We start from the raw sequence: 263,706 nt of genomic DNA, 5'->3' as shown, positions 1-263,706 counted from the left end.
GCTTTTAATAGATCTGGTAAATCATTTACTTAATAAAATAAAGGTACTAGTGTATTTTTACGGCGCCCGATATATCGGATGCGATATTGCCCGAAATATATCGGATGCGATATCGGCCGATATATATCGATGCGATCCGAAGCGATTTTTGACCTGTTCATAACCTCACTATCCACTCCGCATGGAGTTGATTTTATATAGTGTCCCCTCGTAGGGCTCGCTACGTTCGCCGCACTTCGTGCTCGGTGGCTGGCAATGCTCGCCACACTATATAAAGTCAACTCCATGCGTAGTGTATAGTGGGGTTAAGAACAGGTCAAAAATCGCTTCGGATCGCATCGATATATCGACCGATATAGCATCCGATATACCGGCCGATATTGCGTCCGATATATCGGGCGCCGTGAAACTACACAAGTACCAAAATAAATATAAAATCAATGAAAACAACTTTTACCTTTTTCTTCTCAAGCAGCTCAATCGCTGCCCAGCAAACATGTAGGGCAGCTGCGCAGCGTCATGTTAGAGGTCACAAGGTGCAGCCATAGACCTGCCTTTAGGGGTAGATTTATCATCAGGCGATCAGGGGAATGTGCGCTTTGGCATAGGATAGCGCTTCCCCTGATCTATGACACCCGCGATGCGGGTGTTTAATGCTATTTACGTGAGATCTCCAGCGCAGCTCAGAGCCAGCAGCAGGGATAGCACTGTTTCTGCTGCTGGCTCTGAGCTGTGCTGGAGATCTCACGTGAATAGCGAGATCGCACGCATGTCCAGTCCAGCCGGCCGGAGGGAAGGAGACAGCGCATGAGGGGGACATCGCCGGAGTTTCCAAGGCCATGTTTCCAGGAGATGTGCTACACCTACGTGGAACATTGCTACTAATCTGCCCTTCTAATTTTTATGATTCTCCTGCGAATTTAGATAAGAAAGCTATAGCGAAACTGGAGAGGTCTTCAAGCCCATAACAGCCACTCCTATTCCCATAGTTCCCATGCATTCACCGGTACTTGAGATGCCGCCAGGACTTATACTCTAAAGCAGGGGTGGCCAAACCTGTCCTCAAGATCTACCAACAGTTCATGTTTTTCTCATTGCTACAGTGGCTAAGGAGATTTCAGGAGGATTATGAGGAAGAATACACAGAGCTTGGAGATGGTATGGAGAGGCAGCAGAGGTGACAGGATACTGGATGGTATGGTTCAGGAAGGACCCAGAGGCACTGCAACAGACAGATGGAATGACCTTGCAGAATTAGCAGCAGGACTACAATAGGACCAGGCAGGAATGACAGAATGACAATGAACCAACAAACGGACGGCATATCCACAGGAAGTACTGACTGAATTCGCAGGAACCAGTATAAAGTGTGAAACACAAGCTATAACCGGTGATAAGGCTCTGTCTGGAATGATATTTAATCACAGACCATACCAATCAGCAACCAGTAAACAAGAAGTAGGGTAGTAATAATAATAATAGTACTTGCAGGAGAAGCACTGCACAGAGCAGTGCTTCCAGTGTCACTAGGCAACCAGGGACATGGAAGCAGCCACCTTCCCCATTGTCTAGAAGCAGGTGGCACCCCTTAGCCCCTGTGAGAAGCCGATGTGACGTCCCAGTTGCTAGGAGATGGCCAGGACTCGCGTGAGGCAGCTGCAGCTGCAGCGCGCTCAAGGATAGAGCCACCATGCAGCTTGTAACACCAATCATACAGGGTTATCAATATTTCCAACATCACTGTCAATGCTAAAAATGTCCAGGGCAAATCTTCCAAAACTGTGTGTGTCCTGGAAACTTACTGACATACATAGATTTAAGTGTCCAGATCAGATCCAGAATCTAACCATTAAGGCCAAACACCCCTTATAATTTGGGTATTTTGGGTGTTGGTGCCACTGCCAGTGGAGTTTAGACTGGATGCGAAGGGCTGCTGTGTCTCATCTCTTCTTCAGTTAATCCATTGATCATCCTTAAGTAACCATTTATTGATAAGTTGTCCAGCTCAGGAGTTAGTAAGACAGTAAATCAGCCCATTGATCTCTGTTAAATCAATTGAGTTACAGAGATGATCAGCACAATGGGCAATTAACAACCTCTCCGATCGGTTACGTTCATGTAACATCAAACGCCTCGCTGGACAAATCCGATAGGTAGATTGATCTACGCCGTCTTATTCTGTATAAGCCACAAAAATGGACATAAACTATGGAAACGCTCATGGTTAGATTTATACACTTAATGGAAAAACAAGGTCTAGGAACTTTTATACCTTGCCAGCGATCCGATGCTTAGTGTTCTTTTATCTTTTAATAGCAGATTATATTCTTAGAAACACGTTAATAAATCTTCAGAAGAGGAAAAACAATTCCTGCAAAAAATATACATTTCTTTGTCATCTACATTTATTAAGAGTCAGATAATACACCCAAAGAGAATACTTGCATTTGTATTGAAGCAGAATTCTTTATTGAAAGGGTTAATTTAATCGGATATTTAAAAAAAAAATAACCCATGAGCGTCTGTCCGCTAGACATACTAGCCCGAAGCAATATTCAGGAGAAAGCATCCTACCAAGTGAATGAGAACTTGTGACATTATTGAGTCAATCATGATGCCAATATTGTCAGTAAGTGAAGTGACTGCATTCTCATGAGTTCCGCATACTAAACGGATGTCTCTGTGTTTAGGCAACAGATGCACTTTGAAACTGTTCTTTTGTTTTGTTTTTACATTTACCATAAGAGTCTGGATAATGTCAATATTAGCCAGGTGCAAACATTAACATTAGAGAATTTGAAACGGTCATCTGCCACCATTATACTTTAAAGGTTAAAGGTGCATACACACTGTACAATTTTTTGACCAATTTGATTGAAAGACATTTCCATTGTCCTGGACGAAAGATGTTGACGAAAGATATTGACTAAAGATATTGATGACAGACGAACGACGAACATCTCTGCTAGTTGTTCATCAAGATTGTTCATCAACTGTGCATGCGGCTCAATTTGGATATCTTTCAAAAAGAGCCTATAAACTGTAGCTAGATCTTTCATCTTTCGTCTGTCGTCAACATCTTTCGTCGACATCTTTTGTCCAGGACACTGAGTTCAATAGAAATGTTTTTCAACCAAATTGGTCAAAAAAATTGTACAGTGTGTATGCACCTTAATAGCATCTAAATATATTTAATTAGGTTCACGGTGTCTAGGTTGACCTTTTGACTGTCAACCAATCGTTCTTGACCTTTTGACTGTCAACCTAGAGACTGTCGACATAACAACCCATACTCATTTTATTAAATAAAAGGCACCTAAAGTTAATGAAAAATGTACAGTATGCCTTTTAGGGTCTGATTCAGGTTGGTTCGCTAGGCAGTGTACATTTGCTGCCTAGCGAGTCCATAAACGCTGCACGCTGCCCGCCTGAACTAACGCCACCACCACCACCACCAGATCCCCTCGTTACCATGCGAGTGGTTGTGTACGCCAGCGCATCCCCTTGCAGCGACCATCAAATGTTTTCTTTCCCCTTCGGTAATGAAAGTCACTGTTCGGGTGAAGACAGGATGGGCGGTAACATCATGTGATGTCAGTCGTCCACTCCAAGCAGGCTTCGCCGTGTCTGCTTCTACAGGGGAATGGCGTTCCCTTGTTGCCGCCCCCTTCCCGCCCCCGGCCCTCCCTCCCCGCAGCGAACTGCCCGGCAAGTTTGAAACCTGCCAAAGCCGTTCGCTGCCACGCTGCCCATTATGGTGCACTTTATGGTGTGTTCTCCTGCATAAAGCAGCTAGTGTAAAAGCTACATTCTTTACACACAAGGACCGCCACCCTTACAATATGTTGTTTTGGCCCTTTTTTATCCTAGTTCTTTCCCCACTAAGGACCCCTTGGCAGTCAGCATGCCATTTTTGTCACTTTTGCTAGCCGTATACATTTCTTTTGAGCCAGAACATTTGGTCATATCATTAGAAATGATAAAGCAGTTGCTCGGACAAACATTGTCCCCTGTTTTTTTGGTCATAATTGGGAAGAATATCAAGTCACATCAAATTAAGTTTCCAAAGGAGAATGAGCTGCAGTATCAGCGATGGCCACTAGATGTCATAAGTGTTTTCCTTTTTTCTGTGAGTATACAGGTTCCCCCGGGAGGTGCTATTCTACCAATAAAATCTTCTCACATAACACATCTTGAAGAAATCAATATGCCCAACAGGTCCTTCAACAAGTATCAGTCTGCGAGAGATGTAATGGAAGCAAAGGTCTTACAAGCACCAGTCTGAGACATCAGGACATGTTTTGTTAACATTCTTCGCCATAGCACAGGTTAAAAGGACTCAGCAGGGATGTAATATTCTATACAGAAATGTTTTGCTTAATGAATCCAGTTTTCTATGTGAATAATCTTAAACAGCGGTGCTGCAAACAGATATGTAATCAGAAAAACTTTTGTAGAATAATAGATGGCGTCCCCTTTTGTACTGTACTCTTATTTGTGCTAAGTAACAATGTTAGATGACAGATAAGTGACTGTATTCAGTGTCTGGTCATCATTATGTATTGAAGAATCAGAGATTGTCTGCTCACGCATATGATTGTATACGGTAGATTTGTAACAAGTTTAGGGGGTCATTCAGGTTTGCTCGCTTAATAGCGAGATCGGTCTGGGGTCCGATGTGTTGGGTCTGCGTATGCATAACGGCAAGCATACGTATGTGCCATACCCAATGTGCCAACGCCCGCCGAAGCATTCGCACAGAGGTGGCTGATGTCACATGACATCTCTGCCCGCCAACTTTTCTGCCATCTCCGGCCCAGATAACAGTTCAGACTGACTTTTCTCTGCGAGCGGGGAAAAAAATCATTCAGTGGTCGGCGACCGTCAAATTATTTTTTTCGCCCGTACGCCCACATGCGAAAACATCTTCTCACATGCTGGCACGGGTATTCGGTCAGCGAAGGGGGACGGGCATTCGCTCCTCCGGTGGGCAGAATTAACCTGCTCGCTAAGCAGTGAACGAACGCTGCTTAGTGAGTGGGCCTAAATCAGGCCCTTAGTTTCAAGTTTTCAGTTTGGCTCACAATACATGTAGGTAAATCTGAAAATGTCTTCTGTAAAGCCATATACACACTAGAGCAGGGGTGGGCATGCTGGGATGTGTGGTTCTACAACCAGGGCAGTCGAGGGTAATGCCGGGCCCCGGTAAAAATTTGGGGATGTGGCCTAAGTGTGGAAGGTGTGGGCACCTCCCGCACTTAGGCCACGCCCCCAAAATGTTTAGAGGAGAATGAAAGAAAACTCTAAAAACTGTAATCTCAGCAGCAGCACACACCTACAGCATGTGCTGTGCTGACAGCAGGCTCAGCATGACCTCTCACGCTGTCAGTGAGACACTCATGCTGAGCCTGCTATCAGCACAGCACATGATGTATAAGTGTGTGCTGCTGATGCTACCCTGGAGGGACAGAGGGGGAAGGAAGGGGTCGGACCAGGGCCCCTGCGGGGCCCCTCCAGCAAGCCTGGGCCCAGGTAATTAGTACCCGCTCCCCCCCTCTCTCGGCTGCCCTGTCTACAACAGCTGGAGGGCCACTTATTGTCGGCCCCTGTAATAGAGGATATAGTAAAAGATATAGCTCAGAAACGGCTTTCGGGGCAACAGATCGAGCGCCTGTCAGCCAGCCTTTAGAACCGCCAGATCTCCTGAGCAGGCCCAGGCTGGCAGACATAAGCTCCATCTTATGAGGACGCGAGTGTCTCACATGCTCGCGCGTCCCCATCAGCACGGTGGTGGGGAGCGAATTCCCTGGCCATCTCCGCTTCAGGGAGATGGTCAGGGTGAGCAGGGGGTGCGGGCAGTGCCGGTGCAAGAAACCGGAGTACCTCAGGTGGGGGGATGGGGACGATCCGGTGCTCACCCACCCCCCGGCCGCTGTACACGGGGGGGTGCCGGTAGTTGTGGCGGCAGGCGTTCTGGGCAGGGGGACTTGGCAGGGGGTGTAGGGTGATTTGCCAGGGGGGGGGGGTATTGGAGGCCGCCGGTGCCACACTCACCTCTCTGCTCAAGTCCCTGCTGCACACTGGTGCCCTCCAGTGGCCGGCCCTGGGTGCGGGGGGCTACATTGCAGGAAGTTGAAGCAGTGGGGAGCCAGCGGAGGGCAGAATGGGGTACGTGAGCATCTCGTGCGTGCGCCCCCTTCTGTCAGATGGCGCACAGCGGTGGTTGGCGATTCTATCTCCATTGAGAGATGCTCCATCTGGATATCTGTGTACAGAGCAGCAAAAGTGATCAAAAGCTCCCATAATCTTTCCCCCACCCATGGAACACTGCGGACTCTGGGTAGGACAGCGGGGCCCTGCCCAAAAATTGGTCTGTCCTGCTGAAATTTCATGTGAGCCGTACAAAAACTAAGTTATCTATCACTTTTTTCAATTCCCTGCGTTTTGTTTTTTTCAGATTTGTAATTTATTATTTATGTGCAGTTTTCTACTTCTGCTGATCAAAATCTTACATTTCGGGAGGCCGAGCCTTTACTGAGAACGGCACTACCTTTTATTCCTACAGTATATTATTCCTGTGGGATGTTCTATTATTACCTCATGTTATTAACTATGTTCCAATAACATTGTTCTAACAAAACTGTTACATTTTGTTTTGTAGAGTTCAAATTAGTTTTTAACCGAAGTAGTGCTTAGGGCCGAATTCAGACTTGATTGCTAATGTAATGCTGGGTATACACCAGGACGACAAGGGTCCGATCCCATCAATCTAGATCCAATTCCGACTGATTGGATGTAGGTTGTGTGGTGATTGGGCCCTTTTCTGTCCTGTGTGGACCGATACCGATCCGATGCGCGGTCCCGCGGGTCGGTCGGTCGTTCTTCAGATCCTACCTGCAGCAGGTAGGATCTGGAAATGACCATACTCCCAGGTGCGGGTTGCCATCGGATCGGACCCACTCACGGTGCACATCGTGAGCGGGTCGTGCCCCCCTGCATCATCGTGAGCGGGTCAGAAGAAACACTGATGACCCGCTCATGATGTGCATCGTGAGCGGGTCGTCATGGTGTGTACCCCACATTAGATTTCGCAGTGGACAATGAGAAGTCAGCTGCCACCCAGACTGAAAGAGGAAATGCCCTTTGCAAAATTGATCGTTAATCGCTATCCACTCAAAGTCATGCGCAATTCACGAACCATTGAAAGGACTTTACCGTCTGCGCAAATGTGAGTCAGTCTGAGGCTTCTGCTAATCTGCGAATGAGACAGGATGGAAGTCAACACTTGTCATTTTTCAAACCCATCCGGTAACATGACCATACCTCCCAACATGACCCATTCCAGGAGGGAAGAGATGCTCTGTTCCCGGACTTCCATGCCAGTGGCAGTTGCAGAGTTGCAGGGCTGCAGCGCAGTCGAAAATTCAGATAGGGAAGCCCCACCAACTGCCACCCCAAACACCACAGTCCAGGACTCACTATTTGAATTTTGGACAGTGGTGCAGTCCCACCTTTGCAACTGCCACTGGAGCAGAGCATTTTGCCCCTCCTGGAAGGGGTCATGTTGGGAGGTATGCATGATGGTTAGGAGCTCATTGGTTGGTAATTTATCTCTGTCCACTTTATCTCTGTCCAAGACCTCATGGTCTTGTAACCAGTGGCAGTTTCAGAGGTTGGTCTGAAATGTAAATCGGAGAGCTCCACCAGCTGCCATTATTGGGTGGGACTCACTGGCAGTTGGAGCTCCTGTAATGGGGAGTTGAAACTAGTTCAGCCATTGACATCCTCAGCTTTCCATGTATTAGGCTAATTATTACCTTTTTTTGTAGTAACACTTGGTGGGCTTATGGCGCACAAGGGGCCTCATTCTGATTTGCCTACACAGATTAGATTTTCCAGCCTACTTGTTAATCATCGTAAGTGAAGCCACCACTCAGACTCCCATCGGAGCCATCTCAAAGTCCTCTGCAACTTTGTACACAGTATCGACACAGAAACGCATAACATCGACTCCCTAAGTGAGCCCTGGTCATGCTGATTGGCTGCAGCACTAATGATTCTGTACCACGTTTCTCTATGTACATGATCCCAGCTGAATGCAGTTACACACACTAGAATCAGCCCTGACCCACCTGAGTTTTTGCCTTGACCATGTTTCCTCCTGCAATTGGTCTCATCCTGTCAATCACTCTGCAATTAATGCCCTCATTGTAATTCATTCGGAGCTGGGCGAATTCTGTCTTGTTCCGATGTTTGGGGCTCTAGGCATCCGCATGTTACATTATTTGCATATGCAGCTCCCCTTTGTGAATGGCTTCGGTAACTTGCATAGACGCCGAGCCGTTTGCAAGGATCGGGGTGGGAGTGGCCGACGGCAGGCACGGAGGCGGCCCATGGGAATGCCCGGTATTTTATGGGCGTCCCGATGAAAACGCTGGGCGTTGTAATGGGTAGGTGAGTAAGATGATGTGTGCCAGGGGCGGGCGGCTGATGACATAGGAAGTCACCTGTCATCGCAATCTTCATCCCAGTGCTCGCAAATAAAAAAAAACAAAAAATCTTTTCATGGTTGGCAACAATCAAATGATTTCTCCTGCAGCGGAGGCATGTGAGTGAGGGGACGTGTTTTCATTACACACCCATGTTGACCTAATGCATGTATCGACCTTATGACCTGTCGACCTAACCCATGTTGACCTAGATCCATGTCGACCTAATGACCTGTCGACCTAACCCCATGTCGACCTAATGGTGTTGACCTTATACTTGTCAACCAACATGTTGTAGACCAAATGAGAATATAGGAATGAAGAATAAAGGCACAGTGTCCATATATTTCTCTCAGTGGCGTAGCTAGAAATTTTTCTCCCCCCTGCCAAAAAAAAAGTCAAGAAGGGGCTAGACGCTGGACTACAGGCACCGCTGGCGGAGCTGACAGGCGACCCAGGCAGCAGTGAGCGCTGAGACGGTCCTGCTCCTTGCATATCTAATGAGCGGGGACCCAGTGCAGTGCATATTTAATAAGCAGGTCCCCACCCCATGCATATGTAATGAGTGGAACCCGCTCATTACATATGCACAGGGCGGGGACCCGCTCATTCAATATGCACTGGACTGGGTCCCCGCTCATTAGATATGTACAGGGCAGGACCAGCTCAGCGCTCACTGCCACCTGGGTCACCTGTCAGTTCAGTAAGCGGCGCCCACCACAGACCCCACTGACGCCGCTCCCCCAAGCCGCCGTGGGGTCTGCCACATATGTAGCTACGCCACTGATTTCTCTTCTGAGCAAAATATGGACACATTTATCATATATAAGTTGGAGTGTTGGGACAAAGCTCTTGCGAAAGTCCAGTTTTGGCCAAGGGTTAGGGATAAAATGATAAATAATTCTACTACAGTAGTACCAGCCCACGTACAGTGCCCGCAAGATCCAATGGAGAGGGTATTGGACTGGAGGATCTGCTGGGCCTAGACCTGGAACAATCCTCAATCCGAAAGTTGGTAAGTTTGATCATTTAGCTTTTGTGCTTGGAAATGGATGAAACTACTCTGATTCCAAAAGCAGTTGGAACAGATCATTGGTTCTTACCTGCTGCCCAACATTTCTTTAACACATGGAGCCAATATCGTTCACATTTTGTGTAAGTATTTCAGCACACTGGGCTTGATTCAGAGTATTTAAACAATACATTTGCAGCTGCAAATTTGTATGCAGTGGCTGTGTGAACATATGCAAATGTCACAGTCCCCTGGATTTGCATCAAGACACCTGCGGGCAGCTTTGCAAATCCCAGAGGCTGCGTACAAGGACGCAGCATCCGTCACAGACAGCGGGTTATCAAAGTTCTGCGGTCACAGACCGTAAGCTGTCGGAGACAGAGCAGCTGTGTACGGGGACTGCAGTCCACAAAAGTTTGCGATACATTTGCATTGTTGCTGCCTCTGCCAGTTACACCGCCAGACAACCCCTGACTGTCAATTACTATGCAAATAATTCCTGTCTGTGACCGCCATGGAAAGCCAATTGTGGTACCTGTGTGGTGCATTTAAACGTGAATATACAGATCAATGGAAATCGCTCATCTGGGATAAATCTAGGCTTATTTGCATCTCATCAGGCTCTTATTTCATTTGCAAACATTATGTTTGTGAGTGGCTTTAGGATGGATATTCATTCAGGTTAGATAAATTACTAGGAGCAGCGGCGGTACATGCCGCCGCCCCTCTTGCTGATACTCATCGCATATGTACTAACATATGCAATGAGCAACGCAAGGGGCAGCTCTCCCGTTAAGAGCTGTTGTTTGCGATCACCGCCGCTACATGGGCTTCCTTGTTTCTAACAGGAAAGTCCAACTTTGCATGCGCAGAGAAGCTGGTGGTCGCGGGCAGGAGAGGGAGGGAGGGAGAGGTAGGCTGGGCCCCGGTAAAATTTTGGGAGGCGTGGCCTAATTGTGAGAGGCGTGACCACCTCCTGTGATTAGGCCACGGGAATTTTACCACTTTTTTTAAGTACATCCCACCCTAGGTGTGAGTGTGAGCTAAAGGCAGGGCCGGCGCTACCACTAGGCAGCTTTAGGCAGCTGCCTAGGGTGCCGGCCGCTGGAGGGCGCCTTTTGTTCAGCCACAGCGGGCCTGACTATTGATGTCTCCACCCGCAGCAGCCGCCACTGGCCCGCAACCCGTTGGTAGCAGCAGCCACGCACTCTCACTCCCGTCAGTAGTAGAAGCCGCCCGTCACCCTTCAGTGAGGGCCGCCCACCCTCTCTCCTATCAGTAGCAGAAGCCGCCCGGCCGGATCTCTAATGACAGCTGCCTGTTACAGCTGCCTGTTACAGCCGCCAGCACTGCCGAGGGCTGCGATGGTGGAATTCTTCAGTAATGTGTAGCTTCAGCCTGTGCCACAGAGGGAAGAAGGAGGCGGGGACCCAGAAGAGGTGGACTGGAGGGGAATCCTACTTTCCCTAACTTGGCTGCCCAACTGCTGTTTACCTTCTTGGAGGTTAGAAAAGACGCTGGAGGGTTGGGGAGGGATGTACATTTTGGGGATTGATATAAGTATGGATGTAGTGTATGTATGTATTTTGTGTATGTATGTGTGTGTATGTGTGTGTGTGTGTGTGTGTGTGTGTAAGTGTTTGTATGTATGTATGAGAGAGGCAGTATTTGAATGTATATATGTATGTACTGTACTGTATGTATGAAGGCAGTGTATGGGTGTCTATGTATATACGAGAGAGGCAGTGTATTAATGTATATATAAAAGAGGGGGGATGAGGCAGAAGTTTTGCCTAGGGTGTCAAGAAACCTTGCACCGGCATTGCACCGGCCCTGGGTAAAGGGCCAATGTTCTTAAGTTTGTCAGAACTATGAGCAAATCATAACATTGGTCCAATCGTGAGTGATGTTGTTTGAGTGTTTCGAGCATTACCGATAATCTCTAAAGACCTCTACAGATCTATAGAGCAGCCTTGTTGCAAACAATAAAATTGTAACATATTTAAACATTGCTAATAGATGACTATCTATCATGTTAATGTTTAATTTGCAATGTTTGGATACATGAGTTGCAGAGGTTGAGTAGCAATCAAGGATATGTTTATTGAACGATGCAAGAAGTAGAATAATAACAAGTCTACATACTTAGTAAGGAATGCTACTAGAAGATAGATTGAAAAGGTAGAAAGCATCTCAAAAATGCAAAGGTAAGATCCTGACAAAATAAATCCATTCAGAATTCCATTGTCTTTGTCCTTATTCCTTCACTAAGGCGTCTGTTATTTCTATATGTGCCTGTTTCTAAAGGCCAAAATAAATTAGAAGAACAACTGAAAATTAGCACAGTCTAGATCCACTTATCTGAAAGCTAGGAATATACAGTCACATTGCTCGGCATTATTGTAAAGCTAAAGATGTTTATTTTCAGGGGGTGTGGGTGAAATAAGAGCTACACAGTATGGCATCAGAATCCTGTTAACTCACACGTGCCACTTTAACTGTCTAGATCTTTGCCAACTCACACCAAGCCGCAACATGAGCTGAACCAGCGCCAGGCCTGCAATTAGCCAGCATTGAGAAGGTCCTGTTTTACTGACGTGGAGAAGCACAAAGTGGGGATGATCCTACATCAGACCATAATCTGGAAGAAACTTAATTACACCACTCTCATCACAGTTTAATTAATGCCACTTAATATCAAGCGTTAAACTATGTTTTAATATAATGCCAAACACTGTAGGAGGGCAACGATGGGGTGAAGGGGGAGTGTTATGTATATTTTTATCTATACACTGTTGTATTTCTTGTCTCCTTTGACATGGGTGTTCTGTTGGCAAAGCAGGGGTGGTGCAGTTTAACCCTTTTACAAGGGAAAGGAAAACATTCAGTAAAATAGATTACATTTCAAGATTAACTATTAACAACATGAAAAGTGCAATTAGACCATGTTTTTTTTAAATTAACATTTATTAATACACTTTTACACCAAAACGCCGGGTCACACCCAGTGGAGTTGGTTCCTGAATCGGCGCTTGGAGATGACATCTGCCAGCCAGGACCACCGCAATGTCATAGCCGTGCTGGGGGCAAGCCGAGCCCAAAGGTAAGCTACTGGGCTGTCCTCATCCTCTGTGCACCCCTTAGCCCCCAAGGGGAATGGATGCTGCGCACAGGAATCCATTCACCTTCTCCCTTATTCCGCTCGTGCATAGTACAGCAGACAGCAGCGGAGGCTGTGTGCGTGCCCCCCGCCCAACCTCCATTTTAACTGCAGAGCGCAGCGGTCTGGAAGTTGGGCTTCCCCCATAGCTGTAAACAGGAGCCAGGTCAGATGGCCCGGCATACCCGTTTACACTGCCCTCTACCCAGGTCCTGACAGTGTTCTACCCTTGTCAGGACCTGGGTAGAAGTCCCATGTATAGGGACACCGGTTAACCCCTTTTACACCGCCGCTGACCCGGGTCCACAAGGGAAAAACTCAGGTTTTTACAGCGATTTAAAAGGAGTATTATATAGCGCACACATATTCCTCAGCACTTTACAGAGGATATTTGAACATTCACATCAGTACCTGTCCCAGTGGAGCTTACAGTCTATATTCCCTACCACATGTACACGCACACACATTCATTCTAGGGTTAATTTTGTTGGGAGCCAATTAACCCACCACTTTATTTTTTAATTTTTTTTAAAACCGAAGTACCGGGAGGAAACCCACGCAAGCAATGGGAAAACATGAAAAAGGGGGTTAATGGAGCGCTCTATGGTTAATGTAAAAATAAGTAAACATACAATGATGATGGAAGTATTGTGTAAAGAAAAATGATGATGACAGAGAAATTAGCGAAAGATAAATAAATAAAATAAAAATAAAAATAAAAATAAAATAAAAACGGATATAAACAGATAGAATAACGAGTGGACACCTGTAAAGAAAATAGTGGGTTAAGAATTGGAATTTCCAATGTTTACACTCTTTACGTGAAATTTTGTGGAGTTGCCCGTCCTATCTCACCCTAACTATAAGCCGGCGGCGCAGCACAGAGGCTGCGATGTTAAGCCGCGGCTGTGTGTACCTTCTCCCGTGTGGCAGCGGGGATGCAGCTGTCAGGTCCCGTTGTTCGCCGGCGTCCCGGCACGGCTTCTGATGATGTTCTTACTGGCTGCTGGGTACTCAGAGGGGATGAGGCAGGTGGGCTCTGGATCTGTTGGGTCTTACAATGAGCCGACGGCACAGCACAGCGGCTGTGAGATGATTGTCACCGTGGCTCTTGTTTCTTCCCCGTATCGCAATGGGGTTGAAGCTTCCGGGTTCTGTTCAGCCGGCGTCCAGGCACAGTCTCAGAATCTGCAGCTGCTTGGTGTAGGGATAGACGATGGGGTTGTTCTCTATTCTCTGTCCAATGCGTTTCATGCCGCATGGGCACTTTTTCAAGGATCCTTGAAAAAGTGCCCATGCGGCATGAAACGCATTGGACAGAGAATAGAGAACAACCCCATCGTCTATCCCTACACCAAGCAGCTGCAGATTCTGAGACTGTGCCTGGACGCCGGCTGAACAGAACCCGGAAGCTTCAACCCCATTGTGATACGGGGAAGAAACAAGAGCCACGGTGACAATCATCTCACAGCCGCTGTGCTGTGCCGTCGGCTCATTGTAAGACCCAACAGATCCAGAGCCCACCTGCCTCATCCCCTCTGAGTACCCAGCAGCCAGTAAGAACATCATCAGAAGCCGTGCCGGGACGCCGGCGAACAACGGGACCTGACAGCTGCATCCCCGCTGCCACATGGGAGAAGGTACACACAGCCGCGGCTTAACATCGCAGCCTCTGTGCTGCGCCGCCGGCTTATAGTTAGGGTGAGATAGGACGGGCAACTCCACAAAATTTCACGTAAAGAGTGTAAACATTGGAAATTCCAATTCTTAACCCACTATTTTCTTTACAGGTGTCCACTCGTTATTCTATCTGTTTATATCCGTTTTTATTTTATTTTTATTTTTATTTTTATTTTATTTATTTATCTTTCGCCAATTTCTCTGTCATCATCATTTTTCTTTACACAATACTTCCATCATCATTGTATGTTTACTTATTTTTACATTAACCATAGAGCGCTCCATTAACCCCCTTTTTCATTACTTATAAATAACGGAGCTGCCAATACAAAAAAAAGCGCGGTCCTTCCCCAATCTATATCAATGGGAAAACATACAAACTCCGCACAGTTAGGTCCATGGTGGGAATTGAAACCATGACCTTGGGCACTTTCAGATGTAGCCATGCTAATTTATCCCTGATCATCACTGTTCGCTCCTGTTTGTCACGCCAAATTCACACCTGGGGCTCAGAAATGGTACGGTGCGATATTGCCCCTCAGTGCATTTTTATGAGCAGCGGGAGCAAATTACACACACAAGCATGGCAATGAGATTGTTCCAATCGCCGCGGGAGTCGTACAGTATGTGGCGATTGGTGCGGGATAGATGAGCGTGGCTACATCTGTATGTATAATAGGCTTGCTGAATGTTGTGAAATATTGCAAATATTTTCCTGTGATACTTTTGTTGGAGGTGACCATCATCATCATTGCCAACATTGTTCTTTGTTTTTATCACAACCATAAAAATTTTCACTCATTACAATTTAATAATAAGTTATCACTGCAGTAGATAAGCTACAATGGATTCCCACAGTATAAAATATCCAGTGATAAGGGTTACTGAGCATGCACAGGGATACAGGGCACGTCTGGAACTGGAAGTTCAGTTCCAGCATTAAATGAAGATGAAACAGCAAAAGATATACTGTAGGGGGTATTCAATCTGTTTCCTGCAACTTCCGCTGGTGGAAATAGGGGCACTCGCCTATTCAATTCTGCCATTACCAACAGCATTGAATTAAGTCAGTTTTGTTAGAAACTACCACAGCCTGTTGAATTCACTGAGGTTTTTCGACAATCCGCAGCTGATCCGTGGACTTTCCAACACTTGACAGCCAGAACATTAAATTCCGACAGTTGAGTTACTGTCCGCTGAAAACTGCCTGGGGCTCCGACTGTCAGGATGTTGAACATAGAGAATAAAACAAAAAATATCCTATCAGATAACTTTTTTGACCCTTTTTTATTAACTCCTTTGAAAAAACTATGAACAAAGCATGGGAGTGAAAAATGGGGATGCAGGTAAAATACGAGTGATCGAGATCCCGTCGGTCAGGATCCCGACACTGGAATTCTGACACCGTCCAGAAACCCGACCCCATCCAGAATACCCACACCAAAATCCCCCACAGAGATGGAACATCAAAAGAATCCCATCAAATTAATAGATGTTGGTAGAGAACTACCACCCCGGAATTCGATGGCAAGGCGTCCTAGTCCATTTTGGGCTTCATGCGATAGGCCTGTAGTTGGGAATATTAACCGAATTTGCACTGGAGGTACAGCAGAAATGGTGCCTGGGTCTTGTATGCCCCACTCCATTCCTGCTGTACCACCAAATGAAATAGGATGCTTTGCCATTGAATTCCGGGGTGGTAATTATCTACTAACATCTATTAATTAGATGGGGCCGATCTAGGAACGGACTCTCCAGGCAATTTGGAAATCAGTGGGTGTTGCATATACTTTTTTTTAATATATATTTTTACTACAGTATGAATTACCATGGTGTGCTTTATGATATGCTTATATTAAACTTTGGAATTTACTATTGAAAAGTCAATACAATTTTTTCATTTTTCTTTATATGGAAGTGCTGCTTTTTTGGTTTTCTTTTTGGTTTTTACTTTGATACCGGACTAACTACCTTGTTATTAGCAGCAGCTAGGTTAATCTACCTGTGCTGAGCGCCTCCAGTTCCTACCCCCTTAGGTGGGTTGGTTAATTTTTTTTATTATAGTACGGCATAGTTGCTATTACAGCTTGGATGTGCATCGCATAGTACCGAGGGAGATGCTGGGAGTTGTAGTTTAGCTATGTGATTTGTGTAAATAGAGTCATACGTGTATCCATCTTATACTACATCTCCCAACAGCCTGCAGAACTTCTCTGTGTGGCATTCCCAGGAATGGCGGAGACTGAGAGGGCCCATCCTAGGAAGGAGGCTGGGAGCAATGACAGGTGAGAAGCAGCCCGAGACGGGATCGACAGGCATCAGGTTGACACATGAAATTGGTTGACATATTCATTAGGTGGACATGAGCTTTAGGTCGACACATGAGGTGATTAATGAAGTGGGGTTGTATGGGAGGTAAATATTGAAGGGGGTGCTGTTAGGTTATTAATGAAGGCGGGTGCTATGAGAAGTAGACATTGGACCTTGTTGGATGTTGCCATGTTGCTGCTGGTTGCGATGTGGCCCCCAGAACAGTTAATGCATCTAGGTCTGCCACGGAGCCTAAAAGAACCTTAAGCATAAACCTAACTGGTTATCTAGAAATGTACTTGCAGATTTATCTACAGATCTGGCTGGTTGGAACAAAAACATGGTTATGGATGAGTGACAGTTTATCAGTTTTCCAGCATTTTCAAGCAAATGGTCAACTGTCATTTGCTCCATAACCAGGTTTTTGTTTCAACCAGCCAGATCTGAAGATAAATCTGCATGTGTATGGCCACCTTAACTACTGCATGGCAATCTGTGACATCACACTACACGAGAGGATAGTGCACATACTATAGGGCACTGAGCTGCAGGGATTCCACAGCAAAGTAGTGGCACTGCAATCTATAGGGATGCTGCTCAGTGGCAGGGAGAACAATGTTTTCAGGATCAGTGGATAGAAGAACACATTACACAGGAATTCTGGATGAAAACCTGCTGTCCTCTGCCAAACACCACAAACTTGGAAGTTTGTCTTTCAACAGAACAATGATGCAAAACACATTACAAAATCTAGAACTGGCATCGGCTAAAGGTAGCAAATAAATGTCCTGGAGCAGCCCAGGCCTGACCTCAGCATTGTCAACCATCTATAGGAACACAGCTAACCTGACAGGGAGGGAACAATTGTGCAAGGAGAAATGGACAGTGTGGGCCTGATTCAGATCTGTAGTCTAGGCTGAGTATGTTTGCAGCCTAGCAAACAGGTAATCTCCAACATCTCCAATTACGGTCAATATCATTTTGGGATATCGTCTAGTGTGTACCATACATTCGTTTGTATTGTGTGCAGCACGGACGGTGTAATGGTTAGCTTTACTGCCTCACAGTGCTGAGGTCATGGGTTCAATTCCCACCATGGCTCTAACTGTGCAGAGTCTGTATATTCTCCCCCTACTTTTAACTATTATCTGTAAAGCGCTGCGGAATATGTATGCGCTATATAAGAAACTTAATAAATAAATAAATATCCATAAGACAACGGCATCACTGGGGAAATATCTCATTTCTCCATGACCTGCCTTTTTATACAGATTGGAGAAGTGCAGCACAGGTAATGGTTAGCATTACTGCCTCACAGCGTTGAGGTCATGGGTTCAGTTCCCTTCATGGCCCTAACTGTGTGGAGTTTGTATATTCTCCCTGTGGTTGCTTGGGTTTCCTTTGGGTACTCTGGTTTCCTACCACAATCTAAAAACCATACTGGTATGTCAATTGGCTTCTGGCAAAAAGTATCCCTACTGTGTAAGCACAGACGGGATCATATCTCCTGTCAAATTTGATGGCCCTTATTCTGGTTCACTCGCTAAGGAAAAGAAGAGAGCTTTTGATTTGGGTGAGCTATTTTGTTTCTGTGCAGGGTAAATACTGGCTGCTTTATTTCTACACTGCAATATAGATCTCACTTTGAAGTAGAACCCCACCCAAATCTAACTCTCTCTGCACCTGTTTACATCTGCACCCCCCCCCCCCCACAGTGCATGTGGTGTTGTCCATTTGAGAAGGAATTTGCCTTTGCAAGTGAACCAGAATAGGGGGCCTATATCACATCAATGAATGGATCATTCATTACAAGCAATTAACACTGAGAACTACAATACACTGATGACATTGTTTATTGGCGTAAACTTACAATTCTTTATTAAAGTGTTTTTTATAATAAAATGAAAACATACAACATTCTAGATATAACCCGGTGTGGGGTTTATAGTGTGTGCCCCTATCCAGACACTTTAACATCATGCCGTCTCTGGAAGGCAGATAAAACAAAGGAGACTCTCTGGTTAATGTAGTCAGTAAATAAATAACGGAAGCCTTAAACTTTGCGTACTGCAATCAGCTGGAACTATGGCATAATTAACACAGCGGGGGTAAAAAGTGCTCCGTACTCAGGTTTAAATGAACAAGTTGCCTCTGAATGGAAGTGCTCGTATGGTTTCCCTGGGGGAGATAACAAGGATCAGAATTTAAAAACTTTTCTGGACTCTGGAGGGATTACAACTTTTTCTTGAAATTTGGAGTCTTACTTGCGTCGCAGATGCCATGAAACAGCCCTTACAATGTACTAAAGATGCTGATCATACAAAGGGGACCATGGGGTAGATATATTAAGCTCGGTGAAGTGACAAACTGTCTGTTTTTTTATCACCAGCAAATCAGCTCCTACCTGTGAAGTTACAGGCTTGGTTTGAAAAATGACAGGTAGGAGTTGATTGGTCAGTGATTAAAACTAGAGATGAGCGGGTCCGGATCTCCGGGATCCGAAAGAGCCGAATATCGCGATCCGAGACTGGATCCGAGCCGGCTCGGGAGTTCGCGCCTAAATTCCGGACCAAAAACGAGGCAAAACGTCATCATCGCTCTGTCGGATTCTCGCAGGATCTGGATTCTATATAAGACGCACGCGATCTTTACTCCAGCATATGAGAGGGAAGAGGGTGGTTGTGCTCTGTGCTGTGTGCTGTGCTATAATAATAATATATTATTTTGCTGCTGCTCACTCGATTAGGGTCTGCAGGGGCTGCTGTACACAAGTCCAGTGTACAGGGGCTGCAGTGGCCAGTGTACAAGGGGCTGTACAGGGGCTGTGTTCAGTGTGACAGGGCTTGTAACCAGTGTGACAGGGCCTGTGTACAGTGTGACAGGGTCTGTGTCCAGTGTACAGGGTTTGTGTACAGTGTACAGGGGCTGTGTCCAGTGTACAGGGGCTGTGTACAGGGGCTGTGTCCAGTGTACAGGGGTTGTGCCCAGTGTACAGGGGCTGTGTACAGGGGTTGTGTCCAGTGTACAGGGGCTGTGTCCAGTGTACAGGGGCTGTGTCCAGTGAACAGGGGCTGTGTACAGGGGTTGTGTCCAGTGTGACAGGGCCTGTGTCCAGTGTGACAGGGGCTGTGTCCAGTGTACAGGGGCTGTGTACAGGTGCAGTGTCCAGTGTCCAGGTGCAGTGTCCAGTGTACAGGGGCTGTGTACAGGGGTTGTGTCCAGTGTGACAGGGCCTGTGTCCAGTGTGACAGGGGCTGTGTCCAGTGTACAGGAGTTGTGTCCAGAGGCTGTGTCCATTGTCCAGGGGCTGTGTCCAGGGTAACGGGCTGTGTCCAGTGTCCAGGGGCTGTGTCCAGTGTCCAAGGGGCTGTGTCCAGTGTAAAGTAAGGAAAATAAATAAAAGTAATAAATAAAATAAAAACACATTTTTGGAGGATGATGGAGGGAGATAGTGGGAGATCAGCAACCTGATAGAAGTGCTGAAGCTGCTACCACCAGTCATGACAAGGCTGATACCTCTTTGTATTTTTTGCTCTTTGGAGCATTTCTCTTTTTTTTCTGCAGTGCCGCTCTGCTTCCAAGATGTGCCAGGTTGGAAGTGTAAGGTCCACATGTATGTGATGCCGACTGCTGTCGCTTAGCTCAGTCATCCAGCTACCTCGGTATAACCTTTTGGCCCAACTACAGTAAATAAAAACAATTTTGTGAGCTGTGAAGTGATCAAAATTGACTAGAAATGAGTGGAAACTAATGTTATTGAGGTCAATAATACTTTAGGGGCAAAAACAGGCCCAAATTCTGTTATTTTAGCCATTTTTAGCATTTTTTCATAAAAATCCAGATCCAAAACCAAAACCCACAAGGGTGGTTTTGCCAAAACCAATCCAGATCCAAAACACGAAGGGAGATCCAGATCCAAAACCAAAACCCGAAAAAGTGGCCGACAGTTTATCACTTCACCAAGCTTAATAAATCTACCCCTATGTACTTAGCCTTAAAGTGAGAGATAAAGTGAATGGAGGTAAAGTACCAGCCAATCAGGTCTGAACTGCCAAATTAAAGGTTGTGTTTGAAAGACAGCAGGAGATGGATGGTTGGCACTTTATCTCTCTTCTCCAAGGTTTAACCCTTTGAGTACTGAGTAAGTTTGATAAAATAGGTGTGAAAATTGCCCGGCAAACATTTTTATTCGTCATAATGACCTGTAATATTTACCTTATATAGGATAATATCATCTTTTTTTTTTACATCACATTTTTTATTTGACTTTATATAACAAATGTGAGTGGTGCTGCTATATTTTTAGTGGATGGTTTGCATATCTAGGACAGAGATATTGGCACTCAAATGTTAATACATAGACCCTAAAGTCCCATACGAAGCACAATAGATCAGCATAGGATCTGTGGTGGTTATTGTAGCACTTCGTACTTCGTCAGTCTCATTCACATACAGGCGCCTCACTCACATCAGATTGATCAGTGCGGTTGAGCTATACAGTATCCAGCTGTTTTTGTAGTGTGAATAAGATGCATTTTATTGTGTGGTAAATTTACTAAGATGGCAGTTCACAAGCCTCTGATCACAAAAACCAATACACAAGAGAGACTTTGTTGGTGTAAGGAGTGGAAAAACTGGACGGTGGAGCAATGGAAACAAGTTCTATGGAGCGATGAATCACGCTTCACATTGTTTCGATCAGATGGGAGAGTGTGGGTATGGCAATTGCCTGGAGAACACCTGTTACCCGAATGTGTAGTGCCAACAGTAAAATTTGGAGGTGGAGGCATCATGTTCTGGGGTTGTTTCTGCTGGCATGGTGTGACAGGTGCATGGGAACATGACATCGGCGACCTACCGAGATATTCTGGATAGCTCCATGTTACCTACGTTGTGGCGTTTCTATGGGAACGATGATTGTGCGTTCCAGGACGACAATGCGACGTGTCATGTTTCGAGGGCTACAATGGCGTGGTATGATGAAAATCGCGTCACCCGACTAGCGTGGCCTGTACAAAGCCCTGACTTGAACCCCATAGAACATCTGTGGGATGAACTTGAGCGCAGGTTGTGGTCGCGCTCGCCTCGCCTCGCTCTTCTACACTACCACAGTTGGTGACTGTACTGCAGGAGGAATGACACAATATCCCACTATGTGTGCTACACGAATTTGTGGAAAGTTTACCACGACGAGTAGCTGCTGTTATTTCTGCAAAAGGTGGACCTACCCCCTATTGATTGTAAATAAACGCATGGTTTCCGTTGAAATGTGGTGTCCAATGAATTTCTTCCATATAGTGTAATTAGCTCAACCTGTGATCTTTTAAAATGTGCCAGTGAATAATGAGTGCGCCTGTGCACCTGCCGGGTGACCTGGAAACTGTGCTCTGTTGGACCGAGGTTGAGAACCACTGTTCTTGAAGATAATAGATACTGTAGACTCTTATTGGTTGCCGTTAGCAACATCCCATCTGAATTAGAGCTCCCAACTTAGTAAATTTACCTCTGTGAGTGAATAAGATGCTCAGTCATATGGTACATGGTGTGCCAAGTGGGGCAGTTTGGCACACATCATATTACATTTTAGACAGGGGCGTCTTAAGAGAGGAGGAGGCCCGTGTGCAGCCTCCTCCGGCCGGGCCCCCTCCTCTTTGCCGGGAGCAGCAGGGTCTTAGCACTACAGCGCAAACCTCCAGATAAATGGTGCGGTGCACATCTTTCTGGCCGGCAGCACAGTGAAGTCTGAGCCCTGGCAGATTGGCCAGATCCTCGGAAATATGTCCACCACCCCATTATTCTGGGATCTCGGCAACGCTCCTGCCGCGGCCACTGAACTGCAGAGGGTAAGTATTGGAAAAATGATACACCACTGATTGTAGAAACTCACGGTTGTAATTCTTATATTTTCTAATGAAAAAAAAAGCCTTTTTAGTTAAACATATAAAAAAAATATAGATAGATGAAAAAAGATATTACAATTTCAACACAATAATACATATTTGTCATAAAAGCTTTCAATGTTTTCCAACTGGTTGTAGGAATGTTCCGCTGCGCCCATCCCCCTCTGTATTCTATACTGTCTAAATACAGCATAATGAAGGCCACAGAGGCTTTCTTTTGCTTTGAAAACTTCTTTACAAGAAGAGCCCTTCCCATCCAGAAGATTATATCTGGGTCAGGGAGCAAGCACAGATACAAACCACTGGACTCCATGACAAAAGCTTTTGAAACATTAACAGGTCATCCCCCATCACGACCTTCTTAGCCCTTCAAAACATTTTTTCTTTCATGGCAAAAACCTCTTGCACATCTTTGGTGAATGGTTCTGATCTCACTGGCACCCATGGTCACCCTACCTGAAATAGCTAATGTCTTTTAATCAGGACAGTGCGCGAAAAAAAAGGCATCCTTGAGCAGCCTTGACTTCTGTTGGGGTGAAAGACTTAATTTGCCATAGAATCACATGAACTCTTCTAGGACTTTTATTTACAAAGATTGCCAAATGAGCACCAACCAGCTCTCAGCTATAAAGAGATAACTGGCCGAGGATTTGTTTGCCCAATTTGAAACCTTTTTTTAAACTCAACCTTAAACGATGTACACCTGCTTTATGCAGGAGGAAGCTATAATGTTTTTGTTGTTTACTAGTATTTTGAGTATTTAGAAGAAGTCTGTTTGCCCATTTCAATCTGAAAGGATTGCTTTTATCAAAATATATTTTTCTATGTTTTATAAAATTGAACATCATTAGAGTTGAGCAATTTGGTTTTGCTGAAAAAGGAACATATCTAAACTTTGTGGTTCCAAGTCGAACAGGGTCATCTAGCTAAGTTCTGATCTTGGATCTTAACAATGGAATGTTGTGAATGGCATATAAGTCGCTTCCTGGTGATCCTGAAGCCATCGTTCACTAAAAAAATATATATATAAAATATATAAAAATAAATATTTTTTAATTAATAAAATTAATAAAGTAAGAAGAAAAACATGTTAATATTACCTGATTTTAGAGGTTTTTAGCCATTTTAAGGAAACCAGATTCATATCCAAAACCAAAACTATGGAAGGTGGTTTTATCGAAACCAGATCACACGAGTCTGGGCATAAAATTGATGTTACTATGAAATAATTTTGATATCCAATGAGGAATGGTATGATGTGAAAGCAAAATGCTCTTGTTCCCATAGATTGTTTTTATCCATCTAAATCAGTGTTTGCTAACGCCAGTCCCCATGCACCTACAACAGCCCATGGTTTCAGAATTTCTATAGTCATGCCCAAGTCAAGCTCCACTTGGCTGCATCATCGCACCTGTTTCCACAGACAGATATCCTCATAAAATGGAAATACTGAATTTGGGAACAACTGATTTATGTGGATTTATATGTAAGAAGTCTATCTAATCAATGCCATATTCTATACTCAATTATGAGCACTTCTCCGTTCCTTCGGGATGCAGTCTAAATCCAGACGGTCAAAATCTCGACAGGGTCAAAATCCCGAATGGGTCATAATACCGACAAGGACAAAATCCCGACATTTAAAATCCCGACAAGGACAAAATCCCAACATTTAAAATCCCGACAAGGTCAAAATACCGACATATAGAATATACAGGTGAAACAGTCAACATGACTTTCCGTCGACAGGTCTCAAGGTCGACATGTTTTTTTCATAGTTTTTTGACCCGACATGTGCCGACAGGTGGTATTTCATGCCCTACCATCCACTAGGGTGTGGTGGGAGACTAAAATAGTGTGCAGAGCACAGCGATTCACTTCCAACTGTGTCCATGTCGACTGTGTCGACATTCGGGTAAAAAACAGTGAAAAAACCCATGTCGACCTCGCGACCTGTCGACGGAAAGTCATGTTGACATTTTCACCTGTACATTCTATATGTCGGTATTTTGACCCTGTCAGGATTTTAAATGTTGGGATTTTGTCCTTGTCGGGATTTTAAATGTCGGGATTTTGTCCTTGTCGGTATTATGACCCGTTAGGGATTTTGACCGTCCGGATTTCATACAGAATCCGTTCTTTCTGCACAGAAAGCAGCATTATTTGCTGCTCCTCCCAATTAAGGTAGTATGAATGCTAGTATGGGACTCCCAATTGATGACCCTAAAGGGATAGTTCAACAATTCCCTGTTGCAAATTGGACTTGATGTACTAATGTGAAAAGGGGGTAAAACCATAGTTTTTAGGGAAAAAGCAGATTACCCCATAGAAGCCTATGGGTTTCTTTCCCCATCAGTGCTGTAGAGGGATCTGATTGGTTCCCTCCCAGCATCCCCCGCGTCACTCAGTGCATGAGCAGACAGACTCCTGGGTCAACCCAGAAACACATGCGGTTTTCTGCCACCCTGACACTTATTTCAGAGCCGTCGGCAGATGCAGCCATATCTATATACCCTGTACTTGTTCTCTACTGTATTATACCTTAAGTCGTGGTTTCCTGTTTTGCTTATTAATTTACGCGCTCTGTAATTGGGAGCTGCGGATCCCTTGTGGCACCATATAAAGCGGCATACTATGAATGACAATTGCTGTATGCAGTGCATCAGAGCCGAGGGCAGACATTGCAATATGAAGTGAAGTGTCTGAACTGCCCAAATGTAGTGGTGTAAAAGAAAGGCGTTTTGTGGTGTACATCAAGGCCCAAATTCTGATCCATTCACTCCCCTGTGTGTTCTCACATGGGATCGATTTTTAGAGACTGCGCATAAGCATTTATGCGCATTTGCTGCCCCTTCGTACGAGCGGGCACAGCGAATGGATTACTTGCTGGCCACTCGCACACAGCAGCGGTCGCGCCCATGGGTGCACCGTGGGTGCATTGAATCATGGGCGTTCCCATGAAGTTTTTCAGGTGAGGCGGGTGCCGGCAGCTGATGTCAGCTGCTGCCCTATTCCGCTACAGGCGCTGCAGATTTAAGGTCAGCAGAGACTGACTTAGATCTATGAGCCCTGGCAAATTCATGTGATGGTCAGTGACCATCGAGTGATTTCACCCCCGCACGCAAGCTGCAAATGGATTTTATTAACATCCATTGCCTTCGGGGACATTCGCGGTGCAGCGGCGGGCGGTGTTTAAGTAAGTCACAAAGCTGCAAAATTCGCAGAATTGCGAGTCAACCAGAATTACCCCCCAAGTGTGCAAAATTAAGGACTTAAACAGTATGTTGCATCCAAATAAAGTATTTTTAGTACTGCATAACATCCATATTTCCATATCATTAGCAAAGCATCAAAAGAAACTTAACGGCCAAACTGCTGCATTTATTGCAAAATTGATCTCCATTCTTTTACACGCCTTTGTGATCACATGCTTATTTACCAGAGGGTACTTTGTTGAAATGACTGTATATCATGGCTTCACTTTAATAGAACACAAATATTTCATCCAATGCAGGACGGCAGCTTTAGTAAATGCTATCCAGCACTAAACCACATCTCTACAGCATCCCATCTGTCGGAGATGTCCTGGGTCTTATATTTCATGCTTCAGATACCCGTTTAGCATCTGCCCAAGGTATTGTCTGCTTGTGACTGTGTTGTGCTGCTACAGTGCATGAAAGACCAAGAAATGAGGCAGAAGCTGCTCCATGTAACAATGCATTGTCCTGCCTGTTTTATTTAAGGAGTGTTGGTTATTGATAAGAGACTGCGCAGAGCTGGAGTATCAGGAAGAAATGGAATGTGCTGCTTTGAATGTCACAGCTGAAATTACAGACTAAACACCATAACTTATATACTTGTGTATAAAAAAAATGGTTGCTGCTAGATCCACTTCTGTTTTTGTATTTTTCCCATCATGCACAGGGTTCACATATACCTGAAGGGGGATATAAATCTGTGGCGTATCAATCAAGCCCACGAGGGAACAATCCGGATGAAATAAAAGAAAATAGCCTACACCTACCTAAATTACAGATACAAGAAGGAACTCTGTGAGGGCATCTAACAACTTCCGCCCTCACCTAACGTCATATCCTGGTCACAAAACAGAGGTGGATCTAGACACAACCATAAAAAATCATGGATAGAGACTCAGTGATGGGCTCTCTATAAAGAAGCCTCCATTTTGCTGTATACAGAGTACAGCAGGAGACTCTGGGTGGGAAGAAGCATGGGGGTAGGTCTCTAACCCACTGCTTTAGGGATAAGAGATTCTATTCTCCCTCTATGGGGGTCGTGGACCCCACGAGGGAGAATAGCCAGTGGCCGTCGGGAACCCGTGTGTCGGTATTTTAACTGTCGGGATCCCGACGTTGGGTAAATGACTGTCGGGATCCTGTCCGTCACCCCTTCTCTTCCAGGGGCATTTTAAGAGAGTAGCTGACCTGCGTGCTACCACCAATGCGGGCCCCCTTCTCTCCAACAGCATATAGACTATCACATTATGCCAGAGTCTTCTGCACATTGGCAGATCTACGGGTACATGGTGCATGTGTTTTAGAGAAATACACATAATTAATTTCATTTGTTCGGAAAAAAAAAATTATTAATTTTATTTAAAAAAAAATCATGCTGAGGATTTTTCGAAATTGAAATTTTAACTGAAATCTCTAAGATACAAAGGGGTTGATTCTATTCCAAAGTCCGCGGTAGCAGAGCTCTTATTAAAATGGCACTGGGAGCTCCCTCCTGGCGCTATTCACATTGTTTTGAATAGAATCGACCCTATAAATTCTATACAATTTATAATAAGTCATTAACATATACTGTAAGTGGACCGTAAAAATTACCATGCATTTGTAATACACCATTGATTGAGTCCATATTATAACAGAAATAAAGCCTATAAAATGTAATATGCCAGTGATAACGATAAGCAATAAAAGTGTGATAGCCAGCAGCTGTGAGGAATCCAGAATGTCCAAAACTACATGCCCCAGAAAACTCTGGGGTATGGCCTAGAGGCAGTGGTGTTACAATCGGGACAGAGGATGCTCCCAGGTGTCACCATACCAGGGGGTGACACCAAAATGCAGACTCCTCTGCAGACAGGAGCCAAGTGACGTGTGGTGGTGGCTGTGAAGGCACTGGAACAGCAACTACCCAATGCCCCCCCCCCCCCCCCACACACACATACACACAGCCACCAACAGCCGACACTCCCCACGACGATGGCCGCTGACAACCGAGCTTTTGCACTACCACCTCCGGCAGCCGATTATACTCACCAAGGGAGAGGGGAGCCGGGACACCGGACGGGGCAGCTAGGGTAGAGGTGACAGCCGAAGCGGCACTTCCAGAAGCTTGATTGGACAGCAGCTGGATCTGCTGTCCAACCACAGCAGCTCCCGCCAAAGAAGCACTTCTAGAAGTGCCACTTCTGCCCCATATGGTTAGCATGCATTACGCAGACAGGTACAAAAGGACGTCATGGTCAAATGGGTTTTTTTTTCAACACACATTCAAGATTTGCCCTCAATTTATACCCTTTCATTCTATTTGCACATTTTGCTGTTCTAATGTTGTGGCAGTCCGGCTCTTCATACTTTATACTTGCTTACCCTCTTGGAACGGTTGGGAGGCTTCTGAAAATCTGGAGGTGGCAAATATCCCCCCACATCATCTCCTGGATCCGCTCGAGCACCCACAAAGTATGACTGACCGGCTGCTAGTATTTGGTAGCATCGACCGGAGGGGTTAGGAAAAAACAGTTACTCTGTTTTGGGGGCAAGCTAAAGGCGGCATCTGCATTTTTCCTGCATAGATTCAGTTGCCATGGCGGCTTAGTCGCGGTGCATATTCTAAGCAGATGCCCGATAGCTTGGACTATGAAGGTTATTTATTCATCAAATGCTTTATTGCAGATCACAGGGCATATAGGCAAGCCCAAATAGCGTCAGAAATAGGCAAAATATATAAAGGCGGATCCACTTACAATATGGCGGACATACTGGTGGTGGTGCTGTTTTCAGGGATTGTCTGGAAAAATGCAGATGTGCCCAGGTGTTTTAAGGGAGGGCCTGTGACATCGGAACTGTGCCTGATCAGCCTGATTCTATCGCAGAGTTGTGGAAGACTTGCTCGCATTTTTACAGACATTTTACATTTTAAATACCTCAGCACCCTCACTGTGTTTTGACCTCACCAAGTTTATTTGCCGGGGTCTCTGGCGATAAACCTGGTGAGGTCAAAACACAGGAGGGTGCCGATATGAGTATTTGAAATGTAAATGAAATGTAAAATATACTTACTCAACATGCAAATGTAAATTATTTTTCTAGGTGCAGTACATACAGGTTACAGGTATAGGTGCCGATTCTGTGGGTGCTTGAGGGCCCGAGCACCCACGGAAATTGATGAGCACCCACCCGCCCGTGTCCCACTGCACTCCCCCTCCCTCGTCGCTGGCACAGGTACTGTGTGGGCATTTATGTACCTGCACTGTGGGGGGCATTTATGTATTTGGCACTGTGGGGGGGGGGGGGGGAGTTTTGTACCTGCACTGTGTGGGCATTTATGTATTTGGCACTGTGGGGGCATTTATGTATTTTGCACTGTGGGGGGGATTTTTGTACCTGCACTGTGGGGACATTTATATATTTGGCACTGTGGGGGCATTTATGTATTTGGCACTGTTGCAGTTATTTGAATATTGGAGACAACTGTGCTGCGTAATATAAATCAGTTTTATTTTGTGGCCACGCCCCTTTCCCATGAAGCCACTCCCCTATATTTTTGGCTTGAGTACCCACCAGCAAAAACATAAATCGGTACCTATGGTTACAGGGAGGGACCCTCAAAGGCTTAAAACCCTGATGCGATCACGATGATCTCCACCCCTACTTTCCTATCAGAACAACCCCACATTTGTTTAATGGAATTTTGTCCCACATAAGCTTTGCACGGAGACACACACCTTGATTTTATAGAACTGTAACACAATTAAGTCGTAGTATATTCAATGATGTGCAGGGTATATGGTTTGCTTACTTTGTAAAGCTAATTAACTCTTTCAACCTCTATTTGGAAATGTAATGTCATTCACAGACCCAAGAACGCAAATTAGACACTTGAGACATCTTCAGCAGCATTTAACTTCCATTTGTTGGCATTGTCCAATATCGGCTAAAACACAGGTTCTCAAAGCCCATCCTCAGGGCCCCACACAGTGCATGTTTTGCAGGGGTGTGGATCATTTGATTGACAGGTAGCAAGGTCAACATGGGTCTAGGTCGACACAAGCATTAGGTTGACATGGGCAAGGTCGACAGTCAAAAATTTGACATGGGGTTTTCACTGTTTTTTTGACTCGAATGTCAACACTGTCGACATGGACACAGTTTGAAGTGCACCGCTTCGCTCGCTACCCTCGGCCCACTATTTTAATCTTCCACACCCTAATGGATGGTAGGGCACGAAAAACCGCCTATTGGCACATCGGATCAAAATACAGTGAAAAACCCCATGTCGACCTTTTGACTGTTGACCTAATGCTTGTGTCGACCTAATGACCTAGTTGCTGTAGACCTAATGACCGTATCCCGTTCTGCAGGTCTCCTGACAGAATCAAGTGAAATAATTAGCTCCACCTTAAAATGCGTCAGTCGGTAATGAGTGTGCATGTCGGGTGACCTGGAAAACGTGAACTGTGTGGGGTCCTGAGGACCGAGTTTGAGAACCACTGTTCTAATAAATATGGGTTAATTTCCAAAAGGCAGTAAATAGGTGACCTGGAAATATGTGTGGGACTCGTTTTGGCGGGAAGGCTTCCATAATAAGCCCTTTTCCTCACGTTTTACACCAGAGATCCCGGGATAAGCGCCTAGAGCTATGGATTTGTGCATACGAAAGCTGATTACGTCACATGTGCTTAGGCCCAAGGTGATTTAATAATACCCATTTTCCACTAGCAGAAATAACCCGGTAATTTCTGCGTGGATGCGCATCAACCCAGGTTTTCTGCTAGTGGAAATGCTCCCATGTCAAATAACCCGGTTTGGATTCCCCTGCAATCCAACCCAGGTAATTACTAGGGTTAAACCGAGGATGCTACCGGGTTGAGGGGTAGCGGAAATGCTCCCAATCTGGTGTATTTGAAAAACAGAGCTGATTGGAGCATTGCATTTTATACATGTTTATGTGCACTTTTTACATGTCTAGGCACACCAATGGCTCAGGTACACTGCAAACAGTTTTCACATGTCTTGTGTGAGGACACTTTTGAATAGGTTTCATATTGAATATTTGGGACTAAAAAGCACAAACTTTTTTCGGTACTTGTTTCCTAGCACGGCGCCCACGATTTTAAGTCGTATGGCATCTTATGCATTGTATCGCATGCCATATAGCCGCATGCAATGCGATTTAAGCACCCTATACAATTAATTGTATAAGCACCCTAATGGTGCTTACAATGTTAAATGCACCCCCACTATCAACGCCAACCCGAAGAGTGGCGCGCGCAGCGAGCCCGCGAGGGGTGGCGGTACGTGTCCTCCAACCTTTTCATACCCCCACTATCCACGTCGGCGCACTGATTTTATATAGTGTGGCGAGCGCAGCGAGCCCCGCCGAGGGGACGCATATTACTTTACATGTATTCCGTGTCCGCTTGCCACGCTTCGGTCTCAGTGGCTCGCTGCGCTCGCCACACTATATAAAATCAACTCCACACCGACGTGGATAGTGGGGGTATGAAAAGGTCGGAGGATGTGTACCGCTGAGATTGCCACGCTTCGGGTTGTCGTTGATAGTGGGGGTGGCATGGGGGTGCTTTTAACATTGTAAACACCCATTAGGGTGCTTATACAATTTTAAATCGTATACCATTGTATGTGGCATAAAATTGTATAACATCGGCTGACATCGCATAACATCGCATAACATCGCATACCATTTTATGGCTTACGGTACGCGATGCGATGGGCGCCGTGCTAGGAAACAAGTACCCTTTTTTCAAATCAATATTTGTGGTCTCTTCTTTAATCAGCTATTGTTTTCTTTAATGGTGGCCCTTTGGGCAATGTTTTTGGCCTCCCCCTTGGTAAAGCACTTTAAAAAGGCCTTTTCATAAGTAATCTGTAGGAAAAAACAGGCCTTACCCGGGTTAAGTGTAAACAGGGCTGATCCAGCAATTTACCGGGTAGCACTGTAGTGGAAATGTGTCTTAACTCCAGGTCCAACCAGGCATTGACCCAGTACAATTTACAGGGTCTGACCCATGTTGCTACTGGAAAAGAGGTATATGTACGTCAGTAATTTCTGAAACCATCTGTGCAAAAGCAGGGATTTACCCAAAACCTGGATTGTTCGGGTGACTTGTGGAAAGCATTCATATGCTGAAGCTGCTAAGGGCAGGCTGTTATGGGCTGCAATTGAATAGCCCCAACCACTGTATAAGCCCCAGGCTATTTAAACCCGTCCCAAAGTCTTCCTCATTTTGGCCTGATTAGGAGTGTGGAAAGTAACATGACAAACCATGTGCTAATATACAGTATTTATTAGTTTTGGATGCAGTGTAAATACAGGATGCTTTTAAGGGTACGTTAACCAACCCATGAAATAGAGCTTTATTTTCAAATTGTAATTTAAATTAGAGTATGGACCCCGGGATTCCGACTGACAGAACATCCTGGAATGCCAGGATGTTTTGGTTTCTCTCGACTGCAACTTGACAGTCGGAATTCAATGTTCCAACTGTTGCATGTCAGAAAAGGATTGGCAAAAATGGCCATGGACAGGTCGAAAAATGGCTGTGAATTTCATAATCCGTGGCCGTTTCACACAAAACAGATCCATTTTGTTTTAAAGTCAGATCTGTTTTGTCGGAAACTGCCTTCAATGCTGTCAGAAATGGTGGCATTAAATAGGAAAGGGACGCAAATTCCGTCGGCAAAAATAGCATCCGGGATTGATTACCTCCCATAGTCGTTGACAATATAGTCAGGATTTGAATGCATATACAGATGATATATGGGTGTACACATCAGCAGATATGCACGGAAATATTTTGCTGGTTATTGCAGCGAGTGTAATATGTATCGTCTCTCATTAAGCACATATCAGGCTTATCAGTACATGACATAGGGCCAGATGCACTAAGCTTCAAAAATGATAAAAGGGAAAGTGATAAACAACCAACCAATCAGCTCCTGCCTGACTTTTTCAAACACAGTCTGGGACATGGCAGGTAGCAGCTGATTGGTTGGCTGTTTATCACTCTCCATTTGATCACTTTTGAAGCTTAGTGCATCTGGCCCACAGTGTTTCCACTAGCATAGACAACTGTTCAAAGTTCTTGGTGGTCTATATGACTACAAAAAATTGTATTCAGAGACCTGGATAGTGGCAGAACAAATATTGGGATGCACTAATGGCTCTAATAGTGTTCCTGCTAGGCTGTTTTTAGCGGGGCGCTGCGCCCTGCCCGATTTTTAAATGGCAAAATGCGCCCTGCCCCTCTGGCAGCGCCCAGCTAAAACAGCCTGCCTCTGTCCCCTCTGTTGTGACTGGGGAAGCCCGGCGCCGCTGTAGATAGCGATGCCCGGCGCTTCCCCGGCAGTGTACAGCCTTCCGGGTTGCCGGTTCCACCCCCTTCAGGGACACCGGCGACCGGGCCTGCCCTTTGCGTGACGCCGCCGGCGGGGCCCGCACCTTTTCATCATGGCACGGGCACGCCAGCAGCCCGGGACCGCCCAAAACAGTGATGTTGGCAGGCCCGGCCCGGTCCCTTACTCTGCCCCCGTGCGCCCTGCCCGCCCTAGTTCCTAGAAGGAACACTACTCTAATATTTGATAGTATAAACTACCAGAATATAATAAAGGGTAAACGCCAACTCAGAACAAACATGCACTTTTGCTACACATTCCAATTCAACAACAGTCACAAATCGCAAGGCACACCCATCTTTGAGCTAAACAATAATAATAAAGACACAAAATTGCAAATACCAAAGTGACAATGGAATTAACTTTATTCTAACTGCAGATTTAAGGTATACAACCGAACATTTGCTATTTTTTGTTTTTTTTATGAGACTTATAAATAAAAATACAAAAAATGTTCACTACAAAAAAATTTATTTTACTGTTAGTAGGATGTAAAAAATATTTTCTTTGCTATACAAGGCACAAACTTCACTTAGTGACAATGTAGAGAGAAAAAAAATCCTGCAGCATTTTATTCAAATTTTTTTTCTCCGGCAAAGGGAAAAAAAAACCCAAACAGAAAACCAAAGAATAGAGAATGAGAAACACTGTAGATAGAGGAAATGCTTGTCTACACAGCATGGCGAGAGAAAGTGGCACAGATAGGGAGAGAGTCAGTAACGTAGATTTGCCCTCTGGAGATTACTGCATCTGCTCAGCAAAATAAAACAAAAACAAAAAATTGCAAAAAAGGTTAACCAAAGCAAAACAAAAATTGGAAAAGCAGACGCTCATTAAGGTTTTGTCAATTTTGTTTCTTATGAATGAAGTACAGTACGCCCCCTTCCCCCCAGTTGTCTATGCTGTGTGCGTTTATAATGAAAAGCTAAACTGTACTGTTGTATCATAAAGCAACAAAAATAATTTGAAACTGCTTGCATTGATTTTACAGATAGCCAAAATGTACAATACGCTAAGCTGACCATTGGATAGCGTCTAAAGTGGACCGTAAGGACTACCACAAACTGAGGAAAGCCAACTGTACTTAAAAAAGAAAGCAAAACAATTTGTGATTTTGGAAGGTCACTGACCAAACTGATAAATGGTTTCTTGCCTTCTCATATTCAATCAATATCTGACTGGACCAGATCCGGCAGATCAGATGTTAAATCACTGTATTGCGCCACACAAACAGGTCATTATGTACCTGGCGGCAATCCAAATACACAACTGAAAAAACCCTTTCTGAAGCATAAGACTTGCTGTTTTGAGCGTCTTTCAGCTCAAAGTCGCCCAGTGTGTATGGGCCTTTAGGGTTCTACTTCCCAACTGTCCTTTCCCATCTAACTGCAATACTGGAAGATCACACTAGTCTCCATGGCTAAAAAACAAACAAGGGATCTTCCTTACAAAGAGAGTGTATAGGTCTCCAACAAGCCTTCGAAGTAAATCACTACACAATGAGTAAAGTTAGGTGGAGCTTTAGGGCTTCGCATATGGTCAGTTCAATAAAGATATAGAAATGTTTTACTTTAGCAGTTATATCAGGCCAAAAAAGCATAATGTTGCCGCTCACTATATTTAATAATATACTGAACTAATGAAAGCAAAATATTTTATTTGCACTCCGCTTACATCCTATTTGTGCTATGGCGCAAACGGTTACCAATTAATCTTAAGGTGTTACCACACGATAAAAATACACAATTTATAGTATTCGATTTTGCACCTTACATGAGCCACTGATTTTGAAAAACAAAACAAAAACAAAAATGAATAAAAGAGGGAGACAAGTTAAAGAAAAGTACATAAAGTATTTTAGGCAACACAACCAGTGGGCACCCATTAAACTTAGGCAGAGGGTGCTGAGGTAGACTTAACATGTAATCACTTTGATGCAAGGGGGCCTGCCAAAACATTGCCAAACCCGCCGGCATAAAAATGGTTAACATCCATTTATAAAATAAAAAAAACACTATATTTCATTTTTATTTATTATTAATTTGTTGATTTTTTTTCTATTAATTTATTTTTGACAGCATTTGCAACTGGCACTTGTGCTGTTACAAAATACAAGCTAGCAATAGAAACAAAGTAATAAAAATAAACCATAAACAACAAAAAGAAAAAAAATGGTAGAAAACAGGGAGGGTAAAAAGAAAGCTGTAATTTGCTAGGTCCCTCGGGGCAGTTGGTCCGTAACGCTACAATAATTGTACACATATACATGGAAAGATTATTTTGCTGTATAACCAGGCCTCTGACAAAGCACATGCAAAACACAATATGAGAGGTACAACAAGGACAATGGAACAGACTGACTGCTTTGGACGTCATTTCAGGGGTGACTCCGTGGGTAATGAATTCCAGTTAATGAGAATATTGATTAAAAATACATTTAAACAAATTTAAGGGTGATATTTTTTTTTAAAGTAAGCATATTTGTAATTATCATGGTTTTATTTATGTGTGTGTGTGTGTGTGGGGGGGTTATATTTAAATCCAGAGCACAGCAGTATATTTCCTTCTGCAAAAAATCTACTACTACATACAGCAACTTCTGGATTTCAAATGAAGATACCTCTCTGGTTCTAGAATTGCCATAAGAGGCTGGTAAAACTTTACATTTAGGATTTGAATGGTATTGTGTATATACATTAGGACATACTGTGTGCCCAGAAATAGCCCTAGTGATTTTTTGGGATACGGTCCTTAGGTCGACACCATTAGGTCAACATGCTGAAAGGTCGACATGGGTCTAGGTTGACAGTCAAAAGGTCAGCATGGGGTTTTCCACTGTTTTTCGACCCAACATGTGCCGACAGGCGGTATTTCATGCCCTACCGTACACTAGTGTTTGATGGAAGAATAAAATAGTGTGCCGGAAGCATGGCGAGATGCGAGCCATGTGGTGTACTTTATCCTGTGTTCATATCGACATTCGGGTCAAAAACCAGTGAAAAACCCCATGTTGACCTAATACAGTAATGAGAATATGGCATCGCCATTGGGAAGGTAGATCAGTTTTTAATTGTACAAGAATGACTAGGATGTTTCGTAGATTGGATTTATTGGAAATCCCAATACATTTTTTTTCCTGCAAAAATTTATTTTTATAAGACTATTAAAAATTCCCAAATATTAGAACGTGAGGTTTATTGCAAAATTCTATAATTTCCAAAACAGAGGAACAGCCACCCCTGGAGAATGCATCCAAAGCACGCTGCTCTGTTACAGTCAGAACAATGGTGATAAACTGCAGCAGATTTTTTTTTCCTTAATACATATGTTTTTGTAGCTGGACACAGTTTTCCTGCAATTTTTTTTAAGGATTTTTTTAACAGTTTTATTTCATTAAAAAAGGAAGAAAATGTTTAGGCACAAAGAATAAAGAAGCCTTTCTCTGACAACACGTAGCTGGCATTTCGAGGAAATGAAAACTCTGCATCACGGTTTCAGGTCAAAAGAAAAAAGTTGGACTTTTAAGGAAAAATTGGAAAAACACAAAATGCTAAATTTTATAGCACCACCATATTGCATCATAGATGACCATACTGCACTATTGTGCTTGTTTGAGAAAAAAATCCAACAATGCTGTAAGTTTGGATGGGTGCTATCGATCACAGCATATGCATTGCTTTTTTAATGTATTTAAAGAGAACCTTATACAATGTATATTACTTCAACGTTATATAAAGCAATTACATCAAACAGATATGTCTGGTCACTGGCTATGCAAGAACTACTGATAAGGGGCCACAGGCAATGGCTGTCATCTAGGGTGTGCATATGTCGTACTTGCAGTATCCCAGAGAAAGTAAATTTTTGTATGGATCTTATGGAACGGCAAACAAAAATATGCAATATCAGGATGAAATTGGGATTAATTAGGGCTGGTTTGGCGGGTATCCGAATGGCTGACAATATCTACATCAACATTTAATAGGGCAACTCCACAAGTTGACATGCACAAGGTCGATTCTGACAAATGGTCAACACAAGCAATAGGCTGACATGGCAATTTTTTAATAAAAAAAAAAAAATTGGGGATTTTTTCATACCCTACCATCCAGATTGGGACTGGTAAAGTGGCCTGAATCATGGCAAGCGAAGCGAGCCATGCGAGGGTACATTAATTAGGGTCCACCTGCTCAAGTGTCAACATTGACACCAACAAAAAAAGAAAAAAAAAAACACCTCATTTTCACGTATTGACCCTTTCCATGTCAACCTTTTGCTTGTGTTGAACTTTTGTCAATGTCGACCTTCTATGGTCAACCTAGACATTATCCGTGAGCTATACCACACCCTGTTTGCTCCAATTGTAAATTGCGGTCATTGCCCGCATTAGAATTGTTTTATTTCTTCTGATTTAGATGAGCGATCTAATCTGAATGAATTTTTTTTCGCAATTTTTTTTTTTACAACAAAGTTTATAGCAGCATCTTTCAGTTTTTTTTTTTTTTTAATCTCTCTAGATAGTCAATGCTCTAAAACTTTATTGTCTGTTCACACTGCAAAAAGGTATTTGTATTTTTATTTATCATGATGGCGCTCACTCTTTCAGGGTGTGTCTAAAATTTTTGGCTTACATGTTCCAGTAACTTGTGTGTTAAGTGATGAAGGCGTACAAAAACAGACATGAAGCAGCATTTTTTTCTCCATGAGGGCCATGATAGGAATTTAAAAAAAAAATGTAATCAAGAAAAGCCTTGAAGATGGTGATTATGATGTTATCAGGGTCTTGAACCAACAACCGCAAGCAACAAGTACATTCCTATGCCAGGTAGAAGCAGAGTCTCTGATTAAGCACAATACTGTATGACTCAATACAATTTAACACGCAGTGTACTGCTTGACCACGCGTGCATACACACTAACACACACGCACAGAGTCCTGTTCACATTACAAAAAAAATATATATAGATATATATGTAGGCCCAAAACTGACAAAAAGACTAACAAATATTACAAAAATATCACAACTTTGCAAATATTTTGCCCTACCCTTCCAATATTTCATGTTTTTCATTAAGTTCAAGGAGGAGAAAGTTCAGAGCATACTCCTCAGGGAAGGAAAAAAAAAAAAAAAAAAAAGATTGCATTTGTTTTTGTGGAATAACTATCTTTAATCCCTTATTTCCAGGTGTCTGGTGAGAAAATTTATCACGAACATCTGATACTTCTGCTTAGCAAATTGTGGTCAGCCGCTGTCTGCATTGGTACGTACTGAGAAAAATATATTTATACCTGCCAAGAGATTTAATACTTTCATCACCTTCACATTATGAATAAAAAAAAAAATTCTAAACTTCTATTCACAAATTCAAGTTTAAACCACAGATTCTTCACTCCCCTCCCACTACCCATCAGAGCTACATTAATACATCTCTAACATGGGAAGCCATTTTACTACCTAAATCAGTTTTTAAGGTTTAAAACAGCCCAAAAAAAAGTGACAGTGGTTTCTTAGCCCCTTTATACAATGAAGGTGTCAAAAAGGCAAAACCCCGTTGTACTGTATTAAAGATGGTTAATTTCTCCTCTGTTTTTTTTTTTTTTTTTCATTTTCCCCAGTAAGGCTACCTACAAAATAATACCCTAAACCTCTTATATTTTATATAAATGCAGCTTAATCACAAACATAATAGCAAGAAAAAAAATGAGATGAAAAAATTCATTAAGCGTAACATAAAATTAACAAGAAACAACATTTTAATTGAACATAACATAATTAACCATTTAGCTGGCAGAGGGACCTATAAAGCATTGTTTAAATGTGTTGTAGGATCCTCTTGCAGCAAAACGGATTAAGAGGTAGCTTTCATGAATGGAAAAAAACAAACAAACAAAAAAAATCAGCCCAACCACAACGGGAAAGGGCAGAGTCAACCCTAGACTGAATACCGTATTTGGTACAAATAAAAAATAAAAAATGAAAACAAAAACGAATGAGATCATCTCTCATTTTGCCCATTTCTCTATCTTGGCACATTTTTCCTACAACATCTTAAAGTAACAAAATGCCTCAAATTAGGCACCGGTACATATGAGGTCATAAAAAAACAAAAATTCAAGTACAATGTGCTAAACATAATAACAAAAAGAAACAATAAAAATATATACATAGAAGCAGCTCCCTATTTACTAACTGGCCTCTGTGAAAACGTACCAATCGACTCACAAGAGGATGCTGAAAATATGTTTGTTTTTAGATAGGAAGAAATGGTAAACTGGCAAATTAACCAAACACATCCATATATAATAGTGGCTCTAATGTAGGTGAAGTTTGGTCTAGTTCATATCAGCCAAGAAACCGATACGCCTGACCTTTTACTGTTGGCATATATTTCTCGCAATAACACTAGATCACCTTTCATTGGTCTGTTTAGGCCTGCTGACAGTATATAGGCTTAATTAAGCCTAATTCAGCTATTTTTGCCAATTGTTTCCAAGTATGTTGTGTTTCCTATCTTTACTTGGTGGAGTTTTTCCACCAGAATGAAGAGTAATTATCTTCCAAAGTGCTCAGCTTCGAAATCTTCAAGAAAGTGTGAGTAGAAGTGATAAAGATTGGGGAATTATGTAATAACATACAAATTACATATCCAAACTGAACAATGATTTGACATCATCAGTGGATATAAACATTATTGAAGGCAAACCTAAAATTTGAGGTTTCAAACCCCCTTCAGTGCTACAAAATACAAGTGAATACCAGGTGGTATTACAACTTATGCTCCACAATAGAGCACAATACTTTTCTTTCCATTTTTTTACAATCCAGTTGATCTGGTTTGGTCATTATAGGTCGTACCCCATCACATTTTACAATGATGAAATGAAAACTGAATTAAGCTCAAATATACGTTTGAACATTTTATGTAGAATTATATTTGGACTTGCCACCAACATCCAATGCTATTATGGCCATATTTAAAAACCATACTGGCATAAGTACTATAAAGTCATTTCGAAAAAATGTCACCTTTCACTTTTTGGTAAATTCTGAAGAGAATACCAAATACCATAATTTTGCTGCCTAATAATTGGGTGGGCTGGAACAAAAGGTCTTCATTCTCATGATGATGCATCACTCAGTCGCAAAATAAAACAAAAAAAGCCCCATTGAGCCTCCTTTCAAAAGAGCTTCAAGCTTCCCACAAAAAAAAAGCCAAAAATGGTGGATGTGTTTGATTTTTTTGCTTTTAAGTGGGTTCTGACTTATTCCCTTTAGAGGTCTTGATTGCTCGGCCTTCCCCATATAACTGACTTTCAACTCCCACAAACATTTTGCTTTTCGCACTACACATAACACAAGTACAAGTAGGTCTTTTCAATTCTCCAGTCGGCAGGGATGTCTTCAGGCTTATGACTCTTCATGTGCTTCTGCATGGCAGACAGGCTTGGACAATACTCCAGGCAGATGGTACACTGGTAAGGAGATGCTCCATTGTGGGTGCGAAGATGCTTGATCATGGCAGAATAATCTCGTGAGCGCTGATGGCACAACTTGCACTCAAATGGTTTTTCACCTATGAAAGACAAAAAAAAAACGTTTAAGCCAAGAACATTTTAGACATTTGAGCTCTTCATGTTTCTAGATATTCATATGTGTGCAGCAATACACCATTTTCCAACTAAGCGCAGATATATTCCAAAGGGTTGTAGACAACTTGTTGAATATTAACTAAATGCTTGAATGCAATAGGTTCCTCTATGCAGTCAAATAAAAACAATAGCAATTCTGCAAACAAAGAATTTAGGGCAAAACTAAAAATGGTGAGTGTCCCCTTCCTAACAATATAAGCTCAAATGCTGACTTTTATCAGTAAATTTAAGTCTAATTACAGTTCTGATATTCAGATCTCATCTGGTTACTTACCAGAACAAAGATTTAATGTTTGTTTTATCGAGATCACAGATTTCACATACATGCATTTTCTAGAATTATCAACTGAGGTAGTTACACTCTCCAACTCGCCGCAGACCTCAAAACAAAATGAGAATGCCAGATTCCACAGTCTGCTGATATAGGTTCAGTATAGCAGAATTTAGATATACAGATGTGGACACATTTGCTGGTACACTAATGGACCATGACCTTGGAAGTTGCATTTCTTGTGAAGTATTCCTTGTCTCTCTACCATTCTCAATATCCTTCTGCTTTATCTGGGGTCAATTTTAATATTGAGGCCACATCAAGGGAGGTTTGCTACAGTCCATGGACTTTTAACTATTTAATTGTATTTGCAACTGTAATCACAGAAGCATTAAGCTGCTTAGACATGGTGTTTTGGCCTTTGGGGGGTATTTAATCTCCTGCCGCTACTCCCGACGGGGAAATAGCGGTGGGGCTCTATTCAATGCGGTCTTCTCTGCCAGCATTGATGAGGGATCTCGGCAGAACGTGTCCGACTTTATAAGCAGTCGGGCATGTTCTGCCGAGAACGTCCAGGAATTGTCGAGCTCCTGGACGCAGCTCGGCGATTTACGGTTGCTTCTCGCAGCCACGCCCCCTTCGCGGAGCTCAGTAGGCGGGACAACTGAATCATGCCTGCCAAATCAGTGTCGAGCCGGCCGAAAACGGGACAGGCTCACGGCTGTCAGGCCAGCCCAATAGTCATGACCCTGCCTTGAATACCCCCTTTACCTTTAATGTGCTTGGCTTTACTTTTATTCTGATATCTTCACACAATGCTCTGCTTTGATTTCCCCATTTAGAGTGGTACGCACGATGATACCAAACAGAGTGACTACTCCCCCCCCCCCCCATTTAAAATAGGCTAAATCAATTTATTTGTAAGGGGTATTAAGGGGGTATTAACAAATCTGTCAAGGCCATTTTAGAGCATCTTTGAAGAGTAAGCAATAATTTATATATCTTTTCACAATATATTGGCTTTATTCTATGAAAAAAGCTAAAGTATGAAGGAATACACGAGACAACGGTCTTTACATTTATAACAAAAATTCTACACAGCCTTATTAATAGTTTTTGTGCTCTAAAAGGTTAATCTCAACATAACTAATACCGCATATTTTTCCACCATTAAATGTGATATTGGAAATAAATTTCAAGCCAAAAACTATTTTTTTCATCTCTAGAAAGTGATCACCTCTTCCTGAATCAAAGCGTTTCCAGAAAAGAGGTGCGTTGTCCCCGTTTTCCGTGAGTGGCCAGGCCAAGGACTGATGGTTAGACTTACACCACGGCCGATGGTCAAGATGTTCCTCTTAAAGTGCAATGTGATTGCATTTTGATTCAATCACAAATGCAGGGAGGGGTAGTATGCACCTCCTCCTGTATTTGCATTGCCAAATGATCACATTTGCTAAGCTGTAGATGCGAGCTATAAGCGATCCTTACTGAATAAGGTCCTTTATCCTCTTTTTGATAGTAGACTTCACACACATTTCTGTTACACCACTTTTTCTGCAACTCGTCATTTCATTGCCGGCAGGTGTATGCTAAACACTCCTGAACACTCCATCACTAATGTAGGCAATTGTTTAACTCTTAAAATATTACAAAAAATGCTTTTTAAATCCTAAGCTTTCCACTATTTCCTTCACTTTATAGAAATACGAGGGGCGTACAGAAAGCAGCAAGTACAACTCTTTTTTTAAAAATAAAAAATAAAGAAAATTTTTCATATTTGTTAACCAATATTTGACATTAAACCCAACTGCATACTTGCTTTTCATCTGTTTATTACATAAAGGCCCCGGGCACTATGTAGTAGGGAAAAGAAGTGTCCTAAGTGACCAAATTCACCCTGGAAAGAGAACATTTAACAGTTTCATCCCTGTTCTCTTCCTTTCTTTCCATGAGCAACTGTTGGGTAAAGCTGAAGAAGGCCCAGGAAAGTGAAGCACCTGCCCTCAGCCACTCCGGTTATTAGCACAGATTTTATTTTAGGTAGACCTGAAATAGGTAGACCTGGCTAAGGGTGACAGGATTGGAAGGTCCTATACCTGTTGCCAAGTGGGACCTGGAGAGAGGCGAGACATGTAGGAACTCAGAAAGGAGAGCATAGCATACATCAACAAACTATTGTGTGGTCTCTACCAGACGGGTGTGGTATAGCGGTCCGACAATCGGGATCCCGACGGTCAGTATCCAGACATTTGAATCGCAACTGCCGGTGCGCAAAACACAAAGAAGGGGGCAAGCACAAAGAAGCCGCTCACTAGGTTCTGTTCTCCCTCTATGGGGGTCGTGGACTCCCACAAGTGAGATAAGCCCCTGTGAGTCGGGATCCCAACTGTCGGGCATTTAAATAGTAGGGATTCCGATGACGGAGTACTGACAGTCGGAATTCGGACTGTGGGGCAGTAATCCGGCCCCGCTCCCAAGCAATGTAAGCAAGTTAACAAATCAAATATAATCTGGTGATATTCTTTTATGCCCCATACCTACAAGGGAATAATTTCATATGCTTACTAGAAGTCTGGTAGACTAACGTTTTCTCTCAAAATCCCGGAAGAGCAGGTCACCCTGGCGATACCACCCACTTTCTAGTAAAATGGGCGGGACCTCAGCACTGTGAGGCAGCAATGACATCCACAGTGCTACTGCTCTGCCCTGGACATTAAGTAGACCTACAAGAAGATGACCTGTATTGTGTGCAGGTGAGAGCAGCTCTGTAGAAAGCTTTGCATTTGATAGGAAATGTACCTGTGTGAACTCGATAATGCGTTTCCAGCTGGTGCTTGAGGCTGAATTTTTTCCCGCAGCCATTGCACTCATATGGCTTCTCCCCGGTGTGGATACGCTTGTGACCCTTCAGTGTACTTTCATCCCGGAAACAGCTTCCGCAAAACTCACACTCGTACGGGTGATCACCTGAAAATACATGATGGTTATAGTTTTATGCCACTGGTTTACACAAAGGGACAGCTTAATAATAATTCATTATATTTATATAGTACGCTCTTTCTCCAATAGAATGAATGTAATACAGTACAGGAACAATGAAGTACAGAAAAGCTTTTCAAAAACTATACTTAAAGGAATTAAGGAAATGCTTGAGTAAAAAGGGAAGTCTTGAGTCTGTTTTTGAAGGAGTGTGCTGAAATATAGCGCAATCTTTTATTTCAAAGACATCTGTTTATAAGAAAGATGATGCATTGGCAAGTGCCTTTGTTTGACTGGTAGAAGTGTTCTATGGCAAAACATAGTTGGCTTCGGCCAAGTGAATGCATTGCAGGAAATTTGGAAACTTTATCCACTTCCACGTATCTATCCGTTACTGTAAAGCAAAGTAATAATACCACAGCTTTACAACCCCCTCATTAAAAAGGTGACCCAGCAGATTGCAGAATCCAAACTGATTCATAGGTGGAAATTTACTAAGATGGGAGTACTATTTCAACTGGGATGTTGCTATGGCAATCAGAAACTACTTCTTTATTTAGCATCTTCTAGAGAGAATAATAGACAGTATCTGATTGGAAGCCCATAGCAACATCTCACGTGAAATACAACTTCCATCTTAGTAGTCACTACATGAGGGCAATTCAATTCTGCAACATTGGGCTAAAAAGTGCAGATGCGCAAATTACTATATACCAGTGGTTCCCAAACTGGGTTGCAATGTGCCGTTCGGAAATGCAGATCCTTGCAATCACGCAGAATTTAAGTGTCGCCATTGAGTTCAACAACAACCATACTTGACTATAATTGGTTATGTAGATTGATGGCAGGTTAAGTGAGAAGACCCAAATCTAGGAGTTCATATGAATAAACCCAATAATCATGTAAGCTCTCACGAGCAGGGCCCTCACTCGTCATGTGCTTTTCTTAGAAAATATATATATATATAGCAGGTATATCGTGGCACTCTCGGTCTTAATCAAATAAATACACTGTTACAGTGTTTGGTTTCAACGTTTCGGTCTTTCTATTTTATAAGACCTTCATCATTCATTCCAGTCTTATAAAATAAAAAGACCGAAACGTTGAAACAAACACTGTAACAGTGTATTTATTTGATTAAGACCGAGAGTGCCACAATATATCTGTCTATATTTATCTACCTTGGGGGCACCCGGCATTTGAAATTACAACGGCTACAGGAGTGCCGGACACGAGTCGGATAGATTATATATATATATATATATATATATATATATATATATATATATATATATATATATATATATCTATCTATCTATCTATAGATATATCTATAGATATATCTATATATATATCTATCTATCTATCTATCTATCTATCTATCTATATATATATATATATATATATATATATATATATACACACTGTAATAATTGCTTCAGTGTCCTGTCCCCTGATAGAACGGTCTTTATTTAAAATGTACTTGCCCTAAATTGCATTGTACTGTAATTCATTATCTTCTTGTTTTTCGCTCATTCATGCATTGCCCGGTGCAGCGGAACACTTTTGGAATGGAGACTGCTCTATATACAGTATATGACAACCGGTAAGAACAGAAATGTGTTTAATACCACTTGGCAGATATGAGGACTGAAGATAAATGGGAGGAAGCTGCAAAGCCAGATCATTTTCTATCCAAGGAATAACGAGCCTTCTGTAAATAAGTACATTGCAGGACAATAGAGTCTGCCACCTGAGTCCGAAATGGCTGATAACAGAGAACAAGCCTTATAAGCTGCCTAGTAAATAGAAATGCAACGTCTCATACAGATGTATGGTTGTTACAGTTGTAACCTTATGATTTGCAAAGCAATACCCATGGATACAATTGCTATCATATTAACAAAAACTGATTAAAGTTTTATGAATTTGAAATACTGCGTGATGCCTCTCTATGAAAATATGGAGCGGCTTTCTATAACTAGTCCTGTGCAAGGATTTCATGGTTAACAAATACCCAAAACAAAGTTAATATCATTTAACCGGCAGAATACATAGAACGGTTCACATTTACAGGGTTCTTACAACTTCTTCTTTAACAGTCATTCCATGGAAGTGTTCCTAGTGTGCATTCAGGTGCCTGTGGTTCATTCGCTCAGATGGGAATTTGCATCCTTGCGAGTGAACCAGATCCCGCCTTGCGAGTGGTGGTACGCCGGCCCCCCATTCGCAGGACGCGTACGTTAGCAATGGCTGCGAATGGATGTTTTACATAAACATCCATTTGCATGCCACTGGAAACCTCACACATCTTTCGATGGTCACCAACCATCAAAAGATGTGGAAGGTGCATACATATGTATGGTTGCTCTGAGGAAGCTTACATATGCGTCTACGCTTGGGGGGAAGTGGGCAGGCAGCTGACATCCGGTGATGGCAGCTGACACCTCCCGGCGCATGTCAGTCACAAACTTCATAGGAACGCCCCTGAGATGCTGGGAGTTCCCATATCCTAATTGGTAGCCCTGCTCCCCCCCTCTATGGGCTTCACTTACGCCAGGCATCTCCCACTGCATGGTACATTGAGGAAAGACGTAGGAGGACACTCAAGTATATTGGCCAATATACTATTCTAAATGTTACTATATTAGTGCCCAAAAAGCCTATTGAGCTATGGAATGGGCAAGGCATTAATATCTGTTTTCACCTGGCCAAAATACCAAATTAGGTTATTGCCATGTCGCCCAAAGCGTAAAAGGGTCCCTGAGGAAAAAACACTGATCACCTTTCCCAGCAATCCAAACCGGGAAGCAAGCAGGGTTGTACCCTTGAAGCGGGGCAGTACAAACAGGTGACTTTGGTCCAGTTTACATTGTATGGGGATACAGCTCTGCGGCACTTGGTGATGATGTCATCAACGTGCCAGTAGAGGGAGGTTCCGGTAATAATCCGGGTCCACATGCTTGAAGCCTGTGTTACCCTTAAAAGGGGTGCATTGTAAAGGGGATATAAATGTCCTTGTTTAACCAATTAGAAACATTATTATTCTTTATGAACTTCTGCAGCTGTGTTACTTCTAGATTCTGATCATGTTGGTTTTTACATCCACATCTAGATAAAGGGGTATAGCTGATAAGTATGATCAATCACTTCCTATATTGCTCATTCACTGTCCTTTCCAATCACACCCTTGAGTAAATTATAAAACCCTCCCCTTTGCTTTTCCATTTAACTATGCAGTCTACTTGTATATTGGGAATCATTAACAAAAAAATGTGTAAATATATTGAATATACAGAAACAGGCCAACCAGCGGGCATGCGTATACAATAGAATCTGTAAGAAATGCATCTTTAATATTAACAAAACACATGTATATGCTAGCATTCATTAATATGAAGCAAAAAATAAATAAATAACCAATATAAAAACATATTTAATGCATGTACACAAACGTCTATAAATGCGCACACCCTATTTAAATGGCACACATCCTTTCCAGCAGTCAGCCAAGTCTAGAGACAGAAAATATAATAAAGAGGGTGACAGGCCCGTGGCTTCTTATTTATGTCAGAAGGCAGAGCAAGGACAATAAAACCAGATTGATCACCGCAGCCCCAACTCATGAATATTTAAAATATTACTGATTCCACTTGTCACTGTAATTGCAATTTTCTGCGGGCTGCGGATCGGAGGCCCTTGCGTTTACGGCGGGGGAACAGGGGCGCCTGTATTTTTTCCTCGGCCGACCTGCCAAGCGTGTAATGTTCTCGTTGCTTCATACATTTTCTCCGACTCCCGGAGACTTTAAGTCATCCGCAATGACCTACGTTTTTTCATTATCCTGGTGTCAGGCCGCGGCTGTGCCTCTGCATAAATTGTCCTCCTGGTTACATGTGCTCTATCTACTCGCATTCTTTTATTACAGTCCTTATTTCCAGCTCCAAACTATAAACACTTGGTTAAAGAAAAAAAAGAAATGAAAAGAATACAAATAACATTTCTCAGCCAGTTCTACTCATCGGCGATGGTGCGAACATCAGAGGGTTACACGCCACAAATTCAGCTGAACCCCTAATAAAGGTTTTTCTTAATGGACTTTCAATACATAATTAGGAGTAGGAAACGCATAAATCAGCCCCTTGTGATTGAGCAAGAGCTACACAAGTGCCCATGCTGTATAGGTGACACAAGCAGGAACGAGACAAGGACTAATATTAAATGCTTTAATTGGAAATGGTTAAAGGTTGTATTTTTTTACTGATCTACCAAGTAACGAGGATACATTTAAAGTTAAAATAGTTTGCATCTCAAACAGAAGTTCAGAACTACTGTACTCTGTAACTGTATGTATGTATGTATGTATGTATGTATGTATGTATGTATGTATGTATGTATGTATGTGCACTTAAGTTGTTATCAGTAACCAACCTTCAGTGGGTTGATGCCCCTAAGGCACGAAGTAGTAGTTACGATAGAATAAGTTTTTACCTACAGTACTATGTGCTTTGTGGGTGTGGTATAGCGGTCTGACAGGGGGAACCCGACGGTCAGTAACCAGACGTCTGAATCCCGACTGCTGGTGTTCCGATAGGAGGGCTAGCGCAAACAAGTTCCTTGCGGGTTTGCTTCACTTGCCACGCTGCGGGCTCGGTAGCTTGCCACAGGCTCTATTCTCCCTCTACGGGGGTCGAGGACACCCACATGGGAGAATAACAGGATGCCATCCAGCACCCGTGCTTTGATCCTGGTCTGTCCACAGGTTTATGTGTTAATTCTGATAAACGACAAGATTATTTCCTCACAGGATGCCTAGGCGTATACAAAGGTTTCAATAGAAAGAAGCCTTTGGCTGATCTATCAGACTTGCCCATTGGAGAGTCCTTCATTCAGCAATACAGCTGTAATTGCAGTTTGGGTCAAAATTTCTATTTCTAGAACTCTTCTGATAGGATGATACAGGGTTAGTTTTTGGAGAGTCTTCTCATAACCTGAAACAGCGGTTCTTAACTCAAAACCTTCCCTATTGCCCACTTTACCCATTTACCCCACAAGGTCACATTTTAAGGATATCAAGGTTTGAACAAAGGTGAATGAATAAAACGACCAAGGCCTTCATAACATCACCTGCACTGAAGAACAGACATATTTAAAACCTTAACTATTGGGATTCGGGACTTGAGTACACAGCCATCTTTAAGAGAAATGTTGCCCAATTTCAGCCTATCTTCATATATACTCGCTTGACATCTGTAGACAAAGTCCTGCGATCAGACCAGATAAGGTCTCAAAGCAGTCTGCAGAAGGACAAGGACATGGTCCGGGCACTTACGGGCATCAGATAGGTCTTACAGCGCCAAAAAAGTCAACGTGCCAAATATCGGGAGTGGAAAACTGACGATGTTTCGCCTATATGCCAACATACATGCAATATATAATCAAAACAAGATCTATCTAGTAGTGAAGCAATTTGATCACTGCCAATAATATGCAATTTATTCTAGTCAAATGTGCTACACCCCAGTGGCAGAGTAAAAGCATTAACCCACCCTTCTTTCCTCACCTCTGCTGCACAGCTAATATGATGGTGCATGAAGAGACCCTCTAAATCAATGCCAGGAGGCTGACAGTGGCTTTGCTTTCAAACACAGCTGCTGATGTTAAGCACACAGACTGGGCACGCATGCTGAAGACACCTCTTGCATTATTAATGAAAGCACGCGCCGCTCTGCAGCACAAGACAAGGAAAGGGGATCAATCGTCTAACTATTACACTTCCTACCCTCCTCACTAGCAAAACATGTCAAGCATTGGTCAATGGTGTAACATACAGAGCTGACAACGTCACCTAGATGCTGTTAAGTTGAATTTGAACTCCATTGATGGACATACTTAGTTATCAAGAACTGAAAAGTTTTCTGAAGTGAAAGGAACATTAGGGCCTGGGGCAAGCTGAGTTTATTGGCACTGCTCTGTAGGGACATCGTGCCATACTTCCACAACCAAATAATTAAAGAAATATATAAACATCATAAAAGAAATAATATCTAATTGCTATGAATGTTTTTTATAAAAGAAATGAGTCATTTTACAAAGAGAAGAATTACTTTTTTTAGAACATGAATGGAAATAGTCATATTTAAACCTCCGCTGTGTACACAATGGTGGGAGCCATAAAATCTAGTGATATTTGTGCACAGATGCGATGGCGTAATTTTGTGACCATACAATACAGAATGGCTTTCTCCATGTGTAGACAAAGAGAGAGACTGAGGGGCAGGAGAAAAAGACTAAAAGGCAACGAGGGGCAGGAGAGAGACTGAAAGGCAACGAGGGGCAGGAGAGAGACTGAAAGGCAACGAGGGGCAGGAGAGAAAGACTGAAAGGCAACGAGGGGCAGAAGAGAGACTGAAAGAGAACAAGGGGCAGAAGAGAGACTGAAAGGGAACAAGGGGCAGAAGAGAGACTGAAAGGGAACAAGGGGCAGGAGAGAGAGACTGAAAGGGAAAAAGGGGCAGGAGAGACTGAAAGGGAAAAAGGGGCAGGAGAGACTGAAAGGGGAAAAGGGGCAGAATAGAAACGTTGAAAGGCAATGAGGGGCAGGAAAAACTGAGGGGCAACAATGTGCAGAAGAGGCATGGACTGAGTCAAAAAGCGAGAAAGACTGAGGCAGCACGAGAGAAAAAGACTGGAGCAACAAGGAGCATGAGAAAAAGACTGAGGGGACAGACTGGACAGAGCGATGGAGACACAGAAGATCATCATTTATTATCAGCTATTTATATAGCGCACACATATTCCGCAGCGCTTTGCAGAAAATATTTGAACACATCAGTCTCTGCCCCAGTGGAGCTTACAATCTATATTCCCTACCACATGTACACGCACACACATTTATTCTAGGGTTAATTTTGTTGGGAGCCAATTAACCTACCTGTATATTTTTGGATTGCGGGAAGAAACCGAAGTGCCCAGAGGAAACCCACGCCAGCACGGGGAGAACAAATAAACTCCGCACAGTTAGAGCCATGGTGGGAATCGAACCCATGACTTCAGTGCTGCGAGGCAGTAACCACTACACCATGCATGGAATAGAAAGAGAAAAAGCCCAGGCAAAGCCACGTACAACCGCATCCACACCTAAATACTGTACTTCTGGCATAATGTTACTGTGATAAACATTCACACATGCATTACGCAATGTGCACGCTATGCAGTGTAAGTTCTCTTCGGCTTCATCCATACTGTACTAAGCTTTGGAGCCTGCACTTTTAGCTATATGAAAAAATACATCTGCTGTACATTCCCCTTCCCCCATTAGGACTGAATAGTGCTGTCCATGGTACTGTAAAATTCTAAGATTACCTGTATGCGAACGGAGGTGGCGTTTGAGTGCGGTATGGCTTGGAAAAGTCCTGTTGCACTCACTGCAGATGTAACTTCGTACTCCCGCATGGACCTCCATGTGCTGCTGGAGAGCAGTCTGAGTCTGAAACCGCTTCCCGCAGAGGAGACAGAATACAGCCATATCAGATCCTGGAAGAAAACACACATGGAAAAGTATCAGTTACCAGCCCAGCTTCTTCTACAAATGCATCCAATTATCTGCACTATTTTTAAGACACAGCCGCAGAACGCTCTGCAGTTTATGTTGAATGTACAGGCTACCATCACTGTGAAACGGTGTTTAAGCTGGAGTGCACTCAACAGAATAATGAACATCTACTTCATAAACAGTACAGCCTGGATGCCCCTGTTAGTGCAGTGTTATGGTGATGGTGAGATATCTATTAGTCTTCACCGGCTAATTCTGGACTCTATACCTTGGTTTTCAGTATAGCATGTATCTAATAAAAAAATATAAAAATATAAACAAAAAAAATTTTTTTTCCCTGTAAACATCCTGAGAGTGTTATACAGGTTGAGTATCCCTTATCCGAAATGCTCGGAACCATGAGCATTCCGGATAAGGGACTTTTCTGTATTTTGGAATAATTTTTTTTAAACATACGTACCTATCCCCTGGTGGTGCCCCGATGGTCCCTCGGCAGACCTCCAGCACAGTCTCCGGCATCTCCAGCGGTCCCAGGAGTGCATTGCGCAAGTTCCCAGGCTCGCCGGTAACGTCACCGGCGCGCGCACACACTCGCGCAATGCACTCCTGGGACCGCTGGAGACAACAGAGAGGATGCTGAAGGCCTGCCATGGATGCCGGGGGACTTGGTAAGCAACGTTTTTTGGAATAATTTGGATACGGGATGCCCGGATATGGGATACTCAACCTGTAGTAGTACTGGGATAGCCGACAGTACAAGTACTTCCACTGTCTTTGCTGAATAGGCGTGCATGGATAGGCTATCGGTGGAGGTAACCGGCAAACACTATTGCTGGATGAAAGCCATCACTAGCCTTTTGGTTAATTAAATAGCCCACCTTGCAGCCAAAACACGTTAAAAGATTTGTAAACTTGACCAGTAACTAGGTGTACAATGAGAACATCACACTGCACCCATCATAGATTTGCATAAGGCTGCCATATAAAAAAACAGAACAGCCATAAAAGCTACCCAATAACTGTACGTCACACTGAAATGCTATAGCTTATAGGACCACATATATTTTATATAACTTGCTGCTTTATGTCTAAAGACACACATTAGATATAGTTATTTGTCTTGAGAGTCCTATTGAAGAGTAGATGTTGCTATTGGCAACCTATCAGATTCCATCGATTATCTTATAGACGGTGCTAAAAAAAATAAGAAGCAGATTCTTATTGCTAGTTATGGGCACCATCAATAGAACTTCCATCTTCGTAAAAAAAAAAAAAAAAAAACACCTGTAGAGTATAGGCCCCCTTACACTTGTCTGACTTATTTTTCAACAAATTGGACCTGATTGACTCAAGATTTATCCTATGTGCAGGAGGATCAATCTCTTGCAATCTCTTGGTTATACCCAATGGCACGGGATTGTGCATTGGGTAATACACATCAGGCACATAAGATTTTGTCAGATAAATTGACCCAATCCACCTGAATTGGGTCAAATCTGACCCAATTAAGTAGCCCTTACTCTTATAGTAGCAGACAGTACTTATACATAGAGTTTATCTCCCATTAAAAACCATCCTCCAAAATCTGGACAAAAAGATGTGTAGAAAGGCAACCTCAAAATCCGACAAAATTACAATACCGTTAAAATATTAGTATCAAAAGATACTCTAGAAAGAGATACACTTAGATGGACTTTTCAACTCATCTTAGAAAAAAATCAGTGTTACAATGGCTCAAGTAAAAAAAAATAAAAAATAAAAAAAATTTGGGGTGCTTTGGGGTCTATTATTCCCTTGTGTACTTCTAAATAAGGAACAAGTTTTGTTTTAACTATAATTTCCAAAAACTTTTCTTTAGAAACTAGTAACGCTTATCCCTTATTCAGTATGGGTTTACATTTTATCTAGACTGAAATGTGTATTCAAAAGCACATTTTGAAAACATTGATTTTTAAGCTCTAGCATTTGAAGTTCAGATAAAAAAAAGAAACTCATTAACTGAAAATAAAAGCAGAACAAGGGAAAAAAATAAAAGCAGATAGTATAAGGAATGTAATTTGGTACATACTTACACTAAAATGAATTATTATTAAGAATACAATACGAATGGCATTAAAATGCATAAATAGTCAACCAGGGCAAAATAAACAATACTTAAACAATATGTGCAATTTACTTGAAATGTTCAGAAGGGGAAAATAAAGTAATTATTTAGCTAAGCAGTCATGATATTTTTTATTCATGGAACAAAAGAAACAAAGGTTAATATAAAAAGCAAAATGAGCAAAAGCAATCTCCGAGGGGATATAGCCTTCTCCTTACCAACTTAGAAGTTGCCTCGGTTACGTTTATAGGCAACCTAAAATACTTCTGGGGCAACATGTGCAGCCCTCAAACTTCAAAATTGGCAGCCTGCACATCTTAGCAAGATTGAAAAACCAGATCCAAAATTACTTTGATGCACCTTCATTTTTCCAAATGTGTCTCATATGCCTCTATGATGGTATTTGACATTGTTTAAAAGCAGGTGAGAGGTCAGAGGCTTCACTGGTCACAAAAATGTGCTAAGATAAATATACTCCGAAACTCCCCAACGTGCCAAAAAGGTCTATGAATAAGTTCTCCCCACTAGATACTGGTTGGGAGTTGGCTACTGGTGATCCAAGTGTATAGACTTAAACTCAACTGGAGTAGTTGAATCTGAAAGTCCAAATGCACTGTGGAGTATGTATGTTCTATATAAGGAACTAATAGTGTGTGTGTGCGTGTGTGTGTGCGCAATAAAATAGGATTCTAATTATATGTGTGGCCAGCTTGAGAAATGTCTCTGACAGGTCACTATATATCCTGAATAAACAGCCAATATGAAATAGCAAACCTAACAGAACTACTACATGTAAATGGGAGAAGAACTTTAAGAAAGTACAGCAAAGTTCCCAGTAACCGCATAGTGGCAAGGTGAGGAATGACCAGTAGGAAAGAACACTTATAGGGAAACATTTTTGTTTACATAGAGTACAGACTACAGAGAATCAGTTCAGGGCAGAATAGACTGTTATAATCTCCAGATGGGGAAAAAAAGTGCCTTTCCGATAGACTCCTTGATCAGTTACCGGCCTACCTAAACAATATTAACCGGCCTACTGTATGATGTGGGCAGGGCCTTTCATAAAGTAGTATATCATTCCTCAAGCCAAGACACCTATAAATTGCCTTAATAAGCCCAGCAAATGGCCACTTTGTTTGTCATCTCCCAAAAAAAGGTATGTAAAGTAGGTAAGTATGAACTGAAAGCAACAATACAAAAAGTGGCCATAGCGACCAACTAGTTTTTTGTGTTTTTTAAGTTCAATTGTTCACCATGCCCCAAAAAAAGAAAGTGCTCATATGTTAAATTTAGAAATGTATACTATTATTTCATTCATTTAATTCTCATCGATGATTTCAGTGATTGAAAGGACATTAAATGTGATGTACTGTATATTTACAATCAATGTTGGTCATAGACTAATTATGGTGAAACTACCGGGAATTGCAGTTTTGTAATGCGAGATATTAAGCAGGGTGTTTTTTTGTACTGTTTTTGTGCCTAAAGCGCTTTATAGATAAAAAGAAAGGAAAAAGAATAATACACCACAAAACAACTGTATTCAATAAATTTAAATAAACCCACAGACACAGGGCTTATTGAAAGAACTGACGTCTTAATGGCTTTTTTGCTCTTTTAAAAGATTACAAATTAAGCAGCATTTAAAGACATTTTACAGAGGATTCTCAGGGAGGCCTTGGAATAGGCTAGCAATTCATTTCCGCGGTAACCAAAACAGTGTCTGCGCAAGAGGCCTATACCGTACAGTGAACAATAGGCCACACGGCCACAAGGATGAAATAGCGGACCATTGTAAAGAATTTTTTTTAAAAGTATGTCATTAAATTAAAGTAAATTAGAACCTAAAAATCACAGAAAACAAGGCAAGGAACCTCCCAAGTGATTACAGCAAATTATAGGGGTACTTTGTAAACTAAATGTTAATATGGAGCGGCTGCACTCAAAAATGCCTCATCTGTCTATTTATTTAATGGATCATAAATAGATACTCATCGATGATGAGCATTTAATAAACATATGACCAGGACTGTTGGGACACTAAGGGGGTAGGTAATATATATATTTTTTTCGACTATCCAAAATTTTTCGACAGTCAGAAATATTGTGTAACTTGACCGTCTGTATTCAATCTTCCGACTGTCAGAAACGTTCTGACAGTCATAAAACATGTAGTTCACAGATCCACATGTATTTTGATGAAAACGGCAGCAGATTCGAAAATGTATGACCGTTTTTTGACGATGAAGGTTTGACGATTTAAAAAGTTGAATCTGCATGGGCATTAATGTGGTCGAAAATGGCCACAATGAATAGGTGTGTGCCGATAATTCAGACTGTTGGAAATATTGTCACACCGGTGTCAACAGCAAAGCGTCATTAGAAACTATTCTAAGATGGAAGTAGCGACTGTTGAAATAGAAATGTTCTAGTGATGCAGGCCCGTTCTATCTGAAATGTAAGGCAATGTTTTTTAAACTTATTAGCCTTACTGCCACCCATTGCTAGAACTTCCCTTGTAGAATTCTCTTTCAACTAGGGTACCAAAGGGCAAGAAAAGACCCTGCAGGAGAAAAAAAGGGACAGGGGAAACTTGAAGGTCACAAAACCTGGCAGAAGAGTGAAGGCTGCAAGAAAAGAGTGCAGGACAGAAAGAAGAGTGAAGGATACTGGTTGAGAGAAGAGTGCAGGACAGAGTAGGGTTGAAAGAAGAGTGAAGGATACTGGTTGGGTTGAGAGAAAAGTGCAGGACAGACCAGGGGTGACAGAAACATACAGGACAAAGTAGCCTGGAGGAAAGAATGGGGCAAGAGAAACCTGCAGTAGTAAGGGGAGACAGAACTGGAAGAGATTAAAATAATAAATAACTTCTGTGTTCATAATATTCATATTCGAGATCAATGGTGCCAAGAGATGGGAAATTAACTTCGCTCATAGGAGGTAGTTGATCAAATGAATAATCCTTTATTCCTTATATATTTAACCTTGACAAATGGACTAAAGGTATGTTTGGCATGGACCTTAGGAACTCTACAGCTGCGAATGCTTGTTTTCATGAATGAAGGGTTTTGGTGGTTCTTTAAGGTGGACCATATTTTCCAGACATGGGGCTTAATTCAGACTTGATCGCAGGACAAATCTGTTCCTAAAATGGGCAAAACCATCTGCGCTGCAGGTGGGGTAGATGTAACATGAGCAGAGAGTCAGATATGGGTGAGGTGTGATCAAACTGAAGTCTTAAATTGCAGTGTAAATAACTTTTATCATTAAAATTATTGCTAAACTCACTGTCACCATTGCCTTGGTATGTAAGTGATGCCCAAACATCTTCCTCAATGGTTTTATATTTGGTAATCCATCTTTGCCATATTACATTATATCTCATAACTAGCAGCAGAAAACATATAACATTATAGAAGTAAGCTACTTATTATTAGTATTTTTCTATATATATATGGCACGACAAGGGATCCACAGCCACCAATCATAGAGTACGTAAACATTGAACAAGCAAAACCGGAAACAGTGACTTACAGTTGAATACAATAGAAGACAAGTACAGGGTCATAAGCAGAGCCGCGTCAGAAGAGGACACTGAAATAAGTATCAGGGTGGCAGAAAACCAAAGGTTTTGGTGCCATCGAAGATGGTTTAATAGAAGAACATCATGAGGGAAGAGGGCCCTGCTCATGAGAGCTTACATAACGTTCTTACCCAGGCTTTTTGTGTAGGTAAGGGAAAGGAGTTTAAAGTTGCAAAACTGGACTCAGCCAGAACTGCAGAGAGAGGTGTGCAATGACACAGTAGGTAGAGCGGTGATAGTAGGTAGAGCGGTGATTTATTTAGCAACAGTTATCTATATAATGCATATTCACCACAGTGTGGGTCCCAGTGGAGCTTGCAGTGTATATTCCCAACCACATGTACACACCCACAAACACTAGGATTTATTTCTATTGGAAGCCAATTAACTTAATCAGTATATTTTTGCATTTACTCAAAGCACCAAGAGCAAATCTGTGCAAGTACAGGAAAAATATACAAACTACACACAAATCAGGCCGTGATGGAATTCTAACATGATGCAAGTGTTGACATGACTTGAATGTCTTTATAGCAGCACCGACCGTGTCTTCTAAAGCCAACGCCAGATGAGGAGGATGTGTGGATTCCCACTATGACCCTAACTGCACAGAGTTTGTATATTCTTCCCGTGCTTGCGTGGGTTTCCTCCGGGTACTCCGGTTTCCTCCCACAATCCAAAAATATACTGGTAGGTTAATTGGCTCCCAACAAAATGAACCCTAGAATGTCTGTGTGCGTGTACATGTGGTAGGGAATATAGATTGTAAGTTCCACTGGGGCAGGGACTGATGTGAATGTTCCAATATTCTCTGTAGAACTGCAAAATATGTGTGCGCTATATATAAAAAAACTGTTCATAAATAAATAAATACAATTCCAGTTGTCCTCAGTGATTATCTCCTGTTACCTTAATCCCCCGCCCCTAGTGTCTACCATCTATTCCCGCAGCCTAACCCTAATATTGGCATTCTGCAGAAGTCACATCGTCATTTCAGATTCCAGATGTTGTCACTCGGAACATACAGATGTTCTGAGAATACCGACATCCTAACTGTTGACAGGTTGACTACTGTACATCCTCTTTATTGTTATAGTTTAAATTGGTTCTAGTCACCACATCTTAAAAAGCAAAACATCGATATTCTGCAACGACGATTATCTGCGAAATGACACTTCATTGCTTCTGATCAATTTTGGAGATTTTTAACTCTGTGCAGATAAGTCTGCGTCAGATAGTATTGTGTAATGACACAACACCCATGTTCTAGAACAATAGAACGGTGAGTTTCTCAGATCCACATCTTCAACATCCGTTCCTTTTTTTAAATAACCTGTTGTACAATGTATCAGGGTAGACAAATATACTCCAATATTCAAACAGCAGAATCTCAAAAGAACACTTTAGTCAATGTCATGTCAATGGATATATGATTTGGTGATTGCAGGTATCTCAAGGTTTATAAAGAAAAGAACTTCAGATTTTTCACGGGTCAAATTTCTTGTCGCACCGAAGCGATATAGTGGAGACGTGCTAGCCGGCTAGGAGTCTGTGGCACGAAGTCAGAGTGGGTAATTAGTAAACATGGCGCTTCTCTACCATCTCATTGGCATGCGAGCCGGACGGAGGGAGCCTCGTTTAAAATGCAGCCTGATGGAGCTTTACGGGCTGCAAACCATTTGTTAGCTCCTATTGAAGAGGCTTCGGGGCCAGTGGCAATTAAACTGGAATTAGTGTTTGGAATGAGATACAGCAGATTCATACCGCGGAAGGGAGAGGGGACGGGTGGAAGTGTCAAGGGAGGCAGGCTGACTTCTGCAGAATACCTTTTCTTTAAGCATCCCTTTCACGCCATGTCCTCCCTCCCTTTCTGGCTGTGTTCACTGGACAAGAAAAGAAAAAAAAAAAAAAAACCCAATGTGCTAGAGACTAGCCGGCAATATGTTGAGGAGTAATTATTGCAACGCCTTCCAGCAGAGCGTATATGGAATATACTATACCTGGCATTGACGGATCTTGGATTAAGATTGAGAGACATTAAGAATCCTCTAGTCCATAGGTGTCAAACTCAAGGCCCGCGGGCCGAATCCGGCCCGCCAGACCAAGTCTATTGGCCTGCGCTGCGCTGCCAGTCTATAAAGCCGGCTGCCTCCTGAGAACGCTGCGGTGCTGAGCGTTCCCAGGAGTCCAGTGCGCTGCCCGGCGACGTGCGCGATTGCGTCATGCCGTCATGCCGTCATGCCCGCGCAGTATGCTTAGCCTCAGGCAAAGGAGCGTGGGGTGCGGCTGCGGTGACGGCTGTCCTGCCCTGCCTTGGCGCGCGACGGAGGGGGGATCTTTTTGCCTGCTGCCACACACATCATTGCAGTAAGTGGCTCTCCTTCAAAAAAAAAAAATATATAATAAAAATGTAAGAATGCTGGCTATGGTGTGACTCACCTGCTGCACGCTGCAGCACAGAGTCTTGTCACATGGTGGCTTGGTGGGCTGCTGGTGGCATATTGAAATAAGTATATTTAATGTACTTATTTAATAAATAAGTATTTGAAATATGCTTATTTCAATATGCCACCAGCAATACAGCCCACCAAGCCACCATGTGACAAGACTCTGTGCTGCAGCTTGCAGTAGGTGTGTTATATATTAATAAATATATGAATGATGCTGGCTATGCAGTGACACACCTGCTGTAAGCTGCAGCACAGAGTCTTGTCACATGGTGGCTTGGTGGGCTGCTGGTGGCATATTGAAATAAGTATATTTCATATACTTATTTATTAAATAAGTACATTAAATATACTTACTTCATATACCAGCAATACAGCCCAGCCCAGAGTCTTGTCACATGGTGACATGGTGGGCTGTATTGCTGGTGTATGAAATAAGTATATTATTTATATTATATATATATATATATATATATATATATAGTTATTTATTAAATAAGTACATTAAATATACTTATTTTAATATGCCACCAGCATTACTTACTTACAAAACAGTAATAATTGAATGCAGTGACAATAATTTATTACGATAATAAAGAGTGGACGCATAGTCCTATACAACCGGCCCTTTGAGGGTGACCAAACTGCTGATGCGGCCCCCGATGAATTTGAGTTTGACACCCCTGCTCTAGTCGCAGATCAGTGAAACCTCTGCTTGGATAGAGAACAAGCTGTACCGTTGCTAAAACCCACAGACACACCTGTGCATACAAACTTTCACAGAGTATTCTAGCTGCCGACACAGAGCACTGATTGTGGGTGGGAGGAGCATCGCTGCTGCTGCTGCTTAGCTGGGAGCAGCAGCGGTGCTCAGTTATGGTAATGCAGCAGGAAGGGGTCTGGCATAAGTAGACGCATCCCGCATGCATGTGCGATACAGCGCTGGGTCCGAGGATCACATTGTCACAGTCGGCTGCCTGAGTGACCATGAGATCACGCAGGCTGGCCACCGCAGCTCTGTCCAAGAGGACAGGAATTCTCAGTGGGCAGATGGGTACCCGGACCTCGGCACTACCACAAAACTTAGGAGATACTCCATTTCTTTTTACGGCTGCCGTTGCTGCCCTCTTTGGTAGACAGGCAATAGGTCGACACATGAATAAAGGCCAACATACCTGGTGAAAAAGTTGACATGGAGAAGGTCGACCTGCGTTTTTTCTAGTTTGTGTCTGTCGACATAGACACAGTATAAGTGTCCCGCTTCACTCGCCATGCGTTGGGCACGGTCGGCACACTATTATACTCTAACACTGTCCACTTGGATAGTAGACCCTTTTAAATAAATAAATAAATAAACTCATATTGATCTTTTGCTTGTGTCAACTTTTTGACCATGTCGACCTAAGGTATGTTTTATTGACTTTCGACCACATCCCAGCATATAGAACATTCTCACTACTGTAGCCGGACATGCACACCAATGTCAGCAATTGATCACCTAATAGCATTCATATACAAAGCAACTACTATCTTAAGATACGCCGGTTTTAGGCCAGACGCCTACGCTCATGTCCCCCACTTGCCTCCATTCATTATATAAGCAATAAACGCATTCAGTAACGCTGCGAATACCTTTGTACAACATCCTATGTACGGGAGGAGGTTTGCTAAGAGATGGAACACAAATGCAAATAAGATATATTCCCTACAAGTACTATATTTATCACAAGCAGTTTTTTTGCTAGTGCTGGGATATCATCATCAGCCGCTCTTTGTGGAGGTTATACATGTGCACATATGCCCTTACTCTCCGCTCCCCGTCCTGCCCAGACAGCAGTTGCACAATCACACAAATCTGCATGACATTTATGGGAATATGCAGAGCAGAATCACCGAAGAGATGCTTTGCAAATTGGCCTAGCACTCACTTGGCATCAGCCCCTAATGTGTCTAAGTGATAGGAGAACTTTACTTGTGTGTGACATGCTATGATTATATACACAGCGGGAGGAGAGACCTGGATGGGGCCAGATGGCCATTAGCACTTGTACAAACTATAGTGATTCATAGCCGACATGCTTACACGATGTCCACTCAATACGGAGCATTTGTGGGGTCATTTTGAGGAGGAGAGGAATCAAGTCTTGGAGAGAGAGGTAAAGGGGGTTATTCTGACCGATGTTGCGCGTCTGCGCAGACGTAGGGTGTGTTCACCGACGGTGAACTTTCGGTTGGCCAGGTGCACGCATCCTAGATGGCGTGCGGGGGGAGGAGAAGGACGGGGGGTGCCAGGCTGCCCCATTACCATTTGGGAACGCCCAGTGTTCCATGGGCGTTCTCATGGTAATGAGGCGGTGATGCGGGCGTGAGGGGCTGGCAGCTGCCCGCCCATATCCGACCCAGCGTGCACGCATACGGAAGTGACTTGAAAGTCCCTTTTATATGCGTGTACGTTCGACGACTTCCAATGGTCGGCGACCATCGAAAGATGTGGGAGGTTACCGGCGGCATACGAATGGATGTTTATGCTAAACATCCACTCGCAGCCTGTGTGGGTGAACCCGCGCTGTGAGGAGGGGCGGGTGGGCATTCATTCGCTGGGTGGGGTTTGGTGGATTTGCAAGGCTGAGAATTCGCAGCCTTGCGAATCAACCCGAATAACCCCCAAAGTACCAACCAGGCAGCTCCTGTCATTTTACAGGCTGTGTTAGACAGGAGCTAATTGGTTGGTACTTTATACATCTCTTCCTGAATATAAATACCTGGATGAGATACAGAAACCTTTTATCGCCATATCAGATCAGTGGAAACGAGCATTCATGGAGCTAGGGTCCTCGTTTATTAACGAAATGTAATACCATCGGCCTATTTTTAGCATCACTGCAATATTCAGCTGGTGTTCAGCATTAGGTACCTCTCCAGCGAGGTCCAGCGCAATCTCCTCCCTAAGTTCAGTCTTCCGCTCTGCTGCTGGCAGCCTAATGTTACAGCCATGGGCTACTGAGCCATGCGAAAGTGCAACATCCAGTCTGTACATGTGCAGCCTATACCTGATGGGGACCCAGCAATGCTGAAGCTGGAAATGCTGCTCTGGGTACTGCTCTTACATCACAATCAAATCATGTTTCCCGCTGCTTGTTGAACAGTAAAAGTTGGACGTAATTCCTTTAGCGAGTGCTTAGATGTCCAATACTGGATGGTCACCAGATACACGGTCACCGCCCATATAGCTGTAGGTGCTGGTCATATAATTGCATGACAATCTCCAAGGTAAGAAAAGCAATTCTTATGGTTGTAAAGTGAATAGTAATTGTTGAGGACACATTTTGGGCAATGCTGCCTAACTCCATGCAGTCTGAAGCTCCATACACACTAGCCAAGGGCTCTGTTGCCGATTTCATTAATATTGTTGTCGGTAAGCCCAGGCAAATGATAATGTGTGATCACTGAACAATATCGGTAAACAATATTGACTGACGTCACCCGCCCCCTGGTGGCTGCATGTCTTGTGACAATATAGTCAACATTGTGCATGCAGAAGAGACAATGGAGCAAGGGGGATGGGGGCAACGTTGTTAATGTTAAGCATACACAATAAGTGATTTTTTTTTTAAATCCATTATTCAGAAGGGCCAAAATGAGCAATATCTTAAAAAGTTGTCTAGTGTGTATGGGGCTTAAAGGTCCATACACACTTGGCGATTTTGCTGGGCTGAAAAACATTTTAGCGAATTCCCTGATGTGTCTGACTTTCCATACCAGGACACTATAGAAAGCCATCCACCCCATCACTCATCTGCTGGCAATACTAGCAGATGAACGGTGGGGCCAGCAATGATGTGAGAGCGCGCATTAACGGTCACCGCTGCCCCGTAGACTCTAGGTGGCTTTTGAACTTAAAGCAGTAGTCGCCTAGTGTGTATGGGGCTTCACCTAACCTAAAAGATGATGGGGGAGATTCTCTAAGCGAAAAATGCGGTAAAAACCCAGCAGAGCTGTGCTGCCCGGACCTGTGACCTCCTCCCTGCACTGATCCTCTTCCAGGTGCAGGGAGGAGGAGAGCCCGGCGCAGCACCAGCAGCGCCGGGTGTGTGAGGGAGGGGGAGCCGCCGGAACCTGCTGGGACCCGGCGACTCTCACCGCAAAGGACAGCTCTTAACGCAAGAGCTGTCCTTTGCCTTAATTATCGCATATGTTACAACATATGCAATAATTAAATATGCGATGGGCGGCGAAGGGGGGCGGAGATTCTTAGAGAATCTCCCCCGATGTCTCAGTTACCTGAACTGTAGACGGGTCACCTTAACCTGTGTGCCAGCCATGAAACATGATATACTACCAGTGCTCAGTAAGGTGTATACTGCAAAGACCATGAGGATACCGGACAAGATTGGAAAAAAAAATCTTTCATGGAAATAAACCAAGACTATTATGTGAGATAGGCAGGCATAGATTTGGGGAGATCCTGGAAAGGGACAGTGTGACATCAGTTAACAGGTTTAGCAAACACAGGAGGTCAGTAAGGGTACCATGCAGTCTAGCATCTCCTGAAATACCACCGGTTGTTAATTAGTTAGTCGGAGGGTAAACAAGTTCTAGGTTACTATTTTTTAATACAAGGACAAATTCTTGAAGAGAACATGCACACGATAGCAGAACTGTCCCACATCATGTAACATTTCAATCTCGGAACGAAGGCCAACAGTGACCAATTTAGAATAGAGAGAAAGATGATTATTTCCCACAGGTTACTAGCACGACACTAGTTGTTAAAAAAACAAAACAAAAACGATAATTATGTTTTTCAGACGCAAATGATAGATATTCTGCCGGAATTACGTTCAAAGGAATAAACAGACAGAAATCTGTGTACCCCCTCACTTTGTCAGCACCTTTCTCCAGGGGCTCCTGTTTCCTCTCATGCTTCAAAGTCCAACTAAGTTCTGATTAAACCTGACCATGGTGCCGTGTGTCCGTATTAGGGAATATAAAGTAAGATCATTATCAGTGACATGTGCGTGCATGCACCGCGCAGGCCAAATCAGGTACAAGTTCTGCATCTAACATGGAGCTGTGATCACTGCTCAAGCAGGCAAAGGATTGTGGTAGTGCTTCTAATATATACGCACAGAAGACACGCATATAGATGCAGTAGCAAGCTTTTGGCAGTGGGCATCTGAAATAGTGTTTGCATTAAGGTCATAGGGTTGACGGAACTTAGGTCAAAAGTCATTAGGTCGACACATAAAATAGGCTGACAGTCATCAGACTTGAGTTTTTTCATTTTTTTTGGTGTCTATTTCGACTTAAGTCAACAAGGACAACATATAAGTGTACAGCGTCCCCTCACATGGCTCGCTCTCAGTCTATGTCCACTTGAATAGTAAAGTATGAAAAAACACCTTTTATAAAAAAAATAAAAAATAAACATGAAAAACTCATGACAACTTTTTCCATGTCAACCTAATGACTGTCCACCAAGCTACCGCAGACTGGGTGGATTTCCCACCTCCTGCCCACTTCCTAGTGAATGGATTAGGATAGGGAAAATAATACCAGGAATCTTGAGGCCCAAAATCACACAAAATGAATAGTTTTAGCACAGGTCCAAGTCCACAATCGGTCCTGTTTTCCAGTAATGGGGCAGGACCTACTGACGCGAAGAACTTGGCCTCACCACCAAAGTTGTCAGCTGCATCTCTTCTCCAGGCTTCTCCCAGAAAGGATAAACAAAGTCAGCAAGCAGGCTCAGAATCAGGCCTCTTGTCTGACAAGACATTGTTCTTGTGTATATGTAACACTCACCCTGAGGTCTCCTCTAAATCTGGCCCCTGATGTAACACTGTATGTTCAGTATAAGTATTGTTTTTTGGGGTCCTGTCCTTGTAATGAGGATTATAAGCACTAAAAATTAGAAATCAGAACTCATTGCCAGGTAGCATTGTCCATTGTTTTGGTGGGCACAATACCTCTAGGGATTCCAGCCAATGCTCTGTGCCCTACATTAGCAGTAACCAGCCTACAATATAAAGTGGTTACTCTTTTAGGAGGGGGGTCAAATTTGTAAACATACATACATGCTTCTGAGTACATTCCTCTACTGCAGTCTTTTTCAACCACTGTGCCCTAGGGCACACTAGTGTGCCTTCAGCTGTTCTCAACTGTGCCCCCAGATCTAGAGATGCCCAAACCAGTTTACAGCCACCACCAGTTCAACTGTTATTTACTGGTCTCTTCGTTTCATGTAAAAGGGCCAATGTCGTTTATTTTTGTGTGATTGTTTTTATATGGGGGCCAATAGGTTTTTTTTTTCCTGTGGGTGCCAATGTATTTTGTCCTGTGGGGATCTCATGGTGTGCCTTGGCAATTTTAAAATCTTATTTAGTGTGCCGCAAGGTAAAAAGGTTGAAAATCACTGTTCTACTGTAAATACCTTATACTTACATGCCACTCAATAATGCAAACGCATGGTGCATATTCTGCATACTTCCAAGTGAAGTGCACATTCACAGTAACACAAAGCTCTTGTAACTACATACATGTGAATATAAACGTACAGTCATTGTGCGAACACTAGCCTACGGTGTCAGACACATGACCACACTTTATAATTGAGTGATAAAGGAGGAGATAAGATGGATAAGTAAAGGCGACGGTACGCAGAGGAAATGAGCAGTCTCTCTTTCTCTCTAGACCTTAAAATGAAGTAATAACCCATATTCTCAGGCTGCATCCCAGTGCTAGACAGGATTTAATTTATTCCTGAGGCCATCTGGCCAGCGTGAGCACAAAGACCTGTCCCTCGTGAATGAGAGGCCATATTTATCACACCCCCTTCACCCTGACCCCTCTGTCCCTAGTCTTTTCAAGCAGGGACAAGCCAAGGTTCATTCTTTTTCCCCTGTCCATTGTCTGCATCCCCAATGGGTTCCGAAAAGAGGGGCCGCCGCTAACAATCGTGCTAGGGACGTCCCCATGGAAAACTGAATGAAGCCAGCGGCAGAGAGACGTTAAAGCCTTTGACACCGGAGCGGCTATCCTACTGTAACAAACACATTTAACTCCTTCCTGTCTGCTAAGGGGTTAAAGGGACAATTCTTACTTTACGACAGAGGTAAACCAGGGAATTAAGGTAAATGTCAGAAATAATTTAGCACTATTAATTGGTATATCTATTAGTAATGTATCTGTTAAGGTATTCTAGGAGAGACCAGGTGTATAGAAACCAACACAAAAAAAGCTCTGTCGTAGTGGGAGCGGGAGGGCGATTACTGCCATTACCTAGCACTAATAGAAACGGTGCTCTATTTGCACCCTGGTGTAGAGTTTGCATGTCCTCCCCATGTCCCTATAGGTTTTGTCACACAGTCCATACACTACAGTGTTTTGGGCTGATTTCACCATTCCTGACGGGTCAGGCCGAGAAATTGGCCCAAATCGGATGCGTGTCATGACCCATCGGGTCCAATGCGTGGTCCTGTGCACATTGGACCTTAGTCGGAGGTCAAACCTGCATGCAGGACTGACATTCAACTCAAACCCCCTTCCCTGCGGCCGGGGACAGGAATCCCATGCGATACGTGAAAGGGACCGCAAATTTAAAAGGTCCCGGGCATCTCATGGGGGGGGGTGGGATGGCCATACACTGCTGCGATACATTGCAGCAGTGTATGACCTGCTATACAGGAAGGTTGCTAAGCATCTGGTGAAGCTGACCCTAGTGCATGTGGGCTGGATTAGGCCTGTTTTGTATCTGTTGCCACAACTACCAGCCTGTCTGATGTAGCCATAACTCTGTATCAAATTGTGCCAGCATGCCCAGCTTTGCTACACTGAAGTCCTGATATAAAATGTTTGTGTCTTATGTTATGTCTTCATGGTCTCTCCCAATGTGCTGAATGTTGGTCATGGTCATGTTGACATTCATCAAGTCTATAAGGATGACATGTCGAAAAACTAGCATTTCAACATAACGTCGCTGGTATCCCAGTAGTCACTTTCCTTGGTCCTGTAGACAACTTTTACAGGTCCCGGCGACCAGGTCTACAGCCGTTCCAACATAAATGTCCCTACAGCGGCACCTCAACTTAAGTGTTGGTGTTCTCAGAGTGTAGACTTTTCATTTGTCGTTACTTTGATAATCTCGACATGGTAACTGTCAACAATGTGTCGAGATCACAGAACTTTGTTTTTTAGTCATTCATTTTTAATGTTAGAATTTACCTAAATATCTCTCTCTCACTGCACATCTGAGGTCCCCAAGTAGCCTAATGAATTACAAGCCACAATTAAAAAGTTTACAAAACATATACAGTAGTTCCCTTACCAAAATCATATACAGTATGTTCAGAGAAAGAAAGGGGCAGCAGCAAGACAGGGATCTCCCACTTTACTCTAGACTGAGATATGGGAAGCTTATCTACTTTTTCAGAATAGCAGAACTCACCGAAACAGGGGAGTCTCCTATTTTCTTTGAGACTAAACAACCACATAACTAAAGATAGAGTTGGTTGTGGTATTTACATTTGCCGGGAGTTTGGTGTAATTTCTCCACCTATACTCACTTTAAAAAAATAAAATTCAAAAAACAAAAAGAACACGTACGTAACCTTTTCCCTAACTGAGCAAGCCGTAATTCTCCCCATCTCCTCATGGTCTGAGGAACAGTTACTCCGCCCAGGGCACAACAGAAAGGTGATAATAAAAACTCTACCATCACTTCCATGGTTGCTAAGGACAACAACAGGTAACTAAAACTAAAGTCTTCATACAATAGTGCAGCAGAATGTAATAAAAACAAGAAATACAGACACCAAATACCATCTATATATTGCCGCCATATGGAGAATATATAAACATTCATAAATCAGTCTTTCCCCATGGGAGCTTACAGTCTAAATGGTGCCCCCTCCCCATGAGTTTGGAAATGGAGGGAAAAGGGGGCATCCCCTTCTGTTCCCTCTCATCTTCCTCAGTCATTTCCTAAAGAAAAATAAGTGTGGGATAAAGAGAATGGGAGGGGGTTCTTTGTGTCTGCATACTGATCAGACCCTCTATATACAAAGAAGTGGGGCTTAAGGTCAATGCACAAGATGACCCTGTGACTGGACAAAGCTTTTCATCAATGCTGATGCTCCAAAAGGAACTATTCTATAACTCAGTGCTTCAAAGAAAAAAAAAATTGTTGCTAGGGACAAGATCGATAGTTCTGTTATTTTATTTATCGCCCCGTTCTAGAGCTTCCGAAAACACAACGCTGCTCTTACGGAATAAATGTGAACAGACTGAAAGATGTGATCCAGACAAAGCGGAGGGCAAGTTTTAAGTAGTACGGCATTCCAGCTCTACAATCAATTACAGTGGCACAAGAATCCCTGTCACAGTGGTGATCACAGTCCACTTTAATTGTAAATGTAAACCAGAGTCAAACACATTGCAAGAATAAGCACTGAATTATGTAGTCTTGCAAAGTACGTTTTTGAGCTGGCCCTTCGTCTTCCTGGGAAGGGGTTAATGCAACATACAATGGCACAGTACAGGGAAAACCTGTTCCCATTCCATAATCATGTTGCTTTTGTGGACTAGAGGTGAAAGGTCAAATCTGCCTTACTGCTAATCCCCAACCAATGGCATTGTCATGGGAAAATGTCTGGGTTTGTGGTGGGGGATTACAAAGGGTTGAGAAGGGGACAGGACAAGCAGAACAGGAAGTTATAATTACAGACGGACCACCAAACGCCTTGGATTTGCACCAGTGCCCCCAGATGGTCTGTCCAAAGCACCTCAAGGTGCAATGTCTATTCTCTGATCGAAGGGGAGGCTGTAGACTCTGAAGGACTGCAGTGTGCAAACCTGTAAACAGAAAAGAAAAACCTCTCGCTACGACGTCTGTCCCATACATTACATTAGACTTCTCATATAATCTACGCTTATCTATGGTTATTAATGGATCATCATAGTGAGGAGACATTGGAATGGTTTTTAGAAGATGTGTTTTATATGTGTGAAGCTTTATTGGCCATAATTCAAAATGAACATTTAGGGTCTGCTTTATTTAAAATTACAGGGTGAGAGACTGGTGCAAAATGCAAGCCTTACTGCAAAAATAGTTGTGTGCCCTTGAGCACAAAAAGTACCGCCCCGAAAAATGCAACTTTTAAAACTCCTGTATCTAACACTTCTCCACAAGCTTAGGCCTTGAAATGTAGCATCACTGTCATGCCATCAAGGCACCCAATGCATGCATCATAGCAATCTAGAGAATATGGAGTGATAGCCACCCATACCCCACTTTCCTTCCAGAGTGCTAGTGCTTGTCGAAACTCTCAGCATTCCTGGGCAAAGTGGTGTGTGGAATCACTCCACACTATGCTGCCCCTTGGGCTGAGCAATCTTCTGCTCCCCCATATTTTCCAGGTTTGCTCTGTAAACCTGTTTATATTGGTGAACATCTAGGCCCACAGACTGTTCACCGTAAACACAAAGCTGCACCTTGTCTATTTAGCTCTTGATAAATGAAAGTCCTAGCAACTCACTAAAAACTCTAAACATCACTAAAGCAAACTATGCCTCATACTGTACCTCAGTGACATCATGATGAGGAACCGATTTGAGGCACAAATGTTTGTACAGCTGTGTCCGTATTCTTTTTTTTTTTGACGAGGAAAAGCCATCCTCGCCATCAAACCCCCTTGCCGCATTCAATGTTGGGGAGAAAACCTCGCCGATACCCTTAAACGGCGAGGTTCACCGCAAATGCAGCAAGTCCGCTGCATTTTGTGGCCAGCCCCACCAATTTAATGGCCACCCTCGCCGTTTCCACCTCGCTGAGAAGAACCAGCGAGGTGGAAACAGCGAGTGAAGGGAAGGCAGTTGAATACTCTGACAGTAAGCTATTGGTGGCACTGCTCGCCATCATAGCATTAAATATCCCTTATCAATGTAGTATAAAGATGGCTGACAGACCCAGTCTAGGGAGACATGGCAATGGCCGACAAATGAAAATGTCGACATGAGTTTTCACAAGGTTTTTTATTTTTTGGACTTTTTCATACTGTAGCATCCACATAGACAGATTGGGAACGGTAAAGTACGTCAAACGCGCCGGGAACAGAGCGAGGCACCTGGCCTAAAGCATGATGTGCGAAGCAAGTCATGCGGTGCGACACGGTACACTAACTGAGGGGGTTCAGTTTAGACACCGACACCAAAAGAACGTTAACAACTCATGCTACACTTTTCAAGTGTCAACCTTTTCCGTGTCAACATTGTGGTCGACCTATTGATTGCCAACCTAGTCATTGTCTGAGTTATACCACACCCGCGTGCGTTTAAAAAGGTTCTATAGTTGTGGTCTTGTTCCGTGACCTCCTCTGACCTATTTTGGATTGTCTGTGCAAAGCCGTATAGAAAGCTGTTGGCTCCTGATGAAACCACAAGCTGCTAAAACCAGACACTGGTGCATCAAGGTCAGGACTAAGGGAACGCACAGGTAATACAAGACACTGGAGGCTTTAGCTGAAACCATCTGTATTTATGAGGGGGAACAATACTTATAAAAACTGGACTAACATTGTCAGCATATTAACTAAAACTCTATTCTCACTCACACAACTCATATGTACAAACACACACACACACACACACACACACACACGCGCGCACAAACACGCACTCACCTTGCAGGCTGCACAGTAGCTATAAAATTACTCTATCCATCATCTGTGCAAATTTTTTTTTAAAGATTTAAGCCTACCAACTGTCACAGAATCAGATTTCAGAAACTTTTTTAAAAAGCAAAAGTGTAGATGGTACCAAAACCTATTGTATAATGTTCTAGGTAAATTATAATTAAATAAATCTCTATCTATATATGTGTGTGTGTAATTATAGTGAAGCGCAAATGATCCAGATGCAGACATCAGTCTTGTTGCATATTTTGCAGACCCAGGAAAGCAAACACGTCTTGACTGATACAGGTCGAGTATCCCATATCCGAGTATCCGTTATCCGAATTATTCCGAAATACGGACATTCCAGAAAGTGAAAAAAATTTTTTTTTTTGCTAAAAACTCACTGGGGACATTTGTAACAGCATCACTGGGGACATGATATGTAACTGGCACTATATATGTGCAAGACAATGATTGCTTGGCATTCAAATTCAGTGCTGAGATAGTACACACATTTTGTTTCACGTTTTGAAACCTTGTTTTTTGAACAATTAAAATATATTTGTGTGTATTTTATGTGGTAATAAAATATATTTGTGTGTATATTATGTGTTTATACAGCATACATGCAAGATACTTCAAAATACATCATTGAAATATTAAAATATTCCGAAATACGGAATAATCCGTTATCCAAAATTCTCCTGGTCCTGAGCATTTTGGATACGGGATACTCAACCTGTATTACAAAACCTACAGATGTATTCTACCTGTTAAGGAATACAGTATTAAGATGCTGTCATTCTACCCAGTTTTCCTGGCTACAGAGAATGTCTAATCTTTTATTTAAGCTACAAATGTATTTTACTCCAAATTTTGATTTTATATTGTTTTAATAACGTTACAAAACAATATTCAAATGTCACTCTAGCCACTGGAGTATCGATGATATTTAAAATGAAAAGAAACAAAAGAAATTGCTTGTACATGATTAAAACAAACACAGTCCTGAGTTTCTTACATAACCACCCCCCTTACACCATCAGTAGGATATGGACCATTTCACTAGGATTCAGTGGTGTCAATCTCCAATCCTTTCTTGTTAGTTTAGGACAGAGGGTAAAAGGAGCTCAGACAGTTGTGTTAAACTGCATCAACTTGTGTCCAGTATTCTACCAATACTGCCACCTAGTGTGCGTTAGAGGTACCAATACTAAACAGAAGAGTGTAGAGTGGTCACCTACATGTTATCACAGCTTCATGTATTATCTGTAAACATTTGGTTAACTGAACACAGACCATTAAATCTGGCAATAGATGTAACACTTTTTTTTATTTTTTTTTACAATGAATGGTTTTGGAAAAAATGACAATGGATGGAAAGAGAAAATGAAAGGTATATTGGGAAAAAGAACGATTGATGTCATTGCTTGTCAAAGCAATTTTAAATATTATTGTAATTCCAATACCAATAAACATGTGTCTCGAATTGACCACTCTATATTAAAATGTCCCACATTGATTCAGATATCTGCATCCCACTGTAACCAGCAGCTTTTTAGTTTTTTCAAAAAGTGGTAGCCTCGGGCTTTAACGCCTGGAACTATTCACCTCCAGGCGCCTTTTCATCAGAGTCTTTTGTTAGCGCCTGTTAAACAGTTCACCAATTGGTGGGCTAACAGGGATGCGGCGCACAGTAACCTCGTAGTTATTGAGGATTTTTTGAATATTTATTCGGTTGCATCGAATTAAATCCTTATACGTCCTGCTGGAGAGCTCCAACTATATGAAGTCCTCTGGGTGTGAAAGAGTGGAATAGCAAGACTAAAAATATCTCAATATGTATAGCTTGTAGCAGATAAGGAAAAAGGGGACATGATAGAAACTTTTTAAATATATGTAGGGTTTTAACAAGGTCCAGGAGGGAACCATTCTACAATTGAGAGGAAGTATTTGAACACGAGGACATGCACTGAAACTAGAGGGCGGTTCAGGGGAAATCTGAGGAAAAATGACTTTGCGGAAAGGATAGTGGACAAGTGGAATAGCCTTCCAACAAAGGTGGTAGAGGCGAAGACGGTAAAATGATTTAAACATGCATAGGACACACATAGAAATAAGGATCAAATAGGGTTTGAGACAAACTATCACTAGGTTTTTTTCTTACCGCCAGGGAAATGCCACGAAAACATAAAAAATGTAAGAAGGATTTTGTTAAGCATGCCCGGAAAAGTAGTAAGGTGACTTATCCATTTGCAAAGTGTGTCACGTACCGTTGTGCGTCCGCCGGTGAGCTTCGTATGCGTCTTCCTTGGAGAACTGTCCTCCACACTGCTCACACACAAATGCTTTGGCTCCAGCTGTTGGGAAAAAAAAAATATGTTCCAGAATTAGAATACAAAGTATCTACTAACGCATTGTTATCACAGGATTCCATGGATTTCTAAATTGTCCTTTGTTTAATATACAGAAACCGGAATGAAAGCAGGAGTACACAGAGGGGGAACTACCATTGGTGCAGCAGGTGCAGTGCATCAGAGCCCTTGGAGGCCCAATCCTGTACCCTGTTCTGCCTCTTCCTGTTACCTACTGTATTTCCCGGTCACCCACTGCTGTGGTGCATATTGTGAACTTGGGTTGGAGTGGAGGAGGGGGGCCCAAATTGTACTTCAAACTGGGAGCACAAGTACAGTATCTTCAATACATTTTTTTTTTTTTTTTATGTTGTTGGCGATCACAAAATATTCTCTTGATTTAAAAATAAATCAGTGATCCGTAAACAATATCGGCCTCGGACAGGATTGCCTAGTGCGCATGGAGCTTTACTGCATATATAAAAGATCTGAAGATCGGTATAGCTATAGAGTGTACAAACAAGATGATTTGTAAGATCTGTTGTTCCGATCCATCAGAATGATCCAAATCGTTTAAAAATGTTCAACTCTTAAACATTAACATGGCGTACCAATCTGAATCGGGCTTCAAGACTTTTGGAAGTAGCTTAATACCCGTGTCACATTTAAATAAAACGGACCGCTCACATACAGTGGATTGAATCATTGTGTGCATTCAATTTTTTTTTATCCTATCAAAGAACATCAAAGGGACTTTGAGAATGTGGGTAGGTCTGTGTGATGCTCCTCTGGGGACCTTTTGGGCAGCCAGGATATCATTATGGGGCCCCTTGGGACCTGCTGCACCCTAGGCGGGCACCTAGGTTACTTTATGGAAAATCCACCTCTGGTCTCTATCCCTATGTCACTGTGTATCCCCAAATATCACTTCGGATTAGTTTCATGTACTGTATGTATGAGTGGATTTAGCACAGTCTCCTCGGAACATAGGCAAAACCTGGAATTGGTCCTCTACTATTCTAATGGTTTAGCCATAGCATTAATTTACATAATAGCATTACCCGCAGCCAAGAAACCTTTTCATCACTTAGCAAATGCTATTGTTCTAGGGATTATAAAATGCTATGATGCTCAGATTAAAATCCATCAGTTCTAAATCACTTCATCAAATGTTTCCAATGCCTCAGACATTAGTCAGTGAACAGGTAAATATGTTGTTACAGGGATCAATGATCAGCAGGACAGCCGCAGCTTACAAGCAGTTTCAAGATTCTTTGGCTGTGGGGGAGGGAACGCTCCTGTGGCCAGCCGTGTAAACTATAACGGTAAAGCTGGGTACACACTTGGCAATATATCGTTGATGATCTATAGTGCAAATCATCTAGTGCGTACGCTCAATGTCATTAACGATGCGCATTCCTGCGCATCATAAATTACCCTCCTCGCCATCTGTACATGCAGCTGAATCTTGACTATCTAGTCAATAAATGTATGTACGGAGCATGGGCTGATGACATCACTGACCAATATTGTTACCGATTTCAGTCAGAGTATGCACTACACCGTGACTCCCACGTCACCGCCGACATAGTCAACAATATCGGAGGTGCCAGGAATCGCCTACTGCAGTGATGGCTAACCTCGACACTCCAGCTGTTGTTGAACTACACATCCCTGCATCAGTTTTAGCATGGCCAAATAGTAAAACTGTAGCAGTGCATGCTGGGATGTGTAGTTCAACAACAGGTGGAGTGTCAAGGTTAGCCATCACTGGCCTACTGCATAGCCAGTATTACACAGAGCTGGGAGGCAGGGGCTTCAAAGGGTATCTAGATGAGGGGTATCTAGGGGGGGGGGAGGGTATTTCCCTCTGGCATATCTAGATCCGTTCATGGCTGTGCATTGAGTAGTACTGCATGTAACAAAATAATATTTGTAAGTTTGTTATTTTGGGAGTCTCCTCATTGGGTAGTATTCAATGCCGCGGCGAGCGGCCGACGAGGTTGTTAAACAGCGAGGATCGCATAAAACCAGCGATCCTCGCTGTTTAATTCCCTTGCCGGCCGCTCGCCCTATTCAACGTTCCGGGGGAATCCTCGCCGTCATAGGACGTCAAACAGCAAGACCCGCGGCTAATGCAGCAAACCCACTGTATTTAGCCGCTTCTGCAGCCACATACGCCGATTCCCCCTCACTCAAAAAACGGAGCAAGGGGGAATTGGCATATGAGGGGGGGTGAGTTGAATACTGACAGGGCGAGTGGTGGCAGCGAGCAGGAAGCCCTGCTCGCTGTCGCCGCTCGCCCACGGCATTGAATAGACCCCATTGAGTGATTCGGTCACAATCCTAAACTGTATGCCACAAACTGGGACAAGGTCTTGCCAGTTCTGTTTCTTTATCAGGTCAGAGTACCAAAAGTTTCCAAAATCACACAACTAATGAAAATACAATTTCATACTGTTCTACCTATTAGCCTGTTCTGGCCTCCACACAACATAACGATGGATTAATGATCACTTAGCGGAATAGCCCAACCCAGACAAGTAGCCCCAAGCAGCCTGAAATCGCAGTTAGCAGGCACAATAGGAACCAGAATGTTTAATATTGTGCCTTAGTCTGACCCATAACTTAAATAAAATCAGAATTTTTTTAAATCATATTTAACAAAATTCCTCCAGTAATCAAATTGATTATATGAGCACATTAGGCCAAGCATAAATGCATTCATGTTCAGTCTCAACTCTGAGGCCAAGTGGGCAAGCAAAATCCAGCATAGTCCCATTAGTGCATTTAAGCAACTCAAATCAGTTTAGATTTTAATTATTGAGGGCAAAAAGCCTACATCTGAATAATTTGGAGATAACTTGGAACCCATGGTTACATTATGAAGGTGCTCGCCACATCTCTCCTCTTCCCTAAACCAGCAATCTAGCCTCCTCCTCTTCCTCTGGGTGCCAAATGGCCTCCCGACAGTCGAGATTCTGATGGCCGGTAGACCGACATTGGAATCCCGAAAGATAAAAGCCAGTCAGGATCCCGATTTACAGGGTGCTATTCTGCCTTGTGGGGGTCCATGAACCCCATAGAGGGAGAATAGAGCCTGTGGTGAGCATAGCGAGGGGATTTATAGCACTCGCAACCCTTTCAGAGTCCCGACAGTCGGGATTCTGATGTCTGTCTAATGACCGTTGGAATCCTGACAATTGGGAGGTCATACCACACCCCTTTCTTTGCAGCGCCCCAGCTCTGCACATCACTTCCTGCTCAGAAAGGAAGTGGACACCAGTTTCCTTTACCAGAACCATACAAATAATTGTGTTATTAAAAGGAGCAGGATTTGATTGATGACCACAAAAGCTGAGGCTTAACAACAAAAGGTAACCGTTTGGTGGATTCGCAGCCGATGGGCTTCATTAGCCGATACTCCAACAAGTGAACCAACAACCCATGTTTAAAGAAGACAAGTTAACATTTACACTTTACTGAACAGCAATACATGCAAGTATATACTAAATCTAATAAGCTTGCTCGAAGAAAAAGCTTCGAAAGCTAGTCTGCTACCTTGTGATTGCCTTTGTGTTTGTGTGAGAGAGAAATAGATGCAGTTTCACTCGCTGCCAACAGACGGCAATGTTTTAATAGACCCAGAAATTACACACACACACACACACACACACACACACATATACACACACACACACACTAAAATGTATTTGTTTGACAAAGCACACATTTTATTTTTTGGTTCATTTTGCAAACAAAAAAGAAATTGAGATTATTTACCTATATTTACAATTGCTACATATCTCCCCTAAAGATAAAACTAATAAGCGTTGCAAAAAAAAATAATAATAATATTTGTGTCATAAGAATTCTGGAGGATTTCAGAAACAAACATGCAGATCTCGTTAGCAAATTGCCAGCATGTTCGGTATGACTAGGAAGAACATTGTGTTCCAAAACAGACTTCCAAAAAAAAAAAAAAGAATAACAAAAAAGCCACACATACAAGACACACACACACACACACACACACAACCAGTGGAAAGAGAACAATGCGTACAGACAGAGCTTGCTTTATGGCATGCTCTTTGTACAGTCTTATTTACAGTACTCCTTATCAGTACAGGAACAGCCCCTGCCTGCCAAATTCAAATAGCTAGGACTGAGTGTTCCCTGAGCCTCTTTTTTTTTATATCACTGTCAACAAAACAAAAAAAGGGAAGAAAAAAAAATAAACCTCCACAAGCGGAGAGAATGAGTGGATATATAAATCGCCTCAAGGTTATTTTTTATGTTTTAAATTACAGGTTGGAGTCAGGAACACATTTGCTTGCAAGAGCTTGCAGTCTAATTGGAATAGGGTTGTCATCAATACTTACCAGGTTTGCAATGTTAAAGGTCTTCTGTGTTTTTTTAAATACATAATCAGGTAGGACATTGGCCAACAGTCACTATGGGGTAAATTTACTAAGATGAGACTTCTATTTCACATGGGATGTTGCTATAGGCAACCAATTAGAATCGACTTCTTATTTTTTGAGCACCTTCTAGAAGATAATGGATAGTATCCGATTGGTTACCCATAGCAACACTGCATCTGAAATATAACTCCCATCTTAGTAAATTGACCCCTATATGTTTACTAAAGCTTCTAGAAGTGACAACTGGGGATGTTGTCCATAGCAACCAGCTAGATTCTAGCTATAATTTCTTATGCATTCTATAAAACGAGATTGGTTGCTATCGGCAACATCCTTACTATTCAATTTTAGAAACTTAAGTATATTCCCCCCCCCCAATTCAATGAATAAAACCACTCAAAGTGAAATACTGCATCCTATGTCAAATTCAGTATAAATGATAATAGTTTTGAGCAACACGTGATATTGCACATATTGTTAAATAAATATCGCTCAGTGTGTACCCAGCTTGCTTACTTTAAAATAATTGTAGTGATACTCCAACCAGATGTCAGTATAAACCTTGGATATGTGAGCTCACGGAGCTCCTTTTAAACTGGGCATATTCACCAGCGTGCCTTATATCACAACACAGTATCCAGATTGTTCGATTGAACCATCATGGTAATTACCTTGGCACACACAACCCTAGTGGATCCTTTCCCACATGGAGCAATAAGAGGCGGAGTCATGAGAACAGTAGTTTCTTATTGGTCCTCCTGCTCACACATCTCCAGAGCCATTATAAAGTGGTGGACTTAAACTCTCAAGTACCAAGGTGGAGAATTACCAAAGCTAGGGGAGAGAGAAAGTGGAGCGCACACAGCATGTAATAGGACAATTAGAAGCCGATTGGTTGGAACTCACTCTCTCTGCACCATGATAAAACGCTCCTCAAAACTGAAAAATGCTTGGAACACTTGTTTCAGGATACACAGGTTTCAGGATACCACTAAGGGTAAATTACTGGGCATGGCGCCTTAAGCATTTACAGTCTACAAAACACATCTTCCCAAAATAGTATTTAGGCGCTGTGTTCAAAGTCATTGAAAAAGGTTGAAGGTGTGAAGAGTGACGTCGATGATATATATTGTAACTTCTATCTTATTTATGCAAGACTGTGCAGTCCTTCCACTTCAGACTTGCGTATGGTCATCCTATCTGGCTGTGAAGCAGTTAAGTATCTATTTATTTAGCACATTGCAGGCTGAACTGAAGTGTCCTGCCAAGCAGTGGCTATTTAAGAGTGAGCCTTACGCCTTACGATGTCACTCGAGACTCTAAATATACTAACAGGAAGATTTATTGCTGGGACTGAAGCCAGTAACCAGGTACAAACTGTCCCAAACTGTAACACCATGCCAGCCAGTTAGACGCAGACGGAGGTCAAACTGGGTATATTGGGGGTAGGATGTGCTTTTTTTTGTGACGAGGATATTAGCTAGGTGACATCAGTCACGGGCATATCTATTGTCTTGTGACATAAGCAAACATCCTGAAATTCTCTCCCAGCAATCAGTGCAAAGAGCTGAAATGTAAAAATACTTTACAGTGAGTTACATGTAAGGACACTGGTCCATTGTATTGACTACTCCCATGAACACATCAACACCAAAAGCAGCTCCCGTGTCTGAGAATTTTAACTCCAAAACATAAATTTTGTTTTTCAAAAACCAAAATTCTGCAAATTCTGGGTCTAAGAAAAAGGACCTACCAACAGATTACAGACTATAGTTGCTCATTTTACCAAAGATTAATTTAATTGGCCTTAAAATACTTGGATTTTTTCCTTGCTGTTTTTATTTAAAGACCAGTAAGATTGAGACAATGAGTAAGGAGGCAATGATGTTGTGGCAAGAAAGGCCCACACAGAAGACCTTGCCCAATCACAAAATGTTTGTATGTTGATACATCACGCCTATGATTGGACTTGGTTTGGCAAGTGTGATCAGATATTTCTAAAGTCTATTTTGCCTTTAGAGATGTACAAAGTATGTGAGTGGTAGATGTGTAAGGTCCAAGTAGCAGGAGGGTTGTCCATCAGGACAGACATGGGAGCATGTAGAGTTGAAGTTTTAGACTTTAGGGCCACTGGGGGAGGGTCTGGCCATGGCTAAATAATGGTCACAAATGCTGTGAAAGTGAGAGCGTAAATATGCCGTTTCCAAGCGTAGGGGTTTTGGATTACAGTGTGAGAAGCTACAGAGAGTTGTTTAGTGATCTCCGGAGAGACCATGGCCCTCATTCTGGTTTAAATCGGTCCCCCGCTCAGTTGCATGGGGGAATTAGGTTTTTGACCTGCGCATGCGCATAATTAGCTGCGCAGCCCTTCTGTGTGAGCGCCCTTTTCCGACCTGCAGCGTGGCTTTCGCACAGTGTGGGCGATGGGGCATGGGAGCGCCCAGCGTTTCTGGGCATTCCTATGCAAATGGCAGTGTTACAAGGGTGCCAGGGGCGGTTGGCCGACGTGATGTCAGCTGCCCACCCGGTCTTCGGCCGGAAGCCCGAGGTCTCCACTGACTTATATTTGCGATACCTGGGGAAATCATTCGATGGTTGGACACATTAACTGATTTCTCCGGCAGTAGGCACAGGCAAGGGGATGTGTCTTTGGGACACCTCCCCTCGCATGGTTGCAAAGTTATATGGCGGGGTGTGCCCTCTGGGACTCGGTAAGCTGCGAGCCCTCTGGGACGCGGTAAGCTGCTGTCCTGGTAGTATGTTCACTGAAAATTGTCAGTCTGCCACCAATTCCATGAAAATAGGGAGGTACAGACACATCAGGTTGTTTGCCATGACCAGCAGATGTGCGCGAGCACTGCCCACTTACCCGTGATCTCATGATCGGAACACAGCCAGGCGCAAAAAGTCACAAGTGTGGCACATTCAGACCCACAACCCGTTTGTGGATAAGAAGAGTCACATCTGCATGTATGGTACAATACAGCTCAAAGCAATCCACATAAGAAGATTACTTGGATGTGATTACATTTCAATACAGTTTATACAAGACGCATCCTTAAATTGCACCAATTAGTATTATTTGCTGTGTAACAGTACTTTCTACTGAGCTGTGCTTCCAGTCATACACTTTCGCACCAGAAACGTGGCACATTGACTGAGAGCACCCTCAGCCAATCAGCAGCCGCCCCAGTCTTTTAAATAGGATTTTTCAATCCCCACCACCCCCTTAGTCGCTGCCCCCCCCCCCCCCCCCCCCCCCGCTTGCTGCACATCGACAGCTATAAATGTAGAAATGGGTCCAGGAATTTTGGAGCGTCTATGCTGCGTCACATACTGAACAAAGGATAGGTATATGAGTACACAGCTGTATATTGTAAAATGTTCATACATACTAAACTGATACAACTAGTACAATAGGTAATGTTAATGTTCACCTGTGTAACAATATAATCCTTAAGAGTTTCTTTCATCCTGTACCAATTGTACATCAGGATCCAAAACTCTGCATGACTGTTTGTGCTGATAGCACCTAAGAGCTCAAAGATACACAGGCAAAATCATTACTTGGCTCATTGTAGACCTAGTTTTGGAATCCATGCTTACTAAATCACACCTATATGCAAGTCCACAAGCTTTAATAAATATGTCTCGCTTACACGACTGTCTACAACAGAAGCTGTCAAACGCGCGCACACAGAAATCCATAATGGCCCCCAGCTTCTTTCCAATCTATTTTCTGCTCAGCTGGCTTTAAATGAAGTTATTATGACTCATTAAAAGAGCCGCAAGCCTGTGGAAGTCAGCCAATTACAATTTCAAATTTATCTTGTTCTTTGGGGTTTCAGACGGAGCTTGCCTACCCCTCCCTGAATAGTCAATGCACCCCCCAAATAAAATATATGTGTCCAAAGAAACCACATTTGGGGGGGGGGGACGGGTGGTAGAGTATGCTACTTAACCAGTTAGCTGCCAGAGAAATGGCAAAACACGGATCTTGAACGGAAGCTTAGATTTTGTAAAGAAACATACTAGGAATTATAGGGTGTGGTTATAGATAGGTAATAATAAAAGTATAGGTACAAATATTAATAAAAGAAAAAAAAAATCCTTTCTTTAAATCAGCATTCATGGATTTAGAACTGCCATTAGTTTAAGTGGGATAGTCAATGTTCGTTATTCATGTTAAAAAAAAAAAAAAAACGGAAACAATAAATGGAATTTCTTCAATTCAATGTTTTTCCGATATTCATAAACAAATCGGAAAAAAAAAATCGGCATGGATCTGCTATTTTTCCACGGAAATGGCCGCTCAATTTTCAAATCAGCAGCCATTTACGTGGAAAAACAGCAGATCCATGCCGATTTTTCCGATTGTTTACGAATATTGGAAACACATGCAAGTGCCGGATCTGCAAAATGCGAATCCCGGACATTTTCGCTGTTTGAACAGTCAAATTCTCTTATTTCTGAATAGGGGGAATCACTGAACACCCACCTAAGTTGTGGTGCAGCATTTAACCCTTTGAGTGCAAACATCTCTGTAAAAGATGTTCAAAATATCCGCTAAAAATGCCAGCGTCGCTCACATTTGTTATATAAACTCAAATTACAATTACAAATGTGTAAAACATTTTTTTCAAAAATGATATTTCCTATATAAAAAGGTAAACATTATGATGAATTAAAAATGGTCGATTGGCAATTTTTACACTTATTTAAAAAATTCAATTTGCACTCAAATGGTTAAACGTCAGACAAGTACACATTTTTTGTGCCATTAATTATTAAGAATTAAATGAACAGGTTTTAACTTTCAAGTATCATTGTAAAATATTTTTTTTTGGTTTGATCATTATAAACATACAAATAATAAAATAAAGTCTGAGACAAGTATTCACTTTATAACAATAAGCATAATGTCCACCCAGATACACACAGACACCGCAATCACTGGCTGGCAGCCTATCTCCGCCTGGCCCCATATAACCCTACTTCTTTTTTTTAAATTGTAGAAGCGGCTGGAGAGCTGGATGTCACTATAGGTGATGTAAATATACAAGTATCACTGTATTCCTGGTAATGGGAGATTTTCATTACATAGAACCATCAAGATCTTTGCTTATATTAGTCTTCACAGGGCACACTTTTCTTCTGATACAAGCCTTAGCGTTAACACTGTATTCATTACATACTGTAGCTGTGGAAGAACGCAGAACAAAGTCAGTCAGAAATTTTCAGCAGGAATATATTTCCCTTATGAACGTAAGAAGATGCAAGGAAAATATATATTTATAAATCTAAAAAAGGTGTAGCTACTACAAAATGCTTTACACTCAAGGAAACTTAACACATCAATCTCTACATAGACCTATCAGTATCCTTACCTACACAGAATACCAAATGGGACACTGTAGTATATTAGCTTAAAAGAAGATAAACGGATAATACCAGTGGTTCTCAAATTGGATGCTTCTGGGCAACTTCATCGGGGACCTGGGTTGGTTGGTGGACCAATGCAAATTAATTATGGTCAACGTAAGGAGCAAAACCATTGCTGGTGGCTCACCACATAACGGAATCTGGGAACCACTGGATTGTACCAAGAGTAAAAAAAAAAAAAAAAACCTTAGATTGAATTTTTTTCTGGCCCTCCCAAAGATTCCATTCTTCATAAAGGTTGTAGAAGCTACAAAACACCTTTTCATGACATGGAAAGAGAACTCAAAACAGATTGAAGCAGTGGCTCACTCGTGTGTGATGAGTTTACATGAGGGGATTGGGCCGCTAAAGTAAAAAAAAAAAAAAAAAAAAAAAAAAAAAAAAAAAGGTACTTGTTTCCTAGCACAGCGCCCACTACTCCATTTGCGTAGAGGGCTATTCATGGTAAGGAAATCGCATCCTATCTTATTAATGTATTCACTGACTTAGCCCATTAAAAAGATAGGATGCGATAAAAAACCGCATCGCATGCCATTAGTGGCATGAGATGAGATGCAAATTTTTATCGCATCCTATCTTTTTAATGGGCTAAGTCCATGAATACATGTAAAATATAGGATGCCCCCCACCCACTATCCACGCCACCCCAGCGAGGGGCGGCGGAACACGTCCTCCGACTTTTTCATTACCCCACTATCCACGTTGGCGCAGAGTTGATTTTATATAGTGTGGCGAGCCCGAAGCGCAGCGAGCCCAGCGAGGGGACGCGGATTTCACGTGCGCTCGACACGCTTCGGGCTCGGTTGCTCGCCACGCTATAATAAACTCCACGCCGATGTGGATAGTGGGGTAATGAAAAAGTTGGAGGACGCGTTCCGCCGCCGCTTGCCACGCTTCGGGGTGGCGTGGATAGTGGGGGGTGCGTTAGACATAACAAAAAAAATAAAAAAAAATAATCGCATCGCATGCGATCAAATCGCATGCAATGCAATTTCCTTACGGTGCCGTACGTAGAAAATCTGGGCGCCGTGCTAGGAAAAAAGTACCAAAAGAAAAAAAATGTGTTCACCAAAACCAAAACTTTCTTGAAAGTTTTAGAGCTTGTATTTCCAGTGTCACCTACAGCGGACTTACTGTATGAGCAGTTCTTGCAATTATGACAGACACTTCTGTGTAATGGTTATTTATTTTATTGTACATTAGTTTCTATACTGTTATTCTGTAGGAAGTGAAACTGTGCGCAGATTAGGTGGTTCTATATGATACCTTCTACATAATGCCTGCCAACCTTAGCTGGAATGCCTATGCCAAACGGTTGTGAAACTTTCCGTCCCAGCATGCTCTGCCAAAGTTACGGCATTCTTTAATAGAAATACTGTAGCAGCAGGGCATGATGTGTGGTTTCACAACAGCTGGCGTGCCACAGGTTGGCCATCACTGGCCTGTGGGAAATCTGTCAAAAAGGAGCACTATGCGGGAAGTGCAGGGGTGTGAAAACCCCCACCCTATTACATGAGAGAAATGGGTGGAATGCAGAAGAATTGCCCACTATGCTATTTTTTTCTTGGTCGGGGTTTGCACATGCGCACCCCGTGAGCGAGCGGCTTCTGCGAGTTTCACACTTGCTGCGCTGTTCGCTCCAGGAGTGGGAAGGGGAACGCCCAACAGGTTATGGGCGTGTCCATAAGAACACTGGGCGTACACTTGCAGACGGCAAGCAAGTCTGGGGCGGGCGGCTGACATCACATGAGCCTGCCCTGAATTCAGAGGACAGCGTGTCAATGAAAAGTCATGCCAGGCTGACTTAATTAAGAACGGCATAAAAATCATTCGATGGTGAGGGACCATCAAATGATTTTTTCGCCCGCGTGGCCACATGCAAGGGGATGCTTCAGCATACACATGCCCTCGCATTCTAATCGGCGGCGGGCAGTGTTTACCTGTCTCTAGGCTGCGATTACGCACCACCTAGCTAACGGGTATTAAACATCAGGCCCAAAAACCATTCAGCAATTCAGTATTATGGTACACCTTTTGCCTAGCGACCATGGCAGCCATTTTGTAGGCTGAAATAAAATGTAACCTATCTACTGTCTAGAGCCATTGACATCTGAGGGATGAGCCTTATTACTTATTCATGCCAATAGTTTGTTAATGGTCAACACATAACCAATGAATGCTAATCCCCATGTGAATATGAATATATACAGATGGAGCCGGCCTCATTTAACGCCGGTGCCCGCCAGATCCTCTCCTCTGGCGAGCGCCGGTGATGGGGACTGGGACACACATATCACGGGCAGCGGCTCCCTGCCCGTCTCCGCTCCAGGGAGACAGGCAGGGTTTGGGCGGCGAGTTGGACCGGCGGGTAACCCGGGGCAAGCTCCGTTGCCACTGGGCGCATGAGCGTCTCGTGCTTGCGCGCCCCTGGCGATACTTTCGCCAATCGCTGCAAAAAAATCAATCTTTAGATATAGGTTTGTCTAGTCCCGACAATATATGTGTGTCCCGAAACATACACACATATATATATATATATATATATATATATATATATATATATATATATATATATATATATATATATATATATATATATATATATATATATATATATATATATATATATATATATATCGCGCTGATGTCCGGCACTCCCTGCACTCAGAAAACTCTTGCCTGGGTGACATCCAAGGTGGGATGCCCACCAAATATAGTAGAAGAGTGGGTAAGGCGTCACTCCAGGGCTTAGAAGAAACAGTATTTATTGTGAGGCGGTCAACGCCGTTTCGGGTGTTACCCCGTCATCAGGACCAAAATGTGCTGAGCACATTTTGGTCCTGACGACGGGGTAACACCCAAAACGGCGTTGACCGCCTCACAATAGATACTGTTTCTTCTAAGCCCTGGAGTGACGCCTTACCCATTTTTCTACTAATATATATATATATATATATATAATATATATATATATATATATATATATATATATATATATAGTATAAAGATAAGTGGGTTACAGATTACGTTACAGCAGAGATAATATAACATCAACACTTCATTCAGGCTCTAACATATTGTACTTCGTGTTCCCAGTGTGCCGGATGCCCACAAAAGAAGATAGTTTCAAAATAAGTTATTCTAGGATTTCAAATCCATCAGTGATTGTCTTTGTGGAATACAGCTACTGATCTTTAATTGTGTGCCTCATTTATAGAAGAGTAATGTTCTACTGTATACAAAAAGGGTATTCTTTTTACAATCAAGTACTTTCCATTGTATTAAAGCAGACATTTTCTATTCTTATCAGTAGGTGATAATGTCAAATATTCAGAATATGCATGTGAAACCTGCTTTAATGAATGTAAAAACAAGCCATAGTACTGTACTATTTCAGGGTACACTAGTTCCTAACTGCTAGATGTTCGCAATGCAAGGTGAAGAAACAATGCAGGATTGAACAGCCTGTGTTCTACTCAAAAAGCACAGTGTGTACTGTACATAGCATAAAAACTCCAAGCAGCCTCTAGACACAGGCTGCTTCCATCCGCCATCAAAACACTTTGTCTTGCATACAAAAATAAGACCCAGAGCTGTATGGAATACAAAATAAGCCCATTACAGTATGGGAGGGAGGAGAAGGGGGGAGAAGAGCTGCTACTTAGCAACAACGCAGAGCTTTAAACCTAGCTGCCTGTTGGGCATGCGATAAACATTAGTAGCGTAGAGGCTTTTGCCATACCTAGGACTATGGACGGTTTAACCCTTTTATGACCATGACCTGCTCAACAGACTGGCAACTACAGTGGTCCCTACGTGACCTAAAAACACAATGAACCAATATGTCTTCATATGACAATGCAGGTGGTAGGAGGGATACGGAGAAGAACACTGAAACATTTAAAGAAGAAGTGGCCGGTAATTCAGTGCACACTGAATATTTACAACATATATAAACTGACTTACTGTATAATAAGTGACGCAAGGCATAGTGCACAGACGTATAGAGTACCAATTAGGTGACAGCATACCAGCATTTAGCAATCCCAGCCCAACTTTTTTATTATTTTTTTCAAATCTGGAATGATGGCTGAAGGGTAATGGAGTATAATGTACATATATAGGAAGGGCAATGTACATGTAAACTATTGTGTTAGGTGATCAGCATATATTAGAGTTGAGTGAAAGGGGGAATGGGGAGGGGGGGGGGGTAGTTGGGTCCTTTAATGGTGGTTTAGGAAGTTGTAGAGTGGGGCAAGTTACTTAATATGCTACCTCCATATTGTGAGGAGATGGTTAAAAGAGATAAGTAAGAGAGCGACAGGACATACAGGGACAGAGGGAGACAGAGGGATGATGGGCAGAGTGAGGGGGCATAGACAAAAAGAGGAGATGGGGGAAAGAGACAGAGCAAGCTAGACAAAGAAGAGGAGAGCGAGACAGATGGGTGAAAGAATGCCACAGGTGCAGAGAGAGAGAAGGAGAGAGAGAGAGAGACAGAGCACGAGAGAGAGAGAGAGAGAGAGAGACACAGAGACAGACAGAAGACAGAGACAGACAGAAGACAGAGAATGTAATTCAGACAGTAAATCATTATCACAGAGATTAGACTGTGCTGTGAAAAAAGTTCATTGCTTATAGAACATCACGAGAAAAGAATGAACAAAAGCATAAAGAAGGGATAAAACGGGAGAACAAAAGTAAAAAATAGCCTATAAACAAGGAGCTGAATTAATAAATCATCTGGAAGTCATGGACAACGGATAGCCCCCCCAGTGCAGCTCCCCCCACCTTTTATCAGGTTAAATTGTCACCCTCTATATTAGTTTATTAAATATGTCTTCTACAAGATCTGCCAAAACAGGAGCAGAAACCACTCCAAGCCTCTCTCTCTGGCTGTCAGGGCACGGATAAAATAAAGGCAGGGAGGAGGAAGGGAGGGGGATGTATTTTTCATCAGACGGTGTATAATTTATAAACAGCATTAAATAGTTTGCGCTGTTACCCCCTCCTTCTCCCCAAGCGAGTCCCTCCTCTGTATCGGGGTTGGACAGCACTCAAGCCTGCATTAATTTCGTCTCTGGGTACAGTGTGTTCTTGGATTCACATCTGCGAGTGATCATAAACGCTGTGGAATGCTGGCAGAACATCGAGACCTGCCAGTGCGCCCATGACATCACTCTGGGAAAAAGGCTGGGGGTGCCGGCCCAGGGCCAGGATCTGGCCTTGGGCTGTTTACAAACGGCAAGCAGTCACATCAACATTTATAGCCATTATAAAAATATATATACATACATACACTATACTATGAATTTACACACAAAGCGGCACGCCGGGCATGTTTGTAATAAGGACACTTCTGGGCACAGTCACAGAATATGGACGCATACTGCAAAATCAGGACATAGAACAGTGACGCGCAAAATAGAAGAAAAATATGTTCTCTGTCCTGCAAATGGTTTATTGGGGAATACAAAGTACTTTGTACTAACATGTAAAAATGATATTTTGGCATTATGCTGCGAAGAGCTGGGTAAATGGGCACCTGACCTGTAAGCTACTGTAGCTGGGTGGGGTACTGCAATTTATCTGGTACAGTGCACAGGTACAGTATGCAGTGTCAAAGTCTCATTGGTTCAATGTCAGAAGATACAGTACATGACAGAAAAGGTTTGAGAAAAGGAACAGTCAGGATTACCCTGCAGCTCTTATGAGTTACTGTCCCTGCATTTCCACCTTAGGGTCATATTTAACAATGAGTGATGTTCTTGTTATCACTCCTTGTGAATGATGAATGGGGAACCAGCCAATCAGCTTCTAACAGTCATGAATTTTAAAAATGATAGGAGCCGATTGGTTGGGGAACCATTTAATGTTGGTAGCGGCTGAGAACAAGACTACAGCTCATGAAATATGCTCCTTAATAATCTCGTTATTTTAAATATGTGATATGGGGGCAGCTGTATTAAGCCTGGAGAAAAGATAAAACTGGAGATAAAGTGAAAGGAGAGATAAAGCATCAGCCAATGAACTGTGTTTGAAAATGACAGTTGTGAGTTAATTGGCTGGGGCTTTATCTCCTTTTAACTTATCTCCACTTTATCTCTTCTCCAGGCTTAATACAACTTCCACACGTGTTTTCTACGGAGGTTCAAAAAATAGTGATTATTTAAACCTCAAGGCCATCTGAGGAAGACCTAATTGTGTGGGGTTTATATGTTCTTTCCTAAGTGTGTGCATGCTTAAGTTTGTCTCCTCACTTTAAAGTTAGACATCGATTTTTAAAGCCTATTAAAAAAAAAAAAAAAAATTGATCACTGATTGACCAAACTAATAAAAGACAGACAGGCTATTAAATGGGAAAAATAGGGAGGATGACACCTTTTTATTATCTTTTTTTTTTTTTTTTTTTATGCAGGCAACAAAACAACATGGGGGGGGGGGGGGGTTTGACCATTTTTTAGGAGCCCGCATATGTCTGGAAAGGAAAAAAAAAAAAACAGTAGACGGAAAGAGCATTACTTTCAGTGATTGTGGTGGTAAATAGTTCTGAATCGATTTTACATGAATTAGAATCATCATCATTATCAGAATTATCTATTCGGTTCTTCTGAAAAAGTTTATTAGCAAAACTTTGTAAGCCCTTTCTACTTTGGCGGTCACAACAGCCTGGATACCTTCTATTTACTGATGAGCTTGGCTGTGAAATCCATAGCTCCAAACTCGTCCAAGGGGGTCTTGTGATGTGCGTAATGCACAAATATACACACATTGTGTCATTCCACTCCGAGGAATATGATGTACTTAGCGCTGTGCTGGAACGACACAGGGACAATCAGGACATTATGCTTGGAGTCTGTGGGTGCCAAGGAAGAGTAACACAGCGTACCGAGTGTGTGGTGAGAAGCAATGGCAAGGGGAGGAGGAGGAAGGGGTGGGAAGAATACACAGAGCTCCCATTAATTTGTTTACTTCTGAGCTGTGGATCGCAATTCTCTGCATCTAGGACGGATTGTCTCTTTAGTGGTCATACAAACATATAATGTGCAGCTGAATACACATTTCCGGCACCTGATTGGCTCTCCATGCGCCCAATATGTACAGCTCGGATAACAGGTGAAGTAGTCTGGTTCCTATGGCACTTTATAGATTACAAATGAACAGGTTGGGACAATGGGCTGTAACAGACCCTTGAACCCACGTAACCTTTACACTGCATAAAAGGAATGGAAAGATAAAAGTAACCATGAGAGAAGGCTCTTGAGGTCCGATTCAGACATGTTCGCTCGGCGGCGAATGTTTGCAGCCTAGTGAAAAGATAAATACCACACACCACCCGCCCGTCTGCAAACTCGCACAACCAGAAACGGGGCCGATTTTGGACCCATCCGACTTAGGGGGGTATTCAATCCCCCGCCGCTATTCCCGTCAGAGGAAACAGCGGTGGGTCCCTATTCAATGTGGTCTTTCCCGACAGCATTGGACAGGGTTCTCGGTAGAACGGACCTGACTTTAGAAGCAATCGGGCCCATTCTGCCAAGAACGGCTTTGGATTATCGAGCTCCCGGCCGCAGCTTTCGGCCACACCCCCCCTTTTGGCAGGCAGGACATTGAATCCCGCCAGCTGATTCTTTGACGAGCCAGCCGAGAACGGGACAGCGTCACAGCTGTCAGGTCAGCCCAACAGTCGTGACCCGGGATTGAATATTCCCCTTAACCTGTATCAGACTCTTCGTTCTAGGTAACTGTGATGCTGCATGACAATGACGCCACTTTCGTAATTAAGGGAAGAAAAAACAAAAAAGGACTCTTAATGAAGTGGTCTTTGGTCAGAAAACACAACAATAAAAAACAATTAATAAAAAAATTACGGGATTTGTAGGACGGATTTCGAAAAGAATTTCACCTGGCCAACCCGTAGCTCTCCAGCTGCTGTGAAACTACACATCCCAGCATACCCTCCCACCAACCAGCTAGTAAAGCATGCTGGAACTTCTAGTTCACAACAACAGGAGAGCCGCAGGTTGATCATGCCTGTAACATCATTTTCAGTCTTAATTAAAAATTTTCTTTAAAAACATATTTCTATACCGGAGAACCTTTGGCAGTTGTTGAACTACACATCCCAGAATGCGCTGCTACAGTTTTGCTATTTGGCCATGCTAAAACTGTTGCAAGGCATGCTGGGATGTGTAGTTCAACAACAGTTGGAGCACCAAAGGCTCCCTGTGCTAGATAAACCAATAATAAATAAATAATACATTAAAAAAAAAAGTGTCAATAAAGACGATTTGATCACTGATGGGCATCTTTCTGTCATGTAAGGAGTTAAATGACATAGAATGGAAATACAGGCATTGTCCTGAAATACATTACAGGATTTCCATTGCTTTCTATAGGCAATGCTCAATATATCTACAGTTGGGAAGTTTGAGCCTGTTTGTGTGTTGAGCTGGAGAGTGAGAAGAGGAGAATGGGAGCTTTAAACCACTGCCCTGGTTATGCACTCTCTGCTCCACCCCCTGATTACATTAGAGCGGAGAGGAAAATAGAAAAAGCATGTATCTGTAATCTTGCATGATGATACACTTGGCTCTAAGCACTGTACATACTGTACCAGAGCTCTGGCAGAGTCCCAGTGTGGGCAGAGTGCCAGCTGCACAATAACAAACCAAACCAACGTAAGAGAAGAAGAAAAAAAAGCATTCCAGTGAGAGAGTGCGAGAGACGGAACTCGGGAGGGGAGAAAGCATGCAAGAGACAGACAGACAGCGAGCAAGACAAACAACATAAAAGGACAGAACAAAGGAAAGCAACAATAAAAAAGGCATTTATGATAATCCCCACTATTCATTCAATTCAACTGTAAAAAAAAAAAAAAAAAACAGTTGTGATCCAGGGTCTCACTAAAATAAGTTTCAGTATTTTCCAGTTTTGTTTTGAAACAACTAACCGCGTCTGGTCATTGCTGCAGAGCATCTCAACATCCCCAGTCACGTCTAGCTCAGACACAAGAGATTCATTGTACTGCTGTACTGTAAATCAACCCCTATACTATAGTGCAATATTTCTCCAGTATCCCCGCTACGTTACAGTTCTACAGCTACAAACAACCTTGCAGTTTACCATACATACACTTACTCCTATAGCTTCTGTAATGGTCACATGTTCCCGACTACCAAGAAGGAGCAGTCTGAGAGTAAACTGCGGCCACTGGCTATTGGTGAGTGAGCAGACACGTGGCAAAGACAGTCCAGGCAGCTTGAAACACAACTACTAGAGTAAACTGGGGGCGCTGGCTTCTGGTGACTGGCCTGTCTCTGCCGCGGTTGTGCTCAGTCACCAATAGCCAGTGGCCACAGTTTATTCTAGTAGTTGTGTATAGAGCTGTCCGGCCTGTTTCTGCCACGGTTGTGCTCAGACAATGCAAAAAGCAACTACACATCATGCTGTGCTGGGAAATTTCTGCAAATTGCCAAAAAAAGAAAACCCACATGTTGACTTTTCGGTACTCAACCATTTCCATGTCAACCCTTTGCCTGTGTAGAACAGTTGCCTATGCTGACCTTGCTCCTGTCAATGTAACTGCCGACCCTGTGAGACACACCCACTCCCAGAAGTCTCTCTGCCAATGAGGAGATTCTTCCCAGGCTGGAGCGGTACAGTGGAAGAGTAGAGCTCAAGCCATGAGCCTCTCAATAACCTACAATCATCTGTAGAGACTATGGGCTATATTTATCACCAGTGATTATTGTGGTGAGGAAATGTATTTTATACCTACAATACAGCTACTTATCGCTATTATTAATGGTTATTATATAGCTGTGGAAGCAAAAGGATGGTCAGCTGCCACAGCAACACTTCTGAACGGACTTGCCATTCTGAAGGCTCCTTTCTTACAGAGCACCTGTCTATCCAGAGGTTTCCGAGACCATTTACACCAGGCATGTCCAACGTTGGCCCTCCAGATGTTGTGAAACTACACATCCCAGCATGCTTTGAAATAGTTTTAGCATTATCTAATAGCAAAACTGTGGCAAAGCATCCTGGGATGTGTAGTTTCACAACATCTGGAGGGCCAACGTTGGACATGCCTGATTTATACTATTTCACCCACAAAAAATGATTTTGTTTAAGCAATAATGTATATTATATAACAAAACAGAAGAAATGTGATCAAAACATTAAGATATACAATTTTCTATATCGGACATGATCATCCTGATGTGTACAGCCACATTATTCGAGAAATAGGCTTCCTCATTAAAAGGCATTGATCAGCATTTGCCAGTGAAACTTCCCCACGGGTGTTAGTATAGGTTGAGTATCCCGTATCCGAGTATCCGTTATCCGAATTATTCCGAAAACCATACATTCCAGAAAGTGAAAAAAAAATATTTTTTTTTGCTAAAAACTCACTGGGGACATTTGTAACAGCCCTACTGAGGACATGATATGTAACTGGCACTATATATGTACAAGACAATGATTGCTTGGCATTCAAATTCAATATCTGAGATACTACACAAATTTTGTTTCATATTTTGAAACCTTGTTTTTTGAACAAATAAAATATATTTGTGTGTATTTTATGTGGTAATAAAATATATTTGTGTGTATTTTATGTGTTTATACAGCATGCATGCAAGATACTTCAAAATACATAATTGAAATATTAAAATATTCCGAAATACGGAATAATCCGTTATCCAAAATTCTCCTGGTCCCGGGCATTTTGGATACGGGATACTCAACCTGTACAGAAAAAAATAAAGTTAATTCAGCCCCTTGATACATAGGGTTAAATGTACTATAGCGGCAACCTGCTTTGGTTCTTTGCCGCGGTGAATACTCTGCTCTGCAAAGTCCGTTGGACCCCTCAGGTGTGGTACAAGTAGGTCACCAGCAAGTTGTTAGACAGTCATTATGTCGACACCATTAGGTCAACATGGGTTAGGTCGAAATGGGATTTTACACTGTGCTTTCACCCGAATGTCGTCACAGTCGACATGGACACAGGTTACAGTGCACCGCGTCCGGTCACCATGCTTAGGACTCGGTGCCTCGTTACGCTCGGCACACTATTTTGTTTCTCCCACCACGCCCTAGTGGATGGTAGGGCATAAAATACCGCCTGTCCTCACATGTTGGCTCAAAAAACAGTGAAAAAAACCCATGTCGACCTAGACTCATGTCGACCTTCCTGTATGTCAACCTAGACAGATGTCGACCTAAATGCATGTCCAACAATTTGCTGGTGACCCAATGACCCTATCCCAACCCCTCCCCCTTATAAACACAGCACATCAGACTAGGCTTATGTCCAGATCCAAGTGTGCTAAGGGACCTTGCCCCTCCCACAGCCAAAACCTAACCATCCTCTCCCGCAGCCTAACCCTGACACCCCTTAGCTCTCCTCTATATGGGGCTATATTTGGCTAACCGATAGGTTTAAGCCCCATACACCTTAAGTGATATTATAAAATGATAATGCTCATTTTGGCCCTTCCGTGCGGGTCGTCCAGCATTTGCAGACCACGGAGGACATCATTACCCACCACCAAGTGTGTATGCACTTCTGATGCAGATTTGATTTGTATTGGTTTACCTGCAAGAACCTGAACTCTCTTTCATGCCTCCTGTCAGAAGAGTCTGTCTAGGGTGGTCTCCTCTACCTAAATGATCAGAGACTGTGCATACATTAGCTCAGAATGTGATTTTGTTTATGGCAGGTGTTTTGTTAAAATATGTGCTCCTGTCCCACATCAATACAGTGCAAAGCTTTGCAGCTGGTGGCCTGGGCTTATAGTAAGGATGCAGTTCAGGAAGGTTATGTAAACGTATCTTCAGTTAAATAAAACAAATGCAACTAGCAGGGCACAGATTTTAGATCCAATGTCCTGACAGGTCCACTTGAAAAGAGGAGTTTAATAGGAAACACAGAACACATTGTTTGGCTTTGTACAAAAACTGGTATTAGCATATGACCAGCAATCTAACCAAGGGAACAGATAAACACCGGACATGAATTGTGAATCATTATTGGACCCATAAACATCTAAGCAGTTCTTTGTGAGGAAAATTGGCTGCCTTACATGCAAATTTTCAACTTGCACTATGCAATTTGCCATATCAAATTGTCACTGAGGCATAGTTTCCTGTGTAGGACAGGCCACTGCTGCCCGGCTGACAGATGTGGACCTCAGCATATTTCAACAGATCACAGCCGGTATATGTTACAGATTTTATGATCTTTGGAGACTGCACCATCATCGTTCTGCTGATTCTGTAATTCTTCCACTGCACGTTGGTTATGGGTCTAGAGTAGGATGGACATGGACTCACCTGAATGAGCCAGCAAGTGCATACGTAGTCTCAAACTGTCCAGAAACCTCTTTCCACAAAGCTCGCAGCCATATGTCTTTATACCACTGTGCAGCTTCCTATAGAAAGAAAAAACAGAAATGATAATGAGAAGAAGTCTAACCACGTATAAAGTTTATCTAGAACTGGGCTGTCTAAGTGCTGGCATTAGAAGGTTTGAAGAACTGTGTCTGGACAGCCTTATACTAGAACATCTTTCCATACATGTAACAGCAGGACCAGATTCATCACAGAGATTGACTCCAGTAACGGGTGCCAGGTAACTGGCCGACGTTCGGCCTGACCGATAGGGGCCAGTCTCCCACGTGGGGGTCCATAAAGGGAGAACAGAACCTGTGGCGACCGCAGTGAGCCACCGAGGCCGCAATGGGATTTTTTGCGCTTGCCCCCTGTCTGAGTACTGGCGGCCGGGATTCCGATGTCAGTATACTGACAGTCGGGATCCCGACCATCTGCCAGTCATACTACACCCCCTGTAGCAACTCATCTCTATGCCACGGATAAGGTCAGGTGGGTACATGACCTCACAAAGTGAATTTAGGCATAAACCATTCTAGCAAGCATCTTGCAATGCCACTTTAATTATACTGAAATTCCAGCAACGTGTGGATAGAAATGAATAGATTAAACAATGCCAGTAAATTAAAAGTACATGTCAATGACAACTTAATTTGTATAAGCTGGTATGATGCCCTAAATCATTCACTGAGATAATTCTAAAATAAAATTAAGATTGAGAATGAGATGTATCATCACTTAGCATACAAGACGCACTACTCATATCCTAAAATACATGTTCTATCAACGTCCTATCATTCCTGAAGGCAGCTACCTACACCTTGAGTGAGAGAAGACAGACAAGACAACCCAAAGCAACTTATGACTTGTTATTAGAAGTCATATTAATATCACTATCATCAGCATTGTACACTATGATCATGTGCTCCTAACATTCACAACCAATAAATCTACCAGAATGAACAACTGTATATAAGGACAGTCCGAGCTTAACACCAAAGTACAGTTAAATCAGGCATGTCCAAACTGTGGCCCTCCAGCTGTTGTGAAACTACACTGTCTCCATTGCGCCTTTCTCTTTTTCTCTTTCCCCGCACTCTTTGGCCCCCAGGTTACACTTGTGCTTAACAGTGTATTGGATAATCTTTTAGTACATACCAATAAAAATTATATAATTTTAACAGAACAAGTTAGTGCCCCTAAAAAGAGAGTTCTCTTTTTTCTTTCAAAATATGTGAAACTACACATCTCAGCATGCCTTGCCATAGCTTTAGCATTCCCTAATAGCAAAAATGTGGCAAGGCATGATGGGACTTGTAGTTTCAAAACAGCTGGAGGGCCATAGTTTGGATATGCCTGAGTTAAATAGATACAATAATTCTTATTAAAAGAAAACAAGAAGTTGCAAACCTGACGCTAGATTCCTGGAAAAAAAAAAACAATTCTAATTATTACCAACTAGGATAGACCACGATTTAAACACTATATATATATTTTTTCAACAGTATATTGGGGAAAAAAAGGGTTTTAATAAAAAAAAAAAAAAAAAAGAGGAGAAATCTGCTAACAGCTGTAATGTGTGTGACAAACACGCCGTACTATTCTTGAGACAGTGCTGGCAGCAGTCGCTAGAAATTCCTGTGTCTTTGCCAGAGATCTTTTAAAACTTCCGAAGTTTGAGAAGGAAGATGGTGCTCCTATCATTTCGAAATAAAAACAAAAAACAAGATTGCCATGTGACCCGAGCCTTGCACAGACAAAAACATTTTGCAGGAAGTTGGACTCCAAATAAAGTCAACTCCTAATATGAACCGATTTCTGCTTCATGTGCATAGGATAACTATAAATATGCAGCCAGCATGTACTATGAGCCTGCAATTAAAAGGTTTGTAGAAAAATGTGGACTCCATGTTTGCTAGATTCATTTTGAGTAACAGGTGGCTGTAGGGCAGCAAAAGTCCCTGAGCCTTCACCGGTGACTCCTTGAGTCCTCGTGTCTTATGGTCATGTCTTTGTTATAGTTTGTGGTCTTAAATGCCTGTGGATATTTTTTTTTAGAATAAATGTATTGTGTTGAAGGTAATACCAAGATGAATGGTAATGTGTGGCCCTTTCAAGGCTAGAGGATACCAATCACTATGCTAATGTTTGTCTCCTGATACAAACCTGTGGCTAAGCATTACTACAATAACTTCTTGATGAGAGACGGATGACCTTTGGCATTTACATGGTTACTAAACTAGCTCAAAGTTCATGTAACCACTGGTTCTAGTGGTGTAATTAAACTGCTACTTCTGCAATAGGGTCGCGGTAGACCTAGTTTGTTGCAGAGTTACAGGCTGTCTAGTCCTCGCTCTTATAATCAGCTGTGAAACACAGTAACTTATTATAATATGCACTTGATCACCGGTGGTATTGGTGGTGGAATTCCTGAACACTCCTAATTAGTTGTAGATAGATAAAAAAAAAAAAAAATCTGACAAAAACTAATGAGAGAAATTAACAGACGTGTACATTCAATTGGCAAATGAAAAAAAATACATCAAATCCGCCATAATTAATCTGATGTTTGTTTGCAGTTTACAAACTGATCAGGAACGACATAACTCTGGCGGATTGTGTCAGACAGATTCATATGAGAAATTAGAACACCGTCTGTTGTGTATCTTATTGGGGGGGGGGTTGCTATAAAGAGAATTTGTGGTAACGATTTAATTGTTAGCCTTGGTTTTGAGGGATAGAACAAAGTACAACTGTACAAAGTGGCATTTAAAGACGTTCAAATGGGAGTTAAGGTTACGATGTGATAACCAAGTTGCCTTCAGAGAGCTGCAATTAAAGGGGCAAAGAGTGGGAATAAAACACTCCGTCCTCCAGATCGACCTCAATACATAAAACCATGTTCAAACTTTCGGGATATATTTACGATTCCACCTTCTGTATTAGTCCGGATTGTCAGATGCGAAAGGTGAAGTGACCTGTCAATAAAGGAACTTTACCTCATGGTAAAAAGCATAGAGGTCCATTTACTAAGTCTTGGAGAGAGAACAAATGGACGGAGATAAAGTACCAGACAATCAGCGCCAAACTGCCATGTTACAGCAAAGTTTGACAGGAGCTGATAGGTTGGTACTTTGGGGTAGATGTATGAAGCAGTGATAAAGGAGAAGTGAGCCAGAGGAGAAGTGGCACATGGCAACCAATCAGCTGCTCTGAATAAATGTATATTATGCAAATTATAGTAGTTGAGTGCCGATTGGTTGCCATGGGCCACTTCTTCTCTGGCTCACTTCTCCTCCCTTATCACTGCTTCATACATTTACCCCTTTAAATCGTTATTCAGTTTTTCAAATAGATTCACTAGGTGGGAGATCTATCAACAAATCTCAGATAGCTAAAGTGCAGAAGTTTCCCATAGCAATAAGTTTCTAACTGATTTTATAGACTCTGCCAGAAAAATGGTAACTAGAAGCCAATTGTTTGCTATGACAATATACTCCACTTTATCTCTCTCTTTCTACAGTTTGAAACATCTCTCCCGAATTATGTTCCTTTAACTGGTAAATAGAGCAGTCCAAATTAAATTTTACAAATGGACTAGGAACTGTACCTGTACAAAACAGAAAAATAACAGGATCAACGTGTCTCAATTAACTGATAAACTCATAGATTACACTGACAGATCTGACTGATCTATCTGAAACTGCAGCAGAGCCATGAATAAGAATCATGGATTAGGATCTAGGACACCCCACTGAGATAGAATCAGAGAGCACTAATGATTTAGGAAATGGCTTTAATTTGGCCAATGATACTGCAATAAACAGAAAACAACAATGCAACAGAGTTGCATTTAAAAGAAATTAAGGTCTAAAAAATGATATGCATGTAGGTTTAATACTGTAATGTACGGTATGCGCTTGCTTGTACAATGTGAACCTGGTCCGGAGGTACTGTAGGCTATGGACATACCAGAAGATTTGCCAAATGATGGGAAAAAGTAGACCCTTTTTGAAAGGCCAAAATGTAAATGTTCAATATACAGCATACACACTACCCTATAGATTTAAACAATACCTTTGACACTACATCATCTCACCAGTAGTGTCTCCATACAACTACCAGCAGACACTGGATTGAGGACTGTATACAGGTTAAGCAATAGTGTTGAAATCCTGGTAAATAATTTATCCCTAAAACTAATCTTAACTAGGGATGTGCAAGTTTGGATTTATCCGGATTTCAAAATGGGATCTCATTGGCTATACGTCGGTCACATGTTTTAAAGCCAAAACTAAACATGTGACAGCCCATGGCTTATAAGATGCCGTTTTGAGACCCGGGTAAATTCGAACATGCATGTCTCTAGTTTCTAACCCACCCCTCATGCAGTTTAACACCCCCCATATCAGCATCTAAAACATAAGTCTCTTCCTGAACCTAGCCCTCCCCCTAGTGAATAACCCCAACTTCTGTATTTACATCCAGGATCTGTTGGGCTTCTTGACAGTCGGTCCACGCTGCCTGTGTTCTGACAGTTAGGCTCTCCAGTGCCAGGATCCTGACTGCAATTGCATTTTTGCACCAGGATCAGATTCTACAGGTCTTGTAAAGACGTGCACTGTAAACAATTACTGGGTCAATGACCCCAAATGTGACAGGTTGGTCCAAAATTTGTATAGTGTGTGTGCATGTGCTGGAGAAAAGCACTTTAGATGCAATGGGAAATCTCATTGCGATGTTGCATCGCATCCGATCGCACAAGTGTATGGGCACCATTACAGTTATTTCTGCACAGCTCACATCAGGGCGAACATACTCTTAATGAACGTTGTCTACATGAAAAGGTAACAAACCAATTTTGCCTCTTCAGTCTACAGCGTAAATGAGATCAAGAAGCGCATTATTCTGCATCCCCATTTTCAGAGCATACGCAGTGTGAGTTAGTTATATGTACACCGATTTACGGAGAATAGATGTCCCGTACTGCAGCAATCGTATCATGAACCATTATACAATATAGTAGGTATTGTAATATTAATCATTATGCAACTATACCTTCAACAATACTATATAAAAAAAAAAAAAAAGTACAAATAGTACAAACAATACATTATAAACTGCTTACAGGTTACTCCCGTCCGGCTTAGAAGTGTACCGCTTTGGACCAAGTAATGCGTAGATTTGCTACAAGGTTGGTGGAATATAGACAGGGATCAGAATGCACCTAGAACATATATTGGTTATTTCGTAGAGGTTTACAATAGGTAAAGTTGTATTTCTAGGTCGTCTACACAAATAAATAGGTGGAGAACTGTAATTAAATTGATGGGTTTTAGGATTTTAGTAAGCCATAACATAGAATTTAGGTTACCATTACAGTTGGTTAAAACATAATCATTAAATTTTGTACACTAAACTATTGATCATTTTAAGAGATTCAGTATGGTTTGGTTCTTTCCAATGGCCATGTCCTCATAGATTTTACCTCTAGATATTACATTCTGAAGATGCTTATTTGGTCTTTAGGATAGTTTAGCTACTAACCAGCACTGTACAGCATTGTCTTTGCTGAACCGGCCACATGTGGTCCAAACCTGCTGTTCAACTGCAACAAGATCAATGTTCAATTCGGCTACACACACAGGTGTGGATGACGGGAAGCTTAATCCTGGGCAGCTGGAATAGGGAGACTAGATTTCTGACTAAAATTACCAGCATGCCATACAATGAACCAATCACATTTCTTCAAATGATCAGGCAGACGTTGGATCTGTATACATAGCAATATCCAGCCAACATGCAATAACTAATGCAACATTTTAGGATGTGTCCGCATTGGCCATTCAGCTTTAATTTGCATTATGGCAAGACTATTCATTGATAAAATTAAAATCTCCATGTCTTCCAGGGAAAACAGAAGAAAATTTGTAATTCAACCCTTTGAAATCAATTTTTTTTTTTGCAATTCAGTTTGATTTAAACTAATTGTATTTTTTTTTTTTCCTTCAAAAATGGTCTACGTTGAATGTTGAACGATGTTAATGTTCTTATTTTTAAGTGGCTCACCACTGGATCTGCTACTAGCGCAAAGGCTGTCGAGCCTGACTAGACGTTGGGCTTTAAAGGGTTAAATTTGCCTGCAGCTAGATTTTCACACATACAGATACAATTTGTATTCTATACAAAAATGGTTCCGCTTGTTCTCCCCATGGCTTATTAGAAGGATAAAAAAAGGTACCACCCAACAGACCTCAGACTTCTAGAACTGAACCATGGGTATCACGACAATGGAAGATCACACAATGCTTACTCGGCTAGGCTCAAAATCCATGATTATAAAAGAAGTGAAAAAAAAAAAAGTCTTTAACTTAAGTTTGTGTTAAGAGCAGGGCAGGGCAGTTGCCCACTTAAAAACAAAATAGATAAAGAGGGAATAAAGTCCAACCTGAATTATTACAAGGTGTGTAAACATCTTCAAGGCAAGGTCAGTAAATGAATAATTTTACAGAAACCAATATGTCACTGTCTGACCTAAATTAACCATTGTTATGAGTCTTTAAAAGTTTAGCCTCAGATTTCTAGATGAGCACATATAGGGTTGACGGGCATAAAACTAATGTATTTTAAAAGAGAAACTATTTGTGGGGAGGCGTGGGGGGGGGGTGTTATTCATTGTTTGTGCTTTTAAATAAAGTGTTGCGGACTTGAATCAAAGTTTCTTTTTAGAATGAGTTATTAATGTTTTGCAGTTTTACTAATTTTAGAAAAGTCAACCGTCCGGTTCATAATGAAACTATAGACATTTTACAGCATCTAGGTACTAACTGGTGGTTCCAAACTCAGTCTTCAACCAAATAGTCTGGCTTGTCTATTGAAAGGTATCCACACAATTCCAAATCTGGTGATCCGATCTGGTAATTTAGGCTCAACATTTGCAGGCAACAATTGCACAAGTGAGCAGACTTATTGTTCATAGACTGAAACATATTTGACTACTATCTTGGCCAGCTGGAGAATTCTCAATGTTGCTGCTTGATGCTAGGGTTGAGGAGCATCTAACACTGCCTCCCCACCCATATCTTACCCTTGTAGCTACTGCAGTCTGATTCCCGGGTCAATGGGTATTACATATTCTAAGATGGTTTGTTCAGTGTATGTATGTATGTATGTATGTATGTATGTATGTATGTATGTATAACATTTTTATATATTTATTTAGATTACCTCCGTGATATTTGTTATTTAATTACCGGCACCTGTGACGGGCATTTGATACGTATATAAACCTTGGATATGTGGGAAGGAACACACCCCCTGACGAAGTCCGCTGAGTGACAAAACTAGTTGGGCGTGGCCAGAATCCTGACTTATTGTCCGTGTTGGGTCCATCCCCTTCCATCGTGCAGCATCTGATTGTCCGATGCGGCGATGTTGAACAGCCCGGCGTGGGAGCCGTATCCAGCGTTGTCCCACCTCAAGTTTCCTGCTGTCTTACCTGTGCTGATGCGATGTAAAACCAACTGCTGGCAAGCCGATAGTTTTTAGCTCCGATGTATGTGAGCTTATATTGCTTAGTAAATTTTTTATTTCAGATACACTCATTGGTGCGCTTTTTCCATTTTCTTCTTTTGAAAATATATTTATATTTATTTATTTGTGTCACACTTCAACAAAAGACATTTTCTTGGAAGATGTGCAGTGAACAAAGTTTATATTCACCACCAACAAAAATATTAGTTCCGACTTTGTTTTAGTTTAACCTCCATGCGTTTTGCCACACGACTAGTAGCTAAACCCTCATCTGCCGTGGTCCGATGGATATCTCAATGCGTTGCTGAGGGGTTCAGAACACATTCCCCTGCTGCCAAGATTAGTCGGATTGCGCACTTGAACATGACAGCCGCAGAGGCAGATACGGCAGCTGTAGACATGAGGTCGGAAGGTAACATACCAATCAATACCTAGTTACAGGCTTCAGTCTGTAAGCAGGAGGAGATGAAACATGGCAGGCACAACGTGCGGTTACAGCATCAGATGATATTTATAAAAGGTAAACTCTACATGGAAAATCCAGCAACAAAAACCAAAAACACCCCATGTTGCTAGGATTACTAAAAAGCACACAAACTTTGTTTTACACTTCTGCAATAAAATGGGGATTAAGTTCTCAAATCTGCCCTAAAAGCCACAAATACCGCTACCTTAAATACAGGTTTATCAGTGATTAGGTCAAACAATGACATGGTGGAATATTTACTAAGGTGCGGTTTTATAGACATAAAGATGCTAACAGCCAATAGCAATCAATCAAATTCTACAGTACTTTATTTTCTAGCATTTTCTAGAAGATGAAAGACTAAGGGCCAGATGCACTAAGCTTCAAAAGTGATAAAATGGAGAGTGATAAACAGCCAGCCAATCAGCTCCTACCTGCCATGCCACAGACTGTGTTTGAAAAATGTCAGGTTGGAGCTGATTGGTTTGTTTTTTATCACTCTCCATTTTATCACTTTTAAAACTTAGTGCATCTAGCCCTAAGATTGGCTGGTATGGCAACATCTCTACTTCTATAAAACCTGCACCTTCATAAATGTACCTCAAGATCACTAGGTGCTTAATTATACAATAACTATGGGCCCAATTACATACCCTCCAACATGACCCATTCCATTAGGTACAAAATGCTCCGTTACTGGACTTCCCTGCCAGTGGCAGTTACAGAGGTTGGACTCCAGCACAGTCCAAAATTCAGAGGGGGGGGGGGGGTCACATCAACTGCCAGCGAGTCCAGGACAGTGATGTTTGAGGTGGCAGTAGGTGCGGCTCCCCTTTTTGAATATTGGACTGTGCTGCAGCCCCACCTCTGAAACTGCCACTGGTAAGGAGGTCCAGAAACAGAGCATTTTGTACCTAATGGAATGGGCCATGTTGGAGGGTATGCTATTAACACCTGTTTGAAAGGCTGCAAATTGGCAGCCTTGCCGATCATCGATGGCCCGCGTATGCGCATGGTACGATGTGCACATGGGCAAGACCCCCTGTAAACTAAGCCAGTGGTGCATAGTCATCGCTGACCGTACTCCAGATGAAACGCAGACGGGCCAGGCTGTTGGGAGGAAGGGACGCTGACGTCATCAGCATCCCCGATCTCCTCACAGCCATCTCAGCACTGAGTAAGTCTAGGACTTACTTGCCGGCTGCAAACCCGGGGGGGGGGGGGGGAAATCATTGGATGGCGAGTGTTTTTGAATAAGTTTCCCCCTTCTGCACAAGGCTGCAAATGCATTCGCAGCCGTGCACAGGGGCGGTGAGATGCACTGGCGGTGGTGGTGTTTACCTTATCGCTGGTCTCCAAAAATTAGCAGCCCAGCAATCCGGTCTGAATCGGAGCGCTATGAACAAAGTTTCAGGTAAAAAGCATTTAATATTTATTTTTGTTTTTTTCAGTGTCATTTTTTTTGGGTAGAATTTAGATTTCTTTAGGCACATGTGTAAATTAATAAAACGAAGCTCTCCCTTATTGGTCATATAGTACACACAATATCTCGCACCTCAATTATGTCACTGCTAGACTGCAATGGATATTGACTTAATACACAGACTGTTCCACCGAGTGTAGAACGATACACTTAAAATTACATCACATGTTTAAAAACCAAAGTACAACAACTCCAAAATGTATTATCTTCTTATCTATAGAATGTGGTGCACATCTGCAAATATAGGACTGTATTTGCCTCCGCCAAGACGCATGTTGAAGACAATAGAATTTTACTCTGTTCATTTAATATATCTGTAATAACTCAAACAAAAGAAATGAATGCCCCCATTCAAGGCATCGAGAAAAGATTTTCTTGTTTAAAAGCGACGTATGGATTTAATCCATCTGAACTAATAGTATAAGTGGATTTTTTTTCCCCTCCTTTCCAACACACAGCCAGCACAATGCTTAGGAAGTCTGACAGAAACCTATTTAAGGTCATTTATTGCCTTAATAAGCACCTTTGTCCAACAGGCAGTTTTTGACAACAGTGATAAATTCCAAATTTATGTCAAACATAGCATATGTTTAACAGCTCATTTCTAAGCAGAAGCAGCGGGCTCCCCTATAAATCACAGCTCAGTCTGAAATGAAAGCAGATTATAGGGCTGGGGCTATTGAGAGAAATATAAATCAGGACAGTTTAACTCTTAATGCGGCACAAATTAACTAGATAGGTGGGGAAAGTTTGCTGGCAGGCGCAGAGCTAATTGTAAACAGGAAATTAACATGATAGATAGATAGATAGATAGATATTTGGGCTTTTTGTTTTCATTGCAAGAAGACAAAGAAAATGGGTACAAGATGTTGCAATGGGAGAATTCATGACAGTAGCATAGTGGTGAGAATTGCTGCACTAGTGCACTAATGGGGTGATTCAGACTAAATCGCTCAGTTCCGAATTCAGCTGATGGTGCGGGTTTGTGCATTTGCAAACCCCGTGAGTGAACGCCTTTGGTGAGTTTCCGTCGCTGGGGCATTCGCAACAGGGTGGGCAGGAAGGGGGCAGACATTGGGCAGTCGCAGGGTACCGTGCATCCTCAGGGCGGGAGTCAACGCGACCATCCAATGCGAGCGTGTGTGGAAGCATACACAGCCGCATGCTAGTGTGGGGATTCGCTTGGCGTGTGCGGGGGAGGGTTGCGCATTCGGTGGGCCAGCATTTACCTGCTCGCTAAGCTGTGAACATACATTGTCGTGGGGGTAATCAATCTAGTTAGAGGGGTATGAAAAACGGGCACGTTGGCTCTACTTGTGTGCCATACTTCTAAGCACTCTGGAAATGCTACGCCACCTTCTACTCCATGCGCACCAGTGGCGAGGTAAGTGGCTAGCACTCGCTGACCCAATGGCCAGCAGAGGTCTAGAACAATAGATCATCCGGAATTGTAAGGGGAAGCCCACACAAGAAGTCAGTCAACCGCATACCCACTAGCAGCATGTTTGACAACTTTTTGACTTAGATATCCTATACTGCACACACGTGTTATTGTACACTTTCCGATTCCTACGTAAGAAGACAGCTTAACATTAAACACCAAACACATTGTTATTTAAGCTGAAGTCACGGTGATGTCAGACGCGGGTGGCTGCAGGATTAGCACTGTGCCATCTCGCTCCTCTGCGAATCTGGAAGGTTAGCAGTGTTATAAGAGGCTAGACTATAAAAAGGCTTGGAGTGTAAGTATTTCCTTTCCTATAAAATATTCATTACCCAGTGTGTGTGCCAAGTAACTGAGACCTCAAACATTTCTAACTTTGTACTGCAGCAATAACAGGCTTTTATTGAATCCTTCTCCTTTTTATTTATACCAGACCATAAATATAAGGTTATGTAGATACATGTGAGCACACACAAACACACACACACGCGCGCGCGCGAATAACATAAAACCATCCCGTGCTGGTTTAAAGCAGATGTTTAAAAAAAGAAAAAAGGAACGGTTTTTATTTCCTTACAACTGCCCCCCCCCCCCCCCCAAAAAAAAAAGAAAAAGATGTAAGTGTGTACCCCGTTTGTCACGCAGACAGCCACGCTGGGACAAAAAGGCAAAGTCAGTTCATCTTGAAGCCGAATTTCAGAACCCAAAACAGATAACTATCCACAGGTTGTGTAACAATAAGGTCTTCGCAGAGGACCACCACACCAAACATGTGCGCACACACAAAAATAAAAATGACATTAAACCCGCAAATAAGATGGTGAATGAGAATAGAGGCGAGACAGTCAGCTACACAAGCTGTAGGAGAAAGCAATTACAGGGTAAGTAGCTGGCAGCTGGATTCCCAATGCTTGCCAAGTTGGTTTAAACGTGATATAATGTACCTGTCAGATGCCACCTTGGCCTGCAGTCAACTTAAAGGGATCTGAATATATATAGATATGCACATGTGCATCACAAAGTATATATATTTATTATATATGCACACATATATAGACACACAACATATATATTGTGTATATGAATGTGAAGTAAAGAAATTGGAATTACAGTGTAATGGTTAGCATTACTGCCTCACAGCACTGATATCATGGGTTCGCTTCCCACCATGGCTCTAAAGCTGGGTACACACGGATAGATTTGAAGCCTGATGTGGGCGTTCCCAATTGATGGGAACGACCAACCGTTCAAATCGTTCCGTGCATCATTAACGATGCGCGTACCCGTGAATTGTTAACCATGGTCTATGATCTTTCCTGCATGCAGGAAGATCATAGACAAATCTTTTGTCAAGTGTATCCAATCGTTCCGTGTGTACGCACGATGAACAATTTGATACACTCGTTAACGATGTCGGAACGCTTCCGACATCGTTCCGTGTGTACCAACCTTAACTGTGCAGAGTTTGTATATTCTCCCCGTGCTTGCGTGGGTTTCCTCCGAGCACTCCGGTTTCCTCCCACAATCCAAAAATATATTGTTAGGTTAATTGGCTCCTAACAAAATTAACCCTAGAATGTCTGTCTGTGCGTTTCCATGTGGTAGGGAATATAGATTGTAAGCTCCACTGGAGCAGGCAATGATGTGACTGTTCAAATATTCTCTGTAATAGATATAAATAACTGGTAATTTAAAAAAAAAATTTTTTTTATATATCTATAGTGCACCCTACCATAAAAAGATGCACTATATCATTGGATATGTATTAAACATTATCAGAACGCAGTAGGGAGACATTAGAGAGATGCTTCCTGTACACATGATAAAGGATCAATCTTTAGTCAGGGTGCTGCAATTATAAGACTCATAATATATTCGGTAAGCTGAAATAACACATTTCAAAGACAGGGATTCATTTTAATAATAAAGACCGCAGATTGCCAAGATAATGGAGACGGACGATAACACAGAAATGTTCCCTCATAACAATTGTTTGCTCGGGCTACAAGTAGTAGCACTTTGCAAGCTTCATAGCTCACATTAAGAGGAATCGTACCCAGAGCACACAGCAGGCGATTCAATTATTAGCATACTGTAATCATTTGTATTCTTTCTGCCTGGATTGGGAGATCTGCAAAGCTCTGATACATTTCCCCCTTCTAGAAAACTCATCTCGTATGCCCAGCGGCCATTCTTGTGTCTATAATTAATCCTTTAGTGTGTGGGGTGGTTAGAATTGTGATTCTGTCAACTGGTAATCGTTAGATACAAGAGAAAACAAAAATCTGGTTCCCCTCCTCCAGCCTGGGTGACATTCGTGTTAGCAGCTTAAAGAGTTACAGTCCCAGACATAAGCGTTCAATGTGAGGGACGTTAAATACTGTCCAATCCTTTTAAAGGCAATAATGCCAAATGTGATTAACTTTTTTTTCCTGATTGTATGCAATGGAAGTAAATGAAAGTCTTCCAGTAGTGCAGCTTTTCATTTCTAGGACCAACATTGCAAGCACGGATGGTGTAATGGCTAGCATTACTGCCTCACAGCGCTGAGGTCATAGGTTCGATCCCCACCATGGCCCTAACTGTGCGGAGTTTGTATATTCTCCCCGTGCTTGCGTGGGTTTCCTCCGGGTACTCCGGTTTCCTCCCACAATCCAAAAAATATACAGATAGGTTAATTGGCTTCCAACAAAAATTAACCCTAGAATGTCTGTGTGTGCGTGTACATGTTGTAGGGAATATAGATTGTAAGCTCCACTGGGGCAGGGACTGATGTGAATGTTCAACTATACTCTGTAAAGCGCTGCGTAATATATATGCGCTATATAAGAAACTTAATAAATAAATAATAAATATCTATTAATTCAGGGTCTACAGGTACTTACGGCTAAACTCTACCAAATCCACACCCTATCTGGTACAGGTTGAGTATACCTTATCCAAAATGCTCTGGACTGGAAGCATTTTGGATAACGGATTATTCCATATTTCGGAATATTTTTATATTTCAATGAGGTATCTTACATTTACGTTGTATAAACACATCAAAACACATGAAATACACACACATTTTATTTGAGAACGAAACAAGGTTTCAAAATATGAAACAAAGTTTGTATACAATCACAGACACGGAGTTTGATGTTTCCAGTTACAGACCATTTTCCCGGTAGTGCCAGTTACAGACCATGTCCCTAAGTAGTGCCAGTTTCAGATCATGTCCCCAGTACGGTGTTTTTTGTTTTTTACCACTATGGTTTCCGGAATAATTTGGATAACGGATATTTGGATAAGGGATACTCAACCTGTATATTGGAAGGCTGGTAAATGTTAATAATTAAGTAACTATCTAGTAATGTGTAACTGTTCCCTGCACACTAAAACTGGAGGAGAGAATTAATCCGATTGGTCAAATAAGGATCAAACACGCAGAATTCTCCCAAATCCACTAAAGTACAATTCAGTGTAGGGTTTTAAACTTCATTAGGAAGTCTGCAGTTGCTGGAATTATTTTTGAAGGTCCTTAACGGAAAACTAGTTATCCAGCTATTGAAATATTGTTAGGGTTCCCGTTCTAGGAGATAGGACTCCAGGACTTCAGCGGTTAAATAAAAATTAGCCCCCCAATTAGTCTCAATTCTCAAAGCAGTTTCACAGTTAATGTTTCTGATTGCGAATCCTCTGCAGTTATTGGTTTAAACCAGTTCCTTTCACTTACGCACCAGCAGAGAAAAACAATTTTATCAGCAACATACCCCTAATTACATGAGCTGGCTTTCAGCTGAAATACTGGGGTTTTACACCAGCGCTTAGCATCATGTCGGCTAATTTTTAGCATCTGCGTGAAACACGATCAGTATAAACAAGGGGAATGTGTTGCTTTTATATATGAACGCATTATTTCATGTATAAGTTATGCTGTAAACGTACAGAATGGTGAGAAAAAAAAAAAAGGTTTCAATTTACCAAGTGTGCCCTAATCTCAGACTGCACCAGTAACGGTTTATCAAAGACTCAGACCCCAGTGCCAGAGTACAGTAACTGCCACCCGCAAGAGAGGAGATTGAACATGGGGTACCTTCTCTTTTAATGCTCTTCTGATAAAAAAATACCCATGAGCAAATTTTGTTAACATTAAAAAGTAGTTTTTTTCTGACATACTGCACACAAAAAAAAAAATACTTGTATTCATCTTCATGTAAGTAAAAAAAAATATATTGTGAATTATTCCTACTTGGCAGAGTGGTATTTTATAGCGGCACCCTTAAAGGTTTGTCTCTTGTGCCTGTAGTATAACAAAATATAGTGTGTGTAATATATTATATCTCTCTATTTATATCTCTGGACAACCAATCAATCTACTTATTTATTTCGCACCCTCTAGAACAGGGGTGGCCAAACCGGTCCTCGAGATCTACTAATGGTCCACGTTTTCCAGATCACCTAGCTGGTGCACAGCTGTAGTCATTACTAACTGTCACATTTTAAAACCCGCTGCATTCATTCCTACTATAGATCCACAAGCTGCCTGGAAAACATGCACCGTTGGTAGATCTTGAGGACAGGTTTGGCCACCCCTGCTCTAGAAGATAGTAGACAGGATCGGATTGGTTGCCCATAGCAACATCGCATGTGATGTAGAAATCACATCTTAGTATATGTCCTCTGTGTGTCACCGAAACACTGCCATCTGTTGGCAGCAAGTGAAACTACATCTGCCTTACTAGCTTCCGAAGCATAATTATACACAGCGGCGTAGCTAAGTTTTGGGAGCCCCCCCCCCCCCCCCCCGCCGTAAGCGGGGGGGGGGGGCGCCCCCCGCCACCCATTCAAACCCCCCCCAATCCCCCGCAGCCTTACCTTTCGCGCTGGTCCCGGCGGCTCCGTTCTTCTGCTGAGGACCACCACAAAATGGCCGCCCCCATACAGCAGACAGTTTCAGAGAACTGTGTGCTATATGGGGGCGGCCATTTTGTGGTGGTCCTCAGCAGAAGAACGGAGCCGCCGGGACCAGCGATATAGGTAAGCCTGCGGGGGATTGGGGGGGAGGTGTAACTATAGCACCGCAGCCCCCGGGGCCCTTATATGCACAGCGCCCCCCCGCGGTGGCGGGGGCTGCGGTGCTATAGTTACGCCAGTGAATACACACACACACACACACACACATATATACACACACACACATATATACATACATACATAACCACACAGATGTGTCATCATACACATTCGCATGGAAAACACAGCAAAGAGCCCACCGCCGTGTGCTAGAGGTGCTGGGCTGAGACTTTAACCACACAGGAATTGTTTTTTTAACATACAAAAAGTCACATATGAAGTACAAATTGAACTTGGTGTGAGGGAAAAGCCACAGTTGCTGGCATTGGAGCCCCTTTTTTACACCGATTCAGACTCTTTCACACACAGACGTACAAAAGTCTCACACACCCTAGTGGTCAGTGTATGCCAATACAATGCAGTTCTGTTGCTCCCATGCAAATAAAGTCCACATTTTGAGTGAAAAAAAGGCATCAGGCAGAGTGTCAAAGCACTTGGTGTACCAAGAGGGTCTATGTGGAAGCCATTTTTTGCAGTCACATGTCTAATCTAATGCACTAGAACAGGCATGTCCAACGTTGGCCCTCCAGATGTTTTGAAACTACACATCCCAGCATGCTTTGCAATAGTTTTAGCATTCTCTAATAGCAAAACTGTGGCAAAGCATGCTGGGATGTGTAGTTTCACAACATCTGGAGGGCCAACGTTGGACATGCCTGCACTAGAAGATCAAATTAAAACAGTAGACTTGCCACCTCCAAACTATTCTGTGAACATTGTGTAAATCAATATGACAAACAAGTGGTGAGATAACCAGCGCTATATTAGACCTTTCTTGTTCTATTCTAGTTTTTCTGTAAGTCAAGACAACACATTTTACCCAGAATTCTCATGTCAGAAACCATCCTTGAGTATACAGTGATTGACACAATTATTTATTTATTTACTAACCGTTTCTTATATAGCGCATACATAGTCCGCAGCACTTTACAGGGAATATTTGAACATTCACATCAGTTCCTGCCCCAGTGGAGCTTACAATCTATATTACCTACCACATGTACACGCACACACAGACAGTCTAGGGTTAATTTAGTCAGGAGCCAATTAACCTACCAGTATATTTTGGGATTGTGGGAGGAAACCGGAGTACCCGGAGGACACCCACGCAAATACGGGGAGAATATACAAACTCCGCACAGTTAGGGTTCATGGTGGGAATCGAACCCATGATCTTAGTGCTGTGAGGCAGTAATGCTAACCATTACACCATCCGTACTGCCAATACAGCACCCCTTCATTATACAATACATGTTTAAAAATATACAAAATTGGATGTTTGTAGACTTTCTTGCCACACCATGCACTCGCAGTTCTTGTAAAATGGGTACACCTGTTATAAAACCTCAAACTACTGATGGGGATATGCACGATAGTGTATTCTACATAAATCATTCCTGCAAACATCAGGATGCATCAGCACGTATGGTGTAATGGTTAGCATTACTGCCTCACAGCGCTGAGGTTATGGGTTCGATTTCCACCATGGCCCTAACTGTGTGGAGTTTGTATATTCTCCCCGTGTTTGCGTGGGTTTCCTCCGGGTGCTCCGGTTTCCTCCCACGGTACAGAAATATACGGGTAGATTGATTGGCTCCAACAAATGTAACCCTATAATGAATTTGTGTGCGTGTACATGTGGTAGGGAATATAGACTGTAAGCTCCACTGGGGCATAAAGCGCTGCGGAATATGTGTGCGCTATATAAGTAACTGGTAATAATTATTAAAATATTGCACACACAGTATAAAATAACAATACTAAAGATGACCCTTAGCACACACCATGTAAAGTACTTTGAATTATTTTTAACATATCAACATAAAACGTCTGCAGCGTTTCAGTCAAAAAGAAAGGAAGTGACTCACCTGCTTTGACTCAGTCACACACATCACTCATTACTAGAAATCCACTCCACTAATAAGAAAGAGAAAGCACTTAGCAGAACAACAGCTTCTGGACCATGTGTCACAGGTTTCATGTGTGTATTAAGCAGTTTTAGAAGCAGAAAGTAATGTTCCCACAACGAATACAGGTTTGCATGCAAATAGAAGATCACATATGTACAATGCTTTTTTATGGAGGGTATTGTGATAAAGAAAAAACTAAAAAAAAAAAAAAAAAAAAGCTGTATCGTGTGACCCGCGTAGCTAACTGGACAAGCGTTACTCTGTATCACAGTTGTTATATGTTCCCGTTAGCCGTAATCAATACCTGCAGTACATTCCTGAGCCACGTTCAGCTCTTTCTAAGGGTACTTAAAATCCAATGGGTTCAATTAATAATATGATGCTGAATTGCCGAAATCAATATAAGTAACTACACTTAGAAAGGATGATATGAGAAGTAGAGATCAGTTTTGGTTATTTTTGGGTAAACCAATTATGTTGCTATCTTTAACAAGACAAATGTGTAGGACTAGAACAATTAAAAGAGGATCACAATTGACTACGCTGACTATTAATTAAAACATCACACTGTACATATATGCGTCAGTATAAAACAAACTGGGAGTTAACATTTCAGAGACTGAACGATCTAAATTAACCTATTGCCTGCCGGCCTGAGTGTAATCAGCTTTTTGCAGCACCACTGCCATAAAAGTATTATTTGAAAGTGAATAATTGGATGGTGAGGTTAACATCCTATTAAACAAACAACCATAATACAATACTGATGGTCAATATTGAAATTTACCTTAATTAAAACTGAATCACACACCCCAATTTACTACGTAGATTCCCAACCGTAATCTTCTGTAAATGGGGGACATTACATCATCTATCGGGGCAAAATCCAACATGTTGGACAATCTCAATTCACCATCAAATCCAACCCAATAATTATCGGAATAGGTTTTTTTCTAACATATAGGATTTTGTTGATCGACCGAGAAATTGCGATCATTGGAAGCCAGCAATCAGCATGGGGGAACTGCTGGGTCGATGTATTGTCTGCATAACTAATTTACAGATCTTTGTATGTTGCAATTATGATCATGTGGGGATGTGATCAAGAACCGGGCAGTTGGGATCCTGACACAGAACTTGTGAATGGGACTATGCAATAGCAGTAACTTCTCATGGACAATTTTGAGTCAAATCTAACATCTGATTATTCATTTTTATATTTTATTTTTTTATTTGGGGGGGCGGGGGGGGGATGTAAAACAATTAGATATCTATCTATCTATCTATCTATCTACACACACACACACAGATTCATACATACACACGCACACACACACACATTAATTTATTATGCAAATTCCAATGCTGGTAAAGGTCCTGGAGATCAGCAAATGAGCCTGTCTCTCGCCCCAGGAAAGTCAAGAGGTGCCCTGCAAATTACAGAGCTTTTAAATTATACTCTTAATGAACACAAATAAAAGCACAGTTAAAAGACAATTTGCTCTGTAGGAGATAAATATTTAAGCACAGCAGGTCAAAAAGAAAAAAAAAAAATACTTTTGCTTAAAACACAACAAAACAAATTTACAAAAAAAAACAAAAACAAATAAAAAATTAAATGTGAGGTTATGCAACCATATTTTTGTAATATTAATGCAATGGGCTATGCATAGGCCACAGGATGAATTTAGGGATTTGTCAGTCTACAGCAAAATGTACCAACAAAATCTTCAGGATGAGTACACACATACAAACACATATTATAATTATATCGGTTATAGATATATATCTGCAAGACGGAAAATGAGATAATGGAATGTAGACATTACTCAGATATTTTAGATTGTGAGCTTGTTTGGGTAGGGCCATCTTTACAATTTGTTAACATGTTATCACAGGTCATCTCTGTGTATCATGATAATAAATAGATCTCCTAACATTTCAGCTGATTATAGGAGTAGGTTAGATCATGAACCATGTATCTGGGTAGAAGTTTGTGCATTAAATAATTTCAAGCTTACTGTAAAGAACCAAGAAACTCCCTCACTCTACAAACCAGAGTAGAGCGCTACCCCTACTGACTGGCATTACAATGGATGGTAATAAGTACTAATAAGCAGAGCAGGACTGGTGGTCTGCATTTTTTGGCAAATGCCAGACAGGCATACTGTTTATGGACCAGTGAGTTTCTCAGTCGGAGGCGGAGCCATTTGAAGATATGGCCGAGCAACTTGGTATCCGGTTGGCAGGAAGGATATACATTGGTGGAGGTTGGAAACCAATCGCAAATCCACAATGACACCAGAACCTGTATACCACTGCCAAGGTGGGCTTGAGCGCTTTTAATAAAAAGGCAGATTTCTAGTAACAGGCCAGTGAGCACATACTAAAGAGAAAGCTACACCAAAAAAATTATTAACTGAAGCACATAGGGCCTTATTCTAGTTCACTCTGACAAAATCCTTCTTAGATGGACAAAACCATGTGCACTGCAGGTGGGGCAGATGTTACAGGTGCAGAGAGTTAGATTTGGGTGAGTTATTGTGTTTCTGTGCAGGGTAAAATACTGGCTGCTTTATTTTTACACTGCATTATAGATATCACTTTGAAGTAAAACCCCACCCACATCTAATTGTCTCTGCACAAGTAACATCTGCCCCACCTGCAGTGCACATGGTTTTGTCCATCTAAGAAGGATTTTGTCAGAAAGAGTGAACTAGAATGAGGCCCATAGTCACTAAAAGGCATAAGTCGCTGAGATACCCCTGTTCCATGGGCACCTATTACTTATGCCCAAATGCACATGGTTGAGTTAGGTGGTTAAAACCATCTAAACGTGTAAATATCAATCAAATTCACCAGTTTCATTAAGTATAGATAAACAATCCATCACACACACACACACACACACACACACATTTATATTGACTGTGGAATCTGTCTTGCACAAAGATTGAAAAATGCATCACTTCAACCCCATATGGTCCAGGTGTGTAAAGAATATTTCCCAGAGAAATTTTATCAATGGTATTCTGCCACTACACAAAAACACACTTCCTGTGCCGCTATGTGGTGCCATCTGTGTAATCTCCATAGGCAGCTTCTGACCCTGAATATCCAGGTGCCTCTCCTCTGCACTAGCCGGGGCACTGCAGGAAGGTTAACGCAGACACACTAAACCTTGTTGTGCAATTTTAAAGAACCACTTTTATTTTAAAAGCTATCATGTGTAAACGCATTAGTGTTTTGAAATTGCATTCTAGAGTTAATTAAATGGACAGTCTTTTATCCATAAAAGAGAAAGAAAGCAATTAAAAGCTAAATGAAGAAAAACTGCCATAGCGTGCTGCCTAGCTGGGCCCGTGAAGATTTGTATTAGCCGAGAGGACAGGCAGGAATATCAATGGAGTTTGTGTCCAAATCTCTTTTATGATACCCTGGGTAACTGTAGTAGGAGAATCTGCCATCCTTCTGAGGCAGACAAAACGCCGATCACTGGAACAAAAGCCTCACCAGGGCCCAGTTTGTAAGCAAACAAGGAGAAGGCAAGGAATAAAAAAAAAAAAAAAAGGCGTTACATTTTGCAACGCTGAGGTGATGGAGTGAATTTTGACACAAATAAAAAAAGGGTACTTGTTTCCTAGCACGGCCACAATCTTAAGTAATCGTGTCCCTTAATTAAGGGACACGATTACCCCCGATGGACCCGATTTCTTTTGAAATCAGGTCCATTTTGCCGGCTAGGAGACAATATCGGGGGCATCGCGTCGGTCAGGACCATTAACATTGGTCCCGACGCGACCGACGCGATGCCCCCGATATTTCCATAGGCTTCAATGTTAAAAAATATTTTAACATTGAATATCGGGGGCATCGCGTCGGTCGGGACCATTAACATTGGTCCCGACGCGATGCGACGCGATGCACCCGATTTTTGCATAGGCTTCAATGTTAAAAAAAAATTTAACATTGAAATGCTGTAAAAATGTGAAAAAATGTGAAATGGGCCAATATGACCCAATTCACATTATAGATGTCCCCGTCGTCACCCCACGATAGACGCCAACCCGAAGCGTGGCGAGCGCAGCGAGCCCGCGAGGGGCGGCGGTACGCGTCCTCCGACCTTTTCATGCCCTACTATCCACGTCGGCGTGGTGGAGTGAGAATAGAATAGTGTGGCGAGCGTAGCGAGCCGAGCCCGAAGCGTGGCGAGCGCAGCGAGCCCCGCGAGGGGACGCGGATACCTTCACAGTTATACGCGTCCCCTTGCGGGCTTCACAGGTGTCCGTGGCGACGCGGACACCTGTGAAGCCCGCGAAGGGACGCGTTTACCTGTGAAGGTATGCTCGCCACGCTTCGGGCTCGGTGGCTCGCTGCGCTCGCCACGCTTCGGGCTCGGTGGCTCGCTGCGCTCGCCACACTATTCTATTCTCACTCCACGCCGACGTGGATAGTAGGGCATGAAAAGGTCGGAGGACGCGTACCGCTGCGCTCGCCACGCTTCGGGTTGGCGTCTATCGTGGCCTGGGGTTAACGCGCTTCAATTTGGGGGGGTTGGGAATTTTTTTCATTGAATCCAATGTAAAATTGGGTCCCAGGGACCCAATTTACATTGGATTCAATGAAAAAAAACGGGTGAAAAATCGGTCGGTCGCGTCGATCGCATCGCATGCGACCAAATCGCATGCGATGGACCCGATTTTTCCGACACGACCACCCCGATCTGAATCGGTGTGGCCGTGCTAGGAAACAAGTACCAAAAAAAGCAAAAAAAAGCAGTAACAATAAAAAAAAGAAAAAGAAAACCACAACCTACAGAAGAGAAGAATACGTGGATTGTTGGAGAGCTGCAAATATACACTGCCATTTGAGCTGCTTTCAGCTGAAAAGCCCAGTGTGTACGGGGCAGTGATGAGTGGTGAGCACTGATGCGCGCTCCCGCATCATCGCTGACCACCGCCACTTATCTGATGGTATAACCGGCAGGTGAGCAACTGGGTGGATGGCTATCAATAGCATCAGCACAGGCTTTGCTCGAGAAAGGTACTCTCTGGACAAGGACAAGCCAGCGCCCCTCTTCAGGACTGGAAGCCGCACCCAACGCATTTCATCCTGATTGGACTTCCCATGACGAAGTCCAATTGGGATGAAACTCGTTGGATGTGGCTTCCAGTGCTGAAGTAGAGATGCTGACTGGTCCTGGTCCAGGGAGTGCTTTCACGAGAAAGGCCACCTGTGCAAACAGTCCAGCATTTTGCTAATATTCTGGATGATACAGCGTTATCCTCCGGCGCTCATACTCCGGCGCTCATAAACAGAGAAGCAGCTTACATCGTGGGCAGCACAGACGGTGTAATGGTTAGCGCTGAAGTCATGGGTTCGATTCCCACCATGGCCATATCTGTGTGGAGTTTGTATATTCTCCCCATTCTTGTGTGGGTTTCCTCCGGGTACTCCGGTTTCCTCCTACATTCCAACAATATACAGGTAGGCTAATGGGCTCCCAACAAAAGTAACCCTAGAGCGAATGTGTGTGCATGTACATGTGGTATGGCATATAGATTGTAAGCTTCACTGGGGCAAGGACTGATGTGATTGTATAAATATTCTCTATACAGCGCTCCGGAATATGTGTGCGCTATATAAAAGGAACTGTTAATAATAACAACAGTGCCCAGTCAGTCAGTTACAATAGCATACCACACGTATGATGTCACTCAGAGGCTCTACATAGGAGACCATTATAGATGCAGTCTTAAATATGATCATCAGGCTCCTGAAACATTGAACGTATTTAACGCTTTGTCTAAAAAATAATAATAATAATAAAATAAAAAAACGGTGAACATTTTCCTTTGATAATAAAACTGCAGCTTTTTGGCTATTTTCAAATGTGACCTTTTTTATTTATCACACACACACACACACACACACACACACAAATACATACATACAAATCAATATATATTACACATAGGCACACATATACACACACAAAGAATATGGAGTAGCAGGGAATTCCCACAGCCTTAATTGACCTTTTTGTTGCTATTAAAATGCAGGTTTCCCCAGTTTGCTTGCACAAAACACTACAGCTCCAAAAGGTCTTTGTACTTGGCAAACCTCCAAACAACACATGATTATATAAAAGAAGTAGGGAGAACACCACACCATGTGGCCGCTCACACACATACAGTAGATTCATGGTATATTTATATACATGCAATGCAAGTATTGCTATAAACACAGTGTATCCATAAATCACCACACAGACACTCTACATAATGCAGAGCTGTTGAAGAATAGTAAATAAGAAAAATAATGCAAAAAAAAAAATACATTTGGCCTGCCACCTGCTGTGGAACTACACATCCCAGAATGCCCTGCCACAATTTTGCATATAGGCCAGCCTTAAACTATTGCATGGCTTGCTGGGATTTGTAGTTCCAGAGAAACAGGAGCGCTGCATGTGTAATACCCCTGGTCTACAGAAATATATTAGCAATAAGTTATTGATGTAAGATTGTATTTTAGATCTCGCTCTGGTTTGTTCAAAATAAAAGATTTTAATTACCTTATACATTTTTAGAAGACATTTAATATGGCTTGGATCACCTTTATTATAGCTATAAAAAACCACTGTTCGGTGTCACATAAATGAGGGCAACATAAATACTCCAGATAGATTTGAGAGAAAAAAACCTATAGAACAATAATGATATAAAGGCAGTACGGAAGGTGTAATGGTTAGCATTACTGCCTCAGAGTGCTGAGGTCATGGGTTCTATCCCCACCATGTGTTATATATAAGGGGCAGTACGGATGGTGTTATGGTTAGCATTACTGCCTCACAGCACTGAGGTCATGGGTTCAATACCCACCATGGCCCTAACTGTGTGGAGTTTGTATATTCTCCCCGTACTTGTGTGGGTTTCCTCCAGGTACTCCGGTTTCCTCCCACAATCCAAAAATATACTGGTAGGTGGATTGGCTCCCAAAAAATTAACCCTTGAATGTCTGTGTGTGCGTATATATGTGGTAGGGAATATAGATTGTAAGCTCCACTGGGGCAGGACTGATGTGAATGTTCAAATATCCTCTGTAAAGCGCTGCGGAATATGCGAGCAGGGCCCGCCTACAATTTGACTGTCTGTAAATACCCTGTTTTGTTGTATCACTGTCTGCTATTGTAAAGCGCAACGGAATATGCTGCGCTATTTAAGAAACTGTTAATAAATAAATAAATATGTGTGCGCTATATAAGAAACTCTAAATAAATAAAGCACAACAACTTAAACAAAACAGTATTTTACATTAGAGTTTCTGGTTCCAATTCTATAAAAGCAGCAGAAAGTTTAAAAGTAAAAAAAATAACACCACAAACAAAACCGCATACGGATAAAAAAGAAATAAAAAATTGTAGCAGTGAGGATTTCTGGTAATGAAATGGTTACCTAGGGCTGAAGACTACACTTTTGTAGACTGAACAGAAAGGAATTTGGACAGAGGTGAGAGGTCAGCATTACCTCTCATCATGTTCCTTAAAATGAGCTGATAAGCAGTGAAAACATCCTGTGTGCAGTTTATATGGCTCTAGGCTCCTGTCAACAGCACTCTCCCCCTCTTCCACCTTGTTGCATTGTACCTCTTATCCCTAGCCTGAAGAATGCACAAACAAGGCAAGGATAGACCCATATACAACCTGACAAGTGTGAATTGTTAAGAGACTTAAAATTGGGGACTGGGGTGAGAACGAGATAAGGATTTATTGGGAGATCCAACACCACTTCACTGTATTACCCATGGCCCAGATTAGGTAACATAAAGGACAAGCTAAAATTAGGGATCTTGGAGTCTGTAGTTCTAATGCCACTACAATATGCACATGACGACATGCTATAAACAAGAAGGGACATTTGTCAATTAGACCTGATTCTATTGGCTTGCCCGGTAGGGAGCGCGTTACATTGTCACAAGTTCTAGGCAACAAGCAAGAGCCCATATCTTGTGTGTGTTATGTACCGACATTTACTTTATATGGTTTGCTACATATTCCCTTATATACGCAATGCATACACATTTATTTATTACCAGTTTCTTATAGAGCGCACACATATTCTGCAGCGCTTTACAGAGAATATATGAACAGTCACATCAGTCCCTGCCCCAGTGGAGCTTACAATCTACATTCCCTACCACATGTACACGCAGCATAGAAAGAACAGAGAAGGACTCTCTTTTTTTGGGGCACAACTTGTCTATGTACACGCACACAGACATTCTGGGGTTAATTTAGTTAGGAGCCAAATAACCTACCAGTATATTTTTGGGATTGTGGGAGGAAACCGGAGTACCCGGAGTAAACCCACGCAAGCACGGGGAGAATATACAAACTCTGCACAGTTACAGCCATGGTGGGAATCGGACCCATGACCTCAGCGCTGTGAGGCAGTAATGCTAACCATTACACCATCCATACTGATTTTACATGTCAAGTGACCACCCCAAAAGCAGAATAGGTCTAAATAGAGCATTAAAACAAAATGTGCATTATAAATAACGTAGAAAGAGCTTCTAACAGATGAAAGAGAACACTCATAGCCCCCCATTATGCCAGGAGCATACAGTACTGTGATAGGGGGTGGCAGGACTGTATTGGCGGTGTACACTATGATCCCCAGTAGAACCACAGTCACTGGTCTGACACTACACAGCACAATGATCAGGAAGAGACACTATGATAGGTATAACAAGGTGCACATGTTCTACCCCATCACACAGAAAAGCCAGGTGAACCCACACCCTCTCAGAAAGTTCATTGGGTTCCATGGTTATTGGAACTACTGGAAATCACCCTGTAAAATAAGAGACCTCCATGCAGTATTCAATAAGTAGAAGCAAGGCTCCCGCACAGTGGCACAGACGGTCTTGCAAGGAGCAGGGGTTAATATCTCCCAGGGACCGGCCAGGCAGCAGGGCTTCCCAGGGAGGCTGGTCCCGGCACGTGCCGGCATCCTTGCAGTAAGCAGCGAGCGGTGGCCCAGCTGCCAGGGGTCCCACTGAGACAGCGCTGGCCCGGTGCCCAGAAACTCATGTTAACCCCATTACAGCTGCATCCACTGAGCGAGCATTGAGGGGGGGGGGGGGGAGAATGTTTTGGTCATATAACTTTCATTCACAAAGATGCTGAGATCTTACAGAACGGTACAGTTTACCTTACACCACCGAGGTGTGCAGTGTCTCTTGCAGTTCATTACTGTAAAGCAAAATTGTCTATTACACACACATGATAAAAGGCCGGGGAAGCATTCAGGAAAGCTTTGTTATATCCTAATGAGGAACATGTGGCCTCCACACGATCCCAGGGATCTGGAAACTTTACCAATGTGACACATGCACAGAGAGGGTTACCGACAGACATCTGAAGCCTGTTCTCTGCCTATTAATACCTTGTGTGGTCATATCATAAATACAGGTGAACCCTGAATTCAGATTACAGTCTACAGCATTAACTTCTGGGCAGGGTGAGTGTTCAGTGAGCACTTCCCCTCAGGGCACACAAAAATTCTCATTCACTAATGGATTAGATGCTTTGTGGATAAAGACTGCTAAGCAGACGGAGTGGACACTGTTGAAATGAAAGGGACAACGTTTTACCCTCCACTTAAATAAAAGAGGCCTATTTATTAAACTCCGCCAAACCCCCGCCATCCGCAAATGAGGTGGAAGCAGAAGATTTCACATGAATTTAGCATTGCTGCTATTTACCAAAAGGTGATGTGTTTTGTGTAGTGAAAGAGTGAAGGTGCCCATACACTAGGGGGATTCACATGCAATGTGGGCTCTTTTCATGCTGCAATCAATCCCATGAAAAGCATCCAAAGTGCAGGTGATTGACAGCAGGTCCAATGCAATGCACGGTCCTGTGTGCATGGAGCCTAGGAGTGTCACCATGGCTGCGGACGTGATCTGTCGGATTGAATGTGATCCTGCTGGCCAGGAGGTTCCTTGGCGGCTCAATGTGGGAGGATCATGGGTGATTTCTCTGCTCAAAAAAGTCACCCTAGTGTAAGGGGCCTAAAGGTGCGTACCCACGGTACGATTTATGTTCCGTATGATATTGTATACGATTTCCCAGGAAAGTCCCAGTGGTCAAAAGCATAAGATTTGTGCTTAAAATAACGTACAATGTGCATAAGATATCATATACTATATGACATCACAGCTGTACTACACTATACTATCTTATGCTTTCTAGCCAGATTGAGTTGCATGCTCACCCGAGCAGCTCCCTGCCAGACGACCGGCGGGAGCGTGCATCGTACGTCGGATAGTGCGTACACACGGTAAGATATAGCGCACAATCTAGCATGCTATTCGAAACTAGCTAGATAGTGTGCTAGATTTTGCACTATATCTTACCGTGGGTACGCACCTTTAGACTAACAAAGTTTCAGGTGCAACTGCTTTGTCATTTCTAGACACGTACGAAAACTGTGCTTCAATACAATATACTTACCAAACTCCTGTTGGGGCTTCCTCCTCCAGGATCAGTGGTGGGTTTTATCTATGGGCTGCAGCCCCCAAACGCCTCCCCCCGGGTAAATCCTCCACTGTGGTATAGCTCAAAGACAATGTCTAGGTCGACATGCACAAGACGATAGACATTGACCAAATGTAGCAAGAACAAAATGTTTACATGTAAAAGGTCAACAGGCGATTCTCACTTTTTTGGTCAGTCAACACCAGAGCTTGTGCCCCATTTAGTGTAAGTCAAGGCCAGCTGCCTCGGCCCACTATCTCTGCACTCGGAACACTTCACCGTCGCCAATCAGAGTCCAAGTAGATGGTAAAGTACAGACACAGCCACACTCATGGATTCTGTGCCTTGGCCACTCGTGCGTGTTTGGAGAGCCATGTCACGGAATCGCTAAGCCATGCCACTGCCGCTCAATGCGTTTCTAAAAGCCACGGGAGCGAATAAGAAGCACGGACATGGTGGCGGGATCGCACCAAGTGCCACATATGTTGCTACATCAATGTAGTGTCGACCTAGACAGTCTGCCAGCCATCCGGATACCGCCATATACATGCCCTAGCATCACTGTGTAAGGAATATTAAAAGCCTAAACATTGATGTAGAATCGGTCACTCACATATGTTGCATTCTGAAGAGCTTGTACATGGAGGAAAGTGAATGGTGCCAAGATGGATAAACACTCTGACCGAGAACACATGCACAATTCCATGCATTCATCGGCTCCTCTCCGCTACTGTACAGAGTGACAACATAAAAATAAAATAGGAAAGCTTTGCACATCTTCAAAAGCTATTGCCCCAATAAATGTATTCAGGCAGGAAGAGCAATTCAAATGAAAGCAGTGCTGTATAAAGCAGGCTCCTGCAGGGCTGTAAGATTACTCACCTCCTTGATGCACAGTTTTTTTTAGAGGAACTTTGCTGATCTGTTACCGTTTGACAGCAAAAGGAATCGTGGATCACAATCCAGTCTCATGACCATAGGGACCTGAAAGCCACATTACTATTTATTGATACCATGCGTTAAATCAATAATGGAAAAGCAAGCAGCCTCCCCTAACGGGCCTACTGTAAACAGGATTGTAAATGTGCCCTGGGGTGATTGTCCTCAATCCTATTGCAGTGTGTTAGCTGAACATTCAGTGGTACTTTTAGGCCACGTGACAAGCAAAATATTGAAGGAGAAATCTTATGTTGCAGGCTGTATTCCCATCAGTGTATACACAGCACTGGAGACGAGCAAACTTTTTTTTTTTTTTTTTTCCCCAAAGTGGTTCGGTTCTTGTACGGTTTTCTTAAATTGGCTCCAACAATTCGCAATAGATTCTCCCGTTACGTTTATTTTTATATTAAAATTGTCATAACTATGTCAGGAAACTGTTACCGTGTTCAAGCTTAATTCTCTGTATGCAGCAGTCTATCTTTCCCCGTGCAAATGGATAATGCCAAACACACAGTAGTTTTTGTGGCTCAAAAATAGATACACTTTATTTTTTAACAAAATATAGTACTTTAAGCTTGAACAGACTGTACGTGTACAAGCCCAAACTGAACGACCCCCAAATCTCTATCTTACCTGAAAGAAAATGCGAGGCTTTCAAACAAGCCAAATATGAACATACTAGGTGATTCATCGCGCCCTACGGGCGCTCTTCACACCGTCGTAAGGGGCTGCGCCCCCTTAATTTGTGAACGTTTGTATATGAGAAATATGGTTAGAATTGTATGAAAGATGCCCTGTATTGAAACTTAGGTGACCGCGAATCGCGGGAGGGGGGGTCGCGGAGGGTGCCGCGAATTGCAGGAGGGGGGGTCGCGGGGGGTGCCGCGAATTGCAGGAGGGGGGGTTGTGGGGGGGTGGATGCTGCGAATCGCGGGAGGGGAGGGATTGCAGAGAATCGCGGGAGGGGGGTCGCGGGGTGGGTTGCCGCAAATCGCGGGAGGGGGGTTACGGGGGCGGGGGTTGCGGCGAATCATGGTAGGGGGGGTCGCGGGGGGTGTGGTCACGGGGTGGGGTGCCGAGAATCGCGGGGGGGTGTGTGTGTGCCGTGAATCGCGGGAGTGGGGGTTGCGGGGGGGTGGGGGGTGTGTGACGCGATTCGCCACAAGAAAAAATCAACACAGAAAGGTCAACACATGTAAATGTTGACATAAGTGTGGCACTTCATTGGTGTCCATGTCGACACATGAGAATGAATATGAAAACATTCAAAAAATGAAAAAAAAACCTTCAAAAACTCATGTCAACCTTTTTCATTGTCGACCATAGCCATGTCAGTGTTTTCCATGTGCAATTTAATTCTGGAGCTGCCGCGAATTGGGGGAGGGGGGGTCGCGGGGGTGGGTGCCGCGAATCGCGGGAGGGGGGGTTACGGGGCGGGGGTTGCGGCGAATCATGGGAGGGGGGGTCGCGGGGGTGTGCCGTGAATCACGGGAGGGGGGGTCACGGGGTGGGGTGCCGAGAATCGCGGGGGAGGTGTGTGTGTGCCGTGAATCGCGGGAGTGGGGGTTGTGGGGGGTGGGTGGGGGGGGGGGGTGACGCAAATCGCCACAAGAAAAAATCAACACAGAAAGGTCAACACATGTAAATATTGACATAAGTGTGGCACTTCATTGGTGTCCATGTCGACACATGAGAATGAATATGAAAATATAAAAAAAATGAAAAAAAAAACTTCAAAAACTCATGTCAACCCTTTTTCATTGTCGACCATAGCCATGTCAGTGTTTTCCATGTGCCATTTCATCCTGGGGCTGCCGCGAATCGCGGGGGGTGCCGCGATTTGCGGGAGGGGGGGTTGCGGGGGGTGGGTGCTGCGAATCGCGGGAGAGCGGGGTTCATGGGGGTTCCGGTGGGGGGTTGCCGCGAATTGCGGGAGGGGGGGTCGCGGGGGGGGGGGTGCCGCGAATCGCCGGAGGGGGGGTTGCGGGGGGTGTGACGCGAATCACCACAAGAAAAAAATCAACACAGAAAGGTCAACACATGTAAATGTTGACATAAGTGTGGCACTTCATTGGTGTCCATGTCGACACATGAGAATGAATATGAAAATATTCAAAAAATGACAAAAAAACTTCAAAAACTCATGTCAACCTTTTTCATTGTCGACCATAGCCATGTCAGTGTTTTCCATGTGCAATTTAATTCTGGAGCTGCCGCGAATCACGGGGGGGGTGCCGCGAATTGCGGGAGGGGGGGTCGCGGGGGTGGGTGCCGCGAATCGCGGGAGGGCGGGGTTCACAGGGGTTCCGGTGGGGGGTTGCCGCGAATTGCGGGAGGTGGGGGGTCACGGGGGTGCGCGAATCGCGGGAGGGGGGGGTTGCGGGGGGGTGACGCGAATCGCCACAAGAAAAAATCAACACAGAAAGGTCAACACATGTAAATGTTGACATAAGTGTGCCACTTCATTGGTGTCCATGTCGACACATGACAATAAATATGAAAAAATTAAAAATAAATCTTCAAAAACTCATGTCAACCTTTTTCATTGTTGACCATAGCCATGTCAGTGTTTTGCATGTGCTATTTAATCCTGGGGCTGCTGCGAATTGCAGGGGGGGGGTGCCGCGAATCGCGGCAGGGGGGGTGCCGCCAATCGTGCAAGGGGGGGTCGCGGGGGGGTTCTTTTTGCCGCGAATCGCGGGAGGGAGGTCGCGGGGGGGGGTGTTTTTTCTGCGAATCGGGGGGGGGGGGGTCACGGGGGAGGGTTTGCCGCGATTCGCGGGAGGGGGGGGGGTCGCAGGGTGGTGGTTATCCCGCGAATTGCGGGAGGGGTCGTGGGGGGGTTCTTTTTGCAGCGAATAGCGGGAGGGGGGGTCGCGGGGGTGTTTTTGTTGCGAATCGCGGTAGGGGGGGTCGCGGGGGAGCGGGTGTTTTTGCCTCGAATCGCGTGAGGGGGGGGGCGCGCGGGGGGGGGAGGTTTTGCCGCATATCGCGGGAGGGGGGCGCTCACCTGGTGGCTGTGGAGTAGCAGTGCTGGGCAACATGGGAAGGCAGTGGGTGTCTGGCACTGTCTGTGGGCTCACTGGGCTGGTTGTCTGTCACATACCTCCCAACATGACCCTCTCCAGGAGGGACACAATGCTCTGTTTCTAGACTTCCCCTTAATGTATGATTGCCATCACCTGTTTTAAACAGGTTAATTTCTCAGAAAGGTGTTCAGCACAGATGAAGGCAATCACACATTAAGAGGAAAGTCCAGGAACAGAGCGTTATAGACACAGACACCCACTTTGAGTGACAGATGTAGCCAAATATATAGGAGATGATACACTGGCTGGAATAATTTGAGACTCTCTCTACAGGAGGTGTTGCTAATAATGAACATTTGAACTAATTACAACAACAGTAAATGCATGCAGGTGACAGTTAAGCCATTTAAAAGTATTATATGTAATAGTACAATTTATATCAATTGGGATAAACATGTAAAAAGTGCAAAAAGTGTCCTGCACACTCACGTATATAAATACTATGAGTGTAATCGAGATCTACGCTTTATTCAAGTCATTTACTGTAAAGCCGTGTACACACGGGGGCGATAGGGGCTGAAATCGCTGGCGACCGTATTGTCAGTGATGGGAGTGTGCCCCGGTGATAAATCGCCGGGTGCGCGCTCCCGTTTTCAGCCCAGTTCTAAAATCTCTGGTTGCAGGAGCTTGCTTCTGCGACCAGCTGATTATCTCTGCAGCTCCCCCGGCAGAGGTTCCCTTTCATCAGCGACCATCTCTGAAACTGAGCAATATATCTCCCCCGTGTGTACGCACCTGAAGTTTCATACCCCTACTTGCAAAATAATAAATCTGACAGCCATATAGAACATTAACTGCGTGTGACAGTGCTAAGGAAAACCATGCTCGCAGGAAACTTTGGGCTTTCAGTGGCCACATTATAAGTAGCTCAAGTTAGTAACCATCAAAGAAAACCATCAGTAACGCCTGTCAGTGAGGGTCACATGTCATTGGCTAATGACAAATTCAAAAAATGTACAATATCTATCTCACTCCGCCCCCCTCATCTCTCACCGTGCACTGGGGGAAGGGTACTAGCCAAGGCAATTGTAGGACATTATTTTCCCTGCATTAGATGTAGAACTTACAACTCAACCGATACCAAAAGCAAATATTACCAGCAAATGGATAACTTCATTGAAAAAGACAGAGTAAGGTGAAGGAACTGAATGAGAGCTACTTAGCTGCTAACATGTAATGAGAACAAAATCTTCTATACTTCAGGGACAAGTTGTTCTTGACCAGGTTACATCAGATGATTTGTGAAAATGATCTAGAATCAAGTAATAATGTGTAAGTGATCGTTAATAAGTACTCAGAATGGAACGTACAGGAAAAAAGATGCATGTAACTGCAAAGTGGGTTAACAATAGGGAGGTTTCCATTGATAGGGGGAAAAACAAAACAAAAACAAACAAAGGACTTTACAACTTACAGCCTGAATTCCAGCAAGCATGTAACCCATACAACTAAAGGGATTCGTTATATTTTCACAATAAACAAAATCACACATCATTTAGGAACAAGAACTAAAAAAAAATATATATATAATTTTTTTTTTTTTTTAGTTCTTGTTCCTAAATGATGTGTGATTTTGTTTATTGCGCAAATATAATGAATATATATTAGCTAAAAATAGAGGTCAATTTTAGACCAATGATTTAATTGTATTCCGTTTATTGTGCACTGGTTCATTATACATTAGAAACAAGACAAAGGGGATATGAAAGTTACAGTCTCCTGAATTGTTCTTGTATGACAGATACCCAGCATTGATTTTTATGTAGCTTTCTAAGTTCCCTGGCTGTAAAGAAAAAAAAAAAAATTGTAGTTATCCCATCCAATCCACCAGCAGATGCAACAGGTTTTCAAACTTCCAGAACTTTTAAAACAGCTCAAATAATACTCCGTAATTCTCTGCTTTTGTAGTTACATAAGATGTCAATTTGAAATCTTAATTCAAGATCAGACACTGAATCCGTGTAGCAAGCTTAGAACACATTGTTCTATTAATATTTATTTATTAGCAGATTCTTATATAGCGCATACATATTACGCAGCACTTTATGTTCCTTATAAGTATGGCAGGAGGCAAAACTACTTGTAGGTTTATTTAAAATAATTAAAATAATTTGCTGATTTTTTTATTTTTTTTAATCAAAAATTTAGATCTTGTGCGATATAAATTTGTTTCAATATACAGTTGCCGACATTCTGTTTTGGGTCAAAATTAGATGAACAATACTCTGCACATATGTGCTATAAAATTGTAATTTGTGAAACGTTTAGTAATAATTATGATATACATGATGTATTGGGTGGTAGTACACCATCGCACAGATTATGAAGTTTGTGAGGGACAGGAGATAAACTATATAAATAATGGGGTCATCGTTTGACCCATGCCTGCTGTTGAATATGGCTGTTTATGGTTAGTTAAGAGCTTTCATTAACTACAGGACATAGTTTAGAGCACAGGCTAAAATGACGAGACCCCCACTCAGTCTTCCCTGACTTAGCCCAACCCGATCTCAGTCAAGCCTGACCAAGTAACAATAAGCTCCTTTGGTCCACAGCAGATCCCCCATCCCATCATTGTACACAGTCCGGCCTGTAATGGCCTGAGTGAGCAAACACAGTGCCCTTTACACAACTCCCCATTCAGTGGGGCCGTTGAAAGCCCTACTGTAAATAATAGATTTGGGGAGGGGGAAGGTTTTTCTTGACCTATGGCTTTTTGCTTAGAAAACTTTATTCAATGTAATGTAGCAGAGAAGATTTGCTATTGCTGAATTTATGGCAATGATATGTCTTCTAGAGCTTTATTCAATCCTGATCGCAGGACAAATTTGTTTTCGAAATGGGCAAAACCATGTTGCACTGCACATGGAGCAGTGTTAGATTTGGGGGAGTTATTTTGTTTTTGTGCAGGGTAAATACTGGCTGCTTTATTTTTACACTGTAGTTTAGATTTCAGTTGGAACACACCCAAATCTAACTCTCTGTGCACTGGTTACATTTGCCCCACCTGCAGTGCAGCCTGGTTTTGTCCATTTTGAGAACGAATCGTTTTGGCATTCCCTGTGGCATGATGGGATTTGTAGTTTCACAGCAGCTGGAGGGCCATAGTTTGGACATGCCTGCGTTATGCAGACCAGACTTTTGCTAGAAGCAGCACAGCAGAGAGCGACACCCCAGGCAGAGAAGAGGAATTGCACAGGTTTTGCAAGATGCAGGTTGCTAAAATGAACACTAAGCAGCCAATATAGACTATATGAACTGTTGATTTTGTCTAGGTTTACTATGATAGTCTGTGAGCTAGTCACAACAGACCTACCTGCACAGTCAATTTTGCGATGCTATACTGACTTAGTGGGGCCACACATCGGTATTGGCTGCATGTTTTAGGGCTATTTCACACTCTCCGGTTCCTGCCGGGCGGCGAAACCCCGCACGGCCAGGAAGCCATGCCGCACACAGACGTTTTCAATGGTGGGGATGGCCACAGCTCGGCAGACGTCCCTTCCAGTGGTGGGATCCGGCTGCAACCAGGCGGCAGGGCCGTGACCGTCCCGTCTGAATGGACACAATTGTGTCCATTATTAACTACAGTGTGTGGCACGTCTTTTCGCCATCTGGCAGGAGCCAGACAGTGTGAAAAGAGCCTTACACTGTGTGATTTTGGCTAACCTTCCAAAATCAGACCGCATGTGCGCCTCTTAAGTATGAAGGCAGATTGTGATAGTATTAATACTACTTACACCACATGTAGGTAACCGATGTCTTTCTACCTGTTGCAGCCAACTAGGAGGGCATGCTTGGACTTGTGGTCTAAAAGGCATTGGGAGGTCACAGAATTACACACATCATAGATTGGTGTTTTGGTGTGCCATCATGCACACCCAGTAATGGCTGCTAATCTTTCAGCAACACGATTACAAAAAATTGCACAAGTTCGAGAGAAAACAAGTCACAGAAGACTTGTGTCATGCATACAACGCTAATTTGCATCTCATTTGTAACAAGTGTTGCCCGGAGTATTATTAGACATTAAGTGAAAATGGGGTGAGAAACAGAATTGTGAAGAGTGCCAGACACACGGCATTGGGTTGTATATTAGAGCAACAATTCCACGCTGTTTATTTTTTTTTTCTTAATAACAGATTAAGGAAATGTTACCAAGATTTTCATTCAATTATTTATTTATTATCTTTCTAGAAATCATGATTTTTTTTTTTTTAAACTCTCACATTAGAGAAAAAAAAAAAAAGTGGGCACCAGAAGCAGGTTCTCAGAATAATAATAATAATAATAATAATAATAATAATAATAATAATAATGTTGTGATGGCAGAAGTGAGAGTAACATGGAGAGGATGTCAAAGTAAAGATATAGCTCTAATGGGTCCTTTCGATGTGTCTTGGGTCACTTCATCATATGCCATGTGACTGTGGTTCCTATGGTAGCCGCATAAAAGGTTAGGTAGATTTCATAATTTTCAAAACAGTGATTTCCCGCATTTTATGTTTATTCTCCTAAAATGGGAGTACTATTTCACATGGAATGTTGCTATGGTGCAATCAATCAGACACTATTATATTCTAGAAGGTTCTAAATAATTAATATTTTGATTGGTTGCCCATAGCAAAAATCGCATTAATCAGAACTCCCAACTTAGTCAATGTTCCCCAATTAGCCTTAAAAGAACTTTAATAGGGGAAACAATTAATGCAACCCATATCTCCTAGTAGACTGTGAATATTATAGTTTTAATCCTACTAAAATGTATGAACAAGACCGTGGTCTAAAGGTTCAAAAACTTTCATGTTCAACACGGTAATTAATTAAAACAAGCCAATGGTACTTCTTACCGTATGGTTTTCACAGGTGATACATATGCTACATTACGTCTGTGTCGTAGAAGTTAATAGTTGTTCTGGTAAATTGGTTACGGTTATAACAAAGAAAAAAAAAAAACTTTTGCCGTTCGGTACAAAAGAAAACAAGAAAGCAAATAAGTAGATAAAAGAAACCAAACCTTTGCTCCTAGACGGTGGTGTTTCCTACTGCTCTCTTTGTAGCAAGGCTTACTGATTTCCTCTCCAAACCACAACTATACATAGAATATAAGGGGGGAGGCTTGTGCTGAGTTGAAACAGTTTAAGAAGTGGGTATAACAGAACAACACGTATAGACCTAATGCATATTACTGCTACATTATGTGCATCAACCACAGGCTTATCTTCAGGTTACCACCCATGGCAGTTAACCTCTATTAAGACATGACCAATATAGAAAAAAAAAAAAAAACTATAGAAGATATGTGAGATTATGGCCAGCCAGCACAGGGTTGTGGTAACAGAACCTTACGGTGGCAACTATTTACCTCAAACCAGAGCAGAACAAAATTCTCAACTGCCAAACCCCATCAAAGACCATACTTATTAGGCCTTGAAGCCTGGAGAGCAATTCTACACCTGCAAGATAAACCAGGGCTCTGTGTTGTGTTATCGACAGATATCCTCTCATTTTGTTATTTAAACGCCGTTGTAATGACACCAGTTAACACTTCCAGTATAATGAGTTAATCAAGGTGTTAAAACATCACTCACGTAAAATGACAGAAATGGATTGACAATTAAACTTTAATGGATCGTAACACATTGGACTTAAGTTCCATTTGATGCAAAAGGGATGACTCATTGGGACACGCTGAACTTGTCCCGTACATGCGTGCAGATAAATTGTCTGGAATGTTCTGTGTTGTTAACGTTCCAAAATTGGATTGGATACAACTTCTAGCCCCACTTTCCTACTCTGGAAAGTTATCCCTGCTTCCTGGGAGATTAGGCAAACCCTTATAGATCCACCTACTTCCCTGGGAGGGACGTCTCAACAGTAAAAGTATGGCACAGGTTTTCAAGCTGGGTCCTCAGGACCCCACACAGTGCATGTTTTGCAGGTCTCCTCACAGAATCACAAGTAAAATAATTAGCTCCACCTTTAGATCTTTTAAAATGTGTCAATGAGTAATGAATGCACCCATGGGGTGACCTGAAAAACGTGAACTGTGTGGGGTCCTGAGGACCGCGTTTGAGAACCCCTGAAGCATGGTGTAATCAGCTTTGCCGACAATACTATAGGTCACAGGTTCTCAAAGTCGGTCTTCAGGACCCCACACAGTGCATGTTTTGCAAGTCTCCTAGAGAAATCATTAGCTCCACCTGTGGATCTTTTAAAATGTGTCAGTCAGTAATGAGTGCACCTCTAGGGTAACCTGGAAAACACAAACTGCATGGGGTCCTGAGGACTGAGTTTGAGTACCACTGCTATAGAGTTTATGAGTGAGATGCACTAAGACTTGGGGGGCCAGATGTATCAAGCCTCAAAAAACGATAAAGTGGAGAGTGATAACCAACCAGCCAATCCGCTCTTACCTGTCATTTTTCAAACCCAGCCCGTAACATGGCAGGTAGGAACTGATTGGCTGGTTGTTTATCACTCTCCATATGATCACTTTCTGAAGCTTGATACATCTGGCCCTTGCAGAGTGATAAAGTAGACAGCAAAACTACTAGCCAATCAGCTACCTGCCATTTTATAGGCTATGTTTGAAAAATGACAATTAGGAGCCAGTTGTTAGTTCACCTCCACGGCTTAGTACATATGCCCCTATGTCTTGACTCAAATAATCAGAACATTTCCCCAACACACAGTTAAGCTGCTGTATTTTTTGCTTAGTAATTAACGGGTGCCGGACAGTTTCCCGACAGTCATTACCCTGACGTCGGGATGCCGACAGTCACCGGCTATTCTCGCTCGTGGGGGTCCACAAGGCGAGCGCAGAAATTCCGCAAGGGGCTTTGTTGCACTTGCCCCGCTGTCAGAGTCCTTCCAGTCGGGATCCCGACTGTCGGAACCATATACCACACCCGTTATTAACATGGTAAGAGGTAGGTATCTGGTTATTTTAAGCCACACAATTTATAATGTGGAAATTCTCATCAGGTATAAATACAGGTAGACCGAGAACAGCATAGTCTCGGAATACAATTAGATCTACATGTTTAGCCTGAGAATGCAATAGCTTTTAATAAGGTCACTTGTTGAATGTGGATTGCAAAAATAATATTTAAATGCAGCATTAGTCCGTATTCGGCTTCCTTCCATTCAGTCTGCACCTCACTAGTAATGTTACCTTCCGCAAATGGCAACGTTTTCATTCCCTTACTCATCATACATAATTTATAATGAGCCAAATTAGAAGGAACGTGCTAATGAATCATCTTCCTCCTCTCATTAAGAATCGAAAGCCTGTGACATTAATACAGCCTAGCTATGCTGATGTGTTACACATGTAAAGATAGCAAGTGCTAAATTGAGAAACGTTAGACTGCGGGAGGGCAGACATCCTACAGCACAGGTGTCTGAATCAATTCTACCAAGTGATAGGAACGGAGTGTGAAGTTTGGATTGTTTCACCGAGCAGCGCGGAGAACGTCTGTGCGAGAGACTAGTAAGCATTCTTTCTGCAGACAGAGGGAGTTTTTTTTTTTTTTCATATCATTGATGCATATTATAGGCTTACGCGCCACGAAAGTAACATAGTAAATCAGAGCCACCAAGGGTTCCGTTTCAAAGCTGCATTTTTTATAGCGATGGTCATAAGGCTTTGTAGCTGGCCCTCAGTTACTGTACTCTGGGGCAGTGCGTTTCAAACAGCGCATGTTTTCCAGATCAATTAGCTAAAGAACAGGTGTGTTAAACCCCTTTCCGACGGCCTTTAACCCTTTGCAGTCCAATTTTTATTTGCAATTCAAACTGGTTCAAAATAATTGTCATTTTTTATATTTAAAAAGTGGTCTACATTGTTGAACGATGTTAATGTTCTTATTTTAAATTGGCTCACAAAATCACAGTATTTTATCACATCAATGAATAGAATGAATCTAGCGAAGGCGAGCCATTGCTGTCCATATGCAGGGTGATTGACACCCTGCGGTCGTTTGGGGGGCGGTAATGCAGCGATATCGGGGAGTGCCCCAGAAACCACAGGCATTTCTTCGGCGGTTGGTAGGCTTCTTCCCGCGGCCTTCACAGCGTTGAGGAAGTCTAGACTTGCTCTGGGCTTGCAAACAGGGGGGATCCATTCAATGAAGAGTGAAAACTAATTATCACCACTGTTCCGCTTATGCCAACTTCAACAAAGCACTGAGTTGGAGCATAATGCATACAGTATGTGCAGATGGCGGTAGCTCGTGCACATTGCGCCGTAACCCATTTTAAGCATCAGAGGACACAGCAATGGAGGAAGGACAGCACTGGCACTATATGGATAGATAAGTCATGATGAATATCCTTATAGCCACAAGTACAACTGTGATAGTAATAAAGTATCCAGAGGCGGAACTACCATCGGTGCAGTGCACCGAGGTTCTTGAGGACTACGGAGGCCACTGCTGCCCCCGTCACCCTCTGCCTCCCCTGCCACCCACTGACATGTTGCATATTGTGAACTTTGGTTAGGACAGAGGAGGGGGCCCAAATTTTATTTTTCACCTGGGCTTCCCACCCACACGTTCCGCTACTGATGGCATCATTATATTAAACGCTGAAATACATTTAAAATTGATTCTCACTTTTGACAGGCACAGCCCCTGGCATCACTCTCCATTTTTTTTATTTTTAAGTAGCGCTCATTATAATATTTATGGGTGGAAAAACATTAGTAAAGAGGTAATTGTATATTCTTAAAAAAAAATGATAATTCACATATAGCGATGTTGCATTGTATTAAATAAAATGCAGCCTGCTATCTGTCCTTGAGCGGCAGTAAACATGTCACATAATTAAGGCTTGTGCATCACTCACAGGAAGTTTTTGCAATGGCTAAGATATACAGATTGTGATGACAAAGTGTCCTGGTAATTAGCTGCATACCCCAGGTTGTGGTTTCTTTGAGTAACCCCTTCTCCGCCAAAAGGTTATACAAAGCCTCAAAACGTTCACAGAGAGTAACGAAGATGTATTTGACCTAGTAAGAAAGGCGGTTACATACACTTGCACACCTCGTATTGTGGCGTGAACAAAATTACACACTGTACCGGCTTCGCCCACTCAATAGAAGTGAGTGTGGTACACACAAGTGTGCTTAGTGCAGGCAGGGCAGGCGACAGGAGGGGGGGGGGGGTCAAGGGGGACAAATGTGACGGGGCCCAGAGATCTGAAGGGCCCAAAAAGCTTCCATGCCCGGGTACGGCCACTGCCTGTACTAGCTGGCCTGTCAGTGACCCTTGCGGGCCGGCCGTCTACTGTGCACCATCTGTTTTTGGCTGAGTCTGACTGACTGTGTGTCACTGCCGTCTACTGTGTGTGCGCCCTGCCACTTGGTGCGCAGAGCCATCTACTCGACCTGGTGCCGCAGGCGCACAGCCTTACCTACCGCTGGTGCTGTGGCCTCAGTCTTTGGCTTTTATGGCACGGGTCGTCTGTTCCGCACTCTGCGAAAGACCTGCCCTGCCTGCTTCTAGTGCTCAGCATTTTTTTGTGAAGTGACAGGCCAGCAGCAGCCGGAGCCAGCAGGAAGCAGCAGCAGGAGCCAAGCCAGCAGGACTGAGAACGAGAGAAGTCCACACCTGAAAGCAGGATCTGGAGCAGAGAAAGGATAAGGCACATGCAGAAGAGCATTGTGTGGATTTGGGATTAAGTGGGGGGCCCCAGAAATATCATTGTACAGGGCCCCAAGATTTCTGTTGCCGGCCCTGAGTGCAGGACAACAATATCCATACACTCAAACTTTTTTTGAAACTCTTACCCGTTCTTTACCAGCCAATTGTACCTAAATTCAAAGGTCTGTACTGAGCCTCAGCTGAGGCTAGTAACCCATAGGACATAGAAGCCTGTGGCTTTTTTTTGGTTTGAACTGCGAAGACAAGCAGCATAGGGTTGCTCACCGCCACCCAGTACATGGCTGGCTGCCATTCATTTGTACAAAGTCTAGTGTTAAGGAAATAGAACAAAAAAAAAAGCACACATTGCTTAGAAATAGCTGAAGCATCACTTTTTATAATACCTGCATCTCATCTTTTGTTTTAAAGCTGAAAACTCCCACTCCCTCACCCCTTGCGTGGTTATCTTTGTAGAGCGGAGAACCAAGGTACAAGCGCAGCCTACACGCACCAGATCGACTGATAAAGACAGACCACACGGTGAGCAGCTGAACTGATTAAATATCAATTTAAAACAAAGAAAGTCAGTAAGAAAAATACACAAGGACTGACGTTGAATGTTATTACTTGGTCTGTGTATAGAGGAGTTACAAAATCAAGAGGTTCTGCCAAGTGAAGTAAAAGATGAGCGAAAAGAGTTGGAACTAGCAAAAGAGTTGACATTTATTACAGATTTTCATGTGCGGTATTATTTCAGAAGTACTAGCATCTAAAATGCCTCTTACGCACAGAACAACTTCTCTCTTAATCCCCATACACACTAGCCGATGTACTCTGTGAGCTAGATCATCAGTGTTTCCCCCCGTCTTTCAGTGACAAGGGAGAAGTGATAAAGTGCCTGGTACTTTATCACCAGCCAATCAGCTACTAACTGTTAAGTTACATGCTGGGTTTAAAAAGGGACAGTTAGTAGCTGATTGGCCGGTGATAAAGTACCAGGCACTTTATCGCTTCTCCTCCTTTATCACTGCTTCATACATCTACCCATCAGTGTCCAGGATCACAGTAGGGCAGGGTGTCGGGGGAAAAAGGGGCACTGTAATTGTGGTGACCAGGACCAGCCAATGTCACTTATGTGGGCAGGCCCTCCCGTGTCTCTGTTAGGGGCATGGCCTGCACCTAAGCAGGGGCAGGGCTTCCCCAAGAGCTCCAGATAGCATCAGTGGGGATGAACTAACCAAGCTGTTTTAGCAGGGCCCACTAAAAGGCCAGGGTGGGTTTTGATCTGTAAAAAAAAAAAATCGGGCAGGGTGCTACAACCAGCTAAAACCGCCTAGAGTAAGCACTATATAAAACTTACCAATATAGTTTAGTGACCTACCCGGAACCCACCGGGAACATAAGGGTCATTCGCTAAGAATCATTCTGCATTTTCAGCAGATGGGGCCGTTAACGACGTGCGGGAGCATGCATCGTAAATGATATAGCTTAGAAGGGCCCTGAGTGACCTCTTTTACATTCTCGACTAGTGTGTATGAGGCTTTATTCACAATTCTGAATACATGTTGTGATTGCGTTTATTCTGCAAGACAACCTTTACCGCTCTCGGGTAACTACAATTTGTTGAATTTGTGTAAAATACAGCAACAGAAAGTTATGGTCAATAGCTTGGAGAGAGAAAAAGTGACCTGAGATCAAGTAAGAGCCAACCAGCACCTAACTGCCATGATTGCTAGTACTTTTTCTATATCCAAGGCTTAGAAAATAGACCCCTTCGTACCAACCAATCAGCTTCTGTTATTTTGCAGGCTTTGTTTGAAAAAAAATGGACAACTAGAATCTGATTGGCTGAAACTTTACTATCTTTCTCCCACTAGGACGGTCACATTTTCAGATATGTAATATTAGGAATTGCACACAGTTCAGTACAATATTATGTGCCTGCAGTATCCAATTCAGGTCACAAAAGTGAAGAATGTATTTCATTAAGATACTTTGTTCCCGACTGCTCCGCCCCGCTGTAAGAAATCCTCAACACTACACAGTGCTATCTGCAAATCAGTCAATGACTGGCTGCTTGTTTAGGTAGAGAAGCATCTTCCTTTTAAGAGGACTTCGAATGCATCGTGGACATTGTTAAGCCAAGTATAAACCCTTCTGTTTTAATACTCTGGACAGGAACACAGCCATTCATATATATCAATGTCAAATACTTGCTGTGCTATCGCCTCCTGGATGTAATATGAAACTGCTGTACTGCAAAACGGTCAACCTAGTACATAATAGCATTATAAAATGAAAATAAAACATAAATAGGTTTACCTAATAACAGTAATGCAGGAATTTTTTGGGCTAGGGCTGCACCCCATAATTCTAAATAGGAGGACAGGTGTTACCATGCTGAGACTTGTAGTTCCACACAAAATGATAAAAAGCAAGTTAGCGCTGTAAATACTGTACTCAACACTGCTAATCAGAATAACGGTAACACAAGCAATAGAACAGTAAAGGTCCGTACACACTGGGCGACTGAGCTGAAAGCCGCTCAAAACAGCATGTTTGACCAGCTTTCACCTCAAAGCCGCCCAGTACGTATGCCCCGGCGGGGAGCGCTGCTGCGCGCTCCCGCATCATCGCCGGGAAAGCCGTTCATCTGCTGGTATTACCAGCAGATGAGCGGCTTTGAGGACTCCCCCAGCTGACTGTGCCGGGCAGGGGGAAAGCCGCTCTGTGTGTACGCACTGAGCGGCTTCCCCCCCAGCGATGAACTCGATCATCGCTGTCCATACATGATGGGCATAGTCGCCCAGTGTGTATGGACCTTTTACTTTGATGTTCTTAGCATAATTTGGCCAAAAATATGGGTCCACCAACTGTGAGAAGGTGACCTCACCCGATAGGAATACAAATTATCTGAATGCTTTAACTATACTTGAATAAAACAATGGGGTTATTCAATGTGGCGGCGAGAGGGAGTTGTACGTGTGTGTGTGTGTGTGTGTGTGTGTGTGTGTGTGTGTGTGTGTATGAATGAATGTACGTACGTATGTCTCTTCATTCAGTGTAGCTCAGATGCAATGATTCAGATTTTATCTTAAATAACATTTCCTAATACATTTTTAATAAACATATTCTTGAAATGACAAACGTTCATGGATCGTTTGATGGCTGTTAAACAAACCAGACCCATGGGATTTTTGCTACATCTATTTCTCAGTGGCGGCACGCTGCTAAGAGGCAAACTTGGACCACTTTGTTGCTTTTTCACCCCGGGCCAATAGCTGGCAGACCTTCACTGACTTGCGGAATCTCTCATAAGAAAAGATAACGCACATACACAGACAGTAGGTTATAGAAGTGGGGAGAAATAGTCTTTACATTGTTATTGTTGGAGAGTAAAACCATGAATGAACAAATAACACGCTGCCAGTGACGACAAGGACGACAGATTCCTGGAATAAATGAATAAAAGAATGACAGGCATATTAACAGGAAGAGGTTTACCAGCTCCTTAATCCACACACCCAGGGCCCCCTCCTTCCATATCTGTAAGCAATTACAGATCATTAAAGTGATATGCCTGCCACTAAATTTAACCCCAAACACCGACACTTGCCACTTTGCGCAGATGAAGGGGGGTGGGTGGGGGTTAACCACATCAATATACCAATTATGCTCTCAATTATTTGCCAGGGTTGAGAAAAAAAAAAAAAAAAACTAAATTTTAAACTTCTCAAAATATATACATTCCACACTTTTTGAAACGGTATCTACATGTAGTAAACAAAACAGAAATTGCAATGCGCTATGGCAGTTTCCGAAACTTCTCCATTGCAGTCCAGATAGTATAGGCTATACACATGGAGCAGCTCTCATTTGAGCCGCACCTGGTGATTCTATCGCCAATTGCACCCACCGCCGCCCTTCAACAGAAGGGGGCGCACTAGACGCTCGCACTCCCTATCCTGTTGGAGTCCTCCGCCCGGCTTTACCCCAGCCTGCACTTCCCTCTCAGGTGGAGCTGCAGTCTGTACATGCTTGAACCCAGATGATTAAATAAAAACTGGATATCACTAAAACCTGCACCGTTGGTGTGCCTTGAGGACAGTGGTTATGTGTCATCATATACTATTGCACCAAACAGCTCACAAGCTCCCGGGCAGCTCTGTTTGCACCGAGCATAGTTCTCTGTCGCACGTGCTTCGGTGTGTTCTGATTCGCCGGTGGGTCGGGATCCCGACGGTCAGTGTACAGATATCGGAAAACCTGACCGCCGGTATTCCGTCGGGGGGGGGGCGCAAAAAAACCCCTCTTTCGGTTTCGGTGGCTTGCTTCACTCGCCACAGGTTCTATACTCCCTCTATTGAGGTTCTGGACCCCCATGAGGAAGAGGGTCCAGGCTGTCAACGGCTCATCCGGCACCTTGTGCTTCTATTTGCAACGTTGGGTGACTAAACTGATTCATGAGACCGCACTGATACATTTCATGTGCAACACTTGTACATCTGTGTGTAAACGAGTCCGAATCTATGTTCAAAGTGATGATCGGATGCACTGCTCTCGGCTTTATACTCCAAGTTCTGCTTCATCCGCACTTCTGTACAGATTCAATACCAACTCCTGTGAAGCTAGTCGCAGCCCAGCATCTCTGGTACAGATTGAGCAGCCCAGCATCTCTGGTACAGATTGAGCCGTGTATCGGCACCTTTATGAGAATAAAGGTGCCGATACACAAAGTTATGTTCTCCGTACTTTCTGCACTAGCCCGCATGCGATGCGAGCGAGTACAAAACGTATGTGCCGCACATACTTTTAGTGCTGTGCGATGTGCGCATGTTGCATCGCACCTGAAAAACGTATGGGCAGCTTAAGATGCAAATTGAAAGATAAAAGTTGCAACGCTACACCGCTGGTCGTACTCGCAACACACTGCGCATGGAGGATAGGTGCATGAGGATATATTAGGCTCTAGCACATTTTGTAGTGCAGTAATAAGAGGAGACCGAGATAAGACAGCCATGCTCAGATACTCCACATTCCCATTTTTGCTTATGAAAGTATTGAAGTTTTAAACATTCATCAACACTACTTAAATACAGACCCATCCAGTGTGGGCTTATAGGTCTCACTGGGGCCAATTCAGCCTGGATCGCTAAATACAGCGATTATAAAAAACGCTTCGCACATGGGCGAGTGGACTTTGCTACAGAATATGCGTATGGATGATAATCCTCTCACAGCTTAACGGACAGGACGTCAGCCTTTGGGGGCGAGTCTGCCCTTTTTTGTGTGTGTCTGAAAAAATGCAAATGGGCCCAGGTGTTTTGAGGAGGACCTATGACATCAGCAATGACCACTTCCACGGTCTTAGTTACAGGTTAGAGGAAGCATCAGCCCTACTCACATTTGCACAGACAGTAAAGTCCTTTTTGAGGGTTCAGGAATAGTACAGTATATGGACTAAAAATGTGCTCAATCACAGGAAAAAAAAAATTCCATTTGAGTGACAGCAGTTCTGATGCAATGCGCGGTCCCATGCGTATCGCATTTTGCACCAGCCGCAGAAGCAATCTCTTGGATTGCTACCAAGCTGGCCAGGCTTGGCTGGGACAGGCCCGGGCGTCTCATGGGGTGATAGTGGGCAACTTCCCCCAGGGGAGATGTCATTCCAATGTATGCCCACCTTTGGCCGTCCTACTGTAAACCCCCACCTGACCTCATCACAGGTCACTGCAAATCTTCACATTAGCCATCCAGGCTGAACTCGGCCCCATTGTGCATTATCTTAGAGATGGAAATGGGACTATAGATCAGGTTACAATTTTGCTACAAAAGAAACAATGGGGGAATTATGTACCATGTTCTCAAATCAAATTCATTAATGAAATCATTTCCATATCAGGATCGCCACTTGCGCCGCAACAGATCAATGAGATGTAGAGAAAACCACGAAATAAAAGTAAGGTGTACATATATATTCATATAAAATCCAGATGGGACATAAACAGTTAAATCTCTCGCGCCCCCTCCTTCCATATACCTCTTCTAACAGCCCATAAATAAGTCACCTCAGCCTATTAGTGCTCCCTGCTTTATTCCAGTACAGGAGGCCTAACCTCAAATCCCAGGAGCCTCTGACAGGGCACTGGCAAAGGTTACCCAGCTCAGGTCAGCTGCGAGGGGAACCTTCATTTCCTGAGCCAGGCCAAGGGCCGAGAGAGAGCTAATCAGTGCCTTCCTCACAAAGGGAGAGCAGGCCAAGGAACTGGCTTCCATTACAGAGATTGTGATGCCAGGTGCCACCAATAAACAGGACCATTCCATTGCTGGCATTCATCAGGAGTTCCTGCTCAAAGAAAAGTATATTAAATGGTTGGTTCCCGGCATTATTCTCCTCAGCACCATCACAAAGACCATAATATCAGCCCCCTCAGCTTTCTCTATACTGTGCGGATTGTATTAAACACGTACATTTATTTCTAATAATAGAGAAAGAAACAAAATTTGAAAGCGGAACTTGTATTTCTAAAGGCCATCAAATTTGGTATTCTCCATTTCTTGGCCCTCCGGCTGTTGTAGAACTACACATCCCAGCATGCCCTGCTTTAGGTTTGCTATTTGGCCTTGCTAAAACTTTTACAGGGCATGCTGGGATGTGTAGTTCTGCAACAGCTGGAGGGCCAAAGGTTCCCCATTCCTGCTTTAAGAGAACCATTGCCGTGTTTTAGTAGGAATTTTGGACGTACATCACCACTTACCATAATTGTGCTGGTGCAACTTCTAGATGCCCGATGAAATTCAGGGTAGGGACAGACTATGCGTCCTAACCAGCTATGGTTTTGATACAATGGCAGCAATTGGTCACTCAATGGCTACATTTAGATGGGCTCCTCCACTGGATTGTGTGGAAATAAAGGCATACACTGTCCTTTCCTCCAGCACTTTATCTTTCTTAAAAGGTTTGATACATTTTATTATACGAGGGATGTATCAAACCTTTGAGAGGTAACAGAGAAGTTGCCCATAACAACTGCTGGTTAGCTGTCATTTTATAGCCGATCCCAAACTGCACCAGAGATGAAAATTCAGAGTCACTTGTATTCATTCAATCCATTGCAATATACCGGTAATATGTTGTAGTAAGTGTGAATTTAAACATCACTGAATATGCCCCATTTTAAACCTGTGCACACTTAAGCCCATTGTGTTCATATATGTGCTGGTCTACATAAATAAGATTAAGGAATGTACAGATTATAGCGCAATGGTCCATTATTAAATGACCATCTTGTCAGTCTTAGTGCATGAAGTAATCAGACTGATGTACAGTAACATTATTACTATTTGAATGAAGACCTGACTCAGTGTGTAAGAATGTACTGTAGTCTACTGTACAAGGCGAACAATACTTCATTCCACAACTGAGAACACAGAGCTGCCATGAGCAATACACAAAAACGTAATCAATCATCAAAGCTTCTGCTAAACTGAGCAGAGGAACACAGTTCTGTTACACTTAAACTTTTAGATTTTCTAAGAAAAACAGACAATAGACATCACCTCGCACAACTACAGAACTTTCACAAACGTCTGTCTACACGTAACACAAGGTTTTAAAAGCATGTTCTGCATGAGGGGGCTGAAATTCAGAAATACGTTATATATCTTGTCTTTCTGCCCCCTCGTTTAGATTGCTTCTTGAAAAGTTTGTACGGAAGGTAGAAACTGCCCCTGGGAGGGCAATGGTCATGTGTGTACATTCTTATATTATCTGTCATTAATAAGCACAGTTCTACGCAAATACCAGTCACACACATTGATGTCAAATGCACAGGAAGCCTGAAACCCCCCCCCCCTCCCCTCCACCAATGGTTGCAGCCGCAAGGGTGACAGGACAAAGCTAGTAGAGGGTCGGAAACAAAGATAAGTAGGAGACTGGGGCAGGGCCGATGGACCAGGGGATGGAAGATTGCAATGAAGTGTGTGCGTGAAGGGGGCAACTGCTGAGAGGGGGACAAGGCTAGTCAGAACGGAGGGTTGGACCAAGCAGTGGAAAGGTCAAATACTGAGGTGCGGGGATCAAAATACTGGTATAAAATTTTACAATATTTTTGGCAATACAATTTAGGCACACAGAGGAGTAATGCAGAGTACCTTAACAAGCAGGGCCGTCATTGGTTGACCCAATTTAGTCAACACCTTAAATAAGGCAACAGGCTTGGAAAGTCGACACAAGCATTAGGTCAACAATGGCAAGGTCGATAGTCAAATGTCGACATGTTTTTTTTTTTTTTTTAAATTGTCCTGAATGTTGACGTGGACACCGTCAAAGTGTACCGAGTCCCCTCAAATGGCTCGCCATGCTCCGGGCATGATGCCTAGTGGATGTTAGGGCATGAAATACCGCCTGCCTGCACACGTCGGCTCAAAAAAGTGAAAAACCTCATGTCAACCTTTTAATTAATTCTTGTGTCGACCTTCCAACCCTATCGACCGGTTACAGCTGTCGACCTTCAGCGATTGACCCAATGCATGTCGACCTTAAAAGGATCAACCTAATGATGAATCCCTCAATTTCTTCATTCTTCTTTTTAAATTGGGATATTCAGCAGCTTTGTGTCCTATTAAATACTACGAGGGATCCATCTCCTACCTAAAAATATACTTTTATATGGTTTGATTCAGGATCACTGACCTACTCTGGGGGCTGGGGAATGTGTGTCAGGCTGTATACACTTGGTACATCGCTAAAGACAATGTATAGCAATCTACAGTATATGCCCACAGTGACAGCAGGAATGCTACCCGGGCATCCCAAATGGATCTATTTTAAGGACGACCATCTCCTTTCAGATCTATACAAAAGCAGCAAGTTTCCTTTGACAATACCGTACCATTGTAAACATGCAATTTACAGTATTATGCTAGTCCATTCACAATGTATGTATCATCCGTCAACATTAATATAGCTTACTCACACCCATTAAAATGTTCCATTGTTGTACTGTAACTTTAATCGCTGGGTACTGAAAAGTACAAAATGTTACAAAGGAACATACCACACCTGAAACGTGTGGCAAGACTTCTCTTCCAACCCACACCCAACATCAGCTCATTACACAGAGAGCTCTGTGATGAATAACTTTCAGAGGCGACCAATCGGAAGCCGTGTTCTCCTAGTACAGTATGTCCTCTTACAGTTCCACGCTCCTTATGATTAATATCTGGAAGTTTATCTCTGGTGTGTCACTTTGCACTGTACAAAAAAGAGGTGTCATTTCTAGATTTGGAAACTAGTACATTCTCAGAGGGTGGAGGGAAACGAAAGGACCTAGACTGTCGCGGTTTTGGATTTAAACTCTTCTGTAATCGCTGTTTCAGAATAAACAATGATAGAATAAGGGCCAGATGTATCAAGCATCAAAACGTGATAAAGCAGAGAGTGATAAACAACCACCAGCCAGTCTCCTGGTGCTAGTTGGGATGCCGGCATCGGTGTTGCTGACATTCCGTATTACCAGGCACTGCTTACCTTTGTGCCTTGTAGTAGCTGTACCGGGAGTTCTAAATCCCGGCGGTCAAAATCCAGACGCCGGAACACCAACCGCTGAAATCCCGACAAAGGTGGGGGATGTGGATCGCTCCCCCTTGCTACGCAGCAGGCCCGGTGCCTTGCTACACTCGGCACACTAATTTATTCTCCCACAGAGGGAGAAAGTGTCGGGATTTCGGTGGTCGGGATTTTGAACGCCCGGATTCCGACCGCCGGGATTATAACTGCATCCCGCTGTACCATCTACAGATTATTGGTGGGGTTAATACCTACATTTCTAAAATCATTTTAGATTACGAATAAAGGTATATGGAGAACATTAGTCATTTTTGCAAAACCAAAAAGGTTGGTTACTACAGATGCAGTAGCTCTTGTTTCCGCACAATGGACCACAGCAGAGTTTAGTTCAACTTGTACAAAAACAATTATCACAAATGGTCCACGCAAACCATAACCAGATATCTATCTCAAGGTACTTAAACTGGAGCCTAGTTTACTATGCATTGCTATAAACTACACAATCTGTACAATCATCATTTAGTAGACTTTAAAAAGTTAGTTATACCAAATTTACATAGCCCTACCACACAGTATTTCATGATGCCTTTTTTCCAATGGACAGTCCCTTTGTTTCATGTTAACATTTTCTTTTTTTATGGCTTATTTACCCTTCATATTCCTTAATTAACTACATTAAACCCTTCCTGGCCATGACCATGAAAGGGACTTGTCCTTAATGCCGCGGAGGTCCAAACGTGTTTATAGGGAAGGGGGCTTACCCATAAGTTCCTTAAGTGTGGGGCTTGATGACATAATTCTGTAGGTACGATGACATCATTAAGCCCTGCCCCATCCAGGATGTACACCACAGATTTGTAAGAGCCAGAGAAGGCTGTTCTCACCTTTCTGGCACTTACACCCTCATCGGTGCCCTCATGTAAGAGAGGTTACTCTCCACCCACCCAATCAGCTCCTATCTGCCATATTAAAGGCTGGGTTTGAAAAATGAAAAGGTAGGAGCTGATTGGCTGGTTGTTTATCACTCTCCACTTTCTTACTTTTTGAAGCTTGATACATCTGGCCCAATGTGGCCCCAATGGCAGGCTATCTTTTGATATTTGTCACTCTATTCTACAAAAAAGTGATGAGCAGTCCAGAGATGGGCATTTCTAATGCCCTGGTATTGCCCTTCATGGCACAAATATACACAGCTGTCCTTTTATTTGATGTGATTAAAAATAAAATAAATAGGCTATAGGCACAATGATTATAAAGGTTACGATCGGAATATTAGGTAAAACATTGCCAGGTCACAGACACTGGTGAGCCAACCAGGAAGTATCCCCAGTAGATCTCATGACACAAAAAAATGGGTCCTGGTCCTGCGTGGAGCACAAAAGTGCACACAGCAGTGTATCAGCCTTCTGTGAGTTTAAACAAATGTAGCTACAATCTTCTTCCCTTGTGTTCATCTATTTGGCTGAACGTCCAATTTCTGGGGAGCTCCCTTTTAGCTTTTTTACACTCTCTCCGACTATGGTCGTCTGTAACACAGGCTGTGTTTCTGTGAGTGCTGCAACTTGTAGTGTCATGCCCACAAAGCTACTATAACTAGCAACCTAAACAGACTATTTAGCATTAATTTCTAGCCACCTCCCAGTCAACACAATGGAACGCCCATCTGTTCTGATCGCAAAAGCATGTAGGCAGGTCCAGAAATACCCACACATGCGCAGTTTCTAACAATCGCTTAACTACATGAACAGTATTCCTTGCAGATTCCATACAGCTCACAATCAGACCCATGGTCTGAATGGTTCTGAATGTATAACTGAAATTTCGGAATGTGCCTTCTAATAAATCAAACAAGAGGGGGGGGGGGGGGGGATTTACAACTGAAAGCAAAGCTGCTTCATGTCAGCAGGAGTGACCATTGGGCCAAGTCACAACTTTGCTCAGCTGCTTGGGTTTGTGGAACTTGTGATTCTATAGGTTAGGGACCTGGATTTGCAATAAATTAATAAAAAGATAAAGATTATTATATTAAAAATTTAATATCAAACTAAGGGGCCGATTCGGGATTGCTCGTAGCGATCTGAATTCAGCCCCAGTCTCGATGGAGTTACACACTCGCAGGGACATTCACTGCAGGGAGGGGGAGCCAGGGGCGGATGCGGCAGGAACGGGGCTCGCCCTTGGCAACGCCCAGCGTTTTATAGGTGTCCACATGAAGCCAACGGGTACGCGGGCAGGTCGATACCTGCCGGGGTCGCAAGACATCAGCCGCAAGCGCTCACAAATAAAATTAAGTTGAGACTGACTTTTATTTGCGAAGACAGGCGAAGTTATTTGATGGGCAGGGACCATCGAAAGATTTCTCCTGCCAGCGGAGGCAAGGAGATGTGTACGAGAACACATCCCCTTATGTGTTCTCGTACACATCTCCTTGCATGTTTCTGGGGCGATATGGGGGGGATGGAGTATTCGGTCAGGCGCCCGGTAAGCTGCAATGTTCACTGCTTGCCGAGCCAATTTGAATAAGGGGTCTAAGTGAGGCAGTACCCTTAGCTACAGACAGGAAGCTTAAGACTTATAGGACAATGAATAAAATCTTATATGGTGTTGACTGAAACTAGGCTTATTCTGTGCAGAATGATCATTAGCCAATCACATTCAGTATATTATGTAGAGTAAACAGTACAATCATATTTATTGTAAAAAGTCATAGAATGGTCTTACCTGTGATGTTCAACAGAGTCATTATCTGGAAGATTTGCTCCACATACACTGCACCGATCACAGATATTTCTACCGTCATTCTTCATTCCAGCGGCAAGTTCGCCAAGTTTGCTGAACAACTCTCTCTGAATGAAGCCTTGGGGCAAAAGGCCTCCGTAAGCGCTGAAGTCCATTGACACAGCCAAGGCTGGTTGCATGTGAAGAGCAGATGCCATGGAAGTTGGCACACTAATCAACGATTCACCCTTATGGTTTGGGAGAACAGAGTAGACACTAAGATGTTTCTCAGCATGAGCGAGAGCGTGCTCTGGCCCAAGGTTGAAAGCTTGGCCTAAGTCAAAAGGCTGATCAGGTGCATTCTCATCACGGCCAACATTAAGATCTCGAGCACTTGTGATAACACTACTGCGGGTTGGGGTTCCTGGGCTATCTTTGCTTTTATCATCTGATTTGTCCCCAGCAGATGCACTGGATTCAGCAGTAGGACTATCTTGGTTAGAGACCTCATCAACCAGCATTGCCTCAGTTTTCACCTCTGCTAGACTATGAAGCCGACCACTGGAGTGCAAGTCTAGTGCCTTTTGTTGTAATGCTCCTTGAAGCAATGACTGACCAATTGTCATTAGGCTATCCACAGCAGTCTTGGTTGGGCTCATACCTGAAAGTCCATAGGATGTCGACACTGATGGACTTTGATCCACCAGGCTCTGATTGCCCACACTGGCATAACCGCTCTCTTCACTGGAATGCTTTGTGTTTAACATGCTTTTAATAAACCTTGACTTTCTCTCTTCCTCATCATCCATGGCCCTCTCGCATGTAGAAAGTTCACCATCATTCTCCTCTGAAGCTTGTATGGTTTCTAAGATCTTCAGACACTGCTCTTCTAAGTACTCGATTTCTAGTATTTCTGCTGCATACAGGAGGTCATCCAAATCTTCCACTTTAGCCTGCAGAGTGGCAGTATAAGCATACTCCAAAATCTGTTGGAAAGTCTTTGGCGAAAGAAAGTCCAAGGTATAATGCTGGCTACTACGATGGAAGAGTATTTCAAACATCTTACTAGTACAAGCCAATACAGTCCTATGGGCATGAAACTCTTGAGTATCCACCATGATGACCACATCACAGAGCGTCCCCGCCAGCCGCATTTGGTTGGCTTTTAGGAGAAGACCCGAGGGGTGATTGGGGTTTTGCAACTGTATCATACCCATATTAGCAAAATCCATATTTCTCCTGGGGTCTAGTCATTAGTCTGTTTGTTGCTTCTTACAGTGGGCCAATCTCTGAAACCGATAAACCTGCGGATACAATAAAAAATAAACATTATATTTATTAACAATTACATAGAGAAAACCTATACCACAGCGCTTTACAGAGAATATTCGAACATTCTCATCAGTCACTGCCCCAGAGGAGCTTACAATCTATATTCTCTACCACATGTACACGCATACACAGATATTCTAGGGTTCATTTTTGTTAGGAGCCAACTAGCCTACCAGTATATTTTTGGATTGTGGGAGGGAACCGGAGTACCCGGAGGAGACCCATGCAAGCAGGGGGAGAATATACAAACTCCGCACAGTTAGGGCTATGGTGGGAATCGATCCCATGACCTCAGTGCTGTGAGGCAGTAATGCTAACCATTACACCATACTCCAATAATCAAATCACAGCTGTATAAACATACTGTAGTACAAAAGTATCAGAGGCAATCGGCAAATATAATGTCAATTCAACCTAAATACAAAATTTTGTAATGCTCATCTGTGTTATAAAGTGTAAAACAATAATTTAGGTAAATGTCTTCTCACTGCTCATAAAGCATGTACAAGCAAGACTTAAAGACGAAGGGGCAGATTAAATAAGCCTGATGAAGTTATAAAGAGGTCGGTAATAACACACCAGCCAATCAGCTTCTATCTGTCATTTTTCAAATCCAACTTGTAACATGACAGTTAGGAGCAGATAGGCTGGTGCGTGATCACCTTCCACTTTCACTTCAGAAAGCTTAATACATCTTCCTCTAATACCCCTTTCACACCAGAAAATGCAGGGACATACCCGGAATTCGGTCCCGGGATCAAGCCGGGCATTCCCAGATTGTGCCCTTTCACACCAGCCTAGATTCCCGGGTCGACCCTGGTCTAGTGCGGGTGTGAATGGGTCCCGGGGCCAAAATTCCCGGGACTTTGTCTAGGCATTTCAACAGTGCAGGGTTAAAAGGATCCAGCCCGGGAATGCCCGCCATGATCCCGGGACCATATTCTCGGGTATGTCCCTGCATTTTCTGGTGTGAAAGGGGTTACTTGACAACATTACCCAATATTTATGATCATGTACCAATGATATATCAGGCTTGTTTAGCATTATTTAAATATTCAATATGAATGGTCAAGGCCCGTGATCATTGAGAAAAATCAGACCCTATTTGACCCTAAATGTAAGTAGCCTATAGATTACAACAGGGGTAGCCAACTCCAGTCCTTGAGAGCAACAACCGGTAATTGTTTGCCGATCTCCTCACAGAATCACAAGTGAAGTAATTAGCTCCATCTGTGGATCTTTTAAAAATGTGTAAAGGTGCCCATACACGTTACAATTATTGTATACAATATAGCATCTCAGTTTTGTGATGAGATCTAATACAAAAAGTATGTGCTGCACATACTTTTTGTATTAGATCTCATCGCAAAACAGAGATGCGATATTGTATACAATAATTGCAAAGTGTATGGGCACCTTTAGTGAAGAATGAGTGCACCTTTGCAGCAGCTAGGTTGTCTGGAAAATGTGAACTCTCGAGGACTGGAGTTGGCTACCACTGGATTACAAGAAGAGCCTAGTTCTGCCTTCTATAGGTTTGCCCCATTAGAACTTTCTGGGAACTGGCCGATGCCTTGGGGCTCATCATTTTCTCTATTCATTTTGAGATATATATATATATATATATATATATATATATATATATATATATATATATATATATATATATATATATATATATATATATTTTAAAAAAGATTAGGCATATGAATATATTTTCCATTGATAAGGTTGCAAATTACGGTGTCTTATTTGGTCGTAAATTTTAGAACAGGCAGCCATAGGAACGCCTTTGGCCCACCAAACTTCCTGCACCCTCCAGCTTTAGATTTCCATTCTGGACTTAAACTCTGCCTGCTTCCTGCCATGATAGAGCCCCCCCCCCCCCCCCTCCCAATCATGGCAGGAACCCATCAAGGCATAGAGCAGAGAAGAGAACTGGGTGTTCGTGGAACAGCAGACTTCTGCAATGCATGAATTCCTTTCTACAATACAGGAAGGTTATTTAACATATACAGAGGTGTCCACCTATATCCTTTCTGAAGTCACGTTAAACTGCACAACTACTCACAGTCCAGAGTGCTCTTACCAACGCTGAGCGTCATTGTTGCACCTTTTCACAAGGCCATTACTCTGGGGATTACTTAAATATCCTCACCGACCTCTCCACAAGATCTGTGTCTCTCATCCACACTAATTACTCGCTCCCACTTGCATGATTTTTGTCGGGCAGCACCCACCTTATGCAATGCCCTTCCACGCACACTAAGACTCTCCTCTAGCCTCCAAAATGTCAAACGTTCCCTGAAAACTCACCTCTTCAGGCAAGCCTATCATATTCAGGATCCCCACACAACCTCCAGTAGCATTCATATCTAACTGCATCCCATCAGGACCGTCTAGTAATCTGGTGAGACTGCCATGCTATGGAATTCTATCCTTATGTATCCCTCCTATTATCCCTATAGATTGTAAACTTGCGAGCAGGGCCCTCCTACCTCTATGTCGGTTTGCATCTACCCAGTTTGTTTAATCACTGTTGTTTCCAATTGTAAAGCGCAACGGAATATGCTGCGCTATATAAGAAACTGTAAATAAACAAACAAGAATATGCCCCATATTAACATTGCTATGTGAATAAGATGCGAAATAGACTACACTGATTAAAATGATATGTTGTATGTGTGTATTCTCTGTGGGACTGCAGCTGTATCACTGTATACTAAATGCTATGGTACAGAGTCTTCCACTGACACCAGCACAGAGAATATACACAAGCCATAGATCATTTTAATCAGTGTAGGCTGCTTGTGCATCTTTTTCACACAGCATTGCAAATAAAACGCACATTTTCGGGGGGGGGGGGGGGGGGGACGGACACTGAAGCTCCACACCAGAGTCCTCCACGACTCAATGTGCTGAGCTAGATCTGGAAGTACACCTCATGTGGTCTCCCTCCTTCCCTCTCAGCAGAGGTCAACACGAGCATTAGGTTTACATGGGGAAGGTCAACAGTGAACAGGTTGACATGGGTTTTTTGACGTTTTGTTGTCCTGAATGTCGACATGAACACTGGATCGGTGCACCGCATTCCCTCGTATGGCTCACTGCGCTTGCTATGCTTCCGGCGCGGTGTCTCCCGGTGCACACTGTTTTGTTCTCCCTCCACGCTCTAGTGGATGGTAGGGCATGAAATAATACCTGTCGACACCAAAAAAAATTACATGTCGACCTTTTGATTGTCAACCTTCCCCATGTCAATCTAATGACCCTGTCGACCTACAGTCATATTAACCTTTTGTGGGTGTCGAGTTCAGTGGTCAACCTAGTGACCGTTTACTGTTAGCAACATCCTCCGTTGTCTGAACATGCAGGATGATGAGGGTATCGCTAACGAAATCCATGTTGTCCAATGCTACTTGGCCCCAGCTTACTCCACCCCCGTCATTGGCAAGTGTGCATGTACTTGCAGATGTCAGTTGACCTGCCCAGGAATTTCATCATCGTTTCCTATTAAGGTGGTATTTCTGATGAATGTAACCAAATTGGGTAGGTAGAGAAAAGTAAAGCTACTGAAAACTTTGCAGAATGTAATAAAACTACCTACTGCGAATGGGACATACACAGTAGGTAGTTTTATTACTCCACTGACATTGCAGAATGTATGTGTAGTTTAGGTAGATATTTTCAGACATTACCAAAATGGCATCACTAGTTAAGCCTTGCTAGCGTAGCTTTAATGTCACATGATTTAACTGGAAGTGCAACTGATAAGCAATCTGCTGAATGACACTGGGTCAGATAGTTCTTGTAGGTGCAATAGATTCACAGGAAGAAAATGTAAGTATGTGGAGTTTTGGGGGATTTTACCAAATAGGCAAAATACTAAATTGAGAAGTTTTTTTTTTTTTTTACCTTTGCCATTGACAAATATTTTTGGCATAAGAGAGTCCATGTATACAGTTAAACAACCTTAGAACAATCTGAGGCAGCAAAGATAATGGTCTTTGTTTTAAAAATAAACGCACAAAGTACAGTAAAAAAAAAAAAAAAAAAAAAAAGTTTATTTAGTTTAAGAAGAAAAATTGGTACTCTTTACTTAGAACGGCGCCCACGATTTTGATCGTGGGCATCGTTAGTAAAAAATCTCGGGCATTGAATGCACTAAAAAAATCGGGTGCGATCAACCGACGAGATGCCCGCGATTTCCCATAGGGAACAATGTTAAATGTCTCAATTGACCCAATTTTCCTGTTCAATGCCTCAATTGACCCGATTTTTCCATAGGAAACAATGTTAAATGGGCCACAGAGGCCAAATAGGCACCCTGAAGTGTATAATGGCCACCCGAATTGTTAACGCCACCCCACGATCAACGTCAACCCGAAGCGTGGCGAGCGCAGCGAGCCCGCGAGGGGCGGCGGTACGTGTCCTACGACCTTTTCATACCCCCACTATCCACGTCGGCGTGGAGTTGAGAATAGAAAGTGTGGCGAGCGTAGCGAGCCACCGAGCCCGAAGCGTGGCGAGCGCAGCGAGCCCCACGGACAGCTGTGAAGCCCGCGAGGGGACGCGGATACCTGTGAAGGTATCCGCGTCCGCTCGCCACGCTTCGGGCTCGGTGGCTCGCTGCGCTCGCCACACTTTCTATTCTCAACTCCACGCCGACGTGGATAGTGGGGGTATGAAAAGGTCGTAGGACGCGTACCGCCGCCGCTCGCCACGCTTCGGGTTGACGTTGATCGTGGGGTGGCGTTAACAATTCGGGTGGCCATTATTCACTTCAGGGTGCCTATTTGGCCTCTGTGGCCCATTTAACATTGTTTCCTATGGAAAAATCGGGTCAATTGAGGCATTGAACAGGAAAATCGGGTCAATTGAGACATTTAACATTGTTCCCTATGGGAAATCTCGGGCATCTCGTCGGTCGCATCGCACCCGATTTTTTAGTGCATTCAATGCCCGAGATGGCCATGATGGGCGCCCTTCTAAGTAAAGAGTACCGAAAAATTATTTGTAGGATACAATAACAACATACAACGCATACAAACCATCTAATCTGGGATATGATCACACAACACAGAGAAAAATTGACCAATGAAACAAGCCTAATAATAAATAATACATAATAAAATACTACAAAATACCAATACCCCAGAGAGAAAAAGATTGGGATAAAGTCTCTTGGCCAGCAAACTCATCACAAAAAGCAGGGTCCCCCTGACACTACATGTACATGTGGTACCAGGCGATGTAGAGGAGGGTATGCCATCATTGGGAAGATCACATAATGCAGTGATACTATTGATATTGGTCTCTGGTGTGGACCAAATAACTCTATCCCAGGGCTGGGCAACACCAACCCTCCAGATGTTAATGAACTACACATCCCAGGATGCTTTGCATTAGTTTTGCTATGTGGCCATGCTGAAACTGATGCAAGGCATGCTGGGATGTGTAGTTCATTAACATCTGGAGGGCCGGTGTTGCCCAGCCCTGCTCTATCCCATAGTTTCAGAAACAGTTTTCAACACTATGACCTTTCTGTCAAAATACGGTGTTACACAAAGATTCCACTGATTAGCAAACTCTACCTATATCTCTTTCTTGTCCAGACACCGGTATCTTTATAACATTGTCGCTACTTTGGATGTGTAATCTAGTTATTGCAGTAAAAGAGAGATCTATATACACAGATAGAAAGAAAAACCCCCACCACGCCAGAAAGGTTTAAGTGCAGCAACTCTGGGGGACCCCCTGTTAGACGGAATCCGGAGGATTTTAGAAATGAAAGAAAAGAGTTTCAGAGTGCGCTAATGACAATTGCAGTCACACAATAATGATGACATCTTTAATAAAAACATTCAGTAAAACATCTGACCACGTATTTTGCTGCCTTCGCCCCTGATTAAGTCACTTCAGTGACGAAACGCGCTGGACCAACAACATCCTATTGAAGTTTAATCACAGATTACGAAATATATATTTTACTGTTTTTATTAAAAAATGTCATCATTTTTTATCATTACTGTGTGACGGAAATTGTCAGTAGCGCACTCTGAAACATATATATATATACATATACACACACACACACATATATACATACATATATACACACACACACACACACACACACACACTATAACTGATTTAATGAGCCATTCGCAGTTTCACTGTACCGGCCGTGTGTACTTACACGTGCACATACACACACACACACACACACACTCTTCCTTCGTTAAAGTTTATATTTTCACACCAACATACTATTCAATATCGACTTAAAAAGGCTAGTAACTTACTTAGAAAGCTAAGAACAGTACAAGGGCAATATATAAACACAATAGAAACATTTTTGTTAACTTTCCGCACATGCAATCTTAATTTGTTCAGGATATTAGCCTAATAACTGTTAAATATACCACTAAATAAGGTTTCCATCTTCTTAAAACTATGTCGCATGTAGAAATAAACAAAGAAAACAAACAAAACAAAGTCATTTATTTTTTTGTACCCAATGCTCTCTCTCCCAAACCAACAACAGCCATAAACACAGGTTCGCCTTACTCTGTAACAAAAGAACATGCAGTGTGCTAGGATGCTTTATTGGACTTGTCAGACTTCGAATAATAGTGAGAACTAAGGTTTGTGTAACAAAAGTACAAAGCATAAAGACATTAAGCCCATTGTTGCAACTCTACCTCAGCAGAAGGGTTAACCTCCCATGTGCATCGTATTATTACATGGAGAAGCTACTAAACTGGCAGCACTTCAAAATTACATACACATGTAGGATATTTTAGATTGACATTTAACACTTCAATTACAGCTGCATGCTACGGTCATTAAGAAAAAAAATATATATATGAAAACAAAAACACCAGCAGCCTAGAAGGGTACATTGCACTTGTATTCATGAACATAACAAATATGTAGTTTGTATAAAGAAACTATTTAAAGTTTTAATGTCTTCATCAATTAAGTTCCATTAGAAACCCATAAGGTAATTGTGTGTGCACCTGGTGAGATTTCACTTTCTATTCCACCCCTATTCGATCTGGGTCTGGATCGGTGTCTGGATCTGGTTGGTTACAGTGTTCACATTCGATTTGACTATATAGTCTTGTCGCCAAGACAATTTTTCTAATCGATTTACGGGAGAGTGTATTGGGATCGAATTTGCATTGAATGTAAAAAAAAAAAAAAAACATTCGATGCCCATTCGATTTTACTTCTATAAGCAAAAAAATAATAGAAAATAGTGCATATCTCACCGAGTGTACCCCCTATTAAGAGTGTTAATACTTTTGAATAGACAATAGCCTTTTCGTTTTGTTTTTTTTAAACATCCATTTGCATTAGTTTTCTGCCAAATTCCACTTATCTGGAATAGACATTTATAAAAGCATTGTCATTTATTGAGAACACAGTTAGCGTAAAGCATCCAGTGACTATTTAAATGGATCCCACTTTCACACTAGTAGTTTTTACTTTTCAAACTAGTGTCCATTCACTTATTATTTATTTACAGTTTCTTATATAGCGTAGTAGATTCCGTTGTTCTTCACAATAGTACACTGGGTATTATTTGCTGTTAAAAGGTTCTGAATGTATTTTAAGGCCACCTTATGCTAGTTGGTGGCTTTGTAGTGGACTGCAATAAAAGTGGTTTCCAGAGTGCCTCTACTTTAGTGATAGTGTGCTGAAAATTCTCCATGCCTGTGCCACTGCGCAAAAAGGGGGTGGAACCTCGTTAAAACGAGGAATAGCTCATCAGCGGATCCCCAATATCTCTATCAATTACTTATTCCCTGTGACAAATAAAAATGCTATTTGTCTTGGTCTGGGTCATGTTACATTTATTGCACGGTTTTAGTAACTTTTCTAAAACAGTCAGCACTGGTTTCATAAATAAACTTAGATAATATGTATCAGCTATTTCCATGGAGTTTGATTATTTTTTTTAATAGGGGTACCCCATTAAGTATAGTAGAAACTTGTATAGAAGCTTCCAAAAGTATTAAACAATCAGACACCTTCACAGTCACATCCACAATAGATTTAACATCTAAAATCAGTGATTCACAAACTTTTTGGAACCACGGCGCTCTAGAATATCAAAAAGTTTTCAAGGCACCCCTAGGCTTAATGTTTCTTTTTGAGCAAGTCAGAAACAAAAAATACTAAATTAAGTGCATTGTGTTTATATATCACAATTATGAGCCGAGGGACAGGATTTGCTTCTGTTTGTCCATATATGTTGTGATTGGCAGCCACCAGCACTGGCTTAGCCTGTTACATTGCCCATAAATAATATGAGCTGATCCTGGTCCACCAACCCAAGGCACCCCTGCAAGTGTCCTGAGGCACCCCCAGTTTAGGAACCACTGAACTAAATCTAAAAAGAAAAAAAAAAAAAAAAGATCGCTGTATTAAGATGAACACACGCTGCTGCTACATACATACCAATTTACATTACAGAATAAAATTAATGTTCGGTTGAACATCTTTAATTTGGCTATTAAAAGAAATATATTGTATATGTCAATCCTAATAGTAAAACATATATAGACTGGGTGAGCGGTACAGTATACACAGGAATACTCACTATGGAATTCACCTGCTGCACTTACAGTATGCTGTGCATTGGATTGGTACTGAATGAAGACCCAAAACAGAATGAAAACACATCTTAGAGGAAACAAATGCAACTACAGTCAGTAATGCAAAGCCAGTCAGACACAAAGGATGTGTGGTACAGAGACCAAATAAAAAGAACAGGCAAAAACCTTCATATGCAGTTAGCTTACATTCCTACAGGTCATCATTTCTCTAATTAAGATGGTATTACCCACAGGTTAGTCACACACACACACACACACACACACACACATATATATACACATACATACAGATACATACATATATACACACACACACACACGTATGTACATATACACAAACTAACTGGTGGGGGTGGCAAGTTTATAACCACATAGCGAACAAGAAGTACATGTCACAAAACGCACCAATAATGGAAAGAAAACACAAATAAGTCAAGATAAAAGGGTTAAGAAAACAGATCCCCACAATAGCGGCTAGTCCTATTGTGTGGGCAAAAGCAGGAATGTTTTTGTCTGTTGCGAAGAAGAAGCCAGTTATACAGTGTGAGGGTCACAGTGATAAATAAAGACCTGTACAAAGCCCCAAATAGACTTTAGCTCTTTTCTGTGATGTCACCTGGAAAAAAAAAAAAAAAAAAAAAAAGCTAATATTTCTTCTGGCACTTAAATACCTTGACAGAGCCTTAAACCAAGTAAACAACTGCATTGCTTATCCATCAGTGCATAGGAGACAACTTTCCGAAATGATTGGGGGGTGCGCTCATTACCACTACCCCTCCCTCTTGCCCTCCCATATGTCATGAATAGACATAGTTAGTGGCTGGGCAATACAATGTTGGGGGGGGAGAATCAAACACCCACAGAGCCTGCTCCTAAAGAATCAGTGTGTCGAAGATAATACAGGGTAATTGATTACTGATTGTGGAAGAGCTGTCTACAATAGCAGCTAACAAAAACAGTGTTACACCTAATGTATGAAGTGTTAAAATATGGGCACCAGTTCAGTTGTATCCATAAGAGAATGCGATTTGTGCTGGCGTGTACAGATGTGTAAGCTTTTCACAGAAGTAACTGTTGGATCCCTTTAATAAAATACAGTTTCCAGGGAATAGCAGGAAAAATAGGGACAAGTATGATAAGAGAAAGAGAGAGAGAGAGAGAGAGAGAGAGAGAGAGAGAGAGAGAGAGAGAGAGAGAGAGAGAGAGAGAGAGAGAGAGAGAGAGAGAGAGAGAGAGAGAGAGAGAGAGAGAGAGAGAGAGAGAGACTTCTCATTCACTTGGTACAGTTTGTTTTTCTTTTAGCTGGGGTGGTGGAGAAGGAAGGGGGGGGGAGCGGGGGAACCCATTGACAGAGCTTCTTTTGATGACTTGGAAGGGTTAATTAGTCAACTATTAAAAACCCTTTATCAGTTGTGTATTGGCTAGATTTAGCTCCCTTTAAACCCTAAGTAAAACTAGTTTAGGTAAAAGCGTAAATGTTGAAGCCACAAAAATCAATGTCAGCATTAATGACAAAGATTAGATAGGAGGGGGGGGGGGGGGGGGGGGGTAGCTCCGTAATGGGCAACAGAGGCTACAAAAAAGGGGCAAGGAAAAACACAGCAAGGATGGTTTAAAGAGAAATTAAATAACTTGGTAGACAATGTTCAAAATATATAAATGGGAACAGATAAACACCCCCCCCCTTCCAAAAAAAGGGGAAAAGTAAAAATTGTATACAGACACAGAATAGGTTGTTTTTTTTATACACACACACACACACACACACAACAGACGCTTATAATGTGTGTGCAGATCTGTCTGGCTACCACACAAAATGAATATTTGAATATTAAGTGTTCTCCAGCATCCAATGCTAAATCTATGCTGCTACTGCTGGTCAAGTTGTACAAATACAACACAGCATACAAAATAAGCCAGGAGGTGGGGGAGATAGAACCCACAAATGTATTTTTCATTTATTTTTGTGACAGGCATTGTGCTTGGGTAACAGCAAATAACCAGGGAGAATTATACATTCTAATCATGCAAAATAAAATCTAAAATAAATCATTGGACTAATAAAAAGGGGGATAAGTCACACAAGCTATATACAAATTTGTGTAAATATATACATCAGTCATTAAAAAGGAACAAAGGCTAAAATGAATCAGCAGACAATAACAGCCTAAAAATCAACAGATGAATACAGAGGGAGGGAATGTACTATACGGATGGAACACTTACATACATCAGCCACAATTTCCCCATTCCTTTTGTGAATGGCAAACAATCCTTCTCCAGTACAATGGGTCACAATGTCATTATATCAAATTCTAATATTTAGAGAAGGGGGACATACAGCCTTCTCCAGTTCCCCCAGTGTTGTTCCCAGCAGACATAAACAAGTCATAATTATGCATGCCATATTCCTCTGTCCCTTATCTAACACCACTAGCCAGCAGCATCCGAATAGCAGTCTCCTGAGTGCAATGCACAGTACTAGCAATAATACATATTACTGGTCTACAGCACAGGCTGCTGCTCCAATGCAACATTATACATGTCAAGTACCAGTATGCACAACCATCACACACACCTGCATGCTTCACAGACATATACTGGGAATGATATGCATTGTCCAGTGCATGCTAATTAATATCTGGTGGGATCACTATAATGGGCAGCAGATGAAGTTCCCCAGTGGGGCAATAGCATAGACCTCTGTACTCTGGTGCTGTATAGGAGAACTGTATATGAAGTTTTGCCATAAGTGCTTATAGGCTGGGAATGAGTGTTTTATATAGGGATGTGTGCGGGACAGCGCTTTATATTAGGGTATGTGCAGGGAGCAACGCGTTATATAGGATGTGTGCGGGACCAACGCGTTATATTAGGGTATGTGCAGGGAGCAACGCGTTATAAAGGGATTGTGTGCGGGACAGCGCTTTATATTAGGGAATGTGCAGGGAGCAACGCGTTATATTGGGATGTGTGCGGGACAGCGCGTTATATTAGGGGATGTGCAGGGAGCAACGCGTTATACAGGGAAGTGATCGGAAAGTGTCATTCCCAGCTGAATGCAACATGTAGACGGATGATGGGGATTTAGAAGTTCCCGTAGTGTGAGGACACCTAGAAGCAGATGAATGCATGACAGCGCAGAGTTGCACTGGGTCTCCCACTATACAGAGTGCAAGAACAGGTCTGGGGGGTTGCATATAGAGTATAATAATAATTATAAGACCAGCGACAGGGATGTGGGGAGAATAAGATGCACTCTCCATCCTCCTGCATCTCTCGCACAGAAGCCAATCACAGCCTCCGCTGCTCTATTCATGTGTATGTGTGAATCTGCAGTTCAGGGCAACCCTGTGCAGGGAGAAGTGTCGGGCGCACTCACCTGCGCTGGGGCTCTCTCAGCAGACATGTATGTGAGTGGGGATGCGCTGGTACAGCAGCAGCAGCCTGGTCCGGCAGTTCGCAGTGCCCGCTCTCAGGCTCACTAACTCCTCTCTGCTGGGAGCTTAGCAAATCACCACAGCGGTGACGTCAGGCCGGCGCCTGGGACACGTGACGCCACCGCCACGCCCCCTCCCCGTGCTGGGGCAGCAGCAGCACACCGGCCCCGCCGCCATGCTAACTGCTGGCAGGGGAGCGTGGGGTCAGTGTTGGGGTCCCCGCTTGGCTGAGGGCGGTGACCCCCGTGGAGAGGCAGAAAGAGGACGGCTGTGCCGAGGGGAACGACCTGCCGCTGTGCTGGTTAGTGGTCGCGTCACCATCGCTGGTCTCTGACCTGTCACTCTCATCACACCTGTGCCAGCATTGCTGGGGCTTGTGGTTCCGCAGCTGCCGGTCTGATTGCATCCTCTTATAGTACGCCAGGGTTCTACACGAGCTGAGGGAGATTCAGAATAAACAACAGGTGGGATAATGTGCTGGTACTTCTAGTTCCCCAGCAGTTGGAGAACCACTGGTTGCTTGCATTAGATTTGTACTATAACATTGCCTGTCAGGCTACACCGGAGCTTGTGCAGAAACATTTGGAGACACAGGTCGCCTCTGAATATTACAAAAAGTAGGATGGCATGCTCGACTTGTGGTCCCACTATGGATACGGTCATTAGGTCGACCCTATTAGGGTTGACATGCATTGGGTCGACACCTGAAATAGGTCGACATGGCTAAGTTTGCCCGGGTCAGAAGGTCGATACAAGCATTCAGCCAATAATGGGAAGGTTGACATGAGTTTTTCATGTTTTTTTGGGGCACCGTCCCAAAGCATAGCAAGTGCAATGGTTCACATAGACCCGGCATGTCCAAGCTGTGGCCCGCCAGCTGTTGTGAAACTACACATCCCAGCATGCCTTGCCATAGTTTTAGCATTTCCTATGAGCAAAACTGTGGCAAGGCATGATGGGACTTGTAGTTTCACAACAGCTGGAGGGCCATAGTTTGGACATGCCTGACATAGACGGTGTCCATGTTGACTGTGTCGACATTTGGGACAAAAACATGAAAACCTCATATTGACATTTTGGCTGTTGACCTTCTCATTGTCAACATTTTGCCCCTGTTGACCGTAGCCATGTCGACCTATTTCAGATGTCAACCGAAGGCCTGTCGACCCAATGCATATCGACCTAAATTTGGTTGACCCAATGACCCAACCCCCCCACCGTAGCTGGAGAGAGCCAGGGTTGATTACATTTTTACTATAAAATAGCATGCCAGGGGACACTGGGACTTGTAGTTCAAAAGCAGCTTTACACAGATTGTCTATAATGAATACTACAAACGGTAGGATAATGGACTTGTGGTAGCAGGACAGGGGAGGAGCCACAGGTTGCATAAGCTGGATATATGTAGAAATGGCGCAAGCTGGGAGGCACAGTAACATCCATCATCACTTATGGTCAGTGTCAGGACTGCTATAGTAGGTGCCAGCGAGAGAAGGTTCCTTTATGTGCATCACGTTTGCTGTAGACTGTGCAGACTTTGGTGCACTAAAACCTCAGCATAACATGCCGGTGTCTCTAATTAGATCCATTTCACCTGGTACAGAACGTTCTGCACCAGATTCTCACCTGCTTGGCGTTTGCAAAGACCCTGGCTGATTTTTTTTTTTTTAACCACACATACTGTAGGCTGCTGATAAAAATGCACCTGCTTAGTTTAGCCTACATTCCTGTATTAGGGAAATGGTACACACAGAAATACATACTGTATGTTTTCTTGGATGTTGCAAGGACATGTTTTAATAAACTTGCTGCTTGATTATTCTGCATTTAAAATCTACTTTGATAATATTTAGCTTGCAAGTGCACACAATAACAATAGTTAGCAACATTTGTCTACAAAATAAGAACTGTACTACACAACAGTCTAAGGGGCCCATTTATCAAACCATATTTGCGGCTAAATCTGTTTTCGGGGGTTAGCCGCAAATATTAAGTATCCCCCAAATGTATCAACGGGGGACCGCAGTAGGAATCTGCGATTCCCCCCTGCACCGCCGCCGGCCGCATGTATCAACATCGGGCAGCCCGGCTTCGCACCCCTGGGCTATCGCCATTCTGATATGGCGATAGCCCATTGTAGCCTATGGCTACACATCGCACTGCCGAGCGGGGCAGTGCGGTCACAGGGGTCGTCAGGGGGTCAGCGCATAACCGTGCATGTGCAGACCCCCCGGCTTCCTGGTCAGGGCTTTGCAGGGACGGGCTTCTTTCGGAGCCCTGTCCCTGCGCCCTCAAAATGATAAATCCAGGCAGTATTACAAGGAACCGCAATGCGATGGCCGGCGATGTCACCACGCCGGCATCGCACATTAATGATAAATAATGATCCCCTTATGCTGAAAAAAGGCAGCATCTTCAGGGACAATAATAATACACAGTACTATTTTTCTGGAAAAATTGGTTCAGGAACTCTGGGAGGTATCTACAAAAACTTCTATCGATATATAGATAAAAGAAATAAAAAAAAAATATATATATATATTTACATATATTTAAGAAAAGAAGGCACTCAAAAAGAACTTTAACGTAAATCTTATTTTATGGAAATTATGTTTTGGCCCAGGACAGGTTCAGGAACCCAGTTCCTGATGATGTCATATTTAATAAGAGGTTCAGGAACTGAGGTCCTGCTAGTTCCTGCTGGGAAAATAGCACTGATGATGCATTCCCAGGTACAGGTATTTAAAACATTGGACTCACTCTTGCGATTATAGACACCTGTCAAATATTGTCTCCCAACATGACCCCTTTCATTGAGTACAATATGCCCTTCTGAATTGCCAGGGCTGACTGAAGGAGTGGACGAGACAGGTGTTGTTAAACATACAATTACTTAATTCAGCATAGGTAACTGCAGTAGTAAATGAAGTGGGAAATCAGTAAGTTGAGCACCAAATTGAAGGATCTGCAAATCATTAACCTCATGGATAATCTATTTTGGCCATTATGGAAGATCTGCAAGGTGATAAGAAGTGCTGAAAGTGATACATATTTTAAATTCCTGACTGAATGTAGTGGACCTGCAAGATTATGATTTCATTTGATCACATTTAGTGTACTGCGGAAATAGAATTTTTGTCTTTCCTGTTGATTTCAGCAATGTATTGTTCTCTCTCTGATCCCATACACATAGTTAGAGCGTTATTTACAAAATGATCTATAATATCCAGAGGGAGGCAGCACTTGTAGTGACACACTGAAGACTTCATCGTGTGTGCAGCCCACCTCCAGATTTCGTATATTTTACTGACGTTAAAGCTCCAATCCATTCTGAGACCTTGTGTTGATGCTATTTATTTATTTTACATAAAGTCATTTTTTTTCCCTTGCTTTCTCTTTCAGGTTGCTATTAATAGTATAACTCATTTAAGGCGGTCATTCGCTAGTGCGAGGTAGCACATGCAGTACCTCGCATGCGATACCCCGCAATCTCACCCGGCGGCTCCCGGGGGATATGATCGCTTAGGATACACTGTACGCGGTCCTTTCGCATACAATGTATCTCCTGCGATCCTAGCAGGGCTAACGGGCTGCAACAAATATTCATGGCAGCCAGTGGGAGGGAATGGGAACGCGCCTCACATCGCAGTCGCAGGTAATTGACATGCAATGTGCCACTTTTTATGCGATCCGTCACAGCAATGCGCCAGAATCGCATAAAAGGTGACCATTTCGCACTAGTGGATGTCGCCTTTAGATTTAATCATGTCACATGCAGATTTCCTTCAGCAATCAGTCCTATATTGTAGTGAGCAGAGAGGCTTTGGAACATCTCTGGTCTCTGTATGTAGGTTCATCACACAAACCCTTGACCACTGATTACTATTATAATTATCAGATTCTTATATTTATTTATTAACAGTTTCTTAGGTACTTGTTTCCTAGCACGGCGCCCGTCGGGGTTCATCGCATGCCTTAAGTTAAGGTACTTAAGGCATGCGATGGACCCAATTTTCTGACTTTAACAAGCTCAATTGCCGATAAAAGTGAAAATCGCGTTGATCGCGTCCATCGCGGCCCCTAATAAGGGGCCGCAATGTGACCGACGCAATTTTCCCTTAGGGAACAATGTTAAATAAATTTAAAAATGAAAATCGGGTTGGTCGCAGGTCATTATAATGGCCCGCGATGCGATCAACGCGATCAACCCGATTTTACATAGGTGACAATGTTAAATGGGCCAATATGGACCATTTCACATTGAATATGTGTAAAAAGTATGGTTAATTCCCCCCCCCCCCCCCCAATTTTAATGCCACCCCGGTATTGACGCCAACCCGAAGCGTGGCGAGCGGCGGCGGTACGCGTCCTCCGACCTTTTCATACCCCTACTATCCACGTCGGCGTGGAGTTGAGAATAGAAAGTGAGGCGAGGGGACGCGGATACCTGTGAAGCCCGCGAGGGGACGCGGATACCTGTGAAGGTATCCGCGTCCCCTCGCGGGACTCGCCACGCTTCGGGCTCGCTGCGCTCGCCACACTTTCTATTCTCAACTCCACGCCGATGTGGATAGTAGGGGTATGAAAAGTTCGGATGACGCGTACAGCCGCCCCTCGCGGGCTCGCTGCGCTCGCCTCACTTCGGGTTGGCATCAATACCGGGGTGGCGTTAACAATGGGGGGCATTTGAAACATCAGGGGGGTTTTCTATGAAAATGGGGTGTTTTGGGGCATTTTACATTAAAATCACTGCAAATTCTGGTCTCAGGGACCATTTTACATTGATTCCAATGTAAAAATCGCGTCCATCGCATCGCATGCGATTTGGTTGGCATGCGATTTTTCCGACCCGATGCTTACAATCAAATTCGGTGGTGCCGTGCTAGGAAACAAGTACCGTTTCTTATACAGCGCACACATATTCCGTAGCGCTTTACAGATAATGTTTGAACATTCGCATCATTCCCTGCCCCAGTGGATCCACAACCCCTCAGCCAAGCACGAATGAGCACCGCAAATCAGGCACTAGTGCCGCGGCTCTGTGCATGTGCTGTACTATCCGGAAGTCAATGGACGCCGGAGGTGCACAGCATATTGGACACCACGTACAGGTTGAGTATGCCTTATCCTAAGTGCTTGGGACCACGGCCATTTTGGATAAGGGATTTCGGACAGGATTGTCCCACAATAGTGCAGGCTGCTAAGGGTTCCTTTTCTCTAAACTCGCTGTGTAATCACCGTTTATCTAACATGGAATAGATGTGACCTATTTCACAATGGTTCTGCCAGATCACAAAGGTTCATAATGGGCTGTATAACATAGGGTCCGATTCAGGCCTGATCACACGTCTGCGAATTTGCACAGACCTCTAATTTTGATTAAATATTGTGTTAGTCCATTCCTAAATAGTTATTTTTTATTTATTGTCCAAATATTTTGAGTATTATGGTATATTTAGCTATATGCTTAGGTGGTCCCAGGAATATTGTTGCAGATACATGTTCCAAAAAAAAGAGACGAAAAAGATATTCCTAATTCGGGGAATCACTGGTCTAATGATAATAATAAATCCAGTGAGTGCCCCGAATTAGGAATATATTTTTCGTCTCTTTTTTTTGAACTACTAAGAACTCTTGGCAGCTGTAAATCATGGAAAGTAAGATATTCATATTATTAAAATTCACTTTCATTTGAAAAACTTGTTCTCAATCATCTCCATGTACAATATTATATATCTGATGGTTTGTGCTTAATATGAAAGTTAAATGACTGTTCTTTTACATAGGCAGCAAGTTCTCCCTTGAAGTCCCTGGAACTACTGGTATGGAGCCACCACTTCAGCCCTTCCGTTAGGGTTGCCATCCCCCCCCCCTACCCCCCCCCCCCCTACCCCCCCCCCCCCCCCCCCCCCCCCACACACACACACACACACACACACACACACACACACCTTCATGTGCATGTGCGCTCCTGGAAACGTGGGTGTGGCTTTGTAAAACGGACATTACATCTTCAGAAAAGTGGGCGTGGCCTCTAATACAGACATGTTTTGAAGTCCCTATTGTTACATTTAATAACACATTTCCCCTACTGACAGCTCCTATGCAGAGATACCTCATACATCCTCCCCTCATCCTGACACCAGTGACGACAACTTCACAGCAACCTCCTTCTCCCCCCTTCTCTAACATGCATATCTGCCCCAAACACTGACCGTCCACACACACAAATCCCCCCTCAACACTGGCCTTACCATTTCCTCAGCTGACAGCACAGACGGCAGAGGTCCCATGGGAATGATACACAGTAGCAGCCATCTTATCTCTCCTCTGAGGCTCAGTTTGGGAGGAAGTGCTGCTGCAGCATCCTAAGCTGTTGGCTGCACAGTGCTCCTCCATCCTCTCCTCTCCCGCGGCCCAGTTGAAATATTTCTCCAGGTAGAGGGAGCTGTGGGGCGGGCAGCAACTCACAAGTGCTGGAGACACACTGTGCATGCCCTGTGGCTTTTCTGGCGCCCAGAGCTCGCACTCCGCTGGAACCACCCTGTCTATGCCCCTGACAGTGTGCACACTCAGTTGGGAGGCTGTGGAGGCTTTCAAAGTCACCCGGATTCCGGGAGAATCCCTGAATCCGGGAGACTGAAAAAAGGCCTGGAGGGTTGCCACCAATTCAGGGAGAATCCAGGAAATCCTGGACACTCGGCCACCCTACCTTCTGTAGACTTACATGAAGTAAGCTGTCTGGACAGTTGGAGGGTGGATGCAGACGTCCTTCTATGTATGTGTTGTACATGCCAGCTTGTAGGACAGGAAGTTTATCTACTACAGTGATGCCCTCACCAGTTCTATCTGAGCAAGCGGTCTCCAAAAGTGGGTATACAGGGTATGTGTGGGTATACAGGTTTGTGTCATATATATCCATCATAGGGGTTTACTTACTAAGATACAGTAGGAGTTCTATTTCAGATGTTGCTATAGGCAACCAATAAGAATCTACATATTTATTTAGCACCTTCTAGAACAGATCTGATTGGTTGCCTATAGTAACACCCCATCTGAAATAGAACTCCCGTCTTAGTAAATAAACCCCATGAGGTTAGATTTACTAAAGCTTTTGATAAAGACAAATGGTGGTGTTGGCCATAGCAACCAAACACGCACACATACACACTGACCCCCCAAAAGAAAAAAACAAACTCATTGGCCCCCACATGAAGAAAAAAAATCACATTAGCCCCCACATAAAAAGAACAATCATTCACACGGTCCCATATTGAACACATAATAAGCATTGGCCCCCATATAAACACTGTGTCTGTGCCAGTCTTATCTGCTTGCAGAACACCGGAGAGAACTTATGTCAATGCTGACTGTTTTCAATGTGGTGCCCCAGGGGGATTCAGTACTGAATCCCGGCGTTCAGAATCCCGATGCCGGAATCCCGACATCCGAAATGCCGACAAGGGGGGGACGTGGATCGCCACCCCTTGCGGGCTCGCTGCGCTTGCCACTAATTTATTCTCCCTCCAGGGGTGTCGTGGACACCCACGGAGGGAGAATGTGTCGGGATTTCGGCGGTCGGGATTCTGAACGCCGGGATCCCGACCGCCGGGATTTTAACTGCATCCCCCCCAGGGTGTAGAGTTATAAATGCATCTCTGGCTCCGGCAGCACACAGGAGAACGGCGCACTAGTGTGCCATGGCACAGTGGTTTAAAAACCAGTCCCAGTGGACTTGTACTCTTCAGTATGGCCATTGCTTTGATTTTGTATTCTTTAGAACAAAGGTTTCCAATTTGGTCTCCAACGCACTGTTAATGGTCTAGATTTGGGATACGGTCGTATTATCGACCACAATTACGCAGACAGTCATTAGGTCGACATCGACATGCAGGAAGGTCGACAGGGTTCTAGGTCGACATGGTTGAGGTCAACAGGTGTCTAGGTTGACAGGGGACAAGGTCGACATAGCATTAGGTCGACATGGGTTATGTCGACAGGTTGCGAGGTCGGCATGGGTTTTATCACTGTTTTTTGAGCCGACATGTGCCGACAGTGAGGCACCATGCCTGAAGAATCGCGAGGGGCTGCGGTTCACTTCAAACAGTGTCCATGTCGACTGTGTCGACATTCGGGTTAAAAAAAACTGTGGAAAAAAAACATGTTGACCTTGCAACCTGTCGACATAACGCTATGTCGATCTAAAACCCTGTCGACCTTGTCCCCTGTCGACCTATACACCTGTTGACCTTCAACCCTGTTGACCTAGAACCCTGTCGACCTTCCTGCATGTCGACCTAAGTGTGGTCGATAATACGATCCACACCCGGTCTAGATTTTATGTATAACTAAGTTTCGGCATAGGTGACTTAATTAGTAACTCAATCAATTTGAGTTAACCATCTCTGCTCACCCATGGCTATCCTTAAACCATGGACAGGGTGTCTTGAGGACCATTTTTGAGAACCACTGCTTTAGTTCGATGGTGCCTAATCTCAGTCCTCCAAATAGTTCATGCTTTCTATATCACCCAGTGTACAATGTATTCATCACTCTTTGGCACATTTTAACAGTCACAGTTTGAGCTAATAATTTCGGTACTTGTGTACTAGCACGGCGCCCACGATAATTAGTCGCCCGATTTTTGATCGCATCGCATGCCATACACCCGATGGCATGCAATGCGATGCGATTTTGCCCCATATACGATGTTAAATTGTATAAGCACCCTAATGGGTGCTTACAATGTTAAATGCACCCCCACGCCACCCCCCAAGTATAAACGTGAACCCGAGGCGTGGCGAGCGGCGGCGGTACGCGTCCTACAACCTTTTCATACCCCCACTATCCACGTCGGTGTGGAGTTGATTTTATATAGTGTGGCGAGCGGACGCGTATACCTGTAAAGTTCTGTGCGCCCCCTCACCGCGCTTCGGGCTCGGTGGCGTGCTGCGCTCGCCACACTTTATAAAATCAACTCCACGCCGACGTGGATAGTGGGGGTATGAAAAGGTCATAGGACGCGTACCGCCGCCCCTCGCGGGCTCGCTGCGCTCGCCACGCTTCGGGTTCACATTTATACTTGGGGGGGTGGCGTGGGGGTGCATTTAACATTGTAAGCACCCATTAGGGTACATTTAACATTGTAAGCACCCATCAGGGTGCTTATACAATTTTTAATCGCATCCCATCGCATTGTATGCCATATACAATGCCATACAATTTAAAAATGTATGACATTGTATTCCATCGCCCGATATCGCATCGCATCCCATACCATTGTATGCCTTATGGTATACGATGCGATGGGAGCCGTGATAGTACACAAGTACCATAATTTCACTTGTGATTATGGGGGTTATTCTAGTCCATTCTTTCTGACAAAATCCTTCTTAGATGGACAAAACCATGTGCACTGCGGGTGGGGCAGATGTTACTTGTGCAGAGAGAATTCGATTTGGGTGGGGTTTTTCTTCAAAGTGAGATCTATATTGAAGTGTAAAATCATGCAGTCAGTATTTTCCCTGCACAGAAACAAAATAACTCACCCAAATCTAATTCTCTCTGCACATGTTACATCTGCCCCCCTGCAGTGCACATGGTTTTGTCCATCTAAGAAGGATTTTGTCAGAAAGAATGAACTAGAATAAACCCCTATGGCTGGAAAACATGCACTGTTTGTGATCCCATGGTCAGAGTTTGAGAACCTATATCTGGACCTTGCTATGTTTTTTCATTTGTACAGTTGTGTTTTTTGGTATACGGCAGGCATGTCCAACCTGCGGCCCTCCAGATGTGCTAAAACTACACATCCCAGCATGCATTGCCATCATTCTAGCATTCCCTAATAGCCAAATTGTGGCAAGGCATGCTGGGATGTGTAGTTTTAGCACATCTGGAGGGCCGCAGGTTGGACAAGCCTGGTGGTACGGTCATTGGGTCGACAAGCCTTAGGTTTACATGGGGATAGGTCAACATGGTTCTAGGTCGACATGGGTTTAGATCGAGAGGTCATTAGGCCGACACAAGCATCAGGTGGACAGTGTCTCGGTCGACAGTCAAAAGGTCGCCATGGGGTTTTTCACTGTTTTTTGAGCCGACATGTGCCGACAGGCGGTATTTCATGCCCTACCATCCACTAGGGCTTGATGGGAGAATAAAATAGTGTGCTGAGCGCAGCGAGGCACCGCGCCCGAAGCATAGCGAGCGATGCAGTGCACTGGAAACTGTGTTTATGTCGACTGTGTCGACATTCGGCTAAAAAAAAGGTGAAAAACCCCATGTCGACCTAGACTCTTTCGACTTATTGCTTGTGTCGACCTGTCGACCTAAACCCATGTCGACCTTGTCCCATGACTACCTAGAACCATGTTGACCTTTCCCCATGTCGACCTAACGGTGTCAACCTAATGCTTGTCGACCAACTTGCTGTAAACCAAAAGATCCCAACCCGTGTTTTCTACCCTCTTTGTCTTTATCACCTGTAAGCTCTTTTGTATTAATTTTCCATTTCTCTTCCCACTTGTTACATTCTCCTCTTCTAAGATTGTTAACATTGCTACATGTTATCCACAGCTCCTCCTAATACTGCATGTCAACTTCAGTGTCAATCATACCACCCTAAACAGTCTTACAAGCAGGATGTCATTGATAAATCTTGTATGTCTATTGCATTCATCATACATTCTGCTATATAATATTACTTCTAACTCCAAATGCTACAACAACTAGGTTTTCCTTTCAGGATTTTCTTCTCTGTAACTACTTTCCCACTTTTGCAAGTACCATACGGCTCAGTTCTCTGTCCATCTCTAGTTTCTTGCGCTCGATATCCACCTTCTAAAACAGTTCACACAAAACTTACATGTGTTCTCTCAAATCCAATAACTGTGATACTAGAAAAGCATTGCTGTGCAATTGGATTATGCAGCCCACAAGCCCTGTCATTTACCTATACATTATATGATGGCTTGCAGGTTCCTTTTACTCTGTCAATGCCATGTATTTTATTTCTTACTGTGGTTGTTCCCAGCATTGATGAAGATGATTGCGCTCTTATAAATGAATATATAAATATTGCGGCATTAGAGCAGGAGTGACTGTTCATAGAAGTGTATATATTTTCTTTTCAGTTAGAAAGTTGCATTTATTTATTTTTATATGACAGTCTATGCAGGAACTATTATTTTTCTATTTCACTTTCAACTGACGCAAAATTTTAAATTGCATATTTTGAGTTACAGGCTTTGAATATATAGATGTGTTTGTATATGAAAAACTGTGTGGTTCTAGAAATGAAATCCAGTGGTATAATTATATGGGTCCTTATCAGTGCGCCAACACAAAACAAGTTTAGTACCATCTTTCAGAACTCCTTCTGCTGAATGATACATTCCGATATTTGGATTTTGTAAGCCTCATTGCATACTTCCCAACTGTCTTTATTTTCGCAGCACAATCCCGTTTTTTGGGGACTGTCCCGGGGCTGGTAGTGTCCTGCAGTGGGGGGCAGTAGGGAATATACCTGCCTGCTGCTGCATGCGCACAGCATCTATGCATGTAGATGGGGCATGGCCAGGAGCTCACAGAGAACTGGCCATACCCTCCAGTGGTGAACTGGGGGCGTGGCCTCACTAGTGTGTGCATTCCAGAGAAGCCACGCCCTTTTGATGAGACCATGCCTCTTTTCAGGAGGGAGTCCCGCCTCTGGCCAGCACTGTCTTCTGAACTCCGTGCTATTCTGCGAGGATGCCAGGCAAATTAAAATCTGTTCCCAGAGGTACAAAGAAGTGCAGCAATCACATAAAATCCAACCTTTTCTAACATTATATCCATCCTGATCACTCAATTGAACAATCATTTGTCTCCTAAAATGTATGTGCTAAATTGATCATTAGGCATTGGTGTATCTATAATGGGTGTTGGGTATGTAGTACTCATGGGTCAACCTGCACACGTCAAATTGATTTACCTTTTGGCCTCTGGTTAGATCTTCAAAGATCTAGTGACGGAAACACATCTTTGAAGCAATGTGAGAGACTATGGCACAGTCCCGGAGATGTAAGTACCGGTGCGATCCTTGCTATGGTTGATCATGACAGTGGTTGCACCCATAGCCCCACCCTCTAATAAAACAATGCTGGCAAGAGGGGACATTGGGATTTTCATTACCACTTGCTAAACATTTACATTTTATGATAGATTGGACAAAGTCTGCCTATCAATGTACTTCTATACCAATTTTTAAGTGGAAGAATTAGAATTCCTCCCACTGAAGACGGCTAGCTCAGAGGACCGTATCGGTGCAAACTTCAGTTGCTTTTGCAAAGTGCTTCTTCTTCTTCACAAGAGAAAAAAGGGGGGGTAGCAGCGCTGGCTAAAATGAATATGATCAATTTAAAATAACATAAAAACCGTGAGGATTGGACTGATTGTACAGTTTAAAAGAAATAAATTTTATTAAATGGTGAGACCAAAATAATGCTGTTAAAATGCAAGGGGTAAGTCCTGGGGGATAAATAGCAGTGAGGGACTGTCCGTTCCTATTATGCCTGGAAATGGAATCATATAAAGTGCAAGTGCAGTAAACAAAATGGGGTTACCGTCCACCTGTAGACACGTAGTTGGGGTGTATTATTTCTCTCCCTGGGACTCAAGGCCCGAGTTGGAATGTGGGCCGAGTCACCGTCCAGAGTAGGGGAGACACCCAGAGCTGGAACTCCCAAAGATGGTACTGGGGTCTTTCAAGATGTAGTTTGGTGTCCACGGTTAGGTAGGTCCCAAATAGAATCCAAGGCTGGTCTGGAACAGTCCAATAAAAAGGGGGGGGGGGGGGGGTTGAAGTACAACTGACGCGTTTCGCCGTCTCAACGGCTTTATCAAAAGCCGTTGAGACGGCGAAACGCGTCAGGTGTACTTCAACCCTCCCCTTTTGTTTTTATGTTATTTTAAATTGATCATATTCATTTTAGCCAGCGCTGCTACCCCCCCTTTTTTCTCTTGTGTAACTGTATATTTCGGGCTTGACAACCCCGACATAAACCAGCAGCTGCTAGTGATTCAACACAAGTCACAGCGCCACCCACCCCGTACCCCTCACTTGTGGAGAAGTACAACTCTTTTCTTCTTCACACCTTTATCTCTACTTATCTCAACTGCTCCATACTTCTCAAGGTATGCCCCCACTCCATTCCACCCCTCCTATTTGCCAGTGCAAATGTCTTTCTTTACAAACCGTTTGACATAAAGCCCAGGAGCAGTTTCTCAAATCCCCATTGGGGAATTTTGTCCAACGGTTTGGCTACATTCCTTTTTGGAATGGAGGCTTTACGTTCCTTTTTTTTTTTTTCCTTTGACAATCTTCCCTGGTTACTGTTTAAGAAAACCATTGGTGTAAAACACTATTGAAGCAATGTCTTCTCCTTACACTGATGGGCACAAGGAAGTTCTAACGTTGACGACCATCGAGACTCCCTTTTACTTTACAGCCAAGTTCATCGTTTCACTCTGTATAACCTTCAAGAATGTTCTCACCCTCCCGGTTTATCTTGTTTAGCAGTTTGCAAATGAATATTTGTGAGAGCTGTCAATGCCGTTTCTTTAACTGACAAAAATTCATGGAATATTCCTGTGGAGAGGCAGCGCCACTAGGGGGCAAATTGTGATGGGAGATGGTAACGTGCTGTCTTGGCTTCAGCATAACAATGCCGTATCAACGAAACATCTCTCGGGTATGGGAGGAACTCTGTGGAGGAGCTTTACATGTGTTTAGTGAATGGTGTTCTTTCTACTGTGTTGCTATAATATAGGAAATTGTATATGTACAATTGTATATGTATATCATTATGGATGATACAGCCAATGCAACAGCCTTGCCTTCAATTCCATGCACTTACATCATGTTTCAGTGCTGAAGAAATGTAGCGAATGTGGCAAAGTGAATGTGATTCATTTAGATTTTTGGGCCTGATTTACTTGGTCGAGAACAAATTTGGCCCCATTTCCGATGGTGGGGGTCTGCAAATGTGTAGACCCTCTGTGTTAAAGCTTTTGGTGAATATCGCTACAACTGTTGCAGGGCATGCTGGGATGTGTAGTTCAACAACAGCTGGAGGGCCGAAGGTTCCCCATCCCTGGTCTAGACTGACTTTTTTTTCTGCAAAGGGGAAAAAAATAATTTGATGGTCGGCGACCATCGAATTATTTTGTCAGCCGTGCGGCCGCATGCAAGGGGATGTGTAAGCCTATGCAGTATGTCCCCATGTAACCGAAGTGGGATCGGTCTTCTCCACTGCAACGGAAGTGGGATCGGTCTTCTCCACTGCAACGGAAGTGGGATCGGTCTTCTCCACTGCAACGGAAGTGGGATCGGTCTTCTCCACTGCAACGGAAGTGGGATCGGTCTTCTCCACTGCAACGGAAGTGGGATCGGTCTTCTCCACTGCAACGGAAGTGGGATCGGTCTTCTCCACTGCAACGGAAGTGGGATCGGTCTTCTCCACTGCAACGGAAGTGGGATCGGTCTTCTCCACTGCAACGGAAGTGGGATCAGTCTTCTCCTTGGATGTCATGTTGCCCAGCAATATGGTTTTATTGGATGAGACCTGTTGCAAACATTTTCTGAAGCTAAGATAAGGCAAGCCATAGACACAGAGGAAGGTCAACTGAAGTTCCACCATTTAAGTCTTTTTTTTGTCCAATATACTGTAGCTATTATACCAGATATGTAAACGCTAATACCTAATTAAATTACAGCATTGGTTGAGGCTAGCTTATCCGAAACTCAGAAACTCAAAACTTTGTTCTAATAGTTCACCGTCGACCCACTTTTTTCACATGTCTAGTGTCCGTGAGTCTCCAAAACAGTGCCATCTACTAGCAGGGAGTGAAACTACATCTTTCTCACACATGCACAAGCTCAGAAGGAAGCAGACTAGCTTTCGAAGCTTTTGCTTCGGACGGGCTTACTAGTCTGTTTATATTTAGATTAATCTTGCAAAAACATCTAATCAATATCTGAATGACTGATGCTTTGATAGAACTGCACCAAGCCTCTGAATTTCCTTTCTGTTTTCCCTTAGTTTGTATTGTCTGAAATGCCAATGCTCATTGGGTCTAATTCAGACCTGATCACAGGACAAATTTGTTCTCAAAATGGGCAAGTGCACTGCAGCTGAGGTAAATGTAACACTTGCAGAGAGAGAGAGAGAGTTAGATTTGGGTGGGGTGTGTTCAAACTGACATCTAACTTGCAGTGTAAAAATAAAGCAGTCAGTATTTACCCCACACAGAAACAAAATAACTCACCCAAATCTAACTCTCTCTGCACATGTTACATTTTCCACAACAGCAGTGCACATGATTTTGCCCATTTTGAGAACAGATTTGCCCTGCGAACAGGTCTGAATTAGGCCCATTGTTCTGCAAGAGCTTTATGTATCTCCTTATAGGCAGGAGCCAATTTATTGTTCAGCCTGCCCTTAGTCACATGCAAATAAGATGCACAAGCAGCTTATGCTGATCAAAATGATATGTAGCATGCCTACATTCTGTGTACAACTGTGGCTGTATCTGTATACGAAATGCTACATTACTGTGTTTTCCTAGAAAATATATAAATTGAGTCTTTACACATAATGAATCTTAAATGGCAAAAATAAACATAAGAAATGCTTTGATACAGTGTAATGCATCATTTCATATGCAGATACAGCTGTGGTCGCGGAATATAGGCATGCCACACAAATCTATTTCACAATCCACATAAGCTGCTGGTGCACCCTATCCTCATCGTTTTGTGAATAAGATGCATTTTAATAAGAAAAACTTGCACAAAAAGACTTCTAGAGTCACAAGAATGTCACATGTTATGTTTAACGTGACTTGTAGTACATGGAGGATAGATGTATATGGACACCTTTTATATACCCTACATAGATTGTTAGCTCAGATTGCTCATTTGGGCAAATTGTACAACCCGTTATTGTATGCCATTTGCTAGTACCGTAATAAACTCAGTATACAACGCTACATATGTACAAGTGTACAAACTCAGTGTACAACGCACATAAATAATATGCCAGCGCTTCAGAAATAAATATATTGAAAACAAAATTTGTCACCTATACTCTTTCAAGGTCATTCTAATGTTTGCTATTAAGATTCATTGGAGGGAATTCAGCTGTTGGTGCCCAACGGAGCTATTCAATTGTAGCTACGTTCGGGTGTGATCGGCTACCTTTGCCTGCAAAGGGTGGCGAGCTGATATCAGCAAAAAGTGATCTGTTTTCGCATGGCAAAACCCGACACTTACTGGTGCAATATGCGCGATAAAGATGATAATTGAAAACCGCCCCACAATCTCCCATCATTTTAGACAAAAGATTTCCCTCCCCCCATAATGTATAAAAAAGACATTGACACTTTGGGTGATATTTAATAGGATGAGAGCTTCAAGAAGTGAGAGATTTGGGGAGAAATCTCCAGGTTTTTTTAAAGCGGCAATCATTTACACTGCAATACCAGTTTGATTTTGAAGTGTAAAGGATTGCCGCTTTAAAAAAAACTGGAGATTTCTCCCCAAATCTCTCACTTTCTGAATATCTCATCCTATTAAATCTCACCCTTTATATACTGTATATTCATGAACAACAAAACAGATCCATGAATATGAGTTGAGGTTCTTATCTTTCCCAACACATCCTCAGTGATAGCGGCTGTGATACAAACTAACAACAAACAAATTATAACATTGCTGCAATATAAACTTCTTTTTTAGTGTCAATCGATGTACAGTATTGCTTCAATTGCCCTAATAAATGTAGTATATCTATGCAATGTCTTGTGAAATTGTCCTAAATTGTCCTCTGCCGCTGTTAGTATAGCAGGGAAATGTCATACAGAACAAGTTTGTAATTATGACTAATGAGTCTCCTGCACAATATTATTTTTTTCTGCCTGAGCAAAGTCTAATCCTAGTTAATTGTGGTAGGTATTCCTCTCACAGTGGTATCAGAGTGTAGATGGTCTTACTGGTGAGCCCCATACATAATAGAGCAGTGGCGTAACTATAAAAATTGCACCCCACCCCCCCTCTGAAAATTTCGGCAGCAGCCCCCACACACGCACAAATATCGCCCCTTCCCCACTGCCCATGCCCCGGTGCCTTACCCTCCGCTGTGCATCAGTCCCGGCTCCCATCCTGGCTTCTGCCGGTATGCGCTATGCTGCTGGTTTGAAAACGAACCATCACAAAATGTCCGCCCCCATACAGCAGACAGTTTCAGAGAACTGTCTGCTGTATGGGGGCAGACATTTTATGATGGTCCATTTTCAGTTCAGCAGAAGCCAGGGCAGGAGGGGAGCCGGGACCGCTGCGCAGACAGGTAAATCTACGGGTCCCGGCCGCAGCACAGCGGCATTACAATAGCCCCGCAGACCCCCGGTGCCCACACTTACACAGCGCTTAACCACAACCGTGGGGTCTGCTGGGCTATTGTTACGCGACTTTAATAGAGGAAGGGCCCTTCTGAGTGATATCCTTTACAGTCTTGTCTAGTGTGTACACGCAATGGGGGTCGATCCTATTAACCCCAAAGGGTTCGAGTTGCCATTCGGTGCCGTTTTAACGCTGAAAATGGCACAAAAATTAAGCCTAACTCGCACCCTTCACAGGGCCGAATTTGCTGAAAAGTGCTTGAACTTCTATGGAGGTAAAGTGTGCCCGGTTTTGTGATGATTAGTCGGTTTTAATCCATTCTAAATTGACCAACAGCAATGTTGTGTTTCATGGGCTAAAATTTATTAACTATTTTTTTAATATAACCTTTTGCTATCTCTTACACAAGACCATGCAAAAACTCTAATCCTTCCTCTCATTTTCTCCCGCATTGATTATTGTCGTGGGACACCGCCGCAGCACACGGCAGGTCCGGTAATCACCCGTTCGTGCGCTGCGGCGGCTCTCCATGTTGGCAGCCAGGGATGAGATGCAGGAGGCTGTGGTGGGGCTGGCAGCGGCTGGAGGAGGCTAAGTGATTGGTTGGCACTGGCAAGACGGTGCCACCATCTTGGACGGGGGCAGTGCTGTCATTGGCCAGATGGAGCTCTGTTCGGCCTCTTCGTCGGTGACAGCGATTGGTAACCACCCTCTGGGTTTTTAGAAGGGCTACGAGAACTATTTGGCTGTCAGTGCAAAAGTCTTCTGTGCAGCATGGTTCAGAGTCTCCAATTCAATCTTCTGCTTGTTACCTGCTCAGCCAGCCTTCAAGCCCAGTCACCTATAGGATTCCTGGCCTAAATTTGCTTCCAGATCTCTGTCCTGCTATTTACCACCATCCTAGCCCGATCCACCCTGCTGTCGTCTCCATGATCCCCATCTGGGAGAGTTCCGGGTCCACCACTCTTATTTGGCTTCACCTCTCGCATCTTCTGATTATACAGGCTCTTCCATTTCTTCACCACCGGATTGTCTTCGCTATTATCCAGTGTCTTCCAGTATCTTCTCTCAAGTCTTCTTATTTATTCAGCAATATCTTCATATTCCTCATATTTTCTTCTTCAAGATGGCTCAGAAAAGGAACTTATCTCAAAGACATTCATTTGTGGTTTCCCCACAAACCATGTTTCTGTTTTACTAACTAATGAAACCAGACTAGTTTAGACTAGTTAAGTGGTGGTTTCTACATCAAATCCTTCAAGTATCCTTACCAGTCTTACCAAAAACAGACTCTCGCCACTACAATCATTTTCAATGCAGCTGTGAGGCTAATCTACCTTGCTAAACATTCATCATCCGCTGCTCCATTCTGTCATATCAATATTGGTTACCTTTATTCTACCATATACAATATAAATTACTTTTACATATAAGGCTATTAACCAAACTACACCAACATACATCTCCTCGTTTATCTCAGAATATGCCAAACTCAACCACTCTGCGTCTTTCATCCACACAATACTCTTTCACAATTGTAGAACTTCTGGCACGCCGCAGTCGTTATGTGGTATGCTCTCACAGGCAAATGAATACTCTCTTCTGGGACCTGATTCTGGTTGGTTTTCAAAATATTTTTTTTTTTAATTGACAAAACTGTGTGCACTGCAGGTGGGGCAGATGTAACATGTGCAGAGAGAGTTATATTTTATGGAAGTTATTTTCTTTCTGTGCAGGCTAAGTACTGGCTGCTTTATTTTTACACTGCAATATCAGCTTCGACAGATTATTAACCAGTGTGCTATTTAATTATCGCCAGGAGATAGCGATTGCTGTCACTTGTAGGCAATGTAATGGGGCCTACACATATAGCGATTTGGGTACTTGTGTATTATCACAGCGCCCACGAAATCGGCCGAAAATCGCATGCAAAAATCGGATGCGATTTTGCGGCCGATTTTCCACTATTTCCGGCCGATTTGCATGCTGTTCCATCATTGCACACCTTGCACACCCCCGATTTCCATCGTAGTGCATCGCATGCAATATAGTGGCATGTGATGCATGCCATGCGATGCATGTGAAGCGATTCGATTTGTAATTGTACAATCACCCTGATGGGTGATTACAATGTTAAATGCACCCCCATTGTCAACACCACCCCCACTATCAACGCCAACCCGAAGCGTGGCGAGCTGCGGCGGTACGCGTCCTTTCAACCTATTCATTCCCCCCACTATCCACGTTGGCGTGGAGTTGATTTTAGATAGTGTGGCGAGCGCAGCGAGCCACCGAGCCCAAAGCGTGGCGAGCGGACGCGGAATACATGTAAATTAATCCGCGTCCCCTCGCGGGGCTCGCTGCACTCTCCACGCTTCGGGCTCGCTGCGCTCGCCACACTATCTAAAATCAACTCCACGCCGACGTGGATAGTGGGGGTATGAAAAGGTCGGAGGACGCGTGCCACCACCCCTCGCGGGCTCGCTGCGCTCGGCATGCTTTGGGTTGGCGTTGATAGTACGGGTGGCGTTGACAATGGGGGTGCATTTAACATTACGAATCACATCGCATTGCATGCCACTTGCTGGCATGCAATGCTATGCGATATTTAATTGTACAATAAGGGGCATTTTCCCGAAAATCACATTGCATACCATTGCATAGTACCTGGGGGTGTGCAAGGATGGAAATGGTCGAAAATCGGACGCAATTCGGCCGATAAATCGGATGCGATATTAGATGCGATATCGGATGCGATTTAGATGAAATCGGGCGCCGTGATAATACACAAGTACCGCGATTTGTGTTGATGAGCATTCACTCAGGTCGCTCAGCACACAGCTCTGCACAATGATGTGTGCTGAGAGATCTCTCAGGGCCAGTGTTCTCCGGTAGCAACGCACAGCAATGTGGGGCCATTTTCTGAGTAATGTAGTTAAATTAAGTATCATCGCTCAGAAAATGGTCTAAAATCGCTGCGTGTGTAGGCCCCATAAGCTTCCTCTGTTATTTATTTATTTTCAAATCTTTAGATCCTGTAAGTTTTTTTTCTGTTGTGACCTAGCAATACAGTATTGGTTATTATTCCTGAATTATGTTACGGTCATGTAATAATACAACCTGTGATTCTAATGTTTTGAATAAATATCCTAAAGCATACTTTTTTTGCTGCATAAGTCTATATTTTGTTATATTTTGAAATCGGTATACATGGTTTCTCATGTTTTGGCCAATGTTCCAAAATCAAAACCTTAAGTGTTATAGTTGCGAAAAATTTTAGAAATAAATAGAGGTGAGGTGACCCATAGTAACTAGGGATGTGTACCGTCCACTTTTAGTGCTTCGTGAAAATGTGTTTTGGATCTGTATCTCCAGCAGTGTTTTGGATCCGAATCTGTTCCAAAACACCATTTCATGTTTTGTTGTGTTTCGTGTTTTGGATCTTTATTTTTTATATTTTTGTTAAAACCATAAAAATCGCTCAAATTGCAGAATTTTTTTTTTTGCTCCTACACTTTTAATAACCACAATATCATTAATTTCCACTCATTTGCAGTCAATCCTGAATATCCTGAATACCTCACACCTCACAATGTAGGTTTTAGGCCAAAAGGTTGCACCGAGGTAGCTGGATGACTATGCTAAGTGACACAAGTGGGCGTCACAAATCAGTGGCTCATCTAGTAGCACTACAGTGGCAGACAGGATGAAAAACTAGGCCCCAAAGAGCACATAATGCCAAAAAAATGAGATGCAAAATGGAATTGTCCATTGAAATTGCCCATATGTAATGCCTGCACAATGTTACTGACTGTCCAATACCACAAATCCCCAGGAGAGTCTAAGTGGGGTAAACCACTGCGAGATGATTGCCCTCAGTTTCTCTAAGAGGTTGTTGGAGTTGTGCCTCTTACTGAAACTGGTGATACACATTGTAGCCTGCCTTGGAAGGAGATGGTGTTTCGGAGATGCTGCTGCTGTTGCTGTGGAAGGCCATGCCCAGTGGGCTGACACAGTCATGTAGTCCTTAGTTTGCCCTGAACCACTTGTACACATGCCTGTGGTTAAGTGGATAGGGGGTACAACCGCATTTTTCAGGGCACTGAGGACACTTATTTGGACGTTTCTGTACATCCTGGGTATCGCCTGCCTAGTCAAGTGGAATCTAGATGGGATTTGGTACCAGGAACACAATACCTCCATCAATCGTCTCAATCCCACTCTACTGATGGCAGACACTGGATGCACGTCTAACACCAACATAGCTGTCAAAGCCGCAGTTATCCACTTTGCCATAGGATGACCGCTGTTGTACAGTACTTCGTCCTTATCGCAAACGACTGTTGGACGGTCAATTGCTTATGACAGATGTAGCAGTGTTCCGACTTCCCCTCTGGGCTGATGGCAGTACTACTGGACTTAATGGCACTACTACTGGACTTAATGACAGTGCCACTGGACTTATACGGCTGTCCCACTTGACTTATACAGCTATCCCACTGGACTTAACGGCTGCCCCACTTGGCTTAAACGGCTGCCCCACTTGGCTTAAACGGCTGCCCCACTGGGCTACGGCTGCCCCACTGGGCTTAAACGGCTGCCCCACTGGGCTTAAACGGCTGCCCCACTGGGCTTAACGGCAGTACCGCTGGACTTAACAGCAGCACCACTAGACATAACAACAGCACTAGACAGCAGCACAGCACCACTGCATGAACTATTCAGCACAGGACACCAGCATAAGCAGCAAAAAGCACAGTACCACAGGACTGGACTGCACAGGACACCACAGGAGGACACCATCGCTGCGACCAGGTCACCACCCCACGCCAGCTTCCCAGAGACACATCCACCCACAACCTCCCTCAACCCTCTCCAATGCTGGAGTGAAGATGACGGCAGTAGCGGGGGACTTATATAGAGTTCGGATCTCGCGAGAATCTGAAATCGGGATAACGTTTTACCTCGTTTTGCGCTACGAGGGCTGGCGGGAAAACCTGTACGGCGCTTGGATCCATACCCAGATCCCTGCCGTTCGGGGGCATCCGGATTTCAGAAATCCGGACACGCATATCCCTAATAGCAACCAATCAGATCCTATCATTTTCTAGGATGAAATAAAGAAATGATGATCAAAATCTGATTGGTTGCTATGGGCAACATCACCTCTTTTAAATTTTTGAAGCTTTATTATATTTACCCCTAAAGGTGCCCTTAAACTAGTCAGGATTGGGACGAGAAATCTGCCCAAATTGCATGTGATTGATATACCCCTCGGGTGCGATGCGTGATCCTGACCTCCGACTCGGCCACCTTCCTGGCGGCTGGGAAAAGAGTCGCATGCAATACATTGCATGTGAAAGGACCACATGAGATGTATCGCATGCGGTCCTGCCCGGGAAGGGCCCTGACAACTCGGGGGTAGGATGGTCATACTCTGCTGCGATACATCGCAATAGAGTATGGCCACCTGAAGATTCGAAACACCTTACCAAGCATTTATAAGCATGTAAATCCTACCTTTAATACAGATAATAAACTTCTATTCAATTAAAGGTGAGAAAAAGGTGCATAGGTAGACAATCACGTTTATATGCTCGTTAAAGTAAGTTTGTTTAAAAATACTTTTGGATGGACGATCTTCGTACATGGTCTTGTATCGAAGAATTTTATTATATAATTAGTAAACAAAAGATTCAGAGATTTAAATTTTGTATTTCCATGTGTTAGAAGCTGTGAAATATTTAGCATCTGCATATAAATGTGATGATACGGACATGAAATGAATACAAACCAAATTTCTGAGTAATCATCCCTCTGTATTCGGTCTTATGTGTAAAAGGACGGCTCCACAGTAATATTGAAAAAAAAAAGTCATTTGTTTTATTTTCCAATTCAGATTGATAATCACCTGCAAATGTATCCGTCTCATTAAAATAATATTTTATGCTTGCAATCAGGGCTGTGAAATACTTGTTTACCCTGCTGGCTATTGTTCTATACTTAATTCCAAGGATTGGTCGTTTCAAGCTTTCTTATAATTTGTAAATCTGCAGCCTGATTTGAAATGCTGATCAGCATCTATGAAACTAATGTTGACTGGCTTCCTGTCTCTTCTGTAGGGCTTAATTCAGTGTCTATTTGCAATCTACTTAAATGGATCTGTTTTATTATTCTCATTTGATTTTTCTTTTCTTTTTTTATACGTCGTTGTAATGCACATTGCAATAGATTAGTTACATTTTTCCCTTTATAATTCAAACATGCCCAGATGCGAAATGGCTGTAAACTTCAGTGGGAAGATTCCCGGTGGGTCAATGGTTCCGTGGGGGCCGCTGGTTGAATGTGGCCCCAGCCCCACTAGTGCGAAAACTGATAAATAGAATGCTCCTGTGTCTCCCACTGCCCTCTCCTGAGACAGTCCACACCCAGATACAAATGCAGCTGTGTCACGGCACCTACTCACCTCTGAGGCAGAGTGGGTGCGCCTCCAGCAGCAAAGTAAGTGTCAAGCGTTCTCAGCCTCTCGCTCTAGAATACTTCTTGATATCCTTAGATTGCGCTGCATGTACAGACGGCAGAGGACGACGCTAACGATCCTCGGGAGCGTGTATCGTTAACAACTTAGTGCATACACACTTGACGTTAAACACACAATTGTCCTTATGATCCGTTGTTATTGTGCATATTGTTTAAAATGTCGTCTAGTGTGTCAGGGCAGTTTGTTTGTATTTCCAGCATCCATAAGCATTGCACAGAACCTCCAGGAATTATTTGTTTTAAGACAGGCATCAACGGAGTCTTTGGTTATAGTGAAAGGGTTATCTGAGATTTTCTGTGCTCGGGGATGTGATGATCTGTGTGTGTGTGTGTGTGGGGGGGGGGGGTTCTGTGGTTGGGGCATATGATGATCTGTGTGAAGGGGGATTTTCCCTGGTGGGAACTTCTGTGCTCTTGGGAATGATTTGTTTGAGTGAAAGGCTTTATGCTTTAAGAAGAAGGTAAGTATTCAGTGTTTGGGGACATGATCTGTCTGAGGGGGAGCAGGACTTATCTGATGGAAAGTACATTTTCAGTTCCTGATGATGTCATATTTAATTCCCCCCCCCCCCCCTCTCTGACCGCACCGTTTAAATGACCTCCTGATATGCTGAATTGCTGATATCCGGTGAGGGGGTGGAGCTAAAGTGTCATAACTGCGTCATTTTAGCCCCTCCGCAGAGATCGGCAAATCAGGTCATTTTCCCACCATGGTTGATGGGTCACGCTCAAGCCCCCCCCCCCCCCCCCTCCGCCCCTGAACTCCTGCAGAAAGTCTCCTCTACAGCCTTCTCCCGGAGAGGAGATTAAAAAAGTTGGCAACCCTGAGTTATCTGCTGCATGGCCTGGTATCAGTTTTTGTAGATTTCAGATGTGTACCAAGGCACAGTCACTTCCTAGACAGCCATATGCATTATATAGATCTGTAAATCACCTTAATTTTATATTATATTCTATGTTTATACATTTGCCAACGTACTCTAAAGGGGAACTACTGGTCTCATTGTGCCATTATCATTATGTGTCATAGTTGGCCAAAGAGGTCTTTCCAGGTTAGGATACAAGGGGCTCACATGCTGCACAGGTTCTATCCTTGGATGAACTCATTGTGCAGTCCTTGTGATGTGCCTAGAAGAGTACCTGCTTCCTTGAAAATCTGAGTGTTAAATCTGCTGTTTCTACACAGCGTGGTGATTGTGGTAGAGACTGGTCATTGATGTCCATGGACAGACAATGCTGAGATCGCTACGGATATCTTAACAAATGACAGAGTAGTATCAAGGCAATGCACGTCAAACAGAATTTGGCATACATCTTTACAAACCTTTGAAAAGTTTTAGATTTTTCCAATGCATTCATGTATATTAAAACAAGTAGTAAGGTATTACATACACAGTATGGGCTGCCTATAATTCCGCTCACTGACGAGAACTTGGGGATACAAACAAAAATGTATCTCCCTGACCCCCATCTTAATAAAAAGGTTGTCTCAAATATCTTCAGTTTTGGACATTTCCACTCTGAGTTAGTTTGGAAAATTTATAACCATGAAAAAATTAGAACCCAGTTAAATATTCTCTTAAATGCTATTACCAGAACATTTTAAGAGCATAACATGCATTTCTGTGTTGTGTATAAAGAAGAATTGTAGTGCCGCGCTCTGCTCCTTTTGTGGGTGTGGTTGCAGACTGCCAGGTGATGGCGGGTAAGAGTGATGACTGACAAGTAACGGGTATTGTGCAAAACAATCGTAGCTTTACTCGCAAAAAAATGAACATGACCTAAACTTTACATGCAGTGCAACAGATACACAAGGGTCAGGGACAACTTGCCTCTGACTGAAGAGCGCTTTAATCTGCTTTGCTTCCTTATAGCATCCCCTAAGAAATCAAAACGATAAACGAAGAAACTACTGTGAGCAGTGCTTAAAATAAATGATAGGTGAATCAATTGCGTTAAAAAGGACAAATTTAATGAAATACAAATGAATAAAAAACAATTGCAATAGGGTGTGAACCTATATGTGTAAACCACTAGTAGCTTGATATTTAAAATTATATAAAATTACTGATCCAGGTCTCACGTGGTTTGGAATATCTGTAACCTGCAATGTCCTCACAATCGATGGTCCCAATTAAGGGCAAAGTCCCAAAAGTCTTGTAACCATTAAAGAGATGGTGTAGCGGCTGAGGGAGTGGCTGGTGTTGGAGCCTAACTTCTACCTCACCGCAGTTTGTATCCGATTTGGGAAGCTGATCAGCTGTAGATGTCCAAAAAAAGTGGGGACCTTGTGTTCAGACAAATGAGCAGGTAAAAGTCCAATAAAACACCACGGTTCTGGAAAGAGAGATAACACCACCAACGCGTTTCACTGGGCTACCGCCAGCTGACACCTTGCAATTCGCAAGGCAATAACAAGACTACAGATGTAGCACACCTCATTCACCCCAGCCAGCCCCTGCCATCCACCAGAAGGGCAGGGTTAGGGGGGAAGTGTGGGGAGGTGGCAGGGACCAGCGTGTACCAACGGGGAGTGACATGGAGGCGGCTGAGAGCTCCGTTGGAATGGGGCGCGTGAGCGTCTTGTATGCACATGCCCCATTCCAACGGAGCTCCGCCACCTCCATGTCGCTCCCCGTCGGTAGCCGCTGGTCCCCGCCACCTCCTCGCACTCCCCCCAACCCTGCTCGTCCCCCTGAAGTGGAGACAGGCAGGGTTTCCGCTCCCCTCCAACCTGACTGGGACGCGCGTGCGTGTGAGAAGCTCGCAACTTCCAGTCAGATGGAGCGCCTCCGGCAATCACTAGTGGGCGCAATCTGGCGATTCCCATCGCTCCATGAGAGGCTGTAACTTGCAATTTTGGCAAGGCCAAATACATTCTACAGGTGAGGTAGTCAAGATAAACTTGCCTGCACAGTCTATTTTTCTATTCTATACTGACGAAATAGGGGCATGCATCAGAGTCGAATCTGCATCGAATGTGGCTGAATACTGTGTGATTCTGACTAACTTTCTATTTGATTTTGACTATACAGTCAAAATCGATAGCCAGAATCACACCGTGGGTCCACAGCTTTTGACTAACTTTTCATACAATTGTAACTATATAGTCAAATCTGTTTGCCAAAATCTCACCGTGTGTACATAGCTTAAGCATAAAAGTATGCTCTATGTACATGTGCCTAGCTATATTATTTTTTAAAGATTAAGGGGCAGATTTATTAAGCTTGGAGAAGAGATAAACTGGAGATAAAGCGGAGAAAAGGTAAAAGGAGGTAAAGCACCAGCCAATCAGCTGTGTTTGAAAAAGACAGTTGGGAGTTGATTGGCTGGTGCTTTATCTCCTTTTACCTTTTCTCCGCTTTATCTCCAGTTTATCTCTTCTCCAAGCTTAATAAATCTGCCCCTAAGAATTGTTGTTTCAGAATCATCACAGTTTATTATTTGTAAATATTCTTTTTGTTCGATATTTAACATTCACAAAGCTAAGGATAAAAGTGATTCATGGTTTGGGATATTTTCTTTTTGTTAATATACATCTTCAATACATCATTTCTAACAGTCTCTCCATTACAAATAACAAATATTCTTTAACAAATATTGGTGTGGATCATCTCACCGACAATGTCTAGGTGGACACTAAAAGGTCAACATGCACTAGATGGACACTGACAAATGGTTGACATGAGTTTTTCAAAAAAATTTTTGTCAATGTCAACACCTGAACACGTGGACTCCCGAATAGTGCACGACGTACTATGGCATGACCCGCATCGCTCACCATGCTGTGGCTCAGGTTACACATCTGAGACAGCTTGGATGATAAAGTATGAAAAAGTCCCCAAAAATGGAAAAAATCATGAAAAACCCGTATACCTTTTCATGCGGCAACCATTGCCATGTCCAAATTTTCTTGTGTCCACCTTTTGACCATGTCGACCTATTGACTGTCGACCTAGACATTAGCCCTTATTCAGATCTGATCGCAGTACAAATTTTGTTCTCAAAATGGACAAAACCATGTGCGCTGCAGGTGGGGCAGATGTAACATGTGCAGAGAGAGTTAGATTTGGGTGGGGTGTGTTGAAACTGAAATCTAAATTGCAGTATAAAAATAATGCAGCCAGTATTTACCCTGCACAGAAACAAAATAACTCACCCAAATCTAACTCTCTCTTTACATGTTACATCTGCCCCACCTGCAGTGCACATGGTTTTGCCCATTTTAAGAACAAATTTGTACTGCGATCAGATCTGAATAAGGGCCATTGTCTGTGAGCAAACTGGATATCAACAAATAAGAGTTTTTATGCCTTTGATTAATAATTTAAATAATAATTTTATTTTATATAGCGCTCTTTCTCCAATAGGACTTAGGGTGCTTAACAGATAGAATGAATATAATACAGTACAGGAACAATGAAGTACAGATAAGCTTTTTTTTAACTATACGTAAAGGAATTACGAGTCTGATTTTGAAGGATTCTAGTGTGGGGGACTGTCGAACTGTGCGGGGAAGTGAGTTCCATAGAGTCTGAGATGCAACATTAATTAACTGTGTTTTTTTAAAATAACTAGTAACCGCTTTCTAATATGTTGCTGTAGTTCACTGACCATAATTAAAGTCTGTTCAATGATGAAAGAATTAAATAAGGGCAATAGTAAGCATAAAAGGGTACTTGTTTCCTAGCACGGCCACAACGATGATAATCGCGGTCATCGGGGGTAAAATCGGGGCCATCGCGGGCATCGCATGCGCAAAAAAATCGGGTGCGATGGGCCAGACGCGATGCCCGTGATTTCCCCATAGAGAACAATGTTAAATGCCTCAATTTACCCGCGATGACCCCGATTTCCCATAGGAAACAATGTGAAATGGATCAATTTACCCAAATTATCATAGGGAACAATGGTAAATGGGCCAAAAAGCACCCCATAACATTAAAATGTCCCCCCAAAAGTACTAGACGCCACCCCGCGATCAACGTGAACCCGAAGCGTGACGAGCGGCGGCGGTACGCGTCCTCCGACCTTTTCATACCCCCACTATCCACGTCGGCAAGGAGTTGAGAATAGAATAGTGTGGCGAGCCACCGAGCCCGAAGCGTGGCGAGCGCACGCGGATACCTTCACAGTTATACGCGTCCCCTCGCGGGCTTCCCAGGTGTCCATGGCGACGCGGACACCTGTGAAGCCCGCGAAGGGACGCGTTTACCTGTGAAGGTATCCGCGTCCCCTCGCGGGGCTCGCTACGCTCGCCACGCTTCGGGCTCTGTGGCTCGCTGCGCTCGCCACACTATTCTATTCTCAACTCCACGCCGACATGGATAGTGGGGGTATGAAAAGGTCGGAGGACGCGTACCGCCGACCCTCGCGGGCTCACTGCGCTCGCCACGCTTCGGGTTCACGTTGATCGCGGGGGGCCGTAAACTACTTTTGGGGTACATTTCACTGGTCAGGGTTTTTTTTTGAGGTTTCTGGCCCATTTACCATTCTTCCCTATGATGATTTGGGTAAATTGACCCATTTAACATTGTTTCCTATGGGAAATCGGGGTCATCGCGGGTAAATTGAGGCATTTAACATTGTTCCCTATGGGGAAATCGCGGCCATCGCGGGTGGACCATTTAAGCATTTTTAGGCGCACACGACGAGACCGACCCGATTTTTCACTGTTTTCAATGCATTTCAATGGAAAAATCGGGGGCATCGCGTCGGTCGCGTCGCAGGCCACTAAAATTACCCCCGATGGCCAAGATTTGTGGCCGTGCTAGGAAACAAGTACCCATAAAAGTAATGTAAAAACACCAATATATAAATGATATATAATATAAAATATATTTTTGAGCTAATAACTATTTAACCGTTTTTAAGTCCTACATAAAGCATCCTGTTGTAAGTATGGTTGTATTGCTTGGTGTAACCTGAGCTGTACAAGGTGATATGAAGCTCGCTAATACTGAAATGTACACAGCTCCCTGTGCTGGACAGCTCAACTACTCGCCTCTCTGCCAACAACAAACATGGAGGAAAATGCTTTTCACAATCAATGAACCAGAACCAATTCATTCAGTTAAGTCTTAAAGCTGCATCCCTGCATTTTCCCATCCCCCTTTCCTCCCACCATAGCAGTGCCTATACTCAGGATTTAAAGAAAAGCCCCCCTTCTCTATAGTAGATTGTACTTGGAGAGAAATTCCACACATTTTCAAGACTGATCTCTCAAGTTAGTGCATTGATGTAAGGCTAAAAACAGCACCCCCCACTCACAAACCCCGCACCACATTTTTTTTTTATACTGCTTACATCTTTCCTCTGTACAGCACAATAGGGACGGTCCTGTGACGGGGAAAGGATTCTATTCATGGGTTGTAAGAACTCTTTAAAAATAATAAGGCTTTAACCCCATAAATGCCAAAAGAGCTCTGCGTGCTGTAAACAAAATATAAATGTGCATAAACCTATAAAAAAAATGCATATTTTGTATTCGTGAGATTTGTAATGGAACATGAGTTTTTTTCTTTGTCCAAAAATGACTATTATTGTGGTGTCTTTCGGTATCCATAATGTACACATGAAAACAATACTGAGTCTATCAATAGTCAAATTTTTATTTTTTTTGTCAGTGTATTTTGCTTATTACCAAACTTTTTTTTTTTGTAAACTATATCGTATTTAATCCTAAATAGATGGCCGATGTGATCGATTGTAATTTGTGGTCTTTCCAATTGCATCTAAATACAACTCCTAGTACTATAAGGGAAGTGTCTAAGTGGAGAATGTCCCGAAGGGGAGACACGTTTTCAACAAATGCAAATATTTGTTTCCTTTACAGCCACACAAAACGAAATGATACCTGCGAACAGTAAAAGACGTAAAAAAATGTGGCCTTGTTTACACATAAAACACATGGTTCAGATTAAATGTCAAGGAGTTCAGGAGAAATAGGGTCCAGATGAACTGTGTAGTGTTCCAAGGGGTTGCCCACTGCAGCTGAATTAGACCTATGCTGACATCTCTAATTACAGAGCAGTGCGATAATATGGCATATGTAAACAAGGCTGGACCCTTTATTGTACATGGACACAAAAATAGCATTCTGCCCAGCAATTTTCTCTCATTTCCGCAATTAAAGGAGAGGACGAAGGCAAAGCCAGAGGTGTTTTTGTATCAATAATACAAAAATATATGTTTTTTAATAATGTTTTTCAATTGAATTTCATTTTGGTCATGGTTATTTTTGTAAGCCTACTTTGTTATAACTCTCTTTTCCTATCCTTTTATTCATTTACAACTTTATTTTTCGAATTAAAAGAATTGCTGTATGCGTCATTATTTCATACATCGGCACCTTTTAATGTATTTATTTTATTTTTATGCTTCTTTTTGTAATCTACAATGATCACGTTTGCATGTTCGTCATTTGGATATTTAAAGTTTTTTTTTTTTTTTTACAGACCTAGAATACGCTATTGTCATTTTTTAAATTTATTTATTAACAGTTTCCTATATATAGTGCACACATATTCCGCAGCGCTTTACAGAGAATATTTGAACATTCACATCATTCCCTACCCCAGTGGAGCTTACAATCTATATTCCCTACCACAAGTACACGCACACACATTCGTTCTAGGGTTAATTTTGTTAGGAGCCAAATAACCTACCAGTATATTTTTTGGATTGTGGGAGGAAACCGGAGTACCCTGAGGAAAACCATGCCAGTACAGGGAAAGTATACAAACTCCGCACAGTTATGGGGATATTTTATACAATTTTAAGTTCCCTTCATTTTTTTTTTTATTTGAAATTATGCTCAATGCCCTAGATTTTAAGTTAAGATGCCTGTTTTGATGACATCTCATTGACTGCTAAATTGTTGATGATGTCAGACACCGTATGTATTCTAAACTTTTGGGTATGGTTTTAAAGGCACTGTAACCTACTGAAATATGTTCTTGCTTAATAGAAATGAGAATAGCTTATCTAGAAACTGCAAACCATGGAAACGCCATAAACACAAGAATCAGTCCGGATTTAAATAGTCTCCTCGAAAATACAGTTAACATTTTTACAAGATCAGATCTAGTTAAAAAAAAAAAAAAAGAAACATGTAACAAATCTAAATACACATGTTTTATTCCTGTAATTTGTAATTCAAGAATATACTGCTGATCTCACACAGTGAAATTAACTGGCACATCCCAGATTTGCCAGTCGGCATATTGTGTTTCTCACTTGCAGCCTGACAGGCTTCTTTCACATTCAAATGAACTGCTTTTTTTTTTCTTCAGCTTTTACAAAGGAGAAACAAACATTTATCGTTGCAAGCAGTAAAAGTAATGCGGTATGCCACAGATAGTGATTAGATAGATAATTGGTCTGGATACTTCTATAATACATACATTTTTTTTTTCTAATGTAATACATTTATCAGGTTGCATGAATGGTGGCAGCGCTCGTACCAATTGTGAAGTAAATTTAAAAAAAAAAATACTTATTTTTACTGCTTTTAGATCAACAATGGGCCCCTGGAAAGCGGGCTCTTCATACATAGGTCCAGGATTCCCCAAAAAAACAGCTTCAAGTCTTTATCTTCTATGGAGTTCCTTTATATACGTAGGCTTCATAAGGACTACCTAATGGTGGTTGCTTCAATTAAAATACGTTCGGTACCCTGGCAAATACCTGCGCCTAATACTGCCGCAATCAAGCAATTTTTTCCAGTGAAATGATGCAAGAAATTGAGTCAATTAATTGGGGGCAAGCCATATGGAATGAACCTTTCACAGGGGGATCCTGACGCCTGTGGGGTTTTTACGGATAATGATAAGATAATAATTAAACCTTTGGATAAGAGGGGGCTTAATTGTTATCTTGAATACCACTGACTAATCATAATGCGGATTTGACCCTATCTCCCAGTTCACGTTGTTTGGTTCTGCCTAGATATCTTATTTGTTATGAAAATCATTACAAATCTCGTGTTTCATGCAGTACAAATCAAAAAAATAAACAAAACCATTCAGGACTGTTTACGAACTACACCCAATTACATCTGTCTTTTATAGTTTGGCAATAATACATAAGTCTAATTAATCCACTAGTTCCAAAGCTTGGTGGTATTTGTTGGATTCGTACCACTGTTTGTCATGGGATAATAATAGTTTTGTGGTGATGCAATAGATTTTTGTTTCTAATGAAAAACAAGATATAAGTGCTATTTCTAGGGCCCAACTTTCGAAAAAAACGTTTGTATATGAGCAGTTATGAATGGTCTGACATCCATAGGGAGTGGCATTACTGTGGCCGGGCACAAGGCATGAGGGGGTCACTTACAATAAAAAATATTCAGAAGATGCTAATTGCACATGCAATGCACCAGAAAGGGTGCATATTGCCAGGGAGTGGATCAGTGCCATATTTTTACCTAGTGAAGGCAAGCAGGTCCTTCCTCCGTGATGGTGCCATTCTCTCAGTGATTTCAGGAAGATGGTGCATGTACACTTGAGAGAACAGTCTCTGACAGTGCCAGAGTCTGTGCTTTCGCTGTTCAATGCCATCTTTGGCACCACAGAGGAAAAATGCCTCGGCTTTACCTTTTACAAAGCAAATATACAGGATAATTTAGTAGAAAGGAGTGTGTATAAGAAGGGGGTGTGGTGGCAGACCCTGATCCCTCCAACAAACCCAGGCCTTGATAATTACTACCTGCTCCCCCTCAGTGCCAGTGACTGTTGCAACTGCTGGATACTTTTGGATGGTTCTGTTCAGAAATTTGACAGTTTTTAAATATTTTTCTTTAGTGTCATTCTACAATTTTATTGAAATAGCTGCACATTGTTTCTTAAACCCAGTCCTCAAGGCTTCCTAATAAGCCAGGTATTAATACTATCCATGCTTTAGTGCAGCTGACTTAATTGGCACCTCGGTTTGATTTAACCATGATGCTCGAGCATGAATATCCTTAAATCCTTGACTAATAAGGTGACTTGAGGATCCAACACAGGGAAATCTACTTGTCTAGCAGAGGATCTGTACATGCCTATGTAAGATAAAGGACTGGGTCAAGTTGACCTACATATGCTTTTGAGTCTAAGGGTCTAATTCCGAGATCTCTGGAAATCGCAGAGTAACAATTTTGGGAGGTGGGGGGTGTGAGCAGGCAGACCTGCACACGTGGGGGAGGGGGCGGGCAGATCCGCGATCGTGGGGGGTTTGTGCGTGCGGGCAGACCTGCTTGGGGTGGCGGGGGCATACCTGCTGGGAGGGATGTGCGGGTGCGTGGGCTCTGTTGGGTGCGTTCAGACCCGCGATCAGGGGGTGTGTGTGCCGGCAGACCCGCCAGCCGGGGGTGTGTGTGCCGGCAGACCCGCGAGCGAGGGGGGGTGTGGGCAGACTAGCGGGTGGGGGTTGTGGGCAGACACTATGCTCATCTGTTGGCTGCTGTGGAGTGGATGGTGCTGTAGCCCTGGCTGTGGGTGGGGGGAGGTTTTTGCCAAGGGGGTGGGGATGTGTATAACGCTGGCCTATCCCTAGGGGGGCGGGTTTGTGTATAACGCTGGGCTGGGGCCTAAGGCAGAAACTACAGATGTAGCTGGATTCATCTTTGCAGGGGATGGCATCGCCATCCCCTGCCCCGCCACCATCTGTATGCCTGAAGGGGACGCGCGCGCACGAGGTGCACGCGCGTCCCCTTCTGACGGTGATGCCCTCGGTCGCCCGGTGCCCACACCGGGCAACCGCACCCCCCCACAGTGGCCAGAGGTCCCCCCCAGCCCTGTCGAGCGGGAGGCGGACAGTATTGCGTCCGCCTCGCCGCCCGGATACTGAGACGCGCGTGCGTGGGGGACGCACGCGCGTCTCAGTCAGATAGAGGTGCCGTGTTGCTGGCGGATCGCCAGCAAGGATAAGCCCCGATACATCTGTGTATGTATGTGTGTATAAAGCTGTCAATCACTCCTGTAACCCCGCCCAGGGGGAATGCGTGACAGATCTAGCTAAATATATAAGAGATATGACTATTTTATATGAAAAGGGGATGTTTTGCACTTGATGATATAAATTAGTATTTTAATTTGCAAATAGGTTCCATACTGTTACCAGTCTGGCATAGGTGGGGATTATATATAGGTGTTGAGAACTGTTTAAAGGATGAAAGACCAAATTGTACTAAATGGAATACACTCAAACTGGGTTAACGTTATTAGTGGCGCACTATAGGGTCAGTATTGAATCAGGTCTTTTTTTAATCTTTTATTGATGACCTTGTAGATGGCTTGTAAAGTATGGTTTCCATTTCGCTGATGGCACTAAGCTATAAAAGTAATTTAAACTGGACATCGACTTGGCAGAGGAAATTTTAATAAAGATAAATTGTAGTTATATATGCAGGTCATAATAACTACACCACTGATATATAAAATAAAAGACTCAAGCTGAAACACATCTTCAATATTAAATTCATGTTTAAACACACAGTAAGGAGGACATTGGAAAACTAGTGTGATGGTCCACTAGCAGAGGCAAAGGTAAGTACTTGTTATGTATAGAGAGTAACTGATAGTAGAATGCAACAGGAAATAGCAGCAACTAGCTAATTGGTCCGGAACATAATTCAGCAAACAGGAAGTGGTTTGGCCTGTATTATATAGGAAGTCAAGGAGCACTATTAGAACTGTAGCAGCAAGATTGAGCTACTGTAAACACAAGTCAAGGAGCTGTCCAGCAGCTATAGTAGCTCAGTGAGCAGAACAGCAGCCTCTTAGAGGCTGTAGCCTTGAGCACAAATCCCAATGGCGAGTTTCCTCTGGTTGCCCATGTATCCTTTCATGCACAAAAGCCCAGCATGCTAGATTAGGGTTTTATGCAAAATGATGCCATGTGTAAGTGTGACTACAGATGGAGCCCCTCTCAGCTCCAGCGCTCACCAGAATGTCCCCGCTGGCTGAGAGGGACGCCATTAGACTGGGACTGAAGAATTGATCAAATGTATCTGACAAATGATGAACCAATTCTAGGTTGGTGTACAGTTTCTAGAGTCAATGGCAGTGGCAGAAATCGCATCAAAGACCACCATTCCTTTGGAATATATTGAGGGATAATATGGATAAGAAGAGAGTTCCTCAAAAACATTTTATTTTTCTATGGCTTTTTCTGGTGTTGCTATACCTTCAGATTAAAGGGCACTGTGGCTGTGGGGTTCCATTAAGCATACGCAGACAGATTTGGAAGTAAAAATCTCATGGCATTATTTACAGAGGAACCCTGGGAATAATGCAGAAGACTGTTGGTGTGATGGCAAGAAGGACGTTACAGTTCCGATTAAGGATAGCATATGTTTTAGCATGTGTTTTAAAAAAATTGATTGGTTACATTACTATACTGTATGTAGGGCCTCTGTTATTTGGTAATACGCCAAAGGAAATAACACAGAAGATCATGGGGGTAGGTCTATGAGATTGCCTTAAAATAGACAATGCAGGTATCATGTGCCATGCTCTAGAAGTTATTGTCCAGACCTTCAATACAGTAGTAGATATTCTACAGGTATGACAAAAGTAGTCCTCTTGCCCATTCAGTAAGAGTGGCAATCAGAAACAATGACTACTAGAATTCCTCACACCTGTACCAGTATGGATAAAACTTGTGAGACTATTGTTATTTATTAACAGTTTCTTATATAGTGCACACATATTCCACAGCGCTTTACAGAGAATATTTGAACATTCACATCTGTCTCTGCCCCAGTGGAGCTTACAATCTATATTACCTACTGCATGTACACGCACACACATTCACTCTTCGGTTAATTTTGTTGGGAGCCAATTTACCTACAGTATATGTTTGGAATGTGGGAGGAAACTCGGGTACCTGTGGGAAACCCACACAAGTACGGGAAGAATATATAAACTCAGCACAGTAAGGCCCATGGTGGGAATCGAACCCATAACCTCAGTGCTGTGAGGTAGTAATGCTAACCATTACACCATCCGTACTAACCCCAGATTTGCCAAACAATGGGAACATTTTGTCCAAGACAGAAGGATACTGGATGTAGTATCTTAACAATATCAGATACAGGGGTAGATTAATTAAGCTCGGTGAAATGATAAAGTGTCTGTTTTTTTTTATCACCGGCCAATCAGCTTCTACCTGTCATTTTTGAAGCCAAGACTGTAACTTCACAGTTAGGAGCTGATTGGCTGGTGATAAAAACCAGACACATTATCACGTCACCAAGCGTAATAAATCTACCCCACAGTTTTTAGAACTTCATAGAATGAACAAATTTGTGGAATTGGAGGTTCCAGTTGTAGCTTTAGAGATCAGAGTGCTAGAAGAACGAGAACGGTTAGGGAAATTGATTAGCTCAGGAGCTGAGGAGTTTTTCCCCTTGTCAGAGAAATGAAAGTGTTTTTTATTCCTGTCTTTTTCCTGGTAGAAAAGTCTAGAGGAGGGTTCAGAACAAATTTGGACCTCAGAGTTTTCAACAAGTTTGTGAAGATAAATGGAGACTCCATCTGCAGGTAAAAAAGATGTATGAGATTCTGCATCTAAAGAAGGAATTTTCAATATCTTCTTTTTTTATTATAAAAAATATCTTATATAAAAAAATAAAATAATTTATTATAAATATATTTTTATTTCGTTTTTTAAATAAATATTGATTTTGAACTAAATCCTTTTATTCTTTAAAAAAATTTGGCACTGCAATTTTATTTTATGCGCTAGATAATGACATTGGTTGAAACTACAAAAAAAAAAACACATGAGGTTCCCACCTTGTTATTTTTATGAAATCTTTTTTAGAAGTTGTTTTTTAAAGCAATACTGATTTCAAACTAAATCCTTTATTAAAAAAAAAAATATTAGCATGACCATTTAATTTTAGGCACAGATAATGACATTGGTTAAAACTACAAAAAAATTAAGTTCCCACCTTTTTAGGAAAAATTCTTTCTCCAACTTCCATTTTTTCACATGGGTTACAATAAATGTATTTTAAAAGATATCTATAAAAATTCTGGGCACCAGTGCAAATATCATCAAGAAAGTAACCAACAGCTATAATACACTGGAGCACATTCACTGGGCAACGGACTCAAGCATTATGCCATCAGAAGTATCCAGAGAAATGTCCCATGAAAGCAGAGGTGTAGCATAGAGCCAAGACTACTGGAGCAAGTTCATGTCATGTCCTACTCCCTCATATACACATATACCAATATTTTTCCAGACGGTGAAAAAAAATTGACCACCTTGATGAAAAAACACAACAGCTCACACAGGGGGAAAAAGCACATAATGGGGGTGATTCTGGTTTTGTCCATTAAATAAGGAGTTTGCTTTTGCAAACCACCCCCCAGTGAAAAAAATGAAATACCCACTTTTAAAAACTCACATTGAAAGTAATCCATGCTTTTGTGTATAGCTAGGAATATAAAGGATGATTTAGTAAGAAGTGCTATCGCTACCCCCTTACCTTATTTCATTAATACATCCAAAGGATTGTTGAGGCTTGTGTAGTATGTGCAAAGTGTATAAAAGTAGAGAGTCAAACTTTTCCCTTTGTAGATCCACACAAACCAATAAAGTTTTTGAAATCAAAGATTTCACAACATGTCAGACTAAATATTGCATTTACTTATTAGAATGCTTATTTTGGAAATGTGGGCTGTAAGAATGTTAAAAGTTAGATTATTTAAACATTTGAGAAATATAAAGACGGTCTAATGCTCGGTACACTTCAGACAATGTGTACCCACTTCTGTTGGCGGTAACAGGTACCCAGAAGGATGTCAGCATTGGCAAGGCATACCTACCAGCCGTGACCAATGATGGAGGATATCTGTAACCATGCATCATTAACAATATAAGGCCTGATTCAGAGTTGATCGCAAAAAAGCAAAATGTTTCTCAAATGGGCAGATGTAACATGTGCAGAGAGAGTTAGATTTGGGTGGGGTGTGTTCAGACTGAAATCTAAATTGCAGGGTAAAAATAAAGCAGCCAGTATTTTCCCTGCACAAATACAAAATAACTCACCCAAATCTTAAACTCTCTGCACGTTGCATTTGCTGCACCTTAAGTGCACATGGTTTTTCCATTTGAGAATGATTTTGCATTGGCTATCAACTCTGAATCAGGCACGTAGTGCATACACACTAGATGATATGTACTCAAATATTGTTATCAATGGTTATGGTGCACATCTTTAATAAGATTGTCTAATGTGTATGCACCTTTAGAATTACATAAACTGACCATCAGTGTATATTGAAAACATGTTGGTTCCTTTTCTGGTAGCATTGCCAACTAATTGGAGGACCACTGATAGGGATAGTACTCTAGGGCTAAGATAGAGATGCACACCAATTACCTTTTAAAAATGCTGACCCCTAGAGGTTTAAATATAGACTTTGAGATTAAGGGGGAAATTTACTAAAGGAAATTTGTAAAAAAAATAGGTGTATTTGTATCCAGAAATACACTCATTTTTGACATTTACTATCCCGAAAATATGGCAATTCGTATTTGTATTGATGTGCTATCAATACGAATTGCCATATTTTCGGGATTGTAAATGTCAAAAATAAGTGTATTTCTGGATACAAATACACCTATTTTTTACAAATTTCCTTTAGTAAATTTCCCCCATAATGCTTTCTAGAAGATCAACTTTCCTGTTTCTTTAGAACACTTTTTATACTATTTTTTAAAACTCTTTATGTGTTTTTAAATATTGTTTATTACATCACATAATTTCTAATTATCTTTTTATATTTATAAATATATATTGTATTTGATTTGGATTCCAAGATTCTTTTCTTATATATAATTTAACAAATCAGAGGCACCATTACTACGGAGACACCTCTTGATTTGCATTCTGCCAGGATCAAGCCATCCATCCCAAAGACGTCACAGGGATGTTGTTATTGTAGGCACCAAGGACACCGGATACTAAAGAAGATCTGTCTGTGTTCAAAATGCTGTGAACAGCTGCCATTGTACCTCCGGCACACCCCAGATTGTATGGGATATTTTGGCACGCTTTCTTAGATTATCATGCTTTTCTATACTGTGCAATTTATAATATATAGACTGGATTTTTGCATGTTTCATTTGTTGTTATTATTATAAATGCAATGCTATGGTTAGTATTTTACAAACATGGTGTTTAAAATATGAATGATATTGTTTTAAGTTTATTGTTTTAAAATTGAAATCTAGTTTTTGATTTTCAGACTATATCATACACTACTTGGGTTTAGTGCATGTGTCATGTGACCAATATTTTGGGTACTGTATATCTGTTCTGAAGCGGCCTCCATTACTTCCTGCCCTACATGCATATCGGCATTTACGAGTGCCAAATACATGAAGTTTTTAGCATGTATTGCAGTAAGAGTAGGTAGGACTTCCAGGTTTAGGATCCTGAGTCCTATCTGCAAATGCGTCCAGTGACACGTGCATCTCTCGAGGTGATGGGAGTAATCTGGTTGGATCCCCATTTACTTAATGCTGCATCTTGCCCCTTGTGCCAGAGAAGCATCGGTGTATTTGGATCAATTCTACCCTAACCTTTGCTATTTTCCATCAACCGGAGACACTCTTACTCTACCAAATCCACATATAGGGCGGTATTCAATGAGGCTGATTCGCCAGGTTTTTATGGCGATTTTGTGCTGTAAGGCAAATTTTTTACTAAAACGGTGAATCATCCTATTCAATGACCAGATGGCGAATACATTTCAAGGTTTTTTTCGCCATTATTCACCGAGTAGCAATCGCTATCTTTTCATGGTGAAGTGAAATGTGAACTTTTAAAATAAAGTGTTTTGTTTTTTACATTTGGTGTAAAAAAATCAAGAATTTTATTCTGAGGAGGGGCATGCTATTTTTATTCATGTGCTGGGGCCGGAGCTGAGCCGCTCATTAGATATTCATATATTCACTTCACCCGATTATTACATATGCATGTAGTGAATATACCCGGTCCCCTGCTGGCACCCCCGGGGGGCAGCCTGTGCTGCCTGGCACCCGGGGAGCCCACCTCCCCACCACAAACGTTCTGGGGCAGGCAGGGAGACTTCCATCTCCCTGCCTGCTGCCATCCTCAGGCTCCCTGCGGCTTCCGCCGCAGGAGTTAAAATTCGCCGGTCAGGGGCAGCGAGCCCCTGACTCGTTGAATACTAGAGTCGGCGAGGCTCCGGAACGTGGCGAATGTGCAGCAAATCCTAAACAGGAAAAAACAAAGGGATTTCTGAGCGCAGATTGTGAGATTATGCACTGCAGCTGTCTCAATTAAGGGGGATACCAGACCCCTTATGTATGGACAAGCAAAGAAAAAGAGACAATGGAGGCAGCACTGTGCAAAATCAAAATACACTTATTTATTAAAAAAATAATAATAATAACACTTTAAAAATAGTTAAATAGCTATATGTAAACAATTTTTAGCAGCCAAAATAGTTCCTACAGCATAATATACAAATATCCCCCATATATTAGGGTTTAGTAAGCAAATGGTTAATTGCATGCATGCACGGATTTTTAGAGGTTAGCTTCTTCTGTGATCACTTTATATGGGTTAGTATGTTAATTATATCTCAGTCCAGTCCCACCTATGTGCACAAAGTATTTTAGGGGTTTTTGTATACTTATAGTTTTCCAGCTGCTGGATAGGGTAAGTGGCTCCCAGACCTCGGTGTCACACTCCGACCATTGGTAATTTCCAGATGATTTTGGTCATATCAAAGGTTTTTCACCGGATCTGTATATATGGCTGCCAAACAAAGTCCCCGCTCTCCTCTGCGCGTTTCTCCGCCTAAACGAATCTCAGCGGCTTCCTCAGGAGGTGTATAAGATTCTCAGTGTCTTGCTGAGTTTTATAGCGTCCGCTTCCGGCTGCGCATGCGCCGTGTTGTTACATCCAAGCCTCGTTATCATTGCGCATTACCGCGCCATACTCAGCAAGACACTGAGAATCTTATACACCTCCTGAGGAAGCCGCTGAGATTCGTTTAGGCGGAGAAACGCGTAGAGGAGAGCGGGGACTTTGTTTGGCAGCCATATATACAGATCCGGTGAAAAACCTTTGATATGACCAAAATCATCTGGAAATTACCAATGGTCGGAGTGTGACACCGAGGTCTGGGAGCCACTTACCCTATCCAGCAGCTGGAAAACTATAAGTATACAAAAAACCCTAAAATACCTTGTGCACATAGGTGGGACTGGACTGAGATATAATTAACATACTAACCCATATAAAGTGATCACAGAAGAAGCTAACCTCTAAATATCTGTGCATGCATGCAATTAACCATTTGCTTACTAAACCCTAATATATGGGGGATATTTGTATATTATGCTATAGGAACTATTTTGGCTGCTAAAAATTGTTTACATATAGCTATTTAACTATTTTTAAAGTGTTATTATTTATCTTTTTTAATAAATAAGTGTATTTTGATTTTGCACAGCGCTGCCTCCATTGTCTCTTTTTCTTTGCAAATCCTAAACAGGATTCGTTGCACATCGCCAAAATGCTCATTGAATACTGCCCTGATCTTTTACATATTTGTCATATGTTATTTGACTGTTTGTTTGTCCGGTATGCATTTGGAAACTGATGGACCACATTCAACAGAATCATTATGAGGTGGCTTGACTGGGTACAGATTAGGTTCACATCCACTAAAACCTCCAATCCTGACCAAGTTGGGGTCCTGGGGGCCCAAAAAGGGTTCCAGCCACTACACAAAGTCGGTCAGGGAAGCAAAATATGGCAAGGTGGCATAACATAGGAGGGGTAGAATACATGGGGTTTAAGGAAAAAATGTGGTCAGATGTGGGAGCCCACAACAGAGAGGTGTAAGCTTGGCACACTATGGGTATGGGAGCATGTTCAGGGCTTTCCACTGGATGCATTTGGATAAATACTTCAGAGAGGGATGACAAATAATCTGGGATAACTACTGTAGTGGTCAGAACCTCTGTCCAATGTGAAGATGGTGTAAGAAGAACTTTGACTGAACCAAAGAGCGTATTTTGGACCTTCCACTAGATAGATTTTGATCGAAATGTCACAGACGGATGACAAATGTTCTGGGATGCCTAAGTAAGGGTTTGGGTTTCTGGTATGACTTCCTGTTGGTGGGAGCCATGCAGAAAAATGACATGGGGAGCTTAGGGTGGCAATTGGTCTGGGAAGCTAAATTGAAAGGGTTGGGAGTCCAGGGGCGAAATGTAATAGGGTGCGTTTTTTTAGTCAAAAAAAAATCGCACCTTTAAAAATCGCATTTTTTGCCGCGAATTCGCATATGTAATGAGATGCGAATTTGCGGCAAAAAAGTGCGATATGGTGCGATTTCGGGCGATTATTAAGTCCTGAAAATGTGCGATTTTCAGTCATGAAAATCAGCACATTTTCAGTACTGTGCGGTGTGTTAAAAAAAAAGAAAGAAAAAGGCGTGCGGTCCCCTCTCCTAAGCATAACCAGCCCCGGGCTCAAAAAGCCGGTGCTGGTATCATAAAATCAGAGGGACAAACAAATAGGGGTTCCCTTGATTTAATGAAACCAGCACCAGGCTCAAGGTCCAGCGCTGGTTCCCAAAATACGGGGGACAAAATGACTAGGGGTCCCCCGTATTTTAAGAACCAGACCCAACCAGCCAGCAGGGTAATGCCACAGCCGGGGGAGGTCCCGCGGCCAAAGCATTATCCCAGTGGCTGGTCAGCATGGGCAGGGGTCCTGGGGAAGTGGGGACCCCCCCAATGAAGGGCCCCCCCCCTCCAGGACTTTCCAGCCCATGCTGAAAGTCCGGGCTGTCCCCAATGCCCCTGGGCGGTGGGCATCGGGCTGATGCAAAGTGTAAAAAAAAAAAAAAAAACCTATTGTTTTCTACTGTAGAACTATGAGTCCCAGCAAGCCTACCCCGCATGCTGGGACTTGGAGAACCACAAGTCCCAGCATGAGGGGCATTAAAGGGCCCGCTGGCACTTGTAGTTCTACAGTAAGAAAAATAGTTAAATAAAACACACTGACACCCTGAAAAATAAAAGTTTAATACATACATAACACACACATATTGATACTTACCTACCTTGAGCCCGTAGGTCGGTCCCTGGGTCCGGGGCTCCAGGGCAGAAGAGTCCGGTTCCGGGGCCTTGGTCCTGGTTCCGGGGTCCTGGGCTCCAGGGCTGATGTCTCTGGGGTCCAGGATCCGAAGTAGTCCAAAAGGGGTACCTAAGGAAGGAAATCCTACTCACCTGGTCCCCGGCGACGACCTCGGCATCTTCTCCCGCAGACGCGCTGCTCCCGGCTGGTACCCGCTCACGGACTGAAGAGGCGCAGAGATGTTTCATCTTCCGCGCCACTCCTCAGAATGATTCCATTGGCCGACTTTCTCGGTATGTGTGTGTTATGTATTTATTAAACTTTTATTTTTCAGGGTGTCAGTGTTTTATTTAACTATTTTTTGTACTGTAGAACTACAAGTGCCAGCAGGCCCTTTAATGCCCCACATGCTGGGACTTGTGGTTCTCCAAGTCCCAGCATGCGGGGTAGGCTTGCTGGGACTCCTAGTTCTACAGTAGAAAACAATAGTTTTTATTCTTTTTTTTACACTTTGCATCAGCCCGATGCCCACCGCCCAGGGGCATCGGGGACAGCCCCGGACTTTCAGCATGGGCTGGTAAGTCCTGGAGGGGGGGACCCCTTCATTGGGGGGGTCCCCACTTCCCCAGGACCCCTGCCCATGCTGACCAGCCACGGGGATAATGCTTTGGCCGCGGGACCTTATATAATGTGTCCCCCGGCTGTGGCATTACCCTGCTGGCTGGTTGGGTCTAGTGCTGGTTCTTAAAATACAGGGGACCCCTAGTCATTTTGTCCCCCGTATTTTGGGAACCAGCGCTGGACCTTGAGCCTGGTGCTGGTTTCATTAAATCAAGGGAACCCCTATTTGTTTGTCCCTCTGATTTTATGATACCAGCACCGGCTTTTTGAGCCCGGGGCTGGTTATGCTTAGGAGGGGGTACCGCACGCCGTTTTTTTTCTTTTTTTTTTATCTATTTTTTTTACAACAGAACAATGCACAGATCTCAATGATCTGTGCATGTTTCTGATAAAATCGCCAGGCAGAACCTGATCTATTTTTTTTTGCGATTTTTAGTAACTACTAAAAATCACAACCCATTAAATATGCGAGTTCTATCCTTTTTAATGGGAAAACATCTGGATGCGATTTTTAGTCTAACTAAAAATAGCACCTTTAAAAAATGTGATTTTTGCCGCAAATCGCACCCTATAAAATATGCGATTTTCGGGAAATGCCCAAAAACGGCATATTTTGCGGAAAAAAACGCAAAAAAAAACGCCTCCCATTACATTTCGCCCCAGGTGATCTACATTGCTTCCTAAATTAATTCAATCTCTGGGCAGAGTGCCCTCTGATGCTGAAAGAAAGGCAAAAATTATAAAATATTTCAAAGTTACAAAACACACACAAAAAATGCTGCAGATAAAGAAAAAAGGCAAAGGCATTGCCACCCCCCAAAAAATTGCAAAAAAGATTGCTGCTCAGAGAAGGTCTGTGGGTTATGGCTACAATGCAACCCCATTAACACAAATGACATTAGTCATCTAACTCCTGGGTCTGTTGGAAGAGCAGTCCAGCTTAAAACAAGAGAAGGTTTAAGTTCAAGCAATGCTAATTGCTCAACCAAACCAGAGCAAAGTTGGGTACCAAAGCTAGTATAGATATATATATATATATATATATATATAGATCTATATATATATTAGCATATAGATGGAGGCACTCTGAGTCGATCCAATGTGGTAACCTCTAGTGTTTATTACAAGTGGGCAACGTTTCGGGGCTGCGCCCCTTTCTCAAGCCAAAACAAGTTCACTTGTTAGGGCGTCAATACATACTTGTGGTAGTGGATTATGACACCAGATACCCAAAGATTATACCTAGAGGGCAGTGTCTGAAGAATAGTGAGACTGGGACTTACTACTACCTTATTTGATGTTCACAGTTAGAGAGGTACCCCAATCCTCTACAGAGTTTAGTCCCTATCAACTCCTGCAATTAAATGATCTACCTGATTATAGAACATGTTTGAAAAACAAATAAGTAAACAGAACAATAATATACTGTGTTTACATTATATTATAGGCCAAAATATTAAAAAGCCTATTGAATACAGACAGTGGTACAAAGTAAAACTTTTCCATAAATTAACTTTAGTAGTTGCAAGGAAATTAAACTTTGAGTTGTAAAGACTATCTGCAGAATTTTATTGACAAACCTCTTAGGAGGTGATCCGATCCTCCACAGTGGCTGCAAAGTGGCTTTTCGAACAGTTGGGTGATGGTGCTGCACAACCAGTAACACTAATAGTATTTCTGGCACTTATGTTAGTTGGGCGCCCACTAAGCTATTTGCTTAGTTTTCTGCGTCCCACACTATATAAAATCAACTCCGTGCCGACATGGAAAGTGGGGGTATCAGCGTATTAACTATAGTGGGCGTCCAACTAACATATAAGTACCGTATTTCCTCACCCACCCATAGAAATGCACAGGAAAATGAACATGATGTTTGCCCACCAAAATAGAGGTTAATGTTCCTAGCTGACCCTTGTAGCAGCGCTTCAGCAAAAAATGAGTCACCACCTGCAACATTTCGATCAAAGCTTCTGTAGTCCTTGATTACTTATGTTTTTGGAGAATTAGTTATTACATGAACTGTAATTTGTCACCTTTTGTTCTAAGCTTACTATAATATTCTCTTATGTTCTCTTAACAGAGGCATACAGTCGTATACAGGTCAATAGTGTTTTTCTGACTTTTTGATATTGTAAGCAATGGCAAAAAAAATCCCATCATTGGTTATGACCAACCCTAATTGGATTTAGTAAATCTATTGTAGGATTCTTTAGCTTAAAATAAATAAATATAGTTGGTCTGGAGCAGTCTAACACTCAATATCTGGACTGCTTACAGATGACAGAATTGAGCTGGAACTTGCAGTGAAAGTAATCATATTTGTGTAGAGCTGTCAGTTGTAATTGAGAGCCGGAGAAAGGTTAGAAGTATGTGTCACATTAATATTTTACTGTTTTGACTACTTTGCATTGATCTATTCTTAGAACATTTGGAAAATGATTCATTTTAGTAAGCACTTACTGTACTAAGGAAAGTGTAAACACCGGGGGATCCGATGAAAAGAACAGTACATCCAGTACAGTAAGTTTAAGGGAAAATATTGTTTTACTAAGTGGCCAACTCACACATTAAATGGAAATGGAACATTTTTTTTTTAAAGCAGAATTAAAAACTCTTACCAAGAGTTGAGATAATTGGAGATATTAGCAGGTCACTAAATTTTTATCATTCATCCTAACCTTTGTACAGTAGGTAGCATTACACAAGAAGACAGATACTACCTATTGTAGAAAAATAAAACTTATGCATTTTGTAGGTTCTTTTGCCAAGGGGTTTTCTTTTTATGTACTGGTGCTATTTAGGGATTGCTAGTGACCGGTAACTAACAATAGGTTTTGTAAATGCACAGTTGGTGTCATTAGTCATGTCTCTGTGCTCCTGATCCAAGAATAAGAAATGCTTAGCGGTGCATGAGTCGGAACCCTGCAATGTACTGCGGAGAGAAAGGGAGAAAGAATTGGCATAGGTCATATTGGGCCTTATTTTGGTTCATTCTTTCTGACAAAATCCTTCTTAGATGGACAAAACCATGTGCACTGCAGGGGGGCAGATGTAACATGTGCAGAGAGAATTAGATTTGGGTGAGTAATTTTGTTTCTGTGCAGGGAAAATACTGACTGCTTTATTTTTAAACTGCAATATAGATCTCACTTTGAAGTAAAACCCCACCCAAATCTAACTCTCTCTGCACAAGTAACACCTGCCCCACCTGCAGTGCACATGGTTTTGCCCATCTAAGAAGGATTTTGTCAGAAAGAATGAACCAAAATAAGGCCCATGTCTTACTGCCCCAATCGGCACAGGACAGTCCTCATTTAATAGATTTCATAGGGTTACAGCCTACTGGAAAATAGGTGTAACTGTCCATTTGTAAAGTGCTGTGCTATAGAAGAAACTGTAAATAAATAAACTTTCAAAATAGCTTTCCAGTTGGGCCTTTTGGTAGGTATTGTTATTCCATGGTATTAAATATATATGTAATAGATGGTGGTACTAGCGCAAAAGCCCTCCTTCAATGTCACTCAATATATACAGGTCCAAAACAATCCGTGCCCCAGGGCACACTTATTTCTTAGCACTATCCCTTTGATCCAGGGCTCTTCTCCTATGGGTTTCTGTTCAAGGAATACCCTTTTACAACGATCTGGAAAAAAGAGTGAGATGGGCACCTCCTAGTGCAATATGTAAATTACCAAATGGATCCCTCCACCTCACAGGCAAAGACAACAGCACCCCAACAAATAAAGGAGTACCGTTTACAGTGGTATCCCACCACTGTGTAATGAGTGTGTCAAGGTTAGATTTCCTCAGGATGTCAGGAACATTTCTTATCAATCCTTCTCAAAATCCCAATGTTCTCTCATTCACAGTTCATATGGGAAAAGAGCATAAAAAGAGACTAGTGTGATAACGTACACAAAATTTTTGCAACCGCAAAATTACATAAAATCTTCGTACAGTGTAAAAATCGATTATTCGCTTATCTCATATGGGTCAGTCAGTCAATCACTATCAGATAAGAGTCACCTTGCCACGTTTCGTCCTTGCCCTTCTGGCTGGACTTCGTCAGGAGTATGACTCCACTAAGAAAAAGGGTTTTGTTTATATAGGGCTTTCTATCCCCATATCCTGTTTGAGCTTCCCGCCACCGCGGGCGCTCACTTCCGGTTCCGAAAACTCTATTGGAACGCACAAGAAAATATTTCTGGAAGTCCCGGTGGAACGCATGGGACTTCCAGTTTCTTCCCCGCTGGAATATATTGCCGCTTATCATGGCAAGTTCACTTTCGCCTACCTATACTACTTGGAATGCACACCTTGATTGCCAGAAGTCCGTCTGGAACGCATGGGACTTCCGGTATTGTGGCAATTCACTTCCGCCCCTTACGCATCTATAGAGCATACATCCTCATTTCCGGAAGGTCCCGCTGGAACGCACAGGACTTCCCATTGGTGAATCTAATGCCCACACACCATACTAGCGGTAAAACCCGCTTACACTTCCTTCTGGAACAAGCTTAATGGTTGTCATAGAAATCTTGACTTTTAGTCCAGCCTCAATTTCCATTATTACATAAAATTTTCAACATTAATCATAATGAAACACAATGTTTAAAGGAAATATATATATTCCTATTATATTCATGGAGCGGGTAGCACATGGTACATCGGGCTAGTGGGTTTAACGGTCACAGTGCCAGCCCTCAGGCCCCTTCTCCACTACTAATTTATATTACAAGATAGCAAGAGAGATAGCTATAAAATACACAAAAGCAGATTATAAAAAATAACTTTTTTAGCAGCATTGGTATCCAATTAAAAGTGATGTCAATACAAGAATATAAAAATGTAAATATATGGAACACTAACTTGTAAACATTTCATAGCAGCGAATATAAATATAGAAAGCACTCATTTAAAAGGGGATATCATAAAAATGGAGCCAACTCATAATTGTCATTAAGACCATTAGGTGTCAGAGTACCCAATTCATATATCCAATACATCTCCTATCTGGACAATAAATTATCTCAATTACCTCTGGGACCTAATGTCACATGTTCCAGTATATATAATCTTTTTTTTTAAAACACATCACATTGGGTTGGTGATCCACAACCAAATACAATTATGGTCAATGCAATGGGAAAAAACAGTGCTATTGGCTGCCAATCATAAAATATGTGGACAAACAGAAGCAACTCTTGCTCAACCCATAATTATAGGGGAAGAAATAAAAAACACAATTTACTTAATTTAACATTTGTTTTTAAATTTGTTGATAGAGTTACTGCAAGGAAATTTCAGATACTCTAGGGGACCATGAATTTGGGAACCAGAGGCCTAGTCATTTCACTGTAATTTCTCTACAGTTATTTTTTGAGATTTGGTGAGCAATGGCTTGGTTTGCATTAAAAGAAAATAAATATGTAAAAATGAGACGTGCACAAACATTTCCTTGCTTAAATAATACACTTATGTGGTCTAGTTGTAAACTGGCATAATTAGAATTACTTATTACTTATAATTTTATAATTACTGTGACACTTTACACAACTAGAATTACAAACTTGAACACAGGCTAGGCTGCTTAAGTAAAGGCGATGTTCAGTATGTAACATTCTGTTTATGAAGCTATGCATATATTAAAAATTCTTGACCTACGGTTTTATGTGTGTGCTGGAAATACCTTATGGAAGGCACTACAACTCACCATGGACAAAGCCGTGGCAACAAGAGATGTTGAATGATCATTACCAGCAGCATCTAGCACTGTCCATGTTAACAGTCAAACAACACTGGCTCAGTTTTAATTCAAGAGGTACCAGATGTATATCCAGCAGGTCAGTGCAACATTCTTTAGCTTCCATGGAACATGGGAGCAGAAGACCCCCCAGAGTGCCTGTAAACATTATGATACCGGACACAGTGCTTCACCTGATTTTTTGATGTACTTCACCTGGTTTTGTGATGTCACTGACCCTGTAGGATTAGCAACATTTAGTATGGTCTGATGAGTCATAGTTAGTGTCGGGCAGATGGTAAGGTTCAGGAATGAAGTAGACCCTATGAGGCCATGGATCCCAACTGTCAACAAGGTGCTGTGCAGGCTTGTGGTGGTTTCTTAATGGTGTGGGTGTGTTCATATGGAATGAGTTTGGTCTGCTGGTCCATCTAAACACCTTATTGAGTGGTAACTGCTATGTTTCAGTGCTTGGTGTCCATGAAAGGCTGCAACCTGTCTTCATGTACCCAAATGATGGGGGACCTGAAAGTTAATACATTGTGACATTAATCCCAAGTTTCCAAGAATTTATTCAAAGAGGATTCTAAAGAGTTCTACACTACATTCACCTAACAGGAATCCAATTATGATTTCATGGGATAGGATATGGTGAAGTGATTCATTCGCACCCAAGATCCTGAACAAATATCAGGGAGCTTGGGAAGCTATATAGATGGCATGATTCAGGTTTTCCACTCACTTGTGGAATCAATGCCATGTTGAGTTTCTGCAATCTTTTTGCTAGAGGGGGTCCTACACATTACTAGGTACCTACCCATGACTTGTGGGACTCTATATATAATGTACATATAGATATATACTGTACTGTGTGTGTGTGTGTGTATATATACCAATGGAATGGCCGTCACTCTCAATACCTGATGATGGTTAGATTGCCCTGGTGCTCTTCTGATGTTAATTGTAGAGATAGTGGTGTGGGAAGGTACTCGGGGTCTTAGTAGAAATAACGACTGAGCCAGAGTTTTTAGTCAACGTTTCAGGACTCTCGGCCCTTTTATCAAGACTTTCACTCAGTCGTTATTTCTACTAAGACCCCGAGTACCTTCCCGCACCATCTCTCTCTCTCTCTCTTTTTCTCTCTCTCTCTCTCTCTATAAATATATATATATATACTTTTGCTGTTGTTCTTACACCTTGACAAAGGGGCTAGTCCCTGAAACGTTGGAGTACCACTAAAACCACTTTTGAAAAACCCATTGAGTGCCTCTGTCTGTCTGTCACCTGGATTACACCTGGTTACACCTACACTATATATATATATATATATATATATATATATATATATATATATATATATATATATATTTATATATCAGATTTTACCCTGTGCAACAGAGGGGTTACTTACTCTGTATGGGTTTACAGTATACAGTACCTACTAAAAAAAACCAAATTCACTGGCATGGTCAAGGTATATACCATAATAACTGTTCATTGATCCCTAAAAATTGTGGCAGCTGCCAATTGCATTAAGATATATCCAGGATTGGGCTATGATAAGTAACATCTGAACAAACACAGAATTTGTTCCAATTACAACAAATATTTAAGAGTAAATTTGAAGTTATTATGTTATCCATGAATATATGTATCTTTGTGCAATAAGGATTAAAATATACCATTTTATTTTTATTTGAAATAATAATTTTGTCCTTCAAACTTTGCTTTCATCAAAGAATGCTCCTTTTGCAGCAATTACAGCATTGTAGAGCTTTAGCATTCCAGCTTTTTATTTGTTGAGACATTTCGTCACCCATGCTTCCTGATTGTACCTCCCACAAGTTGGATTGGCTTGAAGGGCACTTCTTGCATACCATATGGTCAAGCTGGTTTCTATGGGCAATTTTATTCATCTGTCTTGAAGGTTTGGTACATTTATCCCTCAATACATTTATGCCATAGGCTATTTATTGACTAGCGGTAGCACCAGACCTGCAGGTGTCTTAGATGTAGGCAGATTACTCACATAAATAGTTGTCCATAAGGTAGTCTACGCGGGATCTGTATCAAACCGCCTAAAGATGACATTCAGTAAAGAGACGATGCCCATAGCAAGCAGTTGGCTTCAAGTAATAATATTATAGAATATACTTGATAAATGCTACAAACTATAGGCGACAGCTTCATTGGTCCTCTTTCTTTGTGAGGGAATGGTGCTTCAACCGTTCTGCACAACTCCAGACATTACTTACTAGACAGGTTGTAGTTACTGATTGCCCAACAGCTTTCTAAACTATCGTTTTTTTTGTCATTTTCACATTGTCCACTCTATATTGGAGCTATATAAATACGATATATTATATTCATCTAAAGCATGTAAAAAATTAAACAAAATAACCTGTGCCTTCACCGGTGCTACAGATGTACAACAATAACTTTTCTTATCTGGTTATCAAAGCTTTGTCATGCCGTTGATCCAGACCTATTGGGCTGTAGAATATAATATCTTATATTGTGTCCTTTCTCTACTTATAAAATTCTTCAGTCAAACCATAAAGAGGTCAGAGGAAAAAATCTGTAGCGTAATACAATTTAATACATCAGAATTTACCCACTATGATACATTGCTCAGCATTTGGATCCCAGCCAGAGAACACTGAGGAAGTACAGTTTGTTACTGAATATTATCTATACAAGTAAAGCATCACATCAAATGTGTTGTACTCTTCCCTTCTACTGTATGTAGGCAGTGGCACAAAACAACGCTGTGGTCATATATTCTAACTCTCTGCACATCTGCCCCCCTGCAGTGCACATGTTTTTTTTTTCATTTTGAGAACAAACTAGGTTGTTGGCTTGCGATTCTTGGACAGAATATGGCTGGCTTGATGCATGACCAGTCAAGTATGGATGAATGGTGAGAGTGCTGTGGTACCAGCTTTATAGGTTTCTGGAACACTGGTTATGGAATTACCAGAGCAATGGTTAACTGGAATGAGTACAGCAGTGGAGGTGTAGAGTGAAGAGTCCAGAGATGCTGCAAGGATATTGCAGTGGGAGGTTTTCAGGGATGTGGGATGGACAGTATCAGTGAATTAGATGACGCTGCAAGGATATTGCAGGAGATGGTTTTCTGGAATGCTTTGATGGACAGTACCAGTGAAATAGGTGATGCTACAAGGGTATTGCAGGAGCTATCATTACAGATGGATCTGTATTCTGACCAAAAGTGTGATGGCACTGTCCATGGACGATTTTGGAAAGAAATGCTGTTGTGGTGACTGGCAATGGTGGCCGGATTGGAGAGCGGCAGCATGGGATGCACAGCACAGTAGTAGACAGCGCAGGATGCCAGCAGTCAACAGGCTGCACCCTAGAGTGCAGCGCAGGTGAGTAAGGCTGGAAAGAACTGAACAAAGTCATTTGGTGACAAATAGCTTTTAATACATGCTGCTGGTGTGTGGAGCACTAAATGCTGAAACAGGTCCAAAGAAATAATGTAGAGTAATGAGAGTGAGGGGTATTTTGAGCTGTGAATAGAAAGTAAGAGGGGTGGGAGCTTCATTCTGCTCTTGTCACAACTTCTGTTCCTCACATTGCAAGAAGGAAAACATGGCACTAAATAATGCAACACAAAAATGGCTGGCAGTCCGGGGTCATATGACGTGGAAATTCCTTGTGCTTGACATCTGAATATTTTCTGTAACTCTGAGCCAGGGCTGTCTTAACAGCATTGTAGGTCCTGGACACAGCAATGGACTGGGGCCCCTACCCATCCATTTAAGCAAATAAATTAATAATGGCAGTCCTTTGCAATCTCTCCAATATGTTTCTGTACAGTGAATGGCTGTAAGCACTCTGGTGGATGACTGGAGTTCCCAACCATTCAGTCAGCATGCTGACCGCCATTTGCTGTCTGGCTGCAGGCAGGTAAAAAAAGATGCTGTCTGGCCATTCTGTAACTCACAATCAGCAGCCAAGCAGCATTCTCTACCTGCCTCCCAAGAAGCGTTGGAGGCACCAACCGAAGGAGCAAATGCTCTTGGCCCAGTTGCCCTTGTTTAAAGACCCCTAGCATCATGGGGCACAGGGCAGCTAGCCAGTGAGCCTATATGTTAAAATGGACCTGCTCTGTGCATGGATCAGGTTCTGCAGAACCTCAGTTAAATATCTGCCCAAGCAGATTATGTGGGCATCAGATAATTTTTGCACATTGTATTAGATAATCTAAGTATGACCGATCATCTTACCATAGTCCCCTGTGGTCTTTTGCTCCTCCATCACATTGGGATTCATTTAATTGGCTCTGCCACCAAAAGACCCCTCTGAGATGCTTAGCATCTCTTTTTCCATCCACCAAATCTCTTTTTGTAAATTTCTCTCTACAACACCTTTGTCTGAAGCGGTTGTTCATTTCACGTATAAACATAGTACAGGTGGTTGGCGGAGGTAATGTTGCTTTCCCAGGTCACGTGTCTGTGGTTTGTGGCCAGTAGTGCTACTGTAGAGTTGCCCATGCAGAAGTGGGTAAAGAAGATGAAACCCCCCAATCGCTGGCTTTTACCACAGTAGACTAATGGCATGTGCCAATCTCCAGTAAAATGGTGCCTCCAGTGATAGCAATCATAGAGTTCATGCAACCGTGTCATCTTTCCGGTGATACCTACAATGCATATCTCCACAAATCTGATGCCTGCGCTATGTTACCAGTGACGCGCGGTGCTGATTGAAAGGTAAGTATTTTGATTTGGTGGAGGATTTGTTGTGTGAACTTCTGTTCCCATTCTCTAGTTATTCCTATATTCCCTGGAATGCACCATGCAGGCATCCTGCAGTCTGTGGAGCCCGCAAAATCCTTAGGATGTCCAGGGCAAGCACTACTTACCAGCTCCTAGTCATGGGTTTAAAGGGGCAGAGGTTATACAAGGTGCATTGGCAGTCCTGTTACAGCGCTGTCATGGTTATATGGATTTATAATAAATAATTCACAAAATGTACAAACCAACCATCAAATACAAAAAAAGATAAACAGACACTAAAACCAAAAATATATAACACAAAGTAAATACAGCTGCTCTATGAATTATAGCTTTCCTGTTACAGAAACAAGTGCTCCTGATTATTGTCTTCTCTCACTCTCTCTGCAGATCTGAATTACAGTACTGTATGTCTTAGGCCTTTTCCTAGGATTGCATTGATGACTTCAGTTGACACTATAATTTAAATTGGTAAGAAATAGCAGTTGCTCTCTAGGAGGTATATTTACTAAGCTGTGGGTTTATAGAAGTGGAGACATTGCCCAGCCATACCAACCAATCAGGTTCCAGCTATTATCTTCTAAAATTTTATAGATAAATGATGTATTTTATGAAATATACCCCATACTCTCTTGGTGCCTCCTCTTCACCAATCAGAGAGAAGAAAGTCAGAACATACTTATTTTTATGCATGTTTTTGTATTTCCTGTGAACGAGGGACCGGCTGAATTAGCCTTAAGGTCCAGGTAATGCATGTCTCCGCGTGATGTTTAGGTATCGAACCTCTTCTTTCATATATGATCACACCTCATTAGGGTGCTAACATAATTGAGGAAGGTTCTTATTACAGTAATTACTGGTAATGTGCACAGAATTGAAATTCGCAAGCCTACTAATTGAATCTGCAACCAAGTGTTGACCTAAATGAATAAATAAAGATTTATGCTGCTTTCACACCGCAAAAACAGCATTGACCCGGTAATTTAAAACGTTTTAAAAAATGGGTCAGACAGCCTTAACCCCTTTTACACCGCATATCTTAAACGGTATATTACCGGTTTAAGTGCGGTCTGAAAGGGGTATTACTGTTTCAATGCCGTTTTGTCCCATCACATTACACAGGGACACTGAAACGGGCAGGACCCTGCTTTTTTACCGTTTTCAATTACCGGTTTTCTTGAACCGGTAAATTCAAAACGGACCTTTCACATCGTACATATTACCGATTTGAAACGGTAAAAACCCGGCATTTTACCCGGTAATAAGTGCGGTCTGAAAGGGGTATTACAGAGATGGATTACTTTTGTTTTTGGGGTTTTGTACCTGCATTTAATAAACATGGTGTATGTTGCTTTTATGTTTCTGTCTTGCTATTTTCAGCAAAGCCTTTTGTACAGTATCATCTTGGCAATGTAGTTTGTTTTTCTTAGACAGGACATAAACTACTCTGTCACTACAAGTGCTCAGCTAAGCTGTGTCATGTCCAGAGGTATCAAAAATAAACAACTCAGTTGGCCATAGTGGAAAAATGGGGGAAAAGTCCGATAGAGTCTAAAGATAGTGAAAGTAGTAAGAAGGCATGAACATATAAATTACTGTCAGTTGAAGGTTGAACGTCCTGGCTATGCGCCACCGTTGGTTTAAATTTAGAATACAGGTTGTCTAGACAGGCCCGCTATCATGTACTTATTACACGTATAGCAGTATATATCGTCTCTTTTTTGGAAGATCTTAAAATCCTTGTTGATTTCTGTCTTGAAAAGCTGTCTGAGCAGATCCATGGGACAGTCAAGAAAGGGTTACGATACAGCAGCTATTTTTTTTCCCAGCAAACTGCACGCTTCTCGGCTCCTGTCCTTTAGGAAACGTTCTGTTCTCTGCTGCTATCAAGTTTTATTTTTTTTGGCTGCTATTTCTGTACACGTTACGCAATTTTCTTGGAAAGAACGGACTGGACAAGACTCTGTAAACAACGGCTCTTACTGTTTTTTTTTTTTTTTTTGCTTACAAATTGGTCTAACTAACTTATTTACTCTTGGACGAATGGCACCCTATACACTTGGGATTGTTTATTTATGCTATTGACAAGGACCTGTTCATCCCTATTTGACGATGCCAAGTCTAACTGAGGCCTAATGTCAATGTAAAAAAAAACAATTTGAATATAATTTAATCTGGTCTGAGTCGTGCTTAGAATTTCTCTATAATTTTTTCAATATATCCATTGTGTATCTTTCGGTACGTACCGTATTCAAGCCTCTGTTACATTTTCTTTCTGTATTAACTGATGTATATTATCTATTCTTTGTATTCTATGCTGAAAATGCAATTAGCACAATTGTCATTTTTCTGTAACTCTGTTATACTACAGTATGTTATCTGTTTTATTTTTTCGGTATCTTCGATTGCTTAGTCTTAATATTTCCCATAAAATAATTATTATTTAATATCTGAATACAACTGTGTATTATTAGCTGTATATAAGTGTATTGCCAGCGTTAGGTGCTTTATTACTATGCTATCTATGTTTATCTATCATTTGATGTTGATTGCAAAGCAATCTAATTAGCATCTCACTGTACTTACATTTCCTAATTAAACTCACGGCGTATATGTTGTGTACATCCACATCCCACAAATAACGTAGGAGCAGTTTGACATTTGGAATGTGCTGTTACAAGTAATGAATTTCTGCATAGAAATGTAATAGGATAGAGCATGGCAATTAAACTGTAATTAGGGTCATACAATTTAGGGGCATTTAAATTATAGTTGAGTTTACAATGCCACATGGCAATCTGAAATAGAAATGAGATCACTGAGCAGCTGAATAACCAGTGCTTAATGTAACCAGACCTTCTTTAAATGGACTCTTCGTTCTTTATCTATACTGTTTTTTTTTTTTTAATTGCTGTAGGCTCTTATCAAATATCTATTAATTTGTATTATATGTGTGAACCCAAGCTTGTGATAAACTTTTTGAACACTTAAGCCACCATTTAGAGCCATTCTACCACTTTTGTTGCAGAACGTCATGGTTCCAATGTCCTACACATATGAGAGGTGTCCAGTAAGTTTCCAGATGGACAAAAAATATTTAGTTTTCAAATTAAACATTAAATGTTTTTTTTAAGTATTCACAAGAGGAGTCTATGCACAGTTGCATGTGCTCAAACCACTTGGTGAAGTAGCTGGACCTGTCTGAAGCAGGTAAGTCTTCTACATGCGGACTGAAGGTCTCCACTGCAGCATTTGGTGTCTCTAAATTAATCCCATCACACACAAAGACATTACAGTGGGGGCCAGGATAGGGCTGTATGGTAAATAATTAAGCTCCCTGATGTGTTCATTGGCCAGAAAACCCACCACATGGAGTTATGGGCAGGTGAATTGTCATGATGGAGAAGGACACCGCAAGTGCGAGTTCTTAGTGTCTGCAAATGACTTCCAGCACTTGCGGCAGACATTGGATGGTGTATCAGTTCCCAGTCATGGTGTGCTTCTGCATGAGTGATACATTAGCTATATGACCAGTCTTGGCAACAAGAACAGCCACCATCTGCTTGGCACAACCAATTGGGTTCTATTGGATAGACTGTTGCTTGGTCTCAGAGTTGAAACTGTAGATCTAAGATTCATTGCAACTGCTAATCCCCCAGAGTGTGTGCAACTGGCATAAAAAATGCCCAGCACTTTGTGGCACAAAGTCAACGAGCCTCTTCTTGAAGCAGATGATGGGGTACTCTGCATTCAGAAAACTTGCGCAGGCCATTCTTTTTTTGGATTATTAAGCAGATGAATCCCATTGGGATGCCTATCTTTCTCTGACTGGGACATAATCAGCCTGGCTTCCAACTCAACTATTGCCCGAATGGCAGAAAATATGTGCGCTCTGATGGTAGTAATAGGTTAACTGCAGTGTTCCTAGTCATTCAGGGACAGTCTCCATTACCAATTTCTAGAAACCACTCAAAAAACAGTGGTTCAGGATGGTGCCTACTCCTCATAAAGCAACTTCCAGTAGGTCAATACTCTCTGTCCAGTGGCCTCTGTTGGGTTCCATAACAAGTTTGTGAACATGCTGGATTCTTTGGTGTGCAGTGTTGCTTATAGTCAGTTCTGTGCCTTGACATTTAACAAGTACTTCAATCAGATAATACAGATCACAACCAGACAGTCAGATTATGTCTACTCTACCTATGCACTTCACAAATGTAAACTTATTATTCACCCATCATATTGCACTGTATTTCTAATATACAGAAGTGAAATTTCTTTTATTTTTCTACTGCTTACAACCTCATCTGCATGTTCAAGGGTGACAAATGAAATACTGCTTGTAAGATCCACACTGGGAACTATGAACTTTTGTTAATGTCCTTTGGGTTTATTAATCCACCAGCAGTCTTTCAAAATTTCATAAAAATAATATTGAGAGATTTTCTAGAGTAATTTCTTTCTGTCTACTACAGATGGGGCCGCTCTCATCTGAGTGGCTTCCATTGCTACTACCACTGTCCGCCACCTTGCGCCATCCACCAGAATGGGACGAGCGCACATTGAGACGCTTGCATGCCCCATTCTCAGCAATGGACGTATGAGCATGTGAGATGCTCGTGTGTCCACATCCTGTCCGTCGGATCACCATCTGCCAGGAACCTGTGGATGGCGCGCCAGCAGCCAGAATGAGAGCGGTCCTATTTGTAGTTTGACATTTTTATTTACTCCCAAGTCTGTAAAGCATCATCAGGAATAAGTTGTTTGTTCCTCCAGTAGTTGACAGAAAATGGATCTTTATGCAAAATTGGAGAAGTGTGATTGTAACTGGGTTAGAATATCTAAGCAAAATGATTCCACATAGACCCTGAGAAGGTTCAGGCCATCCAATGTAGGGAACCTTCTATAAACCACAAAGCATTACCAAGATTTTGGCTTTGCTAACTACTATAGAAGGTTTTATTTAAGGTTTATCTTCTAATGTAGCTCTACTCACTGCCTTGAAACACAAAGGAGCAGGGGTTAAAGTGAGGGGGATCTGGAAGGAACTGAGTTCCGCCACCTCTAATGGTAGGGGGAACTGAGTTCCACCTCTATCACAACCCTGAACAGTAATTCCAACATAAAAGCCTGGTCCCAGCGGCTCTTCTTCCGGGACGGCATATGTGATGTCATACCATCACCACTGCTGAAGTGAAGAACAACTAATAGAAGCAGGCTCTGTGCTAAAGACAGGGTGAGAGGGGACTGGAGGTACTCAGAGGTGGGGAAGCAGCTGGGGGGACACAGGGTATGTGACTGCTGAGGGACATGGACAGTGAGCTGCTAAAGAAACAGAAACAGATGTGTATAAGTAGCACTACTATGGATATTATGTGTATATAAAGGGCACTACTGTGTGAGTAAGGGGAACTACTATATAATGTAAAATAAGTCAGGGGCACTACATGCGGTTTAATGTGAATATGATTATGATATTGTGTGGTGTAATATTAATTGGAGTGACTATTGTGTGACCACACCCTTTCCTTTTGGGACCACTATCCCTTTATGGGAGGTTGGGCGCACATTTATAGTTTGCTCAGCCTAATAGGGGGGATGGGGGTCAGTGTCAGGGGAAATGACCTCCCCAGGACCACTTTAAGCCCTGCAAATGAGCTAATTCAACTCAATACTTTAATAAAAGTTCTATTTTAATTTCACATAATCAAGTTGTGTCCCAGAAAATAAAGAGTCTTCTTTTCCCTATAAATATATATTCTATCCAGGATTCCTGGGAGCATCACCAACAAAGTAATGCATAGGGTTAAACTACCCAGTACACTAAGTTTACTAAGAATTTCTCGGCTCCTGATTGGCCGCTAGGTGGCCAATAGAATCATTCGGTGAAGAGGTGCTGAAGATGAAACTTCAGTGTCTCTACTATTAGTTAGTGCGGGGTACCGGCCGGAACATATGCGTTTTTTTTATTTTCTTGAGACCTGGACTACGTCGGACAGAAGAGGATGTGATCTTCGCCGGAGGACCTTGGTGAGTAAAATTTCCTTCCACAGGTCCCCAAATGGATTTCTTCGGATCCCGGACCCCGGAGCCTGGACCCCGGACCCAGGGACCTACCTACGGTCTCAAGAAAGGTAAGTATCAGTATGTATGTGTTATGTATGTATTAAACTTTTATTTTTCATGTGTGCCAGTGTGTGTTTATTTAACTATTTATTTTACTGTGGAACTACAAGTGCCAGCGGGCCCTTTAATGCCCCGCATGCTGGGACTAAAAGTCCCAGCATGCGGGGAGGCTTGCTGGGACTCAAAGTTCCACAGCATAAGACAATAGTATTTCAATCTATTTTTTACACTTCAATCAGCTCGATGCCCACCGCCCAGGGGCATCAAGGACATCATTCGGCTTCAGCCTGGCCAGGTAAGTCCTGAAGGGGTGGAACCCCCTTTATTTGTGGGGTCCCCACTCCCCCAGGACCCCTTGACCAGCAGTTAGTGGGCGTATTGAAAATACAGCCGGTTAGTAAATTAGGAATCACCATTCTTTTGAGTGGTGATTCCGATTTGTATTCGGTCGATGGTGTATTCATTCGTATTTGTAAATACAAATACGAATGTCCCATCAGTACGAATACGCCAAAAAAATCGTATTTTACTATGAAAATACGAATGTTTTTTATGAATTTACCTTAGTAAATTTCCCCCAGAGTGTCAACCTTACACAAGAACAATATTTAAGCTGATATGTAGAATGTACACAAATGTTGTTAACCATTTGACAATGTAACTATGTCCATAATCATATCCATAATCCCCATTGACACATTATTTTCTTTTAATATCCAGGATATTTATTATACATATATACTGTATAACAGTAAGCACGCTTGAAGCAAATGCTTTGAAAGCTAATCTGCTACTTTGTGATTGGCTCTGTGTTTGTGCATGTGTGAGAGAGAAAGGGATGTAGTTAAACTTGCTGCCAACTAATGGCAGTGCTTCGGAGACACACAAACGCACGCTAGACATATAGATAGATAGATAGATATTATTTTAAAAAGTATATATATAGAATACATACACCTTTTTAAATAAGTGACTACTTACAGTTCTTTGCATTAGCAGACAATTAGTATTGCAAGACCATTAGACTCATGGGATATTACTTTTGAGACTAATGTAGCCAATAATTTTATTAAAATATGATTTTGTCTGATATATAAAATTTATTTTAATTTAAACTTAACTGTAAATGGAGGATTCAATAGTAATAATTCAGCTGCAAGTCTATTACAGTTAATCTCCCCAAAAGAGTGCACTGGGCACTCTGGTCTTCACTGAATCCATAATAATTCTACAAACTCAGACAATTAGCAGACAAAAAATACAGGTCATTTTTTTTTTTCTAATATCCGAACTTTACATTTTTGGGTACTTGTTTCCTAGCACGGCCACAATCTTGGGCATTGTGTACCTTTAAGTTAAGGTACACGATGCCCACGATTGACCCGATTTCCTTTGAAATCAGGTCGATTTTGCCGGCAATGGAAAAATCGGGGGCATCGCGTCCGTCGGGACCATTAACATTGGCCCCGACGCGATGCCCCCGATTTTGCCATAGGCTTCAATGTTAAAATAATTTTTAACATTGAAATCGGGAGCATCGCGTCGGTCTTGTGCCATTATAATGGCACAAGATGAGATGGACTTGATTAAGTCCATCTCACATAGTAAAAAATGTGAAATGGGCCAATATGACCCATTTCACATATATATATATGGCCCCGTCATCACCCCACAATTGATGTGAACCCGAAGCGTGGCGAGCGCAGCGGTGCGCGTCCTCCGACCTTTTCATTCCCCTACTATCCACGTCGGCGTGGAGTTGAGAATATAAAGTGTGGCGAGCGCAGCGAGGCGAGCGGACGCGTATACCTGTGAAGTTATACGCGTCCCCTCGCGGGGCTCGCCACGCTTCAGGCTCGGTGGCTCGCTTTGCTCGCCACACTTTATATTCTCAACTCCATGCCGACGTGAATAGTAGGGGAATAAAAAGGTCGGAGGACGCGCACCGCCGCCACTCGAGGGCTCGCTGCGCTCGCCACGCTTCGGGTTGGCGTCAATTGTGGGGAGGGGTTAACGGTGTTAAATTTGGGGGTCTAGGGAATATTTTACATTGAATCCAATGTAAAATCGGGTCCCAGGGACCCTATTCACATTTGATTCAATTAAAAAATTGGGTCGGTCGCGTCGGTTGCATCGCATGCAACCAAATCGCATGCGATGCGACCGAAGCGATTTTTCCGACACGACCACCCCGATGGAAATCGGTGTGGCCGTGCTAGGAAACAAGTACCCATTTTTGCATATCTAATGAATATTTTTCTGTATTTGGTCATTTTTTATTCTCTTTTTAATTACTTACTTTTGTTTATTGTGAATTATACAGTTAAACATTACAGTTGCTGCTTTGCCCATTAATATGAAAGGGGGTGTATTTTATTGTATCAACTCAAACCACAAACTTGCACCCATCACTTTTGCAGTTCCAAAATATTCAAACATACTGTATTAAATACAAAAAAAACCTTTTTTGTTACATCATATTTATTGAGGATTTCAAAACTTTTCATAACAAAGTTTTAATTATAGAATTAATTATTTGACTATGCAATAGCCTGAACTATATAAGACAATGAGTGTAACAAAGTTAAATGAAAAATTAGAGCATGTCCGCCTGACCGGAGACAGTATGGTAGTGCATTGCTGTATCCGAACAGTATGCCTGGTCACGTGATTTTTACTACATGCTTTATATGTTTTCCCTATTGTAAGTGCATTTTTATTAAATACATTTTTACACTATTGATCTTCACTATATTGGCTATTTTGGGAGATTGTGCTTTTTACAGATCTACATATAAGGAATTGAGGATTTATGTGAAGTCATTGCTGTGGATCTCCATAAAATGTGTTGAAGGTGATGTTTCACATGTCATTTATTTGATGTGGTACATGGTCATCTCAAGAGCGTATGAATTAAGCTTTGTATCTATATCTGATCACTATTGTTTGAATGTTTTTGGATGTCATTCTATTCAGCATTGCTGTTTTTGCTGCACTTGTGATATATGCATACCGAAAATCGCCAGATGGGATTCAATGTCCCACCTGGCGATCGGTGAAAAGGGGGCATGTCCACATAAACGGCCGTGGATTGTCGAGATACGGCTCTGATCGCCGGCAAAACGGCCCGACAGCTTTTAAAGTCAGGCCCGTTCTGTCGATCTGCCTCTTCAATGCTGTCGGTCCAGATTGGCGGAGGGATTGAATACCCCCCATGAAACATGATTACTGTATTTTCTGAACATACAGTTTTGATTCAAAACAGTTCACAGTTATAGCAGAACTTTCATACGGATATCAAGGGTTCAGATCATTGGATAGACACCAACTAGGTTGCCAAGCATTAGGTCAACACCACTCGACATGCATGAAGGTCAACATGACTGAAGGTCATCCTGTAGGAAGGTCAGCATGACTGAAGGTCGACATGGGTTAGGTGGCTAGGGTCATTAGGTCGACACAAGCATTAGGTTGACATGGAGAAGGTCGACAGTCAAAAGATGGACATGGGGTTTTTCACTTTTTTGTCCCAAATGTCAACACAGTCAACATGGACACTGAAACGTAGCACTGCATCCCCTCGCATGGCTAGCTGCACTCGCCAAGCTTTGGGCACACTATTTTATTCTCCCAACAAGCCCTAGTGGATGGTAGGGCATGAAATACTGCCTGTTGGCACATGTCGGCTCAAAAAAAGTGAAAAACCCCATGTCAACCTTTTGACTGTCGACCTTGGCCATCTTGACCTAATGCTTGTATCGACCTAATAACCCAACCCCGATACCAATGGGCCTGAATCTGGAAAAATCACGGTCATACTGATGTTCATGTGTAATATTAAACCTTACAACTTCACATGTAAAAACAGTCCATTGCTAAAGAATACCTAAGCATTGGCATATGATGGGACCACGTTTGACCACATTGTACATACCACTATATATAAATAACCATCAAGCTTGCATAATCAGTGACTCAAGAAATAAAGTTATTTTTCACCTTTTGTAATGTTTTTGTTGTTTGTATATAATCAAGTGTATTTAATATATCTTTCAACTTGTTTAGTTAGTTTATCTAGCCCATCACATACTGTAAACCAATGTGTTTGAGATGGTGTTATACGCTCCTACAGCTTTTTAACATTATTTGTAACAACAAAATAAGCCTAAGAAGCAATTATGGCACAAGAGTACTTCAGGCACCTAGTACATTCCAAAATCAAGGAGCCATTCATAGAAGTTCAAAAAAGCTTAAGCTATCTGGCTCTAAAATCATTCTATCTACAGTAGACCTTTAATAGGCCCCCACAAATTCAGGATCAAAACAATAGCAGACAGGGGTTGAAGTGTGTGTGTGTGTGTGGGGGGGGGAGTTCCACCACCCCCTGTTACTAGTTGCACCTGCACCAGGGCCCTGCACAGTAATTCCAACAGAAAAGTTATCTCCACTACCCACATCAAGAAATGAAGCAGATGATACCATTGTCATTGATGGGCTGCAGCCACCTCCCTATTCCTGATGGCTCCATTGTTCTTCTCCACCCGCAGCCAGTCATTTGTCTCTTCCACTGGTCCCAGCGGCTTTCTTTTCTGGCACAGTGTATGTGATATCATACTGTCATCACTGCTGAAGGGAAGCAGAGCCCCCTAAGTGGAGCAGGTTGTGTGCATGCTGACGACAATGTAAGGGGGGGGGGGGGGGGGGGGGGTAGAGGGTCACAGTGAGGTGGGGAATTTGCTTGAGGGACACAGGATATGGAGCTACTGGAAGGACATGAGTGGTCAGCTGCTGGAGTGACAGAAGCAGAGATGTGTATAAGGGTCACTATTGAGGGCAATCCTTGAGAGACCACTGTCTCTTTACAAAGTAGGGCACAAATATATTACCCTAGCTCTGACCCTGGTTCTGCCATATGGGATAGGTGGGGAGGGTCAGGAGATTGGTCTATAACCGGTATACAATCACATATGCTTAAATCCACATTGCCCACAGTTGCGTCAACACACCTCTCTTGACACCTGGTCTAATGGAAAACCCTGTGTGTGCGCCAGCAAAAAGGGGGACCATTTCCATTTCTGATTGCTGGGGGACTGGAAGATGCTGCTGGGTTGCCCCTGGACACTACTGTGGTGCCACAGATGCCACAGCAGCGATGCCACAGAATTGCATATAACTCATCTGGAAAGTGTCCCTGCATTCATGTCAGCACTGATCTACAGTGTCTACATGTGGTGCAAGACACATACCGTATCATCAGTATCATACAATGGTGTGCTGCTTGTCTCTAATTGCAACTGTGCAGTATGAGCATAACACAATGTAACAATGGCTGTTAAACATTGTATCATTGTATCAGGCCATGTCTATGCATATACAGTCACAATTGCATACAGTATATAGGCATGCTGTATATCATTTTTCCTTTTTTTTTTTTTTTTAAACACATCAGTACATGAGCTATTTTGCCAAATCAAAATATATTTTTCAGGTTAGAAATACATTTTTAATTGTCTATTTATTACAAATGTGCTGTAATTTTCTACTTGTAAGTTGATTTAAAAATTGGCAATTAATCCTCCTTCCCCCCCCCCAAAAAAAAAAAATGCTCCCATTACTTTATGGTCTGCAATACCATATAAGTTGCATTCCGATAGGTCCAAATAAACGCTTCCTGATCTAAATTCCTTAAGAAGTCCCGGAAACAAGTTGGACATTCTAGAATCCGACTTTGATCTACTTTTTTCATGGCCACTAAAAACGCCTCTCATTACATATGCTCAGGAAGGTGGACCCCATGCCTTTTTTCTTTTTCAAATTGTAATTTTTCTTAATTTTTTCATTTATTTTACTGATCTGTGTATGATTCTGCATACACGGCTGCCAAAACGTGGACTATTTGAAGTTTGTGTTTTGAGCTGAATTATCGACAGTGTTTGCTGATACGAATGATAGTACATTTCCGTGTTGTCCTGGTGTCTATAGAAAGTCCTGCCAAGTTCGGCTGATTTGTACACGTGTGTTCTACCCTGATTTTCATTTGTATTTCAGTGAACTCTGTCGAGTTTTGTGTTTTAAGAACTTTCCGTAATGGGATTGACATCCGATATTGCCTCATTTGTAACCACTCCCTTTTAGTAAATGTACCCCTTGCAATTCAGCCAATTTAATAAAGCTTCTAAAATTGAAAAGAGGTTATGTTGCCCAAAGCAACCGATCAGAATTCTGTCTATCATTTTCTAAGATAAACAATAGAAAACATAGTATCTGATTGGTAACCATGGGCAACACCGCCTCTTCAGTTTTAGAACCATTAGTAAAATTAATCCTACACTAAGTGGCTGAAAGAGCAAAATATATGATCTACAGTGAAAATATATTCAGACTAGTAAGCCCGCTCGAAGCTATTGCTTCGAAAGCTAGTACATGTAGTTTCACTCGTTGCTAACAGATGGCAGTGTTTCGGCGTCGCACGGACACTAGATAAATGTACATCTCCCAGAAAATAAAAATATAGTATAAATATCATCACATTATTTAGCACTAAATACTTGTGGGGAAAAAAATTAACTATATTTTTTCTTTTTTCGCACAAGTACTTATTGCTAAATAATGTGATGAGATGTATATATAATGTATTCGAATTGTAAAGCTCAACAGAGTATGCTGCGCTATATAAGAAACTGTAAATAATAATAATAATAATACAATTAATTTTATAGCGAGGTTGGTGGTTTGTAGTAGGATGAAAGAAGAACCGGTTAATTTGTAGCCATTTTGAGTAGCCGCACAAAACTGATCATCTCAGCCGTGCCGTATAGACGCATCCAGGGAAAGAACTCTAGGGCCAAAAGTACATTTCTAACTTACATTTTTAAACAAACAATACAATAAGCAATTCTGTAGTAACAATTCATCAGAAGCGGAGAACTTAATCTTTACAGATTAAGTTAAAAACGGTACCAGTAGTTACAGATTAAACTTTAAAATGGTACCTCATTTATCGATTGACGTATGAAGGGATCGTCACCAAAAAATCACTTTCTAGAAATAATATAAATATATATAGGTTCTCACTCTACAAGGACTTTTTTGTTTTGGAGCCAGAGTTAAACATTGCAAGGGCAAATTAATATACATATTTCCAAATAATTCCAATTAAATGAGAAAAGTTGTCTAGTCTAACGTGAATTTCTTTTTAATGATTCAGATGATCCCTTCTTGCTCCCAATCCCTTGGGTGTTCTTCAAGAGTCTTCCGGTGCATGCTATATACTGTAAAACAATATAGCTAATTAGTGGCTTAAAGCCCTAAGCTATCCCACACTCTGAGAGACCATTGTGACTCAGGTCTCAGAAGGGCCTACCTAACATTCCAGCTTTAAATCCTGCAAACAAAAGGGAGTTTTATCTCCCATGACTTAGCGAGATGAGGTATGAATGTACTCATATATCCCATGTCTCGGTAGCCTTTGAACTAAGCTGTTTGCATTTCTAAGCAAAGTTGAAATGTTCTGTAATGTTTATCTATTAATGTGGATTCCTATATCTTACTATTTCATTTACATATCTCAAGTTTCATTTTAGTTGGTGAGTTGTTTTACCCTACTTTGGAAAGACCAGATTATGTAGACTTTTGTGTTTATCAAGTAAAGGATTATAATATGGCTCAAGAATGTTCTTTATTCTTAATGTGATTATGAAGTATCTATTCATGAGAGGCAACATGAGGGTTTGACTTTGCATGAAGAAGAGAGGATACATGAAGTCAGGTGGTGTAAGCTTGTCCCAGTTGCCCGGAGGCAAGATAAGTATTGTCCTCCTCCCTCCCATACACACATACACACAGCATCTTCTATAACTGCATGTAATGTTCATATACTTTAGATAGAATTCTCAGGCTTCCTATACAAGGCCAAATAGCTCTATCAGTATGGTGTCTGCTTCTAGTGCAGGGCACTTGCAAAACTTAGATTCATTTAGAATAAAGAATGTGATGTCTATTGTCCTGATAGGATGGGGTGTCAGCCACAAACGCGATATTACGGCTTTCAGTTAAGTGATTCAAACTTGCAGGGGAGGAGAGGTGCCCCTTTGGTAGCAGGAGCCCAGCAGCAGATGACTCCAGTGCCTCCAAGAGTAATGCCTCTACATGAAGTAATCGTCAACAAAGATAATGGTAAATGTGGTCTTAAACTAAAGTAGCTAACCCGTGGCTCTAAATCTGCCATAGGACTACAAATCCCATCATGCCAGGCAGATGAAGGAAAGATACACGATCACCAATCTTCTAGACCCACACGTCGGGGCTGGCACTTGTTTGTACTCGAAATGTAGGAGGGCAATTATGTTACTAGCAGTATTGGGTTAAAAAAAACGATTGGCCTATTAGTAAATAAACCCCCTACTATTCCTAAACAGTAAGTAGGAATGAACCACAGGCATTAACATATACACAGGCAATATTGTACATTAATCTTCATGGGAATTTTCATCTAGAGCAAACAGAAAAATGTTGATCCATGACACATTTCATTGTTTGCAAATCTGTCTTATCTACATAACATATATATAAGTGCCTGCAGTTTTCTTGGAGAAATTCCCTCATAATTGCCTATTTTTCCATGTTTTTGGATAGACCCACTCAGCCATGAAATCCCTCATGCATTGTACCCACTTCGTAGTGATGCAGGCAGAATATGGAAAATGAATACATTATACCTGACGCCTGTAATGGCTCGATCGTATGCTGTACCTGCCATGGTAGCCCCACCCCTATGCAAATACTCAGCAATCAGGGAAAATTCCCCATGAGGGGGTGAGGCCTAATGATGCAATGAATCCATGCCCCATTGCTACCCACCTGCTTTTATTTATTCCGGAATCCCCAGTGCCTAGGGGTGGCACATGTTTGGGGGCGGCACTTGGATGCTTGTGATAGTACTATCAACCTGAAATGTACCAGTAAGTGCAAAATATACACTATACTGTACCATATTCCATCTTGAATAGAGTGTAAATAGATAGGACATGCAGATACTGCCCCTGTAACCTGTCCTACTTAGTAAATATGTATTCATAATTTAACAAAATCACAGTTAGTGGCTTTTTTTAAATTAATCCATTAAATTGGCTATTATCAAATGAGGGCTTATAAGTAATCAATAAAAATAATACAATTAGGCGGGGGGGGGGCATCCGTTATTGTTGTGCCTAGGGGTGCCATCACCCCTAAATCCGCCTCTGGGAATCCCCCAAAGAGGAATTGATAACCAGCAGGAACCAGCAGGAACTCAGTTCCTGAACATCTTTTTAAATAGGACATCATCAGGAACTGGGTTCCTGGACCTCTTCTGGGCCAAAATTTACTTTCTATAAGATTTATTTTAAAGTCACCTGTTTCTAAATACAATATACATATCTCTCTTTCTGTTTTTTATTTAATCGATCCACCCCCAGACCAGAGTTCCTGGATCTATTTTTGGAGAGAGTTAAAGTACCAACCAATGAGCTTCTAAATATCATTTTAATGACAGTTGGGAGCTGATTTATTAGTATTGTATCTCTTTTCAAGGCTTGTTACATCTTGCCCTGAGAAATTGATGTCTTAATGTAGGAGTATACAGTACTTTACAAAGTAAAGTAAAGTACAGGCAGAAGCTCATGTAAACATGTACAGGTTGAGTATACCTCCCAATTGTCCCGCTTATCGCGGGAACGTCCCGGGTTTTTGGGACATCCCGGGTCCCTCCCACCTCAAGCAGTGTCCCACGGTGTGTGTGTGTGTGTGTGTGTGTGGGGGGGGGGTAGTTGGGCGTCTATTCTTGCAGGCAGGGGAGCTGGGGGCTGGCCAGCAGCTTTCAGAGCATGCTGGGCATGCCCCTACAGCAGCGCCGCGAGTATAGGCCATGCCCCCTTTTAGGAAGGCCACGGTCCCCAAAATTTGCCATATCCCGAGACGATAACCTCAAATGTTGGGAGGTATGGGTTCAGTACAAAAAAAAAAAGTGTTGAAGCACTACTGGGGACATCTGTAACAGCACTACTGGGGAAATTATATCTAATTGGCACTACTGAGGACATCTATACCAGCACTACTGGGGACATCTACAGTATTACAGCATGACTGGGGACATATGTAACTGGCACTACCGGGGATATCAGTAACTGGCACTACTGGGGACATGATATGTAACTGGCACTACTGGGGACATGATATGTAACTGGCATTACTGGGGACATGATATGTAACTGGCACTACTGAGTACATGATATGTAACTGGCACTAAATATGTGCAAGAAAATGATTGCTTGCCATTCAACATCAGTATCTGAGATAGTACACAAACTTTGTTTCATGTTTTGAAACCTTATTTTATGCACAAATAAAATATATTTGTGTGGGTTTCATGGGTTTGATGTGTTTGTACAACAAACATGCAAGATACCTCAAGATACATCATTGAAATACAAAAATATTCTGAAATACGGAATAATCCATTATCCAAAATTCTTCTGATCCCGAGCATTTTGGATAAGGGATACTCAACCTGTATTTGAAAAAAGGAGATCACACCAACCTGTAATGAATAAACAAGCAGATGTTGCAGTTATTATTACATACTATGCATGACTTTGCAAGAAATATTATTAATCACAATAGCCCCTGCACATTTACAGATTGTGAAAACACCAAAGAACGGTAAACAATAACTGGTGTTTTAAAAGAGGAGGAGTCCCATGTGCAGCCTCCTCCGTCCAGGCCCCCTCCTCTCTGCTGGGCGCAATCGTGCATTCAGACCCTCCTGTGCAATCTCAAAAAAAAGTGTGTGGCGGCCATTTATCTGTCCATTTTCGTATCGCATCATTGCAGATCTCCCGCCGCTGGATGCTGGAGGGTAAGTATTAGAAATATGGGTGCAGCCATTATAGATGTGCCACTCTAGAGCATTCTTGTGAGTATTTGAATATCAGTGTGTGCACACTCTCATCCAACTAAATTGCTGCAACTTTAAAACTCCAGACTAACTGGGCCAGAATGCCTGCATCTCATTGGCTAAGTTACAAAACGACCATAGTAGTCTTGAATATAGAGCTGCAAAAGAATTAACTGTGTCGAAAGCTTAACCTTGTTGTACTGAAGGATTCAATTGGAACTAGGCCCTTCGCGAGGGAATCGATGGTGGGTGTATGCACAGGGTCATTTCTGACCCTGCACTGGGTGCGTGCGTTGGGTACATGCATCCACGGCGAATGCAGTGTTTTCCGGGCGCGCGCACCCAAGTCTGTGGGTGGGGGGGGGGGCAGAATGGGGCTTGGGGCGGCGGCGCAGGGTGTTCTCATGCTAATGGTCTGGTGTTGCAGGTCCCACTGCCTTCATAGTGCACTGGCACATCTAAGGTTGCTCTGAGCAACCTTAGATGTGCGTGTGTCTTCCACATCATTCGATGGTCGGCAAACATCAAATGATGTGGGTGTTCCCCCACAGGCTGTGAATATAAAACGACCACACGCTGCGAATGGGTGGTGGCCAGGACACCATTCGCAAGGCTCGGTTCAGTGGACTCTCAAGGATGCGAATTCGCAAATCAAACAGAATAACTACCATGATCCAGAATCAATGGCAAAAGCAAAATCTTTCTCTAATGGGCTAAACCATGTTCACTGAAGGTGGGGCAAATATAACATGTGCAGAGAGATTTTTATTTGGGTGAAGAGTGTCAAATCTAAAATCTAAATTGCAGTGTAAAAATAAAGCAGACAGTATTTACTCTGCACAGAAACAAAAGAATTCACCCAAATCTAACTCTCTCTGCACATGTTACATTTGCCTCATCTGCAGTGCACATGGTTTTGCCCATTAGAGAATGATTTTGCTTTTGTCAGTAATTAACCTTAACGTATAGTTGTTTGGCCAGTGGTACAATCCCTTCAGAACCAGGTGGAGAACATGAAAGCTTTCTGTCTGGAACGACATCTATGCTTCCACGCTATGAGGCACTGTGCTTCCCTGATGTATTATGCCAGCAATAAATCCAATATGGAATGCGAAGTGTATGCATACCTCCCAACTGTTCTGGGTAGCTTTGTCCCATGGACCAGAAACGTAGCAGGTGTTCACCATTCACTGCCATCTGGCATAACAGAGCAGCGATGAATGGGTGCTTCGCGTGTCTGCCATTAGAATGTACAGCAATGAATGGATGTTTAGAGGGAGACTGACTAATGGGAGGAATATTATTATTATTATTGATATGATCATCACCATCATCAATTTGTATTGTGCCCCTGTTTCCTTGGCAGCTGACATAATCACAGATCAAACAATGAGAATATGAGAACAACAGTAAAAAAAGTATATAAAATCACAAATGGCAAAAGACACATGACCTAGATGATGTGATAGAGATGACTGGATCTCAGGGCAGTACAAGGAAGAACGTCCATTTCCTGGTCAGCCAAGATTCTGGTGGGAACATTTATCACCCGAGCTGTTTATCCTTTAGAGTGGACACAATTGGATTTTAATGATTGCTAGTAAATTGTATAGGGTCTATGCTGGTCAATTTTGATAGAAAACAAATGCATTGGCATACCTCACAACTGTCCTGATTTTCACGGGACAGTCCTGTTTATTTGGGACACCCCCCCAGGGCCAGCAGTGTCCTTGGGGGGTGGCTGGAGGAGTCCCCCCTGCCCACCGCTGTTCTGCACACAGCATCTATTCAGAGGGACTGGGGGCATGGAGCGCTGGCCATTACCGCCACAGCTGGGAAAATAGGGCGTGGCCTCATGGAGTACTGCAGTTGTAGGCCATGTCTCTGGTCAGGAGGCCACACCCTAAACATTTGGCACACGCATATACTGTAGGTTCCTCTGCCACCAATGCAGGTATGCATTGGGGTTTATTTAATAAGATGGGAGTTCTATTGAAGATGCAATGTTGCTGTGGCCAACCAATCATATTCTATCTATTATTTTTTTAGAAGGTGCTAAATAAATAAGAAGTACATTCTGATTGGTTGGGAAACATCTTTAATAGAAACCATTTAATGCTGAAACCATTTCACAGGGGTGCATCAGCAGATTCAAGTTTCCATATTGCATAGTCCATGTTTGAATATCCGTGATCTAAACCATTCTTAGGAATGAAACAGAATTTCAGGTAATATCAGTCTACAATATGTTGAATGTAATATTTTCTTCAAGATGATCAATTCTAGGTGGATTTATACTTTGAAAAGTACGTGTCCTAGCTTAATTCTAAATTTTAAGGTAAAAGTAAAATCTCCCTTATTTGTTCATACATGGACATGCTGTTGGTATTTTTCCTGCATGCAACAAAAAATTCATTTTGCACCCATTGCATTTCATCATTGTTTGTTCCAGTAGCAAATTAGGGTCTCATTCAGATACAAAAGCAACTGCCATCACATCTGCAATCTCTCACGGATCACAACTTGCTAAAATATGCCAATGGCTAAAAATCTTACCCAAGGATAGGGCCGCCCCTTGGTGCATTCTCATATCTGTCCAAAGACATACAACAGTGTAAACATCCGATTGGGCAGCTACGCAGCCTCTGAGCGAGTCTGACCTGTCTCTGACTCTGCGGCTCACCTGACACACAGAGATCTCTCGTGCTGCAAGGGAGATCATGAAGACTGACTTATGTACGACCATAAGTGGTCCTGAAACACAAAGAAGGTTGGTCAATCGCACAGGACCCTCATCAATGCTTGAGGAAAGAGTGTTGGACCCCCCAGAAATTTCAGTATACTTGATATTCCTTTAGGATAAACTATTGGGAGGTGTGCTACCACTGGACACAATATGGAATATGTACACAACAAGAAGGAAAAAAGGTGTGTCTCGGTGTGGTGCACCTTGAGTAATTCTCACACATAAAAATTAACTTTTATTATTATAAGGTATAAAACTAGCGAAATATAAAAACACACAGGACAAGGACGACATAAATGAGGTGTGTTTAATAAACGGCGGCTCACTCTCTCAGCTCCGTGTGACAATTTATGATACACTGTCAACAGGTACTTTCCGTCGACACCTATTTAATATCACGTCAAATGGATTAATATCCTATCTATCGGTGTTCAATTCGGATTCCAGTGTGGGGTACGTGTCACCTGTTTGAGGTGTCCTCACATATAGTAGACTTAGTGTTTTATTAAATCAATAAGATTATAACCATTGTGTCATTTTCATATTTGTGGCAAATGCATCATATTTTGACCTGTGTCGATTATTCTATCTGACACATGCGTTCTTATAAATCACGGCCAAAATAAATGGGCAATATTTCAGGTCAGTCTGATGCTCTGTCACCTGTCATAGGTCCTCACACTGAGTTATACTACAACAGTGTGTTCCCACTACAGGTTCTAGGTACACTAGTATCGTATTCCCTGTGTGCAGCCGCACTATATTAGGGATGTAGATGTGCCTAGAAATCATACAATACTGCTGGGTAGGTTTGTGAAACACAACCTCATTCACCTGACCTCCCTCTTACCTTCCTTTTACATCAGCCTTTGCCTTACACCTGATTCAGGCCTTGCTAATTTGGAATAAAGCCCATTGGGGTGATTGAGACCTGTTTGTTTGGGGTCAAATTCAGGCTCTGTGTCTCATGGTGGAGGGTTTGCACATGTGCACGCACAAACCCCAGGAGCGAACGGCTTTAGCGAGTTACACACTCGCCGACCAGTTCTCTCCAGGAGGGGAAGAAGGGGAAGAAGGGGTCGATAGCATGGCTACGCCCAGCATTTTATGGGCGTCCCCATGAAATTGGTGGGCGTTCCCCGGGGAACTCCAGAGGGTCGATACCTGCTCAGGGGCGCTCATCCCATTTTTCGGTGATCTGCAGCAGAAATAAAAATTGGTTTACACTGACTTTTATTACGGAAGGTGAGAGAAATCATTGGATGGTCCGCGTGTTCTCATACACATCTCCTTGCATGCTAGCGAGGGGATACGGGGAGGGGGGGGACTGACCTGGCTGACCTGTTCGCTAGGCTGCGAGTATACACAGCCTAGAAAACAGATCTGAATCAAACCCTTAATGTACAAGGGAGTAGTAATACAATACCATGGGATTGTAGGACCCAGTAACAAGTGCTCTTTATACCACTTTCACATCGCCGACACGTTTTAAAAACCGGTATTTAAAACGGTAATTAAAACGGGTCAGAGCCTTAACATTGCCGCAGATTACCGTTTTAAATACCGGTTTATACCCATTTCACATCGCACTTTTAAAACGGTAAATTGCCGTTTTTTTTTTTCCCTTTTTAAAACGTTTAAGCCTGCACTGTGAATGCATAGCATTGTACACATTCACATTGCACAAAAAACGGCAAGGAACCGTGTAGGACTCTGCTTTTTACACGGTTCGAAATGCCAGTTAACTTTAAACGGTAAATCGGCTGTGGTGCATTCACAGTGCAGGCTTAAACGTTTTAAAAAGGGAAAAAAACGGCAATTTACCGTTTTAAAAGTGCGATGTGAAAGGGGTATTAGTCTAAAAAAGTTTTGAATATTCTTATCTGAAACCTACATTCAAGAAAGTTCCAATATATGTAAATTTCTATATATCTATGTGGGATGTGGTCAAAATCCCAGCAGTCAGAATCCCGACGGTTGAAATCCCGACCGGTGCAATGCCAGCACCGTGTGCAGAACATAGCGAGGCACCGGGCCCACTGTGTGGCGAGCGCAGCGAGCCGGCAAGGGGGGGCGATCCACATCCTCCCTCGTTGTCGGCATTGCGGCAGTAGGGATTGCGGCGGTAGGGATTCCGGCGTCGGTATTTCGACCCCCGGGATTTCATACGGGATGCAGTTAAAATCCCGGCGGTCGGGATCCCGGCATTCAGAATCCCGACGCCGGAATCCCGACCGCCGAAATCCTGACACATTCTCCCTCCGTGGGTGTCCACGACACCCCTGGAGGGAGAATAAATTAGTGTGCCGAGCGTAGCGAGGCACCTGGCCCGCTGCGTGGCGAGCGCAGCCCGCCCGCAAGGGGGGGCGATCCATGTCCCCCCCTTGTCGGGATTTTGGCTGTCGGGATTCCGGCGTTGGGATTCTGAACGCCGGGATCCCGACCGCCGGGATTCAGTACTGAATCCTTTCATACGGATCCCATCTATATATATATATATATATATATATATATATATACACACATGAGGAGAGAGGGCCCTGCTCATGGGGAGCATAAAAAGAAGGTTATGAGAAGAGATGGCTGGGTTTACTATCAAAATGGGTCTTGAGAGCCCGTTTAAAAATTTGTAGGGGAGTGGAAAGTCTGATCGGGAGGGGTAGAAGAAACCTTATCCAGGAAACCTTAAATTCATAGATGAAATACCCATATTTACCAAATATATATCTTGATATTGACTACATGCCATGCAGTCCTAACATTTGCACAGCTGTTCCAAAAGTAACTCAGGTTTTCTCTGATAGGAACACAATGATATACGCTGAGGGGAATTACATGTATAAGTGCTGCTGAGGATTCGGACTATGCCCTTGTGCTTTTTTCAGTCCTTTGCTTTGAGCCCAAACCCAACATCTGACATAAATAACTGCACAGTATCTTTATTCTTATTGATTTAAATAGGACCCTAATTATTTAGAAATTCATCAAACAGCTGCTTTGACCCTCAGCACTTGCTATCATCGTTAATATATCAAGGTATTATCTTCTGTGTGCTCAGCCAGGTTATTAGACACTAGAATTGTTCTTAAAGTTGAAAGGCTACAGGGATCTATCATTAAAAGGTGGAATCATGCACGGTTTATCTTCCATCCTGAGCTCTTGTTGTTTGGCAGCCTTTGTTTATTCATTCGAGGAGGTCATAGTTCATTTACCAACCCAGAGTGGTTGAGCTGAACTGTATAATCCTCCTCTTTCATAAAGGCAGGAATTCTTAACTGTTTCGTGTCTAGATGGTAGATGGTGGGCACAGGAAACGAGGCACAACATGTACTTCCGGGTACACAATCTGGAAATTCCACATGGAAATGGATGACAGTTTACAGTTTGTTTGGGTGTTACTTTCTATATTTATTCATATGTAACCACAATTACTGCAAACATAGGGGTAGATATATGAATCAGTGATAAAGGAGGAGAAGCGAGCCAGAGGCGAAGTGGCCCATGGAAACCAATCAGCACTGAGGTAACGTCTATAATTTACATAATATAAAATTATACAGAGCAGCTGATTGGTAGCCTCTGGCCACCTCTCCTCTGGCTCACTCCTCCTCCCTCATCAATGCTTCATACATCTACCCCAAGCCAATCTCCACTTCCGCTGGGCACAGGTGATTATTCCCATTATTAGTCCATGTGGATGGTAAATCAAGCAAAAATTGATAAATATGTAAAAGACCAAAATAGCGTTGACCAAGTCTACTATTTGATCCTTTTGACCTTAAGCATTGTCTAACTTTTACCTATCGACTTTTTGACCATCTTGATCTAATGCATTTCGACATTTTGGGTCGACCTATGGACTGTTTTTACCACCCAGTACAAGGTATTCTGTCTCTGGGATCCTCCATTTCTGTTATTGCACTTAATGTACTTTTGCTAAATGATTTGCTAAAAAAAAAGTTAATTTAGAGAAGGGGCAAGATGCACTATGCTTCAAAAGTGATCAAATGGAGAGTGACGAACAACCAATCAGCTCCTGCCTGACATTATTCAAACTTAGTCTGTAACATGGCAGGTAGGAGCTGATTGGCTGGCTGTTTATCACTCTCCATTGTATCACTTGTTGAAGCTGGATACATGTGGCACAAGATAACTGTGGGGCAGATGCATTAAGCCTTAGCAAGAGATGAATGCAAGGGTGATAAAGAGAGATAAACGTCCAGCCAATCACATCCCAACTGCCATGTTACAGGCTGTGTTTGAAAAAAGTCAGTAAGGAGCTGATTGGCTGGACGTTTATCTCTCTTTATCACCCTTGAATTTATCTCTTGTTAAGGCTTAATACATCTTGACCAAATATTAGTAAATAAAGTGGAAAATTTAGGAGTAGAGACTTTTGTACCTGGTAGAATGAATTGGCCTCATACATTAATGGACCGGCACACGGGGCAATTTCAGGATATTTTCTAAGTGATCTCAGTAGATCGCTTAGAAAATGGCCCTACATCATTCCGTGTGTAGGGGCTATAGCGATAGTGATGCGTGTTCACATGCAACCCTATCGCCCGGCGATTAATATCCAGCATGTTGTATAAATCTAGTACAGGTCGGGTATCCCGTATCCGGGCATCCCGTATCCGAATTATTCCAAAAACCGTGTTTTTTTGGAATAATTAAAAAAAAAATTGATTCCCCCCCCCCCCCCCCAACCCTCTTTTAATACTTACCAAGTCCTCCCGCGTCCACGGCAGGCCTTCAGCATCCCCTCCGGCGTCTCCAGCGGTCCCAGGAGTGCTTTGCGCGAGCGCGCGCCGGTGACGTCACTGGCGCGCCTGGGAACTTGAACAAAGCACTCCTGGGACCGCTGGAGACACCGGAGACGGTGCTGGGGGCCTGCCGTGGACGCCGGAGGACACCATGGACGCCGAGGGACCATCGGGGACCCACCAGGGGCAGGTAAGTATGGCAAAAAAAAAAAATATTCCACAAACCGGAATTTTCCCTTATCCGGAATGCTCGTGGTCCCGAGCATTTCGGATAAGGGATACTCAACCTGTAATATCGTCGGGCAGGGCCAGTGTTCTCTCCGGAGAACACTGGCCCTGACAGATCACCCAGCACACAGCGCTGACACATCGAGCAATCTAGCAAATCTCCACGTGTGTAGGCCCCTTTAGTCTCAGTATACTTAATGTACATAATATGAATCCATGCAAACAGGTGTTGTCACTTTTAAACTGTAGTTGCCTACCCTCCTGCAATCTGTAGGCGACTCTGAAATAGTAGCAATCTTCCTCTCTCCCTGATTAGTCTAGCAATCTCCCTCATGTCACCTAGCCCACATTATGTAGCTGTTACAATTTTGGGGGAAAAAGGAATGAGAGATAAATACTTTTATATTGAATCATCAGCACCATTTCCCAGAATTGGCGATAAAACACAATGATCCCACAATGATGGAAACATGCATTCTTGTGGCCATTTATATGGAACAATCCAGTGGCGTAACAATAGCCCTGCAGACTCCGCGGTTGCGGGGAGGCGCTGTGTAAGTGCGGGCGCACTTACACTGATACATATCAGTGACTTTTCTTTAGCGAGTATAGTACAGTATCTCTTACTAACTGCTTTGGGGCTCATCTACATTTGGATATAAGTCATTTTAAAAGATTCCTCTCAGGTGTAGCAGTACACAGCCACGCTTCTAGGTGCCACGTTCACAATCTCTTTTCACAATCTCTCCATATATGGAACTAGACACGCCCTTTTGGATGGAACATGACACGCCCCCCTCAATGGGGCACTATGTAAATCTATATTACCAACTATAATCTCCCTGAAACTAGTTTTCAAAAGTAGGCAAGTATGCTTTTAGATTATATCTGTGACAGCAAATATATACAGTACTACACAATATATCCTTCACAATAAAGTCATTTCATTATACTATACATGTACTAACTAGCATTTAGCTTATAAATGCATCCACGTGTATTTGTAAATTGAGAACCTTTAGTGTGTGATTGTTACCAAATGGCAGCCAGCACATCAGTGGTGCGGTTTAGCAGAGATTACACACCATGCTATGCTTCTGAGTCCCTGATCTTTGTAAAATTAGCAGTAATATACAGTTCTCACTGTAGTTTACAAGGCTGTGAACTATGCAATTAATCTCTAACTGTCCTGGTCTTTAAACACATTACTACATTACATAGAGTATATTGCTTCTACTCAGCTTTCAAAATCTCATATCATTAATACAGGGGATTACAGTTAAACATTTCCTGGGAATTTCATTGTTTCACCATCTCTTCTATCATAAAGTATTTGAATAGGGCTGTTTGCATGACTGAATACACTCCCTTTTCACGTTTTGAAATGTAGTTTTTACCCAGACACAGTATTTTGCATTGTTATTGAACTGTACAGTGTATGTTCTATTGTTTGTTATGTTTCATTTACAGTAGTTTTTATTATTTTTTTAGGATTGCAAAAAATTCAACGAAATCTGCATGCAGTATTGAGAATGGCATATAGTTGTTCAGATAATAGTAATAATAATAATAATAGTAATTTATTATTATTTCTTCATACACAGTTCATGTTTAGATTAGTGTCTTAGGGGGAGATTCTCTAAGAATCTCCGCCCCCCTTCGCCGCCCATCGCATATTTAATTATCGCATATATTGTAACATATGCGATAATTAAGGCAAAGGACAGCTCTTGTGTTAAGAGCTGTCCTTTGCGGTGAGAGTCGCCGGGTCCCAGCAGGTCCCGGCGGCTCCCCCCTCCCTCCCACACCCGGCGCTGCTGCTGCTGCGCCGGGCTCTCCTCCTCCCTGCACCCGGAAGAGGATCAGTGCAGGGAGGAGGTCACAGGTCCGGGCAGGACACAGGTGAGGGGGGAGGGGGCGATGCAGGGCGGGGGGGGGGTCATTGCAAGGCGGCGGAGGGTTGCGGTGCCCCCCGCCGTGGTAACCCGGCGGGGGATGCTTACAGCATCCCAATATGCGGTAAAAACCCAGATAACGGGGTTTTTACCGCATTTTTCGCTTAGAAAATCTCCCCCTAAGACAGGTGTATTGCTAATGTGCCTTTTTGTTTTTGACTTCCTCTCAAACTTCTGGGCATGGACACTCCCTGAATATGGTCAGTTACTACCTCCAAATGCCGGCTTCCTGTCTATCGACTTGCGAACGGTCAGTGATTTAATAAAGTAGCAGGCTTTTGTTGCAGGACTGCCTTACGCTGTGCACTATGGGTAATGCCCATGCGCAGTTTAGCAATAATCCCCTGACTTGCGAATTTTCAGCCGTGTTCTCAGGTGAATAATGCCTTATTCCTACAGAAGTACAGCTTAAACATAATTCCTAGAGTAATATCCCTACAGAATGCACACAGGGGCACTACTCTGGGAATTATGTGTTAGGGGCAATACTCTGGGCATTATGTGTTAGGGGCACTACTCTGGGCATTATGTGTAAGGGGCACTACTCTGGGCATTATGTGTAAGGGGCACTACTCTGGGCATTATCTGTTAGGGGCACGACTCTGGGCATTATATGTAATGGGCATTATTGTGGGCATTATTGTGGGCATTATGTGTAAGGGGCACTATTCTGTGCATTATGTGTAAGGGGCACTACTCTGTGCTTTATATGTAAGGGGTACTACTCTGGGCATTATCTGTTAGGGGCACAACTCTGGGCATTATATGTAATGGGCATTATTGTGGGCATTATGTGTAAGGGGCACTACTCTGTGCATTAAATGTAAGGGGCACTACTCTGGGCATTATGTGTTAGGGGCTCGCCTGTCATGCCCGCAGCAGCTGCCTGTAATATATATTTTGACAGGCACTGACTGCTGAAGCTGACAGCAACAGTGGCAGAACTTGGAGAGCGCTTCTCCTGGCTGGCGCCTACCTACACTGCAGGCTGTGCTGAGCGGGTAGTGCTGGCCTGGCTTATTACAGGGCATGGCCATCGCTGTGTAAGCTGTTGGCCATGTCCCCAGCCCCTTTGCCTCTCTGAATAGATGCTGTGTGTATTCCCCACTGGCAGTGGAGGCAGAGGGGACTCCCAACTGCCCCCCCCCCCCCCCCCCCACAGGACAGTGCCGGCCTCTGGGTAAGAGAAATACTGTGACATACTGTGATAGATTTGTGTTCTACATTGCTGTGAAAGGGAATTTAAACCATTCATATTGGTAAGAGCCCTCCCAGTTTCAATCCTGTGAATAAGTGTTTTTAATGAGTTAACACACTACTAATGAGTTACTAATTCACTGGCAAAGTTATGTAAATCAGACTGTGAGTAAACAAAACAAACTGTACTCTGGCATGGCAGGGGAGTAAATAAACCTGATTTCTAAAGGTATGGTAATAGGACGTAGGAAGAGATAATGACAGATCCTGTACTTGTACTAAAATTTGGCAGGCAACTCCATGGGTATATTAATAATTCCGTCTATACAAATTAACTATATACAGCTTTGGTCTCAGGGAAGCCCTGGGGAGATTCTGTAAAGTTAATTGTTTCCTATCTCGGAGATAAACTTTCACAGCCTCTTTGTAATTCTAAAGAAACTCATTTTACATTGTGATAATGTCGTTGTTAGGGACTGGGTTTGTAAGGACGTGGAAAGGATTTGCGGGTACACCGATATATTTTGAAAGTATAGTATTCTGTAGGCTCTTTTTTTGTAAGTCTAAAGGTGTATAAGAAGAAATTGTTTGGTCCGAGCATAGGCAAAGTGCCTTAAATTGGTTCCCAATCAGTCCCTGCTTGTCCCCCAATGTGGGTGCAATGAAAGTTGCTACATCTGTAGGATATCATTTGGTTTTATAATAATAGATTGCTACTGTTACTCTTTCTTTTTGTTTTATGGACTGGAGCAACCTTGGGACCAGTACCAGCTTTCCTCTCCTGGATTCCACTTCTGTTTCATCATGACATCACATGTTCTGGAGACAGAGGCCATCCCAAGGGCGTGAAAGGTCCCTGATAATATACTTTTGTTCTCCATGTCACCCTTTATACCCTTTATACTTACATACATACTCAGTCTGTTGATAATTGCTCAGGTACAGATACATGGGGATAGACAAGGTTGTGCTTCTATTTCTTCACGTATTTTATGATTGGCAGCCATCAGCACTGGCTTAGCCTATCACATTGGCTATAAATATTTTGATTTTGTACAGGCCCACCAACCGTTGGCACCCCTATAGTGCCTGGTGGTGCCAAGTTTGGGAACTACTGTTCTAACATATCAAATTGCCTTTGGGTGAATTCAAGCTACTGTATCTGTTTTCAGTCAACAAAGAAGGTACAAGGTGTATTTAGTTCCTCTTCTATGTACTATGCATTACAAAATACCTTGGCATGTGACTGCCAAAGAACTATTGATGCAATCTACATTTTACAGATAAACCTTTGGTGACAAGGGAAAGATGGGTGTATTGAATGAGTGTTCTTCCAGCAGCTAGTATCCAGCTGAAAAAGGGACTGCATTCATAACACTCTGTCAAGTCCTGACACCGTAACATAAACTTCACATGAATACATAGAATACATATGAATCCCTCTCATGTGGCTTATAGTAACTTCAATGTGCCCTTAGAAATGGTTGGCATACTCTTACTTAGGAAGTCAAACCTCTCATAGTCCCAAATTGTGAGGACTGTTCTGTCACCGATAAACACCTTGGTTCTAACTGTTGTCAGGCTGGGAGATATGTTCCAGCTGATCCTGGTGTGCAGATGTCTGGAGCATCCGTAACTGGTCTGCGCTTCAGTTAAAAGATATTTTTAGAAAATAGGGCCTGAGATGGCAATGACCAAAGCGGTCAATGGTTTTACTACATCAGTAAGGAACCATTAATGGTGAACCTATGCACAGACGCTGCTGCACATGCCATAAGAAGTCCATCACCATTGGGGCTCAGTCACTGAAGGTTACCTTTGGTGGCCTCCTATCAATGATGAAAACAACCCTATTGTCATCATGCTAGCCATTAATGCTCAATGGCCAACTGTAACCTAATGTAAACTTAATGCACACTGCCAAGGGAAAATGTACTAGAGTTGGGTCGTTCTCGAATAAAGAAGATCTTTTGGACGGTTCCCATAAAAGAGTGAGTCATTCTTTTACTTTCAGTTTCGTTTTTCATTACAATGCATTTGCCTGAGCACAGCACTGCCACCTGTGGCAGCTGAGATGTACTAACTCCAGAGACTGAGTACAGTGCTGCGACTGCAAGTGAAAGAAAGAATAGCAAGGCTGCTGCTGCTAGGGATGGCCGTTCTGCACCCAGCCATCGATCAGTGTTTTACACGGTCATGTATGTTCTTATTTGTTCAGCTCACTGTTTTTTTTTTTTTTTTTTTAAAGGCAATAAATGATTGTAAAACAAATTATGCTTTAAATTACCCCTTTTTTTTCAAAGTGAGCCGATGATCCGTCTAAAAGATCTGGATCTTTTCACGGATTGATCTCTCAATCCCAGCTCTTTTTATTGACCCGTTTTGTCCATCTCTAAAATGTACACTTTGCCCATATTTGGACTGGGGACAATTATTAATTTGTTGCTTTTATTTTAAGTTTGTATTCAGAGTTTAAACTATAAAAGAAAACATGGCGAATACAACTGTTTTGCATTGCACACACATTAAGAGTGCTTAGCATTAGTAAATGGGTAGGTAGTAAATGGGTGTGGGCTTGTCCAATGTGAACATGTCATTAGTGTTTTTTTGTGGTAGTTGTACATCTAATGGGCTTATTCAGACCTGATCGTAGGGCTGCAACTTTCTGCAGCCCAGCAATCAGTTAGCGCCCACCCTGCCAGAGTGAAATTCCACCTATGTGCAGGGCAAAAAATCAATTTGCAATCACTTACTATTTTAAGGAGCCCCCCCCCCCCTTCCCTTGAGAGCAGAGCCACGTCAATCTAGACTTACTGGAAAATAGGGAGATAGAGAATGACAGGGAGAGGCAGTGGGTGATGGGGAGAGAGAGAGAGAGGATGACAAGCAGGGATTAACATGACAAGCAATAGGAGACAAAGAGAGGGCAACAGGGAAATGTAACAGGAAAAAGCAGTGGGTAATAGGGTGAGGCAGAGGGAGACCAAGAGTAAGTGAAAGAGTAACATTGAGGGTGATAAGCAGTGGGTTACAGGGAGAAACAGAGGGTGGGGAGGCAGATGGACAGTCTGTGGGTATCTGGTCTCTATTTGAGGGAGTACAGGTGGTAAAGTGGGCTAAAAGGGTTTACTGGGACATGAAGGAAAAATGTAGGGGTAGGGGAAATGAGCAGTAAAAAGCCTTGGGGTTTAATGCAAGAGCTGCGTGGAGGCGGGAGTAGAGAGGGAGACAACAGTCAGAGAGAAAGGGAGGGAGAGAGAGGTGAGGGAGAGGAAGGGAGGGAGAGAGTAGGGGAGGGAGGGAAAGGAGACAAAACAGAGTGAGAGAAAAGCAGGTGATGAGAGAGAGAAGAAAGAAGAACAGTTAGAGAAATCAAGTGCGTGGAGAGAGAGGAAAAAATGGAAAAAAATCTAACCCAAGGTTAGTATAGAGCGCTTATCATGTATTGTTGCCCCAAAGCAGCTGCTAAGGGAGTAGTCCGCTCCCAAGATGGATAAAGAACAAGAAAATGGAAAAAAAGCAGCGCTAATTCTCAATGAATATATGCTATGAATCAAATTTTTTAATAATAAAAATTCAGCAATATAAAACAATACATATAAAATACAGTAATAATAAAATAACTAATTAGACCCAGTTTGCTAAAATCACCAAACAATGATCATATAAGCTGCATTGATCCAATGATGTTGTATTTGGCAGAGTCCTTATTAGCCACTTTTATGGTATCCTGGTAGTTGTGTACTTGGTCTCAAACCGAAGGCAGAAGATGGAAATTAGCCAGCTCGGGAGTCCTCACTCCGAGTGATCAGGTGTCCATAGATGAAAACGGGCAAGGGACTTCCTCTAGATTGAGGCAAGGCTCAAGCAATTGAGCAGGTGGTGGGAGCAATTCCAATGTGGAAGAATATAAATGTTCCTCCAAGACTGGGTCCAAATAGCAGCAATCACCAACGCTTTTCGCAGTGCTACTGACTGCTTTATCAAGGTGCGTGGAGAGAGAAGGAGAGCAGAGAGAGCGAGAGGATAGCAGTAAGAAAAAGCAAGAGAGTATAGAGAGAGCAGAGGAGTGGAGAGAGAAAGAAGGAAAGTGTGGAGAGAGTAGGAGAGCGTGGTGAGAGAAGAGAGAAAGAGAGAAGAGCATGGAGAGAGAGATAGATGGAGAGTGTGGAGAAGAGCAGAGAGAGAGTGTAGAAAGAAAGAGAAGGAGAGCTTGGAGAGAAGAGAGCTGTGAGAAAGAGTGAAGGAAAATAGAGAGAGTAGGAGAGCATGGAGAGGGAGAGAAAGAAGGAGTGTGGAGAGAGATTGAGGGACATGTACTAAACCTTAAAAAGGGATAAAATGGGCACTTGCGTAGTCAGCATAGTGTCCCTGTCAGTATCGCAGCCAGCGTAGTCAGCGTTCCTGCAACTATGTGTACGATTGCGGTTAACCAGAGCTTGCGTAGTCAGCGTAGTGTCCCTGTCAGCATCGCAGCCAGCGTAGTCAGCATCCCTGTCAGCATCAGTGTCATGTTCTCACAGCCAGCGTAGTCAGGCTAGTCAGCATCCCTGCAACTGTGTGTATGTTTGCGGCTAACCGGAGCTTACACAGTTAGCGTAGTCAGTCAGTGTTCCTCAGTTAGCGTAGTCAGTCAGTGTTATGCGGTTAGCGCTGGTCAGTCAGCGTTACGCAGTTAGCGTAGTCAGTCAGTGTTCCTCAGTTAGCGTAGTCAGTCAGTGTTACGCAGTTAGCATAGTCAGTCAGTGTTCCTCAGTTAGCGTAGTCAGTCAGTGTTCCTCAGTTAGCATAGTCAGTCAGCGTTACGCAGTTAGCATAGTCAGTCAGTGTTCCTCAGTTAGCGTAGTCAGTCAGTGTTCCTCAGTTAGCATAGTCAGTCAGCGTTACGCAGTTAGCGTAGTCAGTCAGTGTTCCTCAGTTAGCGTAGTCAGTCAGTGTTACGCAGTTAGCGGTGGTCAGTCAGCGTTACGCAGTTAGCGTAGTCAGTCAGTTAGTGTAGTCAGTCAGCGTTACGCAGTTTGCATAGTCAGTCAGCATTGTGTGACCGCTTATTACATTGTGTGGGTTATGGCTGCTGGACTATTAACCATTTTCAACCTGCTGAAGATGGAAGAGTCGTCGATGGAGTTTTTCCAATGCCACCACTTGCTGCCAGAGACACAGACCTGTGTCAACGGGCATCCTAAGAGGCTCAATGTAAAGGAGTGTATGTGGTGCTGCTACATAAGAAGCTGTGGGAAGAAGGTAAGTCTCAGGGCAGCACAAAGGTTTCGCGGATGTCACCTGACCTATCTGACCCTTCTGCGGTTCATATTTTCGTGGGCGGAGCGCCACAGTTTTGTGAGCGCCACCTCAAGATTTCTAACAAAACCACCATTATATATAACAATCTGATGCGGGAAGTGTGTACCCTCGATCTGATGTCTAAGCCCCAACACCGGACTGGCGGACCTGGCCAAATTGTTGAAGTGGACAAAAGTCTGTTTGTCCAGCATAAGAGCCATGTTGGATGCGTCCTACCACAGCAGTGGCTCTTCGGTGGGATATCGCATGACACCGGTGAATGCTTCATCACACTAGTGGCCAGCCGTGACGCCAGGACCCCGATGTCTGCCACCGAAGCACACATAGAGCCAGGTACCATCTACTCAGACTGTTGGCATGCATACAATAGGCAAAAATTGGAGCAGGCGGAGTACCACCACATGCGCGTCAACCACCGTTATAACTTCATGGACCCAGACACTGGGGTACATACCCAGAATATCAAGAGATTCTGGGGCTCCTGCAAGTGGAGGAATAAGAGGCAGAGGGGCACTGCACTCCAGTACCTGGACTCATACTTGCAGGAATTCATATGGCGCAAAACCCTAGGGGTGGAGGACGCTTTCCTGCGCCTCGACATCAGCTGCATCTGGCGGGGCTGCTGTGCCAGAGGAATAAGTGTTTTTGACCTTTCTGGGACTTGTTGTTCTAAGCTATTATTTAACATTGCTCATTGTTTTTCTTCTTTATTCTTTGTGTAAGTAAAATCCATTTGACCGTTAACACGTCATCATTATAGTTTCAAATGGATGACATGCCAGGTGTGAATGTGTTCCTGAAACACCCCCAGCGCACGTGGTACATGTCTTCACAACCTGTTCATAACCCCACTATCCACGTCGGCGTGGAGTTGATTATATAAAATGAAACCCGAAGCATGGTGAGCGCAGCGAGCCCCAAGAGGGGATGTGGAATACATGTCAAGTAATACGCATCCCCTCACGGGGCTCACTGTGCTCGCCACACTTCGGGCTTGTTTTACGCATCCCCTCACTGCGCTCACCACACTTCAAATGGAGGCATTTGCCAGTATGTAACATGCGGGCAGATTTATTAAGCTTGATGAAGTGATAAAGTGTCTGGTTTTGATCACCGGCCAATCAGCTCCTACCTGTCAATTTTCAAACCAAGCCTGTAACTTCACAGTTAGGAGCTGATTGGCCGGTGATAAAAACCAGACAGTTTATCACTTCACCAAGCTTAATAAATCTACCCCATGGAGCACTGGAAAATGCGTCCTTTATTGTGCATGAGACGCACTTGCGCCCGCAACCCCCTTTGTGCACGAGATTCACGTGCTATCGAACCCCTAACCCTGACCATTTCGCCGAAGCGGACACGGGCAGGGTTGCCGTACCCTGCCACACGAATTACTGAGACGCACAAGCGTATGAGATGCTCATGCATCTCAGGCAGATGGAGGACCTCTTCAATGGCGCCTGCACCGGCGTTACCATCGCAGGGGATCTGGCGGTTACCGGCGCTGTGTGAGAGGTGCTCACTAGGCTTGCCAGGGATGCTGTGGACAGAGCTGCAGCTTGCGGAGACAGTACGGTGACTACGCTGCCTGACGGGGACACTACACTCTCAAAGCAGGGCTGCCATTGGGCTATGCTGACAACGTAGCGTTAGGTGGTGCCGTGAAACTACACAAGTACCATAAAATGGAAAGTGATAAACAATCAACCCATCAGCTCATAACTGTAATTTTTTAAACAAAGCCTGCAAAATTACATTTTGCAGCTGATTGGCTTGTAGTTTATCACTCTTTATTTCATCACTTTTCAAGCTTAGTACATCTGGCCCAGAGTGAGAGGAGAGCTTGGAAAGCAAAGGAGAGTGTGAGACAGGAGAGCTAGGAGCGAGAGAATAGCAGAGAGAGAGAGAAAAAGAGAGAGAGAGAGCGAGAGTAGTCGAGCATGGAGAGCGGAGAGAGAGAATTAAAGAGAGGAGAGTGGGTGGGAGAGAGAGGAGGAGAGCAGAGAGAGAATGTGGAGAGAGAGAATGACAGCAAAGAGGAGAGCGAAGAGAGAGAGAGAGAGGAGAGCATGGAGAGTGGATAGCGAATGAAAGAGAGCAGAGAGGAGAGGGGAGAGAGAGAGGGAGAAAGTGGAAAACAGCATCAAGGAAGGAGGAGGCGGGACCGGGCTGGCTGTGTCATTGGTTAAAAAAAGTGACAGAAATGATAAGGGGGTGGGGGTAGGGGTGGCATGGGCTCATGTGCCCCCTCCTAAATTCACCACTGCAGAGACCCAGAAGCTACTTGTCAGGGGGCGGGAACAAGGCTGGCCTCACTAAGTCCCACCCCTGTTCCAACCAAATACTGCGATTTTTAGCATTCAGGAAGCTTGTCTAGCTTCTCATTGGGCGGGGTGGGGTCCCAATATCCAGGAGTCTCCTGGCCATTCTGGGAGAGTAGGCAATCATGACTGCGAAGGCAATGTTGTATACTGCCACAATCTATTGATTTTTAGCATGATGTTTAATTTGTAGTAGTGTAAAAAAAAACGATGTATTTTAAACCATGTTATACTCACAAACTTTGAAAGTTTCTTTTTTTCTTTATAATAATGACATTCATGAACAGGCATCAATTTTCTTGTAAGTTTCAATTATTACTCAAACTGCAGTGACTATGGCTCACACAGTGCTGCTCAGCTGTAACAGTAATTCTAGCACACATTTACAGGGCATCATTGTATTTCCACTGGTCTTTGTTAGCTCGATCTGTCCCTCCCCCTCTCCTCAATAAGATTTTACCTAGGGGTTAAAGGGCAGGATTTCCTCAGTGACAAAGGTCAGTCTCAGCAACAAGCCTTTCAATAGACAAATGCATGCTGTCTTATTTTATGTATCTGTATGCATGTATATATATATATATATATATATATATATATATATATATATATATATATAACTAAAAAGTAAGCTTTGTTTACATCTCATTATGTGAATTTGTTTTATGATTTAGGGGCAGATTTATTAAGCTTGGAGAAGAGATAAACTGGAGATAAAGCGGAGAAAAGGTAAAAGGAAATAACGCACCAGCCAATCAACTCCCAACTGTCTTTTTCAAACACAGCTGATTGGCTGTGCTTTATCTCCTTTTACCTTTTCTCCGCTTTATCTCCAGTTTATCTCTTCTCCAAGCTTAATAAATCTGCCCCTAAAGGCCCCCATACACTAGCCGATTTTGGTCAGATTTCAGCCAGATCAGTCGGATCTGGCCGAAATCGGACCAAAATCGGCTAGTTTTGATGTCCCCTCAGATCCGATGCGCGGTCCCGTGCGCATCGGATCTGCGTCGGGTGGTCGGACCTGCTGCACGTCCGACCACCCGACTTGGGACCTAGTGGGGCGGCGCGGCGGTGGAGGGAGCAGGGGGGGCTGGGGACGCTGCGGGGGACACAGGCGGCATAGAGCCGGGCAGGGGGAGCCGGCCGGGAGCTGTCAGTAATGAATAAAAAAAAAAAAGCCCATACAATGAATGGGCGGCCTGTGATTGGCTGAGCGCTCTCTCAGCCAGTCAGCAATTGGCTGAGAGAGCGCTCAGCAGCCAATCACAGGCTGCCCATTCATTGTATGGGCTTTTTTTTTTTATTCATTACTGACAGCTCCCGGCCGGCTTCCCCTGCTCGGCTTTATGCCGCCTGTGTCCCCCGCAGCGTCCCCAGCCCCCCCTGCTCCCTCTACCGCCTCGCCGCACAGACGCTGTCCCCCGCAGCGTCCCCAGCAGCGGGGGACACAGACGTGTCCCCCGCAGCGTCCCCAGCCCCCCCTGCTCCCTCTACCGCCTCGCAGCACAGACGCTGTCCCCCGCAGCGTCCCCAGCCCCCCTGCTCCCACCTCTGTAGCCCCCCCTGCTCCCCGGGTTTTTTACATGTGATAAATCGAGACGATTTATCACATGTAAAAAATGGCACATCAAGTGCCAATCTAATCAAGCTCCCCCGGGGAGCAGCCGGGGAATCTCAGGGGGAAGTCGGGGGCGACTTGTCCTAAGGACAAGTCGCCCTAGTGTATGGGGGCCTTTAGTCCTTGTTTGATAGCTGTGATCTGAAACAGTAGCAGATTTAGTATACTGTATATATATAGTGCTCTCTGTCTAATGGGGGCTACACACGTAGAGATTTTTCCTATTTTCTAAGGGATCTGACTTGATTTGATTGCTTAGAAATTTAGCACAAATCTTTCTGTGTGTATGGCCCCCGAAGACGGCAATGCGTGGTCCCATGCATTGCTATCGCCTGACTACATTTTCATGCAGTATAAATAAAGTCATCACCTGTGTTCTCTGTATTAGGTACATGGGCAGTGACCAATCGCTAAGCACACGTTGCTGGCGCAGCACTGTGCTGAGTGCACTGTGGTGAGCGATCTGAGCGATGCTAGTTCGCTCAGCACAAAGCTCACATCGCCCCTGTGTAAGCCCCATAAGATATAATATCAGGGTTGCCTACTTTTAAAGTCTCCTCTCTGGGAGATGCTCATCATAAAACCCCACCCCTCAGTGCTGTAAACAATGCAATTCGCAAGTCTTCAAGGAGGGGGCAGGGCTTAATAATGCAATTTGCATTGTTAGCCCTGCCCCTTCCCACAAAAAAGCTGCGAATAGCAGTCATTTACCGCCGTGACCAGGCCGGGTTCAGGGGTTCCGGCGGTATCCAGAAGGGTTGCCCACCTTTCTGGAGGGCCGGGAGGGGGACACAATTTTTGGGAGACTCCTGGCCATTCCATGAGGGTAGGCAACCCTGTATAATATGTATATAACAGGGTTTAGAGCAGGGTTGCCAACCCTATTAGAATGGCCGAGAGGCTCCTGAAAATCATGTCCCCCTCCTGGCCCAGCAATCTGTGGGTCTCTGAGGGGACGGAGCTAAAATGTCATAATCACATAATTTTAGCCCCACCCTCCATGGAGATCTGTGAATCCGATTATTTTCCATCCTGTGGGCGGGGCTTGATTAGAAAAGTAGGCAACACTGGTTTAGAGATCTATTCATAAAGCACAGTACAGAGCTATCTCCAATGAAAATGTTTCTTGTTTTCAAGGGTGGATCCAGGAAAAAATGACAGGGGGGGCACCAAGATAGGGGGAGGGGGGTGGGGTGTAGAGAGCGGAGAGAGAGGAGGAGAGCAGAGAAAGGGTGGGAATGGGATTAAAAATAGGCCCTGGCCCTTAAAGTACACATGCCCACCTTGGCGTAAATAGTGAATATTGTAATTGTGCGCGCGCCAAAGGGGGTGTGCCACTCAAAAGGGAGTGTGGTTTTAAGTGAGGTGTAGCACAACATAATCCACTTCTACAAATTATGCAACAAAATATTAGACCCCATTATACTTGCCCCTTTCACATAATGCAACAAGGATTGAGCCAAAGTTTACGTAATGCCACACAGACTGAGCCAAAGTTTACATAATGACACACGGATTGAACCAAAATTCACATAACGCTACACGGATTAAGCAAAAATTCACAACATGCTCCATAAAAAGGGACATTGTGCGCCGAAGGTGCGCCAAACATTTGCACCATAATTCCCATTACACATTAAGCCACACACCGTATTGCCTTTTACAAATTATGCTACATGCTCACACCACTATCCCCCATCACACAAGCCCCACACTGTCCCCCTTCACACCAGCCCCACACTGCCCCTTCACACCAGCCCCACACTGTCCTCCTTCACACCAGCCCCACACTGTCCTCCTTCACACCAGCCCCACACTGTCCTCCTTTACACCAGCCCCACACTGTCCCCATCACACCAGCATGCCTATCCTGTCCCCATCACACCAGTCTCACCCAGGCCAGCCAGTCTAGCCACAGCACAAGTTCAACTATGCAGTGTCAGCACTAGCACACAGGCAGCCGTGGTGGGCCGGGCATGCACGCACAGCAGTGAGTCAGCAGCCAAACAGGCGGGGACAGGGAACAAAGTGGTGGTGGAACTTTGAAGTAGCAGTGTAGCACTGCAGAGTGACAGCTAGGGTTACCACCTTTTTGTTGAGAGATTCCCGGACAGTGGCCCACTCCTTGATACACCCACAGCCCACCCATTGACCCGCCCCAGCCCGTTGTCCCGCATTATCACGTTTGTTTGTTTTACCTTTGCTCCAGTTCTATTCTTGATTTTGCACACCGTAATGCCACTTACACATTATGCAGCACACAGTAATGCCTATTACACGATATGCAACACACCAACGATGCCCATTACATTTTGACACACACTGCGATGCCCATTACATGTTTTGCCACACATTGCGATGCCCATTACACCACACACCATGATGCCCATTACACGTTATGCCACACATGGGCATCACACATTATGCCAGGGCTTGGCAAAAATTTTATATGTAAAAGCAGTATTATTGACATGTCCCTTTTTTCTATGCCCGTCCTCTTTGTAATTTTTGCCCCCATTGTGTCTAAAAAATTCAAAAATATAATGGGGTCAAAACAAAAATACACAGTAAAGGTGCGTACACACAGGAAGATATGAAGGAAGATGTGGGTGTTCTCGATCAATAGGAACAACCAATCGTCCAAATTTTTCGGTGTATCGTTCACAATGCGCATTAAGATTGGTCGATGATCTTTCATGCATGCAGAAAGATCAGAGACCAATCTTTTTATGAAGTGTTTTAAATAGTTTTTTGTGTACCAGAGGCTGCTTTGTTTCTGGCAACTGGGAGGAACTACAAGTCACAGGATAGAATGCTGGGGTGTGGAGAAGCACAGATTGGGCAGGGGAGTGAGATTACATACTCCTATTGTGCACCAGCATGACCTCCCGCCCGCACCGCGCACCCCCTCCTTTATTCACTCTCTCCAGTGGCCAGCCAGTACACACTCACCCCCTCATAGATGCTTCAGATGCTTCACGACACCTCACACCTGGATTACCGCGATCATGCGATGCCGGCGCCATGCAGCCTGTCAGTACCCGCCGCTGGGACAGCACGTGTCTGCTGGGTCCGGTGGCAAGGCAGGAAGGCAGCAAGGCATGAAGGGAACGTGCGCGGATAAGCTCTTCTGCCCTGCACAGATCATGTGTGCAGGGCAGGCCAATCAATGTTGACCAAGGGCGGGCTTACAGCCCAGCCCTATTGTTATATACAGTGTCCGGGGCAGCAGGAAAATGGGTTTTAAAAGCGGAAAAAAAAAAAAATATCCACTAAACGACAGGGGGGGGGGGCACGTGCCCGGGTGCCCCCCTAAATCCGCCAATGCTTGTTTTGAAAGGGTCAACTGTTTCAGTGGCTATTGTGTACTGCATCCCTCCCGAGGAGGAATGTTTGAACGTGAAAAGGTGCGCCTGCAATTTCGGGATGCATGGCCTACTGGTAATGGGCATTGACTATACTCACGACGTTCCGTGAGGCAACACCCTGTTTTTGACGCTGGGGGGTAGGGTGACATGGGGGACTCTGAAACTGTTCCCACCCCCCAACCACGTGACATTGCCGGCCCTGGGCGGGACATAGGAACATCCCCTAAAAAAGGGGATGTTCCCGTGGAAAACAGGACAGTTGGGAGGTATGGTACTGGCGGTGTCATATGAGATGAAAGCTTCCTCGGCTATCGCTGTCTCCTTTGTTACTCTAGTAAAAAAAAAATGTATTTGTGTGCATATAGACAGTGGTGCTGAGAGTGGGGGGAGTACTCATTACCTGGGCCCATGTCTAATAGAAAGGCCCTGTGGGCACATTACCTGGCAGCAACAGCTAAAACAGCTCTTCTCTACTCAGCAGCGGCTTCTGTGTGGTTGGCTGTAGTGTGGCCATGGCCCCTGCCCCCCCCCCCCCCCCTGCACCAATGCTGTCCCTCCCTCCCTGTGAGCCACTGCCAGGCCCCGCGGCCATGGATATCAAATCAATTAATCAATTTCGGTGGCCAACAGAACGCAACTTGTTTCAATACCATTAGAGAGATAAAGCGGACGGATATAAAGTCACACCTTGAAAAATAAGCATTGGTAGTGTCCAAACATGTTGGAGGAGTGTACAGTTTGAGGGGTTCCACCGTATCCTGACCCCGCAGAGAGAAATTCGATCGAGCTGAAGAATTACAGATGGTGCTTGGAAGTCACCGATGGTGAGTACTAATGGTGGAACATCGATGAGGCTGAGGAATTACTGATGGTGCTTAAAAGTCACTGATGATGAGTATCGATGGTGGAACATCGATGGAGCCAAGCGAGCTGCACACTTGGAGTACTCAGGTTCCGGAGTAGCATGGGAAGCTCTAGAGAACGGCACCTGGAAGCAGCTAAGCAGACCTAGGGCGAAATTTAATAGGGTGCGTTTTTTTTTTTTTTTTTGCGATTTTCTTTTGCAAAAACATCCGTTTTCGGACATTTTCCAAAAATCGCATATTTTATATGTTGCGATTTTCTGAAAAATTCTCATTTTTTAAAAGTGCGATTTTTAGTTAGACTAAAAATCGCATCCAGATGTTTTCCCATTAAAAAGTATAGACCTCGCATATTTAATGGGTTGCGATTTTTAGTAAAGGTTACTAAAAATCGCAAAAACAATAGACCAGGTTCTGACTGGCGATTTTGTCAGAAACATGCACAGATCATTGAGATCTGTGCATGGTTCTGTTCTAAAAAAAATTGTTAAAAAAAAAACCCCGGGGTTTTACCGCATTTTCCATTTGATACGTCTCACCCTTAATGAGATGCGATTTCGTTTACATTTTCAGTAATGTGCAGTGTGTTGAAAAAATAAATAAAAAACCGTGTGCGGTCCCCCCTCCTAAGCATAACCAGTCCCGGGCTCAAAAAGCCGGTGCTGGTATCATAAAATCAGAGGGACAAACAAATAGGGGTTCCCTTGATTTAATGAAACCAGCACCAGGCTCAAGGTCCAGCGCTGGTTCCCAAAATACGGGGGACAAAATGACTAGGGGTCCCCCGTATTTTAAGAACCAGCACCAGACCCAACCAGCCAGCAGGGTAATGCAACAGCCGGGGGACACTTATTATATAAGGTCCCGCGCCAAAGCATTATCCCCGTGGCTGGTCAGCATGGGCAGGGGTCCTGGGGAAGTTGGGACCCCCCCAATGAAGGGGTCCCCCCCTCCAGGACTTACCAGCCCATGCTGAAAGTCCGGGGCTGTCCCCGATGCCCCTGGGCGGTGGGCATCGGGCTGATGAAAAGTGTACAAAAAAAAGAATAAAAACTATTGTCTTATACTGTAGAACTGATTGGCCGCTAGGCGGCCAATGGAATCATCCGGAGGAGAGACGCGGAAGATGAACATCTCTGCGCCTCTCCAGTCCGTGAGCGGGTAGCAGCCGGGAGCAGCGCGTCTGCCGGAGAAGATGCCGGGGGTCGTCACCGGGGACCAGATTACTTGGGATCCTGGACCCCGGAGACATCAGCCCTGGAGCCCAGGACCCCGGACCAGCCCCAGAACCAGGACCAAGGCTCTCGAACCGGACTCTTCAGCCCAGGAGCCCCGGACCCCGGACCCAGGATCCAGGGACCGACCTATGGGCTCAAGGTAGGTAAGTATCAGTATGTGTGGGCTATGGATGTATTAAACTTTTATTTTTCTGGGTGTCAGTGTGTGTTTTATTTAACTATTTTTTGTACTGTGGAACTACAAGTGCCAGCGGGCCCTTTAATGCCCGGGACTGGGCTGGGACTTGTGGTTCTCCAAGTCCCAGCATGCGGGGTAGGCTTGCTGGGACTCATAGTTCTACAGTATAAGACAATAGTTTTTATTCTTTTTTTTTTTACACTTTTCATCAGCCCGATGCCCACCGCCCAGGGGCATCGGGGACAGCCCCGGACTTTCAGCATGGGCTGGTAAGTCCTGGAGGGGGGGGGACCCCTTCATTGGGGGGGTCCCAACTTCCCCAGGACCCCTGCCCATGCTGACCAGCCACGGGGATAATGCTTTGGCCACGGGACCTTATATAATAAGTGTCCCCCGGCTCTGGCATTACCCGGGCTGACTGGTTGGGTCTGGTGCTGGTTCTTAAAATACGGGGGATCCCTAGTTATTTTGTCCCCCGTATTTTGGGAACCAGCGCTGGACCTTGAGCCTGGTGCTGGTTTCATTAAATCAAGGGAACCCCTATTTGTTTGTCCCTCTGATTTTATGATACCAGCCCCGGCTTTTTGAGCCTAGGGCTGGTTATGCGTAGGAGGGGGGACCGCACGCCGTTTTTTTTTTTTTTTCAACACACCGAACATTACTGAAAATGTGCCGATTTTCATGACTGAAAATCGCACATTTTCAGGACTTAAAAATTGCACAAAATCGCACTTTATTGCGCTATTTTGCCGCGAAATCGCATCTCATTAAGGGCGAGATGTATCAAATGAAAAATGCAGTAAAACCCCGGTTTTCCCGCATTTTCCTATGTATCAAAAATGATACCGCAGTGAAGGGTATCACCACCTTTGGGTGGCGATACCCTATAGAAGCCTATGGGCTTCTTTTCGCCGCAGACGCAAACTCGCCGCCTAGCTGACCCCCCCTCTGGCTTACCATCCTGAAGGGTACTCCTGGACCCTGGAAGGTAAACCTCTCCTCCCCCTAGTGACGCAGCCGGACGTCCTTCCGGCTGCAGGGGGGAGGAGGAGGCGCCGGGGACAGCTTGCTTAGCTGTCCCCGGCATGACGCCGCGTGAGGGATGCAGGATCCGGCTGAGAGGTGACGGAGACCCCCCGCACACCACATTCCAGGTATCGCGGGGGGCCTCCGTCACCGCACCACGATGCCAGCCGCATATGTTAGTACATATGCGGCGGAATCGCGGCGGGGGGGAGGGGGGCGCGAAGGGCGGCGATGTATTTTAATACATCCCGCCCTAAATATGCGAAAATCGGCCCAATAACGCGATTTTAAAAAGTGCGATTTTGTGCAATTTTTATACATGCTTAAAAATCGCATGTCATTAAATTTCACCCCTAGGGCTAGATGCAATAAGCTTCAAAAGTGATAACTTGGAGAGTGATAAACAGCCAGCCAATCAGCTCACAGAATGTGTTTGAAAAATGTCAGGCAGGAGCTGATTGGTTGGTTGTTTATCACTTTCCATTTGATCACTTTTGAAGCTTAGTGCATCTAGCCCACAGAGAGAGAGAGAGAGAGAGAAAGAAAGAAAGAGAGAGCACCATACAAGTAGCACAATCTGATCAGTAGCACTGGCAACTGGCTTTACTTACCCAGCACCTATATAGCAGCAGGGGAGTGGTAATTGGCTGG

At 43.0% G+C, this 263,706-nt stretch overlaps 1 protein-coding gene and 1 long non-coding RNA gene across 3 annotated transcripts; one reads left to right on the top strand and one right to left on the bottom strand.

The window, feature by feature from the left end:
• Nucleotides 1-35,747: 35,747 nt before the first annotated feature.
• Nucleotides 35,748-164,066, bottom strand: ZBTB16 (zinc finger and BTB domain containing 16). 2 transcript variants are annotated; one of them, XM_083163227.1, is made up of 7 exons: nucleotides 163,908-164,066; nucleotides 150,570-151,870; nucleotides 96,049-96,146; nucleotides 73,757-73,843; nucleotides 51,485-51,655; nucleotides 43,940-44,107; nucleotides 35,748-40,793 (listed from the first exon to the last, which is right to left on the bottom strand). In XM_083163227.1, exons 2-7 carry the CDS (start codon nucleotides 151,796-151,798, stop codon nucleotides 40,564-40,566), a joined length of 1,983 nt encoding a protein of 660 aa, XP_083019353.1. In that variant the 5' UTR covers nucleotides 151,799-151,870; nucleotides 163,908-164,066; the 3' UTR covers nucleotides 35,748-40,563. The 2 variants fall into 2 exon arrangements, with proteins under 2 accessions (XP_083019353.1, XP_083019354.1); XM_083163228.1 differs by lacking the exon at nucleotides 163,908-164,066 and adding an exon at nucleotides 161,197-161,219.
• Nucleotides 164,067-164,132: 66 nt separating this feature from the next.
• LOC146042942 (uncharacterized) lies at nucleotides 164,133-204,038 on the top strand. The gene is made up of 3 exons (XR_014464066.1): nucleotides 164,133-164,429; nucleotides 201,387-201,471; nucleotides 203,797-204,038. It is a non-coding gene; the product is annotated as an uncharacterized LOC146042942 (long non-coding RNA).
• The last annotated feature ends 59,668 nt before the right edge of the window (nucleotides 204,039-263,706 follow it).

This window comes from Crinia signifera, chromosome 19 (assembly GCF_055691185.1).
Source record: "Crinia signifera chromosome 19, ASM5569118v1, whole genome shotgun sequence".
Classification (NCBI taxonomy): Eukaryota; Metazoa; Chordata; class Amphibia; order Anura; family Myobatrachidae; genus Crinia; species Crinia signifera.
This window is presented reverse-complemented; position numbering and strand designations above follow the sequence as displayed.

Coding starts and splice junctions, on each gene's coding strand:
- ZBTB16 (XM_083163227.1), bottom strand. CDS start 151,798: ATGGATTTTGCTAATATGGGTATGATACAGTTGCAAAACCCCAATCAC. Junction 51,656..73,756: donor TCACCGGCGGACGCACAACG/GTACGTGACACA, acceptor GTTTTCTTCCAG/GATCTGATATGGCTGTATTC. Junction 40,794..43,939: donor GCATTATCGAGTTCACACAG/GTACATTTCCTA, acceptor TGTCTTTCATAG/GTGAAAAACCATTTGAGTGC.